Source organism: Papio anubis, chromosome 9 (genome assembly GCF_008728515.1).
Source record: "Papio anubis isolate 15944 chromosome 9, Panubis1.0, whole genome shotgun sequence".
NCBI lineage: Eukaryota > Metazoa > Chordata > Mammalia > Primates > Cercopithecidae > Papio > Papio anubis.
The window spans coordinates 102,369,801-102,658,158 of record NC_044984.1 but is presented as its reverse complement, the minus strand read 5'-3'; the positions used below and the strand labels follow the sequence as shown (position 1 = coordinate 102,658,158).

Here is a 288,358-nt window from a genome sequence, read left to right as displayed (position 1 = left end):
CACAGGGTCTTACACTGGTGTCTTGTGACTTTTACATCTGTTCTTTCTCCTCCCTGTTCAGAGGATCCACTGGTTTGGGTGTCCATTCTCCCTTGCTCTGCCTCAAATATCAGGATGGGATACCCCAGCCTTTAAAAATTTAGTCTGTCCCCTCTTGGCCTATGGATGTGCCACACCTACTCTCTGAGCCTCAAGGGCCGTGGAAATAAACTGCAGAGCCTGATAAATAAATAAAAAATTAGCTTCATGATCCTGATGTCCGGAGGCTGTGGTGGGTGTTGAATTATTCAGGCTGTTTGGGTGTGAGCTGTTAGTTTTCTGCTGTTCTCGTCTTGACGGCTGCCCTGACAGATTGATGGATGAGCCAGTAAAACACTTGGAGGCCAGAAAGAAAATTCTTAATCATAACTCACTGGTGGGAGCAAGTGTTTTCTCTACACTGGCAACTCCAGAGGCTTGGCCTAGTCCCAGCTCTCTCTTGCCTTCTGCCCTAATGAGGCTGGAGGTACCAACTGTAGAGTCATCCTTGGCAACCGGTTGAGGGCTTGTAGTAGGACTTTTAAGAATAGAGCTGTTCATTCATTTGACTTCATGTTTTTGCTTTTAGAAAATTAAGGTGTAATTTACATAAAAGGCATAACATTTTAAATGTATTGCTTGGTGAATTTTTACGTTTGGGAATGTAGTGTAACTACCACTCAGATAAAGATCCAAAATATTCATATCCCTCTAGAAGGTATCCTTAGAAGGTAGCCTTATGTCACTTTTTAGCCATTACCATTTTTACTCCTAGACAACACCTACCCTGACCTCTATCATCATAGATTAGTTTTTTTCTGCTCTGGAGTTTTATTTTATTTTATTTATTATTTTTTTGAGATGGAGTCTCACTCTTTACCGAGGCTGGAGTGCAGTGGTGGGATCTCGGCTTACTGTAACCTCCGCCTCCCGGGTTCAAGTAGTTCTTCTGCCTCAGCCTCCCAAGTAGCTGGGACTGCAGGTATGTGCCACCACGCCCAGCTAATTTTTGGTATTTTTTGGTAGAGACGGGGTTTCACCATGTTGGCCAGGCTGGTCTTGAACTCCTGACCTCAGGTGATCCACTAGCCTTGGCATCCCAAAGTGCTGGGATTACAGGCGTGAGCCACCGTGCCTGGCCTGGAGTTTTACTTTTTACTTTTTATTTATATTTTTTAGAGATAAGATCTTACTCTGTCACCCAGACTGTAATGCCCAGATTGCTCTAGTGCAATCATATCTCACTATAACTTCACATTCCTGGGCTCAAGTGATCCTCCCACCTCTGCTTCCCTAATAGCTAGCACACCACCATACCCAGCTAATTTTTAGTGTTTTTTTTTTTTGTTTTTTTGTAGAGTCGAGGTTTCACTATGTTGCCCAGGCTGGTCTTGAACTCCTGGCCTCAAGTGATCCTCCTGCCTCAGCCTTTCAAAGTGTTAGACTTACAGGCATGAACCACCACACCTGGCCTTTGAAATTTTATGTAAATGGAATCATATAGTTTGTGTTTGGCTTCTTTCACTGGCTTTTTTTTTTTTTTTTAAGATTCATCCATGTTGTTGCACGTATCAGTAATTTTTCGTTTTTATTGTTGACTAGCATTCTGTTATAGGAATAGGTGATAATTTCTTTTAAAAAATAGTTTCCACTTTTATTTTAGATTCAGGGAGTACATGTACAGGTTTATTACCTAGGTATATTGTGTGATGCAGAGGTTTGGGTACAGTCGATCCTGTCACCCAGATACTGAGCATAGTACTCAATAGTTTGTTTTTCATCCCTTGCTCCCTTTCCTCACTCCCACCACTGGTAGTCCCCAGTGTCTATTGTTGCCATCTTTACATCCGTGAGTACCCATCATTTAGCTCCTACTTGAGTGATAATGTGGTTTTCTGTTCCTTCATTAATTTGCTTAAGATAATGGCCTCCAGCTGCATCCACATTGCTGCAAAGAACATAATTTTGTTCTCTTTAATGGCTGTGTAGTATTCCATAGAGTATATGCACCACATTTTCTTTATTCAACCCACTGTGGTTGGGCACCTAGGTTGATTCCATGTCTTTCCTATTGTGATTAGTGCTGCAATAAACATAGGCATGTGTGTGTCTTTTTGGTAGAATGATTTATTTTCCTCTGGGTATATACCCAGTAATGGGATTGTTGGGTTGAATGGTAGTTCCAAGCTCTTTGAGAAATCTCCAAACTGCTTTCCACGGTGGCTGAACTAATTTACGTTCCCACCAGCAGTGTGTAAGCATTCTCTTTTCTCTGTAGCCTTGCCAGCACCTGTTGTTTTTTGATTTTTTAATAACAGCCATTCTGGCTGATGTGAGAAGGTATCTCATTGTGGTCTTGATTTGCATTTCTCTGATGATTAGTGATGTTGAGTATCTTTTTCATATGCTTGTTGGCCACTTGCATGTCTTCTTTTGAGAAATGTCTGTTCATGTCTTTTGCCCATTTAAAAAATTGGGTTCTTTGTTTTTTGCTTGTTGATTTAAGCTTCTTATAGATTCTGGATATTAGACCTCTGTTGGATGCATAGTTTGTAAATAGTTTCCCCCATTTTGTAGGTTGCCTGTTTACTGTGTTGATAATTTATTTTACTGTGCAGAAGTTTTTTAGTTTAATTAGGTCCCACTTGTCATTTTTTGTTTTCGTTGCAATTGCTTTTGAGATCTTAGTCTTAAATTATTTGCCAAGGCCAATGTCCAAAATGGTGCTTTCTTGGTTTTCTCTTAGGGTTCTTATAGTTTGAGGACTTACATTTAAATCTTTAATCCATCTTGAGTTAATTTTTGTACATGGTGAAAGATAGGGGTCCAGTTTTATTCTTCTGCATATGTCAAGCCAGCTATCCCAGCACCATTTTCCCCATTGCTTATTTTTGTTGATTTATCTAAGATCAGATGACTATAGATGTGTGACTTTGTTTCTGGGTTCGCTATTCAGTTCCATTGCTCTGTCTGTTTTTATATCAGTAGCCTGTGGTTTTGGTTACTGTATAACTTACAGTATAGTTTGAAGTTGAGTAATGTGATGCCTCCAGCTTTGTTCTTTTTGCTTAGGATTGCTTTGGCTATTTGGGTTCTTTTTTTCAGTTCCATATGAATTTTAGAATAGCTTTTTTCTAGTTCTGTAAAAAATGATATTGGTAGCTTTCTAGGAATAGTATTGAATTTTTAGGTTGCTTTGGGCAGTATGGCCATTTTAACTGTATTGATTCTTCCAATCCATAAGCATGGAATATTTTTCCATTTGTTTGTATCATCTCTGATTTCTTTCAGCAGTGTTTTGTAGTTTTCCTTGTAGAGACCTTTCACCTCTTTGGTTAGGTATACTCCTAGGTATTTGTGTGTGTGTGTTTGTGTGTGTCTATTGTAAATGGCATTGCATTCTTGATTTGGCTCTCAGCTTGAATGTTATAGTTGTATAGATATGCTACTTATTTTTGTAAATTGATTTTGCATCTGATATTTTGCTGAAGTTGTTTATCAGTTCTAGGAGTCTTTTGGTAAAGTCTTTAGGCTTTTCTATGTATATAGTCATGTCATCCACAAAGAGAAATAGTTTGACTTCTTTTTCCTATTTGGATGTGTTTTATTTCTTCTCTTGCCTGATTGCTTGGTTAAGGACTTCCCGTACTTTGTTGAACAGGAGTGGTGAGAATGGGCATCCTTGTCTTGTTCCAGTTAACTCATCTTTGTCTATGATGAGTAAAGCTGTGATGAACATTTGTGTACAAGTATATGTGATAATATGTGTTTTTATTTGTCTTGCGTAAACCCTCAGGAGGGAGATAGTTGCATCTTAGAGCCAGTGCTTATTTAGTTTTACAAGAAACAGCTAGATATTTTCCCAAAGTGATTGCAAAATGATTATATTGCCACTAAGGATGTATGAGTTTCACTTGTCCTCCATCTTTGTCAACACTTGGCATTATCAGTCTTCTTAATTTTAGCCATTCTAAAGGTATGAAGTGTTATCTTATTGTGGTTTGTTATTAATATGACTAATACTGGTAAGCATTTTTTCATGTACTTACTGGCCAACCTGGGGGTGTGAAGGAGTTAACACCCCAGGGACCATCCTCAGTCATGGGAATGGAATTTAGTAGATAAACAATGCAGCTGCCTCTTCCTCCAGTGGGTTGATTCTGGGGCGTGTTTCACAGTAATTCTTAGAAGGGCCCCTGTGGGATTTAGTCCCAGTTGTCCACAGTAGTAACCCATCCTTAACGCATCCTTTATCAGCTGTTATCCTTTCCCTATCTCACTTCCCCTCCCCGTCATTTGTGTCTCCCAGGATTACCTTCCGAATAAATTCAATGTATTCTTGTCTATTTCAGGATCTGCTTTGAGGGCAACCCAGTCTAAGATAGGAGACACTCCAGAGATTGGCAAGAGCATGAAGCTCCTACATTCCTTAGGGCTAGAAGAATATAAGGAGGGGTGGTGTTACTGCTGTCTTGGGGCTGGGGTCACCTGGCAGAAGTTGTAATTACGGTGGGCTTGTCCAGGGGAAATTGATGCCAACGAGGAATCCAACACTGTCAGACACACTGCCTGTTATGGTTTGAACATTTTTCTTCTTCCAAACTTGTGTTGAAACTTAATTGTAATCATAACAATATTAAGAGGTGGGACCTTAAGAGGTGATGAGTCCATGAGGGCTCCAACCTCATGAACTGATTAATGCTGTCATCATTGGAGTTGGTTCATTATAAACAGGCAGCTTCAGTGCCCCCCCTTCCACTCCCTTTTCCCTTCACCATGTTATGACATGGCAAATAGGTCCTCACCAGATGCCAACACCTTGGTCTTGGACTTCTCAGGTTCCAGAACTGTGAGAAGTAAATTTGTCTTTATTACACATGATCGAGTCTGTATAACAGCACAAAATTCTGTTGTATTCTGGTGTAATAGCAGAAAATAGTATTTTGTTATAACAGCACGAATAGACTAAGTGCTATTCTGTTATAACAGCACAAAATAGACTAATGCACTACCCAAATCAGAGAAGGAAAGGGAAAAATATTCTGGCTCTGCCTTTTCTCCACCCTCATATCTCCTGTCTGGGCCTCCCACTGGTGGAACCCAGAGAGAACCCAGTTGACCAAGGAGCCTGGGAAATTCAGCCCACAGGGTCAGGCCCCCTGAAATACAGAGCTGGGCCAGGGAAGGGTGAGGTGTGGATATGAAGACAAACAGGCGCAGACCCAGTGGGAAGCAAGTTGGCAGGGAGTCCTTCTCAGGTGCCTAGATGAGCCACCCTCCCTCCCCAGTGGGTACCCAAGACTTGGCTGCCAGGCTGGATCTAGGGGCAGTCTCTGTCTTTTTTTTCTCCTCCAAGGTTCTGTGTAGGATGCTCTGTTTCTTAGTCACTTGGATGGCTGACCATGATGACTGTCCCTTTGTGTTCAGACACAGGGCATTTTCTTGAGTCCCCTTCTCCTTCCCTAATTACTTTGAGCTTTTGCTTTCCCCAGGGTGGTGGGATGCTTTTGCTTTCCCCATGGTGGTGGGATCTGTCATCTGAAAGATTAAAACCCACCAGGTTGAAAATTGCAGGAGGAATGCCAAGCCAAAGGATTCCCTGCTTCCACAGCAGGAAGACAGTCCTTTGAGCCAATGCCAGGGACTCCCGGATGCCTCTGCTGGCAAGACCTGCTGTGGCAGATGGAATTTATGGACTTCAGTGTCCTGAATGGGAATAGCTAGACACAGAAGAAAGAAATCCAGACTTGAGCTCCCATGCTCATCCACTAACAGGTAATGTGGCCTTGGGCAAATCATCTAAACCTCAGCCTCAGCCTCTGCCTTGCCATCTGTAAAATGGGATCATGGTACTAGTTTTACTTTCTTCACAGGGTATTGGATAGATTTATGTACAAAGGAAGTATCTGTGGAGTCTTGTTAATAGGATGTAGGTAAACAACCTAACTGTTGCCCCTACACATTCTCTTACTCAGAAGGGGTAATATTGTGAGGAGGTATGCCAGAAAGCCCAATTTGTCTTTGGCATAGTCATGTGGTGGACAAACTCCAAAGTGGTCCCCCTGATCCCCACTTTCTGCATCACAACTTGTGTAATCCTCTTCCATTTGGTATGGGCAGGAACTGTGACTCACTTCTAACCAAGATGGTGGGATAATACTTCCATGATTATACTACATACAATTCTAAGGGCTGTCTTTCTAGTAGACTCTCTCTATTGCTTTCTCAGTTTGCATGCTTGGATGAAGGGCTGTGTTGGTGAGGTCCACATGTCAGGGAATTAAGGGCAACCTCTGATCAACAACCAGCAGGGAACTGAGGACCTCAATCTGACAGCCCTTGAGGAACTGAATTCTGCCAACAACCAGAGCCAGCTTGGAAGCAGTCCTTCCCTAGCTGAGCTTTCAGATGAGACCTCGTTGATTGCAGCCTTGGGAGAGACCCTGAAGCACGAGGACCTGCTAAAGCATGCCTGGATTCCTGGCCCATAGAAACTGTGTGAATAAAATGTATGTTTTTTAAGCTACTAATTTGTAGTTACTACTAATTTGTAATTGGTAGTAATTTGTTATGCAGCAGCAGATAATCAATACAGCACACAAAATCTTACATGATCTGGCCCATTTCCTCTCTGATCTCACTTCCTAGTACTCAACATTTTACTCACTTTGCTCCAGCCACTCTGGTCTTCTTGCTATTTCTCAGACACACCAAACATTCCAAGCCCTGGTTCTTTGCACTTGCTGTTCCCTCTACCAGGAATGTCCTTCCTTTAGAACTTTGCATGTCCCAATCCATGCATTTATAGCTATGTGATGTGTTATTTTGAGGAGGGGGAATAAAAGCTTTAATTTGATTGAGAGAGAAATAATTAGAAATGTCCTGGGGGGCAGAGGCTCTGCCTGGTCACTTCATTACTTCTATAGCTGTGGTTCCTAACTTAGAGTTTGGCTTAGGTTGGTCACTCAATGAATATTTGCTGAAAACATTCTAGAAAATGAGAAGCAGACAGGAGTTTTGTTGAAAGGCAGGATGAGTAAATTGAAGGCTCCCAGAATCTGGGTAGTGGGCATTGGGGGAGAGGAGCCAGTCAGTATCTGTACTACCCAGTAGTGCCTCCTGGGGCTCAGGAATGGAAATGCAGGTGCAAATTCTCAGCCTCTTAGTCCTAAGCAAACTTGAAAGAGGATGGCGACTTTGCTTCCAGCACCTCCATCCTTTTGTTCCTCCCCCATAGGGTCCTCAAGTTCTGTCAATTTTAACTTTTCTGGAATCTCTATTGCTTTCCTCTCCATTCTCATAGCTATTGCCTTATGCCAGGCCATCATTATGTCTCCTGGACTGCAGCAATAACCTCCTAACTGATTTGCTTCCTGTTGCCCCTCTACAATCCATTTCCACCATGAAAGCCAGAGAGATATTCTAGAACACAAATCTAACCATGTTGCTCCTGCTTTAGAACTCTCAATAGCTCCCCATTGCCCTCAGTATAGTCTCAGCTCTTCACCAGGTCCTGTGAGGTCTGGCCCAGGCTTACATCTTCAACCTCACCAACCACATCCCACTCTCTAGCAACACTGTGCTATATTAAATTCTCGAAATATGCTTATTTCTCGACTATCTTTGGGTTTTTTGTATATTCTATTTCCTCTCTCTGGAATACTCCCCCTTTGCACTATTTTCACATTCCCACCAACTTGATTACCTCCTACTCATCCTCAGAGATCATCTTGGGCATGATCTTCCCTCCACAGTGGAGGTTATACATCTTCCTACCTCTCTCTGCCCCATCATAGCATGCCCGTCATGACTCCTATATAACTGTAATATAATTACCCTCTAAGTATAGGACCTTTGATTTTGGTTTATCATTGTATCCCAAGTACCTAGCACAGGGCCAGGTACACACAGCAGGTGCCTAATAAATATTAGCTAAATGGATGAATAAATCAACACCAGCCCCCTACCACTTATTAAATCAGATCTACACTACACTAATACTTGGTGGTCAAGGCCCCCATGATCCATCTAGCTTCTCCTACCTACCTCCTTTCCCACTGTTCCCCATTATGCAGTCCACACCCTACCAATGTCTGTCTTTTCACTGCCCTGCTGGGCTGTGGCTTGGCTGCATCCCCCTCCAGAAGGCCACAGATTCTGTTGCACAGTTCTGAGTTCTGGCAACCAGTTCCCTCATACCCCATGCTCCTTCATTCCTTGCCCAGACCGACTCATGCTTCAAGCACTTTATCCCATCCTTGGTGCCTGATGTTTGGGGAGGATTTGACTCAGTGGAAAGATTGAGAGTGATATTCTGGAAAGGGGGCACAGCTTACGCAAGGGCTCAGGGGTGGGAAGAAGTAGGAACTAAATAGGGAACAGGAAGAAGACAGAACTGATTAAAGGGGTGGGTAGAGGGTAAGCTACTGAGGACCTGTTCTGTGCCAGGCACGGTACTAAGCTTACTATCCACATTCTCATTTCACTTGCTTATTCATCTTAGAACAGCCCCTGCATTACAGTAGCTAAGATCCCAGGCTCTGTATCAGGCAGCCTGGGCTCAGATCAAACCTCCTCCACATCCTGGTAGTGTGAACTCACAAGAACTTAACCTCGCCACCCTTCATTTTCTCCAGAGAGAAAACAGTGGAAATAATATCTATGTCATAGGCTTCTTATGAGACCTAGGAGTTAACATGTGGGAAATGCTTGGAGCAGGGCCTGCCACATAGTGGCACATCTATGGCTCCATAGATGTTAGCTATCATTAGGGTTACTATACCTGCACCGCCCTTTCAATATCGTAGCCACTAGCCACGGGTGGCTCTTTAAATGTAAATTCGTTAAAATTCAATACAATTAAGAATTCAGTTCATAATCACATTAGCCACATTTCAAGTACTCTACAGACGGTGTTTTGGAGAATGCAGATATGGAATGTCTCCATCATTGCTGCCTGGCAGGGCTGCTGTTGAAGGATGTGTAAGAAATGGGTAGTGATGGTCACAACTGGGGAGATCTTGGGAGGTAGAGGGGACAGGGAGACAAGGGTAGAAGAAAGATTTTCCTCTTTTGTTCATGTGGAATGTTTTTTCTTTTTTTGAGACAGAGTCTCGCTCTTTGGCCCAGACTGGAGTGCAGTGGCACACTCTTGGCACTCTTGGCTCACTGTAACCTCTGCCTCCCAGGTTCAAGTGATTCTCATGCCTCAGCCTCCTGAGTAGCTGGGAATACAGGTGTGCACCACCACACCCAGATAATTTTTGTATTTTCAGTAGAGACAGGGTTTCACCATGTTGCTCAGGCTGGTCTCCAGCTCCTGGCCTCAGGTGATCTGCCTGCCTTGAACTCCCAAACTGCCGGGATTACAGGCATGAGCTACTGTGCCCAGCCTTATTTGAAATTTTTAAAAATCCATTTATTACCTAGCAAAACACAAGAACAAAACACACCTTACAACAAACCCTTTTTAGTAGAGGAGAAACAGACTCAGGAAAAGTCCAAAACCACAGTGCTGGAAAGTAGAGGGGCTGAGGCTGGAACTTCCTGTCTGACCCTAGGACTTGAGCTCTCAAGTACTGGGCAGCAGAGATGGGGGCTCCAACAGAGGTGGGGGGATTAAATGCAGGTGATGTTTCAGAGTCCAGCCCGGAAGTCCCCAGGAGCTGACTTTCCTCATTTAGTCTTGACCAGGGGACCCCACCTTGTGAAGACCCTCAGGGAAAGATGAGCAAGATATGTGGAGCCTGAATTACGTGGACTGTGGTGAAGGACTCAGGCTCTAGTACTCTGGTGTCAGAAGGCCCTGGCTCAAGTCCAGGCTCCCCAACTAAATCATTGTATGACCTTTTTCCTTGGTCTTTTTCATCTGCGAAATGGAGATAATAACTGTTTCATGCTCGTAGATAGGGCTGTGGCCAAGATGAAGTGAGACGATGTAAAGTCCCTGGCTTCTAGCGAGCTCAGAATATGGGGAAGTTAATGTACCATTATTATTATTATTATAGTCAACTTTTTTATTTTTATTTTTACTTTTTTATTAAAATAGAGATGAGGGCTCACTATATTGCCTAGTCTGGTCTCAAACTTCATGGGTTCAAGTATTCCTCCTGCCTCGGCCTCCCAAAGCACTGGGACAAAAGACATGAGCCACTGCACCTGGCCTCTGTTCAATCTTTAAAGCTGGTTTCTGAAGAACAAAATACAGGAGAGGGAGCAATCTGTTGTCCTCCCTGAAGCATCTTCTCTTCCCATACACCTGGGAAGGGCAAATTGAGGCCCTATCCATTTGCCCTTTGCTCCCAGGAGGGAGAAGGGGCCCTGAAATTACTCTCAGTTATAGAATCGTGCCCAGTCCCCAGCATGTCCCTTGGCCTTGCAAAGCATGAGCAGAAAAACACTGGGATCCTGCATTCTGATAACAAAGGATGTGGCAAAAGACAGGAGTGGCCTCAGGGAATATTTATGGGGCTGTTGCATGGGTGTTCTCCAGATTTCCCTGACTATCCCAAGGTGAACAAGCAATTTTGTATTTGCCATTAATCTTGCAAACAAATGCATGGAGTGACCACAGCTAGGAGTTTTCATATTAATTGATTGTGGCATCAGAACTGAGTTCAGAGCCCATTAGGCAGGGCTGTAAGCAGTAGACCCACTGGGCTCATTTTGCTGTGAAGTTGCTGTGTAGTATGTGTGGCATGTGGCAGCCCACTCTGGCTCTGGTCTGTTGGTGGGTGATGCTTGGAGCTTCCCACTAGCACTGGCACTGGAGCTAGTGGCAGAACCCAGGGGAAGCTAGAAGGGACCATGGGGTTGGAGAACAGCAAGCTGGGGAGGACCCAGTGTGTTTCAAACATTTTAGTGATTCCAGGGTTATGAGAGAGTGTGCTGCCTGGATTGGGAGACAATCACGGATTGGGTTTCAAGTCTGAACACAGCCCCCCACCCCAAACTCTCTGTGTTTGAATTTTGATCATTGTCCCTCTTTGAGTCTCAGGTTTCTCATCTTTGACATGGAGATTATACCAATACTTTGTGCAGAAGAATGCTTAAGGGTTATATAAAACTATGCCATTTTCTTTAGGTCAGAGGTGCTGCTCACAGGATTTAATTATTGGGTCTTAGAAGAACTCTTTTCTTCAAATAGCTCCATCTGCTCTAGGATAGCTAAAATACTCCCATTAATGCTATATCTCTGTGTGTGTGTGTGTTGGGGGGGCGATGTGAGGGGTGGCAGGGAGAGAGAGAGAAAGAGAGTTGGAGAGGTAAGAGAGAGCTGTGATCCATCACTGACATTCCTAGATGGGTAAAGGATTGAAGAACAGGTTGTTTGGGGGAGCAGTGGAAGAAGAGAAAACAGGAGGGACTGGAAGCTTGGAGGGAGAGGGGTAGACTCTTGATGTGCGTACTGGATTTTACAGTTTATATAGGACACTCATATTCATTGGTTTATTTGTTCACTTCCCTGTTCAAGATGTTGACAAACAGGCTCTGGCAATAGCAACTAATACTTTTTTTAAACTTTCACTTTTACTGAAATCGCTGAGTGAACCCCACTTCTCCCTCCTTGTCTCAGGCCATTTGCTTGATGCCCCTTTCTTCCTATGTGCACTTTATGTCTGGAAGCCTTCTCCAACACACTACATATGCAATCACTAACTCACTCATTTGTCCAGCCAGCCAGTTAAAGAGCCAGCCAATGAACTAACTAAACATCTAACCAACCAGCTAGCCAGCCAATCAATGGACTGACCATCTAACTTAGAAAACTGACCATTCAGCCGACTAACTGAATAACCAACTAACCATCAACCAACTAACCAATCAACCAGCCAAATAATCAATGAACCGATGGACCAGCCAATCAACTATTCAACCATTCAGTGAGCAACTAATACATTATCCAACTAACCCACAAAGTAACTAACCAACAAATCAAACAAAGTGTGCTGGTGTTAGGCAAATACTCACAACCAGACTCTGACTTGGCCCAGGTGAAAGGCTGCCTCTCTTCTGCTCAGGTTTTCAGCACCGCCACCTGGGAAGGGGCCTCACCTTTGCATCTTCTCCTTGCCAGACATTTTCCCTTCTGGGCCTGTTTCTCCATCTGACTAGAGTAGTGGTTTGCAAACTGGGTTCCTTGGGGCACTAGGGTTCTGTGGAAGGGCCCTGGGGCTGCTTTGGAAGGAAAGAGGAAGCCAGGTAGATGGGACTGGGATTCTCATTTCCCCTTTCTCCCTTTCATGTGTTTTGCTTTTTGGGATTTTGAGTAAGATTTTGTTTAAAGAAAGGCTTTGATGTCTTAAGTTTAAAAACCATCACGTTGGGTCACCTTCTCAGCACAGAGGCGAACATCCACATATCTCCCTGGGATGTAGGACCACTGAGTTCTGAGGCAGAACTGTTGGATGCCTGATGCGCTAAGTTGCTCCCAGAGAGGCCCGCATGTTGGTGAGGGGCTGAGCATAAGTAGCCCTGACAGCATTTCCTTACCCATTTCCAAGCAGAGTTTGCTTCCCATGATCCAAGGTTGGTTGGAACTCCAAACAGCTCCTGGCAGGGCATGGGATGTCCTTGCACATGGCATCCATTGGAACTGACTCCATAGGAACTTCTGGCCACAGCTGGAGCTGACCATCTGCCAGTTTCTCAGAGTTGCTACATGAGAGAAAACACAGAGCTGGGGGTATGCGTAGGAAGACCGTGTGAGTCATATCAGTCTGTTGCAACCCAACCCTCAGAGGCCCTGGGTGGGGTGCATGGCCTGGGACTTCCTTGTGGGCTCTAGTCCCCAATAGTAAAAAAGCGGCCAAATATGACGCAGGGTTCCCACTACTTCTCTCTGCAGGAGACAAGGCACAGCACTGGACTCATGCCTTGCCTTTGCTGAAAGACCTTGGACAAGTTGCTTCATGTTCCTGAGTGTCTGTTTCCTATTATATTTGTATAAAATAGGGCTAGTTGGTGCTTATCACTGAACCGTGCAAGGCCAAGGGAAGGACGCATCTCTGTTTAGTGGAGTCCCCCCTTTGTAGATGGAGAAACTGGCCAAACAAAATTTTTAGAAAAGTTAGGATTGTCATTGAGGTTTCTGAGTTGGCATCTCTTTCCTTAACCCTTTATAGATTTTTATTTATTTATTTTTTAGAGACAGGGTCTCACTTTGTTGCCCAGCTGGAGTGTAGTGGTGAAATCATAGCTCACTGCAACCTCAAACTCCTGGGCTCAAGTGATCCTGCTGCCTTAGCCTCTGGAGAATCTAGGACTACACGCACCGGCAACCATGCCCAGGTAATTAATTAATTAATTAATTTTTTTTTTTTTTTTGAGACAGGGGTCTTTTTAGGTTGTCCAGGCTGCACTCGAAGTCCTGAGCTCAAGTGATCCTCCAGCCTTAGCCTCCCAAAGTGCTGGGATCCATGCCCAGCCCCTTTACAGGTTTTCAAGATCTTTTAAGACATCATTAAATGATGTCTGGGACATCTTTTCCTCTCCCTCTGGGAAATATTTTCCTTTTGGGCAAGGCAGAACCATGCCTGACTGGGAGAGCTCTGTTGGGTTTGAATCTGTGCAAATACCCAGGGATGACTCTGGGGACTCTTGCTCTCCTTACCAAGCCCCTTGCCTTCTCAGCTATTCTCACGTCTTGCTTTCTTTACCAAGCTCCCTACCTCCCCACCCAAGCACAGTGTGGGTTTAGGTGTCTCCCAGGGTACATTAAACATCTCCAGCCAGCCTGCCTGATGATCCAAGTGGCTATCATTTATTCAGAAGCATCACTGAGAGTTTTTGATTTATTGGTGATGGGTCAGCCATGTTCTTCAGGCAGCTGATGGTCATGCCATTAATTTTCAGAGATTAAGAGCATGATGGGGAAGATAAATTTAGTGACTTGGGGAGATCTGCAGAGAGCAGCTCCTGGGAGGGTCTCCACACACCTTCATGCTCAAGCCGCTGAGAAGCAATTCCCTTTCTGCTGCTTTTTGAGAAGGTGATGATGTGAGCATCCCGTGTGGAGGAGACTTGCTTTCAGAATGACAGGATGTCTGTTCCTGCACTCAGAGGGTGTTCTCATGCTAGAATCAGAATGTTGGAATGGAAGAGTCACAGGCCGTAAGATGAGTTCTCTGAAACCATGCAGTCCAGCCTCTCATTTTACCAATGAAGAAACAGGCCCGGAGTTTGAAATGACCTAATCAGGGGGAATTCAACCAGAGGCTGCATCCTAGCACTCCCTCCATTGCTCCTTTTTCCTAGAGTTGGGGATTAGTTGCACAGTGTAAGGAAAACACTTTTGGCAGGGCATGGTGGCTCACGCTTATAATCCTAGCACTTTGGGAGGCCAAGGCAGGCAGATCACGAGGTCAGGAGATCAAGAGCATCCTGGCCAGCATGCTGAAACCCAGTCTCTACTAAATACACAAAAATTAGTTGGGTGTGGTGGTGCGTGCCTGTAGTCCCAGCTACTCAAGAGGCTGAGGCATGAGAATCGCTTGAACCTGGAAGGTGGAGGTTGCAGTGAGCCGAGATCGTGCCACTCACTGCACTCCAGCCTGGCGACTGAGCGAGACTCCGTCTCAAAAAAAAAAGGGGACCTTACGTCTTTATGAGTACCCCCACTTTACAGAACAAAACCCCTGAGGTTCAGAGAGGGCACTTGACCTCCTGGCTGTAAATTTCACAAGGTGTGTTTGGTTTTGTGCTGCCTCTCTGGCACCTACCTCAGTGCTTACGGCATCACAGATGCCATAAATATTTTCTGAATGAATGAATGTTTATCAGCAGATCAGAAACTAGAATTGTGTGATGTAAAGGCTTCCTTTGGGGCTCAGTGGCCAATTTCAGGAGTGGCAGACTCACTGCTGCCCACCTCATGCCTGTTTTGTGTATTTCTCACATGGAAATGAACAGTGGATGGGGGATCAGGATTCCCACGGGTGGAAGCTCAGCATCTCAGGCAGTGGGAATTTTCTTGTAAGGGCTTTAAAAGCCCCAAGAAAAGGAAAAAGATTTAAACAGCACCCCCAATGCTTAGCTTTGGCCAGACAACCACCTCCTCCCCATTCAGGTGAACTCTGCAGTGAGAGAAGTTACTCTGAAGGCTCTAATGCTAAGAGAGGTTCGTAGGGATGCATTTGAAATAGACCCAGAAGGTTTAGTTGTAGTTCAGGAGGAAGCCATGAGCCCATGAGCTGGAGGAAGGCAGCGAGATGTATAAGAAGCAAGAGACTGTAGAGACGGGAAGAAGTGGAGGGGAGGACCAGGCTCCTCGTTTGCAGATGGTGCCTGGGTGACTTAGCACTTACTAAACACAGTGATGAGGACATTACCTGGACAAAGGCCCTGTCTTAGCAGAAACCATGGCCCAAAACAAGAACACAAAATCAATGGGAACAACAGCACCCGATTCCGACAGATTCAATTCATGGAGACTTTGCTTCAATGTAACAGACATTCCCTGAGCACCTCTATGGGCTAAGCTCCATGCAAGAAACTGTGGGAGTTAAGAGAGGCAGGACTGTGTACAGTGAAGAGATTGCATTCTAGAGCCAGACTGTCCAGGTCTGAATCCCGGTTCAACCACATACTAGCTGTGTGACCTTGGGTAAGTCACTTAACTGGGTCTGTTTCCTCATCTGCAAAGTGGATACCAGCAGTGCCTATCTTATAGGGTTGTTTTGAGAATTAAATAGGTTAATATAAATAAAGCCCTTGGCACAGTGTCAGCACATAGTATGTGCTCAGTAAGTATTGTAGCTATGAAAATGTAACTGCAGCAAATGTCCCTGGCCTTATACAAATGGGGCTGCAGGAACAGAAGTGTCCAAATGACATCGCTTTCAGTCGCTACTTGTGAGACCTCAATTTTTCCTCAACATCTCCCCCAGTGATTTCAGTGGGTCTCCAGGGGCACCTCCTTGTGTTCCGAGAGGTTGTCCATCCACGTTCTGCTTCGAGCTCCCAGAGGAAGTCCCTGGCCACAGGCCACATGCAGGAGGCCTCTCCAGAAGGACCCAGGTGCCAGGGTCTTCTCGAAGGACATTGCTTCCCTCCTGGGCCCTGGGTAACTCCACTCCTGTCTGCTTTCCATAGCCCATACTGGCATGGGGTGGAGGGACTTCCTTCCCACTCAGGCTTGCCTCGGTCAGCTGGGCCCCAGAGAAGAACTGCTTGAACCGAGTGTCCCCAGATTTTTCATGAAAGTGACTCCATGAGCTTCTGATTCCAACTGTTCTGTTTAGGGGGGTCTCTGCCATGAACTCCGTTTTCCTGGTGGTACCTTCTGAGCATCTCTCCAGGATTGTGTTCTCTCTCTCTTTAACATACACACACGCCGGGCGCGGTGGCTCACACCTGTAATCCCAGCACTTTGGGAGGTTGAGTCGGGCAGATCAGGAGGTCAGGAGATCAAGACCATCTTGGCTAACATGGTGAAACCCCATCTCTACTAAAAATACAAAAAATTAGCCAGGCATGGTGGTGGGTGCCTGTAGTCCCAGCTACTAGGAAGGCTGAGGCAGAGAATGGCGTGAACCCGGAGGCAGAGTTGTGCGTGAGCCAAGATCGTGACACTGCACTCCAGCCTGGGCGACAGAGTCAGACTCCATCTCAAAAAAAAAAAAAAATATATATATACACACACACACACACACACACACACACGCACACCACACCACACACACACCCCACACAACATCACACACACATCACACATGTACAGCACACACACCACACACACTCGCACACACACCAGATACACACCACACATGTACATACAAACACACACACCACACCCCCCACACATCACAAACACACACCACACATATACTCACACACACACACCACACACACCACACACGACACACACCACACCACACACCACACACATGCACATACACACACCCACACCACATGCACCACACACATATACCACACCACACACGTACCACACACACACACCATAGCACACGTACACGAACACAACACCCACACCCCCCACACAAAATCACACTCACACACCACATACAAACACACCACACACACGACACACACACCATACCACACACACCACAGATACACCACACACGCATACACACACACCACAGCCCCCCACACATCGTACACACCACACACATCACACACACACCACACCGCACACACCACACACACACCACACCACACACATGCACAACACACCTCACACACTGCGCATACACACCACACACACGCCACACACACACGCCACACACTCCACACACGCCACAACACGTCACACATGCACACACACCGCGCACATGCCGCACACACACATGCCACACACACTACACACACACCACACACATGCCCCCCCCCACACTCCACACACGCACACCACACGCACACATAGATGCAGACACACACTCTCCCAGCTCCTTCTCTGGAACAAGCTTGACCGTGTCAGGTCTTCTCTTCCACGGTTTCTCCAAATCAGTTTGAACCACGTTTTACTTTTGTGGCTCTTGTCAGACCAGGCCCCATGAACTGCAGGGAGCGGGCTGTTCTGCCCATGCTGGAGGCGGCTACATGGTGCCACGGCCATCCATGGCCCATCCTTGAAGGGTATGGATTTTGCTGGATGTCTGGGGTGTGGGGAAGTTAAGCAATTTACTCGTGTGGCAAGATGGGATTCTCTGTCACTTTCACCATCTCACTCTTCCTCTTCCTCACCCCTTATGAGAAAGAGGGCTCTTTTACTAGAATATCACGTTAAAGTTATGCTTTGGGAGGTGGTTTTATTCATCAAACATTTACGTAATGCTTACTAGGCAACAGGTCTAAGGCCTTTAGATGTGTGATGTCTCTTAATCCCCATGACAGCCCTATGAGCTTTGTGACTCCCATTTTACAGATGTGGATACAAAGGCCAAGATCACACAGCTAGTAAGGGATGGAGCCTGGATGAAACTCAGGCTGTCTGGTTCCACAGGAGTTGTGTTCTTAACCACCTTGCTCTGCTGCCTTTCCAGTGAGCGTGATCATCCTAAGAGGAAAACTTGCTTGTCTTCTAGACCAGCCTTACAGTTGGTCTAGGGCAAGAGGGGCTTCCCTGGGCAGTGGAAGACAGAGGCCTGCTCTGATGCTCCTCTGGCCATGCCCTTCCCCAGGAAAGTTGTTATCCAGAGCTCACTTCCTCCTCCTTCTAGTGCATGTCCTGAATACCTGGGAGTGGAGAATTCCCTGCCCAAGGGGCTTGCAGGCCTTCTTCCCTGGATCTTTTCTCCCAAGAGCAGTGCACTCAGGCCAAAGATGGCTAAAGAGTGACAGATTTTGGATCTGAGCTTTGGAGTGTGTGTGTTCATCTGTGGGTGCAAGGCCCCTCTTAGTGTGGGATGAAGCTGGGGTGGGAAATTAAGAGGAGTGGGAAATAGGTGGGTGACCAGCTTTCTCTCTGCTGTCTTCCAGCATGAAGCACTGGGAAGTCTGAGTTCCTCATTAGATTCTGGGCTTTCAAGTTGTTGGGAAATGTCCATTTGTCAAAGTAGGAGGATAGAACGTTTTCTGTTTAACGTTAGCAAACTTGATTGATAATTTTAAGCATTTAGACATATACTATGTGGACCTCCATTTGCCCTCTTGCCCCCGGACCCACAAATGTCAGGGTGGACTTGTGAAATGGATGTGGGACTGAAAACCTGTTGTCCCAGCAGCTGGGGATGCTGCAACTATCAGCCTCTGCAGAGGTCCCCTCTGATGTAGAAATCACTCTTGCTTAACTTGCTCAAAGCCATGTCCCTTCGGGGAATAGCCCACATTGATTACAGTGCAGGAGTAGTAAGATCTTATATCTTGTCCCCACTCCACTTGGCTCTGTAGGATCATCTCAGCTCCAGCATTCTCTGTGGGGTTAACAGAAGTCTCCACTGAGGCTATGTCCCAGCTGGATTTCTCCCTTTGCCAATGCAGCATCCTTCCTGTCCCCAAGCAGGTGTTGATTCCTTTGTCATGTGTCTTTGCAATGCCTTCACTGGGGGCAAGTCTACTCCACCCCATTGGCGTTGGGCCTGGGGGCTGTGAGGAACTCTATAGAGAATATGTGGGGTAACAGACTGCAGCCTCACCTGCTGGCTCCCCCGATCTAGGGAAGAAACCTTGGCCGGGCAAGGATAGGACGATGATGCCAAGTGAGTCATTCACTTTAGTGACATTACTGGGTCAAGACAGGGGGTCCGTTTTATGGGAAGCATTAAGCTTGGAGGAAGGGTTTGAAAAGTATTGGAAGATATAAGGGACCACTGATTATTCACTTTCTTCTACACATCTATGAGGTGTGGCCTTGTGACTTGCTTGGCCAATGGAATGTGGGCAGAAGTGACGATGTGCCAGTTCCTCACCTGGGCTTTGAAAGTCTTCATGGGCTGACTCTCACCCCTCTTGAATTTCTGCCATCACCTTGAAAAGTACATGCCCTGGCTAGCCGACTTGACCAGGGAGAGTGAGTGGCACCTGGAGCAGATTGGGATCCAATCAATGGCTAATAGCCAAGCTTGACCAAGCCCATCCAGGTTAGCTGATCACTCCCCAGCTCACAAATATGTGAGTGAGAATGAAGTATGGTTTTAAGCCACAGAATCTCAGGTGCTTTGCTAGACAGCATTAGGTGGCAAAATCTGGACACAAAAAGTACCTGTGCTTGTTTTGGGGAAAAATGATGTGTTTCCACTCCCTAATTCCTGAGTCAAATAGACACTGAAGGAAGAGGTTCCACAAGGGCGTTTTCATTAGCAAGCCACTGGGGGATTCCAGGGAAGTGAGCTCCAGGCTGAGAAGCATAAAACTGGGAGGAAAAGTTTGAAAGGTATTGGAAAGCATAATGGGCCACTCTGATGATTCATTTCTCCTACACATCTGGGTCAAGCCCAGGTGCTGGTCGGATGCCCTGATCTCAGCAGATGCTTCCACCAAAACCTCAGGGGCTTCCCACAGTCCCCAGGGAGGAGGTCTTGAAGTCCTAATGTGGCGTTGTATGTGTGGATGTTGATAAGAAAGATGAGTGCCCTGAATGCTCCAAATACAGGGACAGCTGCTGACCTGGGGACCATGAGGAACCCCATGGAGAATGTTCTGGCATAACAGACTGCAGCCTCATCTGCTGGCTCCTTTGATTTAGGGAAGAATCCTTAGCAATGCAAAGGTGGGAAATGACCCCCAAGTTAGTCACTCATTTTAGTTACTTTACTGGTCCAAGACAGGGGATCAGTAATTGGCTTTCTACTACTCACTAGCCATGTGATGTTGGGAGCAAGCCTGACCTCAGTGTCCTCATCTGATCAATGGGCACAACAATGCCTCATACATTTATCTTGATGATGAATGAAAAGAATTCAAGCTCAAATTCACCTCAGGGTGTCTGTCTTGGTAATTTCCTCTGGTTGGTACAGTCCATCCTGAGATTTTGATAGCTGATAATTGCACCCTTCAGATTCAGGGAGCCCACCCTGCCTGCTCACACAACTGCTTCCTGAGTGCCATCATCACACCCCCCTGTTTTTTTTTTTTTTTAAGATGGAGTCTTGCTTGTTGCCCAGCCTGGAGTGCAGTGGCATGATCATGGCTCACTGCAGCCTCCACCTCTGGGGCTCAAGCAATCCTCCCACCTCAGCCTCATGAGTAGCTGAGACTACAGGTGTGCACCACCACGCCTGGCTAATTTTTGTATTTTTAGTAAAGTTGGGGTTTCACCATGTTTGCCAGGCTTGGGGTTTCACCATGTTGGCCAGAGTTGGTCTTGAACTCCTGACCTCAAGTGATCCTTCTGCCTCAGCTTCCCAAAGTGCTGGGATTACAGGCATGAGCCACTGTACCTGGCCAACGACCCTCTGTTTTACGCACCTTTTAGTACTTACCACTATCTGAAATGATCTTGTGGACTTCCATGTTCATTGCTTCCATTGACGACCTGATGACAGCACATATAGCAAAGGGCCTGAAAAATAGTAGCTGCTCAGTTAGTCTTGTTTGAATGGATAAGCAACTGGAGAGGTGGATGCAGGGTCTGCTGCCAGTAGGCATGATGTGAATATGCATTCTCTTTCATCCTTTCATCTGAGGACTCCCAGAGAATCTGATGGGTTCGGGCTTAAATTAATTGGAAATAACTTTTCATTTTCCAGGTAATTCCTCCAGTCTCTATTTCAGAGGTTACACACTGGCGGCATGCACGCCATATGTGGTTCTCTAATATATTCTGATGGATGGCATGGTGTTTCCAACCATTTGAGACAACTTCTATAAATCAGGATATTTCATATTTAAAAGAATCTTACTTTCAGATATTTTCAGAAACAAAAAGGGAGATCCAGCAAAGCCAGGCCTGCATTTCTGCTGGCAAGGAGGGACTGGCACTGAGTAGCCACCCTCTGGGGTCAGGTGGACCAGTCCCTGACTGGACTACCATTGCTCCCATTGCTCCTTCAACGAACCCCCGTCCAGTCCACCGGTTCCCATGACCTGCCTGGTCTCTGCACGCGTTTGTGTCCCCTGATCTATTCTTTTCTGGTTCTGCTGAATGGGTCAGGGCTGACTCCACTGTTTCCTCCTGCTGTTCAGCTACTCTCGCAAGAATTCATGGCCCTGAGCTCAGCTCCAAAGCCCTTTTGCTTTCAACTCCCACCCCATCGCTTGCCCTTGGTGTACGGATTTTAAAACTCGCACAATTGATTTGCAAAGAATGGGATGATTAATTAGAAATGAAGACTCGCTGTGGGAGAGCCTCAGAGGCCGTTTTGATCTCTATGCTTCTTGAATTTCCTTGCCTTTGTTCTGGCCCCAGATGGGGAACTCGTTAGGCAGTGGGGGCTGCTGGGCACAGACGATTTGCTATTTTTGAAAACCCCCGACCCAGCACCCCCCTCCCCAGCCCTTCTCTTTCTTCTTGAGCTATGCCCCATGTCCTGAAGGTGTGTGCTGGGAGCTGTCATGGGGATACAATCCCACACCTGGCAGGCTGCGAGGGTGCATTTCCTTCTTTCCCTAAACTTAAGAAAAAAAATCATCTCCAGACAATGCTCAGCCTTGTCAGAGTGGTAGAGATGTGGTGGGGAAAAGTAGCCTGGATCTGAGAGATTTCCTTTAGAATCAGTTGCCACCCAGGTGTGGTTCTCAGTCCAGCGGTATCTCAGGTATCTGGGGAAGCTTGCTAGGAATGCAGACTCTTGAGCTCCAGCCCAGACCTACTGACACAGAATCTGCACTGAGGCTCCCCAGGCAATTGGTGTGACCAGAGCAATTTTCATCTTTATCTTGGTTCTAGTGCATACTTTGAAAGTGGGTGCAGTCTTCCACACTGTTGTTAAACCATAGTGGGATCCGATTCTCACAAATCTCCTCTTCACCCCCAGCCCAGTGCCTGGCACACAGTAAGTGCTCAGTGTGTCATTGTAGATTTGCATCCACCACAGAGGTCAGGTTCCTTATGTGGTTCTCAGCCTTGGCTGCACATCGGATTCTCTGGGGAGCTTTATACATTACTGACCCCTGGGCTCTACACCCAAGAGATTCTAACTAACTTGGTTTGGGTGTGACCTGGGCTTGGAGATTTTGAAAGCTCCCTAGGGAGTCAAAAGTGCAGCCAGGGCCAAGAACAACTGTTTTTATATATTTTTAAAATGTTGGTGCATCTGATGAAAGTTCTGAGTGGTCACAATCTTTCTTTAAAATCCCATGGGAGTGGGGGCGATGAGGAAACCCACTCAGCATCCCAATGTTTTTCCTCAGTGTTGGGATCAGATAGCTGTTTTCTTACTGAAGAACAGATACCATTATTGGATTGCATTTAAGCGTCAAGACAAATGAAATGCATATCTTGGAATCCAAGAGTCACACTCCCAGGGCGAGATGCTCACCTTGTGGGCTGCTCATGGGATGCGAGGCCACACCCACACACGGAAGCACCTGCCTTTTCACATCCGTCAACTCTCCCACTTTCCTTCATTCATTCCTATTCTTTCTTCAGATCTCAGCCTGATGCTCACTTCCTCCAGGAAGCCTCCCCTGACCACCCACCCCTGGGTGGCAGTTTCCTTTGTTAAATGTGTTCAAAGAATGGGGCTGTTTTCAGAGCCTAGTTGGCAGTTAGACACTCATGCATGGGAGGCTGGGGTGGAAGTCGGGGACCCCACCCTGGACTGGAAACTTGCTAGGGGCAGTTGTCAGGCCTGTGTGGCCCTTCATGGTATTCCAGCGTATCTAGCAGGGACCTAGTAAAAATCGCAATGAATGACTGAATGAGTGAGTGAATGAATGAATCATTGAAGTTTTTGAGGGTGTTGGGGGAAGGGTTCTTCCTTTCCACACAACTTCTATGTAGATGTGGTTTATCCAATTACCATGAGCTATTCAGCCAGCCCTGCAGTGTGCAGTGAGGCATAGCTGTATTTCTTAGGTCTATAATTTTCCAATAATTAGACTTTCAGGCACATATGTCTTGTGGTTCGAATATGATTCTGTTATACCTCTGTTGCTAAAGTAACTGCTATGTAAGCCTTCAAAAATTTGCTTTAATAGTGATGGGCTATAGCGGATTTGTGCTATTTAGGTAACTTGCAATCTACCTTCAGGACAATATAATTACATGGCTGGGTTAGTTTTAATTTCATGGGACAGCATTTCTCAAGCTTCAGCCATCCCAATGCCACCTTTTTTATTTTTGCCCTGCTTGTATACCATTTCTATGGTGTCATGAATTTAATATTGTCCTTTAAATCTACTCATTAAAAATGCCAGTGAATGTATTCATTAAAAATATCAGTAAATGTAGCTCAAAAGGGAAATTTATATGACCACAGTAAATAGAAAACCAATATCAATTTCCTCAAATAGAAAGTGACCATAAAATACCACCGCTACATAAACAATGAAAATAAAACACGGTTATTAATGTTTGGTTGATACTGTTGCCTGCCCAAGGCTTTGAGCCTGAGGCCTGCTCTTTCTTTGTTAAAAAGGGAGATTGGCTACTGTTGAAGAAGGTGTTAAAAACCCGGTAGCATCAAATTGAGACCTTCCCTGGTATAATTAGAAAGATGGAAAAAGAATTGAAAAAGCAAGTTTCTCATGTTGTGATTCATTATTTATTTAGTGTCTTGTCTATGTTATAGGCTATTGTTTTATAATACAAATTGATTTGTCTGAGCTCATAGCTTGCTCTTATAAAATCAATAGCAAGTTTTATGTTTTGGCATCAAGTTTATTGCAATTTATTTTGCTTTTCTCCAGTTATTTTTTATAGCCAGATCAAAAGGTTGGAGATCAGATGGAGACTTCCAGACCCACCCTATTTTGAAGTCCTTTGTTCTGCCTGGACTGTGAAGTTAAGAACCACCGACAAATCACAGGTGCCTTTGAAGTGTAACTGATCAGGGTCAGAACCCTGGCCTTACCACATTTGCTCCCTGATCTGGCACAAAGCACTTCACTTCTTTAAGGCTACATTTTCTATGCTGTAAAATGTGAATGGTAGTATCAGCCTCACGGGGTTGATGTAAGGCCTGTAAGAAATTGTTGCATGTGAATCCCCTCTCACATGGCAGGTGGTCCTTAATTGGTGGTCACTGTGGATCCTATGAGCTCTGAGCGAGCAGGGCAGTGTCTGTCTGATTTGCTGCACAGCACTAGGGCCTGGCAATTGGTCCGCGCTCAATACATATCATCACATTTGAGGCAGAGGTACAGAGGGTGGGGAATAATATCTGCTAATGCTGCCTTCTTAAGAATGTCTTCTCCAATTAGGTGGGTGGAAAAGAGGCATGTGTCAATTTAGAGACTGCCTTTTGGGGCAGAATGGTTCTTGAGATTCCTGGGGGACAAGGGCTGTGCTGGGCAGTCAATATGAGGGGCTCCCTCCTCTTTTTTACATGAATGGTGGAAACGAGGACAGCAGATGTAAATCCACAGAATCGTAAACCATCAGAAGGACCCAATTCCCTTGTTTAATAGAGGGGAAATCTGAGGCATGGAGAGAGGAAGTGACTTGACTACGGTCATCAGCTGGTTGGAAGCAAATCAGAGGCTTGAACCCATGTCTTTTAATGTCCAGTCCAGAGCTCTGTCCCCCATGTCATGACCAGCCCTTAAGTGCCTCTAGTTGTTGTCATATAATGATCATCTGCTTTTTTTTTCTTCAGAATATTGCAAAGGCTCTGGCTTTATTCCTCTCTGGGAATAAATCCACTTTCTCTATCAGCACCTGCAGAAAGCAGGGAATGCTGGAAGCTTCCTTGTGTGCACACATGTCCCGCATAGGGCTCAGTTGTGATGCCTGGGGCATGAGGTCAGGGTGTGTGCATCACAGTGCGGGCTGTACCAAGTGGTCTCCAGAAGAACATTGCCTGATGTTTCCCTCTGGGACCTCAACTGTTGAACCAAACAATGTTTATTCTTTAATATTATGAAACATTCATTAAGACTATGCGAAAGGAAAAAAGTATCAAGAAGAAGAAGAAAAAACCAATTGTAATCCCACTACCCAGATAGAGATAACCACTGCTAATATCTTGGCACATTGCCTTCCAGTCATTTTTCTCTACACACACACACACACACACAGACACACATACACACACACACACACGCAAGCTTTATACATGCTTTATTTTTCTTTTTTTCCTAGAGCACAAATTTTATTCATGAATTTGGAGAAAAAATTATTTTTATATTAAAATTAACATGGCCACATTTTGAAATAGAAGGAAAAATGTGCCCAAATTTTGTAAAAGAAATTATGAGGCTTCACTGAAAAATGCATTAGTATCTTGGGCTTCACCAGAGACCTGCAGAGCTATACATTCATTCATTTGGTAGGTAGGTGGGAGGAGTATTTCTCTCTCTCTCTAACTGATATGGTTTGGATGTTGGTCCCCTCCAAATCTCAAGTTGAAATGTGACTTCCAGTGTTGAGGTGAGACCTAGTGGGAGGTGTTTGGGTCATGGAAGCAGATCCCTCATGAATGGCTTGATGCTGTCCTTGGGGTAAAGAGTGAATTCTCACTGTTAGTTCTTGTGAGAGCTGGTTGTTTAAAAGTGTGGCATCTCTCCCTTCTCTCTCACTTCTTCTCTTGCTATGTGACATACTAGCTCCCCTTCCTTTCTGCCATGACTAAAAGCTTCCTGAGGCCTTACCAGAAGCTGGGCAGATGCTGCACCTTGCTTCCTGTGTAGCCTGCAGAACCATGAGCCAAATAAACCTCTTTTCTTTATACATTACCCAACCTCAGGTATTCCTTTATAGCAACACAAAATGGACTGACACAATCACCAGGCACCATGTACTTAATATGTATGATGTAAATATACAATGTAATATAGGTTTAACATATATTATATAGTTATGTTTTTAACATACATATACTTCTATATAACATATTAAATTATACTAAATGATAATACATAATAGTTTTCTTTATATACAGTTCACATGCTATACAATTCATCCATTTAAAGTGTACATTTCAATGGTTTTTAGTATGTTCACACAATTGTGCAACCACTACCACAATCAACTTTAGAACATTTCTTTGCCTCAAAAAACTTCCAAATGAAACCCTGTATGCGACTGGACACGGTAGCTCACACCTGTAATCCCAGTACTTTCAGAGACCAAGGTGGGTGAATCACTTGAGGTCAGGAGTTTGAGACCAACCTGGCCCACATGGTGAAACTCCAGCTCTACTAAAAATCCATAAAAAATTAGCTGGGCGTGTTGGTGCATGCCTGTAATCCCAGCTACTCAGGAGGCTGAGACAGGAGAATCACTTGAATCCAGGAGGTAGAGGTTGCCGTGAGCCAAGATAGCACCACTGCACTCCAGCCTGGGTGATAGAGCAAGACCCTGTCTCTAAACAAGAAGAAGAAAAAACCCTGTATGCATTGCAGCCACTCCCCATTTCTCTCCAATCTCCCTCCCACAGTCCAAGGCAACCACTAATCTACTTTCTGTCTCTATAAACTTGCCTGTTCCTGACATTTCATATAAATGGAATCATGCAACATGTGGCCTTTGTGTCTGGCTTTCTTCATTTAATGTAATATTTTCAAGGTTCATCCATGTTGTAGCAAGGATCAGTACTTCAGTCCTATTCTGTTGGAATAAATTCCATTGTGTGCATATAGCACATTTTGTTTAACCTTTCATTAGTTGATAGACATTTGAGTTGTTTCTACTTTTTGCCTATTATGAAGGATGCTGCTATAAACATTGATGTACAAGGTTTTGTATGGATATATAGTTTCATTTTCCCCAGGAATGGAATTGCTGGGTCATGAGGTAACTCTTTGGTTTTTCTAAGGAACTACCATACTGTTTTCCAAGGTGACTGCACAATTTTACATTCCCTCTAGCAGAGTACGAGGATTCTGATTTCATCACGTTCTCTCCAAACTTTATAAAGTTCCTTGGGAAGCCTGCTTCAACAAACAGGGCACTAAATGGCAATTCTGCAAACACTCGCTTGCTGACAAGTAGGCACCCTTCAGCATCAGTCACCACTCATTCTTGTTTGCACCATTAATTTACTTCTTTTTTACCTTAGTGACCAAAGATATTCTGACAAGAGTTCATTCAAGTGACCCTAAAATTCCAGATTAGTGGAGTTTGACCATCCAGGAAATCTCCTATCAGTCTGTTTGCTGCTTTCAGCTGTCATCAGTTGATTGACTCATTCGTTCATTCAGCAAACATTCTGTGAGCACCTATCATGTGCCAGCCATAGTGCCAGGCATTAGGTGCACGAATATGAATCAGACTTGTGGTTTTATGCTTATAACCACCTAAGGTTGTGGGATCCTTTTGAGAATCTGATGAAAATTTTGGACCTCCTCCCCAGAAAATCTTGTGCCCACACAGATATATGTGCATGATTTTATGTGTTTACGGCCTCCTTGAAGATGATCAATAGATTTCTTAGGGAGTCTTCTTGAAGGTCATCCAAAGATTTCCAGGTTCAGAGTCATTGTTATATTCCAATAAATGGACAAAAAAGTATGGTGTCTTATTTGTGTCATTATTATTATACAATACCTTGAAGTTTGATTTCTAATCAAAGATTTTCTTCCTCCTACTGCAGGATTTGTGGACTTTGGTATTTGAACATGGGTGCCTAGGCTGTATGCATGGGATATTTGGGGTGCTGCGGCTTCAGCAGGCTGCTCTATAGGCATGCTCCCTGCCCTCATGAAGCCTGCAATCTGGGGATGGACTCCTGTTCACACCTGACCTAGGCTCTCTCAGAAATAGTTGATGGATCTCACGAGATCATCTGAGCTCTAGCTTTCATCAACGGTGTGCCGGGGCTGGGCACAGTGGTGCATGCGTGTCATCCCAGTGCTTTGGGAGGCTGAAACAGAAGGATCGCTTGAGACCTGGAGTTTGAGACCAGCCTGGGCAACATGGCTAGACCCCGTCTCTAAAAAAAAGAATTTGATTTTTTAAAAAAATCAAAAATAAATAAATAAAATAAAATAAATAAAAACAAAGAAATAAAAAACAAAAACAGTGGGCCAGGAAGAATCAAGGATGAGATGACCACAAGAGAGGCATGCAGGCAGTGGGGGCCCCGTGGTGTCAGCATGCCTGGATCACACCAGCCTTGGGAACCTCCAGTGAAGACGGGTGTTGCAGGTTACTGAGTTCAGCCTGGTTTTTAGATGACATCAGGGCCCAATTAAGGGTTTAGGAGCAAATACACCTCGACTGGTGGAAACCAAGGGGGGACATCTGTGGGCATGGAACAAAGCCAGGGAGTGTGGCCACAAATACCTTCAACATCTGGAAGGTCTACGATGACATTTTGTGGTGTTTGCTACATCACACAACCAAAATCCCATTAAACCAAGGAGAAAGAGCAGATGCTCTCACCTGTGTCCTGAAGGAGTGCATCTGAGCAGATGTAGGAACCTTTCTGGGGTGATTTCCGGGGTGAGTGATTCACAGGTTTATTTTGCTGAATGCTAGGTAACTTCTTGGGGCTCCCATTTCCTTTCTCCTCAACATCACACAAAAGGAATGTGGAAATGTATGGACCAGGAGGCAGCCAGCTGCTGCAGAGCAGGCACTAAAGCAGCACAAAACAAAACCTTATTTATGGACTGTGGGTGTCTTGGAGTGGACTGTCTGAGGACAGGTAAGCCTGGGAAAATGGAGGCAGGTGTTGATTTTAGCATGGGCCAGCTCCTCAGATGCTTATGTTCCTGTGATTATGGGCTTCTCATTGGTCACAGGCTCCTTTGAAAAGCTCTGGACTCTTTCCCCATATACTATGGTAAACAATTTGAGGAGAGGTTTGAATCATTGCGGGACAATCATGGGTCACTGGTAGTCCCTAGAAAGCAAACCTTGCTTTGTGTAATCCACTGAAGGAGCTGAAATGTGGTGTGTATTGCAATTATTGCTTTATTGAAGAAGCTTGTAATAATCAAAATGAAGTGTTGGCAAACTTTTTCTTAAAGGAGCAGAGGGTAAATATTTGAGGTTTTTGTGAACCATACAGTCTGTTGTTGCAACTTCTCAGCCCACCGTTGCAGTGTGGAAACGGCCACAGACATTGCATAAATGAATGGGCATGGTTGTGGGTTCCAATAAAACTTCCCTTACAAGAACAGGCAGTGGGCCAAATCTGGCTCTTGGGCTATAGTTTTCCTACCCCTGATAATATTATAATAGTTTTTAGGAATGAACACTCTCCATGAGCCAGGAGCTGAGCTATGTGTTTATGGTATTATCCCCATTTCACAGACGAGGAATCAGTTTCAGAGAGGTTTCAAAACTTGCCCAAGGACACGCCGCTAGTAATTGATGGAGCAGAGATTCTGATTTCATTGCTTTTTTCCTGAGAAATGGTTACAAAAAGTATTATGAAGGATGGGAGGTTAGAGACATAATGATATTGTTATTAAATTAATATAAGTATCAACTAATAATACATAAGAACATTTCTTGAGAGTCTTCTATGTGCTGAGAACTATGCTATGTGCCTCCTACAGTGCTAGTGTCTGAATGTTGTGTGTCCCTCCAAAAATTCATGTGTTCAAATCCTTACCCCCAAGGTGAGCGTATTAGGAGGTGAGGACTTTTGGGAGGTAATTGTGTTGTCTTGATTAGGATTAGTGCCCTCACAAGAGACCCCAGAGAGGACCTCCCCAACTCTGACCTGAAGTTACAGTGAAAAGATGGCTATGAGGAAGGGCCCTCACCAGTGCCTTGACCTTGGACTTCCCAGCCTCTAGAACTGTGAGCAATAAATGTTTGTTGTTTATAAGCAACTCAGTTATGATATTTTGTTATAGCAGCCCAAATGGGTGAAGGCATACTGATTAACACAAATCATCCCCACCACAACCTGCTATTACTCTTATTACCCATCAGGGAACTGAGGCACAGAGAGGTTAAGTCACTTGCCTTAGGTCACACGGCTGGCAAGTATAAAGGCAGGATTCAAACCTACACTGTGCCCTCTACCTCCCCCAGTTGCTATTTTGAAACCCACACAGGTTACAATAATATCCCATTTATCATCTGATAGGGCTTGGGCCTTGACCAATAACAATGTAGCCCTACATGAGGATCCTGGGCTCCCAGCTAACAAGTGATACCCCTTTATTTCCTGGATCATGGGTTGGTCCTAGGAGACGATTCTGTTTAACCAGCTGATCAGGAAATATTTAATATTTACAGAACTGGTACAACTCTCCTAGCTGTGCCGCTATAAGGTGAGGGCTTTCTAAGGAGGCCAGCCTGGGTGGTGGGGTGCGTGGATGAGCAGAGCAGGAGGCCCAGGTGGTGACCAGAATTCCCTGGGCGTCAGGTTCCTAGTGCAGATGCCAGTGAGGGATCTGAGGCCTGGGACCCCTGAGCAAATAAACTCAGTCCCTGAGCCTCACCCACCCAGGCCCAGGGCCAGCGCCCCCACTCCTCCCATCTCTCTGCAGAGGCGGCAGCCTGAGTCCTGAGTCAGAGGCTCCCACAGGAAAATAAACTTTCTGTACTAAGAGGGGGAGGGGGAGGCTTACTTTTCAAAAATAGGAAAGGCAGCCCCGTTGCTATGACGAATTCCTCGTGTTGCTCCGTGTTTTTGAAAATTTTTTATTTTTTTTTATGACCCACATAAAAAGGTACATACAGCCTCGTTGTAAAAATACATGGAAAAACCTCCATCTTATGCCTGATTCAAGTGAGGATCAAGGAGATGTGAGGCAAGGAGAGCTTGTTTTAAAGACTTTGAAGGCTCTGGGATCTCTGACATTTGGGGGCCCCACCCCACATCATGGTGAACCTCAAAATGTGTGTTTCTTATAAAAATATCTGGAAAGGTTTTAAAATAGTTCATACAATCTGGGATTTTATGAAAAATAAATTATTCATCGTGTTCTCGTGACTTGTGCTCTTCTATTTCCAACGACAGGAGGACCGTGGAGGTGCAGCTGATTCACTCATGTGAATCAATTAATTGCAGACGTCGAACCAGACGTTTATTAATTTTAATGTCGCAGTTTCCTTTTGGTGTTCTAGGGCCAACTCACTTACTATTACAGGTTTCAAATATCTCTTCAGGCCCTTAACAAGCTGGTGGGCTCCAGGTTCTGGGCCCTGAGTGTGGGGCCATGGGGGCAGGGCCAGGGTCAGGAGCACCAAGCAACTCCTGGGGCCTCAGTTTACCCATATGCAAAATGGGAGTGTTTCAGGATAAAATATGTAGAAAGTTGGAGATAGAGAGGGAGAAAGAGGAAGGAGAAAGAGGATATAATGGTGAAATCGATGGGATAAAATACAAATAATTGGCAAATTATTTATATTTATAGATAAATATAAACTTACCAAGTTATTTATCTTTACAAAATATATTTATATTTATATATATTTATATTTACAAAATATAAATAATTTGGTAAATTGGTAAATATAAACTTAAGAACTTCTTAAGTTTATATTTATCCTGAGTTGCCAATTATTTATATTTTAATAAATAAATATAAATTTAAAATAGCTTATTAAATAAAATATTTAAAATATTCTAATACATAAAATATGTATTTAAAATACTTTAATAAATAAAATATTATTTTAAATACTTCAATAAATATATTTTAATAAATATAAACTCCCTATAATGGAGTTTCTTGTACTATTCTTGCCACTTTTTTGTAAGTTTGAAATTAGTAAAAATGGAAAGTCCTCCCCCACACCCCAGGTAGGGGTGGGAATAGGGGGTGTCGGATTAATTGGGAGACTTTGAGTTGCGCTCAGATGAAGCGTGGGAGGACTCCAGGGGACCCAGCACGTCGAAAGAGGTGGTTCCACGGTCCCCGTCTTTCTTAACTAAGCAGGTCCATTTCTGTATGCCTTGTATTTGGAGCTCCATGTGGATTCTTCGGGGAAAAAGGGGTCCTTTAGAAAGAAAGCCAGAGCCTGCTGGCTGCAGTGGTGCCCCAGGGCTTGGGTCTAAGGATTTTGATATGGTTTGGCTCTGTGTCCCCACCCAAATCCCATGTCGAATTGCAATTCCCAATGTTGGGGGAGAGACCTGGTGGGCGGTGATTGGATCACAGGGGAAAACTTCCCCCATGCTGTTCTCATGGTAGTGAGTGAGTCCTCACAAGATCTGATGGTTTCAAAGTGTATGGCATGTCCCCCGTCACGCTCGCTCTCTCTCCTGCACCACCATGTGAAAAAGGTGCTTATTCCCCTTCTCCTTCCGCCATGATTGTAAGTTTCCTGAGGCCTCCCAGTCATGATTCCTGTACAGCCCATGGAACTGTGAGTCAATTATACCTCTTTTCTTCATCAATTGCCCAGTCTCAGGTAGTTCTTTATGGCAGTGTGAGAATGGACTAGTACAGACCTGAAGAGTCTGAGTCTAGCCATCTCGGAGGCTGTGGGTTTGCCTAACAGAGGCAAGAAAAGAAACCAAGTGAATGATTATGGATTGGTGGGTGGGGCTGGGGATGGGAGGAGAAAGAGGGAGGACAAAGAAGGGGCTGAGGTGGTGAGTCCAACCTTCTGACTGCTCCCTTGCCTGCCAGCACTCAGTAGGTGTCAGGCACTGCTCAAAGGACTTTACAAGTACTAAGACCTTTCCTTTTCACAGTACCCTGCCCAGCAGGAATTATTACTATCTCCATGTTACAGAGGATGAAACTGAGGCTCAGAGAGGTGAAGTCACTTTCCCAAGGTTACACAGCCAGTGAGTAGACATGGCTTTACTTCCTCCCTGTTAAAAACAAGGCAAGAACAGGCACTTTGGTGAATGCTGCAAGACCAGGCTCAGAGGGAGAGGTGGGGAATAGGGGTGTGGGAGATGGTCTTCCAGAAACAACCCACAGATATATGGCAACACTCTGTACTAAGTGCTTACTCTGCGCTCTGTGTGGTACATGCCACATGCATCATTCCAGAGAATCTTCCCAACCAGTCCTCTGGTCCTCTGAGGTCAGGATTACCATCTCCATTTTGCAAAAGAGGCAAGGGAAGCCCAGAGAGGGGAAGTGACTTGCCCAAGGTCACACAGCAAGAAAGTTGCAGGGCTTAGGTTTGAACTCAGATCTTTCTGACGTCAAAAGGTTGTGTTCTTGTCCACTAGGCTGACTTCCCTAAAATGCAGTGGCTTTGGTGCTTCTTGTCCATTTCCAGTAGCTCATATTAACAGCTGGCCCTGGGGAGGGAGGCAAGAGAGTAGGGATGGCTCAAGTCATCAAACACTTCTGGTATGACTGTTAGGTCCCGTGTCAGGGCCAGGGTGATGGCAGTCCAGGGGGCAGAGACAGATGTGCACATGGTGAAGTGAAAAAGCAGTATGATTTGAGAAAGCATGAATGTGTTGGTCAAGTACAGATCTGCTTAGCAGAAGGGATGATCAATGTTCCCAGGTAGATGGGAAGAGAAGGGACAATCCTGGAAGGCTGCCTGGTGGAGAGGACATCTGAGCTAGATTTTGAAAGATGACCAGGAGGTTACTGGGTGGCTGGGCACATGGTAGTGAGAGGGTATTTCTGGCCAAAGGGGCAGTTCTAACAAGATGTGGAGTCTTTAAATTGCATGATAGGTTCAGAGTAGGAGGGGAAGAGGTAGGCCATGCAAATGGGGGGATGGCCAGGGGCGAGGCCGCCAGAAGCCCCGGGATCTGTGTGTGTGTGAAATGGGGGCTGGTGGAGTTCTCTGGGAATTGGGAGATTAGATCAGCTGCTCAGGACTTGGTGTGTGACTTTGGGCAGTCACTAACCTTCTCTGGGCCTCCATTCCCCATGTCTCTCCCCACTGTATCTCTCTTGCCCCTCAAAAATGGAAGCTTTCCCAGAACGAAGCTACGTGCAGTTGGACATCACCTGAGTGTTGGGGGGTCTCACCAGCTCTGACCTCCTCCCATCCCTATCTGGGGTCCAGGAAAAATGCTCTAGAACAACCTTGCCCAGCCCTCCCACCCCTCCCAGGCGTCCAGGGTGGTCCCACCACCCCCAGAGTGGAAAACTGCCTTTTTCAGAAGGTGCTGGGTAGGTGGGGTCCCCAGGGCTCACCAGGGAGCAGTGGGCCTTGCCCACCTCCATCAGAAAAATCCCTCTGCTGGCCTTAGAGTTGGGGCCTCCTGACTCCCCATCCCCACTGGAGACTGTTAACCCTTCAGTGCTATTAACCCTTTCCAGCTTGGACAAAAGTCCGGGGGCCTGGATGCTCATCTAATGGACAGAATAGACTAGGCTGCCAGTTTTTTCCTTCTGTTTCTCTTTCTCAGTTCCAAAACCTCAACTTCACAATTGTCCATCTTTCCACTTCAGTCTCCAAGTCCTCAAGAAACTCCCCCTCCTTCCCCCTCCTTCTCTGAGCCTGGTCTGCAGGACAGAAGTAACTCTCATAGTTCCTCAAACACACACTTCTCGGACATGAATCCTGTTTCCAATAAAATGTTTGTCTGGGGGCATAGCACATGTCTGGTGACAGCTCAATGCTCCACTTTCCTGTCTTGGTAACTCTGCAGTCCTCTCCGTGGTTAAGAATTAGAATTCAGCCTTCAGGAAGGCTTCCCTGGGTCCTTGGCCTAGCTGGCCTGAACTGGTTGCTGACTTTGGCCATTCATTTATTCATTCATTTAACATACACGTGTATTGAGCAGCTTCTTTAACACTGGTCCCAGTCCCTGTCCCCCTGGAGCTTTAGGTGTGGATTGAGAAAATATACATTGCACACATCATCATGGCATTATGGTTGAGGATGGTGCTGCAGTACAGGTCAGGGTGCCATGAGAGGTTGGGAGAAAGTGACATTTCAGCTGACCTCTGAAGGTCCTGATCCCCTTAGGTTTCTTTCCAGCTGTGCCATCCCTTTAGTTTTTCTCCATCTTGGGAGATGAGGTTGGCATGAGCCAGGTTATGGGGGATTTTGATAGACCAGAATCAAGACACTGTAATAGGGAGCCGTGGAATGTTGTTGAGCAGTGGAGTGACACAGAACAAAATGGAATGTCAGGATGGCCAGTTTTGCAGTGTCCCAAGACACAATTGAGGGCCTGCATTTGGAAATGTGGCCTTTTCCCCCCTTATAAAACCCACCTCCTGCACAAGGTATGTGGCCTTTTTAATGCTCAATAGAAGGGGGTGGAAATCCAATATTTACTACATGACAGTTGTGCTAGACTCTTTTCTAAGCAGGTTATGTGTATCAACTCTAATTTTCCCAACAACCTCCTGAGGTAGAGACTCTATTACTCCCATTTGCTGAGATTCAGAGAGGTTAGGACATTGCACAAAGTCACACAGCTAGCAAGTGGAGCAGAGACTCAAACCCAGATCTGTCTGCCCCCAAGCCCAGTGTTCTGGTCTTCTTTGAAATAGCTCTTGTATTAGATTTCTAAATGCTGCTATAATAAATCACCACAAACTTAGTGGCTTAAAATAATACAGATCTGTATCCTTACAGTTCTGGAGCTCAGAAGTCCAAAATGAGACTCATGGGCTAAAATCAAAGTTTTCGTGGGGCTGGTTCCTCTTGGAGGCTGCAGGGGAGAATCTGTTCTTTGCCTCTTCTGGCGTCTGCGGGCTGCCCACACTCCTTGGCTTGTGGCCACATCACTAAATCTCTGCTTCCTTCATCACCCCACTGCCTTCTCCCTGCTCTGATCTCCTGCCTTACTCTTATTAGGACTCGTGTTAGGATACTGGGCTTGCCTGGATGATCCAGGCTAATCTCCCCATCTCAAGATCTATAATTTAATCACATTGCAAAATCCCTTCCCTTTTACCAACTAAGGTAACATAGGTAACATATTTTCAGGTTCTGGGGATTGGGATGTGGGTATCTTGGCGGATCATTATTCTGCCTGTCACAGATTTCCAGCCTATTTTGCCCTCTGCTCCTTTAAAGGCTGCTTCCATCTTCAGGACATGTTAATTGCCTGAGAATCTTTTATTTTTATTTTTATTATTATTTTTTAAGACAGAGTCTTGCGTGGTGGCCCAGGCTGGAGTGCAATGGTGCCATCTTGTCTCCCTGCAACCTCCACCTCCTGGGTTCAAGCAATTCTTGTGCCTCAGCCTCCCAAGAAGCTGGGATTACAGGCATGTGCTGCCATGCCCTGCTAATTATTTTTTTTAGTAGAGATAGGGTTTCACCATGTTGGCCAGGCTGGTCTTGAACTCCTAGTCTCAAGCAATTGTCCTGCCTCGGCCTCCCAAAATGCTGGGATTATAAGCATGAGCCACCATGCCTAGCCTGCCTGAGAATCTTTCCTGGTAATTAAGGGGTTCTTAGAAATCATCATATCTCATTTAAAAAGGGGAGTTTCACTGGGCATGGTGGCTCACCCCTGTGTCCCAGCACTTTGGGAGGCCAAGGCCAAGGATCGCTTGAGGTCAGGAGTTCGAGACCAGCCTGGCCAACATGGCGAAGCCCCGTCTGTACTAAAAATACAAAACTTACCAGGTATGATGGTGCACACCTATAGTCCCAGTCACTTGGGAGGCTGAGGTGAGAGAATCGCTTGAACCCAGGAGGCTGAGCTTGCAGTGATCCCAGATCTTGCTACTGCAAGATCTTGCTACAGCCTGGGCAACAGAGTGAGGGAGATTCTGTCTCAAAAGAATTCTTTAAAAAAGTAAATAAATAAATAAAATGAATTCTCCAGCAGGCCAGCTTTCTGAGCATGGGGTATGGCTGTCTTGTTCACCAGCCTGTGCCTGCCACAGCGGTGGGGTCTGGTGACTATCTACTGACCACTGAATGAACCAGAGAAGGTACATGACTTGCCCAAGGCCACATGGCCTATCTTTGGCTGAAATAGAGGAGCTCTCATTCCCATGTGGCCTGTCTATGCCTTAAAGAAAGTCAAAAGTTGGCAGAGTTTGGACTTCAGAGAGGATCCTTCATGTGGCAGGAAGCATCTTTGAAGGCCTCCTTTGGTTGGGAGCCTCTCTGGTGAACCTGGTTTAACCACTGGTGATCAAGGAGGCTGGGGAAACCGTTCAGCTTTAAGTAGAGTATTAGGAATCTGTGAACACTAAAGATCTGTCGGAAGGAGCTACCCAGTGGCTTGGGAATGAGACATAAGCTCCATTACGCCAGGCACAGCCAGTACCGGGAGAGGGAGTGGTAGGGGTGGAACCAGTCCCTGCTGAACCAGTCCACCCTGCGTCAATGGGACGGACTTTAGTTGGAGGACAGCATGGGATGAGAAAGGCAACCCTCCTCCCAACCCCAGGTCCAGGGCAGGCATTGCTCACAGATCACTGTGCTCCCTCCAGCCAGGCCAGGACATGGCCTCAGATTCCCTTTAACACAGAGCTCCAGGAATCAAGAACCAGTCAACCTGAGCTGGACCCCAAAAAGAAGCTTGACCCTCCATCTTGATTCTATGTGGAGCTGCCAGGGGTGTACACAGAGATTTCTTTGAGGGTTCTGGAGGAGACTGCTTCTCTCTCAAGTCCCAGTATCCCCAGCTCAGCCCTTAGATTTCAAAATCCTATTTAAAACAAAAGCATAAAACCCCCCACAACCAACAACAACCACTTTTTGCTCCAAGAAAGAAAAGCCAAACTGTCTAGCCCTGTTCAAAAGGGTGACCAAAGGCCTGTGGCTTCAGATTGTCCCACAGCCACCAGGTGGAGAGTCATGAGCCAGGCAGCCCCACGCCTTCCTCACTGGCCCAGTGGGGCTGTGGGTTCCCACCTCCTCTGCCAACTGCCAAGGGGCCCAGCTGGTTGGGGGACCAGTGTCCTTGCTCTGCCAGTTGTGGCTCCTAGCTGATGAGACCCGAGCCTAGGGTTGGCTGGGAGGCCAGAGGCAGAGGGAGGCCTGCCATAGCCACAGCCACCTCCAGGGAGGAAGAGGCATGTCCAGGAGTCCATCCCGGGCTGGATTTACCCAGTTCCTCTTCCATAGCTCCCATGTGCTTGATCTTCCTGGAAGGCTGCCTTCTGGCCTCCTTCTCCTCTCTCCCACTCTCCCTCCTCTCCCCAACTCCTTCTCTTCCCCTCTCCTTTATCTCCCTTTCCTCCCCTTCTTCTCTTTTCCTCCTCCTCCTTCCTCTTCCCTCCTCCTCTCCTCTTCCCTCTTCTTCCTCTTTTCATCTCCCTCCTCCCTTTCTCTTCTTCTCCTTAACCCCTCCCCCTCTTCTCCTCCTCCCTCTCCCCTCTCCTTCTCTTGGCCCCTCCTCTTCCCTCCTCCTCCTTCTCCTCCTCTCTTCCTCCTTCCTCCTCCTCTTTTCATCTCCTTCCTCCCTTTCCTTCCTCCTCCTTACTCCCTCCTCCTCATCTCCTCCTCCCTCTGCCCTCTCCTCCTCCCCTTTCTTTCTCTTCCCTCCTCCTCCTCTCCTCTCCCCTTGTCCTTCTCTTTTCATATCCCTCCTCCTTTTTCCTTCTCCTTCTTACCCCCTTCTCTTTTTATCCTCCCCGCGCTCCCTTCTCTTCCACTTGGCCCTTCTTTTTCCTCCTCCTCCTCCTCCTCTCCTTTTTCCCTCCTCCTCTTTTCCTCTCCCTCCTCTCCTTCCCTCTTCCTCCTCCTCCTCTTGCATGGTCCACAGCATATGAGGAAACTGAGACTCCAGAGGTGAAAGGCCTTGCCCAAGTCACACAGCTTACAGTGACAGAGATAGGAATTCAAACCAGGTCCGTCTGCTATCAAAGCCTCTGTTCTTAGCCACTATTCTGTGCATTGGCAAGGTGACTTGTTCCAGGACCCATTTCAATGGATTCCTAATTGAAATGCCTGTATCAGTGGATCTCAAACTTAAGCAAGCATCAGAATCCCCTGGAGGGCTTCTTAAAACCCAGATGGCTTCCTGGAGTCTCTGATTGCCTAGGTCTGCAGTGACGCCCAAGGGTTTGTGTTTCTTTTTTCTTTTTTTTTTCTTTTGAGACGGAGTCTCGCTCTGTCCCCCAGGCTGGAGTGCAGTGGCCGGATCTTAGCTCACTGCAAGCTCCGCCTCCTGGGTTTATGCCATTCTCCTGCCTCAGCCTCCCGAGTAGCTGGGACTACAGGTGCCCGCCACCTCACCCGGCTAGTTTTTTGTATTTTTTAGTAGAGACGGGGTTTCACTGTGTTAGCCAGGATGGTCTCCATCTCCTGACCTCGTGATCCGCCTGTCTCGGCCTCCCAAAGTGCTGGGATTACAGGCTTGAGCCACCACGCCCGGCCAAGGGTTTGTGTTTCTAACAAACTTCCGGGTGAGGCTGCTGGGGCTGGTCTGGAAATTAGGCTTTAGGAATCTCTGGTCTCTATTAGATGGTGATATACAGGATCCCTGCCACGTTATGGAAATATCCTCTCCTTTTACCAGGAGAACTTGGGGAATGACGTGATTTGGCTCTGTGTCCTGACCCAAATCTCATCTTGAATTGGAATTCCATAATCCCCATGAGTCATGGGAGGGACCAGGTGGGAGGGAATTGAACATGGGGGTGGTTTTCTCCCCATCCTGTTCTCATGACAGTGAGTGAATTCTCATGAAATCTGATGGTTTTCTAAGGGGCTTCCCCCTTTGCTTGGCACTCATTGTCTCTCCTGCCACCCTGTGAAGAGGTACCTTCCACCATGATTGTAAGTTTCCTGAGGCCTCCCCCACCATGTAAAACTGTGAGTCAATTAAACCTTTTTTCTTTATAAATTACCCAGTCTTGGGTATTTCTTCACAGTAGTGTGAGAATGGACTAATACAATTACTAACTTCTGGTGACCTTGGGTGAGTCCCTTGCCTCCTCTGGGTTCAGCGTTCTCATCTGTACAGTAAGTGTTTCGATAAGATGTTTTGTACCCTAGATAAGCCCAAAGAAGAACAGAGGAAAGAAGAGAGGAAAGAAGAGAGTTGGGTAGACTGGGCTAGACTTCTGACTGTAGAGATCTGTATGACCTTGGGCAAGAGACTCAATCTCTCTGGGCTTCAAATTATCTGTACAATGGAAGAATGAAATTAGATGGTTTCTAAGTGTAAAGCTCACTGAATTAAAGGATTGAGGATGGTGGGGAGAGATCAGTGGGGTTCTAAGGCTGATCAGACGATGAGGACATATTCTCCACCTGCCCAAGACTTTGAGGCCCAAAACACAGGTTTCTCTCCTTCTCTCCCTCCCTACCCATCTCCCTCTCCCTTCACCTTCCCCTCCTCCCCATTACCTTCCTCCCTGCCCTCCCTTTTCTTCCTTTCTTTCTTCTCCTCCCTTCCCCTCTCTTCCCCTCCCCTGCCCTGCCCTTTTCTTTTCCTTTCTGAAAATATTATTTTAGGCAGTCGTAGGCAGTCTTGGCTTTGGAATCAGACAGACTCAGATCCAGCCATGGCTCCGTCAGCATGAGCTGGGTGCCTTGGACAAAACGACTTCTGCTCTGTGGCTCCAGCATCCTCACGTGTAGGATGGGCAAGTGATGCCTCCCTGATGTTGGTGGTGGTTCACACGGCTTACTCCACGGAAGCACTTGGCACAGGGGCCCACAGTGGGCACTTCTGTTATTTCTTCTGTCTGGGGCCAAGGGTGGGCCTTGGAGCCAGACAGCATAGTTGGAATCCCAGCTCTGTCAACTGCTGGTGGTGTGGTCTTGGGCAAGTGACTTAATCTCTCTGTGCCCCAGTTTCCTTATTGGTAAGACTGGGGTAGTAATAATTCCTGCTATCTAGGGTTGCTGTGAAGTGTAAGTACGCATCGCCTAGCAGGCTGCCTGGCTCTCAGTTGTTTTGATTATTCCACTAACGATGGTGACCACACAGTTGATGAACCAGCACTTAGTGCCTGGCTAGGGCAGGGAACAAATACAGTTATTTCCCTTCAGAGTTCCTGGTGTAAGGAGTTCTTGGTGCAAGGAGAGAGACACCTTAACAGGCAAGGACAGCACTGCATCAATGAGGTGATGGGGTGACCCTGAGGGGCAGAGCAGCCCCTGAGGGTTGGGGAAGGCTTCCCTGGGAGGTGATCGTCAATCTGAGACCTGAAGAGGCAGTAGGAGACCATCGGGCCACGAATTAGGGCAGGAATAGCATCCAGGTGGGAGGAACAGCGTTGCAAAGGCCCAGGGTGAGAGGCAGCCAGTCTGTCGGTCAGCGTGGAGCTTGAGCCCCTCACCGGGAGCAGAGGCGCTTGCATTTCCCCCAGCAGCCGGGGGTCGCATGTGCTCCGGTTTGCGCTCAGTAGGCTCAGCTTCCCAGCTGCAAGAGGCTGCCTGAGGGGCGGGTCGTCCCCAGCGGGCCCCCGCCGCCACCCACGAGCCCAGTCCCCGGCTGGTAAGGGCACCCTCCCCTCGCAGCCCCTTCTCCACGCAGCTAGCCGCCCCCGCCCCCGGTCAGCCCAGTTTCCTGCCCCTCCCTCTTGCTCTCCTCCCTCCAGCTGTTTCTCTGGCTGAGTTCTGTCCCAGTCCCATTCAGGGAAGCAGCCCGGCGGCCAGGAGGGAGCTCAGCACAGAGCGGGCTCCCTGGGAAGCCTCCGGGTGATAGGGGTGCTCCAGCCGCAGCGCTCTGGGGGTTCGGAGGGGGATCGTGAGTGAACAAATGAATGAACTGCTTTCTGGGCAAACAGCCACAGCCAGAGGAACCTGTGATTTGGAGAAAGAAGCCAGGGTGTGCAAGTCTCCCCAACAGCCTCCAGTGGCCTGCAGTCACAGGGAACCCTCAGGAAGACCTTCCGGGCAGAGACCAGAGGGAAGGTATCTTCACACACTTGCCTTGGGTGTCTTCTGAGAGGGGCCAGGGAAGGGGAATGAATACTAACAGAGAGAAAAGTTTGTTTCCTTTTATAATTTCATATTTGTCAAAAGGAAGAGTTTTGTTATTATCTTCAGATGTCAAAAGTAATGCATGCTCACTGTTTAAAGAAATAGCAAGGACACACATGTAAATACATGAATGTGCATTTCCACATCTAGTTTGGTAACCTGCTTAACCACAGATTGTAAACTTTCTTCCATATCACCTATATTCTTCCAATATACATTTTTCATGGCTGCATAGAAAGGATATCTTAAGATTATTTGACTTTTCCATAATCGACTTGCTTCTCCTTTTTTTTTTTCTATTAGAACAGTGCCGCAATGAACACTTTATTTAGTATGACATCTTTGTGTGTGTGTCTTATGAATACCTTTTAGAAACTGCTAGATTTAAGGTTTGCCTATTTTTGAGACTTTTTTAAGCTTTTGGTCACACTGTATCCTGGAAGGCTGTGACAGCTTGACCTCTGTATGATGTTATACCAGGGCACAGTATTCTCATGTCCTAAACCCACCTTGTTGCTACCCATCCCTTAAAACTTCCCTGATGTGAAGTTGAGAATACTATCCAGATGCTTCAATAGGCATTTCATTTATTTATTAGTGTTGATTCTCTTTTATAAACTTATTTTCCACATTTCTAGTGTGACTCTCCTGCTCAAGTCTGTTCCCATTTTTTTTCCTCCTCTGGGGACATGTTTATCTTTTTCTTATTGATCTCTAAGAGTTCTTTGTATATGAAGGACACAAACCCTTTGCCGGCACTCTCTGTTGAAAATATTCCACTCCCTACTCTGTTTTCAGAATAACTCATTTTAAATGGGCAAGACAGCTTTGGCAAAATTATAAATAAACAACACACTGCAATATCAGGGAACTACTACTTGGTATAAACCCAATCACTCAGACCTGTGCGGTTCAGAGATGCCAGATCACTGGTCTGAGGTCATACACCTGAACATCTAGGTTCTGAGTCTTTCTTTTTCTATTAGGGAAAGCCCTCAACTTCCCTTTTGCACCCCTACCTCTACCTCCTTCTCAAGATCAGTCTTCTCTGTGGTTCCTGCCGTCTCTCCTGCCTCTTCCAAACTGGTTTGAAGGAAAGATTCCTCTAAATGCCTTGGCTGCTGAGGTGAGTGTGACTGGGTAATTCAGGTGCAGGAGGAGGCAGCTTGGCCTTTTCTTTAACCTAAACCAGTGACCCTCAAATGATGATTGTCAGACACTTGGGAAGTCCACAGGAGAGTTATCTGTTGATGCACAGGGGCCTTCTTTGGACTCCCCCAAAACTTCAGGGAATATATAACCTTAACTTTGGGCAAGTCATGCCCTTCTCTGGCTTGACTTGTTCTGAGAAGTCCCCTACCCACACTGGGTCAGGGCTTGTCTGCTAGGCTCTCCCAGGGCCTGTCTCTCCCTTATCACGGCTCCTACCACACCGTGTTCTAATGACCAGTCATCTGGTCTGTCTCTCTGGGAGGCTCCTAGAGGCCAGATCTGGGATATTACTTTTTCTTTCTGCATCCTCAGTCCCCTGCACAAGAGCTAGCATATATTAGGGTCATTGAATAGTGTTCATTGAATAAATAAAGTAACCGGGTCTCAGTTTCACCATCTATAAAATGGGGTGGGCGAAGCTGGGCTGAAGTCCCATCTCTTAGATGTTTACCTAATAACTGCTCTCAGTTTGCAAACCACTTTCTTGAGATGATTTTATCAAATCCTCACCATGGCCATATGATGAAGGTACTATTAACATGCTCATTTTACAGATTAGGAAACTGAAGCCTGAAGAGTTCTGATGCTAGACCTCCTCACAAGAGGGAATAGAACATTGTGCAAGAAGGGGCAGCTTGGTCTTAGGCAAGGTACTCCCACTCTCTGGCCACAATAATATCATCTGTAAATAAGGATGATATTATTTGATATTGTTATCATTCCGGAGGTGGGCTGGAATCGGTCTGCCACTGGCCAACTGAGTGACATGGAATCAGTTCTTCCTTATCTTTGTGTCTGAGTTTCCTCATCTATAAAATGGGAATATGATCAGTAACTGCCTCATAAGATTATTCTAAAGAGTAAATGAGATCATACATGTAAAGCAGTAAGCAGAGGATTTGTTGTAAAATAAGGTCTCTATAAACATTAGCTATTGTTCTGATGATCATCCACTCTGCCTATCTATACCTGTGACACTCATCTGAGCCAAATGGAAATTATTACTAATTTCTTTAGTGGATTATTAATGCTGTTATTCCCACTGATGTACAAGAAAACCAAAAGCCTATTTCATTCTCTTTGATCTACACCACACAGGTGCAGTCGTTACCACCAGTTGCGAGGCTATGAAGTAGACTCAGAGCTTTTCAAAGTGCAATCTCTAGACCACCTGCATTAGAATAATTGCGAGTGTTTCTTTTTCTTTCTTTCTTTTTTTTTTTTTTCCAAGATGGAGTCTCGCTCCGCCGCCCAGGCTGGAGAACAGTGGTGCAATCTCAGCTCACTGCAAGCTCCACCTCCTGGGTTCTCACCATTCTCCTGCTTCAGCCTCCCAAGTAGCTAGGACTACAGGGGTCCACCACCATGCCCGGCTAATTTTTTGTATTTTTAGTAGAGATGGGGTTTCACCGTGTTAGCCAGGATGGTCTCCATCTCCTGACCTCATGATCTGCCCTCCTCGGCCTCCCAGAGTGCTGGGATTACAGGCATGAGCCACCACGCCCGGCCAATTGCAAGTGTCTCTTAAAGCTTCAGTTAGGAAATCAGAATCTCTGTGGATGAGACTTCAGTGTCTGCATGTTGAAGCAGCACTCCAAGTCATTCGGATGTACCCCAAAACTTGAGAACCATCAAACTTGAGTGCTTAAAAGTCTTTGCTTTTTGCCCTTTGTTCACACTGAGGTCTTGGGTTCTTTGCTGCACAATGAGGTTTCTTTTTTCCTTTCTAAGCAAATATTCATGTACGTCTGTGAATCCACGTGTTCTGTGTCAGCAGCTGAGGCCAGAAGGTTTGGCAGAGAAGAAGCGAAACTTTGTCTTATAGTACCACAGAAAGTCAGATCGTGTTAGCAATCCCCCAGCATGGGGGCTTTGAAATTATTTTCAGTTGCAGAATCCTTTCCACAAATGAAAGTCTTATGGGGAAGTGCAATTTGAAAACAGATAAAAGCGGTGTTATTCTCGTTGAAACAGAAGTGGAAGACTCCAGGCTGCCACTAAATCTCACTCTTGTTGCTGAAGGGCCTCTAAGAATCTTTGTAGCTCCATGGGGCAGGCAGGAAAATGCAACTCCTCTGCTCCAAGGAGTTAAGAGACCAAAGTTCTAGACATCTGTTGAGCTTACTGTGTGACCTTGGCAAGGCACTCTCACTCTCTAGCCACAATAATTTCATTTGTAAATAAGGAGGTTGAATGGAGTATCAGCTAGGGTAGTAGCTGAAGTAACAAATAGGCCCCCAAAGGCATAAGGGCTGAAGCAAAACAGCTTTATTATAAGGCAGGTATTTCTGAATGGAGGGTGGTCCTCTTCTTCATGGTACTTCAGTGACTCATCTGGTGGTCCCACTCTCTCCTCGGATATCCTCATTGTCTGCAGTCAGGTGCAGAAGACAAAAGAAAGTATGGAGGTGGCATATTTGCTTATCTGCTTTGGCCTGGAAGCAGCAGACATCACTTCCACTCACACATGAGAACTATCATGTGGCCAATCTAGTTGCAAAGGAGGCCAGGACATGGAGTTACAAGGATATGAGGTTCTTGGCAAAGAGCAGCTCTTTCCCAGCCACAGTCGTGTATTGTGGACAGGGAGAATGAATTTTTGTGGACAGCTACCTGTCTCTATCACAAATATGGTGACCTCTTGGGTTGCTTTCATTCTTCCATTCTAAGTCTACATTTTCATTAGTCAATCTTAGTTAACATGGTGATGTTGGACTCACAACATCACCTGTCCTCAAGGTAATTCCCATCAAATATACTAAGTAAATTTCCAGACTCCAGGCCCCTAAACATGGATTTTTCTGAAACATAGGCAATTGCCATTCTCTTTCCCTCCTGGAAAAAGGAAATAAGAATAATGATTTGATAGAGCATGTTGCGGGTTATTAAGCCAAAAGTATATATATATCCATTATCTACTTGAATCTCCCTACAAGCCTACGTGGAAAGGCCTCAGGACTATCATCCCCTTTTTATAGGTGAATACAATGAGGCTCAGAGAGGTAAAGGGACTTGCCTAAGGTCACACAGCTCATAGCAAAAGAATGGTATTTGAACTAAAAACATCTTATTCCTGTCCTAGGGCCCCACTGCACATTTGAATGTTGGTGTGCATGTGTGTGTTCGTGGTGTGGTTAGAATCGGGATTTTCCTGGGGCTGGGCATGAGGGAAGTGAAAACTCAGGAATCATGTTCAAACTCCCCAGAATGGGCCAAGGCTGCTGACTGTAAGGCAGCTGGGTGGTTGTCCTAGGTCCTGGGGTGCAGAAGTACAGTGTGACCAAGTATTACAGTCACTGGCTGTGTAAAAGAGAAGGGGCAGTGCATGAGGGTATTGTGTGGTCCATGGAAGACACTGAGGCTTCAACTGGGCTGGCCACATAGTGGGTACTTGGGAGCAATTTCCTGTGTGAATAAATTCATGTGGGAGTAACAGCTGCAGCACTGTGAGAAAATGAGATGAATCAGACCTGCTTCCTGTCTTTGAGGCCCTCAGGGGAGGAGAAACAAACTTGTAACATATACTTTTATTCATTCACTCAACAAACATTTATTAGCATCTACTACGTGTCTGGCTCTCCACAGGGCAAGAACAATGGAAAGACAGGATTCCTATCCTTGTGGAACCCGTTTGAGAGATGAGGAAAGTAAGACCCTGATTGGTTACATGACATTCCCAAGATCATTTGGCCAGATTAGGACTTGAAACACCTGGTTTCCAGCCCAGGACTTTTTCCATACCCCCTGCTGAAGAGGTGGCCCCAGGCCAGGACTGACACGCAGTGAAGAGCCCCTGTTATTGGCAGCCGCTTTGTGCTGCTGCTGGACTCAGGACATGCTGATTTCAGACAATAGCAGGAAACCAGTTATTTCTCTTTAGAACCTCTAGATTTTTGCAGCAATGGACACAGGTATGATTGAAAAAAAGTAGAAATCCTTGCACTGTCAGATGGAATCAAGATGCAGTAATTCTACATGGTGCTATCAAAGAAAGAAATGTTGATGTTTGGGTGGCGTTGGCTGGCAGCACACTGTAGTGATGATAGATCCCAGATCCAAGTGCTCCAGGGTTGAGATCCCAGCTCTGAACTTTAACCTCCTGAGCCCCTCAGCTTCCTCACTCATAAGCGGGGCATGCTATGAATGCGTGCCTGGCAGGGTTATGGTGAGATTAAATGAGTCCATATCCACCAAGCACTGAGTATAGCACGTGGCCAGTTCAATGAAGGCATTTCTATTTTTATTTTTGGGACAGTGAGCTTTGAAATTGGTCTTTGCACATCTGGGTGTCTGGTGCTTTGTGATCTTGGGTTCCCAGACTGGAAATGTCATTTGGGCCAGTCTCTTCTCTCCATGTCTGTCCCCAAAGAGAAGTCTTGGGCTCTGCTGGTAGAGAATGCCTTGGGTCTCGCTGTCTCCACCATAGACAGCCTCTGGCATTGTTGGAAGTACCAGCGGCTGACTCAGCAGGGAGGTCAGCTGCTATCCAGGCAGAATGTCGGAATCGGTTCTGCTTTCTTGGGGTATAGGACTTAGGTCTTCAGATTCCAGCCCTGGGTTCCTGCTGAGGGTAGCTCTTGTGCAAGCAGGTGGGTGGGTGGGGAGATGGGTACAAAAAACAACAGTGAGCACACTTGGTTTTTCCTCCTGGAAATCAGGGGTCAGAGAAACAGGAAGTCAATGGGGAGAGGGTGTGGTGTAGTGAGAAGAGGGCAGGGCCTGTGGTCAGGCAGATATGAGTTCTAATCCTGGGTTTAACACCTATTGATTTAATTTTTATTTTTTATTTTTTGAGACAAAATCTCTTTCTGTCACCCAGGCTGGAGTGTAGTGACATGATCACAGCTCACTGCAGCCTTGACCTCCTGGGCTTAAGTAATCCTTCCACCTCCTGAGTAGGCGGGACTATAGGCATGCCTTACCATGCCTGGCTGATTTTTGTATTTTTCGTAGAGATCGGATGTTTTAGTTGGGTTCTCTTAGAGGGTTCTCTTAGGGTTCTCTCTCTACATATATAAAGGGGAGTTTATCAAGTATTAATTTACATGATCGCAAGGTCCCACAATAGGCCATCTGCAAGGAGAGTCAGTCTGAGTCCCAAAACTGGAGAACTTGGAATCTGATGTTTAAGGGCAAGAAGCATCCACCATGGGAGAAAGACGCAGGCTGGGAGGCTAGGCCTGTCTCTTCTTTTCAGGTTTTTCTATTTGCTTTATATTCTCTGGAAGCTAATTAGACTGTGCCCACTGGATTAAGGGTGGATCTGCCTTCCCCGGCCCACTGACTCAAATGTTAATCTCTTTTGGCAACACCCACACGGACACACGCAGGATTAATACTTATTATCTTTTAATCTCACTCATGTTGCCCAAGCTGGTATCGAACTCCTGGACTCAAGTGATTCACCTGCCTTGGCCTCCCAAAGTGCTATTAACCATCACGAAGGGTCTCACCATGTTGCCCAAGCTGGTACCGAACTCCTGGACTCAAGTGATTCACCTGCCTTGGCCTCCCAAAGTGCTAGGATTGCAGGTGTGAGCCACCTCACCTGGCCACCTGTTGTTTTTGTGAGCACGTGCAAGTCACATACATGTAACCTCTTTAGGCCTCAGTTTCCTCCTGTCCAGGGTTGTTGAGAAAGCATCTGCTATGTTCTTTGGCCTGGAGTAAGTGCTCAATAAATGACTTGGGGTGGGGAATAAAGGCAGGGGACGCTCAAATGCCCATCCTTTGTTACCTGAATTGGTTTGAACAGTTATCAGAATCTATGAATTCCTGAGTGTTAGATGAAGTAAGAGTTCAGGTAGCAAGCGTATACGTTTCCTGTTACTGCTGTAACAATAACCATAAACCGAGTGGCTTAAAACAACACAAACCTGTTATCTTATTATTCTGGAGGTCAGAAGTCCCAAATGGGTTTCACTGGGCTAAAATCAAGGATTGCGTCTCTTCTGGAGCCCATAGGGGAGAATCTGTTTGCCCTCCTTTTCTAGCTTCTAGAGGCTGCAACATTCCTTGACTCATGGTCCCCTTCCCCAGCCTTCAAAGCCAGCAACTGCAGGTTGAATCCTTGTCACATCAAATCACTTTGGCCCCCCTGCCTCCCTGTCTCATTTTTAAAGACCCCGGGCTCACCTGGGTAATCCAGCATAATCCCCCCATCTCGAGATTCTTAATGACATCTGCAAAGTGTCAAAGTGTCTTTTGCCATGTAGGATAACATATATACGGTTCTGGGGTTAGGATGTGGACATCTTTAGGGATCTGTTATTCTGTCTACCAGTGACATTGGTCTGCATCTGATTGTTTCTTGAATTTGGAATTTGGATATTGGGAGTTCAGGTGGCCATCTATTAACAGTTGGTTCAGCAGAGTATTGACGAATTAGAATGGATGCAAATGTTAGCAACCAGTGAGGCTTTACCCGGGAGTATTCAGTGATTATCAGGACCAACCCAGGAACCAGGCTTTGGCATCATTTAGACTGCGTTCAAGTCCCTGCACTTATGAACCTGCTGCCTCTGTGAAATGGGGATGGCAGCATGTATAGTACATAGGGTAGTTGTTAGGATGGAAGGAGATAGCAAAAGTTAAGTGCCTGGCAGCTGGTAGGAGGCTCAACATGAATGAATGATCCCCCAGCAGTTTAACTTCCCAGCTAGAGTCTCTCCATCCCAGGTACTGGTGATTTCTAGTTATGAGAACCTTTCTGTCTCTGCCCCATGCTAGAGAGACATGCTTGTCTGGCTCATGGGCTGCAAGGAGCACGAGGGCTCCTTCTCTTCCCCCCATAAGAAAGAAGGTTCGTTTTTGAGGATGTGGATGTTAACTAGGAGGGGAGAAGGTGCCAGCTGCCCAGCCAGGCTTGTGTTTGATCTGGAAGGTTCTTGGGATATGAATTGGCTTGAGGGATGGATTATCTTTGTCTCCTAGACTGCAAGAGCCTGCAGCCCCCAGTCAGCTGTTCTACTATCAGTGGGGCTCAGTGTCTCCCATTTCTACTTCTTTCTGCTTCCAGTCCTGCTACCAACTGCTCTACTTTCTTTCCAAGTTACTGTTTATATGCCCCAAGAGGGACTACCTCATGGGTTCATTTAATCCTTCCAGGGTCCCCACTGGATCCCTGCTGGGGTTCTCTCTGATGGTGGATGAATTCCCTCTGAATCTGGAACTTGAATTTCTAGAAGGCCCCAGAAGAATAATGAATTGACACTGAATTGAATTGGCATTGACCTTGACATGACCTAGTCCAGGGATGGAAGTCCACACGCCTCACCATGTGCTGTGGCAGACATCACACATCAGTCATGACTTTTCCTCTAGTTGAGCCCAGATGTCTTTGTTGTTTATCTTTGTGGATCAAACCATCCCCAAATTTAGTGGCTTGAACTGACTTATTCATTTATAATTATGCAACTTAGTAGAGTTCTGCAGGGACAGTGCATCTCTGTTCCATATAGTGTTGGCTGCATTACTTGTGGGCTGCATTCAGCTGGGAGCTTGACCGAGGCTGGGATATATAAGATGATCTCACATCCCAGAACTTGTGTGCTCTCTCTCTCTCTCTCTCTCTCTGTAGCCCATCTCTCTAGCAGAACTGCTTGGATTTTTCCACCAGGAGGCTCAGGGCTCTGCAACAGTCATAGCAGACCCTGCTGGCATCGAGAGATCTAGGCTGGGACTAGCACAGCATCACTTCTACCACTTTCTGTTGGTCACAGCAACTCACCATGCCAGTGCAGATTCACGGGGAGGAGAAATAGAGTCCACTTCTTGATGGGAGGAGTGACATGTGAGTATTGGGGCAGGGTGGGATGTTACAGTCTATCTTTAAAGACAATCTACCATCTTCATCTTAAAACAACGAATGACAGTGGCCCTCTGGAGATAATCATTTGTCACCCTAAGTTAGTCTACACTCCCATTTTTCAGATGGGAAAACTGAAGCTCAGAAAGGATTTGTCTAAAGGAGCCTCCGTTCACCTCACAAGCATTTACTGAGCACCAACTGTGTGCTAGGGGCATGGGATACAGGGAGCTCCCCTTTGAGTGGGAGACAGGTGAGTAAACAGAGTGGAGGCCCATCTAGCCAGAAGGTTGGCTTTAATGTCGGTGCTTGGGGCAAATTTTGCTCACAGGTTGCAGTCACCCATGATGATTCAATTCATCATCCATTCAGAACGATAAGTGACTACTGGGCCATTTTTACTGAGTGCTTATTGTTAAATACCTTCCCATTTATGCCTGCTTGATACATTTAGTGTGCAAAGTACTGCAGGAGTGGAGTGGAGGTAGCTTTCACTGGAGAAGCCAGGAAATAGTGCTTCAAGAAGGAAGCATGTATTCGAGCTGGGTTCAAAGCGTGAGTTGGCCTTGAGTTGCCTATAGGAGCAGTTGGCTAGATATGAGAGAGATTTTAGGCAGCGAGAGCTGCATGAACACAGATCCAGAGACTTGATGACTGCAGGGAGTCTGGCACAGTGGGCAGGAAGCAGGGACGGCAGGAGGAGATCGGAATGCTCCTCATGGCCTTGAAGGCCCTACCCAATTTTCCAGGTGGTCCACATTGTGCTTCATTTCATGGGAACAGCATCCTGCTGCCTCCAACCCTTGCCTTCTCCAAACTCAATTGATTAAATTTGAACATTTGGGCAATGGAAGATTCCAGACAACCCAAAGCTAATTAAGTTTGAAATTCCAGTGGGCATGCTGGTTTGTGGCTTTATCTCATGGGTTGTCTGGCCCATCGACCAGCTTGGAGAACAGAATCTTTCTCTCCACTGGTGACTTCCTTGATTGAATGGTGGATGCCCCTCCCACCACTCCCAGGACTTGCTGAGGGACCTAGGCATAGAGGCTGGGAGGAAACAAGGTGTTTCCTTCAGGTTTAACGCTAAAGGAGAGTTGATTTAAGATGGCAACTTTGGGTTGCCCAAGGCAATTTGGTGACGTCTTTACTGGAGAAAGGCAGACTTGGCCACCAGCTGCGGCAGCCAGACCAATCCAGGCTGGGCACTAAAGGGTCCCCTGGCCTCCTAGCCGTGGGGAGGTACGGCTGACTGACGTCAAGAACAGGTCTTCAGGGAGTGCAGGCAATTTGCAGTCTCTTTTATGACAGACTCAACTCACAGGGGGCCTCTTCAACTGTCAGGGATTTAGGTCATGAAGAAAAAGGGTTTCCCTTGAGTCAGACGGGATGGCCACCGGGTGGATAGAGGCAGCTGCTCTGCTTTTCTCACAGACCTCTTTTGAAACCCATTTCAGCCGCGTGCTGGCTGGGAGGCCTCAGAAGGGTTGCTTAACTGCTCTGAGCCTCAGTTTCCTCAACTTTACGAAGAGGATCATAAAAGGGCTTTCCTCACTGGGGTGTTGTGGGGCTTACACGAGATCACGTGTGGCCCAGAGTTGGGGTCTCAGTGTCAGGGGGCTGGCCTGGTGGGGAAGGGACGAGGGAGACCAGCACTCTGGAACCATGAAAGGCTAAGAAATGCTCGTTGTAGGCAATGCCAAAGTCCTAGTTTCATTCCAAGCTTTTCCCTTTGGACTTCCTGCCTTGGCTAAAAGACACGGTACGGACTGGGTGGAGACCTTGACTTGCTGGCCTCACTTCTCCTGGGGGCAGCTGGCCCTGTCTGGCCTAAACAGGCCTTTCTTTTACTGTTTTTCCCTCTCCTCCCATGAAAAGTCTCAGATGTGAAGGAAATCAGGAAATTAGAAACATGACTCGGGGGAGAGGAGAGAACTGCTGTGAGCAGCCTGTGAGGCCAGCTGGTGGGGAGACACCCTCCCCTCCCCATCACAGGGTTTCTGACCTCCACGTCCTGGAAGGCTGGCCTCTGATCCACACTTTCTCAGCCCCGTCCCACCCCGTCCGGTGTTTCACATTTTCCTGGGACCCAGGAAGCCCACTGCACCTCCTCATTCTTCCTTCCAAGAGCCTTTTGTGTTGGTTCCACCGCCTGAAGGGACAGGTAGCCTTCACCCGTGGAGTTCAGGCTGGGCTGCTGCCCAGTCCTGCTTCCCTCCTCCGAGATTGTCCTCTGGGACCAGTCCTACCTCTTGGCTGATCACAACAGGCTGTTTATAAGCCAAGCACCCACCCGCTGGCTTCACAGACGCTCATCAGATGTGTGGGCGGTGGGAAAAACAGTCCTGTTTTATAGCCAGGAAACAGAGACCTAGAGAGATGATATGTGTTCACTCACTCCTTCGTTCTCTAATTCACAACATCTCTCTCTCTTTTAAGAGACAGGGTCTCACTCTGTTGCCCAGGCTGGAGTGCAGTGGTGCAATCATAGCTTACTGTAGCCTTGAACTCCCGGGCTCAAGCCATTCTCCTGATTCAGCCTCCCAAGTTAGCTAGGACTACAGGCATGTGCCACCATGCCCAGCTAATTTTTAAAATGTTTTATAGAGATAGGGTCTCACCATGTTGCCCAGGCTGGTCTCAAACTCCTGGCTTCAACGGATCCTCCTGCCTTGGCCTCCAAAAGTGAAGGAGTTACAGGCATGAGCCACCGTGCCCGGCCTCAGGTCATCTTTATTAGCCAATCCCCCTCTCCGTCTTTGAAAGGCACCCACCCTCTAGCAGCTGTAGTTCTTTGCTCTTTGATGAGTTCTATCGTGTTACAGTTCCACGTTAGGAGTTAGACCTGAGTTCAAATCCTGAGTCCCTTGATTACCAGCTGGGTGATCTTGGATCAGTTTCTCTCTGTCTCTCTCTCTCTCTCAGCCTCAGTTTTTTCACTTGTAAATTAGAGTTGATGACAGGATCTGCCATGAGTTGTGTGGTGAGGATTAAATCAGCGAATCCATGAAAAAACACATAGCAGTGGGACCAATGCTTAGTAGAGCCCTTGTAAAAGAAGCATGTTGAAGACTTCCTTGCACTTAAAATAAGGCACGGTGCATACAAGGTCATTGAGAAATACTTTCTGAAATGCGATTGAATTCTGCAATCACCTCCTCTGCTCTAGCCCCCAGTCCCTTAGCAGCCAGCTTTCTCTGTCCTTGATGAGGCTCAGAGACTGAGGCTCAAAGACATCAGCTGAGTGCCCAAGGCCACATCGCCCAGGCTGCCCCTGTTCTCCCAGCCCCCTTCTCCAGAGTCCATGAATTCTTCTCCCCTGTGATTTCCAGGCCTTTCCCCCCTTCCTCTGCTGCAGACTCCTTCTATACTGATTATAGACTTTATGATGGGACTGTCTCTTCATCTTCCATGGCTTGACTCATCAGTGTCATGGCCCATTGCCTCAGAAGCCTGTTCTCATCCAGATGGCCAGTTAGAAACTAAAGGGATAAACTCACTCACACTGAGGTGTTTGCAACTGATGATAGCTTGCCGGAGTGGAAGGTTTGCGAGCAGGATGCCTTAAGCCAGCAGAGAGTGCTCAGGATGGGGGACATTCAGATGCTGCGGACATAAGCACAGGGAAGGGGCAGCTTTTGGTTGGGGATCTTCCCAGAGACAAGCAAGCCACAGCCTTCTCTGCTGCAAGGACCTGAGGACAGAAAACTACTGAGTCAATTTCATAGGAGAAATTTGTAGTTCCAACTTCCTCGCACCTCCACTGGGGCCTCTTTGTTCCTCCCTTTTCTTGTAGACAGAATGGCCAGAATTGGGTTGCCTTAAAAAAATGACAGAGCTCCACATTAGCAGAGTTCAGAGAAATAGGGCAGGCCTGGGAGGTCACAGAGGTGAGTGTCCCAATCTTAGCACACTCGTCTACACTGCTTGCCCACCCTCCAGCATTTCTGACAGAGCCTGGGGGTAGGAGTGGTTACCCCAACATGTCCCGTGCCCTGGATGAGGAGCCTGGGGTCCTTGCCACTCTGTGGAACTGGTAAAACTGTCTTTCAACTGACTTTCCTTCCCTCCTTGTGCAGGGAGTGGAAGCAGGAACTGGGATAGGATGTGGTGTTGGTGGCTGGGTTCGTGTGGGTAGAAGTGCATTTTATCCAGGTGTGTTTAGAGAGGCAGGATGGCAAGATGGTCAAAGCTTCTGGAATTTGGTGGCTTGGCTTCAGATTCCTTGACTTCCTAGCTTGATTGCCTCAGTTTCCTCATCTGTAAAATGGGTGTAAGGATGATGTTGCCTCATAGGGTTGTCTGGGTAGGGCAGGGGGAGATGGATCTGTGGGAGGGTATGTTTTATTTCTTTACTTGTTTTTGGTATTTGCAACAGCCAGTTATTTAAATATTTGTGGTATTTGCCACAGCCAGCTATTTACCCATTGGGGGAAATTGGAATTGGGCTGATAACAGTAGGGGGTGCAAGTTGCCTTGCACCTGCCAGGAGCACCCACAATGTGGACAATCCCCAGTCATGATGTGGATTTAGTAAGAAGCTCTGTGGCTCTGATCTTCATCCTCTCAGGTGATTGAGAGCAGACAGGGGTGAAATGAAAGAAGCCACAGTCCAAGGCAGGCCCCCGGGACAAATTTCCAGAACGACCCATAAGGCTTGTCTGGGTGTCTTCCGGCTCCCTGAAGGGTGGTGGTGCCTGGGAGCCCTCTGGAAATGCTGGGGGCATCTCCAGGCTGCCTGATCCCTGTCCTCCCAGTGCACCTCCCACTGCCCCGACTCCACTGCCCTGTCTCCGCTGCCCCATCTCCCTCTCTCTCCTTCTTTTCCTCTCGCCCTCTTTCTTCTGTAGCAAGTGCTCTGAACCAGCTGTGGTCTTCCAGAGGTTGGGTGCAGCAACTTTGGGCAAAGCCAAGCACTCACCTATTCCCAGTGGGAGGGTTCGTGAGGCCCTGGGTGTTGACAGGGTTCTTGTTGGTTTCTTCCCTCTGGGAACTGGCTGTGGTCAGACTGGAGGCTGTGGGAGGAAGCGTGCTCAGGCCACCCACCACCCCTGCACCCAGCACATTGGTGGGTGCTCAGTAAACACTTGCAAGGAAATGAACAAGCGAGCCCCAACAGCAGAAGGGTACACCCTCAGCCCTTAGGGAAAACCAAACCCTCACTAAAATTATTTCAAGGCCATGTGTTTTATTTTTAAACTGCATACAATTATTTTGAGGGCACTTGCTTTAAGAAAATAGCTTGGGAACTTTGCATTCAGTGCCATAATAGGCCCATGCATTTAAAGATGAAAATGGAGCCCCTCGGAAGCCTTTGGGTCGGCTTCATGGAGAGGCGCCTTGTCTGTGCTCTGGCTTCCTGTCTGGGTGGCTTGTTTGGAGAAACTTGGAGTAGAGAACTCATGGATTGTCAGGTCTGAGGGGAGTGCTCACACATGATGGGATCCTCTTCCCCTCACCTCTCCATTGTATATTGGAGGGAATAGGGACACAGAGAGGTTAAGTGACTTGCCCAAGGTCACACAGCTGGTAAGCGGCAGAGCCAGGGCTTGAACCCAGGCAGCCTCAGTACAGCACTTAAAATGATGCCCCTTTGGTGAGCCCTGTTCCCATCTGCCCCCCTACATCTGTGTCTGGGCAGCCAGGACACGTTTCCTGGACAGCTGAGATGTGCTTCCTTCTACAACAAGTGTGATCACATCCAACTCCCAGAAAAAAGAGACCACCAAGAACCCAGTTGGCACCAGGCACCCCAAGCACCTTTCCACTGGGGACAGGTAAATGCCTGGCTTTGCCCAGAGATGTAAACTCTGGGGGTTCCCAGCTGGAGTCCTAGACCTCTGGCCTGGGTTGGGTCTCTGACAGGGAGGGGACCTGCCAGGCCTGGACTGTAGACCCCTGGTCTCTCTGGAGCTGGAAGTAGTCCTGTGTGCCTCTTATCAGAGGCCCTTGGCTGTGGGGCCAGCCTCTTCCTCCAGGTGGCTTAGCTGTTGCCAATTCTCTCCCCTTGGCCCCTATGCCACTGTCTGTGTGGCAATCTGGAGTTGGCAATGATCAAAGAACTCATTTCCAGAAGAGGAAACTGAGGCGCTAGTTTGGATATCAGAGAAAGAGGACTGGCATCCAGTCCTTTTTCTCCAGCCAAGCTTGTTTGTGAGCTCAGGCAGGGACTGCACCCCAAGTCCTACATGTTGGACCAGATGGCAACTTCCAGCTCAGTGTCATCTGAAAGATTTGCAGTCTTGTGGTTCAGAGAGGGGCAGAAACTTGTGCAGGTTCACAGAAAATCTGAAGCAGAGTCAGGACTGAAACCCAGGTTTCCTGTCTCCACTGCACCTTGTTCATTCCTCAGTTTTCCTCAGGGAAACATTCAAGGACTAGGGTTTGAATGGGGAAGACAAGCTGTCCTTTGGTCTTAGTTTCCCTGAATGTCAAACAGAAAGGTTGACAACCCCAGCCCACCAGAGCCTATCTGTGTCCACATTTTTACCAGTCTGCAGATAAGCAAAAAAAAAAAAAAAAAAAAAAAAAAAAAAAAAAGAAAATAATAATAATAGTAGTAAATAAAATAAAAAGGGAAAATAACAGCAGAGTAAGCTTTTCATAAAGTGAAATATTTTCAACAGAAAAAGATGAGTCTATGTCCCACCTATTTTCCTGGGTATGTTTCTTTTCTGAAGTGGTGGTGATGGTAAGGGATGGTTTTAGTTTTGCAATGTCCTTACTTGACAAATGTAGAAAGGTGGCAACTCTGTGACAGTCTCAAACATTTCTGGGAAATGTAACCAGTTCATGAAATCCCAAGGCGTGATGTTGACTGAGCTAAGCTGGTCTCTTGGGCTTCTTTGAGCTGAGTGGGGGATTCAGGTGGGCACTGTCTGGCTGAAGGGGGGATCTGAGAGAATGAGGTATGGAGGGAAAGGTATCTGCTGCCAGATCCAAGGCTAGGTTGCAGGGGGAGAATGTACCTGGCACACAGTAGGTGCCCAGATGTGGCAATTGGATGAAATGATTACCATGTGTCTTAGTTCATTTTGTGTTGCTATAAAAGAATACCCAAGGCTGGGTAATTTACAAAGAAAAGAGGTTTATTTCGCTCATGGTTCTGCAGGCTGCACAAATAGCATAGAACCAGCATCTGCTTCTGGTGATGGCTTCAGGGAGCATCCATTCATGGTGGAAGGGGAAGGAGAGCCAGCATCTCTCCTGAAGGAGAGCCAACATGAGGAGAGAAGGAGGGAGAGAGCAAAGGAAGGTGGCAGGCTCTTTTAAACAATCAGTTCTTGTGGGAACTAATAGAGTAAGCCCAAGGTGCTAGGGGGACCCGTTGGCATAGTATCAACTCAGGTTGTCAAGTCAGGGAAGGCTGCCTGGACAAAGTGAAACTTGAAGGACAAGCAGGAGTTGGCCACTGGGCAACCCAGGCTGAAGTAACTTCAGAGGCACAAAAGCATTGCACTGTCACGTGATACAGCTGGAGAAGAAAGCTGTGAACTGAGTTGGGATTTAAAGCTGTGATGGTGGAAACTCAGGCACTGTGTGGAGCAGAGTTAGAGTTTCAGCCGGAACATCTGGAGCCCGGTGTCTCCCTAAAATCCCCAAGGGGTGGCATGACTAGGGGACGAAACCCCCAGCTTCCCTCCCCAAGCCCTGGGAGGTATGCGCCAGGTAAGGGGTGCTTTCTCCTGAGCTCCAGCGGGAATTCCAACCCGCTCCAGGGATCCGGGACTCAGAATTAACATCCCAGCCCTCAGACTGTGAACACTTCTCCCCCACATTTAGAAAGAGCCAAAATGCCAGCCCACCTCCCAAGCCCCTCATGTAACATATGCCTGATTTCCCAAGAGCAAAGATTTCTCCTTTCTCCCTTCCCTCCTTCTTCCACCTTCCCCTCGACCTCTTCCTTTTAAACAATCGGTTCTTGTGGGAACTAATAGACAACTCACTCATTACTTGGAGGATAGCACCAAGACAGTCAGGAGGGATCCACCCCTATGACCCAGACACTGCCCTTAGGCCCTACCTCCAACACTGGAGATCAGATTTCAACATGAGATTTGGAGGGGACAGATATTCAAACTGTATCACCATGTGTGCTCAATTCCCAGTTCAGTCAGGGCAGTGAGCAGAGACAGAGCCTTGGCTGGAATGGGGCTGTGTGGGGAGGAGCTAGGGAAGGACATCAGGGTCTCTTAGATGTGGAAATACAGAGGAGAGGAATGAGTCAGAGTATGTTCTAAGAACCCCTGCAGTGGGTTCTGATCTGGATCCCGGTCTCAGATTGGGTTTCCCTGAAGCAGAGCCTGAGATAGGGATTTGAGTGCACGTTCTGTGTTAGGGTGTGCTCTCCAGCAGAGTCAGGATTAGGGGGTGGTGAGTGACACAGGCGCACGAAACTGCAGGATGGAATCCCATCTTTATTTTGATGTTTTGCTCATCGTGCGATTTTTTACATTAATTTTGATTATTTATTTATTTATTTATTATTATTATTTTTTGGAGACAGGGTCTCACTGTCATCTAGGCTGGAGTACAGTGGCATGATCATAGCTCACTGCAGCCTTGACCTCCTGGGCTCAATTGATCTGCCCGCCTTAGCCTCCTGAATAGCTGTCACTTTGATTTTGAAAAAATGTTACATTACATTATTATTTTTGGATGAGTGAGGTTTTTGGCAACCCTCCTCCCTAAGTTTGCACTCAAGGCAGGTGCCTCACTCTGCTCTCAGGAGAAGGGGAATGAGGGAAGGGGTTATTGAGGATTTGGCCTCAGCCTAAGCTAGTGAGACTAGCTTCAGTCTGATGCCCCAGGGAGCCCTGGAGCGAGCATTGTGCCCTGTGGCAGCCAGGCAGGGGCAGCTCCTGCTCTGCTGAGGGCAATTCTTAGGAGGAGAGGGCAGCCGTGAGCTGTTAGCATCTAATATTCCCTGCAGCTGTTAGATGGGGGACCCTGCTAGTGAAAAGGACCCCGACTGGGTACGAAAAACGTCCACTACAATACCCTTCTATTGTTCTTTGAGAGGTGGCAGTACAAATTTCAAAGGTCTACAGGGACTTTTGGCTGCTGGACTGTGTTTCTTCAAATATGGCTGTGCTGGAGTTTCTGGGGTCCAGTTTCTAATCCTCTTGTAGGATGAATGAATGAGCAGGAGGGTGGGTGGAGCCAGTGTGGATGTGTGTGTGACCTGATGAGCTGGTTTGTCCTAAGCTGCTGGCTCAGGTTCCTGGAGAGTGGGAGCTGGGGAGAAGAAGGCCAAAGTGGAACAGGTGTCTGTGAGTCTGCCCATGGAAGGGGACATGGAGGAGGAAGAGGCTGAGGGGAAGATGGAAGAAGCAGGGAAGGAAGGAGAAATCTTTGCTTTTGGGAAATCAGGCATATGTTATATGAAGGGCTTGGGAGGTGGGCTGGCACTTTGGCTCTTTCTAAATGTGGGGGAGAAGTATTCACAGTCTGAGAGCTGGGATGTTAATTCTGAGTCCCGGATCTCTGGAGCGGGTTGGGACTCCTGCTGGAGCTCAGGAGAAAGCACCCCTTACCTGGTGCATACCTCCCAGGGCTCGGGGAGGGAAGCTTGGGGCTTCGTCCCCTATTCATGCCACCCCTTTGGGATTTTAGAGATACCAGGGGCCATATGTTCTGGCTGAAACTCTACTTCTATTCCACACAGTGCCTGAGTTTCCTTCCACCATCACAGCTTTAAATCCCAACTCAGTTCACAACCTTCTTCTCCAGCTATATCACGTGAAAGTGCAATGCTTTTGTGCCTCTGAAGTTACTTCAGCCTGGGTTGCCCACTGGCCAACTCCTGCTTGTCCTTCAAGTTTCACTTTGTCCAGGCAGCCTTCCCTGACTTGGCAGCTGGAGTTGATACTATGCCGACAGGTCCCCCTAGCCCTGGGCTTACTCTGTCATGATTCAGTCATTGTCTGTCACCCTTACCTGGCTTTGGGTTTCTTGGGAGTGGGAGCTATATCTTTGTATTGTCTCTCCCAGCCTGACACCTGGCAGGTAATTTGTGCTCAATAAAGTTTATTGAAGGTAAGAATGAGAAATACATAATAGGTCATCAGATATTTATACCTCAGTGTGAAAGAAATTCTGAGAGGAGGTTTTTGTTTTGATTTGTTTTTAAATCATACTCCCTTACAATCATGCCACATTTATGTCTGAGACCATGTCGTATAATGGTAAGATTCATAATTATACTCAACAACAGCAACAATAATAACAATGCATAATATACTGAGAACTTACCATGGGCCAGGTATTATTGTTCTAGTTGTTTATATTCCTTCTCTTATATCCTAACACCAACTTTAGAAGGTATATACTATTTATGAGGTATGTACTTTGTGTGGTATGTATTGCCCCATTTTACAGATTGGGAAACTGAGGAAAGAATTTAAGCAGCAAAGAGGTCTTACAGGTGGTAAATGACAGAACTGGCTTTTGAACTCAGGTGGTCTGGCTTCAGAATCTATACCCTTAACCATCACACACTGAACATGGCTTTTGGGTTCAAGTCCTAGCTCCTTCATTTTCTAGCTGTGTGATCTTGGGCAAGTTGCTTGACCTCTCTGAGTTTCTGTTTACTTACCTGTGAGGTAGGGGTGGTCCTCAACGTTGTTGGGAGGCTGGGGGATGGAGAGGACCCTGAGGGTTGGCAGTGATGGTTCTCATGGCTCAGCGAGGTGGCGGTTTCAAAGATCTCTGCTCGTGGTTACAAAATGAGCCTTGGAAACCCGCATCAGCAGAGACATCATGGCCAGGGTTCTTGGCAAAGGGCATGGAGGCCAGGAAGAGGGAGACAAAGGCTCCTCTGTCAGCACCTTGGGGTCCCAGGGGAGGCAAGTTGGGAAGATGTGAGTGCTGCAAAGCAGGAGGTGAGGACTCCTGCCTGGAAGTGGGGCAGGCACCCTGTTGCCCGCCAGGATTTGCTCTGCATAAGCTATGGGTGGAAAATTCCTTTGGATCCTTTCCTGAGTGGCTGGGAAAGCTGAGACTAATTCATGGAGGGGAGGGGTGTCTCCACACCCTGGGAATGTGATCACTGTTTTATTTTAAAACAGAATAAAAGCAGCTTCAACTTGGCAGTTCTCAGGGCTGCTTGGGGCCACTGAAGCCACCTCCAGAACATGGCTCCTTGTGGGCTCAGGCTCTGGCTGCTATGGGATCAGGGATCACACTGGAAACTTGTCACTGGCGGGTGGCTGCTCTGTTTTCTGCAGAGACTCCCTCCTCCAGCCTGACTGGCATCTTCTCTGGGAACCCACAGAGTACAGATCTGCCCTCTGGGGTGACAAGGAGGCCTCAGGCAGAAATCTCCCTCACACTGTGGATACTGTCATATATCCACAGAATTCTCTCCTGATCCCTGCTCCCCACGGTGACCCTGCAAACAATTGTCATTTCCCTTTGATAAATGCGGAAACTGAGGACAGGGAGTTGGAACAGCCAGTACAGCTGAAATAAGAACCAAGGTTCTCTGACTTCCCATGAGACAGACCTTGTGCTAAAGACATGGCCCAGGTTCTATGGGGACTGAAGGTCTAAGTGGCTCTGAAGGATATTCTTGATGGATCAAAACACAGCACAATCAGTGCAAAGGGAGTGCTCAAAGCCCATTTGTTCATTATGAAAGACCAGGGCTTGAGAACTCCAGACTCTGTTAAGAATATGTGGGAAATGATATACATTTGTAGTTAATTGTAACATTGTAACACACACAATGATTTATTATAACATTGTAACAACAAGAAACTGGAAACAACTCAAGTGCCCATCCCTGGGACTAGTTAATTAAATGCTGGCAAATCTACCAATATAATACTATGCAACTATCGAAAAGGATAAGATTTTTTGTACATATGAATATACAAATAAGAAATCATCACCAAGATATATTGTTAGGTAAGGAAGGCCAGTTGCAAAATAGTGTGTTCAGTATACTACCTTTTATGCAAAATGAGAGAAATGAAATGAAAAGGGAATGTATTTCCCCAAAGAAACTCTGGAAGGAGACATAAGGAGCCAACATAGGAAGATGGGTACAGTGGAAACTGGATCAATGGTGGCAGGTAGGAGCAAGATTTTTCATTATAATCTTTCTATAGTTTTACATGGTTTGAACATCACCAGTTAGATGGAGTTGTGATGCCTGGTCAGCAATTTAAATTCAAAAAGCCTATTAAAATTGTGGATGGATGGCCATTAGGCTAAGAGTGTTATTATGTGAATAGCATATGTGTTGTAAACTCTAAGGCCCATGGTTTTCATTCCTATTTTCTCCTTGACTGTGACATAACCACATTTGGGGTTTTCAAACTAGCTGGATTTATTGTCCAGCTGACTACATCTTTCCTTGATGTCAGAATGAGGCCACCTTTGGCCCACTTTGAACCAGCTGAGAGAGTCTTGTGGGGTGTACACAGAGCCCACCTCTCCCTCCAGTGTCCACATCATCCTTGTGACTGTGATGCATTCCTGGTGGCCTCCTGAGGCCATGGGTAGTCAGTCAATACCTATGTCTCATAGTGGACCTGCCATCTCATTCCAAGAATACCCTTGAGCTCTCGGTGAAATGTTTGTAGGGAAAACAATGTGTTCTTGTGGGCTCTCCTCGACGCTAATATCCATGGATGAAGAGAACCTCTAGAGCAGACAATGACTGAAACCCATGCTCAATGAAGAGAACTGCCTGGAATAGCTTTTAGCTCATCTTGTGTCTGCCAGACCTTCCCAAACACTGCCTCTAGCCCACCACCAAACAGGCTGTGTGTTAAATCACACCTTTTCCTGTTAAAAATCAACCCGTGACATTGAGGCTGGGTGCAGTGGCTTATGCCTATAATCCCAGCCCTTTAGGAGGCCGAGGTGGGGGGATCACTTGAGTCCAGGAGTTGGAGACTAGTCTGGTCAACATGGCAAAACCCCATCTCTATAAAATACAAAAAAAATTAGTGGGGTGTGGTGGTGTACGCCTATAGTAGTCCTAGCTACTCAGGAGGCTGAAGTGGGAGGATCACTTGAGCCCAGGGAGGTTGAGGCTGCAGTAAGTTGTGATTGAGCTGCCATTGGCAATTCCAACCAGTGCATGGTCTAACCCATTGCCAGGGGGCTCTGGCTTTCCATCCCAAAGCAAAAGCCCCACCCATTTCTGCTATGGGGTTGACACCTTGCCCATAGCTCCCTGATCTTTGGGAATTTTGGAAATCCCTAGCACTGCCTTTCCTGTGCTTTTAAATGTATGCAAATGCAACAGCAAATGGCCCCCGCCCCAGGAGGACAGCGATTCCTGGGGCCCTCCCTGCCCACACTAGGTGGCTCCGTGGGGTCTTGTTAAACCTTCTCAGAAGTTGGCAGAAGACTCCTTTTAGCCTTGCCCTTTCCTCTTCCCTCTGGGTCTCTCTTCCTGGGGACTTTCTTCACTCTGCCTTCGTCTTTCTTCTGCCACTTTGCAGCTTTGCCCTGGCCGCTCTGTCTTCCTCTTTCCAGTCCTGCATCTCTCCTCTTCCTGCTGGCTTTCCTCTCCCTGCCCCTCCTCCCCATCTCTTTCTGTCTACATTGAGGAGGTGTCATCCTCTGTTCTCTCTGCTCTTTCTTGGCTGTGCTGCTCCTTCCTCCCTCCTAAGATCACCCACCCCGCCAAGCCCCTGCCCTGTTGGGGCCTGAAGTGAAGAGGGCTCTTCCCTCCAATTCCCCAGAGCTGAGGGGCAGGGCCAGCATCTCGGGCTGGTGACCAGTGCAGCCACACAGGGCTCAGAAGGCCTGCGCTTGGTTTAACACTTGGCTGTTGCCATCCTGAATTCTCAGTAATTTTTGAATAAGGGGCTGCCTTTCATTTTGCAGTGACTCCATGAAGTATGCACTGGTTCCGCTGAGGACTGTGAGCTTCCTGGGGGAACACATCCCCTCCTGGTAGAGCTGTAAGAGCTGGGCTGAGGCGCAGGGTCCAGGTGCCGGTCCTGCGTTTGCTCCTCATTCACCCAATAGTGAGTTGCAAGATTCATCCTCATTTTACCGATGAGATAAATCAAGGCTCAGAGAGGCCATGTCACTTGCCCAAGGACCCACAGCTCATGAGCCTGGATTGAAGGAAGCTGACTCTGAAATTTGGACATTCTGTGGTCCTTTCCTGGCTGAAACCATAGGGGCTTTGGTAAGGGCCTTAGTTCACCCTTTTATTGGTGAACTAAGGCTCAGTCTTTGCATCTGAAAAATAGAGGTAGTGAAAGTAGCCGCCTGTGCAGAAACAACTGGTGTTTAAATCCTGGAACGTTCCTGGCACATGGCTACCTCCTGAGACAGCAGCTGCAGCCTTTCTGAGCCTCCATTTTCTCATCTGTTAAATGGGGATCATGGTGGTACCTGCCTCACTGGACCCTTATGGAAATTTAATGACACAGGACGTGTGCTTAGCTTAGGGCCTGGCACAAGTAGGTGGGCAAGGCCAGGACACAGGAGCTTCTGGGCCAGAGGAGGGAGTGATCTATGAGTAGGGAAACTAGGATTTATTGTCCAGACTGGGGCACTTTGAGAATGAAAGGAGCTTGACAAAAAGCATAAACAGGGATTGTCGTGGGCAAGCCAGGATGGAGGGTCACTCCACCTGTGTGTCAAGTGTGTCCTTGTCAGGATTGTCTGTTTCATAAAACATGTTCACAGATAAGTGAGCGTAAGGATGCCCCAGGCCCACCCCCAGCTGGTGTGGAGAAAGACTGTGTTCGGGTTGGGTGCAGTGGCTCATGCCTGTCATCCCAGCACTTTGGGAGGCTGAGGCAGGTGAGACCTGAGACCAGCTGAGACCAACATGGAGAAACCCCATCTCTACTAAAAATACAAAATTAGCCGGATGTGGTGAAGCATGCCTGTAATCTCAGCTCTTTGGGAGGCTGAGGCAGGAGAATCAATTGAACCTGGGACATGGACGTTGCGGTGAGCCGAGATTGTGCCATTGCACTCCAGCCTGGGCAAAAAGAGCAAAACTCCGTCTCAAAACAAAAAGATTGTGTTCGAGCCTGGGCCATAGAGAATGATGTCCCTTGGGCTGGGCATGATGGATCATGCTGGTGAGCCTAGCACTTTGGGAAGCAAAGCGAGAGGATAACTTGAGGCCAGGAGTTCAAGACCAGCTTAGGCAATATAGCAAAACCTTATCTCCAAAAATTAAAATAAAGTAAAATTTAAAAAGGGGAGGGGGAGAAAAAGAAAGAGTAGTGTCCCGCTTACCACTGCTACTGCTAACAAGGCTTCAGTTCTGAGAAAACAACGTCAGGGAGAATGACTTAAAGGCCACGGTTCAGGCCCCTTCTCAGATATTCTAGAAAATTCTTTGGATTACACCAGCAATGCATGTAATCCAAAGAATTTGGATTCTTTGGTTGTGTAGACTGAAACTCACAGTCACATCTAGGAAAAGTGGCTTTTACTGAATTGCAGTTTGGGGCAGTGCTGTCCGTCAGTGAGTGTTTGGTACCTCCCTTAAAACATTCAGGAACTGGAGGCCCCGTTCCGTGATCAGATCCCCCATGTCTTCTCTCCACACGCTTCTGGAGACAGTCGTCCTGCTCCTAGCATCAGGAGGCCTTGCCATTCCCCCTGAGTGGATTTGCTTTTTCACAAGGAGCGTGTGACTCATGTAACTGGGTCCCCCTTTCAGGAAGCTGGGGGTCCAGTGTGTGGTCCAGCCATTGTCAGCATTTAGGACATTTTTTGTCCCCTGCATTTCACCCTTAGCTGTGGCTCCATTTTCTGTCTCTACCCATGTTTCCCTTCCTTCTTTTACTTTACTTTATGTTCCCTGTATAAGTGAGCCACTTTTGAACCTCCCACCATCCACAGCTGCATCACGCCAGTATATAAGTGAACAAAAATAAAAAATCAACAAACCTGCAAGCAAAAACGTATTGTGGCACCCCTCCCCAACTCAGGAGAGCAGCTCGGATGGCCTGGTGGGGGTCGGCTGGCAAGGGGTTAAGAATGATGCAGAGGAAGTGCTGGCCGAGATTAAAGGGAGGAAGTGGCTGCTGCCTGGGGAGGGAGGTGGCTGGCTCGTCCTGTGTGACTCCAGGGGCCTAAACCAACACTGACATGAATGTGGCAGGTTGCTCAAGGTCAGTTTAGCGAAAAAAAGGAAGAGCTTTCTAAAGACTTGACAAGTCTTTCTAGAAGTTCTGCTAGTGGGGGTTTCAAACTCACTGATAGCTGACTCCAGACATAGCTCTCTTTAAACATAATAGCCAAAGGGCAGGTTTGTTGGAGCCAGTCTCTTCATGTTCATAGAGTGACCGGCAGGCCCTGATTTGCTGGGACATTCCAGTTTGAGCACTTTACAGTCTGCATCCCAGGACACCCCTTGGTTTCTGGCAAACCAGGACAACTGGTCGGTCACCCTATGCACCCTACCTACATGATCTCATGAAATCTTTACATTGACCCCCCTTACAGACGAGGAATCTGTGATTTGGTAACCCAAGATTACATAGCATGGGAAGGGCCGAGCTGGGATTCATGTGTGGATTTGCTGTAACTGAGTGAGGCTTAAGCTCTCAGCCGCACTGACCCACTTCCCTTTTCCTGTAAGATGAGGGTACAAGACCCCTTGATCCTAAAGCCTCTCCAGCAATGACTTTTAGGATTCTGGAATTTCCTCTGGTCTTCAAGCAGCTTTTTGTTTTCCATGGAGGTGGGTTGGGGTAGGGTGGGGGGCAATGTTTCCAGCAAGACCCCTCCTAGGTCAAGGCTTGGGCTTTGCCTTGGGAGAAGTGACAGCCTGGTGACAGGGTCAAAAGGAAGGGCAGCCTGCCCCTCCTTCCCTGTGCCTGGGAACAGGGTGGGATCTCATACTCCACCGTCCTGATTGCTGGCAGTGGTGCCAGTCCATTTGTCAGCTGCCTGGGCTGGAGCCAGGGAATTCCAAGGGGCCAGAGCCTGCCTGAGCGCTCCAAGGCCTCTGTGCTCGGGGCTAGCAGCCTAGGCAGGAGGACTCTGGGGCAGCTCAGGGCTCTGGGATGTTTCAAAGCTCCATGTGGCTGGACAGGCCTCTGCAGCCCCCCTGCCTTGGAAGTCTGGCCAGCCTGTGGAGACTGTGCAGAGGGGGAGTGATTTGGAGTCTCTGAGTACCCCAAGGCAATGAGGTAGGGTTGCGAATATGCAAGGTGGGGACAGATGCACAGGTGGGGACAGCTGATACAAGATCGCAGGGCCCCGCGTGCAGCAGGCAAGCCACAGAACATGAAGGACAGTGACCGTCACTGAAGACGTGGACTCCGGAGTCAGGACAGCGCAGATTCAAACCTCTCCTCTGCCCCTTCCTACTGTGGGATCTTGGGCCAGTGCCCTTGCTTCTCTATGCTTTAATTTGCACATCCGAAAAATGGGAATGAAAATATCTACCTTGAAGGTTTGTTGTGAGTGAAGGCACTGAGTAGAGTATGCCATCGGTGCCTCATAAGCAGGGGGTGGATTCCATCAGCCCCAGACTCTCAGTTTTGGTTCCTCTCACCCCAGAGCTGCACCCGAGGACCCCGTGACAGTCAGCGGGTGAGGGCTGTTCCCCGTGGAGAAGCTGTGCTGGCAGGATGTAAGGGAAGTCCTAGGGAGGAAGGAGTGCTTTGTAGCGAAAGGGGCCCGTCAGCCCATCCATGATGCTTGGAAGTGCTGTGATAGGGTATAGATGCCTTGGGTTCCCACAGGTCTGAGTTCAAGTCCTGGCTCCACCAGGCACTGGGTGGTGATCCTGATGTCGTTCCTTTCAGAGCCTCAGTTTCAACATCTGTGGAATGGGGGTAATGTTCTTCCACTCCTCAGGCCAGGGGGAAGATGGGTTGTCAGGACACAAGGAGATGAGGGGAAGTCAAATTCACAGCTAGGTGCCTGGCACATAGCAGGATGGCTCTCTTTCCTCCTGTCACCCTGCTGCCTGCTCTACCTGGATTTGTGCACATGAGGCTGGGAGGAGCAAGGGGATGCTTGTGAAAAGCACACCCCAGGCAGAGGGACCTGCAAGACCAGAGGCCCAGGTACTTTGAACCATGCTCAGGGGTACTGGGCTCCTTGAGCACAGGGAGCAGGTTGGTTTGGAAGGACTTGGCCTCGGAGGTCCCCCCAGCAGTCCCTTCCTGCCCCCAGCCTGGGACTTCCCATGAGTCCTGCAGCCCTGTCCTGGGTCAGTGGCCTTGAGTTACTGACCTCACTTGGGGTCTCCAAGGGGAAGGGAGGCTGATGCCCATGCTCAGTGGCCCACTCTTCCTCCTGTTGCCTCTTGTCTCCACCAGCTCTCCCTCTCTGTGCTGCCTTTTCCCCTTAGCATCCTTTCCCTGGCACTTTATTTCTTTTTAGGAGGCAGGGTCTTGCTCTGTTACCCAAGCTGGAGTACAGTGGTGCAATCATAGCTCACTGCAGCCTCAACTTCCTGTGCTCAAGCAATCCTCCCACCTTAGCCTCCTGAGTAGCTGGGACTACAAGGTGTGTGTCACCACACCTGGCTAATTTTTTAAATTATTATTATTATTTTCCTACAGACATGGTCTCTCTCTGATGCCCAAGCTGGTGTTGAACTCCTAGCTACAAGTGACTCTCCTGCCTCAGCCTCCCAAAGTGCTGGGATAACAGGCATGAGCCACCCTGCCCGGTCTCCCTAGCACTTTTAAGCGTTAATATCTCACACGCACACATACACACATTCACGTCAACCACTAACTGGATGTGACATATTTGGAATGGTTTTGGCATCTGAGTCCCAGTCCTGCTGCATTCTGCTGTATAACTGTGTCCAAAAGCTCCTTCCTCTTTGTGTGTGGGCCTCTGCTTCTCCACCGTCATCACGACATTGACTTCAGTTCACTGGGGGAAAGTTGAAAGCAGGACCCTGATGGTGGAATTGAAGGCATAGCAGCAGCGTGTATCTGGGATCAATTTGCAGTGGGGGTTGCCTTTCCAGAACCCCAACACCAGACCCCAGAGACTGCTCCTTCATCTGCACCCTGCTTATCTCCTGGGCGGGGGGTGGGGAGGCGGTCTTCAAACTTACCTGCCTCACACACATGTCCTGGGATGTGCCTGGTAAGCTACAGGTTCTGGCTGCCCCTCAGCACTGCCTCCCTCCTATCTCTGCCTACTCCCCTGCTGAAAGGCCCTGGGTCCATGAGGCCCAGGGATGGGGACTCAGTGTTACCATGGCAACCATAGCTTATCTGTGGCATCACGGACTCCAGGGGAAGATGGCTACCAGGCCCCAAGACTGGATAGTATGGGCCCCTCTCTGTGACCTGGCTTCTCCCGTGAAGACCCATCTGAGTATCTCTGGTCCTCACTCCTACGCTCACTCAAGACCTTTCTTGGAGCATTGGTGGTTGCCATGGAAATGGCTCTGGAAACAAACCAGTCCTTGTGGGCTGAGGAAAAATCCTCAAGAAAAATAGAGATTGCTGGGCTTCCCGGCTCTCTGATGGGATATCCTGACGTCTGGAGCCTCCAAAAACTGCACTTTCTGGGTCAGCCTGGAACTGGCAGAAGGGCCCTCAGTTCACCAGGCCTCTTGCTATTCTCTTGCCTCCAGCCTCTCCTCTTCAATACAGCCCCCGCATCAGCCACCCAGGTTAGAAGCTGGAATCTTTTTAGAAAGATGGCACCCTCTGCTTAAAACCATCCATGGCTCCCTATTGCCCATAGGATGAAGTTGATGGCTTGCAGGGATCTCACAATCTGAAACTCTCTTCTTTCCTTAGCCACATCTCCTGCCTTCTCCCCTCCCCTAAGACAAACACACACACGCGCACACACACACAGCCCCTATCCACACTTTATCAAGCCTCTGTGCCTCTGCAGGTATGTATATCATTTCCCTCCGCTGCTCCATCTGGCAAAGGCTTTATACCCTCCAAGGCTCAGCTCAAATGCCACCTCCCCCAGGAAGCATCCCCTGATTTCCCCAGCCCTTTCCCTTTACTTTGTGCAGAGCCAGAGCCACACACTCAGTGACCAACAGGGCCAGGCAGGAGACTCAAATGACCCATTTATGAACATTTTTCATGTCCACAAAGAAATATGTGCTCTCCTATGAAAGCTGAAAGTGAGAATGACTTGGTTCCTCTTTCTCTCACTGGATTGCACTTATTTCTGCCACAGCAGAGGCCCTGGACAAACTCAATGGCAAATTGCAACTGGCTTATTACCCCAGGGGAAAATAGGGAGGGGTGGGGACTGTGGATAACACTGTTCTGTAATGCAAGCCCAGCATGGCCAGTTTGCTGGAAGCCTGGCATTTAGGTGACGTCTCAGAATACTGACTGTGCCATGATCTGTTCCTGCACCCACTTTCTCTACATGAAGGCAGTGGCTGGGCCATCTTACTCCCACAGCATCTGGCAAGGAGTGTGACCCTTAGATGTTGCCCACTACTGGCTTTTTTTTGGAGATGGAGGTCTCACCCTGTCACCCAGGCTGGAGTGTAGTGGTGCAATCATAGCTCACTGCAGCCCTGAGCTGCTGGGCTCAAGCGATCCTCCTGCCTTTGCATCTGCTCTTCCCACTGGCTACCATGCTCTTCCGCATCACCAGCCCATGTCTCCCTCTCTGTGTATTCAGGTCTCCATTCAGAGGTGGAACAGGGCATAAATGCTGGCAGAGGGGAATTCTATTTTAGAGAGAGCACTCCAAGAAGCCTCTCTGAAAAGATGACCCTCTTTATATTTTATTCACAGCACAAATCACTGCCTGCTATTATATTCATTTTATTTTTTCAGCATTTACATAGAGCTTCAGATGAACCAAGCATGCTTCTAAAACGTTACCAACATAAACCCATTACCAACATTTAATCCTTGTAACAACTCTGTGAGGGAGGAGCAATGATGGCTCCTATTTTCCAGATGAGGAAACTGAGGCACAGAGAGGTGTAGTGACTTGCCCATGGTCACACAGCAGAGCTGGGATTCAAACTCAGGCAGTCTGGCTCCAGATGTGTTTGCTTTCCTTATTATGTGTTTGCTTACTTGACTGTTTAGCATCTGTCACCCCTGACAACCCCCCCACCCCAACTCCAAGGTCAGGGATGTGTCTGGTTTGTTCCCTGCTGCAACCCCAGTACTCAGATCCAGGCCTGGCTCATAATAGGAATTTAATGACTATTTCTTGGAAGGATGGAGGAAGGGAAACAGGAGGATTAGAGGACTGGAAGGAAGAATCTTTGGCCTTCAGAGCTGAGCCCAATGTCAAGATTGTCTTGTCGGAAGCTTCTCAGCCTCCTGAGGGATTTGAGTCAGCCTGTCTGGAGGGGCCCCTGCCCTACCCGTCCTCACCCTCCAGTAGAACCTCTATTTTCTGACCTCTCCCAAGAAGAGGTGCCAAACCTCATTCCCAGCTCCCTGGGCCCATGCTGAGCACACTTCCTACAGTGACAGGAGCCCTGGAGGGGAACAGTCAAGACGGGGCAGGAAGTCTCCAGAACAAGGTGGCCTGCGGTTGAGGGAACAGGCTGTTGAGCGGCCAGCGAGAGGTCCGGGCGGGGCTACGCTGGACCAGATGTGCTCAGGGAATGAGCAGAGGAGAGAGCTGGGAAGGGGCTTGTGCCCTGCCAGATTCTCCTGGGACCCTAAAACAGTGGGCTTCACTGTGGGAGCGGTAGAAACACATCTCAGTTTCACCCTGTGAAAGAAATTGCCTTTCCCTATTAATGCAGTGGCTGTGGTGGTGACAAGCACTTCACCAGCCTTGTTTCATTGAATCCTCACAACTCCTTGAGACAGATGCTACACAGGAGGCTCCTGAGGCTGAGAGAGGTAAGTAACCTATATGACGTCACACAGCCAGGAAGTGCTGGAGCTAGATCTGAAACCTAGTTCCAGACGATATGTAACATGACTCCATGGAAAACCAAGGGAGGAGAAGCTGGAAGCCCAGCCTGGGGCTCCGGGTTCTACCCATGTGCTCACTTGCTCACTTCACTGACTCTGAATCTCAGTTTTGTCATCTGTGAAATGAGAATGATGGGAAAGTGCCATTGTGTGTGACCTGACGAAGGGCTGGCTGTTTCTCTAGGTGTGCCACAGGGGTTATTTTCCTTCACCATCATGGTATGTTGGGTGGTCCACATGCCCCAGAAGTGGAAAAAGAGACTTGGAGGTGTGGAGAGCGGGTCTAGGTCACCCAGCCATGGCTACCTCCTTGTTAGGTGTTAATGCCCTGTCCCGACTGAGGCCAGACAATAGCTTGGTTTCAACTGAGGGACTTGAGTAAAGTGAAACATGCTTTGCAGAGCCTCTTGCAGAGGATGTAGGGATGCCGGGGAGGTGGGAGGCCGAGCTCAGGGTGGGAATGGCAGAAGCCATGGCTTCCTCATCCAGCCCGGCGCAGAAGGGGCCTGGGAGGAGGCCGAGAGGCATCTCTGTCCTGCGGCTTGGCTCTCCTCCCGAGGCTTCTAGACATTATCCAGGCTACTCTCTGAGCTCTGTTAATTTCTGGAAACAAAGCCCTTTCCTTTGGGCAGAATCAGCCAGCTGGACTCAGCCTTGTCCTCTCTATTGTGGGACAGGGGCTCACGGAACATCACAAGCTGGTTTTTCTATGCAGACATTTGCTGAGCTCCTGCTGTGTACCAGGTGCCAAGCCCACATCACTGTGTCACGACACGCTCATGCTCACCCCAGGAAGGAAGTACTAATAGCCCATTTTACAGATGGGGCTCAGGGAGGAGAAGCAATTTGTCCACTGTCACTGAGCTAGGAAAGATCTTTGAAGCTGGTCTAGCTGACTCTCAAGAGTGGGCTCTTAGCTGCCGTGCAGCTTGGAATGAGAGATGCATCAGACAACCTTGTTGCAGGCAGCCAGGACCCCAGTCTTGCTCTTGGAGTGGCAGGACAGATGGAATGTAAATCAATCTTGAACCTCTGGCCCAGAGATCTTAGAGCTGTCAGGATCCCAGAAAATCCTGTTATCCAGACCCTCCCGCTGACCCGATTTCCTGAAAGGAAGATTTTATTATTGCCATTTCGTAGGTGACTCCAGTGCAGCTCAGAGAGGTAAAGCAACTTGCCCAGGATAACACAGCATGGAGCAGAGTCGTGCTGTGTTTTTATATTGGCCCCATGGCTGGAAATAGACACTTGGTTCATTCAGTTATGGTGTCTTTTCAAAGCTGAGAGGGAACTTTGAGATAACTCCAACCCTCCTTGTTTCGTAGATGGGGAAATTGAGGGACCAAAGAGTCAGGGATATATTTAAGGACATTTGCTAAGTAGAGCCTGTGTGTTACAAAAGAAAGAGCATGAGATTCTTCATCTGGGTTCAAATTCCACCTCTGCCCTTCACCAGTCACATAACCTTGGTAAGACTTTTTTTTTTTTTTTGTTTGAGATGAAGTCTTGCTCTGTTGCCGAGGCTGGTGCAGTGGTGGGATCTCAGCTCACTGCAAGTTCCACCTCCCAGGTTCACACCATTCTCCCACCTCAGCCTCCTGAGTAGCTAGGATTACAGGCGCCTGCCACCACGCCTGGCTAATTTTGTTTGTGTATTTTTAATAGAGACGGGGTTTCACCGTGTTAGCCAGGATGGTCTCAATCTCCTGACCTCATGAGGCAAGACTCTTAACCTCCCTGGGGCTCAGTTTCTCAGCTCTAAAATGGACATTATAAGGGTCACTGTCTCATGGGGTTGGGTGAGATGATGCTCAAAAAGGGCTTCTCAATGTCCTAGCACACATAGTAGGTGTTCACTAGAATGTAGTTACTACGGTGGTTATGATTGATGTTATTTAACGCAGACACGCTAGGGTCTAGTGCTCCTTCACAGGATGGCCCGCTGCATCTAGTATACCTGGCCAGGGCTCTTGTGTGAGTCTGGGGGGCCTGGTGCAATGTTCTTCTCATTCATCTGCCAGAGCAACAGAGAAGGAAGGAGAGAGGCATGGGACTTAAACACAAGGGCTGCCGAGCAGATGAGTCTGGGTTCTCCACCTCTGCGCCCTTCTCCCTGCCCCCTGGCAGATTGGGACCCTGTGGCTGGGGAAGTTGCTTGAGTTGCCACTTTCTAGGTATCTCAGGGTGCCAGAGAAGAGAAGCAAGGGCAGAGGGTGAGCTGTGCTGACCTGGTTGTAAGGCATGTGGGGCCTCCGCCACCTCCCAGAGTTGAGACTCCAAGCCCACACTCAGAACAGCGCACCAAGTGCGCACCGCAGGCTGGCTCCCAGCATGGGCAGAAGTCACTCACCCGAGCTGCCTTCTCGACCACATCCTGAGCAAGCCGTGAGCAGCCCCAGCACCAGCTGCCCTGTAGCTACAATGTGCTCATAGCTTGGGGATTATTTGCATGAGTGGACCCAAGGCTGACGTCAGGGGATTAACAAAATATGGTGCTGGGCCTCCCTGTCCAGTGGGATATGCGCAGGGGAGAAAATTTGTTTATAGGGCAGCTTCAGGGGCTGGGGCAGTGTTTATGGGGAGAGGCACAAGCTGGGTGGCTGGGAGGATACTTAGGGCTTGTGCATGGGACCCATTACTGGGGGCTACAGGGGCTTCCCGGCCTGGAAGGACAGATGTCCATCAAATGCTCTTGTTGGGGACCTTCTGTGGCTAGGAATGGCTGCTGGGGAGATGGTAAAAGGGCAGCTAGGTGTCCAATAAGATAATGAGGCTGAGTTTGCAACGGCGTGTTCTCATGGAACTTGGTCGGAGTTCAGTCTGGGTCTGGGGTTGAGCCTCAGCGCAGTCCTCAGGTAGGCAGGGTCTAGATTGCTCTGGCCATAGTAAGGCATTGGTCTTGATTCTAAGAACAAGGAGGTGCTAAGAGGTTTTCAGCAAGGAGTGACATGATGTGGTTTGCTTCTTGAAAAGATTTGTCTACTGGGAATAAAATTGTCTATGTACTAGGTAGATAGGTTTCTAGCCAGTTAGGAGTCCCAGGTAGCCACATAGGTAAGCAGAGGTGATGCTCAGATTTGTGAGTTGTTGGGGAGACAAAATGGGAAGAACTTGTTGATAGATGTGGGGGTAGGTAGGGAGGGGGAGGCGTGGAGAGTCTGGTTTCTGAGTCAGAGTGTTGGCAGGAGACAGACGACCCACTCAAATGAGGTGATTAATGAGAACTTAGTCAGGGGAGGACTGACAAAAGGGTAGACAGTACAAGGGATCCCTACCACACTCCGGGTCCAGTGAAGGCGAGAACTCACTGCCCCTAGACCGAGGCGCTAGAGCAGGAAGTAGTTATGGCACCCAAGGAGCGTGACTGTGGCCGCACACCCCTGACAGGGAGGGAGCTGGAGGGTTTGCACCAACCGCACGTTCCACGCCTGCAGTTGTAGATCAAACCAGAGGTCAGAGAGCAAACAGCCTATTGAGCTTTCAAGCAGGTCAGCCTGTAGGGCACAGAACAGACAGGGATCTGGAGACAGAGATCCCCGGGGAGGAAGGAAATGCTTTTAAGGCTCAAGGAGTAGTGTTCTAATGGGAGGATGCCAGGCAGTGGCGTGAATATTTTGGGGGGTCTTCCTGTGTCCGTGTGCTCATCAGCTGCTCTTCCTGGCCTCTAAGCAGGTGGGCTGTCTGGGTTCAGGGGCATAAGCTCCTTCTTTTTGCCCATTCTTATGGAGTCCTAAGCTCCGTCGTGGCCCCTTCCAAATCCTAAAGAAAATGGGATAGTCTGTTAGGCAGCCCGTGCCACTGTGCTCTGCTGCGGTGACTCAGTGCGAGCTCCCGCATGTGGGCGTGGGACCAGGCAGGAAATTCTGTCCTGACACGGAGCTAATTCTGTCCTGGGGCTGGCAGCCAGGCCTGTGGTTGGAACATCTGCAGGCACTGTGTGGTTTCCAGGTTCCCGAGTCACTCAGAGCCTGCGGATACAGGGATGTGGAGGTGTCTCTGGAGCCATCCTTGGGAGATGAGTTGCCCCTTCTCTCTGCCCTGGAGGGTAGGAGATCTGGTGAACGGGACGAGCCCAGAAACTCTGGCAGCAGGCGAAGACATCAGCACCTACAGTCGTCCAGGCCTGGGGGAGGCTGGTATGCTGCTCAGAAGAGACATGTTTGAGGGCAAGAGTGGTGACTGGCAGGCCTCATTATATTTCAGCTGCTGGCTAAGGCTGTGATCTTATGCTTTGGGGTCAAAAAGTCCTTGGTTCAAATCCTGAGCTGATGCTTAAAGGCTGTGTGAATCTGGACTAGTCACTTCACCTCTCTGATTCCCTATTTGCAAATCTATGCAACAGTCTATGTGCACCACACTGAGGCACAAGTTACGGAAGTGCCAGGCACAGTTCTGGGCTCTGGGGATATAACACAAACAAGAGAGACCAAGTCCCTCCTGTCTATGATTTAGAGAGGGTCATGCACTCTCTGGGTCTGTTTCCCCTGCTGCAAGAGATGTCCTCTGAGGGGCCTCCCAGCAACTTTTGGAGGCTGACAGAACTGGAGGAGAGGTGTCTGAGCCATCTGGCTGGACGGTCAGGGTGGGGCATGTGAGGAGAAGATGGGGACAGGAGCCAGGCCAAACATGGTCATTTGCAGAGCGAGGAATGTTTCCAGTTTCCCTGATGGGCTCTTACGCCCACAGGCCCTGATAAAGCCCCCGCATTTGGCCTGTGGCCTGCTTTCAGGAAGAGGTTAGTGGTAGGCTGCGATGAAAGAGACAGCAGATTGACAGAGCGGCTGCTGGAAGCTTGGGCTGGCTGGGAGCACAGGTGAGGAATGTTGCAGGTGAGGGGCAGCTGAGCCTGTCAGAGGGGGAGGGCTGACCGATGACCGGCATGCAGGAGATGGAGGCAACATGGGAAGAGAAAGAGGAGGAGGTGGAGACGGAGAAGACAGGGAGACTGCAGAGAGATGGAATAGATGGAGAGGGCCAGGAACAAAGAGAGGCAAACACAGAGACTGGGGGAGAGAGAGAGGCAGAAAGAACAAGTCAGATATGAGACAGAAGAGAGTAAGAACAGGACAGAGGTGGAAGTAGGGAAAGAGATAAAGGACAGACAGACCAGGGCAGAAAAGCAGCCAGTGCTTTGCGACATAAGGAACCCACTGGGCAAAGGGGTTTAATCAAGGAAGCAGAAGGCAAATATCTGCTGCCCAGATGGCCCCTGGCCCTGCTGTACACTGAGCCCCTAGGACACACACCGGCAAGGGAACAGCCAGAGGAGGTGGGGCCCTGGATCCATATGAACTCGGTTTTTGAATCCCAGTCCTGGTAATGGCAAGGAGAACTCACTGCCCCTAGGTGGAGGGGCAAGAGGGAGCAGTGGTTCTTGGCGCCTGGAGAGTGTAGCTGTGGCCAAGTCGACCCATGGAGACCCTACAGGGAAGGAGCCGGAGGGTAAACACCCAGCCTTGCTCTCCTCCAGCCCTGCAATCCCTGCTTGACACTGTCATCGATCAACCGACCAGGCAGGTGTGAGGCAAGCTACTTGCTCCCCTGCCTCGGCTTCAGACATCCCCGTTGGTAAAGTGGGACTGATGCCAAGACCTTGCAGGGTTAGGGGGAGGCTGCAGAGAGAAAAGGTGTGCTCTCACCCATGGTGTGCTGCATCCCAGCAGCCATGCCAGCACTGGGGCGCAGAAGGCTCCACATGTCCTTGGAGGATGGGTGAATAAATGAATGACTCCCGCCTCCAAAGGGCTTCTCCTGTAACCGAGATTGGAGGCATTTCGCATTCAGGCTATTAACCAGAGGCAGAGGGACCTGGGGGAGAAAATCGCAGAGGACCCGGAGCCTTGCCTTGCTCCGTCTGTAAAATGCACACCCCGAATCTTGCCAGATTGATGTTTTGGGCGCCCTTGGGAGGTTCCACTGGGGCAAAAGCTAGAGTTTTCTGGAATGTTCCAAGGAGGCGAGGCAGTGGACAGAGTGAGCTTGTCAATTCAGCAGGCTTTGGGTTTGAAGCCTGTCTCTGAGCATTCTTTCAGCATGGTTAATTGGACCTACCTTACTTACCTGAGCCCTCTATGTGACCTTGGGCACGTTAGTTACCTTCTGTATGCCTGTTTTCTCATTAGTAGCTGTGTTTAGAATAGTGGTTGAACCATACAGAGGACTGTATATGTATTTGTTTAATAAAACTTAAGCCAATAATGTCCATTCGAGGCTTTTGTTCTGCATGGCAGGAGGAGCCAGATGCGACCTTGAGGCCCTGTCCCTTTCCCAGCAAGGGTCCAGCAGCGGGGGTGTGGGCAGGACACGATCATCTGCCTGGTGACCATCCCACCCTCTGCAGGGGCTGGGCTTGGCAAGGAAGGACTGGGGCTCAGGACTCTGCACAGCCACTCCTGGCTGGGCTGACGTTACTTCCGTTGGCTGGTCCAAGTTCATTCCCGCCTAACGGGGAACATGGGTGGGGTTCTGAGGGTTGAGTGTTTGGCCCCCTGCCTGGCCACTGTGGCTTGGTCAGGGATTCAGTAACCAAGACTCTGAGTTGGGCACCACCCAAGCATGAGCCCCAGGCAGGGATTGGAGTGTTTGTTTGATTGTTTTGGGGTTTTCTGGACCTCAGGAGAGGAGGGAAGGCTGACATAATTATACCCCTCCATCCCTCCGCTTCTCCATCAGGGGCCCCCAGAAGCCTCTGCACTTGTATTTTCTTTCTTCACAGCGCTCATTTCCCAGTAGCCCTATTTCCTAGTCCCGTGACCCCTCCCACCCTCTCTCCCATGGAGCCATTCTAATGTGTTCAATGTGCATCTTGCTATTTGGCTGGATTCTTGCAAAACATGTGTTGCTGCTTTGCAGACACGTTCTCAATGTAGGGCAGCACTATTAGGGTCCCAAAAGCCAGCACCTGTGGCTCTTTGTTGGCGAACTGACCTCAGAGGCTGGGAGCGGCTGGGAGTGCGCACTCCAGGACAGGGTGGAGGCATGCAAATACTCTTGGAATGTGACCTGCACTGTTCCCAGGGTCCTCGATGGGCGTGAGCCAAGGCCACCCTCTGTAGGACTCTGTGGGATGCTGCACCCCTGCCTGGCCTCCTCCTACTTCCTCACTCCCTCACCAGTTTTTCCTGAAATGCTTCCTTAATAAATCACTTTTGCCAGAATCGTCAGTTGAGAATTTGCTTCTAGGGAAAGAAGACATATCTGAAAACAATGCACATGGACACCTCCCTGTGTACTTCCTTGCAGGGAGGTGGAGCATTGCCTGGGTATTCACTCAGGAGCCATCACAGGGGGTTGGCAGGTACCTGCAGCATGGCATGAGGTGCCTGTGCTCCCACCTAGCCAACCTGGGAAGCGTGCAGCTTTCTAGTTCTTGCCACAGTCTAGAAGGTGTAGAATGTCAGCTGGTTGTGGTTTTCATGTGCATTTCTTTGATCTTCAATTTGTCATATGCCTGGGTTTGGGGATTTCCCTCCTGTCAATTGCCTGTTCCTATCGTTTGCCCATTGTCCTGTTAGGGTCGCTGTTTTTTGGATTTGCAGGAAGGGGCCCCTTGAGTACGCTAGATAGCAATCCTTTTTGGGTTTGGAGATTGTAAATATCTTCCTACATTGGAGGCAGGAAGTGTGTGTGTGTGTGTGTGCATTTGAAGTGTGTGTGTCTGTGTGAGCACGCATGCCTGTGTATGTGTGTGTAGCCCATTATAAGGGTGGGGTCTGGGCCCCCGCGTGGGCTAAGCTTCAGGGCAGAGAGGTGGAGTTCGGATTCGCAAACACAAGATGAGCAATCTTGTGGAGCCACAAATGGTAACACTAACAACAACAACAACAGCAACAACATGGGCATTAAGCTGTATATGTTTCCAAAACCTCAGTCTCCTCATCTGTAAAATGGGGAAGAATACTGTCCCCTTTGCAAGGTTGTTTGGGAACATTCTGTGACAACATTTCTAATGGGCTTGGCTCCTGCCACATAGTAGGTGTTTAATAAATTATGATGCCAGCAATAGTAAAGCATGTGCTTATTATGTGCCTACTATGTGCCAGGCACTGAGCTGGGGGCTGGTGGAGGATGAGCACATGTTACATAGTAGGGCTTTTTTGTGTGGGTGGCCTGGGTGGCATTGTCAGGTAAGACATGGTCTGCAGCAGAGGGAGAGGCCTGGGGAACTGGACAGAGTGAGAGTCAGAACCAGGTACTGATAGAAAACTTGGGTGGACATGGATGGGCGCGGTGGCTTATGCCTGTAATCCCAGCACTTTGGGAGGCCAAAGTGGGCGGATCCATGAGTTCAGGAGATCGAGACCATCCTGGCTAACATGGTGAAACTCCATCTCTACTAAAAATACAAAAATTTAGCTGGGTGTGGTGGTTTGCACCTGTAGTCCCAGCTACTTGGGAGGCTGAGGCAGGAGAATCACTTGAACCCCAGAGGTTGCAGTGAGCCGAGGTTGCGCTACTGCATTCCAGCCTGGGTGACAGAGCAAGACTTCGTCTCAAAAAAAAAAAAAAAAAAAAAAGACTTGGGTGGACGCTGATTGTGGTCAGAGCCGCCGCTGATAACAAAAATAACAACATTGGCTTTCTGCTCTACAGTGCAACGTGCTTCACAGGGCTTATTTCACCCCCCTGAGCCTCTATGTCCCTCCCTGTCTGAAAATGCATACAATTGTGTCCTAACCCTGTAGGGTGGTCATGAGGCTTGGGTGAGATGGGATAAACTCCTTGGCTCATTGTCCAGCACAAAGGAAGTACTTTATTAATGATTAATGTTGAACTTCCTTATGCTAGGCAGTGCTGCAAATGCTTCACCAATACCACTTCTTCAATTCTCACAATAGCCATAGGAGGTGGGTCCTTGGATTATCCCCATTGCACCAATATTGAAATGAAGGCTTTAGAGAGGGCTAAGTAATGTGCCTAGGGTCGCACAGCTCACAGGTCATGGAGCAAGAGTCCAGCCCTGATGGATGGGAAGCCGTATTCTGGGCCCTTAATCCCTTTGTTGTGTTGTTCTATGTTCTATGGCATCAACAATGTCACTGTTATTATTTGTAATATCCAGACAGACCTAGTGAGATAGAAAAAAAAAAGCATTCGTTCATTCGTTCGTTCATTCATCAAACAATATCCTGGGTAATGCACTAGAGTTACATAAGATACTACTATTGGGGAAATTAGGTGATAGGTACACGGAACTTCTCTGTACTACTTTTGCAATTGCTTGTGAGTCTGTAATTATTTCAAAATAGTTATAAAAGGAGTATGAACGAAGTGACCCCTATGTGATTTCCAAGCACTGACCCCCAAGGATAGGTTATAAAAGGCCATGTTCCCTGGCACACTTGCTCCTGGAGCTCAGGGCTGCCAGGCAACAAGCCCACTCCCCTGAAGCTGCCATGCTGTGAGTAAGCTCAAGCCACATGGAGCCCTGGTCCGTAGTGTCAGAGAAACAAAACGAAACCGAACAAAGCCCAGTATCCAGAGGCACTGTCTGGTGCCTGGATTCTGCTCCAGTCTGAGGAAATGGAGCTGAATAAGACCCAGGTCTTGTCCTCAGATAACTTGTTATCTAATCAGATGCATAAGCCAGCAATAATCACATAAATGCCATGTGCCCCACCTGGGTGAGCAGGACCCTGTAGGAGCCAGAATGGGGCGTGTATTTGTTTTCCAGCACGGTCATACCAAACAGTCACAAACTGAGTGGCTTAAAACAACAGGAATTTATTCTCTCATGGTTCTGGAGGCCAGAACTCTGAAATCAAGGGCCATGCTCCCTCTGAAGGCTCCAGGGGAGGATCCTTCCTCGCCTCTTCCAGCTTCTAGTGGCTCCAGATGTTCTTTGGCTTGGGGCAGCATCCCTCCCATCTCTGCCTCCGTCTCCACATGGCCTTCTGTTCTCTGTCCATGTGAAATCTTCCCCCTGCTTTTCCTCTTATATGGTGACTGTCATTTGGGGCCCACTGTAACCCCAAATGACCTCTTCATGAGATCCTTACCTTAATCTCAGCTGCAAAGACCCTTTTCCCAAACAAAGTCGCACTGACAGCTTCTAGTGGATGCACCATTTTGCAGGGGTGGGGAGTGCAGAGTGCATCCTTCCACTTTCTACAGGAGGGAGAGGGGATGCTTCCTAGAGAAGGGGATGCTTGCTAGGGATGAGGCTGAGCTTAGAGAAGGAATTTAAAAGGGAGTGGAAACTCCTACACTGAAAAAAAAAAGTGATTTTGATTTTTAGAGACTGCCACCTAGTAAATGTGTTGGTCAAGAAAAGTTTCAGTTGTTCCAGTTCATGCCTCTCCCACAAAGCACAGCTCTCAGACCTCTGGGGCCTTGACCTTCTGGGGTCTTTCTCTGACATTCTTGGCAAGACTGATGAGCTGGAAGGAGCACCTGGTGCAGGCATATGCAGGGCATCCCAGATCTGAAAGTGTTCTCGAGATCGTCTGCTGCCCAGTCCTGACTCCAAAAACAAATTCCTGTCACCTTAGCTCATTCTAGTCCTGCACAGCAGGTGGGGTGGGTATTGTTATCATCCCCATTTTGCAGATTGCACATCTGAGGCCCAGAGAGGAGAAGCAGCTTGCTCAGGTGACACAGCAAGTCTCCTGCCGCCCACACGTGGGCCTTGTGCTGCCACCTTCTCCCTGGCATTCCCTTCTGGATCCCTCCTGGGACTGTCCCAGGGAATGGACCAGTATGACTGGCTTAGGGAGTTCTAACTCAGGAGGCTAAGGGCGGGGTGGCTTTTGCCCTGGGGCCAGATCCAGTATGAGTTCAGGGTCTCAGACAGAATCTTGGTGCTGGGCCTGGAGAATGGGCTTCCCCTGGGTTCTCTGGGCAGCTGAGGGTGGAAAGGGAGGCAGACTAACTGCTCTCAGGCCAGCCTGCCTGCCTGGGCTGTGATGAATGATGTGGTCTCTGGGAAGTAACCCCTGTGTGTGTATGTGTGTGTGTGTGTGTGTGTGCACCCCAGACCTCAGCTAGATTATCCTGAAAACTGGGAGGGTGAATTCCCTGAGGGGCTAGGAAAAGTGGAGCAAGAAGGAGGGTGTCCCTGTAGGGTGGAGCTGGAGGGCCTGGTGCATCAGGAAAGGTGTGAACAGATATCGGTAAATGTGTTCTCCTTTCCAGTAAGCAGTGTGGTGAAGAGCAAGGCTCATAGTCAGAGTGAACCCAGATGTGGGTCTGTCACTGGCTGAAGTCTGTGACACTAGCATCACTTCCTCCCTTTACAATGGGAGTGATAGCAGTACCACTCCTGGAGGTTGTTGGAGACGCATGAGCTGATGCAGTGCAAGTGCTTGATACAGTGTTTGGGCTCTTATGTGCACCCAGTCAATTATTACTTATTACAAGGAAGTAAAACCAATATAAAGTATAACTGGATGTAGACATAAGGACCAACCAAAACCAGTGCAGAAACCTGCAGCCTAGAGGTTTCTGTGCCTTTGGCCAACAAACATGACTCTGAGCTTCCTTGTGGTCACATTGAAAAGGGAAATGTGATCAGCTGTAGACCATGGATGATCAAGAGCGAGAAAGCAACCCAGTTCCTCAAGAGAAGCAACACTGTTCCTTACCCTGAATCCTCCGGAGTATTTCTCATATTTCTCACTGGGCAGAGAGCTTCACAAAGGGTACCCCAAGGGAGTCAGTGAGCAACATCATTGACTAGGAATTACACAGCACTGCAGGTGTGATTTCATGTGGTAACTGACTGCAGAGGCCTTGAGGAGGAGATGAAGGGAAATCTGTGAAGGTGGCTCAGAGAAGGCAGCTCTGTGGCAGGATCAGGAGTGTGACAAAGGTTTGGGCTATCAGGATTGAAGGTTGAGGCTTACAGAGGTCAGAGTGGTTGGGATGAGAGCTGATAATCCCTCAGGGAAACAGGAGGAGCCTGAGCCTTTTCACTTGGGATCCTTGGAAGTCAGATTCTGGAGTCAGAGCTCCCTGCTGTGTGGCCCCAGGCAAGTGTATTCACCTCTCTGAACCTCAGTTTTCTTATCTGCAAATAGGAGTTATTTTTACAGGGCTATTATGGAGTCTTGCAAAGCACATACAGTGAGAGATCAAGCATATGTTAACTATATGTATGTACATATTATGTACACTGGACCCTTGAACAAGTCAGGGGCTAGGGGAACCAACTCACTTTACAGTCAATAATCCACATATAATTTTTGACTCTCCCAAAACTTAACTACTGATAACCTCCTGTTAACCAGAAGTATTGTTACTAACATACACAACCAATTGACACATATTTTTATGTCATATGTATTACATACCATACTCATACCATCAAGTAAGCTAGAGAAAAAGAAAATGTGATTAAGAAAATCATGAGGAAGAGAGAATATATTTAGTATTTATTGAGTGGAAGTGGGTCACCACAAAGGTCTTCATCCTCATTGTTTTCACATTGAGTAGGCTGAGGAACAGGAAGAGGAGAGATTGGTTTTGCTGTCTCAGGGGTGGCAGAGGCAGAAGAAAATTCACATATAAGTGGACCCATGCAGTTCAAACCTGTTTTGTTCAAGGGTCAGCGGTATATATAGTGACACATACTTTTTTCATAAGCTTCCTGGTTGTGAAGAATTTAAGGAATTTGGGTAACTAGAATTTGACAGCTCTTTACAATTCACAATTGGCAAAGGCTTCATTGTCTTCACACGATTCTCCCAACAGCATGAGGGAGGTGTTCTTACCCCCACTTGAGACATTAGAGTTTAGAGAAGCAAAATCTTTACCTGTGTCCCTCTTTTTTTTTTTTTGAGACAGTCTCACTCTGTTGCCCAGGCTGGAGTGCAATGGTGTGATCTTGGCTCACCACAACCTCCACTCCTGTGTTCAAGCAATTCCCTTGCCTCAGCCTCCTGAATAGCTGGGATTACAGGAACATGTCACCATGCCCGGCTAATTTTTGTGTTTTTAGTAGAGACGAGGTTTCACCATGTTGCCCAGGCTGGTCTCAAACTCCTGGCCTCAAGTGATCCTCCCGCCTGAGCCACCCAAAGTGCTGGGATTACAGGCATGAGCCACTGTGCCCGGCCTCTATGTCCCTTTCTGACCTGCCCTTGATCCCACAACTGGAGAGACAAGTGGGCAGGAACTCGCTGGTCCTCTGGCTTCCTAGCCTCGTCCCAGCATCCCAGGCAAAGACCATTTTAGAAGGGAGTTAAGAGTGGAAGCCTGAGAAATAATAACAACGACAAAAACAACGATATAGTGCTTATCCCATAAGGGGACCTGTTCCAAGCACTTAATCCTCACAACCATCTTCTTATGAGATAGGAGCTATTATTATCAAGCCCATTTTACAGATAAGACAACTGAGCTGCAAAGAAGGTAACTGACTTGCCCAAGGTCACAGGGGAGTTCCTACAGATCCAGGATGTGGATGCAGGCAGTCTGACTGGGCCCCAGAGTCTGCTCTTCCGCTTGGTTTGGGAGCAGAAATGTGCTCAGGACAGGAGGGATGTGTGTTAGGACAGAGCAGAGGCTCAAAGCAAACCCGTGACTTGTGCCTCCCTTACACTTCCAGAGACAGAGGGGGGTCTTCGGGTGGAGGGGAATGCACCAACAGGGGACACGAATCCACTCAATTCCTGGAAGGATGAGGAGTCAGGGGTGGAAGGACAGACATGCCCGGAGGATGTCAGCGCCATTCTGTGCCAGCCCAGCCTGGCCCCAGGTCTAAGATGAAAAAACATGGCCTCTGACCCCAAGCTGCTCCCAGCCCAGCCAGAGAGCCCGACATGATGTCGTCTGCTTCAGGCTGTATCTCTGCAGATGCTGTGCAAAGCACTCAGTCCTGAGTCTCAGACCCTCCTCGACCTCCTCTCGGGACTCACACACCCAGCCCACTGTCAATGAGGGAGGGGAAGGTCAGAGACGGGGAGATGCCTGGCATGCCCTTCCTCCTTTCTGTGCCTTCCACCTTCTTAACTCATACTTGTCCTTAAAACTCAGCTCAGATGCCATTGGCCCCAGGAAGCTTCAGACTCCCAGGCTGGGTAACAGCCCCTCCTGTGGGCTTCTGGGGGGCATTCTAGTCTTGCCCCAGCCTCAACACTGTCTCTTTGCTTGTACCTGTGAGCTCCTTTTGGGAAGGGACCCTAGTAAGGCCATGTCCTCATCTCTGGTGCCTGCACAGTCTGGCACAGGGAATGTCAACTTCGTCATTTCTTCCAAAAGGAAGGTTGGTGATGGTCATCAATCTGAGCAGATCATGGTCTCAGGGGCAGTGTGGAGTGATGGTTAAGAGCCCAGACTTTGCAGATGTGGTTCATATCCCAGCTCTTCCAGCCCCTGCCTGCATGCTTGGGCATGGGTCCTGATCTCTCTGAGCCCTGCTGTAGCCCCTCATGGGGTTAAAGTGAGACCATCTGGACTGAGGGCTCAGCATGGTCCCTGGCATACACAAGAGCTCAACATGCGTTCCCCCCTACAGTCATGCACACCCGTCAGGTTTCCTCCAGTCATGGGAGGCCAGCTCCAGTGTCCCCATCTTCTCTCTGCACTCCAGTGCCACAGGAAACCCTTGGGGACCCCATGGTGGGCACTACTGAAATATTGTCCCAGCATAGAGTGGGATGACACCCAAGCTTTGATTGTGAGCCCTTTGAGTGCAAAGCCCTCAATGGAATTTTCCAAGTGGCTTTTATTTAATAAAAGTAAAAGATGACTTTTATGTAATAAAATATAACCTTAAGCCCGGAAGGATCAGTAATGAATTTGTGTGCAGGAAGGGTGGAGTTATTTATAATGAAGCATCGATTGGCAGTCTCGCCAAGCTGAAATATCTGGTTTGGAGCCCATTTGACAAGATGGGGAGATCTTGAGCGGCAGAAAAAAGTGCATGGGCTCTGGGGTATCAGAGCCCTGATTTTAAATCCTTCTCATCAGTTGTGCACCTCTAGGCAATAATGCAGTCACTAGTATTTATTGAGGGCTTACTATGTGCCAATACCAAGCTAAACGCTCCACATTCCTGATGCTTCTAGTTCTTATATCCACTCTGTGAAGTGAGAATTCCCATTTATTGACAAGAAAACTGAGATTCATGGAAGAGAAATCACTTGCGCAAAGCCACACAGCTCGTAAGGGTCTGGGGTTAGGTATGAACCCTGCATGCAATCACTGCCTCTAAGATCTTGCAAACTTGCAAACTCCTCAGAATATGTTTGTTCTTCTGTAGATTGGAAAAATACTCAGCAAGATTGTTATGGGGCTTGCTTGAAGTGCCACTTAAGTTGTCTGCACAGCGGAGGCTTGGTGGATATATTTGTGTCTGTCTTCACACCAGACTGCTGTGGCCTCAGAGCCTGCATCTCATTCATGGTTCCCATCGGGCCCAGAGAAAGTCCAGCGAGAATGATGCTTCTTTCTCTGAGCCTCAGTCTCCCTAATTCTTAACACAAAAGTCATAACACCTGCCTGGAAAAGTCCCCAGGAAGACTAAATAACAAGGAATAAAAGTTCTTGGCACATAGCAGGTACTCTGTGCGGATCTTCTGTTTTCTCTGTGCTCACACTGCCTGAAACAGTATTTTTTGGGTCCTGCCCTGGTAGTGGATTTGGGTCCCAACCTGGTAGTGGATTGAGCCATCCATGCTCTTCCTCTGTGTCTTCCTTTACTCATGCCTGACTCCAGCTGTCAGCTAGGGATGTGCTGGGGGAGGGGAGTGGTTAGAATGAAGGGTCCAGCACTTGACCTGGGTAGTCAGTTGACCTAGGTTCAAGGGGCTCCATCCCTTTCTCGCTGCATAACCTTGGCTGAGTAACAGCCTTTCTGAACTTCTGCTTCCTTCTCTGTAAAATGGGAATAAGAATAAACAGATCTTATTTCTGGCTGGGTCCACTCAACCCTCTGGTTCTTAGGCCCGGGTCCAATTGCTGCTTTTTTTTGTGTTTTCTTCCCTGCAGGTGTTTCTAGCTGTGTACTGGGACTGATTGGCTGATGACTCACATTGCAGAGCTGCAGACAACACAACAGTGAATGGTGAGGAAACCTTGTGGTCTGAACTCCAAAGGGGACCAGTGATCACTGACAGGTTGGGTGCACAGAGGGATCACAACGAGGCTGTCCACTCGGTTTTAGAAGCATGTTGGAATCAAGTTCACAGCACCACATACCTCTTCTTCATTGCACTTAGCATTATTGCAATGTTTCCATTCTTTGAGGGACTTTTTGGTGAAAAATTGTCTCCCCCACTAGGCTCTAGAGGAAGAGAGGGCCCTAGGCAGGCAGAAAACATGGTTGTCAAAAGGATAGATTCTGAAGCTTGGATTCGAGTCACAGGTCTGCCTTTTCCAAGCTGTAGGACTTCAGGCAAGTGACATAAGCTCTCTGTGCCTCAGTTTCCTCACTTGTAAGATGAGGCTCATAACCTACCTACCTCACTGAGTTGTTGTGAAGATTAAGAGAGTATAGGATGCAATGCCCTTAGAATAGTGCCTGGCATGTAGGAGGTACCGGAGAGGCATTTGTTCAACAAATAAAATAGCAAAGAAGGAAATGGTTAAATCACAAAACTGGACTTGCTCAGAGTCAGGGAGAACATTGTTGTTCTTGCTGGTGTTGGTCAACCTCTTAAAGCCAGCTCTAGGGTTCCTCTAATGGTCCCTGTCTTCTCTTGCAGAGAATGGAGGATGAAGATTACAATACTTCCATCAGTTATGGTGATGAATACCCTGATTATTTAGACTCCATTGTGGTTTTGGAGGAGTTATCCCCGTTGGAAGCCAGGGTGACCAGGATCTTCCTGGTGGTGGTCTACAGCATCGTCTGCTTCCTCGGCATTCTGGGCAATGGTCTGGTGATCATCATTGCCACCTTCAAGATGAAGAAGACAGTGAACACAGTCTGGTTCCTCAACCTGGCAGTGGCAGATTTCCTGTTCAATGTCTTCCTCCCAATCCATATCACCTATGCTGCCATGGACTACCACTGGGTGTTTGGGACCGCCATGTGCAAGATCAGCAACTTCCTTCTTATCCACAACATGTTCACCAGTGTCTTCCTGCTGACTGTCATCAGCTTCGACCGCTGCATCTCTGTGCTCCTCCCTGTCTGGTCCCAGAATCACCGCAGCGTTCGCCTGGCTTACATGGCTTGCATGGTCATCTGGGTCCTGGCTTTCTTCTTGAGTTCCCCATCTCTCGTCTTCCGGGACACAGCCAACCTGCATGGGAAAATATCCTGCTTCAACAACTTCAGCCTGTCCACACCTGGGTCTTCCTCGTGGCCCGCTCACTCCCAAATGGACCCTGTGGGGTATAGCCGGCACATGGTGGTGACTGTCACCCGCTTCCTCTGCGGCTTCCTGGTCCCAGTCCTTATCATCACAGCTTGCTACCTCACCATCGTCTGCAAACTGCAGCGCAACCGCCTGGCCAAGACCAAGAAGCCCTTCAAGATTATCGTGACCATCATCATTACCTTCTTCTTCTGCTGGTGCCCCTACCACACACTCAACCTCCTAGAGCTCCACCACACTGCCATGCCTGGCTCCGTCTTCAGCCTGGGTTTGCCGCTGGCCACTGCCCTCGCCATTGCCAATAGCTGCATGAACCCCATTCTGTATGTTTTCATGGGTCAGGACTTCAAGAAGTTCAAGGTGGCCCTCTTCTCCCGCCTGGTCAATGCTCTAAGTGAAGACACAGGCCACTCTTCCTACCCCAGCCATAGAAGCTTTACCAAGATGTCATCAATGAATGAGAGGACTTCGATGAATGAGAGGGAGACCAGCATGCTTTGAGCCTCACCGGGTAACCCCTCAATGGGCCCTCTCAACCCAGGGACACCCAAGGATATGTCTTCTGAAGATCAAGGCAAGAACCTCTTTAGCATCCGCCAATTCCCACTGCATTTTGCATGGGGATGAACAGTGTTTTATGCTGGGACTCGAGGGCCTGGAACCCCTTTCTCTTAGTGGACAGAACATGCTGTGTTCCACACAGCCTTGGACTAGCAATTTATGCTTCTTGGGAGACCAGCCTTGACTGACTCAAAGCAAAAAAGGAAGAACTCTCAAAAGCACTGCCATGAACTGGGATTGGCATAGGGCAGTGGGATTAAGCTGCCTACTGTGCACACCCCAGAAATGACACTCTCCAAGGTCCATTCCTGGTGTGAGCAGTGGGGAGGTCAGAGCAAACCCGGTGTGATGCAGATCACACCTGGCCCTTGTATACCTATTATCAGTAGCTGGCCAGAAAACCCTACCTTCAAGTCACTGCCCTGTGTTAAAGTGTGTGGAAATGCATAGGTGACCTGGGAGAGGAAGGTGACATATCAGCCCATGAACTCCATAGGCCATTAATTTAGCTTTCGGATCAGCTAGGAAGACAGATAACCCGTTCTGAGAGGTCATGTGGGCTCTCTGCAAGGGCAAGACAAGTGAGGGATGCAATGAGGACTTGAGATTTGGCAAAGGAGTGAGAAAGGAGAAAAGAACCTTCAAAGGATGCAGGCATGGAGCAGCTCACCCTAGAACATCGCAGGCTGATGGTGCTTTAGTCTGGAGCTATTTAGGGGGTCAGGGTGGTGCCAGCCCCTGATCTCACCTTGCCCCTCTTACCTGGGGGTGGGGTTGTGGCAGGCATCTTCACCAGCTGCTCTCACCCCATCACAGGGATTTTTTCTGCCTTTCCTAATCCACTCAGCTCTGGCTGGAGGTGCTTAGAATAAAACACTGGTGGTGGGGCTTCTTATTCTGGTTAATTTCCTCAATGCCTTTGGAGACGGGTCCAAAATGCAGTTTGGGAAGCAACTCCGGAGAGTCCCCTGGGAAGAAGAGTATTTCCGAGGACTTAGTCACTTGAAACAGAGTCTGGAGCTGGACTCCTTGAACTGTGTTTCCGAGCTGCAGACACCAAATACCTCCTGGATACGGGTGCCTGGCATGGCTTTTCTCATCTAATACTAACACGTCCCTGTGAAACAGAGTGTCATTGCCCCATTTACAAATGACATAGCTGAGGCCCAGAGGGGGAAAGTAACTTGCCCAACATCACACAGCTAATCAGTGGCAGAGTTAAGATCTGAACCTGGCTCTGTCTCGCTCCAGAAACTCTGTTCTTCGAGTTGGAATTTATCTGTGGAGATTATTCTAGTATATTGATAACCTACATTTATTTAGCACTTTTCATATTATGCACTTTATGTATGTTTTCTCATTTAATCATTACAGCAACCCTAAGTTAGGTACGGTTATAACTTCCCTTTTACGTAGGAGGAATCTGAGGCTAAGAGAGGTTAAGTAACTTGCCCAAAGGTACCCAGCTAGTCTCTGCCAGAGCTGGGATTTGAACTTCAGTTTGCCTGACTCAAATGAAGCTGCAGAGTTGGGAAGGACCTAAAAAGTTTGGAGATTTTTACCATAAATATTGATTCTTCTGCAAATGAATATGAACATCTTAATGGCCTTTAAGAAACTTTGCAAATAGTTTTCAAAAATGATGCAACATGGCAGAGAAAATGCACTTGGCTTCCAGCTCCTTCAACGGCAATTAACAGCCTCCTACCATGGCTCCCACCTCCTGTGTCTCCGGAGAGCAAGGCAATGGGGAGGGAAGGCTGGCAGGAGGCAGTCTCTTGTGGGTCCGAGGCCCTTTGGCTCCTAAGTGTCCACATTCTGTTCTCTTCCAAGTCCCTTCATTGTTAAGTTGATTCTCCAACAAGATGCAACGAACAGATGCAATGTCTACCCCGCGCTGGGCGAGTTCCCGAGGCCGCAGGCTGTTTGGAATCACACTTCATTAAGAGACAAACTGTTCCTTCTCTTATTGTGCCTTAATGCCTATGACAAGGAAGCTCTGAATTGACCCCAAGCTGGAGTCTCTGAATGCTTTCAAGAGTTTGAACATAGATGGTTTGAGAGCAAAAAGGGAGCTTTAAATATTGCTCAGTGGCCCCCATTTCCCCCCTTTCCACATTTACTGAGGCACGAGATGGGACGGGCTCTGTCCCAGGTCACAGCAGCAGTCATCAGTGACTTGGGCCTCCTGGCTCCTAGGATGCTGCTTTTCCTGGGCTTCTGGCAGTTCAGGCCAGGCTGGGGGAGCCAGGAATTCATGTTGTCATTGGAAAAGCTGATAAACAGAAGCACAATTCATACCAGCTGTTTTCCTCCTTAGAGTCTGGCCTCCCTCTTTCTGGCTGCTCTGCTGGTCTTCCTGTTCTGACTTAGGTTCCTGTCAAGTACTTAAATGCAGCCTTAACGTCCCATACAGTCTTGTCCCCACAGCCTCACGTGAGCATCTCCATGGGTCATGCATATATCATCCCTGCAGTGTGCAAAGTGTGCTCACCTGCATTGCTGCACAGGCAACCAAAACACTTAGTGCCCAGAGCCTTCTCTCTGGGCCCAGGACTCAGCTATGGGGCCTTACTTAGCCCTGCCTCCTGAGTGGGGTGGGTGGGCTGAGGGATTGTGAGGACAAGAGGTAGAGGGAAAAGAAAAGAAGACAGTGTTTGAGGTTAGGGGAGGGACAGAAGAGGGGACAGAAATGTCCCAGAGCATGATGATGAAGGAAAGGGATTTGGCATTCATGAAGTACCTCTGATAGTTCAGGCACAAACATTGAAACCTCAAATTGGCCCTGGCAGATGGGGACATCATAGCAAGGTGGGGGCGGGGGGTGCAGAAAGTGAGTTTCTGCTTCAAGAGCAGACTTCAGTAGTTCAGAGTTGCACAGTTAGTGAGGTATGGAGCTGGGCTTTGAATCAGGTCAGCTGCCTGAATGCCCAACTTCTTCAGCCCTTGGAAGGGGAGGTTGGGGGGAAGAAGAAGGAAAAGGAGGAGGAGGAAGAAAGAAAGAGAGAAGAGGAGAGGAATGGAAGTCAAAAGAGAGGGAGGAATTGGATTTCAGAACCATCTCCAGCTGACCCTTGAGCCAGCAAGGACAGGGAACAGGGAAGAGCAAGAACACGAAGGGCCTGAGGCACCAGGATGCCTTTGCCAGCCTTAGATAAATCCCAGGTCACACAGAGCCCTGCAGGTTCTCGGGGTCCCCCTCCAGAAAAGAGGCACAGAGATTCTGGCAGCGAGGTTCAGAAGGGGTGAGGAAACTGGGCACTGACAAAGGGAAGGGATTGGCTCAAATTCGAACCCAGAGTCAGCTCTGGTGGGATTGGGAGCCTGGATGGGTGGGAGAAGATAGAATCCAATCGTGAGAACCATAAGGGACCTTCAAACTCATCTTGCCCAGATATGTCCCATCTCACAGATGAGGGAACTGAGGTTTTGAGAGCTTCCCTTGAGGACTCTACAAAACGAGGTGGTGTTTGGTTTGGATGGAAGTGGTTGGTGATTCCTCAACTCCTGCCCTGCCACGATCTCTTGTTCCTCCCTAACATGTTATGCTCTTGCTGGGGCTGGGATGCCCTAGGCCCATGGTTACCAAATCCTGGGTTTGGAAAATTGCTGCTGGGTTTGGTATCTAGGACCACAGAGGAATCTACTATTTCTACTGTGAAATAATTCAGCATGGGGTCTGCTTACTTCCTCCCTTTGAGGACACAGTTTCTCTCGAATAAAGAGACTGAAGCGAGAGTGTGTGGCTCAGTTCTGGAGGTTCCTGCCTTTACCTCCCTGTTGCCTTCCCCACTTACTTCACAGAGCAGCAGCTGAGGCTCAGAGAGGTGACGCGGCCAGTGCAAAGTCACAGAGCTATGTTGTGGGCAGCAGGAGAAGCCCTGAAGTCCCCAACCTGCCATTCCCAAACCTTTGAGCTCCAAGAAATTTGCATTTCGAAAAAAATTATTTTCACTTATTTTACTTTTCTAGCAACTGAGGATGTGAAAGTGGTAGTTACTCACCCAAGATAATATAGCAAACCATAGCAGATAAGGGACACAAACCAGGCCTCCTCATGGCCAGGTCTAGACTCTTTGGCACTGCATCAAGTGGCCCAAGGACAGATGCTCCTGTGATACATTCATCCATTCATCTTTTCACCAACCCATTCACCCTAACATCCACCCACCTGTCCACCCACCCATTCACTCCATTCACCTATCCACCCATTCATCTACCCATCCACCCATTCACCCCAAGATCCACCCACCCATCCACTCACCCATTCATCCCAATATCCACTCACACATCTACCATCCATTCCCTTTAATATCCACCACCCATCCACCCACCCATTCATCCCAATATCCACTCACACATCTACCATCCATTCACTTTAATATCCGCCACACATCCACCCACCCATTCACCCACTCATTCACCCCAATATCCACTCACACATCCACCCACCCATTATCCCAAGATCAACTCACCCATCCACCCCAACGTCCACTCATCCACCCACTTACCCACTGACTCCGACATCCACTCACCCAGCTCTTCATCTCAATATCCGCCTAGCCATCCATCCACTCACCCATTCACTTACATAACCATCTATCCACCCATTCATCCATTCCATTAAAATGCATTTAACACCTCCTTTTTGCCTAATTCTGTGGTAGGCACTGAATATAGACAGATGATCAAGACATACACAGTTCCTGTCCTCCTGAACTCATTCATTGACTTATGGGACAGACAGCCAATGATCAAAATTATACACTTCCCCCAATGGAAAACAACCCCAGTAAATGTTACACACACACACACACACACACACACACACACACACACACTAGAGACAGAGAGTCTCTGTTGCCCAGGCTGGAGTGCTATGGCATGATCACAGTTCACTTTAGCCTTGACCTCAGATCTGCATGCTGGAACAATGCCCCTAGCTGCTCTGGTGAGGACAGGTTGGAGAGGGGCAGCGGGGGAAGCCTGGAGGCTGCTGAAGCCTCAGATGAGCCATGGTGGAATCTGGACTGAGTAAACAGAGGTGATGCTGGAGAGAAATGGACTATTGGAAAGATATTTAAAAGCTACCCAAGTTTTCTCAGGGGAGTGGTTAGTGGGAAACCAACCCAGGGCCCATTTCTGCTGCACAGAGGCCTCTGTGCATTGCTTTATTGTCAGAAATTAATTGTAAATATTATTCAAATGTACCTCCCAATGCACAATTACATTTCTCAGGGGAGCCCTCTGAGCACATAATAAAGCCCTATAAATAATACATATATTAACCTAAGAGGAACAGAGGCGTTTTAAGCTGCAATTGCAGGTTGTGCTGTGGGGACTTTATACAGATGAGATGCCAAGCACTTGGACTTGGGGTTGAATCTTGGAGATCACCTGAGTTCTGTCCTGGGGAATCTTCCAGAAGTCTCTCCCCCTGGGATATGCGGATACCCCCAGACAAGTCAGGCAGCTACTGCTCTAGATATCTAGACAATAGACAGGTGGGGGCAAGATGACAGTTGGTAAGGGAGGAAGAAGCACAGGTCTATACACTTCCCTTGTGCTCAAAGATGAAGAAACAGCAACAGCAGTAATAATAGCAAATATTAACTGAGCCTTGTCTAAGTTTTGGGCAAGCTCTCCAGTTTCATTATCTCATTGAATCCTTGAAACAAGGATTCCATGGTAGGGGCTATTGCTATCTCCATACACAAGTGAAGAGATTGAGGTTCAGAGAGGTGAAGTGACTTTGCCCGATGCCACACAGCTGGTAAGTGACAGAGCTGGGATTCGAATCCCAGTATGTTTATCTCGAAAGCTCCTGCTGTTTTCCCCAGAAATGTGCAAATGCAAAATGTCCTCTGTGGAGACCCCTCCCTGGAGACAGGAGGAGGACAAGCACATATTCTCTCTCCCATGGCAAATTTTGAGGATGTGGGAGTGGGGGAGTCTGAGGAATTGCTTTTACCTTGAGAGGAGGAAATTGCATTTGATTGGGCTTGTCACTTTCTCACAACCCTGAGACTCTTAGGGTTTTTGAGTTTGGAAAAGACTCTACTTCCTCAAGTTTGTCCCTTCCCATTCCTCCATTTCACAGATGGTGAAACTGAGACCTGTTTGCAAATACGATGGAGACCACCTGCCTCACTGACTGCCGGGAGATGAGAGGTGTGTGAAAAATGCTCATCTGAGTCACTCTTAAAACACCATCACCCCAGAGACCAGAGCATTCACCAAGCCACCCTGCTTCACTTCTTAGTTTATTGACAAGGGCTTTGGTGCTAATCTGCTGTAAAAGATTTCTGCCCAAGGTCTGGGCTCCCCTGAGGAGTTTCCAGCAGAATCCTGGCTGAAGGGGAGGCGGGAGATCTTGGCAAAAACTGCTGTAGGGCAGACATGCTTTGTTTGGGGGCATAAATGTTACTTTTAAAGATTGTGCTGAATATGAGTGAGGGATACTCCCCGTCTTGACCTAGATAGTGGTTACACAGGGTAAGAGGTGGGGAGTAGGGGTTCATCTGTAAAAACCCAATTATCTGTACATTGAAGATAAATGCATTTTACTGTAGTAAGTTATGCCTCAGCAAAAGTCTTTTTAAAAATAAAATAATTCATGATGTCTGCAGAAATGAGTTCCCACCTCCACTGGTACAGGTAGTGGCAGGACAGAACCAGGTCTGAGGGTTTGTCCCTGATTCAAGAGAGCGTTTTAGAGGGCAGTGGCTCCTGCAGCGTCCATCCAAAGTGGCAGAGTTTCAGGAAGGACTAAGCCCTCCTGGGGGCCTCCCCGGCCTCACCACCTGACTCAAAGGGCCTTTGATGATTATGACACGGGGTCAGGTAGGCTCAGGAATCAGACTGCAAGGGTTTGAATCCAAGCTCTACTACCTACGTCAGCTAAAGGCAGGGTTAGAGTTAGGCTCTGTGACCTTGGGCAAGCTATTCAATGCCTCTGAAGCCTCAGTTTTCTCCTCTGTATGATAAAGGGCATGAAAGGTTTGCAGCTCTCAGGGTTGCTGTGAGGATTCAATGAGACTGCCGCACTTTAGCGTTTAGCAGGTGCCAGGCTCTTTCATCTGAACATGCACTGGCCTCCTCTCTGGCCTCCCCACTTCTGTCTTTGCTCCCTCAACCCGCACTGTAGGAAGCAGCCAGAGTGAGCTTTTATCACAGAATACAGTCATCCAGAGCCCTTACTATGGCATCAAAACCCCTATGGGATCGGCTACCGCCTCCTTCTCTCAGTTCATCTCATGCTGCTTTCCAGCTAGGTGATCCTTTCCACCTCTCACAAGCAAAACAAAACAAACAGATCAACAGCAACAACACACCAAGATTGGTCCCACCTCAGGCCCTTGCACTTGCTGTTCCTGCTGCTCCTGGACCCACTTGCCTCTTCCTTTTGCATAACTGATTTGTCTGCCTCCTTCTGGTCTCAGTCCAGATGGCATCTCCTTAGACAAGCCATGCTAAGGTAGCCTCCATCCCCACTTGCTGCCTATCAGATCCCTTTTTTTGTATTAGTGTTTTCTTTATATTAGTTACTGCCATCTGAAATCATGTCATCATGTGTGTATTTAGTGGCCTTAAGTCTGGCCCCTACTCGGATACAGCAAGATGGCAATGACTTTGGCTATCTTATTGTATCCCCAGCAGTGCTTAGCCCAGAAAAGCTGCTCATAACTTCTGGTTGAATGAATGAAGACATAACCATAAGCTGACATTATTTTTGCCATCATCATCATCACTGAGTTTCATGACAATCACTTTTATAACACACCATTTCCAAAGTATTTTCACATTTTTTTCCTGTCTCAATGAAACTTGGGGAGAGTGGGATTTTTCCTCATTTCACCAACGTGGAAACTGAGGTCACAGGTTACTTAGTTCAGAAGTGGAGGAGCCACAGTTCTTTACTTGTGCTATTAAGAGTAATCACAGGCTGGTCGCGGTGGCTCACGCCTGCAATCCCAGTACTTTGGGAGGCTGAGACTGGCAGATCGTCTGAGGCCAGGAGTTCGAGAGCAACCTGGGCAACATGGAGAAACCCTGTCTCTATTAAAAATACAAAAAAAATTAGCGGAGCATGGTGGCACATGCCTGTAATCCCAGCTACTCAGGAGGCTGAGACACAAGAATTGCTTGAACTTGGGAGGCATAGGTTATAGTGAGCCAAGATTGCATTACTGTACTCCAGCCTGGGCAGCAGAGTGAGATCATGTCTCAAAAAAGAAAAAAAAAAAAAAACATATATATATATATATATATATATATAGAAAAAAAGAGTAATCACGGACAAAGGAGGTTTCCATTAAGTGCTTCCACCTCCCTTGGCCTTTTCTTTTCCCTGTTGTCTGAATTATTACAGTCCGAAAATAAGGAACCAGATGCCTCCCTCCTCTTCATATTGTTTTGTAGTTCTTTTCCGGACCAGGGTTCTGTTAAGGGTTTGGCTGGTACCACTGTGACCACAAACTTCCTGTGTTTATCCCTTCACTTAGAAATCATAGAGTAATCAACTGGGTGTTAAGGTCTGTGGTGGGCACTGGATGACGCTAAGACACCAATGCACGGCCAAATCCCTGGGGCCCCCGTGGGACCCAGACGCCTAACACAGAAAGAGGCAGATCCAGGATATCTTTGCCTGGTTCCCACTTTTGCAGATGTTTGCCACCTTCAGAGCAATATGCGGATGACTGAACAAGTCTCCAGTTTGCCTCCAGATGTTGGGACTGGTTATGGAGCCAGAGCACACGGAGGTGGAATGGAGGCTCTCAGCCTTGTCTGGTGGCAGATGATGGCCTGGTTGATGGCAGGCAGTTTACAATGCCCAGCCCACTGCCTGGGCACCAGTGCCTGACTGGGAAGGATTGACTTGTGATGGGATTTTAGGGATGGTGACAGGCAGCCAGAGGGAACTCCATCCACAGTGGTCAACCTATTTCACCCTCATCAGAAGCTTGAATGGTAAAACCACCTTGTCTTCAGAAACGAAGAAATGCTGGGTCAGCTGAAATTCGAGGCCTCACTGTCAGAGAAGCTAAGCAGAAACATCTCTGAGGTGGGGACAGGGTACAAACTTCAGACAAAGATCACGGTCGGGACAACCCTGCCAAGAAGGCTGCGCGTGAAGCCTCAGATCAGAAACCCGATGGAGTGGATGTGTCCAGGCACATTCTACTACAACTTTGAAAACAGATCCGTCCTCTCAGGTTGGAACACCACCTGGCTGTGCCACAAGGTGAAAACCAAGAAGGACCCCTCAAAGCTCCCTTTGGACACAAGGATCTTTGGAGGCCAGGTCTATCAAACTTAACACCACCCAGAGATGAGATTCCTAGATTGGTTCTGCAACTGAAGGCGGCATCGTGATCAGGACTACCTGGTCATCTGATACATCTCTCGGAGTCCCTGCCCAGAGTATGCAGAGAAAGTGGCAGAGTTCCTGGTCAAGAATGGCAAAGTCACCCTGACCATCTTTGTTGCCCACCTCTACTACTTCTGGGAACCAGATTACCAAAAGGAGCCTCACAGATGGTGTCAGAAAAAACAGTCCACATGCCAGCATGACGATCATGAACTATGATGAATTTCAACACTGTTGGGACAAATTTGTGTACAACCAAAGGATGCTATTTGATCCTTGGAAGCAACTGAATACAAATTATGCATTACTGCACAGTATGCTGGGGGAGATTCCCAGACACCTGATGGATCCTGGCACATTCACTTACAACTTTACCAATGACCCTTCAGTCTCTGGGCAGCATCAGACCTACCTGTGCTACAAGGTGGAGTGCCATGACAATGACACCTGGGTCCCTCTGGACCAGCACAAGGGCATCCTACCTAACCAGGCTTTGAATAATCTCAGTTGCTATTAAGATTTCCATGCAGAGCAGTACTTCCTGTACCTGATTTCCTTTTGGAAGCTGGACCAGGCTCAGTGCTACAGGGTCACCTGGTTCATCTCCTGGAGTACCTGCTTCAGCTGTGCCCAGCAAGTGGCTACATTTCATTGGGAGAACAGATGTGTGAGCCTGCACATCTTCGTTGCCCGCATCTATAATTACCTCCCAGGATATGAGGGGCTGTGCATGCTGCAGAGGGCTGGGACCCAAATCTCCATCATGACCTCTGGAAGTTTAGGCACTGCTGGGTCACCTTTGTGGACCACGAGGGACATCCCTTCCAGCCCTGGGATGGACTAGATGAACACAGTCAAGCCCTAAGTGGGAGGCTGCAGGCCATTCTCCAGAATCAGGAAAACCATAGGATGGACCTCAGTCTCTAAAGAAGGCAGAAAACTTGTGTTGAGCAGCAGAATGGAAATCTTCTTTCAAGAAATGCAAACAGGCCATTCATCACTATCTCCGGCTGATCAGTGGACACTAGCAAAGCAATGAGCTCCTGACAAGTAGTTTTTTTTTTTTTGAGGTGGAGTCTCGCACTATCGTCTGGGCTGGAGTGCAGTGGCATGATCTTCGCTCACTGCAACCTCTGCCTCCCAGGTTCAAGCAATTCTCCTGCCTCAGCCTCCCGAGTAGCTGGTATTACAGGCGCCCACCACCATGCCTGGCTAATTTTTCATATTTTTAGTAGAGACAGGGTTTCACTACGTTGGCCAGGCTTGTCTGGAATGCTTGACCTCATGATCCACCCGCCTCGGCCTCCCAAAGTGCTGGGATTACAGGCTTGGGCCACCGCGCCCAGCTGACAAGTAGATTTAATAAAAATCAGAGTGAATTACTTTTAATAAAAAATTTATACCGTATTTCAAGGATACAGTAGTTAAGATTATGGTCAATACACACAGAAGGTTTTCAAGTTTACTAATCCAGTGACCATTTGATTTTATATGTAGAAGAATAAAATGAAATACTAAATAAAAAAAAAACTTCTAAAATTTGGTGAAGACAGGGCTTGGCAATGCCAAAGAAACTTTTTTCCCCCTTGAAACAGGGTCTTGCTCTTGAGCCCAGGCTGGAGTGCAGTGGTGCAATCATGGCTCACTACAGCCTCGAGCTCCTGGGCTCAAGTGCTCTCCCCACCTCAAACTCCTAAGTAGCTGGGACTACACATGTGCACCACCATGGCTAGCTAACCACAGAAACTTTCATCTGTTTATTCTTTCTTTAGGCACCATTAATACCCAAGGCAGGGAGAATGGGTCCCAGAAAGACACAATTAGTAATGGCTGATTGTTGGCTTCAGTCATTGCCTGCAGATCAGGTGGTACAGGATGTCTTAAGGTGATAAGAGGTGAGGGTGCATGAAGAATAATAGGCACAGGGAAGAGAGAAGCAGAGCAAAGTACCAAATAAAATACCGGCCAAGCACAGATGAATGTCTTCAAGGAGCTCTTATATTTATCTGCACAATGTAAATACCCTTGCTATTTCAGGATGGCGGCTGGTCTGCTCAGTAACACACATATTCCAAATAAAGATTTTGCATAAAAGTTAAAAAAAAAAAAAAAGAAAGAAATGAAGAAGAGAAGAAGTGAAGTTCAGTGGGAACAAGTAAGCTTCCCAGAACCACACAGAATCTACACATTGATTTGTACTGAGCATTTACTATACGGCAGGCAATATGCTAGGCTCTGGGGATACAGCTGCAGATGCCATCCTGACCTTCATGAATCTTATAATGTATTGGCATGCAGCAGAGCTGGGATTTGAACCCATGGCTGTATAACTGTGTGGTTTATACTCTTTTACTACATATCCTTGCTGAGTTAAATAAATTAGATACGGAGGAATTAGGACAGAACAAAGAGAAAGACTTTGTGTTATAAAGTCTTGAATCTGTCAGGAGTTAGAGAAGACTCACATTTTGGCTAGGGATTGCTGAGTCGAGATTGATTCTGGGTTTTATGATGCACCTGTCAGTAATTGCTCCCCCATCCCTGAATTCTCAAAACAGAAAAGTGATCTAATCCAATAGCTTTTCCCTCCTTTGAAAAAGCAGCAAAAGATGATGCTGCTTAACCCAACTGAATGGCATGCCAAAGGTGAAATTGCAGGAACCAAGGCAGGTTAAAGGATAAAGAAACAGAGAATGGGTGGAGGCTCCCTAGCTTCTTCCATTCTCCCCATAGGGATGATTGGCTTTGCAGTTTATTAGAATCTGAAATGTCACCACTTTCTGATTCCTGAATTCCTTGGGCATACCATCCTTTCATAAACCTCATCTCGGTCTCCTGGCCACAGAATCCTCACAGATGTAGATAGATCTATGGAAACAGCTGGTTCAATCTTAACATGTCAGAGATAAAAAGCCCTATAATCAGTATTGTCAAGCCCATCCCAGGATCTCTGATGAAAAATTAGTCTCACAATACATTAGTGGTGAGACATGGCAAAAACTTGGATGTGTCCATGCCCCTGTTTCCCACTCCACGATGTGATTCTCCATTTCATTCAACTGCTCAGTCATCTTCTTACATTTTGGTTTAGACACATTAATCTCTGTAAACTTGAGAAACAGAGAAACAGAAAATTAGTATATCTTTAAAGGCTAGGAATATACATTACACAAATAAAACTCTTGATACCCTATGCTAGTTAACATTTATCTTAGGAATCACAGTTTGAAATAAACCAAGAAAAGTTTGGAAGAAATAAGATTATCTCAGTTAGAATGCATTGGACTGCAAGTAAGAGGGACCTCATTCAACATGGTAGAATCTATAGGAAAAGTGCATTCATTTGCATACTAAGAATGCCTGGAGGTTGAGAACTTAGCAGCTGAATATTGGCATGAACCCAGAGTGTTTCCTTCTGTTTGCTCTGTCTTCAGAGGATTGGCTTTGTCCCCAAAATGACATATCTCCTGGTCAAAAGATGGCATTCACAGTATCAGATATTGCAGCTGCCCATGGCATCAAGCAGAAGAGCCATTATTTCAGAATGTTGCAAGGAAACCTGCCCCCCCCCCCCCCCCCCCACCCCCCTAGCAGAACTCCCCTCACACCTCTTTGGCCAGAACTGGGTCACATGGTTACTGGCAAACCAATTGCTGATAAGGAAAGAAGATTGGCTTAGACCAATCAGGATCCCCCCAGGGGACACATGAGAAAGAAGTGGACTTTCAGACAAGATCAGGGTTTCATTTACGTGGAAGAAGGGGAATGGGTTAGGGATAGGCACTGAGTGGTGTCTCCTACAAAGGAGACAGGAGACACTTAAAAAAATAATGACCAACCTGTTCAGGCCAGGGATTCACATTTTTGTTAGGAGAAAACATAAATTATTGGATCTGAGCAAAATTATGGTATTTGGTGGGGTGGGCTCTCCTAAAAAGTAAGAACTTATTTCTTAGAAAATCAGAATGCCTTACCCCCTGAGAGTAATAATTTTTCTCTTTTCTTTATATTAGCTCATCATATTTGGCAAAAAATTTAGTATATATAAACCAGCAAAAAGAGAAACAAAGAGAGAAAGAGAAGAAAGAAAGAAAGAAAAAGAAAGAAGAGAAAGAAGGGAGGAAGGGAGGGAGAGAGAAAAGGAAGGAACGAAGGAAGGAAAAGAAAGAGAAAGAGATAAAAGGGTAAGAAAGAAAGAAAGAGAATGTGAAAGAAAGAAAGAGAGAAAGAAAGATTAAAGGAAAACTAACTATGAACCCAGGAATAAGTGCTATTATCATTTTAGTTTATAATCTAAAGTCTAGTTTATATGTCTATATCTTTTAATATCTATCTGTCTAGTAAAAAAGATACTCTGTTTTATAACATTTTTATTCATTTGAAAAAATCAATTCACTAAATGTTCCTCTATGCAGGTTTGGTTATTCAAGTGATTGCCTAATAGACATAGTAGGAGTTTTGCAATTTATCTGGCCAATCCCCTATTGAGGGACACTTAGGTTAGTTCCTTTTGATTGTTGCTGTTGTTGTAATTCCTTGATGGATTCTTGCTCCAGTACAGCTGAGTTTCTGAGGCCTCACACTTCAGCCCTGGGAAGTCAGCACATTTAACTAACCCAGGCTTTCTGCACACTAGCCCAGCCTCTGGGTCCCTCCCTCCCTCTTAGAGCAGAGGGAAGAGCTCTCTGGAACCTTTAAGAAGAGGTCAGCCAGCTTGGAAAAGAGGGGATGGTAGGCAGGCAGTGATCACATGCACAGGCTCTGGAATCAAGCCACTATAATTGGGTAAATAATTCTCCCTCTTTGAACCTCAGTTTTCCCATTTGTAAGATTGGGAGTGTAATACAAACATTTCGTGGGGTTGCATGAGGATTCTGCAAAATAATCCATTTATAGAGTCTATCATGCGGTCGGGAAAACTATATGATTAAAAAGTTGCTAACTCTATGGGAGGCCAAGGTGGGAGGATCACTTAAGCCCAGGAGTTTCAGACCAGCCTGGGCAATATAGCGAGACCTTGTCTCCACAAAAAAAGAAAAAAAAAAAAAAAAAGAAAAAGAAAAAAAAAAAAAAAAAAAATATTGCTAGCTCTTGCTGTTGTAATGTTTTATTCCTTTTTTTTTTTTTTCAAAAACTGAAGCTACAAGATTGCATTTGCTTTGTTATCTCTGGGGGGCCATATCTAATCCAGGCCATTGATTCAGGAGACTGCACAAATCTGCCTAAATTATGTATTTGGGTTGCATGTTTAATGCTTGCTTCAATTTGGTTGTGTGAAGAAAATGTATTTTATTTGTCTGTAGCTGATCTGGTCTTCTCTTCCCTCTCTGACACACACTCTACACTGGCAAAAAAAAAAAAAAGAAAGTTTTAAAAATTAAGCTATACCCCTGTTATGAGTTGAATTGTATCCCCTGTCTCCCAGTTTATATGTTAATAGCCTAACTCTCAATACATCACAGTGTGACTTTCTTTAGAGATAGGGTCTTTACAGAAGGAATCAACTTAAAATGAGGCCACGGAGGTGAGCCCTGATTCCACTATGACCGATGGTTTTATAAGAAGAGGATATTTTGGGCACAGTCACATACAGAGAGAAGATGGCATGACAAGACACAGAGAGAAGATGGCCACTTACAACCCAAGGAGAGAGGTCTGGGACAAATCTCTTATAGTCCTCAGAAGGAACCAGTCCTGCTAACAACAGCTTGATCTCAGACTTGCAGCCTGCAGAACTGTAACAATAAATTTCCATTGTTTAAGCCACCCAGTTTGTGGCACTTTGGTATAGCAGCCCTAGCAAACTGATACAAACCAGTTTTAAAATACTTGTCCTAATGATAGTTTTACAAGTTCCTGAGGCAAATCTCCTATGGATAAACATATGACTCATCTCTGAAACTCTGCCCTCCTCAATTTTCTCCTGAGGAGGCTTTGGGCATATGGAAGGTAGGCATGGTTTGATGGTCCTAGGAGAGTATGGAGGAGTGAGGAGCACCTAGGGTCCTCTGTTCTCCCCTGTGCTGCTTGCCATGCCACAGGTGGTAGAACACAATGGATGGAGGGAGCTTACTCTGGGCTTGGCCAAAAGCTTCCATTGGGCTCCCCTATGTGTAAACCCTGTCATTCAAGGCTCCCCTGCCTTGCCCTTTGTCTTAGTCCTTTTTCTGTTGCTATAACGGAATACCCAAGACTGGACAATTTATAATGAACAAAAATTTATTTAGCTCATGATTCTGGAGGCTGGGAAGTTGAAGAACATGGCATTGGCATCTGGCATGGGTCATCCCATGGTGGAAGGGCAGAAGGAAGAAGTGAACACAAAAGACAGAGAGGCACCAGGGGCTGAACTGGCTTTATAATAACACTGCCTCTATAACTTATCTGCTCCATCAATAAAGGCATGAATCCATTCATGAAAGCTCTACTCTCATGTCCCAATCATCTTTTATTAGATCCCATCCCCCAACACTGTTGGATTAAGTTTCCCACATATACACTTTTGGGGGACACACTGAAGCCATAGCACCCTCCATCCAGCTTTGATTGAGATGATGCATCCCAGGAGGGTGGGCATGGTTGCTTGAAGGTCACCCATCCCTGTCCCATGGCTGCCCTGCTGACTGTCAACCCCACATCCATGTCATGTGAAAACTGAGGGGGCCCAAGAAAGCCAGGGAAGTGGGGATGTGATCCAGAGAGCCTCTCCTGCCCTCTGTGCACCTGGAACAAAGAGAGAGGGAAAACCAAGCAAGCACAGCTGGCCAATCTGCTCTTCTGCTCCTGAATCCCCTTCCTCTTATTCTTTCACTACCCTGGGTTCTGGAAAAGGGTCAGCTTTTCTCTGCATCTCCCTTTGTAACGTTCTCCTACCATCTAATGGTAAGTTCCAAAGTTATAGATGGAAGGCAGTCAGTTCCTCACTCTGGCAGAATCTAGAAGCCAAGCTTTTCTGGCTCAGCTGTCATGTGTCAAAGGAAGAGAATAAAAGCTGGAAAATCCTCCCTCAAGGCAATAGCACGGCTTCAGTTGATAGCCTTGCTGCACAGTTCTATTTTGCATGTCAAAAACAGAATATCACATCATTCTTTCTCTTATATAACAAATCTTATTTTCCTCCCATACGCATGAACTCTGGGGGCCGGTTGGACAAGATCATGCACTTGAAACTATACGACTTCCTTCATAATTTCCAGAAGAGTCATCAGATACAATTTTTAAAAATTCTTTCTGCTATTCCCAACAGGCTTTGGATCTTAAATGCTAGAATAAAAAGCCAAATGATCATTATTAAGATAATTATCAAAAATTCTTCAATCATTATGAACAATTATTCCACCTTTCACAGAGGAGGAAATGGAGGCTCAGAGAGGTGACATCACTTGCTCAAAGTGGCCCAGCTGGTGAGATAACACGAAGGAGAGCATTGAACACAGCGTCGTCTGACTTCCAGATGTTGATCATTGCAACACAAAGAATCTCATCCGTAGACAGCCTGGTATTGCTATACTCAGGTTCCTGTTCAGTTGCACACAATTTTTCTGCTCACTTATGCGGAGTTGCTTACTAGACTTCTGAGAACCTGGGGACCGGCCAGGGACAGAATTGGAAAATATCCCTGGAAAGGGTGTGCTGGGTGCAATTCCCTAAGGTTCTTAATGCATTTGTAGTAGGATTAGTGTTGCCTGGAACCCTGGGCATCTGTCCTCCTCTCCTGTGCTCTGTGTGCCCCTTGTGTCTGAGGATTGCCAGGAATTAATAACCCATCTTAGCCTTTGGAGACTAAGAAAATAGATGCTCAAGCTGTTCCCCAAATGTCCTGTATGTGATGCTCTTTGTAGTGGGTCTCTGAATGGTACTTTCTGGCTTACATAGGGCTTCATCTGCCTGACCTCATCCCACTCTACAGGTTCACTGGAACAGGAGTGATGGGCTTCATTTTTAAAGAGGAGGACCAGGTGCTCACAGAGGTCAGGCTGCGTGCCCAAGCAACACAGCGAAGGGACAACCATGCCCAGGACACTGTGGCTACCAAGCTACTGTGCTCAACACTGAACCCAGTGACGCTGGGCAATTGGTTTCCACACTGTGTACCTCAGTTTCCTCATCTTCAAAATGAAGAGGCAGCACAGGGTCTGAAATGGGATGCCAGACCAGGAGGCAAGGACTTGTGTGCTTAAGTCCTGGGACTTAACTCTGTCCCAGGGTCTTTGTGCAATCTTGGGGAGGCCATTTCTCCTATCTGGATCTCAGCCTTCCCTTCTGAAAAATATGGAAAGGGAAAGGGAAGGAGATGAGTTTTGACACCAGTGAAGTTATTGGAAGTTAGCATATAACAAGCATTTACTATTCGCCGAGTCCTCCTCTTGAGACTCACATTACTTCATTGACTCCTCCCCAAAACTTGGGAGGTGGGCACAGTTGTGCATGTTTTACAGATGTGGAGACTCAACTTGGTGTGTTGCCAGAGCCATCCTCTTGGTCAGACAGCCTCTCGGGACTCTTTGATCTCTGACATTCCAAGATTCCAGGCAGAGGGGCCAATCCTGCCTCTCCCACTTTCTAGCTGTGTGACATTCTGGAACAGTTGCTTCACTTCTCTGAGCCTCAGTTCTTTCATCTGCAAAATGGGTCCAATAGTGCCCACCTTGTGGAGCTACTGAGATAATTAGATGACATAGTGCAGGTTGCACTGTCCGGCTTATGGCAAATGGGCTCTCTTTACCTTCTCCCACCCACATTCAGAAAATGCTTGAGAGGAGCCAGGCTCAGTGAGCGGGTCGAAGGACCTCCTTTCTCTCCAGCAAATCCTGCCTCCCCCTCCCCCACTTCTGTTCTGCTCTGCCAGACTCAAGTTCCAGCTGCAAGTAATTGGATTTAACTTAATAGTCTTATGGATGCCTTTTGGTTCAGGCAATGCAGAGGCCTCTGGGTAATTTGCACGTTTTAAACAAACCAAATAAAGAGCTGATAAGCATAAACAAGTCCATTTTAATTGGATTAAGGGAGGCTTGGTTTGGTGACCATAAACCACAGAGGGGCTGGAAATAAAGGGCTCTTGGAGATTTCAGATTTTCTGCTTCTTTGTACCATCCCCATCCACCCCCTTCCCCTGACCCTGGGGCATTCTGCCCAAGGCGTTGGCTTCCTGCTGAATAAATTGTGTGCTATTGTATTCATGTCCATGTTTTACACAGACGCACATGAGATGGTGGTGTCTTTCCTGCACTCTCCCTCCTCACCTGCTATGTACAGTTTGACAAGTGGTTCTACCCACTGGCTTTGGTCTGAGATCAAAGGCCCAAGCCCTGACCCTGTCACTTTCCTGCTTATCTTGAGCAATTTATTTAATCCTCTGAACCTCAGTTTTCTCCACGGTGGAAAGGGATGGTGCTGGTTTCTGCCCTGTAGGTTTGACATGAGCATTACATGCTGGTAAGTTGCCCGCCACTTAATAGGTTCACCAAAATGGCAGCCACTAATAACATGAGCCAGCTGGAGCAGTCACGGCCCCTGCTCCCATGGGAACCAAAATCTATCTGGGGTCCCAGCTAAGTAGAGACCGCCACCTAGACGTGTAATATGTACTGAATGAAGACTCACCTAACCCAGTCAAAGGGGCCAGGATGGCTTCCCAGAGCAGGTGGATTTAAAGAACGAATAGGAGCTGGCTAGAGCTGCACTTCCCAAACTAATATGTGTGCAAGTCCCCTAGGAATCTTGCTAAAATGCAGTTTCTGACTCCAAGGAGCTGAGGCAGGGCCTGAAATTCTGCACTTCTAACTGGCTCCCAGGTGATGCTGACTGGGCTGGTCCGAGGGCCACATCTTGAGTTAGAACTTAGCGAGTTGATGAAGCCAAGATTTGAGGCCAGCAAGCTTGCCCCCAAAGCTGGCCTTTTCAACTCTGCTCTGCCTCCTGAAGAGACCAGCAGGAAGATGGGGCACAGGTATCCTCAGGCATCTAGCAGGGCAGTTGGGTCTCGGAAGCTTGTAGCCTGGGTGGGAAATTATATCAACATTTCCTTATTTTGTCTTACACTTCCATGGCTGTTTTGCATTTGACAATGTGCTATATTTGAGCCTGTTCTTATGTAAAAATAACACTCCCCTCTCTGAATATATTTTTTCTTCTATATTCCAGTAAAATTCATGTCCCAAACTGTGCCTTCCCACATGGTCCCACATGGTCCCTCCAGGGAGTGCTGGTCCTATGTGATCACTGGCCTGGGCAGCAATTCACAGATGCTTTTGGGGATGGAACTATCTGACCTGGACTCCACCATGGCCTGACTACTATGGCATGTGTCCTGAGCTGTGGTGGGCTTTTGTTTACACAAATTCTTATCTCGGGAAGGAAGTAAAAATCCTGACATCATGCCTCCAATTGCATCAGAGCAGGGCAATAGGGTGGAGTCTGGTCTGCAGAGACAGTCGGGCCTGGGTTCCAGGGCTGGTCTTGCTTTTTCACAGCTGTGTGATCCTGAAGACATTATGCACCTCTCAGCCACAGTTTTCTCATCTGTCAAATGGGGCTTGTACTAGCACCCTGTCAAAGGCGGTTAAGAGCAATTGTTAATTTCTTGCTCTCTGGGGGCCCAATGTACTCAGCTGTAAAATGGAAAAGTTGAGTTAGTCCAGGGGTTGACAAACTATGTCCTGTGGACTGCAGCCTGTTTTTGTCGTTACAGTTTTAATGGCACACGGCCGTGCTCCTTCATTTACATATTGTCTATGGCTGCTTTTGTGTTATAGAGACAGAGGTGATTAGTCATGACAGGCTTTATGGCCACAAGCCTAAAATATTTGCTATCATACCTGTTACATAAAAATATTAGATGTTCACTGGGCTAGTCCAGTGAATTGCAAACTTTTATTAGCTCATATAGGGCACACTCTCGGTTGCCTACCTGTTGCATGTTGGATTTTTCAGATAAATAGACTCTGAGATGGAATTTGTTGTCCAGGACACTTTTTTTTTTTTTTTTTTTTTTTCAGGGCATGCCCTTGGATCAACACCTGTGAAAGGATGGGGAAGGAAGTGGAACCCGCCAGAGAGAGAAGTTGAGCTGCGATGCAGGTTCAATGACAGTTCAGCTGAATCCTCAGAGAGATAGAATGGCTCTTTGGGAGTTGTCTTAAGTTATGCTGTGTGTTCAGACCTTTTACCTTACATCAATTAGTCCTTTGATAAGGGCTGCCCCAGGAAGGGCATGACCTTGAAAGCTGAGGCAATCCCTGAAGTAACTGACAGTTGAGCCCAAGGCCTTCACTGAAAGGAGCAGTGCATTCTAGAGTGCCCCACCCAGCCCTACAGCCACTCCCAGCCTGTTCATTGCTGACAGAACTCTGATTTGCTTGGTGACCAGCCCTAAGGGTTAAATCTTGACTCCCTGATTTGTTAAAGCCTTTCATCTTTCTCCCTTTCCCCTTTACCATCTTTTGCCTTTTCAGTCTCCCTTAGAGCTAGCAGTGATCATGGAACCAATTCTGGTCAATAAATTATAAGGAGAAGTCTGCAGGGATGGAGGAGATAACCTGTAGAAATAGTGGTCCTGAGAAAGATACTTTGCTTTCTGATGAAAAATGACAGGTTTGAAAGGACAATCTGACTGACCACCTCTTTCCACTTTCTTCCTTCCTACATTTCTTCCAAATGTAGTCATTGATGCCTGGGGCTGCAGAAGCTGTATTGAGGCCATGAGGAAACATGACCTCAAAAGATCAACACATTAGGATGGCAGAATGAAAATTAAATAAATAAATAGAAAACAGATAAGGAAAAGAAAAGTAAAAAGAAGAAAATAAAAGAGGAAGGGTCTAGACTCTTCGTATTATTGTCGAATCACTGAATTAGGCCTGGAACCATTCATCTCCAGTCTTCTTGTTAAGTGAGATATTGTATAAAGTACTATGAGTCAGATATTCTATTACTTATTGTCCACAGCATTTTAAACTAATAGGGATTGTTTGGCCTTATGAAATCCTGCATGGAACATTATACGTGAAGATGAAATCAGAGCTGTTGTAGTTAAAGCAAAGCTGGAAGCTTAGACCTTCCCTCCTATACTCACCTCCCTCTGGGCACCTCTGCACATCTCTGGAGCTCTGGGGAATCCTGTTTTCAAATTGAGGATGGTGGTATATCAGTTACCTATTACTGCAATGATGCTGTGTAATAATCACAAAATTTCAGTGCATACAGCAATAAGAACTTGTTGCTCACCATCTGGGCTGGTTAACTAGAGAACTCTGCCAATCTTGGCTGGGGTCACTCATATGTCTGGTACACAGCTGATTGTTGGCTGATCTAGAATGGCATCAGTTTGGCAATTGGGTCACTAAGCTTTCCTCTCTAAGTCTCACCTTTCAGCAGAGGTGATAGACATGAAGGACAGCAGTCAAGCCTAATTAGGCAAGCACTTTTCTAGCCTCTGATTATATCATATTTGCTAACAGCCCAGTGATCAAAGCAGGCCACATGGCCAAACCCACAGATGGAGTGGGGAAGTACTGCAAAGTCACATGATGAAGAGTGTAAGGGGGGGTGAGAAACTAGGACCATTTTTACAATGTAACACATGTGGTATCTGAGGATCCTCCTGATTTTAAATGTATGACCTTGAAAGGTTCACAGAAACCTCATTTTAAGGAAGTAGCTTTTTCCATTTTAATGATTAGACCACAGTTTAGCAGGTTAGTTCTTAGGGCATATGCTACAAAACACCTGGGCTTTAAGACCTTCAGATCAGCTAGATGTTGATCAGATAGCTGATGTTGTCATTTGTGATGACAAATATGGATACCTATAGTGGGGATTCAGTGGATTACAGCTATATCCATACATTTAAGAATTACACTAGGAGAACCAAGGAGCCTGTGTTTCCCACCCAAGTGTCCCTGAATGGGGAGGGGGTGATTTGTAGCTCAGAAACATGAGGGGATTGTCAAAGACTTATGAAATCAGTCATATGAACAGTGGAACGTAAGTTAAAGTTCCACTTGTTCCATGACCCATAAATTTCATCAAGATTAAAAGAAAAGCACTGAGCATACTTATGTAACTAACTGAGGTTGGCACACCACGTTTGCGGCATATTGGTGCTTGGTTCACCCTCCTGTGCTCAAGGATTTGTTTATTTGTGTGGCCACCCACACAGCTCTGTGCCTCTCAATACACATGGTTTCCACTCTTCTTCAGTTATTTGATTTTCTAGTCATGCTCACATGCAATTTCTTTCCTGGGAGCTGCTACCACTTGAATTTGTCTAAACAAAAGCCTATCTTCACCTAGTCAGTTTTTTTTTCAGAAAACCATCAGCCTGTATGCATTTCTGTGTCTTACTTTTGTTCATGTCTTTCTTTCTCTTTCTTCACCTGAATTAGAATTTCCAGAAGGAATGGATTGAAGTTATTAGCCTCTTTAAGGAAACAATGGTGACTAGGCATAAACGATGTTTCAGGACCACGGATAGAGCCCTTGACACAGTAGACACGGTATGCCTATCACACAGCCTGTGGAGGACCAATCTGTTGCTTAATTTTCCTCTGTGTAGAGCACTATTTAATCAGGAAATGGATAAGTGGTTGAGAGCTGGAGTCTGGGGTTAGCTCACTGTCACTTCACTCCCTGTCACTACTACCTGCTTGACACAGCCTCTGTTTCCTCTTCAGTAAAGTAGGAATAATAAAAGTGTCTAACTCCTAGAGTTGTCAGGATTAAGTGGCATGGTAGGTTGAATTACTGGCTCTAATTCTTCATCCTTATTTGTTTTCATGCCATGTGACTTGGCAGTTCATTCTACTGGAGTCAGGGTATATGTCTCCATTTCTCGATTTTCGGTTTGCCATATGACTTGTTTAGCTAATAGGATATTAGCAAAGGTGTTATCAGCAGAGGCTACAAATGTGCTTAGAAATTCTCTCCTGTGCTTTTGTCATTGTCATGAGCAAAGCTTCCCCCAGGTAGTTACTGCTTCTTCAGCTTGAACCCCAGAACCAACCTACATGGAAAAATTTGAGCTCAACCGTTAGTCTGGAGCATAAGACCTGGAGTCCAGCCTGGCCCTACCATGTTGTAGCACACACTTAAACCTGCAAAATAAATGACTGCTATTTTGAATCACTGACCTGGGGTGGTTTGCAACGCAGATTTATCAAGACAATAGCTGCCCAATACAAATAAGATAAAGCATGGACAGCACTTAAAACAGTGCCTGCAAAAAGTAAATGCATCATAAATTTTGACTTTCAGGGACATCATTATCGGGAGCAGATGGAAATGTCAGTGGTGCATGACCAAGGTCTGGCTGTCCAACCCCAGCCAAGTTATTTAACCCACACTGATATTCAATTTCCTCATGTACAGAATGAAAACAGGAATACCTCTTCTGAGTGTGTTTGAAATAATCAAAGGAGGAGTGAACCTAAAACAGTTTTGGAAACTATAAGTTGGTCAACAATAAAGCCAATGTGGTCGGGTGTTCCTAGCACATCCAATGAGTTAGAAACAACACTCAGATTATGAAATCAAGTTGAGAGACACAACCAGCACCATAGAGGGCAATAGCCATTAGCTGAAATCAACAAGCTACTAGCTTTAATCCAATTTGTCAACAATACACCTTCTACTGATTTGCTGCCAATTCCCAAGTACAGCCTCTGGCCTCACCCAGAGACATCCACAGGTGTGGTATACTTTTAGCATCAGGAGAAGAACCGAGTGGTTCCCAGCAGTCTGCTGTAATGACTGAGAAAAACTGTTTCCGTGAACACTGTTCTCTTGGGGTAAGGAGTTACCACCTGCAGGTCTCCTTGAAAAGGTAACTAAGTTACTAAGAATAGAGGCACATGAGTAGTTATCCCTGTTTAAAACAGATTAGCAAGCTGTCCACCAACTGGGAGAGGGAATGAGGCAGAAGGCAGATGTGTTTTGATGGTAAGAATGAGGTAGGGTAGAGACACAGAAAACACAAAGCATGAAGCCATGCCAAGGAGAAGGGAACTGAGAGAATGGGAGAGGATGGGAGAAATGGACAGTTATGTTCTTTGGAAGGCACTAGCAATTAGGAGACCTTGATATGCCTGGGTTCACAAGAGCATGTGACATTTAAACAAAGATCTCTTAAATAGACCAGAAAAAGCACAAACTAAAACAGAAAAATTGAGAAGTTGGACTTTGTTAAAATGAACATTTTTTGCTCTTCAAAAAATGCTGTTAAGAAAAAAAGGGAAACCATCGACTTGATGTAAATATGTATATTCAGTAAAGCTTGTTATCAGAATATGTAAATAATGCTTGCAACTCATTAATAAGACAAACAACCAACTAAAAAACAGGCAGAATATCTGAACAGACACTGCACTAAAGAAAATATAGAGATAATAAGTAAACACCTGTAAAGATGTGCTGTATCATTCATTATCAGAGAGATGCAAATACAAACCACAATGAAATGTCACTCAAACCCATTAGAAAGTCTGAAAGTAGAAAGACTGACAATTCCATGGCTGGGCATGGTGGCTCATGCCAGTAATCCTAGCTACTAGGTGGGAGAATCATGTGAGGCCAGGAGTTCAAGACTAGCCTAGGCAATACAGCAAGGCCCTGTCTCTACACAAAAAGTAAAAATAAAAAGTTAGCCAAGCATGGTGGCATAAACCTTATAGTCTCAGCTACTTGGGAGGCTGAGGTGGGAGGATCACTTGAGTTCAGGAGTTCGAGGCTGCAGCGAGCTATGACTACACCACTATACTCCAGTCTGGGCAACAGAGTGAGACCCTGTCTCAGAAACAAAACAAAACAAACGAAAAACCAACAGACAATAACAAGTGTTGGTGAGAATGTGAAGCAACTGAACTTTCATACATAGCTGGTGGGAGTACAAAATGGTATAGCCTCTTTGGGAAACAGTTTGGTGGTTTCTTCTTTAAAAAAACAGAGTTAAACCTACAGTTAATTTTTGACCCAGCAATTTCACTCATAGGTATTTACTCAAGAGAATGAAAGCATATGTCCATACAAAGACCTATATGTGAAGGTTTATAGCAGCTATTCTAAACTGGAAATCACTCAAATTGCCAACAATTGGTGAATGATCAAAAAAACTGTGGTATGTCCATGTAATAGGGCACTGTGTAGCAATGAAAAGGAATGAACTGCTCACACATGCAACAACATGGATAAGTCACAATAGCAGCAAGTTAACTGAAAGAAACAAGACTCGTGTAATTCCATTCATACGAATTTCTAGAAAAAGCAAAACTATAATGATAGAAACCAGATTGGTGGTGGCCAGGGGGTCATGAGGCAGAGGAAAGGAATCAACTGTAAATGTCAGGAAAGAACTTTTTGGGAAAATGGTAATGTTGTATAGCATGATAGTGATGATGATTACGTGACTGTATACGTGACTGTCAAAACTTGTCAAATCACATACTTGAAATTGGTAAATCTTGTTGTATGTGAAATATACTTTAACAAAGCTGACCAAAGAACATGACAAAAGAAAATACTAAGCCCATGGTACAGAATGTACTCATATTGACAATACTGATTAAATGGCTTTGATAGGCCAGGCACTCCACATACACTTGTCTCATTTTCTAGGTTAGGAAACTGAAGGTCAAGAACATGAAACCACATTCCTAGGGGCCACACCACTGGGAAGTGGCAGAGTCAAGACTTGAACCCAGGAAGGTGAGCTCGGAGCCCATCTGCTTTCCACAGGACCCCATTCAGGCCCTGAGACCAACCAGCCTGCCATCCTGTGGCTTGAGAATTAGGTCAATTGCTGGGGAAAGATGTAATCCTAACACTTGAGGGGCCCCTGGCTTCTCTTTGGAATTAGCTAACAATTACCAAATCCATGTATTTAATGAGGTGGAAAGCGGCCTATGATAACAATAATTAGCACTTAACCATCTCTCTGTAACACCAGCTTGCTTTAAAGGCATGTTTATTAATTAAACCCTTTGCACAGCACTGGGAGGCAAGGGAAGGGTGGATGGTTGGCTTTCTAGGAAAGCCGACAAAGGCGAGGAATTGGGTGCGGTTTTTCCTAGTTCAGGCTCCTGCCAGTCTCAGTCTGGGGCCCTGTGACCTTGGTTCACTCAGCCCATCAACATGCAGAGAGAAGGTACACAATCTTGCTGCCCCATCTCAATCAGAGTTTTGACAACAGGGAAAGTAGGTGTGAAATATTATGTGCCCTTGGGCACGGCTCTTCGCCTCTTGGACCTTGTTTCTCTCAGTGAGTTGGTTCATGTGATTCCAAGTCCTACATAAGCCCCTAGACTTCCCATTTCCAGGACACACACACACTGAATCCTTAGGGGATCACTCAGCCCAGCACCGTGGGGTTACAGTGGGGAGGACTGAGACCTGGAGAAGGCAGGGCTTTTTTGGCATAGTATTTCTGAACAAAATCCAGTTCCATGATTAGAGAGGGGAATACACAGATTTTAGCTGAAGAAAGAGTTGCTGGAAAAGCCACACTATGGTTCAGTCCTCATGGAGCAGCCTGGATCTGGAGGCAGGGGTCTGTATGCTTTTGTGGGGTGTGTTGGATAAGTGGAGGGAGGGCACAGTGCCGAGTGAATGTGTGAGCCAAGGAATTGCCGAGGAGTGAGTGAACATGCAAATAAATGAATGATGGATGAATAAATGAATCGATGAATGAATGATATCAGAGAGGCAACTAGATGTCAGTCTCAGTATGTTTCAGTCAGAATCCCAGGAGGAGATTAGGATAATCCAAGAAAGATTTTATTACAGATGGATGTTTATGAAGGTGTCATCACTGTGGGGGACCCTCAGGAGAGTGTGGTGACCTAGGAAACTATTTCCACTTCCAGACTCAAAAGGAGGAAGGAAAGGGGCAGTTCCTGGAACCTGGAAGGGGAGAATGTGCAAAGAAGCAAAAGCAGGCCGGGCGCGGTGGTTCACGCCTATAATCCCAGCACTTTGGGAGGCCGAGGTGGGAGCATCACGAGGTCAGGAGATCGAGACCACAGTGAACCCCAGTCTCTACTAAAAATACAAAAAATTAGCTGGGCACGGTGGCGGGCTCCTGTAGTCCCAGCTACTTGGGAGGCTGAGGCAGGAGAATGGCGTGAACCTGGGAGCAGGAGCCGAGATCATGCCACTGCACTCCAGCCTGGGTGAAAGAGTGAGACTCTGTCTCAAAAAAAAAAAAAAAAAAAAAAAAAAAAAAAGAAGCAAAAGCAGGGCTGTGATCCAAGGCAGATCCAGCCTACAGCTGCCCTGCGGGGAGAAGGAAAGAATAAATTTCCTACCTCCCGCTGCTCCCACCCCCGATCTCCTGCCAGTTCTCTTCTGACACAGCCCACACAGGTCAGCCTCTTGAGAAGTGGGTAAGGAGGAGAGGCAGGGGAGTGGATTCAGAGGGGCATACAGACATCATCCAGTGCCTTCTAGAAATTTTCTAGCCGCTCCCAATTCTCTTCTTCTGGTCCCCATGCATACGCTTTTGAGGCACCTTGAAGCAAATCATAAGTCAAACCAAGGGTGAGCCCAGAACTGTGCCCCAGCTGGAGTGAGTCAGTTCTCCCCAAAGTGTCTCTACTCTTCCTCAACCAACACGACAGCTGATACTATTCAAAGATGCTACACCATGATCTCACATCCCGTGTACTGTTTTTACAGTGGAATGTTGTCTCCCCCATCAAAGATAGGGTCTGTGTCCCCTCCCTTTGAATCTGGGTGGGCTTGTGACAATGAGGAAATGATGCTCTGTGGCTTCTGAGGCTAGATCTATAAAGTCAATACACTTGCCTGTCCCCTCTCTCTCTCAGGACACATGCTTTGGGATCCCTGACCACCAATAAGAAATGCTTCCGTGAACCTGCCATGCTGGAGAGACCACATGGGGATAGGGAGAGATGCCCAGGCGTTCCAACTCCTTGACATATGAGAGATGAGCAGTCAGAAGATTCTAGCTGCCAGCCAATGCCCAGTGGAACAGGGATGAGCTGTTCTTGTGCAGACTACACATTCATAAACCAATAAAGGGCACAGGCTCTAGAGGTGCTGACAGCCTGGGCATGAATCTCTATTTATTCCTCTGTGTGACTTTTGGGCAAGTGACTTAACCTCCATGAGTTTCAATTTCCCTTTCTGCTAAATGCCATAGAATTGTGAAAGTTAATTGAGTTCATCTTTGTAAAGTGTTTAGCAAAGTGGCTAAACACTTTACTCATCATAGCTACTGATTTTGCTTCAAGCAAGTTCTTCCCATTATCAGGGTCCCAATCTCACTGTGATAAATAAAGGGCTTGAAGCCAGTGGTCTTCAAGCTCCCTACTGGCACTGGTTCTCTAGCTCTGGGACTAATTTACATACTCACCTGCTTGGGGAAAGAGAATTAGACCCCAGGCCACACACTATCTCCCAGCAGTCCAACGCCAACCAGAGTTTGCCGTGCACAATCTGTACCACCATATACTGAGGACCTGTCTTCTAGATTAAAGATCAAGAAAGCCCTGTTCAGAGTGATCTGGAGGGTTCTACCTCTGGGGCAGAACCTTTATCCTCCCTCGTCAAAGTCCTGCCTTTCTTTCTGAGAAACCAGGCACTATCCACTGCAGGGCATCCACTTGTTGCCAACTGCAGAGCTTGGGCCTCATAAACTTATTAGGGGGCAGAAGGAAGATTGAAGCTATGTATAGATCGTAGAGAGTAAAATGTCATTGGTTTTGGGCTTCTCCAGTATAATGTTCACAAGCCAGCTGATCATGGGGCCACATGTAATCTATAAATACGTTTTGTTTGACCAGCATTGTGTTTTAAATGATAAATAGGTAGGAGATTTTACTTAAAAGTCTCTTGAAAAAATTTGAAGCTCTGAAAACTGTAGCTTATGTAGAATAATTGACTAAAGCTAAGTTGTAACCATCTCCTTCATGGGACGTAAATTCTCCTACACAGCTCCACCATCTCCCTTCCTCACCTTTGTGTTGTAGGGTCACAAATTATGTTAAAAACACAACAATACTGGATTTTCTATTTACATATGTGTTTACCTTTATCCTTCATGGCCTTGTGTTACTGTCTACTGTTTTTACATTTCAGCCTGAATGTATCCCTTTAGCATTTGTTGTAGGGCAGGTCTACTAGCAAGGAGCTCTCTCAGCTTGTGTTTATCTAGGAATGTCTTTCATTTCTCTTTTATTTTTTTTAAATTTATTTATTTATTTTTTTTTTGAGACAAAGTCTCACTCTGTCGCCCAGGCTGGAGTGCAGTGACCGGATTTCAGCTCACTGCAAGCTCTGCCTCCCGGGTTTACGCCATTCTCCTGCCTCAGCCTCCCTAGTAGCTGAGACTACAGGTGCCCGCCACCTCACCCGGCTAGTTTTTTGTATTTTTTAGTAGAGACGGGGTTTCACCGGGTTAGCCAGGATGGTCTTGATCTCCTGACCTCGTGATCCGCCCATCTCGGCCTCCCAAAGTGCTGGGATTACAGGCTTGAGCCACCGCGCCCAGCCCATTTCTCCTTTATTTTTGAAGGATAGTTTTGCAGGATATAGAATTCTTTGTTGATAGTTTTATTTTTCTCTCAGGACTTTTAATATCCCACTGCCCTCTGGCTTTCATGGTTTCTGATGAGAAATTGGCTGTTAATCTTATTGAGGATCCCTTGTATGGGACAAATCACTTCTCTTTTACTGTTTTTAAGGTTATCTTTGTTTTTGTCTTTTGACCATTTAATTATAAAATGTCTCAATGTGAATGTCCTTGAGTTTATTCTACTAAGAGTTTATTGAGCTTTTGGATGTATAGATTCATGTATTTAATCAAATTTGTGAAGTTTTGGGCTGTTATTTTTTCAACTATTCTTTATATCCATTTATTTTTCTCTCCTCCTTCAGGAACTCCTATATGCATATATCGTTATGCTTGATAGTGTCCTATGTTCCTTAGGTTCTCTTCACTTTTCTTTATTCTTTTTCAATTCTGTTCCTCAGAACAGATCATTCTAATTTTTCCATTTTCTGGCTCACTGATTCTTTGTTTCTGCCTGCTCAAATCAGCTGCTGAACCCCTTTAGTGAATTTTGATTTCAGTTATTTTACCTTACAGGTCTAGAATTTCTATTTGGTTTCTTTTTATAGTTTCAATGTTGTTTCTGATATTCTCATTTTATTCATACATCATTTTCCTGATTTACTTTAGTTATTTGTTCATGGTTTCCTTTAATTGCTCAGATATATTTAGAACCATTTATTTAAGGTTATTGTCAAGTTACTCTAATGTCTGGGCTTTCTCAGAGATGACTTCTGTTAATTTATTTATTTTTCCCTTTGACTAAGTCATACTTTCCCATTCCTTTGCATGCCTTGTGAGAGCTGGTTGTGTTCAGTATTATAGAGTGGTAACTCTGGATATCACATTCTCTCTGCTCCCAGGATTTACTGTTGTTGATTGTTGGAGGCTGCAACTGTTCATTTGTTCAGTAACTTTTCCAAATTATTTTTGCAAAGTCTGTATTCCTTGTCATGTGTGGTCAGTGAAGTCTCTGTTCCACCATCTCAATGGTTAGACAGTGACCCAATAAAGATTTCCTTAAATGCTGAAATTCAGCTTCTCTTTTCTTCATTAAGCATTCCCTTGGTTGTTGTAAGTTTTGGATTAAATTCCCAAGTTCCAAAAAGTGTATTATTTCAGTCTTCACCAGCTTATGGTTGTTTTAGTGGAGAGACTGATTCTTTTAATTCCCTACTCCATGTTTTTCTGTGTCACTGAGACAGATAATCTCCAGTTCCCACCACTCCCTATTGGTTCTTTGACACAGAGTTAGCTGCCATTTAGTTCTGTGCTGGCATATTTTTCTTGTAGTAGAGAAGTACATGTCTCTGTATGTCTCTATCAAAAATGAGAATTGAACAAAGGCTATGAGAACCCCATGTTTCCTGAATATTACAGGGGTAGAATATATTTCTTCGTGAAAATGAGAAGTATTCTTTTGTGTTCAGTATGTGAAATTAGTTCATACTTAACTCACTTGTGGTACACATCTGGCTCCTCTGGGCATGTGAATTTGAGACCCTCTACTGATTGGTCTGGTAGTTTCTTTACTTGGAAGAGTAAGTAAAAGTTTTTTTCTGTTCTGTCGAGACAATGTCAGTTGAAACCTGCTCTGGATATTAACTGCTAATAAGGACTTGGGGATGACTCTGATGAGGTCTTCTAGTGGAAGGTAATTATTGCAGCATTCATTTCCAAAGAGCCTGCTGTTGATGTTTCTGCCTTTATCCCTTGCCAATCTGGTCTTCCTTTGACCTTTGGCCTCAGAGTTCCCCAGAGTCACCAAATTTAATTTTCTGGGAATTTACTCTGTGTCTGACATAAATCATGTCAAACAGGTTAGTGAAAGTGGAGTAGATTCCGTACCCAATAAAAACTGCTTTGAGGCCAGGCCTGCTCCTCAGGCATAAGGGTAGCTCCTATTTACAGAGCACCTACTGTATTTCAGGCGCTTCATAAGCACAAGCTTATTCCATTCTCCTAACAGCTCTGTGAGATGGGAACCATTACTTCTACTTCACAGAAGAGAAAATTGAGACTCAGAGAGTTTCATATTTGGTGGAAGTGAGACTTAAACCCAGCAAGAACTTCAGAAAGTTTGTGTCCATACTATGTGCTGTAATATTTCATCTGGTGCTCTAACTTGCACCTGTCAGCCCACTTCTGATTTCAGTTGTGGCTGGCATAGACAATTTTGTGAGGCTTCCCATTCACTCCCTCTTTTGTATTTCGCCTCAAGCATATGCCATGCACCCTACTTTTGGCCCTTGGCTTCTCTAGTGTCATGAACTTCAGGTGTATCTTGCTTGGGCCTATGCAAGGGGAGTTATTAGCCCCAGGGACAACCCTCAACTAGTAAAAGTGGAGAGCTGATGAATAGATACTCCCAACTCCTTCTGGCAGTTGGCCCTCAGAGGCACTCTATATACTTCTTGGGAGGTTCTAGTGGAATCTCACCCCCATGACCCAAAGTCATGACTTGATAATGTGGTGTACGTTGGTCTTTTTCTTTCTTGTCTCACTTCTCCTGCTCCCTAGGGTCATCTCTCAATTAAACAACCTATACACAAATCCTTGCCTCAAGATCTGCTTTCAAAGGACCCCAAGCAAAGACAGTCAACATACTTAGATTTCTTGAATCAAGATTTTTTCCAAGGATGAATATCGAGCTTTGAATAGGTGAAAGTGGGAAACATATTCGTACAATTATAGTGAGGCTTTGGACTAATCCACCACACTGGACATATCCACATGGGTTTTTCTGGCTACTTCAAGGTAGTCCGTATGACAGGTTTCCCTACTTGATGTTACTGAGGGAAGTTCATACCCGTTAGGGCTAGTTTATGAGCTACAGAGAGAAAATAAGCCTCATGACCACACTGTTGTGCCAGGTTTTCAGCTGACAAAGCACTTCATGGCTTAATCATGTCCTTGATCCCTCAAGTTAGCCAATGGCAAACACTTCTCTGAGTTATTACAAGCTGATTTCTTCATTTGTAAAATCTTCCATGACAATATTAACAATAATAGTGATGATAATAAAGATAATAATACTGTCGCTCTTTTTTTTTTTTTCCTGTGTATATAGCACGGTGACTAATACAACACTCTCATAAGTTAAACTCCACGATGACCTCCATTTTAGAGATGAGAGAACTAAGGCTCTCTGACATTTGACAGCTGGTCCTAGGTCACACAGCTGAGTCTAAATGTAAATCAGGTTTGTCTGACACTGGAGGTGTTCTATCCCCCGCTCCCCACCTTTATTTATTATATTACACCAGGGCTTGTCAGCATCAACACTGTTGACATTTTGTGTCAGATCACACTTTGTTGTGGTGGGTGCATTGGAGTACATTGAACAGCATCATTCCTACCCGGTAGATGACATTAGCAACTCCCCCTTCCCCTAGTTATGAAAACCAAAAATATCTCCAGACATTGCTGAATATCCCCTGGGGTGCAAAATCATTTCTGCTTGAGAACCACTATTAGAGATTAGGATTTTGCACTTAGTTTTGATTAAAGACAGAATTCCACTGCCCTAATTTGGAAACCACTGGATTCATTGATTTTTATTTCCTAATTTCAGTCCCAAGGGGTCCAAATGTTCCTTAAAACTATACATAAAACTTTGCGAGCATGTGTATATGTGCTTGCACTTATTTTTCTGGAGAATCAATTCATGGTTTTCATTAAATTTTTAAGGGGTTCTGAGAATTCCTCTTCCTCTCCCAGACCCTTTCCAGTTGGATGATATGACTTTTGAGGTTTTAAGTCCCTTTTCTCTTTTTTCTGCCTCCACTCAAATTTCCCTCCTCCATTGTTGTAAAAAAGGGTCTTGGGCTATGGTTTCTTCTCCAGTGTAGTCATTCCTGGAGAAGAAACTGCCACCCTGCCTCCATGGGCTGGGGGGTGTAGTGGTAGAAGCAAGGAGGAAAGAATTTCTAGGGAACCACTGAGCTGTGGAATAAGAGATTATTGCTTGGCAGTTGCCATGGGAACCTATAAACCAACTGTGCAGCTAAGAACCCAAAGGTGTCTGTACCATCAGCTGCCAGCCTGCTTCCCTTGTGGTGGCCTGATCTTCATCTCACCTCACCCCATGGGTCCTCAGCCCCAGAAAGGCCAGCACTTTGCTGGGTCTGTTTTCTTCCCTCATCTCTTGTGTTGCAGCAGTCTCCTTCTTGTTGGATGCTACCACCGACAACCCTCACTGCTGCCTTGCAAGACCCACCCTGTCTTCTTGACTCTGGACACATGTGCCCCCCTACGATGCAGAATAGTGGTTAAATATATGGACTCTGAAACTAGACTCCCTGGGTTCAAAGTCCATTATTTCCAAGCTGTGTGACCTTGGGAAAATAACTTCATCTTTTTGAGCTTTGATTTCCCCAGCTGAAAAATAGGGGCAATAGGAGTCTCTGCCCCCCATGGATGCTTCATTGATGTTACATACATGAAGCTCCCAGCATAGTGCTCAGCACAGAATTATTATCCAATAAATATTTGCTATTATCATCACTGTAGTTTCTTCTTTCCCTTTCTCCTTGGCCAGTCTCTGGGCAGGCAGATCTTTCTACCTACTGACTCAAAGATTTGTGAGGCCAACAGATTGGTAGATGGTGTTAAATATAATTGATGTATTCATTCTTTATCAGCGGAACACTTGCACATCATCTAGTCTGTACCAAGAGGCACAATGTGAATCCAGAAATGAAGATTTTGTTTCATCATAATGAAGCTCATATCTTTGTGAGACACACACGTGCACACACACACACACACACACAATTACTAAACTAAATGGCCAAGTCCAGAGCTGTGATAAGGGAGGTTACAGGAGGAATCAAATCTGGTCTCTGTAGTCAGGGGAAGCTGCCTGGAAAAGGAGGAGGCTCAGAGAAGTTATAAGGAGGCCAAGACATCAGCCAGATAAAGGCTTTCAAGTGGAGGAGACAGTATGAATGAAGATATGGAAAAGAAAAGAAGTAGCATAGTATGTGCCTTTGTGCTTCGGGCAGTGATGTGCTGGTACTTAACTTTTTCTGCAAAAATAAGAAGAAGAAGAAGAAGAAGAAGAAGAAGAAGAAGAAGAAGAAGAAGGAGGAGAAGAAAAAGAAGAAGAAGAAGAAGAAGGAGAAGAAGAAAAGAAGGTGGTCAGGGGAAATGGGAAGGAGAAGAAGAGGAAAAAAGAGAAGAGAAAGGAAGGAAGGAAGGAAGGAAGGAGGGAAGGCAGGAAGGAAGGAAGGAAGAAATGAAAAGAAAAACCTGATTTGTAGCATTTGCCAGTTTCCATGGTGTATATTCCCACCATGGCCAATTTTAAGCTACCCATGGAATGCCACTGAATGTGAATTTGGGAAGAGGTATGTTGGCTGTTGAGAGCTGGGGTGGTGGACTGCACCACACTATTGGCTTTGGGGGTCCAAGATGGGGTTGGGACAATAAGAAACAATTCTGTATTACTAGAGGTAATATTCAGGGCAGCTAAAGGACTGGCTCAGGCCTGGTCTGGCAAGCGACTTGTGGCTTTTATTTCAATATCCTTTAATATTCCTTGATTCACTTATTCAGAAAATCAACAGACATCTCCATAGCACTTACTATGTGCCAGGTAGTATGCTAACTATAGGAATACATAGATCAAAATGCATGAAGAGCCATGGATGCGTGGATAATATCAGCAATGCTTTGTGCTCTGCTGTCATGGCAGTGCCTACATTGGGGCCAGTAGTTATCAATAGGTCCATTGTAAACACACCTTTGCCTCACAGCAAGTCTACAGGATCATTGTAACCCACCCTCCTGGTGCACCATCTCTTATTGCAGTGGTCCCTATACCTGGGAAGCTTTGGGAAATACAAGAGGACGTCTGGTCCTCATATTTTAGAAAATCTGATTCAGGAGGTCTGGGATAACAACTAGGCATTGCAAGTTCTGGAAGCCCAGGTAATTATGGTAACAGGTTAGGCACCTAACTTATGTCTCAGAAAAGAATTTCTCTTCCTCCCTTTTGTCCCTCATTTTGAAAGGACACGGAAAAGTCTTGTCGCCATCAAGTGCTATACCCTCTCTCTCACCCCTGGCTGGCTGTTCATTTCTCCATAATTGTTTAGCAAATGACTCCAGAATACACAAAAATCATTTTGCTGCAACACATTCCATTCCATAATGACTGCTCATTTCAATTAGCTGTCAGAGGCCTGAAATAGAGCTGCCCAGCCTCGCTCGGATAAATCACCACCTTTGTTTGAAATTGGATTTAAGGCAGCCGGGGCAGAGAGGGTGTGGGGAGGGGATAAATATTTTATCATTTCTTCCTTCTCAGTGCTCTACCAGTTTGTTCTCATTCTCGTGTTCCTCCCTGTGCTCACCGGCAGATTGCTGACTGTAAATTTGAGGGGCAACAGTAAACCTGCAAACATGATAAATAAACATGTTGCTTTTGCGAGGACAGATATTATTATCATCCAGATTTACAGCTCTCTGCACCTACCCGTTTTATTGCTTTTTGGGAAAGCTGAGCTAGGTTTCCGTGTTACATTGATCAACTTTCTGCCCTCTGCCCCCTGACATCCACTGAGTCATTTAAATATCAACATGGACTGGGGATACAATTTGTCTCTCTGGAAGTGAATGTGTCTTGACAGGTGTTTTCTTTGGGGACAGTTATTTATAACCGCCAAAGCTATCATACAGTGGGGTGCCTTTATCTCCTCTCATTTCTCTAAAAGTGAACATATTTTTGTTTTCCCAGTGGGAAGAAATGCCAGATCAATGATGTAAATCTCTCTTTCTCTGCTTCTCTCTCCCTGTCCTTTTTCTCTCTCTGTCCTTTCTCTGCCTCTCTCTCTCTCTCTCTCTCTCTCTGTCTCTCTCTCTGCATATTCTGCCCTCTTCTGTCCCCTCCACCCTCTGGATGGGCCTTGGATCATCCCCAGGTTCAAATCCAAGTGCTGCCACCAACTTTTGTGTCCCCTGAGCAAATTATTTAACTTATCAAAGTTCAGTAATTTAAAACTGTACATGTTCCCTCTCCCATGTTCCTCATTGCCTATTTATAAGAGAGAATTGAATGAGATATTTCTGTCATCTCTTACCTTCCCTCCTCCCACCCCCAACTTAGGTGGCGAACTCTTGGGGACAGGGAGCCGTGCCAAATCAACGTCTTTTCTCCCTTTCTGCTTGGCTCCTCTGTTCCCTCTCTGGAGCTGCTCAGGCCAGAACCTTGGGGTCCTCTTTGTCCTGTCATCTCCCCATCCCCACATCCAGTGTGTTACCGTGTCCTGCAGATTCTTCCCCAGCTCTCTCCATACTCTGTGCCTCTCTCTGACCCCAAAACCCCACACTTCTCACATTTTTGAGTGCCCCCAAAGTGCCAGGCACTGAGCTGGTCTCTGAGCACTGTCCCCTCTCATGAGGAGCACATAGTAGTTTCTTTACTGTTTTCAGGCTTGCACCCCCACACCCCATTCTCTCTCTCTCTCTCTCTCTCTTACTGTAATAGCTAAGGGCTGGGGCAGTGGAGCGTGTGCCTGCAGATTCTGTTGCTAAGGAAACCACCTCCTTGGTTACCAGCCTGGGTAGCGTTTGTCTCACTATGTCTGGATCCTGCTGAGTCGCCCCCACTCTTCAGGAAGAGGATGAGGAGATGGGAGAGGACAACAGGGGTGGGGGGCAGGAGGCGTAGAGAGAGGCAGAGAGCTCAGAGATCAAGAGGTAGAGATGGAGAGAGTTTGCACAGGCAGAAACAAAAATCAAGGAAGAGAGAAAAGGAGAAAGGGAGGGAGAGAAAGGGGGGGAGGAAGGAAGAGGAGAAGAGAGAAGAGAAGGAGGGGCAGAAAGGCAGGAAAGAAAAGAGATTTAATGAGCAGCTGGAGGAAATCAGAGACCACAAAGAGGGGAATTGAGAACAGGAGGCTGGGCAAAGAAAAACAGAAAAGGGGGAGGGATGAGGCGAGAAAACAATGAAGGAGAGAAAGGGGAAGAAAGGGGGGCTGGGCCTCTGGGAGGAGGTTGGGTCCCTGAGGATCTACTCCCAGCATCCTTTTTGCCTCCCCCTCTGCCTACTCCCACATTTTCCACTGGGATGTGTCTGCAGCCTCCTCTGGGGTTACAGGAGAATCCAGAAGGTATCCCCAAAATCAGCAGATTCCGAGCCCTGGTCTTTCTCCTGAGTCCTGGAGTCATAGTGAGCCCCAGGCAGCAGCAGGACAAGAGTCCAGGTGTCCTGGTTTCCAGGCCAGGCATGGATCCTACACTGGGGAATGCTTGGATCCAAAGCTTTCCTTCTTCTTTGGGTGCAAGGGCCTTGTCACTCTCTGTATGTGGAAAGGACTTTTAGGTCCTTGGAGAAGACAGCAGTGGCCTCAGCTCTGCTATAGCAACCTAGGCTTTCTGGGTTTTGGGGAATGCACTGTGAACAAGTATCCACCTGTGACTGTTGCACCTTGAGTTCCTGCTGTTTCGAAAAAGTTCCAGGAAGAAGCTCAGCTCTGGAAAATCAAAACCCAGTTGGATCCATAGATGCCTGAGTTGGAGATGAACTTTGGCGAACTCTCCTCATTACCATACTAACCCCACACCCTGTCCAATCCCAGGGAGGAACTTATTGGCCATTTTCTATGCATGTAACATATGTGGAAGGATGATTCTCGACTGCACCTGTGTGGCCTTGACCCTACCTCTGCATACAATGGCTCGGCTCACTAGCTCAATACAAGCCCTGTGTTCACCGTTGTTCATGGAGGCACTGCTTTGGGAACCACCCCTAGTGTCCTACTTACTTGTGATAAGTAATAAAATCCCCCTGTTAAATCCTCCTTGGTTGTGGTCACCTGCCAAACAATTGCACCCACAGGTTGTGTGTGTAACACTATTAGTTTCTGTGTGGCTTGGACCAGCCACTGCCTGCCTCTGAGCAACAATGTCTCCCTACAAAATGGAGTTAATGATCTCTGTTTTAACAACCTCATGGGGTTGGTCAGGAGCCACTTGAGTCCTTTTCCTTCTTTGTGTCACCATCTTCTCCCTGAAAGCTTTCTGATTACTTTGAGATATCTGCTCAGTACCGGTAAAACGTACATTGCTGTAGCATAGATTTTTGTCTGTCTTATTACTTTTATAGTTCCTAGAATTGAGAGCAGTGCCTGGCACATGGTAGATGCTCAGTAAATATGTGCTGAATGAATGAATGAATGAATGATACCTTGGTTTTTTCTGGGTCTGAAATACAAAGCTTTTATTCCAGGTGGCTGATGAAGTGTGATAGGAAGGGCAGAAATTCGCCGAAGAAGAGCCTGGTAAACTGTCCAGCCCCACCTTCAGCCTAAAGGGCTTTCGCACCACCCCCTCCCATCTGACAGTGATCTGTGGTTTGAAAGCACAGTGGGCAGGTGGAAAGCAGGGAGTTGCATAAGGCACATAATCTGAGAATTCTGAGAAGGATCCGTGAGAGCTTGGGGCTACACGCTGCATGGCTTTCTGCACTTCCAGTTGGGAGGATTTGGTTGCGTGAATAATATTTAGAAAAGTGAAAGAAAACTGGAACATTGGTTCACGGCTCAGCCTGTGACCTCTTGATCTGAGATCAGGGGCAGGACCAGACCCAGGGCTTGGAGTGACCAAGATCATGACTTATGCAGGGCCAGGACTGGGGCTCCACCTGTGACCAGAATCAGAGCTCAGTGCATGACAGAGATTAGGACTCAGTCAGGAGACACTATCAGCATTAGTTCTGAGGCAGGTCAGGGCTCAGTCTGTGACCCAGGTTGGAGGGTAGTCGATGACTAGGGTCAAGGCTCAGTATAAGTAGTCTGGGACTCAGTCCAATGTGACTCAGTCAGTGTGGGGCTGGAATGAGGGTTTGTGGATCAGTATATGCACAGGATTAGGGCTCAGTCTGTGATCAGGTTCGAGGCTCTAGGATTGGGCTCAGTCTGTGACCAGGTCAGCCTTGGTTTAATACTGGGGACAGAGTGTAGCCTGGGCCCCAGATCAGAGCTCAATCAGTCATCACATAATGACTTTTGTGAGCCAAGATGAACCCTTAGAGAAAGGCTGAAAGGCCATGTTCTTCTGGATTCTGGAATAAACTCACACCGTTTCAGAGATTTTCCTCTCCCCTCCCCACCACAGTCACCCCAGCACTCTCAGTCCTCCTGAGCTCTCCCTGCCTGGGGGAGGAGAAGCCCCTCTCTCTTTCCTCTGCCTGGCCCAGCTCATCCCCTGCTTACTGTCCATGTGGCAGTATATAACACTTTGCCTCTCCCTCTGGCTGGAAAACAGCCCCTGGACATCAGCACCTCCTCACAGAAGCCCCTCTGATGCATGAGGAGGAAGAACACAGGGTCTTCCTTCAGCGGTATATGGAGGTTTAGAAACACTCATCCCCACCCACCAGGGAACAGAGTGGACTTCTCTGTACTCCTGGACTCTCCCTGACTTCCCTGCTGCATATGCCTGTGCAAAGCATTACGCTCAGGGTCTGTCTCTGTGTCTCTGTCGCTCTCTCTCTCTCTTTCTTACATACACACACTCTCTCTCTTACAAACATACACAGAAGGGATGCCTCTCATAGATAACCTCTTCCATACCTGTGCACATACTCAGGCAGGAATACTTCCACGACACTCCAGTGACCTCATCCCACCCACCACTTCTCCCCACAATTCCTCCCTGTCACAGCAGCCAAGGACAAAAGGCATATGTGGAAGGCATGCCCTCCCCAAATAGACAGGCAGCTTCTCACACATGGGTTTCATGCACACTGACCATTTTCTCCTTTACACGGGTGCAATTCCATATACAAGGACCTGCACAGACCCATTATAAATGGATGGTCATAACGGCAACTTGTGGGATACAGTTTCAAAACACAGAGAGGCAGGAGAACACAAAGGCAATTTTATACACAGAGGCATGTAATTCTTCCTGAGCAGCTATGCCAGTCACACAGGCACAAAAGTAGTTATACACCAACCCACCTGCCACCCTGAACATTTTCTGTCTCTATCTCTGTTTCTTCTCTCTCTCTCTCTATGCCTCTCTGTCTCTCACTGTCTCTATCTCTCTCTCTCTCTTACATACACACACGCGCACACACACACCCCCCAGGAAAACATCCCATTTGTGAACCTGTCTTACACAACACTCTACCACATGGTAGAATCATCAACAAAACTCGCATTTAATGATGGTGTTGACCTGAGGAATCTTCAGACAGAAGCTTGTGGTCAGAGGGGACCACCAGCAAAGAACTGACCCAGGTCTTGGACCAAGAGTCTTGCAGAGAGAGTCAACCTCCCAGTGGAAGGGAGGCCAATCCCTCCACTGCTTCATGAAAGAAGACTAGAAATTCGCCTGGGGGAAAGAAACACGGTACAAAATACATTCAGAGCCCCGTGGGTGAGCCTGGGGCAGCCCAAGTCCTACAGATGAGGGAATCAGGGAAGGGTGCCACAGGTCTAATCCCTGTGTCCTTCCTTTGCATGGCCAGGTTCCAATGGGCGGAATGTATTAATCATATTCCTCTTACAAAAATATATCTCTTTACACGCATCTTCTCCGTGGTCTCTTTGCTACTTGGGAATGAGCATTTACCTGCACCCCAGGGCTTCAGAGGGACCGCTTAGGGAGGCTGCTCCAACAGAATAGCAAAGAGGCTGCGACCTATGGCTTTTTCATCTACACAATGATGGATGGTGCAGGTTTGGACCAGGTGGGAAGCCACTAGTGTCCGGGGTTGGGGAAGAGATGACTCTGGACCAACACTTTGTAAGATTGATGCTCTGTGATTCAGGTCCTCAGAAATCCTTTGGTTTGGCATCTCAGCATCAAGAGAGCAGTGTTTGTATAGAAATGACACAATTTCATTCACCCCATTCCTTAAAGGGTCCTCAAGGGAAGCTGGCCCTGTTGGACTGTGATCAAGGGGAGACAGATGGTCTGGGAAGGTAGTGGGGAGTCCATTTTGGGTGTGGTTCCATCTGATTAAGAGCACTCTTGCTGTCTCACCTGGATAGCAAAGTACCCATTTGTAGGGGTCAGAAGGGCAGTGTAAGACCGACTGGAGCCCACCGTGGAGGGATGTGTCACTGGGGCTCTCTCTTAACTCAAATTCTGCACGTGGCATGTGGCCATCCTTGTGGGCTCATTGTTGGTGCCTGAGGTTCCTTGAAGGTGGTATCAGGATTTCAAGGTCACCTCCTGGACACAGCATGGATAGAAAGGGGCAGGGTTCATGCCCTGGAGGTGGAAAGGCAAGCAGCTTGTTTCTGAGAAGCAGTGTGGCCTGGGGGGGGGGTGTCTCATGACACCAATGGCCCCACATGGTGTCTCCAGTTAACCTACCGTGAGCACCAATGCCTCCCCACCCTACCCAGGATGTCAGAAACCTAAGGCCACGGAGAAACTTCCCAGCAATCTTTCTTTAGAACAGAAGGTGGCCTGAGTTAAACATCAGTGCCAGCGCTTCTTGGGTGGAGATGAGAAGGGGGCTGTGCAAGCTCAGCCCAGAAGGGACAAGCATCTGGGGCCACATTTTTACAATAGCCCCCTGGGCTCTTGCATCAAGAGCCTCGACAATTGCCACAGGGCATCCAGCAAGTCTCCGTGATATGGATGAGCCCTCCCTCCCACAAGCAGAACTCAGAGTGGTGGGGGCAGGGACACAGGAGACAGAAAAGAGTCCATGTAACTAGAACCCCCAAAACAAGATGCTCCACATTGCCAAGGGGGGAATATGTGAGCAGAGTGGTAGTGCCTGGACAATCTCTTCCCTTGAGCCTCCTCTGTCATGCAGGAAACTCATTGAAGGCAAAGAGCAGCCAAGGAGATTGTCCCCAGACCAAAGAGAGGACAGATGAGTGGGGGTCACCAGGGGTCTTGAGTCCTCAGGGCCTACATGGTCAGGACTCCCAGTCTACCCTCCCCCTGTGTGGACGCATCATCTTGGGTAGTAGTCATCGGGGACACCCGTGAGGTTCCGCCCTTTGAGGGCCGCGTCCACCATCTTGATGTAGGCAGAGATGGTCTTCTGCATGTCTGCAGTATACGGGTCATACTCGAGCTTCCGGAGCCCCGAGCGCTTGAAGTTACCATCCTTCTGGCTCTCCACACAGAGCAACCGGTCCTCCCTGACAGCCACGCCCAGCAGGTTGACCATCCGGCCCAGCTGGATGAAGAGGTCCTGCTTCAGGTCCTCAAAGTGAACCACCAGCACTTTCTTGCCGAACTTGAGCCAGTCCAGTGTGTGAGTGGCCCACCATGGGGCATAGTTCCTCACGAACTCTGGCCACTCTGCAGAGAGAGGAGAGAGGACACAGTCAGAGGGAGGAGGAGTTCAAAAGATCCAGTCAGATGGTGCAGGCAGTGGTTACTGTTATTCACAGCACAACACAGTAACACAATTAACAATTAAGTGTAATAACACAGGCTGGGTGAGATGGCTCACACCTATAATCCCAGCACTTTGGGAGGCCAAGGCTGGAAGATGGCTTGAGGCCAGGAGTTAAAGACCAGTCTGGGCAACATAGCAAGACCCTGTGTCTACAAAAAAAATGAAATAAAATAGCTGGGCATGGTGGTGCATGCCTGTAGTCCTTGTTACTCAGGAGGCTGAGGTGGGAGGATTGTTTGAGCCCAGGAGGTCGAGGCTGCAGTGAGCTATGATGATGCCATGGCACTTCAGCCTGGGTGACAGAGCAAGACCCTGCCTCTAAAAAACAAAAAGAATAACAACTTAGCTCAATTCACTCCTTTTAGAGCTCTAAACACACCCCGATACTTCTCACCTCAATGCTGTTTCTCTCTGGAATATTCTTGGCCACCACCTTCTCTTTGGGGATAACAATGTTACTTGTTTGGTGATTACTATATGCCAGGCAAACCCTATATATAAGTATGTGTTACTATAACATACAGCATATTATGTTATATATTATTTATGTTAATACATATTAATTGTATATTTTAGATGACATACTTGTATATTAATAAATATATTAATATAGCTCTTAATTCCACTTAATCTTCACAACAACCTTATGAGGTATCATCATTAGCTCCATTTAACAGAAGAGAAAACTGAGGCACAGAGAGGTTAAGTAATTTGCTCAAGGTCATATAGCTAATAACTGGCAGAGCCAGGATTTGAACCCAAGCAGTCTGGCTTCAAAGTCTTGGCTTTTAAGTACCAAGTTTTTCTGTGTAGTAGTGGTATCTCCTCACAGGATAATAATAGGGTTGTTGTACAAAGTAGAAAAAAACATATAAAGTTTCTAGCATGGTGTGTTGGGTTCAGCAGGTGATCAATAAATGTTGGCTATTGTTATTACTGATATTGTTCTGTTTTCAGGTCATCTTCTCAGACTCCCTGGGCTCAGGCGGGTGCTTCCTCTGGGTTCCGCAGTTCCCCTCTCCATTCCCCGCAGCCCCCCACAGCACTCATTATGCTGTGCAGAAATCCCCCACTTCTGTAGTCTGTCTCCCCACCAGACGGCAAGCTATCTGAGGGCAGGGTTTAAGTGGGACTATTTTTATCATCATCTTCACACATTTCTGTCCTACCTTTCTTTATTCTTCAGGGAAGTGTCGTGGTGAAATGAGAGGATGGATTGTCATGCAAACTGGGAGGGGGCATTTCTGACTTGAAAGACAGGTTACAGAGAACCTGGGAATTTCATGGGGAGAGGCAGTCAGCTCCTGGAGCTGCTGAAACTCCCACGAAGGAGGAGCCGAGGAAAGTGCAGAAGGGGGACCTGGAGGGTGTTGGGAACAGAGAAAAGGAATCACAGCCTCAATTCTGAGCCCCAGCTGGAGAATCAGAGGGCAGGAGCTCCAAAACCATGAACAGAGACCTGCTGCTTCTCACAAGGCGAAACACTACCCAGTGCCCGCCAGAGCAGGCAACAGGAGAATTCTGTTTATTGAACGAGGGTGGTGAGTCCCCCAGGCTGCACTGGGGAGCCCAGCTGGCTCTCAAAAATGAAGTCCTAATTCCTTGCTGGGTGATGGATACCCATTATCTTATTTAATCCTGCTGACTACCCTGAAAGGAAAAGGACTACTGTCCGCTCCTCACCAGGGAGGAAACTGAGGCTCAGAGAGGTGAAGTGACTTGCTCATGGTCACACAGACAGGAAGCACCATCCAGATCAGGCCTGCCTGGTTCCAGGAGGGATCTTTCCCAGGCACCAGCAGCCTCAGCCCCACTTCTTCCCACTGCCTGTACTCAGCAGGTGCTCAGTGAACGGTTGTTGAACTAAATTGAAACTCGCGACTGCCAAATTGCAGTGTGGCGAAGGCCTCCCTTTCTTTGCAGAACACATCAGAATCTGTGGCAAGAGTCCTTCCCCACCAAGTCCCCCGGAACATCATGGCTGCTTGGGAGATATTTATGCTGCTGACAAGCATATTTTTTATCCTTAAAATAGATTATTTACAATGTATCTGGCTAATTGGGCCCGTACTGTTATAATGAGCTAAGACCAGATGTATCTGAATGATTAGGAAAAATCTAGCATGTTGTATGCTCTATTTTCCTTGTTCAGAATTTCCCCACTCCCGCATCACCTCACAGCATTGCTGGTGATTCGGAATAGCTGCTACTCTCAGGGGAGACACCCAGGTGATAGAGACGGTGCTCGTCACCCAGCACCCAGCACCCAGCAACAACACAGATCCAAACTTCTAGGCTTGGCCACCTCTCACCATCTCAAGTGGTTGCTGAAAGAGGGCTGCAGGATGGCTCAAGAAAAAGGAAGGAGTTTCTCAGGTAGCTCCAGGTGTCCTAGTCATGGATGCAGGTGGGATGGAGATGACAGTGTGTCCTTGTTGACTGCAAGCCTCTGTGGGACACCAGCCGCCTCTGTCTGAGGGGCAGGAAGGGAATGTATGTTGCCTGAGCATCTGTTGGCGTCGGGAGCTACGTGGGGCACTCTGCATGCATGATCTCATTCCGTGCTCTGAAGTAGCCTAGAGAGTAGGAATTCTTAATACTGGCTCCATTTTAGACACAGAGAAGAGGAGTCTCAGAAGCAGGAAGTAACTTGCCCAAGTCCACACAGTGGGCATTGAAGGCAGAGTTCCAACCTACACCTATCCCAGACTGAGCCTAATGGAAAACAGTATGGAGATTACTCAAAGAACAAAAAATAGACGTACCATTCAATTCAGCAATCCCACTACTGGGTCTCTACCCAAAGAGAAAGAAATCATTACATAAAAAGACACCTGCACACATGTTTAGTGCAGCATTATTCATAACAGCAAAGGTATGGAATCGACCTCAGTGTCCATCAGTGGAGGACTGGATAAAGAAAATGTGGTACATATACATGCACGTGCATACGTATATAAAATGTTTATTTTATACATTTACATATATTAAGAAACCTGCACTTGTACATCCTAAACATATAAAAATAAATAAATTTTTAAAAAGAAAAATAGAGCACCTGGTCTGATCAGCTCCTGCCCTCTTTTCACTCCAGGACCTGGGAAGCTTGACTTCTAGGCTGCCTACTGCTCACTTCACCTTCAGACTGTTGTCTGAGACCTGGGGTCTGTTCATAGATGACTCTGCAGTCAGACTGCCAGGGTTTAGAACCCAGCTCCTCCCCACACGAGCTATGTGACTTTGGAGACGTTACTTGATCTTCAGCCTCAGTGTACCCATCTGCCAAGCGGTGATCTGGATAAGACCCACCTCCTACAGATGCTGTACAAATCGAGTGAAATAAGATTTGCAAAGATCGCCGGGCGCAGTGGCTCATGCCTGTAATCCCAGCACTTTGGGAGGCCGAGACGGGTGGATCACAAGGTCAGGAGATCGAGACCATCCTGACTAACACAGTGAAACCTCGTCTCTACTAAAAATACAAAAAAATTAGCTGGGCGTGGTGGCGGGGGCCTGTAGTCCCAGCTACTGGGGAGGCTGAGGCAGGAGAATGATGTGAACCTGGGAGGTGGAGCTTGCAGTGAGCCGAGATCGCGCCACTGCACTCCAGCCGGGGCACACTACAGCCTGGGCAACAGAGCGAGACTCCACCTCAAAAAAAAAAAAGAAAAGATTTGCAAAGATCCTGGTACAGCGCCTGGGACAAGCAAGGTGCTCAATAAATATTGGTTAGTGTTATGATTATCACGATGCTATTCATCCTCCTGTATCTCCTGACTCCCCACATGCTCCATAATTTAGTCCAAACATCCCTCCAAAAGCACAATAGATATCCAAGCTATTTCAGCAGCAGATGTTTGTCCACCTGGCCACCTCCTATGGCAATGCTTCCTCTCTTGAAACTCAATTTACTTCGTTGGAAAGAAGAAGAAGAAAAATTAAAAACCAAAGTCCTCATTTAACTCAGGATTCCTGATCATTGATTGCTGTCTGCAAATTGGGCAATAAAGCCATGGAACATTGGTAATGAGGGCTGGTTCCACCGGAACTGTCATACAGGTGTGCCTGGCAGGGCACGGGCTGGCCAGCCTCCCCTCCACCTTCTTGTTGATGGAAAGAACTGGGGCCTGATTAATAGCTTAACTGTACTTAATTCCCCATGGAATCATTAAACACAGTATCTGTTTCATTAAACAGATCCAGGACAATTCACCTTGTATGATCATATCACATAAAATTTTGCTCTGAACTCACTCTAGGGAGATTGTAAAATTAACTCTACGGAACCCAAAGCAGAGCGGGGTTGGTGGTTCTAGGAGTCTGGACTGAGCGGTAATTGCGAGGGGGGCAAGGGCATGGTGGGGTGAACACACTCAAAAGCTAGGTGACCTTGGCTCTTACAGGGTGACCTTCACATACTTTGTCACTAAGGGCATCCAAAAGCAGCAGTTCTCAAACCTTAAAGTGCACATGAAGTGTCTGGAGAAGTCTTGTTAAAATGCAGATTCTGATCCAGGAAGACTGGGATAGGGCCTGACATTTGCTTGCCTAAAAATCTCCCAGATGATGTCCATGTCATTGGTCCACAGGCCACATTTTGAGCAGCAGAGGCTTATAGCAATGGTTCTTAAACTAGGGTGCTCATTGGTATCACCTGGAGGGTTTGTTAAAACACAGATTGCGGCCGGGCATGGTGGCTCATGCCTGTAATCCCAGCATTTTGGGAGGCCGAGGTGGGTGGATCACGAGGTCAGGAGATGGAGACCATCCTGCCTAACACGGTAAAACCCTGTCTCTACTAAAAATACAAAAAATTAGCTGGGCATGGTGGTGGCTGCCTGTAGTCCCAGCTACTTGGGAGGCTGAGGCAGGAGAATGGCGTGAACCCGGGAGGCGGAGCTTGCAGTGAACCGAGATCGTACCACTGCACTCCAGCCTGGATGACAGAGCAAGACTCTGTCTCAAAACAAACACACATACACACACACACACACACACACACACACACACACACGCAGAGATATTGCTGGAGCCCCACTCCCAGAATTTCTGATTCAGCGGGTTTTAGGATGGGGCCTAAAAATGAGCATTTCCAACAAGCTCCCAAGGGAGGCTGATGCTACTGATTTAGGACCTTAAAGCAAGGGTCTCAAACTCAAGTGTCTCCAGAGGCCAGATGGTGAATGCAAAGGGGAAGAATGGGCTGAGTGGAGACTGGGGGTTCTGTTCTTTAAGGAAGGCTCTCTGCCACAGCCCTTGCATACCTGGGTCAGGCCTCGGAGGGGGCACTTGGAGAAGATCCCTTCTCCCATCTCAGACTCATGTAGGACCCTGGGCTCCCAATATGAGATGGGGGTGGTGGATCCCCCTATCCCATACTCCCTGCAGCCTCTCCATTCAGCCTGTTCCGACTCCTTCCTTAGTGTTGGTTTAGAGCTCCCAGCTGTCTTGAATAAGGAAAAAGATAAGAGATGGATGGCTCTTGGGAATTAGGAGACTTGTCTGAACCTAAGATAGGGTTGAGGTTCCTCTTCCAGAATATCTGAATGTACCAAAGGGTCAGCAACGTCGTAGGCAGTAGAGCCTGGTGGTTAATGTCTTGGTTTGAATCTCAGCTTAGTCAGTACCTACGGTCTTAGCCAAGAGACTTGTCCCTTCCTGGGATGGCTCTCTCACTTGTAAAGTGGGGTGTACTGATGGTCACTGCCTTTCTTACCCCCTGTGGTCCCTAGAGAACTTAGATGGGCTATCAAATGTCAAGTGCCCACAAGAGCTTCCCAGGTAAGCCCCTTTTCTGTTCACTTGGGACAGTAGGGTGCCTGGGAGGTGGGAGAACTAGGTCCTAGGGCTAGACCAACCTTGGTGGTCTCTGCTTCTCTCTGGCCTCAGTTTCCCCACTACTCAATAGGAATCAGTGGTTCTCAGCCCTCCATGCACATTAGAAGCAGCTGGGGAACTTTAAAAATATTCACACAATGCAGGAGTGGGGTGGGGACAACACACATTGGGGCCTGTCAGTGGTGGGGAGGGAGAGCATCAGGAAGAATAGCGAATGCATGCTGGGCCTAATATCTAGGGGATGGGTTGATCTGTGCAGCAAACCACCATGGCACACGTTTACCTATGTAACTAAACTGTACATCCTGCAAACGTAACTCAGAACCTGAAATAAAAGTTGAAAAAAATATATTGACGTCCAGGCTCCAACCAGTAATAGTCCAGGGTGCAGCCTAGGCACTGGGGTTTTCCCGCTCTCCTCCAGGGACTCTAAGGAGCAACCAGCACAGAGGCCCACTGAGCTCACTGATCTCCCAGGTCTTTTCCAGCTTTGACAAGCAGAGTCTGTGCTACTACCATTTGCACATACGGATATCTCAGCCTGGCGACCAGTGTTTGCTTTTGATTGATTGTTCTACCAACAAATGATTCAGAGGCCTCTCTACCCCTGGGAATGACTGGACAAATGTCACCACCTATCCAAGCTTCCACCCCCTCACTGAGAAGAGGAGTGAGGCAGAGGGAGGAACAGACAAACCGCCTTGAGTGAATTGGGACCCAAGGGGCAGGCCCAAGGGTTTTAACGAGCAAAGTCAGTGTTGAGGGTGTTACCGGTGGATTGCTGAGTTACATCATCCTGCCCTGCTCTGTTCCTCTCTGGGGAGGGGCTGGAGTACTGGAGCAGCCTGGTTCCTGGAGGCTGGATGAGCTGGGGACAACTCACGTTTGCAGAGCGCCTGCTGTGTGTCGGGGACTCTGGACTGGGTGATTCATAGCCACCAATGGTTCATCTAATCCATTATCACAGTGCAGTGCTGAAGAACGTGGGCTCTGGAGCAAGATTCTCTGGGTTCAAATCCCAGCTCTACCACTTTATGGAAAAACTCCTCCCAACCCCAGCTTTATTAAGGTCTAATTAATATACATAATACTGCACATAATATATACAATTTAGCAACTTTGGTTCTGTGGATACACTCATGTTACCATCACCATAATCCGTCTAATATATATTTCCATCACTTCTGGAAGTTTCCTTTAGTCTATTTTCTTTGTTCATTTTTGTGTATAGTAAAAAACACTTAACAAGAGATCTACCCTCTTACCAAAATCTTAAGTAAAGAATACCTTCTTGTTAACTAAAGGCACTATGTTGTATAGCAGAACAGTGGAACTTACATCTTGTATAACTGTAACTTCATACTCATTGAACAACAACCCCCTATATCCCCCTTACCCTGGAAAAGCTCCTTAACCTCCCTGAACCTAGGTTATCCCATCTATAAAATGGGGACAATTATGGTGGGGATTTAAGAAGTTAGCCTTTTCCAAAACCCTCAGTAGATGTGACTTTCGTTATGGTGGTGGACATCATCCTATAATGGATATGGGACTTTGAGGCTGAGAAGGGTTAAGAATACTCAAGATGGCAGAAGTTGGGTCTGACTTCAAAGCTCTGGCTACTGCCCTGGGTGGCTGCTCTGCATTGAAATGTTGATCCACACAGCCCTCTGTCACCTAGTAAGTGCCAGAACTGAGTCTCAAACCCGGGTCATCTTAGTAAGTTCCATGCTTGGGGCTCAACACGGTACCTTTGCCCTTCCAGTGGGCATGCGCAGCAAAGCCTATGTGGCCGCCGTACTTGCGGTTGAACTCAGCCATGAGGGCCTTGTAGGGGTTGCGGATGAGCAGGATGGCGGTGCGTCGAAAGCCTCGATCTCTTTCTGGCCGCTTTCGTGCGTCTTGATGCAAATGGTCCGTCCGCTGCGCCAGTGGTCCCGCTCACCTTTAAACCCTTCCCGCAGCCAGAGGTAAGGAACAGGACCGGTGAGCCGGGGAAGCAAGAAACCCACCCTACTCCCTTCTGGGCCACTTCAGGAATCCTCATGCATTTGTTCACTCAGTCGTTCGCATATTTATCGAGCACCTACTATGTGCCAGGCACTGTGCTAGTGAGCCCTTCTGGGAGGTGGTAAAACTGACTTCTCAACCCAAAGTCATTCACGTGAGTCTTCAAAAATATTCACGAGTCTTCCTGTTTTTGAGAGTTAGATTGTTCCACAAATAAGTGTAAAACCACTGCCCTGGTGAGTGTTACAAAAGGGGAGTATTAATGCTTGGGTGCTGGCTAGGCACAGTGACTCATGCCTGTAATCCCAGCACTTTGGGAGGCCAAGGTAGGAGGACAGTATGCTCCCAGGAGTTCGAAACCAGCCTGGGCAACATAGTGAGACGCCATTCTCTACAATAAAAATTAAAAAAAAAAAAAATTAGCCAGGCATGGTGGCGTGCACCTGTAGTCCAAGCCACTTGGGGGACTGAGGCGGGAGGACTGCTTGAACTAGAAGGTTGAGGCTGCAGTGAGCGATGATCGTGCCACTGCACTCCAGCCTGGATGACAGAGTGAGACCCTGTCTCTTGACAAAAAAAAAGAAAAGAAGAGAAAAAGCTTGGGTGCTGTGAGAGGGGCCAGACAGTGATGTACTGGGTGATTCCTCTTTGTGGGGAGTCAGCGTCCCTACCCCACTGATGATGGGCATGGCCGTATGACTTCCTGTGGCCCATAGAATGAGGGTGAAAGTAGGTTTTTTCAGCACAGTCTCAAGATACATCATATGTTTCTGCTTACTTTCGATGAGGCAGCTCTGCTATCACCATGAAAGGACATGCCCTGGGGGTGAGGGGTGGGGGATTGGTCCCAGATGATGACAGATACATAGAATAGACATGGTCCCAACCTGCCCCCTGGGGATGGGCAGCCCAGTTAGCTCAACCAAAATCATTGACCTAGTCAAGCGGCATACAAAAAGGTTTCCTGGGGGAAGAGATGCGTAAGTATAGAACTGAAAAATGAGGAGAAACTTACCAGCTCAAGAGAGCTGGGAAGGGAGGGCCAGGGGCTGGGAAAAGCAGGTGCAAAGGGCCTGTGGTGGTTGGGAAGAAATCTGTCACATACGAGTGACTGCAGAGGGAATGCAGGTAGCAAGAGGGGAGCATGGGGCTGGAGAGGGTTATGGGGTCTGTGATGAAGAGGCCAGCACTAGACCAGAAAGACTGGGGAACCCTTAAGAGGATTTAAGCAAAAAGGAGGGGCATGATCAGGTTTTCCTTTCAAAAGCTGAGGAGCTGAGAGAAGTTCTGTGCAGCTGGAGACTAGTCTAAGCCCTTTACATATACTAAGCAATTAAATCCTCTCAACAATTCTACAAGGAATTTTACAGATGAGGTAACTGAGGCAGAGATGTCCAATAACTCGCCCAAGTTACAGAGCTATGGAAGAGGCGGAACCAAGATATAAACCTGGGCCATCCAGGCTCCCGGCACACATGTGTCCTTCACCCTCTAAGTGCCCCTTAGCTCATGCAAGCTAAGGCATTTGGATACGATATTAAGGCCAGGTAGAAATGTTATTGTACTAGACCTTCAAGATACTGGCTGTGTTTGCAACCCAATGAGTCATTCTGAATATCATATCACCTCTCCGGGCCTCAGTTTTCCTCATCTGTAAAATGGGTCCATGCACTTTCTCCCTCACAGGGCCATTGTGAGAAATTGATGAGGCCCACAGTAACACTTCAATACATGGCAGCTAATGCAGAATAAGACTTAGGGTGAAATCATGGACTGAGAAGTCGCCTCGTATCATCAAACCTTGGAGTATCGTTTCTTCCCTCCCTGTTGTGCTCTGGCTTTTAAGATGGATGGAGGTGAAGACTGGCTTGATATCTGCTCCTGTTCCTGGAGACCAGGGTCCAGAGAGGTGCAGCCTCTCACACGTGGCCACTAAGCAGAAGAGCCAAGAATGGAATGTGATTTTTTCAATCAGGTTCCATTCTGGGACTTGCTAAGTTAAGTTGCCTGGGATAAGCCTAGCCTTGCAAATTAGCACTGGCCCGTGCCCATGAGAAAATATTCACCCACAGCCTTTGAGGTCGATGGGAAGCACAGTGTCATGGAAAAAATCTCCTCCAGAGGAGAATGAGGAATAGGATGTAGGGGCTTGAGAGAGAGAGCTTTGGACATAAACATTTATGCAAGGCAACGCTGGATATAATGTCATGTCATGTGTTCTGGTAGAGCTCTACATGACATGGACAAAGGGCTTTCCATCCATGGTTTCATTTCATCTTTACGAAAGTCTATTTCACTACGAGCACAGCAATGGAAAACACAGGCAGGGGGTATACCAGAACTCACACAGATTCTCAACGAGGAAAAATAAATTGCCAGAAACATGAAAGGATGGTCAAACTATTTTCAATCAGCTCCATGCATTGGGATACCCAAGTTACAACATTTCTATTTGTTCATGATGGGGTCAACTTAGCACAGTATTTATCAAGATTAAAAACAAAAACAAAAAACCTAGAAAAGCTATAAAGATTGGGAAAGATCTGTTTCATATTCCAGATTCTGGTTGCCTGAGGAGTTTATCTATAGGAGTATTGCAAATGTAGAGAAAATTCCATTTAGCAGAATATCTCCCAGATAGGGAAAAGTACTATGTCTGGAAAGGAACTTTTGAGAAGGCACATAGAATAGGTTTGCCTGAAGAACAACAGATAGTTGCTCAATTGTCTTCTAAAGAGGGCCTGTCTAGGTAACTGCAAGGGAACAATGGATGCAAGCTTTGAGTCAGAGCAGAATTGCTGAACTCCACCACAAGGGTGTCTCCCTCTGCACTCTCCTTGACATCCAGGATCCAGCATCTCCATGACATAAACATGATATATTTAAATTCTATCTTTTAAGAGTCACCAAAATATCAGCTTATTTTGGGCACCCATGTGACCCTCAAACTCTAAGGAGCTGCCCAACTGTCCCAGGATTTGGAGAAACAACCTTGTTTAGGGCCACAGAGAGAACAAGACATATTTTTCCCGTCTGTCTTCCAAACCTCTGTTACTATCGTTGCTTGTGCATTTTTCAGTTAGCGGAGCTAAGATACAGAGAAGGGAAGTGGCAGAGACTGCACATCTCTGCATGCCCTAGAGTTTACTGGGACTGGAAAGTCTCATCTTGGCTCTAGGCATGGACACCCCTGAAGGCTGGTGGTTCTCCAGGACAGTGGTATTTGCTTTGAGGACAAAGAAATCCTCAGAAATTGTTGTCCTGCATCAGCTGGGCTGAGAGGCTACCAACTCTGTGGGTTGATGTACCAGTCTGAGAACATCATCCTGCCCTTCCCTCTTATGTCTTCCCTCCTTCAGAAGTCAGGGCTCTGGCTCCTCACATACCACAGAGCTTGAGCCTGCATTAAGGCAATGAGGTCTCTTACATGGGGAGAGGTAGGGAGAGGGGGGGATGAAGCCTAGGGAAAGGGGAACAGTAAGAGAGAAAGACACAGTTACCTGGAGAGAGGGAGGGACTAAGACAAAGTGAGGGAGAAGGCAGGAGTTGGGGGAGATAAACAGACACGAAGAGAGAAGGACAGAGAGGCAGAGGCACATACTGGGCAGAGGTAGACATGCAGAGAAAGGACGAGAGAGAGAGAGAGAGAGAGCGAGCGCCAGATGGCAGATGGACACAGAGACAGAGAAAACCATGCTTTGCAAATGGCAGTTGCACCCAGTGAGGGAAAGGGAAGAAAGACCCAAATGGGACAGACACTTGGATTCTGGGAGGGAAAGGTCCCTACACTTCTTCACTCATTCACTCATTCATTCCCTCCCTCCCTCCCTCACCAGCTCATTGGTGAAGTGGAACCTTTGCCAGACTGAGGGAAGAGCAGGTTGCAGAAAAGTGCAGGAAAGAGAGAAAATGTTGGGCAGCCCATCAGGCCCAGGAGGGTCCCGGGAGAGCACCCGTCTGACACATGCTTCTTACAGAGGAGGAAACTGAGGTCTTGAGGGACAGGGAAACGTGCGTCCAGCCATTCAGCAAGTTGATAGCAGAAGAAAAGAAACTCTAAAGGACTTAGATAAATCAGCAAGAGTTGCTGGGGGATCAGCTCATTGTACAGATGCTACCCTTCCAGACCCACCCGCCGAGGCCCCCAAGTTACTGTCTTCTCTTCTAATCAGTGACCTCCTAAATGTCCCACCCACTTCCCCTTTGCCCCAGCACTGTCACTCCCTGGGTAACCCTGCAGCCTGATAAATACCTCCCAGTCCAAACCTGTGGCCAGAAGACTATTTCCAACACACTAGTCTCAGCACATCACGTCTCTGCTGAAAACCGCACAATATCCCACCCCATTCCCATCCCCATAGCCCTCACGACAATGGTCACAGCTCTCAGAAGGGCATTCTAGGTGCTTTGCCAAATCCTATTCTGGATGTTCCTTCTACCTTACACCCCAGCCCCACTACCTCCCTTTTCACCATCTAACAGCATGGAACTATTTTTATTCACCCATCACATTGTGCCACTCTCCTCCTTGTCTCTGTGCATGCCATGGCCTCTGCCTGGGACACCCTCTTTTCCCTCCTTCTGAGTAAGTCCTATCCATCTTCTGCACACATACCTCAAGACTGAGTTAGAAAAAATATAAAGTGCCCGTCACGGTGCTGGGCCCATTGTAGATATTAAATAAGGGCCCACGATGATTAGAATTATTAACAGCGATGTGAATATATTCATAATAATAAGGCTATGATGAAGGAATGTCTGGGGTACAAGAAAGGTAAAGGACGACCTGTTAAGTCTGCCAGAGACACAGCAATGGGGAATTTGACCTGCAGCCTCAGGAGATGGTTTCCAGGCCAAATAAGCAAGAAATAAGGGTGGGGGCGGTGGGGATTGACGTCCCAGAGATAGCACGTGCAAATCGCCAGTGCATTCTCGAACTACAAAGAGCTCATTATACCTGGGGTCTGAAAGGGGCTGCAGAACTTTGCCCCAGTGTGGCAAATGCAGCAAAGGATTTCATGAAGTTAAGCATCTTTCAGCTGCAAGGTGATGTGGGGAGAGACTGGGCAGGGTTAGCTAGATTGACTGATGCTGTTGTGGGGCAAGTGGCTCTTCATTTTGTCTGCACCCCACTGTCAACTCCAAGCTCCCAGGGAGAGTTCAATGTTAACTGCAAGGGCTCAGGCTGCAGGAAGGATTTTAAAGCTCCTAATGAAAAGGCAACTACATTCAAAGCCTCAGCTGTCTGTGACCAGCCCACAACCCCCTGCCTGTCTCAGTACGAATGAAGGAAACATCCAGTAACTAGACACAGCTTGAGGCAGGGAATTGCCACAGGGGGGTTATGTTTTCTTCTTCTTCTTTTTTTTTAAATCAAGGTAAACTTTTAGTAGGTGTCTCACTCCGTTAATGACCCATTAATATTGCCCACACTAAAGCATTAGCAAACACTGGGAGAAAAATGAATTTTTGGAATGTTTTGGGTCTGGAAGTAAGAATGCTGGGTTCTTCATCTAGGGCCAGGGGTCTTGGCTCTGGTTTTGCAGTGGAATCCCCTGGGAGCTTATAGAAAACACCCACTCCTGAGAGTCTGATGGAAATGGTCTGAGAGGCAGCCTGGGTGTCAAGACTTTAAAAGCTCCCTGGGCAATGATAATGTGTAGTCAGAGACCAACTCCCTTTGCCTTTGACTAAGTAAGTGACTGTCCTGGTTACACAGCATTTAAAAAATGTCTGTTTTACACCACAGACTCACACATATTATTTCACAAACATTATCTTGTTATATTTTTTGGAAAATCTCTGAGTTCAGTACTGACATCCCCCTATTTAGATTAGGAAATGAAAGCTCAGAGAAGTGAAGAATTTTGCACAAGTTCTCATAGCTGATAAGTATCAGAGTGAACTTTCAGACTGCAAATCAGATCTCCTGACTCTATCTTAAGATTCCATTTCTTCTTCTTCTCTGAAGTTAGGAGGTTGAGTTAGATCAGATGGCGAAGACTTGGTGTATAGGCCACCATTCCCCATTCTCCACTTTCAACAGGCATCACTAATAGATTAAGGCACTTTGTTTCAGAGAGAGAATAGAACCTTTCTTAACACATCATCCTTAAGCAAAAATTCATTGGAATCAACACTAGATGAAACCAATTTTGATCTCTGAACTAAATCATCCTGAGGGACCCCTTCTGTTTGTGACATTCTGGGATTGCATGAGTAGGGTTGCTGCCACAGCCAGGAGCGTGAGAATGTTGGCCAGCCATGGCATCCTTTCTGAACCTGCATTCCACAGCCACTGCTCCAGGACAAGCCAGAGAGATTCTGGAATATCCCAGTGCTCTTCCCAGCAGCTCCCACAAAGGCAGCACAGCACAGAGGTTAAGATCATAGGGATGGCTGACAGCCAGCCCTGGGTTCAAATCCTGATATAAGCATGCAATACCCTCAGCATGGAGCTTCATATGTAATAGGTGCCTAATAAACAATCACTCAGGCCCAAACTGGAAATTAATAAATATATGAAAAGCTGGGATTCTTAAGCAGATTCCCCTGCCTGACCCGCTGCCAACTCCAACCATCAGCCTGTCCCTCTTCACCCTTTTTGCCTTTTCTTGCCCAGTCTCTGCCTCCCTCCTGTGTCTCGCCCTGAGAAAGACATGCCCCCTGGCTCTCCCTGAGCTAGGGTTTGGGGATGACTCTTTATTGGCACCAAGCTGTGCCTGGCTAGTGGCTGGCACCCAGACAAGAGTACCCAGAGCCAACTTTTATTGACGACATTGAATGTGGCCCAACACAAATTCGTAAGCTTTCTTAAAACATTATTAGATTTTTTTGGTTATTTTTATCTTACTTTTAGCTCATCAGCTATCATTAGTGTCAGTGTATTTTATGTGTGATCCAAGACAATTTTTCTTCTTCCAGTGTGGCCCAGGGAAGACAAAAAATGGGACACCTCTGCTTTGAAACAACCTCATGAAATATGTACTCTTATCTCTAATTTGTGCATGAGGACACAGGATCAGAGAGGTACAGTAAATTGCCTAAAGTCACACAGCCAGGAAATGGTCTTCAGCTGGTTTGCAGACACAAAGACCATGGCCAAGGGCTGCTCCACATGTAGATGCAAAGCCTCCCACAAGAGGAGGCCTTGCTTCCCTGATGTCTCCCACCATGCCCAGGAGAGGGCTTCATGCCCAAGGGGCATTTCATCCATGATTTCTTGTTCCTCAGTAAGAAACTCAGGAATTTCTCACCTGTATGATAGAGTAATAAAGATGTGGGCTTTGAAACTGGGAAATACTAGAATGCAATCCCCAATCAGCTTATTGAAAAAACAAAAATAAAAACATTGTGTGACTTTGGGCAAATTATTTCTCCTCTCCAAGCCTCAGTTTTCATTTCTGGGAAAGAACATCATCCTCCTACCTCACAACGTTTCTATGCAGGGTTAAATAAGAATATGGCACCTGGCCACCTACTAGGTGCCAGGAGAACATCTTTGGCAATGTGAACCTACATGAGGCGCCTCACACACAGTTGGTGCTCCACAAATGCATATTGGGACACCTAACTTAGGAAGTGTATCCAGAACATTCCAGTGCTCAGTAAACATCTGTGAATGGAATGAAAATAGAGCACCCTGCATAGTGAATATTGTCGACTTAAATCTGGAGAGGACACCTGGTGAATAGTAGGTGCTCAATAAATATCCCCAAAGTGAACTTAGTTCTTGTACCTCTATTACATCAAAGAGTTGCTGCAGGAAATATCTGTAATGAGGTACCAGGGCACAGTAGGTGCTTGAGAAATGTTTGTGGTAACCTAAATGGAGGAAAGGTAGCAGGCATAGGATAGGTACTTGATAAATGTCAGTTATAGAATGGATGCTAGTGGAGTATCCAGGACGTGACTGAAGAAATGTCTGTGGGGCATAAAGGAAGTAGGGGGTACCAAGCATGCAGTGAGTCTCAATAAGTGTGCCTGGGAGAGTTGAGTGGCATGCAGTAGGTACTCAAGGAGGAGTATTCCCATATCCTCCAAGGGGGGACCTTCCCAAGCCCAGGGAACCTCCTGCCCTGCCCTCCCTGCCGTCTCCTCACCTTTGTTGTAGAGGGAGCCATCGAAATAGTAACTGCCAGTGTAGAAGCCCGTGGCCAGCTCAATGAGGTGGCGAGCCCATGTGTTACCGGCACCTGGAAAGCTGGCCAAAGCAATGAGTTGCTTGGACTTGCCCGGCAGGAACCTTCTGTCCATGCAACGGTTGTCTGAAAAGGGCGGAGCATGGACAGAGGTCAAAACCAGGGGCAGATAGAGCCTGTCTGAAAGGGACCAGGGTATGAGCCCCACCCCTGCCACTTCTCAGCCAGGTGATCAAGGGCACAGGACACTTGCGTGGGTCATGGGAAAGCTTCACTGGGCCTCAGTTTTCCCATCTGTAAAATGAGGGAGATGGTTCCTCCCTCGTAGGGTTGAGGTGAGTGTTAAATGGGATAATAATGGGAAGGGACAAGCACAGTGGTTAGCCCATAGTAGTGATCCAATAGAAGTCAGCTGGGAGGGTGAATCTTCTCTCCAGCCCCAGTTTACCCCCAGCAGAGCAAGTCTTTCCCATTCACCCGTACCCTTTCCTCCAGATTGAAACCGTCAATGGCATCCATTATGTATTTTCTGTTATTCTTGTATTTTGCGGACTCTGAAAAGCCAGAGAATCAGGAATATTCAAATGGTACTCACCACCTCCCAACCCATTTTACAGATGAGGAAACTGAGGGCTAGAGAAAACTAATACATATGCCTTTTGAACATAGGATGCAGTCCAGGATTCTTATCTTGGCCTCTAAGCCCACATGGTTGGCCTTTGCAAACTCACAGGCTCATTCTAATCCACTCCACCACATGCCAGTCACCTGGTCTCTCCGTCCTTCCTCTCCTGTGTCTTGCTCCGTCCTGACATAGCGCCTTCGTGCATGCTGTTCCCTCTCCATTGCCTCCTACCTGCCTTTGCTTTTTGTTCTTCAGCTCTCAGTTGAATGGGTTCCTCTGTCTATCCGTCTGTCTTTCCTTCCTTCTTCCTTTCCTCTTTCCTTCCTCCCTTCCTCTCTCCCCTCTTTTCCTGACTCCCTGGGCTATCATTAGTGCATTACTACATCCATCTCCTTCATATTGTTGATCACAATTGCAATTCAGATAATTATTCATGCAATTAGTCATGTGGTCAGAAACCCTGCCCGTATTGTATTTTGCTGATTCATCAAAAGTTTCCACAATATCTGGTATACAGCAGGTACTTAATAACTGCTTCTTGATTGGATGGATGAATGGGTAGAATGATGACCGGGTGGATAACAATAATATCTATTAATATCTATTTTGTAGGACTCTTGTAAGGATTGAATGAAACAAAGCATGTAATATGTTAATACTCTAAAGTGCTCAAAAGGCATAGGTATTATTTTTCTCTCGCCCTCAGGTTCCTCATCTGTAAAATGGGTTGGGAGGTGTTGAGTACCATTTGGCTATTTCGATTCTCTGGCTTTTCAGAGCCTGCAGAATGCCATTACCATCAGAGTTAACAGAAAATGCAAGTCCCAGCACCTCCCACTGCAACCCCAGAGGGAGCTAAGAAAGCACAAGCTTTTCTTTTGGTTCCCTCAGTTGCAAAGGCATCGGAGGGAAGGCTCAGAGCAGGGGGCGCTGGAGCAGAAAGGAAGATGAGAGAATCCCAGATCCAGGCCTGGAGGCCCCAGGTCTCAGTGCTGCCTTCTTCAGCCCAGGACAGATGAACTCCACCCTTGTTTACCATCCAAGGGAAGGCAGGCAAACCTCCCTCACCTCCCATAGCGCCTCACCTCCATCTCTCCCTGTTCTGGGGAAGTCACTCATCCCCTGCTCATGTGTGTGGACTCCATTCCCTCCTTCTTCAAGCTCCTTGCTCCTTCCAACCCCAATATTTTTTCTCTCTCAATCACATTAGCACTCAAACAGGAACAAATAGCTCCATCATTTAGAAAGAGCCCCTTCCAGCGACCACCAGCTCCCCTTCACCCCATCACTGCCATATTGTCAGCAGAGTTGTCCATATTCCTTCACGTTTCCTCCCTTCCATCTACTCCTTGGCCCTTGCACTTGGCCTCTTCCCTGTTCACTGCCCCGAACCAGTTATGGGCAAGGTCGTCAGCGACTGCCCCATGCTCAATTCAACAGACAAGCTCACCTCACGTGATTACTCAGGCACAAGGGCAGATCACTCTGCCCTCCTATAGGTAATTCCTTCCCAAGATTTTACTGGGGTCTTTCCTGTTCTGCATTAGCTGCTATTTGTTGAAGTCTTACTATGAGCCTCATTGATTTCACACAAAAGCCCTTTCAAGGAGAGGTGTGAAGTCCTAGATTTAAATTCCAGTTCTTCCATAGGAAAAAGATGATCTGTCTGAGCCTCAGCTTGCTCACCTATAAAATGGGACTATTAAGCAGTGATGACAGCCTGAGGTTGTTTAGGAGAATGAAATTCATGAATGAATGCCGTGTTAGAGTAAGACAAATGTGCTGGAAGTGCCGATAGAATAGATTGTGGTTCCTGGTATTGTTGCTGCTAGCTGGAGGTTCAGCTCTCTTCTCCTGCCTGTTTAATTTTTGTTCTGAGACTAATAGATTTAGGAGAAAATAAACCAAGGGACGTCTGTGGCAAAGCCAGGTAAGCTTCAGGGAATGGTTTTCATTGGAATATACTTCAAAAAGAAGCCCAGACACAGGAACTTTCTAGAATGTGGTTATGTTTTACATTTTTATAGGGGAGTGGATTACCCAGTTGACATTAACCAGTACACTTAAAATATGTGCATTCCGCTCTATGGAAATGTTACTTCAGAAAAGCTAATATTGAATTATAACCAATGACAACATCCTGAAGTACAATGATGCTTGCAACTTACTTTGAAATGCACCAAAAATTAGGAAGGATGGAGGGATGGAGAAATGGAGAGATGGACAATAAAGTAAATATAGCAAAAGTTAACATACATCACAAAATTCTATGGAATAAGTATATAGGTGTTCACTGCATAAGCCTTGCAACTTTTCTGGAGGTTTGACTTTTTTCTTTTTCAGAATAAAATGTTGGGTTGATAGGTCGGGTGGGGCAGACCAGGCTCCTTAATTTCCCCCCAAAACAGAATTCTCTATTCAAATACTTCCTGGGAGGCCAAGGCCAACCCCAAGGTAAAAGCTGTGGTTTTCAGTGCTATAAAGAAAGTTGATTTGGTTCCTAAGCCCTATAAATTAAGCAGCTGTTAGAGGCAATATTATATGCAATTCTGGAATCAGACCAACCTGGGTTTCCATTCAGAACTGTCATGGCCTACCTGTGTGGCACTGAACAAGGCTTTCCACTCACTAAGCCTCAGTTTCCTCACCTATGAAACAGGGTTAATAAACCTTACACAATTATATGGGATAATGACTGTGAATTTTTCACAATGTATTTTGAGAAGCTAGGGTTGAGAGTGCAGTCTTGGGACCTAGATTTCCTGGGTTTGAATCCCTACACTGCCATGTCTGAATTGTTTGACTTTGGCCAAGTTACTCAGCCTCCCTGTGCCAAGTTGCCTCATTTGTAAAATGGTGAATAACAGTGCTTATGCAACTGGACTGTTTGGATGATTAGATGATTTAAGGCAGGTAAAAGATTTGACAGAGCCTGGCACAGAGCAAGTGTTCAATAATTATTTAGTTCCCATAGGGGGCATCAGGGCTTAGCACACAGTAGGTGCTCAATAAATGGCAGCCCTGGTGGGCCAGGCTCTTGGCAGGCTGATGAGCCACATAACTGTCAAACCTCCCCAGTGTGTAGAAACTGCAAGAGTGATGTGGAAAAATGGAAGCCCTAGTAATGGCCTGGGGGTAGGGCACTGGGAATGAGCAAACTCATCAATTAAGGAATCGTTATCTGCTATTGAAAAGGCGCCAGTGTCTGTTCTGGCCACTTCAAAGCCGTTCATGATCACAGGGTAATTAATCTGTGTATGACTTTCCCCTGCAGGCTAAGGCAGCACAGCTCTGCAAAGACTAACCAACATTTCCCCGAAAGCTAACAAAGACTCATCCTTCCCCTTCAGACTGTAAAGAAGGCCAAGAGCCACATGCTCACTAGGCTCTCAGAAGGACTTTAGCTACCATAGAAACAGCCACAGCTGATCACCACTGTTACCCCATCAGTCAAACAGGGACAGGCTATTGGTGGGGCTGCCACTAGCTCGTACAGCACTTTTGTGCAAATCAGAAAAAGGTGCCCACTCCTTCCTCTGGACAGATGTTCTGCCATCCAGGGCACACAACATGTGGCTGGCTTTCAGACACCACTTTTTCTGTTGGCTGTGCCAGTGCAATGCTCAACCTGCTCAACCACATATGGCAGCTTGGTGACTGGGAAATGAGAAGGAAGAGGTCTAGTCCAGTGGTGTTTTCTTGGCTCTCCAGACTGTGGGGAGTGTCACTGGAGCATGGGCAAAGGTTTCCAGCAGGGGCTTTGGAGTCAGACACCTGGAAACAAATTGCTTTTGTAGATGTATAATTGTGGCCAGTTCCCAATCTCTCTGAATTTTAGTTCTGTCATCTGTAAAGTGGGGATGATACTGCCCTGATCATAGGTTTACTGTGGACTTCACATCACTAAATGAGATGAGGCTTGGCATAAGGACTAGTACATAGTAGATGGTCAATATATTCAGACATCGAGGTGATCCTTCAGGGGCTTCCTTTGGGCTGTGTGTCCTGGCGAGGGATGACCCCCAATCCCCACCCAAGTGCCACCCACCCTTCATGATACCTTGGTCAGGAGAAATGGGTTTTATTGGGAAAGTTTATAAACAGTATGACTTAAGGTAAGTTCCTCAACTGTTCTGAGTCTCAATCCCCTCCCCCGCCCCATAGTAAAGAGGGTATAATGACTGTTCCCAACTCATAGAGAGTTGAGGGGATTCAATGAAAACATGCATATGAAGGATGCAATACTGAGTCTGGCACAGAGGAAGACCTCAAGAAACTACAAGTATTGCTGCCTCCTCCTCTTGCTCCTTCTCATCACCATCATCATCATCATCACTTTCATCATCACCATCATCAGCACTATCAGCATCACTCTTTCTACCTATCACTACCCATTATCATCATCACTCATCACCATAACTATCACCACCCATCACTCATTATCATCACCCATCACCCACTCACTACTCACTACCATCACCATCATCATAATCATCACCATCAGTATCATCACCATCACCATCATAATCATCACCATCACCATCATCATAATCATCACCATCAGTATATTACTTTATTATTGCATTACTTTATTACTTTACACTATTACTTAATTAATATTTCATTATTATTACTACTAATTTATTAATTACCATTTACATTACTATTACGACATTATTATTACATTCATTACTTATTATTACGATTACGCATTAATTACTTTATTATTTATGATTACGACATTTATTTATTGATTACTTTATTATTTATTTACGCATTATTTCATTACTTTTTCATTAATGCATTACGATACTTTACTCCATTACTTTATTACGCATTATCATCATCATCACCACCATCATGATCATCATGTCTGGTAGCCCCAAGAGACAGAAGAGGAGATAACAGTAAGTGTGGATTCCACTAGCAAAGGAAGAAGACTGCAAGTGGAAAGGATAAGTGAGACAGGGAGAGAGAAGAAGGAAGAATTTATATATAAATTGACAAAATCTTAGAATTGGAAGGAACATTGGAGGCTAACAGTCTACAGTTTCATTTTACAGATGGAAAAACTGCAGCCCAGAAAGGGGAAATGACTTGTCTAGGATAAAGCAGTGAATCTGTCTTTCTCATTCGCTGTCACTACAGGAGCCACCAAGGGTCCTCAGTGATGAGGGATAGAGATGGGTCATCAGAATGCTCCCTACCCTGGGAATTCCTTCTGTTGCCCATCCAGGAACTCTAAGCCTGGTGGAGTTCATCATCGCTGCCCTCTGGCTTGCATGGTTTTCTCCTTGCTGCAGGCTGTGTGGGACGGACTGGCAGGGACACGTCTGGGAGGGAAGCCATTGGGAGTGTATCTGGGGTCCACTGGGGAAGGGCCTAGCTCACCTTGGACTTGTGTCTGGTACACAATGAAGTAACTAGGAGTTCCACAGCTCTCAAACTCCTCCGCGCTGCACTTCTGGGCACAGAGCTGCTCATCCTCTCTGTCATGGAGTGGGAATCGGGTGGTGGGAAATCCACAGTGGCAGGCGGTGCCTGCAAGAGCTGCCAGCGGGTACTCCTGGGGATGGAGTGGGAGAAGAAGAGGAAGAGAGTTGCTAAATCCCTGGACAGCTTCAGACTCCAAATGGAGAACAGGATTTGCATTCCAACCACTGCCTTCTCTGTCAGTCTCCCTCAACTTGAGGGTCCCCAAATTCCATCCACAAACCATGCTTTTATGATTTTGCCCTATCTGTGCACCTACTGTACTATTGTGTACTTATTAGTTTCCTTTAAGTCGATTCACTTTTCGAAACTTAAATTTCAAAGGATACTTTGTATTGCTACCACTAATAGTACTTGTGGGCAAGTAGCACTTCCATACATCTCCATACTGTAAATGCACGTAATACAGAAACAAAACAAGTGATTAAATTCTACCTAGGCACTCTGGCCAACCAAGACTGTGAGCCTGGGATTGGCTCCATTTTTCCTGCATAGAGAGTAGTTAAAGGGGAGAGGTGTTGACGCTTAAACACTGAGACAAAGCTTTCTCCCGGAAAGAGAACTGAAAAAGAAATCCCTTTCTCATGGTCATGCAATACACCACAGTAAATGCCCCCTTGGTGAGATGGTGAGATGAGACCCATGCTTTGGGAAAAGCTGTCTGAGTCTGCTCTTTTAAGGCAAAGGAGATACTGATACCCCTGTGTACCCAGAGTCTTTGTTGGGAGAGCTGCTTCTGATTGCTTTATTTGTTCTATTGAGCAGCGAAGTGGGGGCAAGATGGACCTGAGATCTGGTGGGCACGGGTTTGTCTTTTGCCCCATTTACTTATAAACTGGACCCACCACCCCTAGTTCTTTCTGGTAGCCGGCCCAGGAATAATCAATCTGGTAGCAAACCAGGGTCACACCTGTGTGGCTGGAGCCAGCCAGCTTTGCCACAGTAGCTTTAGTTTCTTTCCTAGAAGATATTAAATAGGAACTGCGGCACCTAGCTGAAGAGCAAAAGTGCTGACATACCGGAGGGTCAGCTTGGGCCATGACTGATGACATTTTCTAAATAATGAGAATCCTTGAGCCTCCTCTGACACCCTAAACCTCACACCCTCTATCACGACACAAGCAGTTCTGTATCCCTGTCCACTTGATCACCTTAGTTTCTTTCCTTTGCCCCCTAAGGAGATCAGAGAAAACAGGAAGAGGGAGGTTTGCAGGGGGACCTCTTGTTCCCACATACACACCCTCACTTCTCTCCAGTCCTGGGTACAGTCTGACACTTTGCTACGCTAGTTTGCCCCATGATTTCACTGTCATGTGCCTGTTTGTCCCCCCAACTCCAGGGGATCTGTAGGTTTCCCCAGGGCCCTCTGGAAGTGAGGGAATGCCATGTGGGTGGAGGGATTCCTGCTAAGGGGAGAGGTGGACCAAATGACAGCCAAGCCTCCTTTAATCTCACAAATGTCACCTCCCATCTTCTAGAATGCCTCTTAGGAGTACAGCAAGTCCTTAAGAAATGCTTGGTTATTTGAGGTAGGCTGGTCCCTCTTGAATAGCTGTGGGAAGCCTCTCTGGTGGGGTCACCAGGGTGGCTCAGAAGTTTAAGAGCTTGAATTTGGAGTCAGTCCCCAGTGTGAACTCCAGCTCTGCCACTCGCTTCTGCTGAGAGCTTAGGCAAATGACTTCACCTGTCTGAAACTTGGTTTTCTCATTTGTGAAATGGGACTGAAAATGTCTAACTCATAGGGTTGGCCTGAGAAGTAAACCGTATGATCCACGGTGCAGAGGGCTGCATGGAGGATATTCTCAGCAAGCAGCCACTATTGTGATGCTGCAGCCTTTTAGACTTCCAGAGAAATGCATTAGAAGCCCAATGAGAGAAATAGCCAAGCAGGATGACTCAGAGCAGATGGGGGCATCCAGGACTCAGGGTGTGGTCTGAGCACCCAGGAGGTGCCACAATGTAGATAAAGCGAATGCCTGCATCCTTGAGGATAGAGATTGTATCTTGTTACTTTGCATCCCCAGCACTAAGCAGGAGTACTGACATACAGTAGGGTCTTATTAAATATTTGAAGATTTGGTGTGATGGTGATATTAGGACCCATGCTTTGGGAAAAGCTTTCTGAATTTGTTCTTTTAAGCCAAAGGAGATACTGATACCTCTGTGTACTCAGAGTCTTTGTTGGGAGATGTGCTTCTGATTGCTTTAATTGTTCTATTGAACAGTTAAGTGGGGGCAGGATGGACCTGAGATCTGGTGGGCAAGGGTCTGTCTTTTGCCCAATTTGCTTCTAAACTTGACCCACCACCCCTAGTTCTCCCTGGTAGCTAGTCCAGGACTAATCTGGTAGCAAACCAGGGTCACGCCTGTGTGACTGGATCCACTGAGTCTGAGAACACTCAGACAGCTTTTCCCAAAGCATGGGTCCCATATCACCATCACACTAAGGGGGCATTTACTGCAGTGTATTGCATGACCGTGAGAAAGGGATTTCTTTTTTCAGTTCTCTTTCAAGTCCTGCAGAAGAAAGCTTCTTCTTGGTGTTTGAGCATTTATACCTCTCTACCCTCAACTACTCTCTAGAATGCCCAACCATCTTTTGGTGGTGGAGGAGGTATGGTTCTCCTCTGGACACTTGAGTAATTAGCTCATTTTGAGAAAACACCGGAGCTCCTTGGACATTGCTGAGTGCCAGTTATGTGCCCAGTTCTGTGCTGGGGATATTGAAGGGGGGCACAAAATGTACAAGGCATAGCCCCTACCCTCCAGGAGTTCACAGCCTGGCTAGGGAGGAAGTATAAACAGTCAGACATCTAGCACCTTAGGCCAAAAAAAGAACATCCAACCCAGGTGCTCTCCAGTGCCCAAAGCTCTGGATGACACTGCTGCCTGGCCTCTGCTCGCACCCCTCCTCCAATGGGGAACTGCCTCTGCCCTAAGGTGGGACTGTCCTCACCTTTACTTGGTAACTTTTTCATGCTTCTAAGCCAAGTTCAAATGTCACCCCCTGATATGGTTTGGCTGTGTCCCCACCCAAATCTCATCTTGAATTGTAGCTCCCATAATCCCCATGTGTCACGGGAGGGACCTGGTGGGAGGGAACTGAATCATGGGGGTGGGTTTTTCCCATGTTGTTCTCATGATAGTGAATAAGTCTCATGAGATCTGATGTCTTTAAAAAGGGCAGTTCCCCTACACATGCTCTCTTGCCTGCTGCCATGTAAGACATGCCTTTGCTTTTCCTTTGCCTTCCACCATGATTGAGAGGCCTCCTTGCCACGTGAAACTGTGAGTCTATTAAACCCCCCCTTTTTTTAAATGAATTACCCAATCTGAGTTATTTCTTCATAGCAGTATAAAAATGGACTAATAACCCTCATTCCTAACTATTCCTCAGTATTAAAACGCACTTCCTCAAAGGCAGGAAAATCTATTCTGTGTAGCTCCAGTCCGTTAGATCCACGTGAAACGGTCACATCCCTCTCCCATGTCATAGATCCCAGTCAGCGACTGCATCTATCCCGACTGAGCTGTTGCTTCTCCAGCCAAGCATGTGGTTCCTTCAGCTGTGCTGCACTGTCCCCCTCACCCAGAGTTCCGTGGGCCCCACCCTGTGCTCACCTTCTCAGTGCAGAAGTCCACGCACTTGTCCACGGACATGTTCAGCATGGCAGCTGTCACGGGTAAGGCCAGGGAAAGGTTGTCAGGCCTGCGGAAGCAGCCCCGGAACACTGCACTTCCATCTGAAGAACCAGAGAGAAGAGGACCAGTCAGATATACAAGGAGCCAGATCTGGTTGGGAAAACCACCTTCTGAAGAAAGCCCAGAGAAGGCAAGAGTCTTGCCCAAGGTCACAGAGCAAGCCAAAGCAGAGATGGAAAGAGTGGCTATGTTTTCTGTTCTTGAACATGTCTGTTCCTAGTCAATGAGCTCGATACATCAAAGAACGTTCTCCTCAACCCTGGCCCCTTTGTCAACAACCCAGGTCGCTGAGATGACATTCTTCCTGGGCCATGCTATCCCACTTTCTTTGTCAGATTCCCATGCCTCACTTCCTCACTCCCAACCATGGCAGTGCCCCATTCGGGGAAATTATCAAGTGCACAGAGGATTTGTGTGATTTCATCAGGGCTGAGTGTTTGAGGACTGAGGGAAGCAAGGGGTCTGCAGCTGTCCTGTCCTTACTCACTACTACTAGGGTTCTCCTCTCCCTTTTGTTGCCCTGGGCTTTAGGGGAAAAGTCCTGGGCCTCAGAACTTCCTACCTACCCAGTACTGGGCACCAACAAGCTGCAAGGGACTGACGTGTCAGAGGGAATCCCTTTAAGAAAATTTAACCCAGAAATAGTGCAGCTACACTATAAAAAATTTGGAGTCCATTGTCAAATCTTCAATAGAAGTCATCCCTTAAGAAAATATTCAGAAATGTTGTCTTAGGTTGGGGCTACTGAAGCAGAGCCTGAGACAAATGTTTCATTGAAGGTGTGCTCTCAGAGAAAGAAAGCGGGAGGCAGGACCAGACAGAGCTAAGTAAGGACGTGATCTCAGCTGGGTCCCATCTCCATCCTGGCCTCACGGCAGGGATCAGGAGGAGGCTCTGGATGAGAAATTGCACTACAGAGTTGGCCCCACCTTAAGGAAAGGGGGCTGGCTTGCCTTGGCCTTGTCCATCCTGGTCTCCAGTATCAGTCACTTTTTGGCTGTGGGCTGTGCCCCAGGGTGGGGCATAACTTCCTGCGAGGGGCTGCTTGCTTCTGATAGGCCCAAGGCTATTTTTCAGAGAATGGGGCAGTCGTGAGCCACTGATTGCCACCAACAGTCACCACAGGAAAGGGGACTGGGGTGGGCGCCTATAGCATCCACTACAGATGTGCGCAAAGATTTATCAGTAAGGTTGTTCACTGCAGCATTTTAAAAATTAACAAGTGAAGGGGTAGAAACAACCTAGGTGTCCAGCATGAGATAATTGGGCCAATAATGTCTGGAATGACAACACACAATGGAATTCTATTGAAGGTGGAATTCCATTGAAATAAATGGTATTAAAAGTTATTTTAGCCAGACGAAGATGTGTTTAAGATACAAAGTTAAATAAAAACTGAGAATGTAAAATCCTACATGTTATAAAATATCAATTTTATAAAAAATTAATCTCTAGAGAGACATATACCAATGTGTTAATAACTGTGATGTCCCTGGACAGTAGGTGTGAAGGATAAATTTTATATGTCAACTTAGCTAGGCCATGGTGCCCAGCTGTTTGGCGAAACATTGGTCTAGATGTTGCTATGAAGGTATTTTCTGTATGTGATTGACATCTACCATTAGTTGACCTTAAGTAGAGGAAATGATACTTGATAATGTGGGTGAGCCTCATCCAATCAGTTGAGGGTCTTAAAAGCAATCCTAAGGCTTCCTGGAGAAGAAGGAATTCCATCTCATGATGGCAGCATTCACTGCTGGCTGAGTTTCCCGTGTGCTGGCCTGTCATATGAATTTCGGACTTGCCAGCTCCCACAATCGCGTGAGCCAACTTCCTTAAAATAAATCTCTTAATATATCTATCCACATATCGTATTGGTTCTAATCCTGTTGGTTCTGTTTCCCTAGAGAACTCTGACCAATCCAGTAGGAATATAGGTAATTTTTATTTCCATCTCTTTGTAAAACTCTTTTCTAACTTTTTTCTACAATGAATATGTATTTTTATGTAATAAAGGCAAAACAAGTGAAGCCAAGGCAGGAGGATTGCCTGAGGCCAGGCACTGAAGACCAACCTGGCCAACATAGTGAGCCCTCCATCTCTATTAAAACAAAATTTAAGTGGCCGCTGTTAAATCTTTTGAAAGGCTGGTGATATACATTTACAATTGGGTTATTTCTCAAATTCTGAGTTGTATATACCCTTCGGGAAGCATAGCCATCCACATAAAACAAAGGGCATTGTTAACATGGTGTGATGAAAACCATCAGCACAAGAACAGACCCCATTTATTGAGTCCCTATTATATGTCATCTCCTCTGCTGAGCACTTCAGAAACGTCAGCTCATGTCACCTGCTTGAAAATCCTGCAAGGTTCATTGTAAACTCTCATTTTACAGATAAGAGAAACAGGGCTTTGAGAGAAGAGGTTGCAAGACAAATCTAAGGACCCATCGTTTGCAAAAACTTACTGAGGCTCAGAAGCAAAGTGTTAGCCCTTGGAAAAAAGCAAAGCAAGTTGCAAAAACCATATGTCTCTCTCTGTAGCGGTGTCTGGGTCTATCGAGAGTGTAAAAGCGTTTTTTAGCATACACATATATATTTACATTTATGTGCAGAGAAGAGGATATGGAATAACTCCCTGAGCAGAAGGGTGGGGGGAGGGTGTTTATGAATGATAATTTTATATTTTAGCCATCAAAGACACCCTAGTGATTCTTTCTACCACATGGCACCTGATAGGCTGAAGTTGCTCACTGCAGTGACAAGCCAAGAAAACTAAGAGGACATTAGGAATTTGGTTAAATGACTAACTTCCAGGGCATCCCTCAGACTCCTGCTGTCTTAGCTTTCTGGGTCTCTGACTTTATCCTGGTGAGACAAGTGGCAGTGGTAGTGGTGATAATGTCAGGATGCTGCTCATCTGCTCCGTGGTCCCTCCAGGCCTCAGTTTCCCCACATATAAATGAAGACTGGGAGTTAAACTGTGCAGTGACTCTCATGCCTACTACCCTGGGAACATTCAAAGAAGTGTGGGAACACCTTTGATGGCTCCAGTGGTTTGAGGCCACTGGCACTTGAAGGGCTGGGGCTGGAAATGTGCATGCCTGTTCTGCACAGGACAGCCCTTCACCTCCTAAATGAGCACGTGCCACATCCCAAATGCCACTAGTGCCCTGTAGAGAAACACTGGACAGTCATCCATTTTGTGGCCTGAGTTGCTGAGTGGGATGCCCTGTAAGGTCACCTAGAGCATGATGTCCATAGCATGTGCCATACACATTGTGTGTGTGTCTGAGTTTTCCTCTATTGCTCAGGTTGGAGTCCAGATCTCGGCTCACTGCAACCTGCGCCTCCCAGGTTCAAGTGATTTTCCTGCCTCATTCTCCTGAGTAGCTGGGATTACAGATGTGTGCCACCACACCCAGCTCAATTTTTGTATTTTTAGTAGAGATGGGGTTTCACCATATTGGCCAGGCTGGTCTGGAACTCCTGACCTCAAGTGATCTGCTTGTCTCAGCCTCCCAAAGTGCTGGGATTATAGGTGTGAGCTGCCACACCCACCGGGGAAGTGGGCATTTGAGCTAAAGATTTACGGCAATGAGGTGGGAAGTCCCAAGCACTGTGGATTAGCTCTCACTTAACCAGAAAACTCAACCAGATGCTAAGTCAGGTCACTGGGCAACAAGATGCTAACTTTCCCTTTCTTTCCACTCCACTTGAATCTACTGAGTTCCTGCTAATGCCAGGCTCCATGCTGGGAACTCTGGGTCCACTCAGTCTGCACAGCACCCATAGGTGATAGATGCTATGAGTACCTCCATCTCACAGATGATAAAACTGAGGAAGCTGAGGCAGGCTCGCTGGCTTCCAGTGTTACAGAGCTGGCAAACAACAGGGTGAGATCAAAGCCAGGTTTCCCTGTCTCCAAAGCCTGTGCTGCTTCCAATAATAATAATACTATTATGAATAGATGCTTATATTAATATAATATTAGCCCAGTGCAGTGACTCATACCTGTAATCCCAACACTTTAGGAGGCAAAGACAGGAGGATCCCCTGAGCCCAGGAATTTGAGATCAGCCTGAGCAACATAGCAAGACCCTATCTCTACAAATAATTTTTTTTTTTTTTTAATTAGCTATGGGTGGTGGTGCATGCCTGTAGTCCCAGCTACTCAGGAGGCTGATATGGAAGAATTGCTTGAGCCCAGGCAGTTGAGGCTGCAATGAGCCATGATCATGCCACTGCACTCCAGCCTGGTTGACAGAGTGGGACCTTGTCTTTAAGAAAATCATAATATTTTTGTGATTGTTATTGCTACCATGTACTGATTGTATGGTATGTGATGGGAAGTAGGCTGAGTTGTTCACACATGTGTCTCATTGAACTCTCCCATTCACCCTGGTCATATGGGGCTCCCCATTTTCACAGATGAGGAAACTCAAGGCTCAGAGGACTGAAACTGCTTGATGTGAGTCACCCAGCTTGTAAGAGTCAGACTTACATCTTTGATATTTATCAAGTGCCAGGCATTGTGTAAATGCTTGATATATCTTATCCGGTGGAACCTTCCTAAACCTTAGCAGGAAGATCTCATTCTCTCCATTATAAAGAAGAGAAAACAGGTGCAGAGGGGAAGTGACTTGCCCAAGGCCATACAGCTGACAAGTGGCAGTGTCTGGATTTCAACCTGGGAATGTCTGAACTCCAAGTCTCTACTCTCCTGGGCTGTCCCTTTTTAAAAAGCCACCCCTGGCTTTAGCATTTCACAACAGTGGGACATTGATTTTCTCTCTCCCACCCTTCATGTCCACTCTGCTTTTCACCACAAATCATTCAGAAAGTCAGGGCTGTCACTCTGAGGTCGCTTGACCCTGGGTCTCTAGAACCAACTTCAAATTGTTAACCTCCCTCTTCCCCACCAGAATCCTATTTGAGGGACCATCATGAAATCCTCCCAGGTCGTAAGCTAGAGCTTGGAGGGTTGCTAAAGACAGTATTTTGGGGGTTGGAGCCAACAGAGGCCCCTTTAGGGCTAGGGCAGTCCTGGGTACCCTTGTAGGGATCCCAAGCCCACCAACTCTTATCCTCTAATGTGGGTCCTTTCTTGAGTCCTGTTCCACTACCCTGGTGGGGTCTGAGGCCCCCAAAGCAGTGTGTTGGGAAGACACAGTCGTGTCTGAAGAAGTGAGTGGTGTTTGCACATGTGTGTGCATGTGTGTGTGTGTGTCTGTGCATTAATGGGGCAGGAGAGGCTGTGTGAGGGCACTTGTGGGTCTGGCTGCACTGAGATTGTTTGAGCAGTGGGATGTGACACTGAATGTGTGTCTGTTGCTGTGCACACAGTGCTCATCTGTGTATGAAAGAGTGTGAGTGATGATGTGTGTATCCCATGTGTATGTGTGACTATGCTCATGCCAGTGTGAGTGCAGATCCACCTGTCTGGGCATGTGGATGCTGACCTCTGAGAATGCAAATGTGACCCTGTAGACCATGCTCATCTGCACATCGTGGGTCTATGGGGGAACATAGGAGTCTCTGGCCCTGTGCATTTGACTGTGCGCTTCTGTAGATAACTTGTGTGGTTGTGCATCAAATCAACCTCTAGGAGGGCGAGTCTTACCATAAGGTGTTTGTGCACGTGGAGACAACAACCCCAGGGGCTCTCTCTGGGTTGCCTGGCAACCAGCTGGCTGAGAAGAGGGCTCCTATTCTCCTAGTAGAGGATGAGGCTGGGCTTCAGCCAGTCCCTCATGAGCCCGGTTCAATGCCACCAGGGGTTTGACATTTCCCAGTCATCCCAACGGCTGGCACCTAGGTTCAGATGAAAATACTTATTTCCCAGTGCAAGGGGAAATGCACCTTAAGAAGAGAGAGTAACTGGATGGGTAGATTCCTCTGATGGAGTGCAGCCCAGATAGAGTCTTTTCCCAGGATGCCAAGAGCACTGGGGACCCTTGCACCTGGTGCCCACAGCCAGGGACACTGCTGGTGTCTGTCCCAGTTGTTTGCATCACAGTGGATCTCACATACAAGTCATCTCTATATGGGAGTATGCATGTCTGACTGTGGGCATGTGAAAGCTGAAGCAAGCCCAGGGTGGTCTTTGGGGTCCTTCGCCCTCAGGAGTCACCCTTGTATCCTCTAAGAGCATGACCCCAAATAATCGAAGGCACTGGAGCATCACTCAGGGCCTGTGGGTGGCACACATGCATCTTCCTCTAGCCTTCCTTGGCCAAGCGCACTGCCCTCTCCCCTGTCCCTAAGCTGGCACCCATCTTTTGGGCTCAGTCTGCTGATGGGTCATACTAACATGCATCTCCAGATGAGCTTCAGGGGACCCACCCTGACCCAGTGCCCCAGGAGAGGCCTTCCATCCTGGCACCACACCAGAGAGCCATGGCATTTCCCTGGACTGACAGGCTCAGGGTGAGCCATCCTGGTTGAGGAGCAGAAGACTTAGTGATTAGGAAACATGAATTCTCATCCTGACTCTGTTTCTCCTCTCTGGAACTCAGCATCTTCAGCTGTAAAACGGGGAACTGTCCTTCACATGGCACCTCTGCCCTTCCTTGTCTTTGACCATGGGCAAGTTTCCTCTCATTTCAGAGCCTCAATGTTCTCATCTCTAAAATGGGTGCATAAATATTGGGTGAATCATTCAGAGATGGACATGGATAAACTTTGTGAGCTACAGGTACTAGAGAGGGGGCAGTCAAAGGTCTGTCTCCTTACCTGCTGTCCTTCGACTGAAAAGAGGGGGAGAGCCATGTGGAATCCCTAGGCTGGCATTTCTCCATGTGATTTCTTCCAGCCTGCCTAGATATTAGGAGGCCAGAATAGGAAGAGGAAGGAAGTCTTTGTAGATCCAGCTCTGCAGAGACTGGCCTCCCTTTGACATTTAAACACCTGCTAATGAGTCCCTGACTCTCCCAGCTTAGAGAGGAGGGCTAAACTGAATGCTCTGAATACCAAATAAGGTGAAATTTTTAGAGGACTTAAAGGGCCCAAGATGGATTAGAAACTACTACTGCGCACCTCTTTGGGCAAGATGTGTTCTGGGGGTGCGGTGAGGGGATAACAGTTTGGGAAGTCAGTTCCAGGAGCAGTTAATCTCCTGGGTGGAAGGCATTCCTGAAGTCTGGCCTATTTTACTTTGTGAGGAAACTGCGTGAAGTCACAGAGGGCTTCCTGATGTCCAGCAGAAGGTCTGGAGAGCTTTCCAAGTCAGGAAGGGATTGGTTTAGCTTGACACCTGGGACCTGGGGAGCTCTCTGGAGGCCATCTCCCTCTGCAGGTGGCTCTCCACTGTCTTGGTGATCTGGACACAGAATACACATGGTAGCCAAGACATTTACTCTCCCCACTTCCCTCATTTCCTCCATCTGTAATATGGGTCACCTGGCCCTCCCCTTCAGTGGGTGAGAGACTCTTTCATCTCTTATGTCTGAAAATGAAAGGGAGGTGGCAAGGGAATCCCTTGGCTTCCCTGACACTCTCCTGTGGTATAAAGAATTCTGGATTTCCATAGCAGTGAAAAGATGCTTTCTTGCTTGCAAAAGGCTCTGGTGTCCCGAGGTAAGGGCCTTGGCTCTAAGTCAGACAGACCTGGGTCAGCTGCTTATTGAGCTGTGTGCCATTGGGCAGGTGTCTTCACTTTGCTGAGCCTCAGTTTTTCTCATGTGTATATGAGGATTGTAGTATCTACCCTGCACAGTTGGGGTGAAAGTCTATGCGATGGCATTTACAACAGTGTCTGAGACGTAAGTACTCAAACCATGCCACTTCTTATTCCTTTCTCCATCACTTGCCCATAATATGTGGAGGGTGGCTAGAACCCATGCACTGTTTGCTGTCAGTGGTCCATTAATATGCCTGCTGTTGGCATTTGCCATTCCATTATAGGCTGATAGTGACCATGACTCTGCCTTAGGGCCTGTGAGGGACAGGCTGGGCCTGCCAGGGAGTTAATCTCCCAAGGAGCCACCCTCAGCCAATGATGGATGAGAGTTGGAGAAAAATAAATACAGCAGCTTTCTGTTCCTCAGGTGAAACACGTCTGAAGTTTGTTCAATACCATCCCCCAGAGCTCTCCAGTGGGGTTAAGCTTCCGTTGTCCTCACTAGAGACCTGCTTTGTCAGGGACCCTGTATTAGCTTTCTTCTCCATCTTACCTTTCTAGTCCCCTATGGGTGCATCTTGGCAACACCTTCCAGGTAGCCAAGGTTCACATCCCTGTTTTGGGAGAACCCAACTTAAAACATCTTGGATCTTTGAACACTTTCAATCACAAGGAAAATCCACAGATTTCAGGGCCATTGCTTTTCACAGCTCATAGTCTATGTGAATGGTACTCCCTGGAGTCATGAATGACAACAGCAGTAGCCCTGGATGGCATCTTCCTAATAATCAACCTTTCTAAATAATTGCCAATGATGGCAATAATAACAACAGCTGTTTACTCTATGTCATTAGTGCTAAGTATGTTGTGTACATTATATCTCAGTTAATCCTCACAACAACCTATGAGGTGAAAAATATTATTATCCTGTTTTATAGGCAGAGATTCAATTACTTTTCCAGGTCACACAGCTGGTAGGGAGCAGAGCTGGGATTTGACCCCAATCTTGTTTGACATCACATCCTAGTTTCCCATCTCTTTACTATCCTGAAGAAGGTATGCCCATTTTAACAAGTTGCGCTCCAGAGACCCCCATGCCAGCTACCTGAATTTTCCAGAAATCCTCTCAGGCCCCACAGTGGGAGTCCAAGGATTGCAAAAGCCCATGCCCCACATTCTGACAATGTCAGCTCTGCATTGCCAGGCTAGCTGGGATGGTACATGACCTCAGCAGCTTGGGCTTTTTACTAGCAAGAAGCAAGCAGAGCAACTGTTCATCAACTCCCTTTGCTGGGGGCAGACGAAGAACAGCCCAGAACCAGCTGCAAGTGTCTCTGAAGTCCTATCATCTCTTTGTTCTGGAGCTTCACAAAAATGAGGTAAAAGTCACCTGGCATCAGCTTAGAGGCAGCTGTGGAAGAGTTCTCCTTGGTTTGAAAGAAGCCACCACCCCCTGGGTAATTAGGCCAAGCTCCACTGCATTAAAGATGCGGTGAGGAGGAAAGGCAGTGAGCTGGAAGCTGTTAATGGCTACCTAGCTACCTATAATCAGAGAGAGATTGAATTACACAAAGAGCCTAACTGTCCAAAGAGAATTCAAGCCAGCTATTTTTAGACATTACCAAAGGCTCCTGTGGGCTGTTGGAAATTCAAATCGCTTGAATTGGGTGCTTCTCAGAGTGAACTGGGGAGTTTCCATTAGGAAAAAGCTACTCTGTAACAGGCACTGTGCTAGGTGCTTTCTAGTCTTTTCCTCACTTGGTGGCCACAGAAATTGTGAAAGATTGGGATTGTCTTCATTTTATAGATGAAGCACCTGACACCTAGAAAGAATGAGTGGCTTGACCAAAGTCAATACAGCCATCAAATGAGAGAATTGGGATAGAAACACTATGCCTGATTCCAAAACCTGCATTGCTCCCAATATTTTCCTCTCCAATGACCTAGATTTTGCTTAGGGGAGAAGAGCAAACCAATTATCTCCCATCATGATGCAGAATAAGAAATATTTTCTCTTATTCCCTTGGCCCTACAGAGAAGAGTTCATGGGGTCCCATATGAATTATGAAATTCGGGGCTCCCAGACCTACAGCAAAGGGAAGTAGAAGAAGCCTCCAGGCCTAGCAAAGAAGGAGTTAGACGTGGTCCATTCCAGCAAATGTGACTGTTCCCTAATCATCTGAGGGTTCCTCTCAGCAGAAGTAGTTGGAATGGAGGATCAGTGAACATAAAGCAAAGCGCTGCACAAAATTCTCCTTCTAACTCTGGGAGACAAAAAATTGCCAGAATTAACAACAGTACACAAAATCCACCATGTAAATTGTGAACCATAAATAAGGTATCTATTTTTTCAGTGATAGTGTAAGCTTCATAATGTCTGCACTAAACTAGGAAGGAAAAAACAAAAGGAAAAAAGTGCAGATCCCTGGGAGAGGCTGGTTTGCCATCATTGGGGTTTTAGGCAGTGCTAAAGGGTGGTCAGCACCATGGACAGCCACCCTTGGGACTCAGGAGTCCCGTTCTGATGAACTTTGCAACCCAAATCTTGCAAGACTCTTTCAGGCAAATGAAATTTCTTGCAACATCCCATAAAGCCATAATGTTCTCAAATCACCAGCAGGTCTCTACCCCTGGGAGGAGAGCTACACTTGCCGACACATTTAGCAAACTGCTGTGAAAAATGTAATCTGACCAAGAAAGAAGTCCATTTCTCTGTTCTTTTGTAACAAGGGCAAAGAGTCCACGTGCCCGAGAGTCAGTGTCAAGGCAGAATAGCAGGGTGCCTGCAGACATTTGCTCTGCTAACCTTTTAATGCTCTCACTATTATGGAAGCATTCCATCACCTCACCTCAGAAACACCTAGGCTGGCATCCTGTGCGAGGCAGATGCCCCACCAGAATGGTGTTTGGGAGATAATAAGCTTCCTTTAGATCTCTGCAGTCATTAAGAGTTCTGTGCCACTGCTTAGGAAAACACAATTAGGACACAGTGTTAATACCAACTAATGACTCTACAAATGAAATCTGGTTTCTGCCATAGCTGTTTGCTGGAGCACTCACTCATTTCTCTTGCCTGATGTAATACATGCCAGAGTTGTGTGCCAGTGACTTGGAAGGCATCCCTTTCTGACTTATTTGTGTACAAAGCAAATCCTAGGCATAATCCTAGGAAATCGAAGATGCCACTGAGTCAGAGCAAAGACATTGCAGATTTCACATTGCCTAGAGTCTGGAAACAAGGTGAAAGGAGGGATCAGGGGTCAGGGAAGGGAGGAGATGAGCTGGAGCCAAGGAGTTCCCCCAAAAGAGAGAAGATGGTGTTCTGAACCAAATTCCAGGGTCAGGGTGTCTGCAACACTGTGGCAAGTGGGTACCCTAACTGGGATTCATGGACCTGGGTTCCAGCTTATGCTCAGTCCCTAAGAGGCACAGTAGCCTTAGAAAACCCATGCCTGCCAGTCATTTCCTGCAACAGGCACCAGGCTTTTGTGCTCTCTTTTATTTGCCTAATTCCTCTCCCACTGCTTGGTGATTTGTCTTGAGTCTGGGTATCCTCCTCTTCTCCGCCAGGAAACAACCTTTCAAGCCTCTCATCAAATGTCCCCTCCTTTATCGAGCTGCCCTCTCCTTTATGGAGCCTCCCCCAGTGCTGTTCAATTTAGCCATTTCTATTCTCTGAGCCACAGTTTCTCCAATGTAAAATGCAGACATCAGTGAGAAAGGTGCTTCCAACATAGCATTCAACACATGACCTTTGCTGACTCTGGACTTTTGATCATGAATTAGAACCCATGGCTGTCCCCTTCACCTGGAATCCTCTTAGAATGCGATTCAGCTCAAAAATTGCTCCCTTGGCTCTTGAAGACAGAGCCCCTGCAGTCCCCTGGGTCTCTGGTTCAACCAATCCTACTTGTATTGGGTCTGCACAAAATTATCCTTCTAACTCATGGTTGAACCAATTTCATTAGTATCAGGTCTGTTGCCCCATGAGATGGAAAGCTCCTTGAGGTCAGGCATTGTGCTTTACTGACCACTGAGCTTCTCCATATCTCATCCACAGAAGAGCTCATCAAGTGTTTTGGTTCAATGAATGGTTCCTGCACTCTCTTTGTATACCATGTTGCCAACTGGATTTGAAACATTGTCAACCATCTCTCTCCTTGTCCAAGCTGCCTTCCTTCTAAGTCTCAGTCTTGGTAGCCTCGGGATTAATAAGGCTTAGATTTTCTTTTAGGGTCTCCAGCTGAAGGTGCTCAAGTTTCAAACCTTATATGGTGATGATTCAGAACAACAGTGATGAACTTTAGAGAATCCAGGACTCCACTCTCAGTAGAAATAAGTATGTTTCTTCCTCTTGGACATAATACAAAAATGCTATTCTCAGATGGTACAAAGCACCACCCAAATAATTGTGCCACACAGAAGGGGCAAGTGAGGGGTGCAGAAGCATTCCTGCCAGCAGCCCCCCAGCTGACCCATGGTCAGTGAAAATGTTATTATGTAATACAAGGTGATCATAGCAGTATGTGTGTGTGTGTGTATCTGAATGTGTGTGTGTGTGTGTGTGAGAGAGAGAGAGAGAGAGAAAGAAAGAAAGAAACGGGGGTGGAGAGAGGGAGGAAGAGAGAGGGAGGAAGGTGAGGGAGAGAAAGAGGAAGAGAGAGGTGGGGAGAAGGAGAGAGGGGAGAGAGAAAGAGAGAAAGAGATATTGAGAGTGTGTCCAGGTTATTCAGCCAACCTGAACATTAACCAAAAGGAGGTCTGGCTAGTGTCTGCCTAATGACATACACAATCCAGTTCTTGTTATCTATCTCAGCTTCATCCACTAGGATGTGTTACTGGCAGCAGCTTTCCCTCTAAATATCCCTGACTTTAAGGTCATCTCTTCAGATGGTCCAAATGTTGCTATCAAAATAACATAAATATTGACATAAAGGCGATCAGCTGTAAAGGTGATAAATCTGCCACTAAGTTAAAAACTCGTAATATTAGCAGCCAAACCAGAAAGCCACTCTATGAACATTCTCTGGCCTGGATTTCATGTGCTACTCGGTCCTCTGCCCTCTGCCCTCCTAGGCCTTCATACCTGAACTGAGATGACTATGGGGAGGTGGAAGTTGTAGTTCATTTGGAAAAAACAGCCAGTTTGCAAATTGACCGCATACTCGACCCTATTGCACAGCAAAGCTTGAACGGAGCTTCAAAAATAAGGGATTTGAGGCTGAGCATGGTGGCTTATGCCTGTAATTCCAGCACTTTGGGAGCCTGAGATGGGTGGATCGCGAAGTCAGGAGTTCGAGACCAGCCTGGCCAACATAGTGAAACCCTGTCTCTACTAAAAATAAAAAAAAATAAAAAAATAAAAAATAAAAAAAAAAAAGAAAAGAAAAAAAAATTAGCCAGGCGTGGTGGTGGGAAACTGTAATCCCAGCTACTTGGGAGGCTGAGGCAGGAGAATTGCTTGAACCTGGGATGCAGGGGCTGCAGTGAGCCAAGATCACACCACTGCACTCCAGCCTGGGTGATGGTGTGAGACTCCATCTCAAAAGCAAACAAACAAACAAACAAAATATATATGTACATATATATTTGGGATTTGAAACACTGAACACATTTTCAAGCAAACAAACAATGAGTTTCTATAAACAATGAAATTCACATGGAAGAGGCCCTTCTCTGCAAACAGACTAGCTGTTAACTTTCTGCTAAAGCCACCGGGTGGGCAGGGCTACATTCTGGACGAGATCCACAGAGGCTCAAAATGTGGTTTGTGGACCAGTATCCTGGCATCACCTGGGAGCTCTTTAGAAATGCAGCATCTTGCTGGACCTGCTGAATTGGAATCTGCATTTTAAAAAGATCTCCCAGGGGAACTCTCAGACACATGCAAATCTCGGAAGCACTGGCTAGAGGGCTAGAGAAGCAGCTGTGGATTTCTGCTTCTGTCTTTGGACTGCGTGGGAGGGGTAACCCCTAGAAAGGTCAGCACCCCCCCATCTTTTATCAAGCACATTAACTCTTCTCATAAGTCTTAAGGTCATCTGGAATTATGCTATGTGACCTTGGACTGGTTGGGGATAATAAACAACAGTAATTACCTGAAAAGGCTGTAGGGAAGGTAAATGAAATCAGGCCTGTAATTGGCTTAGGACAGTGCCTGACATACAGCAGATTATTGATAACTAGTTATTAGCTGCTATTAAACATTCCTCCCCAGTCCCCAGGAGGGGACAATGATGGGACAGTGCCCTCAGACAAGGAGCCAGCTCCTGTCCTCTTATTCACTCCCTCCTGTTGGTTTGGAAATCGGAGAGATTTTCCAACAAGACTCAAACCAGAAGCTTGAACAACCCAGGATGGATTCTCTCTTTGAAAGCATCAAGGGCTCCAGAGTGGGTTTAAATTCTCTGCTGCTTACAAGCTTTGTGACATTGAGACTCAGTTTCCTCATCTGTAAAATGGGAATAAGTAAATAATAGTACCTATGTCAATGGTCATTGTGAAGATTAGATGTGCTATTCTACATGAGGCATGGAGAAAAGGACAAAGTGTTTGCTATTGTCATTACCACCATCATCATCATTAGAGACAATCTGCTCTGAGAAAATCAGGATGGGAAGGCAAGGCTCAGGTTCCAACTCAGTTTCAGAGGGAGGAAGACTGGTGAGAATGAGGGATGCAGCTGGAACCAGAGGCAGCTCAGAGTGGGAGGGAGAGAGAAGCGCATGCAGGACCATTCAAAGGAGCTGGGGCAAAGGGCTCTGTGAGGGACTGGGAGAGGCGAGGCTGGGGCAGGACGGTGGTGGCCTTGGAGTGATGGGGAGCCAGGGAGGGTACAGGGCAGACATGTGGGACTCTTTACTCTGGTGGGCAAGGGCTGCAGCCAAGGAAGGAGTAGCAGAGAGGGGCAGGGCAGACTCACGTACACCTGCGGGCCGACTCCTGGGCCAGCTGCAGCCGGTAGACAGAGAGGCGGTTGGCGCCGCCGCACACGCTGCCTCGTTCGCCCTTGCACTCCATGTCGCACTCTGCCTCGCTCACGTTCGTCGCCTGGATCTTGTGGCCGCAGTAGCACTCGGCGCCGAACTCCAGCCCGGCATACAGGTAACCCCTGGGGGAGGCTGCTGTCAAGCAGGGTAGCTGCCACCATGGAGACCCCAAGGCAGGGAGACTCAACGTGGAGACCTGGGGGATGGGAGGGCTCTGGGGACCAGGAGATCCCAGAGGAAATGGGGAGACTGCTGATGGGAGGTTGGGGCAACTGAGAGACCCCAGAGGACAGGAGAGACCTCAGGGGACAGGAGACCCATCCATTGTGGAGACCTGGGAGATGGGGGGCATTCGGGAGACAGGGGGACCCCAAAGAAATGAGATTAGGAAGGTAGCACACAGAAAGACCCTGGAAAGAGGGCAGGGGAGACCCCGAGGTGGGCAGGGAGACTCCAGGAGATCTGTGAGACAGGCATGCTCCATGGGGCAGGAGGATCTGGGTCTGGGATAACGAGACCCCAAGAGGAGTCAGGGAGGCTACAGAGTTAGCCTTGCAGGGGGCAGTGTGGAGGCAGGAAAGCCAAGAAGGAATACAGGGAGGCCCCTAGAGGACAGAGAGACCCAAGGAGGGGACAGGAACACCCAGGGACCATCCACCTGCCTTCGTCTTCACCCTTCCACACCTACCCACATAGACACACCATGTCCATATTCACACTCACCTGTACACACCTGCACATGGTACACCTGTCAACACACACACACCCCAGATCCTGTGGTCTCCCCTACCCCACTCTCTTTCTTGCTCTTCCCTTTCTGGAAACCCGATACGTTCATCTCTTCAGAGTCCAGCTCCTTTATTCTTGGAAACATCACCCAGGAACGGTGCCTCCTTGTCCCTTGAGAGGAGCTAGGGTGAAGGGAGGAGGCACAGGGAGCTCATGAGGGAGGCAGGGACTCTCGCATCCCTCTGGGAGAGGACAAAAATGAGCTCACACATTCACCAAGGAAAAATTCCTAAAAATAAAAATCCAGGCACTGCAAGGTTTTCAAGTTTTTTTTTGAAAATTTTCATAGTGATGGAATCCTTTCCTAGAAAGGACTCTTAGTGGCTACCCCACTCTGTAAACAAATGAAAAGAGCATTGCTTGCTGTGGCTCCGGGAGTAGGAAGGACAAAGTCAAGATGGAGAAAAACTGAGGTTCAGGGAAACCCATAAAAAAGGCTTGATGGAGCACTTTTGCTCTTCTGCTATGGGAGGACACAGCAACAAGGCACCATCTTTGAAGCAGAGAGTGGGCACTTACCAGATACCAAATCTATTGGCACCTTGATATTGGACTTCCCAGCCTCCAGGACTGTAAGCAATACATTTCTGTTCATAGAAATTACCCAGTCTGAGGTATTTTGTTCTAGCATCCCAAACAGACTATAAGATGCCCACCATCCTTCCCTTGGCCAATTCTGCTGCAGTCATGGGCTCTCTGATCTTTAAACACACTGAGTTCCGTCCTGCCTCAAGTCTTTTGTCCTTGCTGTTTTTCTGCCTGGAACACTCTTACTCTGCTGTTTGCATGGTTTCTTTTTACCTTCCAGGTCTGGGCTCAGTCATCTTCCTAGAGAATCCTTCATTGACTACCACACTGAATGTTACTCCTCATGCTGGGCACTATCCCATTGCTCCGTTTTGTTTTCTTATGGTTGTCATCACTTTTGAAATGATCTTAGTGATTTTTAATGTAGTTTGTAAATTGCCTGTCTTGTTCTCTAGAATATAATATCCAGGAGGGCAGTGACCCTGTGGGTCTTGCCCACCTATCCCAGGACAATGCCTGGCATATGAGAGATGATTAATACACATTCATGGAATGAATGTAGACCACTTCCCTGATAGACACCCTGCAGTGGCTCCCCATTACCCTCCTGGTCAAATCTGGATGCTTTAGTTGGCTTTCAAGGCCCCATTTCACTGGGCTTTGGGCACCTCTGTGGCTTCCTCTCCTGACACTCCCTTTGTACCTTCTGTGCACTCCCATGCTGCCTACCTGAGCACCCTGAGTGTTTCAGTGTATTTCAGGAGTCCTGTCCTTTGAGTATGCTGTTATTTCTGCCCTACCTAGAAAACTCCTACTCATCCTTCAAAACCCAGCTTATGGTCTCACCATGATAATGCTTCCTAAACCCTCCACATGGAGCCTTCCATCCCTTCCATCTTCTTGACTTTCCTGCACCTTGCAAAGCACATCCACCCCAGCACCCATTATACTTGATGTCTCTGTACCCTGGTTTCCTCATCTGTGGAATGTGGTTCATAACATTCCTGCCTCACGGGGGTCTTGTGAAGTTAAAGAGTTAATATTTGCAAAATGCTCAGACAGTGCCTGGCACAGAACAAGTGCTTTTTAACTATTGTAAGCTGTTGTTATTCTGTGGCCCAAGCCTATTGTTCATGCCTCTATCTCCCCAACCAGATGGGAAGCCCCGCTGAGGACAGGGCTGTGGATGGCTCATCTCTTCATCTCCAGCACCTGGAATCAGGTCCAGCACCCGGAATCAGGTCCAGCACCCATGGGCAGTCAACAAATATTTGCTGAACCAAATTGAATTACATGAGTAGCTCTGACTCATCTTGGCTGTCACCTTCTCTGAGCAGTATTTCCTTTCACCCCAGGCAGCTTAGACCTTGTCTGCATGTCTAACTGTCTGCGATTATTCCATCTCAACCCTTATCTGACTATGTTATCCCTCTCTGTTTACATGTTTGTCTCCCCCTGCAGGCTCTTTAAGGCCAGGGGCTGTATGGACTTCACCTCTGTTTCCCCCGCCCCCCTGCACACAAGTTTGACAGATAAGTTAGTGACTTCATGTTATCAAGGACTTGGAATCCTTTTCAAGTTGGAGAGGGTCCTGGGCTCAGGATTTTAATAGTGGGCTCCCTAGGCAGCTGATTACAAAGAGGGCAGTGTTTCCTAATCAAGAACAGCAGGGGCCGGGTGTGGTGGCTCACACCTGTAATCCCAGCACTTTGGGAGGCCGAGGTGGGCGGATCACGAGGCCTGGTGACTGCACTACATCCTGACCAACATGGTGAAACCCCCATTCCTACTAAAAAATACTAAAAAAAAAATTAGCCAGGCATGGTGGCATGTGCCTGTAGTCCCAGCTACTCAGGAGGCTGAGACAGGAGAATCGCTTGAACCTGGGAGGCAGAGGTTGCAGTGAGCCGAGATTACGCCACTGCACTCCAGCCTGGGTAACAGAGCAAGATTCCGTCTCAAAAAATTAAAAAATGAAAAATAAAGAACCGCAGGAAGAGTCTCTCAGTGGTCACCCACTTGCCCATTTCCACACCAGGCATGCAGCTGAGGTTGGCAGAGCTTGTGACTGTCAGAGACAGCCAGCTGGAGCCTGGAGGTGAGCATATTAGAGCTTCTTCATGAGCCACTACAAGGTCAAGGGGCCCAAGAAACAAGGAGAGAAGCTCAGCTCAGCCCCATGGTACCCCCAGGGGTCCTGTCCCTGTTCACCAGGTCTCTGGGGACTTGTCCACTCTCAAAACGTCAACTCTCTCCACCCTACTCCCAGTGCATGTCTAATAAAAACCATCGTTGTCTTCTTAGATTGGAAAACACTGTCTGAACAGGTAAGTGTTTCTCCATTGGAGAAAAACAAGGAGTTTATATATTGAGAAACTATTAGATATCTTCACCTTACCCTTCGTGTGGACATCTTGCAAGCTTTATGCTCACAGCCCTCATCTGCATGCACGCGCACACCTAATGGTGCATTTCTAAGTTGTGTGCAATTCTTCACAACCTTGCATGCTCTCAACACAGTGTTGCACATTCAACAAATGCAATCAGACACCTACACACACAAGCACAATCCTGGGCCCTTGCACACATATTCACAAAGACTCCTGCATACACGGTCACTATTATTTAAAGATCATTGCATATTGGCATTAGGCTCACAAACACAGCTAGCTGACCCTGTACTCTGTTTGGTACAAAATTGTTCCTAGACACAGTGTGACACAGTGGCACAACCACAAACTCCCATAGACCAACTCTTGAACAGTCCACAGTTGTGTGGATGTGCTCATGCACATACACACAATGCACACACACCTTTGCATCAACCTTTCCTGTGGTCACGTGCTCACCCTTCAACACACCCTCCCATAGCAGGGCAAAGAATGCCACAGGCAGGAATCTTAGAAGAAAGGGCCTGAAATGGACAAGTCTTGGATGCTGGGGCCCTACCGTTCAGCACAGTTGTCCTGGCAACGGAAGATGGTCATCTTTTTGTAGTCAAAAAAGGACACTCCTCGAAGGGCCCGACTCTGGGTGTCATCCAGGTAGCAGCCGATGTACTTGGCTTTGGGGAAAGGAAAAAGTCAGAGGTGGCTGGGGACAAAGCTGCAAGGGTTACAGGGGGAAGCCTCACCAGTGTGTCTCTGGTTATGTGACCTTGTTGACCTTTTAATGTCAAGTCCTTCCTTTGGGCAGAAATGAGAGAGTGAAAGTCATTTGTCTTGGCAGAACCTGGTCTAATCAGGGCAGTGGAGACCAACAGAGAGGAGGGAAGCCTTCTGTGGGCTGCAGCCAAGCCGTTGAGGTCACCTAGTGACAGCTGGGCATCCAGGAACCTAAGCCAAGGCCACTCCCTAAGCACCAAACACAGCTTCCTATTTCTTGCATTAAGACAGCTCTAAGAGGCTTAACATTTGATAACATGTTACTGTGTCTACAAGCTGCCTTAAGACATTTAGTTTTCCTTGGAAAGTGCCCTGGACTTAGCTATCTCAAGGTCTAGGTCCTCATTTCACTTTGTTTACTTCCTAGCATAAGCCTAGTAAGTTTAAGTCAGTTAACCTTTCAGAGACCTGCTTTATTTGAATCAGGAACAAAAATAACAATCCAATGAGGTTAAAATAGAATGATTTATGTAAAAGTTTCTACCATAGTGTCTTGCATATGATAGGCATCAAACTAAGGTGAGTAGAATAAGAAACTGGCCATTCACAGTGCTGTGGAAAGTACTTTACAGTTTGTCTCTATTGTGGGTCAAAGTGAATGTTTCCATTCAAAGGAAAATTTTAAATAAAGTGAAATAGCCATCCAATTATATATCATAACTTAGTTTTCTTCAAGTAGTAAACATTTTCCCTGTACTTTATGGTAAATAGTAACCCCCATACATGAAAATAGCACTTCACAGTTTATAATGTCTTTTCCCATATGTTTTTAAAATTATTATTATTATTATTATTTGGACATTCACTTTGGTAAGTGCTTTACATACATTGTCTCCTTGCATCCTTACAGTGATCCTATGAGAATATTATTACCATTTTATACAGAAGAGAAAAGGGCCTGGAGAAGTCACTTGCTCAGAGTAACACAGCTCATACATGTGGATTCAGAATTGAAGCAAAGCAATCTGGCTTCAGAGCCTGTGTTCCGAACTGCTTGCTTTTTGAGTGGGGGGATCTTTGTAATGCCCCCATGTGAAGTGGAGAACATTGACATTGTCATGCTCTTATCTTAGATGATTTAACAGTGACCCAGAAAGGTGAAGTGGCCTCCCTATGACCCACAGCTAATTGTGCACAGAATAAAGGTTTAAATCCAGGTCTGCGAGACCCCCAAATCAGTAACTGGAGGTTAGACCGAAGATCCAGCCAGCACTTGGAATTAAATGTCCCTTATATGGAATGATTGAAGAAAATACTAAATGCCACTGAATCGCTTCCTTGGCTAGACCACTGTCTAGTTTAAACTGTGAACTTCTTTCCCCGCTTCCTTGTGGTGGAGAGCAGGATCTAGCAGAGAATCACTCCCCCGGACACAGCTCTGCTAAGTGCACTATTTTTTCAGCCCCGCTGGAGATGTGTCTTGACCTGATCACCTTGAATTTCCTTCATAAGACAGAGGTGATTTGCTCGACTAAGAAGAGTCCATCTTTAAAAGAAACATCGCCTCCCTGGAGCAGGCACACCAGACAGTGACAGCCCTGGAGAAGCCCAGGTCTTGTCTCTGTGCTTGTTCAACAGCGCGTGCCCCTCCCACCACAGATGGAGTCACAGCCCTTGACTTGGAGCACGAATGCTGTTCATACCTGAGCTGGGAGAGAGCACTCTGTGGCCATGTGGTCAAGGGCTGCACACTAACTTCAATTCAGCCATTCCCTAGAGGACTGAGTGTCTAAAGATGCACTGTAGGATAGGCGGGAGGGAAAAATAGAGGGTGCTGGAGGGAGAACGAGAAGGAAGAAAAGGAAGGAAGGAGGGATGATGGAGTAGGGAGGGAAGAGAAGGAAGGGAAGAGAGGGGGTAAAGTTTGGTTTATTTTGGTGGCCTGAGGTCTTTGTCATCAGATCAGCAGATTGTGTGTATGTGTGTGTGTGTGTGTGTGTGTGTGTGTGTGTGTGTGTGTGTGGGGTGTGTGTGTGTGTATGACAGAGAGAGACAAAGATAGAAACAGAGGAGACAAAACTCATGTATTGAACACCTACTACGTGCTATCTAATTTACTGTGGGCCATGTCTCATGTTTTAAAAATTCAATCTTCACAAACTTCTTATGAACCCATTTTAGAGATGAGGGAACTGATCATAGTGACTCTTCTATCTGTTTACCTTAGAAGCACGTCTTAGTTTGGGCATATGGTGTGTGTTCTGACTGGTAACTACTCATGTTACATCTGCTTTTCCTCTTTTCAAAATGCAATGGGAACCTATGTCATCTGCCCACGTACCTACAGCTTGTAGCATTTGACTTAAAATTAAAGCCCAGGTCTGTCCTCCAACCATCTTACACTTGAGGAAGTTTCATTTCTCTTTGGCCACCCCAACACCTGAAGGGGAGGAATGCTCATGCTGCAGAAATGCTGGGCTTGAAGTTGGATGTCATAGGACTTTGGGTGACTTCACCTTAAGGTGAGGATAGGCACATTTGGCTACCTATGGAACAGTGGTTATGTTAGATAAGATTTTTGTAAGCAAATTAATGGGAGTAAAGATGTATGTGGGTATGTCCATTGCATGTCCACCATGGAGTGAAGGGGTGGACTGTAGTGGACTGTTTGTGCCTTCAAAGCATCTGCTCTAGATAGGTTTTTCCATCAGCAGACCTTACTTTCCCTGACCACAGGAGACGTGATGACCTTGGCAGGGTCAAACATATTGCCCATCCCAGCAGCCAGTGATTGCTTCAAGGAAGGACACATGACCCATTTGTTGCATTCTGATAGAGTAAAGCTGGGAGAAAGAAATCTGCCTCTCCCAGGTGCTATAACCCCAGAGCTACCACCAGCCCAATCCCTGGCACCAAGGCCAGTCTGTTTAGGAGAACAAACAAGCCAAGGCATAGAAGAGCAGAGATGAGAGTGACAGGAAGAAGGCCACCAATTATTCATTTAAAAAATCCAGTCCAGCAGAGCCACTGCTGTAGTTTGATGACATGACACAATGCATTTTCGTCTTTAGCTTAAGCTGGTTCAAGGTGGATTTTTGTCCCTTGGCACCAGGATGCGGGGGAACAGTAACTACTACACTGATACTCAAGCTTAGCAACTTGCCCGAGTCCACCCCACAGTGAGGGTCTCAGACCAAATCCATGCCCAGGTCTATCTATTCAAAGTTGCCCCTTCCTATATGCCACACTGAGTCCACGATTGGGAGGAGATGTCTTGGGAGGAGGTGTCTCCCCAGAGAGACCTGCCCAGGAGGAGGATGGAGCTGGGAAGTGGGGTGGTTTCTTGGGAGAAGATCTGGGGTTTTTACCATAGGTCCATCTTCCCGAAAGCCTGGGCTTTTAGTTATTTATTTTTAAGCTTTATTTTAAGTGCAGGGTGCATGTGCAGGTTTGTTATATAGGTAAACTCGTGTCACGAGGTTTGTTGTACAAATTACTTTGTTACCCAGGTATTAAGCGCAGTACCCAATAGTTATATTTTCTCCTCTTCTCCCTCCTCCCGCCCTGCACCTTCAAGTAGTCTCCAGTGTCTGTTGTTCCCCTCTTTGTGTCCATGTGTTCTCATCATTTAGCTCCCACTTAAAAGTGGAAACATGCGGTATTTGGTTTTCTGTTCCTGCATTAGTTTGCTAAGAATAATGGCCTTCAGATCCATCCATGTTCCTGCAAGAAACATGATCTTATTCTTTTTTATAAGCCTGGGCTTTTAAATGGTGTTCTATCCCCTTCCTCACCCTCGCACCAGACCAGGCATCAGGCTGAGATGTCCCACACAACAGGTGCTCAAAGACTTGTTGAATGAATGAATGACCCTCTGTTTCCTTATCTGTCAACAGGAGGGAGAGGAAGATACATAGTCCTTTATTAATGCTTTTGGAAAACGCAGGCATGTTATGCATCATGGCCTGATTAATGGGCTGAGCTCCATGGATCAGGATATCAATATTGAGCCAGTGTCCCTCCTGTCCTGGGAAAGATCTGGTGACCCCTTTCCCACAGACCTTTGGTGCAGGCTGCAACCAATACAACCATGGTTCCTGTCCTCAGAGTTGTATCACCCTGCTGAGCTCATTAGCATGGTTACTGCCAGCCCGCTAAAGTCCTCTTCAGCCATTCCTCAGGGCTCCACCTTCAAATCCTGCTGTGGTAGCAGAATCTCTCAGAGACAGGAGGTCAGATATGTAAAACAGGGACAAAATCACAGGCCACTTGAAGGTGGATTAATGGCCGAGTTCACACAATCTATCAGCTCATCTCCACAGCGGTCTGAAGACTGCTGAAATGGCAAAGTCACCCCAGTTGGGCTATTTATCTCCAGTACAGAAACCAGCATCTGAAAAGAACTCTCCTGGTGGTAGTTTTTTTCCCCTTTACTTTTTTCTTTTGCTTCAGTTAATCTTTTCATGAAATTTTGCTCTCTTCGATGAAGGTGATTTGTTAAAAGGGTAGCTAAACATGAACTAATTTGTATGCCTTTGATTTATAATTTGTGAACAGATTCACAAACAGGAGGCCTCACACTGTACTGGAGTCAACCAGATCTGGGTTCAAATCTCACACATGATGCTGCAATAGCCTCAAATATTACTCAAGCTCTTGGAGGTGCAGTTCTCCACCTGAAAAGTGGGAGCAAAAATTCAACTAGGGTTGTTATGCTGAATTGTGTGCCCTGTGGCCCCCCACCCCCCAAATGACATGTTGAAGTCTTGACTCCCAGTTCCTCAGAATGTGGCCTTATTTGGAAATAGGGTCATTGCAGATGGAATTTTGTTATGAGGCTAAAGAGTAGGTTGGGTCCCAATCCAATATGATTGGTGTCCTTATAACAAGATGGCTATATGAAGACACAGAGGCGGATGAAGCCTATATGAAGACACAGACACAAAGGAGATGGTCATGTGAAAACGGAAGCAGAGACTGGAGTAATGTGGCTGCAAGCCAGGGGTTGCTGAGGATGGCCGGGAACGCTGGAAACCAGGAGAAAGGCATGGAACAGAGTCTCCCTTTGAGCCTTTGAGAGCGCATGGCCCTACCAACACCCTGACTTCAGATTTCTGGCCTCCAGAACTGAGAGAGAATAGATATCTGTTGTTCAAGCTGCCCAGTGTGTGATACTTTGTTATAGCAGCCTGAGAAAGCTAATACAAAGATATTGTTAAGAGTGGCCTAAGTAACATTAATTTGATGCATTGAGCCTATCACAGGGTCTGACACAGAAGGAAGAAACAAGAAACAATTTTTGTCCTTCTGGGAATTCTCTGAAACCCTGGAAGGTGGTCCCTCCAGAAGAACCCCCAGTGCTGCCTGGGTTTCTTTGTACCGGTGATGGAATTTCCTGCTCATATCTAGGCTTTCCCAGGGCAGAAGGGATGCACCACTCACTTTGGTCAAGGCCTAAGGATCCTACATACTAAGCTTACCCATCTCCTCTCCCAGAAAGCCAGCTATGATACCCCATGACTGAATGGGGTCCCTCCTTTTGAGTCCCCCAAAACTCTTCTAAATTTTGTTGGTATTGTCTATTATTTTTTTCAAATTAGAAATAATTTTGGATTATTGTAGAAGAATTTGTAATGAAATGAAAAGGTGCTACAATGGGGAAAAGCACAGCTTTTTCCTCTGAGGAATATTCACAACCTGTGCTTGAATCATTCCTGTATCTCCACCTCCCAGCAAAGATCTGGGCACATAGTAGGTGTTTGATAAATATGGAATGAATGAATGAATAAATGAATGAATGGAGTTAGAGATCATATATTTTAAGAAAGAGGTAGTATAAGTCCAGTGGTTAAGAATAAGGGCTTTGGACTCTGATCAAATTGGGCTGGAGTCAGCTCTGCCTCTTGGCAGCTGTATGATATTGGGCAAATAATTGAACCTCTCTGAGTCTCTGTTTCTTAATCCATGAAATGGCACTCAATATTTTTACCTGATATGGAGTTGAAAGGAGAATATGGACAAACAGTCCCTGACACAGAGCACTTTAGTAACCTGCAGCCATTGTATCTTCAGCTGGAGGAGATGGGAAGTGGGTGCTCCTGCTATCCTTCCAAAAAAATGCAGACTAAATCTTCCCATGACCACCTTCACACCCAGCCCAAGCCTCTCTGTAATCTCATGGAAATAGAAGCAGCACAGCCTTTGAAGTCAAAGTGGGTTTGGCTCCTGGCTCTGCCCCAGATTAGCTGTGTGACTTTAGGAAAGTCACGTTACCTCTATTCCCCCATTTTCTCCTGCAAAATTACAGTACAAATAATAATAACTGGCATGTATTAAGGTAGCATGCCAGCTTATTATAATAATAATAGCTGGCATGTACTTTCTGTACACTAAGAAGTGACGTGATGTAGTGGTTGAGGTTCAGGTGTGAGACTCACAACACCTGGGTTCACATACTGGTTTGCTCCCTCTCCCAGGTGGGTAATCTTGGGCAAGTTACTTAACTTCTCTGTGCCTGAGTTTCCCTCCTGTAAGATGGAGTTAATAACAGTGTCTATCTTCCTTCATTACTATGAGGATTATGTGATGTAATAGATGTAAATGCTTTGAATAGCACTGGCACTTAGAGAGCACACGCTGAATTTACCTTATGTAATCATCACAATGTCATCTGATGTTAAGTACTTTTTATCCCAAAGAGGAAATGGCGTGTCAGAAAGGTGAAGCGACCTGCCCAAGGCTGCACAGCCAGCAAGTTGCAGGACTGGGATTTGAACCCTGATTTGGCTACTCAAAGTACAGGCTCTCACAGGGTCATGTGAACCTAGACAGTCCTAGGTAAATGACTGGCGTATGGTAGGTGTCAGTCACACCAAGGAACTCAGACTCCTGCCCAGCCTCAGCCCAGCCTGGGTGCAGCTCCTCGCCTCCCACTCCTGGGCCATGATGGGCTCTGAATCCTCTACAGCTTGAGTCCTGCATCACTGCATCAAGCAGAGCCCTCGCCAGCTTTGGAGAAAACCAAATGAGTTTAGCGTCAGGTCGGAGAAACGTCTCATTTTTATTAGCGTTAATCTAATATGTTGTCTTTCCTCGCTGAACTCTGAATAAGTTAATCAAGGACAGGCTGGATTTGTGTTTTCTTAATAACACTGCCTGATTCCAAAGGCTGTCTGCTGAGAGCCCTGGCCTCGGGGCTATGTTCTTATTTTCTCTTCCTTCTCTCTGCACTTCATAAAATATATAAGATTGCTGGATAAGGCATGGTGGGGGTGCAATTGGCATGGTATAGAAGAATGCCCACAAGCTTTGGAATTAAACAGACCTTGGTTTAAACCTTGGTTCTTCCACTATTGACCTGTGTAAACTAGGGTAAGTGATTTCTTTCTGGATCTCAGTTTTGCCATCTCTGAAATGGAATAACAATCCCTAACTTACTGAGTTGTAGTAATTGAATGAGTCAATGAAACACATAACGTGGTCTAGCCTGTAATGATCATTCACTAGATATCAGCTAATATTACTACAAATAACAAGGACAGCAACTATTAAGTGACCTATTATTATAAGCCAGAGGATATTATAAGCATGTTACATATATCATTTCATTCAAATAATACATGAAAAGCAAATAGACAAGTGGTTGGTGCAAAGTAGGTACTCAAGAAATGTTAATTATTATTAGCGGTATTGATGACAGTATTTCACTGTTACAACAAATAAGAGACAACGTCATTTCTGTATCATCTACGCCACAAGGAATTCATATTCTGTCAGGGGACGTGGACAAACATACACAATTGCCATTAATATAAGTGCCATGTCAGGGAGCATAGAGGAGGAACATTTGATCAAGCCTGTAAGGGGATCAGGGAAAATTTCTTGAAGATTAGCAAAGCTGAGACTTGGAGGAAGAGTAGAGCTAACCCTGTAAAGGTACTCCAGGCAGAGGGATAGTCATTCATTCGTTTATTCATCCAGTCATTCACCCATTCAACAAATAGGTGTTCAGCAACAGCACTGAGCCAGGTGCTGTCCTGGGTGCTGATAGAATACAGACAGGCAATAGCCCTGCCCTCCTGGAGCTGACAGTCCAGTAGAACAGGCTGATCTTAAACAAAGAGGCAAACACGTAAATGAGATGCTTTCAGATGGCGTTCAGTGTTATGATGAAAATAGAGTCGGGGAATGTGGTTGTGACTGGGTAGGAAGTGGGGTTATTTGAGTTAGGATGCTCTGGGACAGTCTCTATGGGAAAGTGAGGTTTGATTGAAGACTTGAAGGAAAGGAAGAAGGAAGCTGTGCAAACATCTGGGGAGATGGCATCCAAGATAGAAGGCACTGCATATACAGAGATCTTAAGGTAGAAACAGGCTTGGTGTGTTCAATGAACTGCAGGGACAGTGGGGCAGAGCATGATGAGGGGAGTGGGGTTATAAGATGAGGTTGGAGAGTTGGACTATGGGAGGGGTCTGGAATTTGTCCTAAGCATTATGGGGAGCATATCCCAAGGTGTAAGCTGGCAAGGACTTTGGGGCTTTCAAAGTCCAGAATGGAGTCTGGAGTGGCTGGGGTGCAGCACCTCACATCTCACCTACATCTATAAGATGATCCCCAGGGAGATCCCAGGAGCACTTCCTGAGTACCTCTAAGCACCTACTCAGTGCTAGGCTTTCATGACTCTTGTTTCACTGAACTCTCAGGAGCATCCAGTAAAATCCCCATTTTACAGATTTCAAAACTGAGTCCTGAAAAGGTAAAACCATTTGCCTGGGCCACATGGCTGGTGGGGGTGGAGCTGGAATATGAATCCACATCCCCTGATCCATTCTGCCACCTCCAACATCTCCTTTGCCTCCCTGTGAACATTGGTTCTTGAAGAGGCAGAAGTCTAGGAAATCCCTAAGGGCAGAAAGATAGAGTCTTCTAGATGGTTCCAAGGCCAGGGGGAAGGGGAGACTGGGGCAGGAGAGCGTGTTGCATTAATCCTGCTCCCTTCCACAGTAGGAGAAGGGTTTTTTTATGAGTTGAATCACAGTAGAACACAAAGGCTAGTGAAGTTTTCCATCTGCCTTGATTGGTGGTTTATTCTCCCAAACCATCTGGCCCAGATTTCTGAAATGTCCATTTGTGTTAATCTCATGAATTGTAGGGGTTGTGGGTTCCTCCCTAGCATGCTGGTTGGATGGGTAGATGCCAGTGGACTCTAGGAGACAGGCTTAGAAAACTGAGTGTTCAGGCCAGATTTAAACTCCATTCCTGCTGCTGACCAGCTGCGCAGCTTTGAGCAAGTGTCTTCCCTTCTTCAATCCTTGGTTTCCACATCTGTTAACTGGGCACAGGATCATAGGGGCCTTGTTTAAGCCCATGAAGTGCAGTGAAAATCAAATAAGGTGGTGCACTCATGAAGAAAAGCCTTTTTAGATTATAAATGGCCGAGAAAATGCAATGAGGTCTATTGAGGGCAATGATGTCCCCTGAGATCCATCACCAAGGGACCCAGCAAGACGGACTGAGAGACAGTCTTGTGGAGCAGAAGCTCTGCCACTTAGCTGAGTAATCTTGTGCTCTTGGTACCTCACTTTCCTCATCTTTAAAATGGGAATAAATAAAATATATCACCTAGAGTTGTGGTGATGTTTCTATATATGTAAAGTGCTTGGAAACAGTACTGGTGCCTAGTAAGTACCCAATAAATGCTGACTGTTTTTATTTTCATGTATATTTAACAAGGACTGTGAAAGGCTGCAGGAGTCAGACTTTGACCTCTGATAGATGTGGAACTTAAATCCAAACTTGCCTGTTGACAAGCTGTGTGACCTTGGGCAAGCTGCTTCATCCCTCTGAGCTTCAATTTTCTCCTCTGTGCAATGGGGGTGATAATGGAAGGCACTATTTATTTATAGCTACAACTATATGACAGCTGGTTCCTATAAAACACTGAAAACTGACAGCTGTTATTATATTGTTAGTATGTCCTCCCTTCTCTCCAACCCCTCAGTGTCCAGATGTTCCTCGCTCTTACCTCGCTCTTCCTCCTTCTCCCGGACAACTCTCCCCTTGAGGGCTCGGCTCCAGGCTCCACCGTAGTCGCCAAGCTTGGCTCTCTCATTCCCATCCTTGCCCTTGAACCAGGGTCCGTACCTGCGAGCGATGCTCGAGGCTTCACCGGTGTCCCGGAAACCTCTGCCCAGATGCATGTCGCCTAAGAAGGGCAGCTCAGCACCCTCAGCCGGGCCTCCTGCGGCCACGGGGTTCGCCTGGTTCCCCGAGACAGCGGGCTGGCCCACGAAGCCAGAGTGAAGGAAGACAAGGCTCCCGGCAGTCAGGTAGAGTGCCAGGAAAGTAAAGAAGCGCACAGGTTTCCGGCGGAAGTACCGCTGGAATTTGAACCAGAGCTTGGCCATAGCGGGATCATTCCGGACTGGCTCTCTGGGGCTTGGCTGGGGTGCTTGGGAGGGGATGGAAGGGGCTTGGTTTCCCAAGCTTTTCTTAGGGATGGAACACCTGGGGGTCCTCAGTCTCACTTTTCCCGAAAAAGTGATCACCAAGGCCAGAAGGGGAGGGCAAGTTCAATGCTTGGCTGAGGTCATGAGAAAGGATGGAGCTTACCAGCCCTCCCAAACTCAAGGTGAGCTTCTTTGCGCCAAGAAAGGGGTTTTGAGGCTCAGAACACACATGAGTTGGTCCCATTTTCCTACATATTGTTCTTCACTTCAGAGTCTTCCCAAAGAACTGTGAGAATAGCAATCAGAGAAGGTTTCTGAGGGTTACCAGCAGCTGCAGTTCACTTCTCACCCTTTCTCTGCTCCTCAGGCCAATGGATCTGGGTTATTTCGCCAGGGGCCTTGTTTCTGGCCTCTTCCCCAGCTGAAGACCAAGCTTGGTCTTTCTACCTCATGGGAACAGAAGCTGGTGGGCTTCCATCCAGTCAGGATTCAGGGATGCCACCTGCAAAACAGCGGAGACACAGGCATGAGAAGCCCCTTCACCAAAGCACAGAACCCACAGGGTTCTTGAGCATCCTAGAGGGAAATGCAGAGGCCTGGAGAGGGAGGAAACCACCAATGGCATGAAAAGGCTTAAGAGCAGTGTCGGATAAAGAGCATCCCTGAGTCTTCCAGAACACTGCCTTTTTCTTGACACCAAACTGGGAATTTGGGGGCCTGGCTCCTAGTGGGCCCTGATTTGGGGACAAACTTCATCTTGGACAAGCACAGGTTCTCATGGGCCAGTGGTTTGCTTTGCTCCATACTTACTATGTATTTGTCAAATATACACTGATCCAAGGATTACCTTAAGTCCGAAAAGTACTTTCAAGGTCCTTGCTGGACTACCTGCTGAACCTGGGCAATTCTGAACCAAACCAGGTTCATTCATTTTTTTTTTCCCCAACAAATAGTGAGACCTACTTTGTGTGAGGCACTGTCCTAGGTGCTGGAAATTAAGCTGTGAGCAGGAGAGGCAAAATCCCCTCTTTCACAGAGCTCACATTCTAGTAGGAAAAATAAAATCCATAGCCCCTCTCCTCTATCCAAGGAAGAAAAGGAAAAAGAAGGAAAATAGGGTTATTTAGCAGCATATTTGTCCATTCAGTGTTTATTGAGTGTCTACCATGTGCTCAGCTTTGTGCCCAGCCATCTACACTTGTTGTCTCCTTTATTCCTCCCAACATTCCTATGGGAGGTAACTATTTCCCTACCTTACAGATGAGGAAAAGGAGTTCACACAGCCGGTGAGTGATGGAGCTGGGATCTGAACCCAGGACAGTCCAAATTGCAAATCACAGCTCTTAACCAGTGCCTCTTTGACTCTGCCTCTTTCCCACATAGTCTGGACATCACTTGAGAATTCAGAGACAGCTCCCCAAACAGTAGCCGATCCTCACAGCCTCCCAGTTACCAACATGGCTCACCCTTTGTCAGGGTCTCCCAGATGTGGGTCTGAGAAACAACTGATTCAGAATCACCTGAGAGCCTGGTGAATATTGATTCCTGACCTTTCCAACCCACAGCTGTAACCAGGTGCTCTCAGATAATGGTTATGAGCATGGAGGATTGAGAACCACAGCTTTATGAGTAAATGTTCAGGATCATCAGTCAAGAGGAAAAATAGAATGTAAATGAGAAAACAGGAAACTCCATTTAGAAAATGCTTTTTCATATTACCACCAGCAGGGGGCCCCATGACCATCTTAGCCAACGCCTGAGATTCCATAGTCAGTCAATGGAAGATACAAATTGTAACATACTCTCCTAATCCAGATAGTAGTGTCAGCATTTAACTGTGGTTTAAGGTAGTCCGCCAACCCATTTGTTCAAGAACTAAGTACTGAGCACATACTATGCACCAATCACCCTCGTAGGCACTTGGAATAAATAAGTGAACAAAACAGACAAAAATTCATGCCTTTGTAAAGTCAAACTATCCATCCGTCTGTCATCCAGCAGTCCACCTACCCATCCAGTCATTAAGCCAACCACCTATCCATGCATCCATCCACCATTCATCTGTCTATCATTCAGCATCCACCCACCCATCCATTCATTAATCCATCTATCCATCCATCCATCTACCCATCCATCTGTCTGTCATCCAGCAGTCTACCTACCCACCCATTCATTAAGCCATCCATCTATCCATCTGTCTGTCATCCAGCAGTCCACCTACTCACCCATTCATTAAGCCATGCATCCATCCATCCACCCACCCATGCATCCATCCATTCATCCATCCATCCATCCATCCATCCATCCATCCATCCATCCGTCTTCCAGCAGTTCACCTATCCATCTATTCATTGAGCCATCCATCCACCTACCATTAATCTATTCATTAATCTGTCCAACTATACATTCATTCATCTATTTATCTGAACTAAAGCAGCCCATCCATCCATCCAACTCTCCACCCATCCAGTCATCCACTCATTCTTTCATTTATTTAAAAACATATGCTGATTGCCTAGTATGTGTGTGCTTGAGATGCAGGAATAAATAATTCACAGTCCCTGCTTTCAGAGAATTCAGAGTCAACTGAGGGAGAAAGCAATGTAAACAATTACTGTGCTAGACAGACAATGATAAATCCCATAGTAGATGTGTGTATAATATACAGCAGTCAATATTATAGTTAATGTTTATTGAACACTTAATACATGCCAGACATTCTTCTACACATATAAATACTCTCATTTAAACAGTTCTATGAGGGAGACGTGTATCTATTTTTACACAAGAGGGGAATGAGTATCAGAGAGATTAGGTAACTTGTTCAGGGTCACAGAGCTAGTAAGTGGCAGCAGGGTGGTAAACCCAATGCCACCTGATTTCAAAGCCTATATTCCTAACCATATGTCTATTCTGATCTTGTAACTCTTTGAAGATCTCACGACAACTATAGATATATACCCAGAAAAAAAAGCCCTTGCACATAAGCTCCCAGAATTTGGCTTGAAATATTAGGGTGGGGGGGCCGGGCGCGGTGGCTCATGCCTGTAATCCTAGCACTTTGGGAGGCCGAGATGGGCGGATCACGAGGTCAGGAGACCGAGACTATCCTGGCTAACACGGTGAAACCCCGTCTCTACTAAAAATACAAAAAAAATTAGCCAGGCGTAGTGGTGGGCGGCTGTAGTCCCAGCTACTCGGGAGGCTGAGGCAGGAGAATGGTGTGAACCCAAGAGGCGGAGCTTTCAGTGAGCCAAGATAGCGCCACTGGACTCCAGCCTGGGCGATTGGGCTAGACGCCATCTCAGAAAAAACAAACAAACAACTGTACATATATATATATAAATATATTTTAGATATTATATTTATATATTTTATCTGCAACTGCCTGGGGGGACCATAGAGGGCTTCCCCAGACAGGAGTCTTTAAGCCAGCAGGTCTTGCAAAAGGAGTCAAAATTCTCTGGGTGAAGGAGCAACAGAAGGTTAGCCCAGGGAAGAGGAACAGCCCACATAAGGGTACATCACTGAGGGGGAAGAAACAAAGGAGCCTGGGGGACTGTAGGCTGGGAATATAGCCAAGCGGTGGGCAGGAGCCAGACCATGGGAAGCCTTGGATGCCAAGCTCAGGAGTCGGGACTATGTCTTAACAACGCACATGAGAATCCACTGACGTTTCATGGTCGTGCCAACACATGTGCCAGATGTTTCTGCCGCTGGGCTGGGATGAGAAAAAGCCAGCAGTCCTCGTGGGATGGGCAAGGGGACACCAGCCCTTCCAGAGGCACTCAGGCAAGAACAGAGGTGGATTCCACAGGCAAACAGACCTGGGTTCAAATCCTGCCTCTTCCATTCCCCCAGGTGAGTGACTGGGGCAAGACATCTCTTCTCAGCAAGACTCAGTTTCCTCACGTGTAAAGTGGCCTAAAGGATCTTGACTTCTCCCCTAAAAAGTATATTGCTGGAAGGACTGGATTAAACATTGTAGGAGGAATACCTGATGCACAGGAGATGCTCAAGATAAGTGCCACCCTCGCCCCCTCAGGGGCACGTGTGAGACACTTGAAAGCCATTTGCCACCTCAGCACATTTGCTGTCGTGGAGACAGCAAAGTTTTCAGCTGTAGTGTTCCCTGTGGCTTTCTGCCTCTCTGAGGATATTTCTGGGTCTAGTCCTTTTTCATTGTTCCCTCTTCATTCTTTCATATTCCAACACATCTCTTCTCTAAGTGGGTGCCAAATGGGCTTTAAGAGGATAATGAGCTCATTAGGGGCTGGCAGGGAACAGAAAGAGACTGAGGCATGGGTGATGTGGAAAGTGAAGGAGATCTGCTGGAGGCATGTGGAGGGGGGCTGTGCCCACGCCCCACTTTCAGAGCTCCCTTTCCTCCTGGGGAGGGAAGGTGCTGAACTGAGCCACCCCACAGCATCTTGCCGGTGCTAGCAGGAGGCGGGGGCTCACCCGGAGGAAGAGCCCCCTGGAATCTGAGCCCCATGGAGGTGATAAGGCTATTTGGTACATAGGAGGGTCCCAAGAAACACTGGTAGAGAAAAATAAGTAAAAAGAGTCAGGTTTATCCTCCCAGGGCTCAAACGTACAACCATGGCTTCACACACTGGCCAAAATACTCAGGTGACAGCCTTGGAGAACTGTAAATCCAGGGCTCTGTGGAGGCAGCGTCTTGTGTTACTCAGCACTGGGTGGTTCTGGGGTTCAGGGGTTCCGAGATTCAGCTAAGCCATAGCCCCATGTCCTCAAAGGTATCCCAGACTCCCCTGCCTCCCACATCCATCTGTCATTCTCTCCCTCCTGCTGCTCTCTCCGTCTCTATCTCTCCAAGTCTCTAGTCTATCTGTCACTGTGTCTCTTTCTGCTATCTCTCTCCAGACAGAAATTCTGCCTCAAAGGGAACGGGGAAATGAAACTAACTAATTTGTTGAATACCTACTATATGCTGGACACTGTGTTTGAAGGTTTTATATTACGTTCTCCCATACTCCTCCCTCTGGGATAGCTGCAAGGCAGGTGTGATGTTTCTTCCCAATCCACAGATGATGTGTCTACAACCCTGGGTGAGATGAGATGGGGGCTGTTGGCCTTCAGCAAGTCACTTCTCTCTGTCTCCATTTGTTCATAGCACGTTGAGGATCATAATTGTATTAACATCCCCTCCTGTCACTCACTTACAGGTGTGAGGTCCAGACAGGGCCCTTCATCTGTCTGAGCTGCCATCTTCTCTCTATAAAGTTAAGTAAACCATAGAACGTCCCTCCCAGAGGTGTGGGGAGGATTCAATGAGACAATCCCCAGGGCTGGCTATCACGACTTCATGCCCTTTTATTTTACATGACACATCTGTGAGCCTCAGTTTCCCCATCTGTTAAATGTGGTGGACAACCTCTACTCTGCTTCCCTCCCAGGGCTGGCGTGAGTTTCCACAGGGAGGAGGCTGAGAGGCCCCCTTTTTGGGAGTGGCAGTGTTCGGTTACTGCAGTTCATGTTTCCAGCAGGAGCCTCAAAGTGTCTAAACACAGCCTATTTTTAGCACCAGAATGAGGCTGTGGTGTTGAGCTGCCAACTTGTAGATGGGCGGGAGAGAGCTGCCCTGCAGGGGAAAGAAAAACAGAGGCATAGCCTGCCCTGTGGTTCCTTACCTCCCCTGGGAGTAAAAGGGTGCCTCCCCCTTCCAGGTTCTAGAGGCTAGAGTCGGTCAGAATGGAAGCCTGTGAGGCTGGGTAGGGGGCTGACTCCCTCTCTACACCCCCAGCACCTGATTTGGGGGGCAGAGGTAGTTTGGAGGGACTGGGCAGGCCCAGCGGCCAACCGACCCCAGACCACCCAAGCTTCACCAAGAAATAGTTACTGATACACCAGGTTCACGAAGGTTTGATTTCTTAAGAGTTCTGGGTAGGAGACTCATCTGGGAAGTTTCCAAGAAAGTGGGGAGCCCAGGTAAAATTTCAGTCTTGTTCTCATAATAAAAATATCAGAAGTCACTGGTGTTTGTTGAGCACTTACTATGTGCCAGTCATCTTATTCCCATTATGCCTTTTAATCCCCACTATCATTCTTTGAGGTGGTCATTAACTTCTTTGAGCATCAGTTTCTCCATCAATAGAGTGATGATGTAATATAATTTATCTCCTACGGTTAGTGTAAGAACTAAATAAGTCAATATATACAAATGTATCATATCATATCTATATATATTAGGTGAAAATGCTACATCTTATAATAATTTCTGGAGAATACATGTGGTTTTGCCTGTTCAGTGCCCCTTCGTTCTGATACAAGGACTCCATTTTCTTTCATGGAATTTCTCCCTCATTAATTCTCAGCTCATGTGGCTTGGATAGAATGGATTCCTCTTGCCAGTTGCTGCAGACATTCCCATACCTCTCTCCTGATGCATGTATATAAGAATTAATGTAGGATGCATATATACCTAGGAGTGAAAGCACTAGTTTGTTTGTTTGTTTTGTATGAGCATCTTATGATTATCCTAAAAGATGCCAGTTTTTTTTCCAAGGTTGCTGTAGTCACAACTTCTCCGGTACAGTTTGAGCATTCCTGTTGCTCCAAATCCACACCAACACTTAATGTTGTCAGCCCTTTTCTTTTTGGTTGGTTTGGTAGATCTGTAACAGATGCTGTACGTGCCCCACCCACCCACCACATTCAGTTAAATTCTGAATGCTTATCTGGTTGTCTGAGAGGTTTCTCCAGCACCTTGCATGATTTTGTGCTTGTGTGGTTGGCAGGGAAGACATGTGAGAATATTAACATTTGGAAGCAGCTGCAACAAATGACTGATGGGAGTTGGTGTATAAATGCCCCAGCTTCCTTGCTCCTCAGCTGGAATAACTCTGAAGTGTATATTTCTCCAGTGGGACTTAACCTCAACCGCCCTCTGGAATAGATGACTCAATAACACACCCTTTATTGATTTCTTCCCTTCCCTGTCTAACTCCCCCACTCAGGGGAGGACAGGAGTAAGTGTGCTCTTCATTTCCTAAATGAACTACTTATCAGTGGTATTTATTTCTTGGAATAGTTGATTCCTTAGAATAGGAATCAATATGGTTTATTCATAGTATATCAATGGTATCATATCAATAGTTTTTCAACCTTTTCCTTATCATTAGACATGTAAAATATTTCCAGTCTTCCCTCTCTTATAAATAAGTAATGCTATGATAAACATCCTGTATGTAAATCTTTATACAGATCCCTGGAAGGCAATATAGGACCTTTCAACAATGATGAGACATCGGCATATTATACCCACTTTACAGATGAGGAAGCTAAGATTCACAGAGATTAGGTAACTTTCCCAGGCACACAAAAAGTGGAGCATGAATTCAAGTGCAAAACTGAGCCTCAGTGTCATGATGCCATGGCGGACACTATGCAGACCAGAAAGGCAGCTATTCCCTCTCTTAACCACTGATCCCTCAGTTGAATCCAAGCCTTGATGAAAGGAACCTTTCTGAGCCTGAAGATATGGATGGCCATGCCTTAAACACTTCTCCAGGTAGATAACCCCCAATTCCTTTAATCAAAGTTCTTTCTCACCCTTCTTGCTGGAGGACCAGTCATTTGGCAAGTGAAAGACTTAATGAAACAGCCTGAGAAGAAATGCCATTATAAATGCCAAATCCTTTCACTCATTGTCTTAGAAATCCAGAATTTTACTAACCCAACTAACCCTAGGGAAGGCTTTTGCACCCCGGACAGTGGTGGACCCCCTCTGGGACACACCGTTCCATTCGTGGGTGTGCTGTAGTCTAGTGATTCCATCGTGCTTGTGATGGACACATTGTGGTTCTGCATATCTTTGATGCAACAATTCTGCAGAATCTTTGATACAACATTCCCACTTTTTTGATCAGGAAGCATGTGCACACCAGGAAAGCGTCACCAGTTCCTAGGCACACCCGTATGTTGCCCTCTGCACTCGCTCACCCCACCTCCAGAAAGAATCCCCTGGGTCCCCATACTTCCCTCTGTCCCCAGGAAGGAAACTCACTCAGCATTACCGTGTGCTCACAGCCTGCCAACTATGTCCATTTTCATTTATCTTCCCCAAAACTCAAGAAAATAAATGAGAAGGCAAAGTGCCATTAGCTTAATGGCCTTTAACACCCAGCCATCTGCCATGATGTAATTAAATAAAAAAATCAGAGGGAGCATATGGTGTCCATTATAAATAAATATTAAAATTTTGTTTTTCTGGGTAATGACTCTAGTGCCTCTTGCTCCATGGGCAATCTTTACAGCCATCTTTGCCTGTTGCAGGGAGTCAGGCTGGGCCACTGTGGACAGGAATGGCCACGGAGAGGAAACGTGGAAAGGGTTCAGGGCCAGAGTCACACACTCCTGCATCCTCAGGGTCATGGTGGCTGTGTGATCTTCAGCAAGGGGCCTCTCTGCTACTTAGTTTTCTCACCTGCAAAATAGGGCCAATCCACCTGCCTCACTGGAAAGGCAGGAGGGTTAAATGGGCTACTGTTTTTAAAACACATAGCATCGTAATAACAATATGGGCTAGTATTTATTGAGCACCAACTATGTGACAGACACTGTCTAGAGAGTAACTTGTAATCCTTACAACAGCCCTATAAGAAAGGTTCCACTTGTTTGCTCCGTTTTACAGATGAGGAAATCAGAGCAGTTAAGTCATCTGTGCCACGTCACACAGCTAGGAAGTGGTGGAACAGGCTTCCAGCCCAGGGAGTCTGGCTCTGGGGCCTGCACTCTTAACCGTATGCTAAACCTGTCATGACAGTTTCTTGGTAGATAATTATTCTCTGCCACAACTTTGGCCAACTAAACAAAACATTTACCTCTTCTCATGACAACACCCTTTGCCCAGACTTCAGAAAAAGATAAAGATTCAATGAGTTGGTGCAATGATTGATGACTACCTAAGGTAGGTGTGGAGGATACATTTTGGGGAGTCTGTCTAGTGTGTGATACCCACCTCTTGCTTACAGAGGCAGACCCCAGGCGCTGTGTTTGCAGCATATTACCCTTCCCACTGGCATTGCTGGTGGATAATAGGTAGGCTCAGATCTAAAACGGGTCAATCCATTCTTGGCCTCAGAAATATGGAGTTGGGATTTGAGACATTCACATCTTTGCTGATCACTTAGACTATGGACCTGTAGCCTCAGGAGCTGTCACCTGATGCCCAAAGAAAGAGCAAAAGTTAAGTCTGCAAAGAGAAGAAGGAGAAGAAAGTAGCTGAGCAGAGAAGAGACACTGAACCGAGACAAAGAATAGACAAAGGACCTGAGAAAGCCTTGGGTCCTTGATCTTGTAGGACCAAGCCTTCCAGGGTTATAGACAGCACTGAATGAGAAAACTTTTCATTTGTCTTTTCTTACTATGGTGCTAGGTACATACACCAAAAGGGCTCAATAAGCTACAGTTAGTCTTCAAAGGGCAACTCATAAAACAAAACTTACTCTTACCATACGATCCAGCAATCGTGCTCATGGGAATCTACCCAAAGGAATATGTACATCCAGACAGTGGAGTATTATTCAGGGCTAACTGACATGGAGGAAACTTAAATGCATATTACCAAGTGAAAGAAGCCAATCTGAAAAAGCTACACACTGTACGATTCCAAAGATATGATATTCTGGAAAAGGCAAAACTATGGAGACAATAAAAAGATCAGTGGTTGCTGAGGGCTAGAGGGAGGGTGAGTAGGTAGAGTATAGGATTTTTAGGACAGTGAAACTGCTCTGTATGATACTATAGTGGTGGACACATGTCATTATACATTTGTCCAAACCCACAGAAAGTATAACACCAAGAGTGAGCACTAATGGACACTGGGGACTTGGGTGATAATGATGTGTCAGTGTAGGTTCATTCACTGTAACAAATGGTCTACTCTGGTGTGGGATGTTGATGGAGGGGCAGGCTGTTGGAGGAAGGTCTGGGGTTATATGGGAACTTTCTGTACTTGCCGCTCAATTTTGCTATGAACCTAAAATGGCTTTTTAAAAGTCTATTTAAAAAGGGGGGACAATCATATATTTGAAAATGCAGGCCGGGTGCGGTGGCTCAAGCCTGTAATCCCAGCACTTTAGGAGGCCGAGACGGGCGGATCATGAGGTCAGGAGATTGAGACCATCCTGGCTAACACGGTGAAACCCTGTCTCTACTAAAAAATACAAAAAAACTAGCCGGGCGAGGTGGCGGCCGCCTGTAGTCCCAGCTACTCGGGAGGCTGAGGCAGGAGAATGGCCTGAACCCGGGAGGCGGAGCTTGCAGTGAGCTGAGATCCGGCCACTGCACTCCAGCCTGGGCGACAGAGCAAGACTCCGTCTCAAAAAAAAAAATGCAGAGACCCACTGAGGTATATGTCAATGAAATATCCAAACTGTGGGCTCCGGAGAAGAGGCCATGTTGTAGGAAGGGTCAGGGGTTGGAGAGGGATGAAGGGGTGAACTGACAGTCTCCCTTGTCCAGTGGTTTGGTGAAGGGGCCCCAAGGCGCAGGTCACCCAGTCCACTGGCCAACCCATGAGGCAGCTGGCAGTCCTTCTCCAAGCGCAGATCACTTTCTTCCCCAAGAGGGACTTCTGAAGGGACTTCTAAATCCCTATCATTAAGCCATCTGGAGTGATCCTTCTCCTCCAGAAGCTGCTGTGTCTTGGGTCAATTAGTGCACATTTGCATCGAGTTCCTTAATAGGCTGCTAATTGTCTGGGGGAGATAATGGATGACTCTGCTGGTTCTGGGCAGAGTGTTTACCCAAGGGGCAGACCTACAGGGAATGGCAGAGAACAGGGAGGAAGGCAGGAGGGAGGAGATACGGTGGACTGGGATAGGATGAAAGGGAATGGCGGGGAGTAAGCTATCATTGACTCACATGCAGTAAGGAGAAATGTTATTTTGTGAACCTTTGCTTCGGTTGTGTGTGCACCTCACAATGTCAAATGCATTTCTCACTGTGGGGTCACTGAAATAATTGGAAAGTCCTGGCAATGGAGAATAGGAGGAAGCTGTGTGTGGTAGAGTGGTTCCCAAAGGCCCCTCTCAGAAGGGATTTGAGCTGAGATCTGCAAAATGACAAGGAGACAGTCATGGGAGGATCCGGGGCAAGAATGTCCCAGGCAGCGGGAGACACCATGCAGAGACTGGGAGGTGGAAAAGGGTCAGTGGGGGTCCATCCCACCAGGATTTATGGTTTCTGCTCAGGACTGTTCTTGAACTGAGTGTGACCAGAGCCCGTCTCCTTAATAATACAGTGAGGACATTCCTGTCTCAGTGGGATGTGGTCACTTCTCAGAGGCTGAGCTGAAAAATGCTTGTTGATTGCTGGAGCTTAGAAAAGGCCAAGGTCCAGGTGCTTGGCAGGGCTTGTGGGAAGAACTAGAATTTCTTTCTGGCTGGGGCTCAGGGGAATGTGGCCCTCAAAGCCTAAAATATTTACCTTCTAGCCTTTTACAGAAAGTATTTGCTGACCCTTAATTTTCATCAGCAATGGAAGCTGATACAGAGTTTTTGGGGGAAGGGGCTTAGGACCACTGAAGCAGTTCAGTTCACCCTGTCCTCTTCAGAGCTCAAAGGCCACTCTCCGGTCACTCAGCTTCTTCCTTACAGCAAGTGACAGAGCTACAAGAAGCCTGGAGATCCAATACCTAGTGAAACAGCCTTCCTTTACATAAGGGGAAACTGAGGCTTGGAGAAACTTGAACGAAATAACCTCTGTCCATATAAAATGTCTCGCATAGTCCTGGACCCAAGTAAGTGCTCAATACTTTTTAGCTGTTATCAAGATTATGATTATGATAGCATAGAATCCTAGAGTTCAAAAGGCCCTTAGACACCAACTAGTTCAGGTCTGATGTTTTACATATGAGGAACCCGGGGGTTCACAGAGGCTGGAGGAGTGGCCCAGAGTCACAGCCAGGCCAGGGCTGAGCTGGTTCCTGCCCTGCAAGTTTCTTCCCAGAGCACACGCTGCTCCCTGGCAGCCCTCATCGCTCCCAGCCGCAAACACAAGCAAATTGCCATTTGCTGGTTCCACACTGACCACGGTGGATTGAACTCTAATTTAGGAATGGTGACAGCACCCATTAGCAACCCCTCTCCAGAGAGGAACTTTCCACCAAGAGTGAAAAACAACTGGCGTCCCCACCCCCAAATCACCCAAGTCCAATCTTTCTGTCCAAGCCAGTGTGTGTGTGTGTGCCTGCGGGGGTGGTGGTGAGGTGGTCTCTGTGATCCCCAGCCCACCTCTACAGGTTCAAATTCTCTTCCCCCCAGGAGAACCTTGTGCCCTTGGAGGGGTTGCCAGCACCTACCGCCGGCTCTGAGCAGGACTGAGAGGTGGGCTCACAGCCTTCAAAGCAGGAGGGAGGACTCTTCATGACCTCCAGGTCAGCTTCCTCACTGACATGTGGGGTAACTGAGGTCTAAAGTGGAGTTGGAGGGTGACTCTATCCAGACCCAGTTTTCCTGCATCCCAGCCTTCAGCCTTGGCACCCTCCTGGGATGGAAGAAAAATGGATAAACACCTTTTGTTGCACACCTACTATGCGCCAGGCCCTTCCATGTACCCTGTGCCATTGCCTCTCCCCAGGGTCTCTTTTTGGTAGGTTGGGTTTAATCTCACTTTACAGATGAGACAAGCAAGGCCTGGAGAGGTCAGTCACCTTCCCGAAGGGCAGAGCTGGTGAGTGGCAGAACAAGACTCAACCCAGGCCTGTCTGACTCCAGACCCTTCATCCTAACCTGTACGTGGCATTGTCTTCTGTGGAAGTGCCACCCTCTAACCTCTGACCTCAGGGCCTCCTGTCTGTGGGGCAAGTGGGATGATTCAGAGGCCTTCTGTACAAGAGAGCCTCTCTCCTCTGAATGCTCAGAGCCTGCACAGAAGGCACGGGGGTTCCCAAGCCTTCAGTGGCCCAGGGAGTTCTGTTGGCATCCAACAGAGAGATGTCCCCTCACATGCAAGCAACGAGTGCCAGAAACTGACTGACCCTTCCATTCATGAAGACATCACCTGGACACCATCGTACCACAGAGAAGATGGCAGGAGTCCACACACGTGTGCAGAGACTCACGCATGCTGGAAGTATGCACAGCCCCATGCCTGTCATCCCCCTCACCCCCAGCACACACACAGAGTTAACCAGCCCTATTGGTCCATATTCGTTTATAACACATGGTGGGAATCCTTATTTCCACTTCATGAGTGAGAAACAGCAGACACCATGGGACCTGCGTGAGAAACATGGTTAGTCTTGGAGCTAAAACTAGAAACTGGATCGTCTCATTCTGACCAAAGGTGGTTTCTTCATCCCCTGGGATTGTCAAAAGAATAAAGCAGCACATGTCTTGAAAAGTCACGACCAGAGTTCCTCATCATCAGTGACACTGACACTTTGGACTGGGTAATTTGTCGGAGGGAGCTGTTCTGTGCATTGTAGGGTGGTTGGCAATATCCCTGGCCTGCACCTAACAGAAGAGAGAACCGGAACACTGCCCGTGGACCCATCTGAGTCCAGGCTTACAAAGTTTTGGTACCAGATTCTAGAGCTCCTTTCTAAGATTTTTATCCTAGCTCTCCATCATAAGATTCTATTGTGAGGTTCCACGCTAGGGTCCCCAACTTCTAGCACTCTATGCTGGGATATTAGGGTCCGTTCTGTGCAAGGAAAAGAAAAACTATACCAAAAGGAGGAAAAAGTTATGCTGGAAGCTGAGTCAGGCAAGAAACTACCTCTCCTTTTGTTCCTTAAGCAGATAGCTACAGATAAAAGGTAAAATATCTCCACAGGTAGCTACTTGATGTTTACCTTATCTTATGTAAAGCGCTGATTTACTGAGTTGGAGACAAATAATGTAATTTATTCCTCTGCCTGCTTCTTTTCTCTTGCAACCTGGGGCTTTAGTAATGTGACCATACCCTCTTTCCCCTCCAGCTTGCTTTTCTCCTTTAAATACTGAAGCCCTCAAAGTCATCTCTAGGGAAACGCACAGACCTCTCTTCTGGGTATATCCTTAACCCTGGCAAAATGAACTTTTAAACTGATTGAGACCTGTCTCAGATAGTTTTTGCTTTACAGTTTCAATGTTGGTGGGCTCTCCAATTCTGAAATTTTGTTCTGAGCTCCTAAGATATCATCTCCTCCCATGTCAAGGTTGAAATTCTCTCCAGGAGACAGTCATGCCTCGCTGCCTTCCAGTGACCAGGATGAAAGACGCGCCCATGAATTATATATTTCAAGTCATCTCTAAATTGCCTGGCAATTACAGAACAGCAAGGTCAGGTGCCGGGAGCAGAACCTCCCCTTCGGCGGAGAAAGACAGATGGATGGAAACACATCGATTTACAGAAAGATGCTACCTCTTGGAGGTAGGTTTAGGAGTGATTTATTTTTTCATTTTGCAGATCTGTATTTTTGTTTTCCATAATTAACTGTGATTTAAAGAAAGAGACAGAGCGTGAGTTTTGATATCAGTTAGACTTGGGTTGGAATCTTGGCTCGTCACTTAACAGCAGTGAGAAGCTGAGGAAACCACCTAATCTCTCTAAGCCTTAGTTGCTTGCCCATAAAATGGGATGAGAATATGACAGGCAAAGCATCTGGGTATTGACAGAGTTAGCTGCAGTAACCGTTTAAAATGCTTACCATGGGGCCAGGTGATTTCCAGGCCTCAGCACAACCACAGTTATTGTTATTTGCACTTTTGTATCAACAGGGGCAGCTATGGCTTGGTGAAAGGTGAGTTCTGGAATGCGTAAGAGTCCTCCTCCAGCTCTGTTACTTTGTAACTCAAGACCTTGGCAAGGCTTAAGCCCAGGAATTTGAGGTTGCAGTGAGCTATGATCATGCCATCGCACTCTAGCCTGGGGAACAGAGTGAGACCCTGTCTCTAAAAACAAATAAACAAAAAACCCTGAACAATCGCATGTCACCTCTCTGAGCCTCCATTTTCCCGACTTGTAAATGGGTGCCATCATGCCACCTCTCAGGGTCCCTGACAGGCATCTAGTCATCTAGTCCCCGTCGGTATCCCTTACTCTTCTTATCCCAGGCCAGGGGGCTGACAGGCACAGAGTAAGGTGGAACAGGCACAGAAGTTAGAACTGGGGCAGTCTTGTATCTCTTAATTTATTTGGGATTCTTTTAAAAGAGAGTCCTCACCAGCCCCAACATTAATAGGTCTTTGCTGTCATGATGTCTTTAAATTTAGATGAACACCCCACACACAAACACGCATCCGCCCACACACCCCCAGGAATAAATCCGCCCGGGTGGGAGGGAGGAAGGTCTGTCTGGTTGCATCCCAGGGAGGAAGAGCGAGGCACGAGGGTTGGAATAGGATGCTGACGGCTGCAGCATGTCAGGTTCCTGAGGGGACAGGGAAGCTCCTTTCAGTCCTCATAAGTAGCACAGGACACCCTCTGCCCCCGGCGGCGCACAGGGAGTCTAGACAGGCTAGTCCCATGAAGAGGTCAACCAGATGACCACTAAGGTTCATGGGCTTGAGTCCGGACTCCCCTGCAGGACAGGCTGGGTGTCCTGAGTGACATTTGCAGCCTCTCTGAGCTGGGTTTCCCCATCTGTAGAGGAAGCGGTTGCAGGGCCATTTTCATAGGCTCACAACCTGCACTGTGTGGTCCCACAGGACCCACACTCAGAAGGCCTGCTGTGCTCAATTTAAAGCTCTGCTGTCGCTGTCTTGAAATTCTTAATAATTTTTGAAAAAGGAGCCCCACATTTTCATTTTGCCCTGCACCCTGCAAATTATGTAGTGGGTGCTGGGTGATTGTGAAAGTTGGAGGAGGCTCATGCTGTGGTCTCAAACATCCCTTTTTCCTGTCCCCACCTTTTAACCTCATTCTAATGATGTGTAGCCTGGAGCAATTGGACTGAGCTTTCTCTTCCTCTGGCTCCTGCTTAGTAAAACACAAAAATAAAAACTACCTTAAAATTTCTTCTGGTTCCTACTTACTGCTCCCTCCCTCAACATTCAAACTACAGCTCATCCATTCATTCAACAAACATTCATTGAGTGACAGCCACTTGGCAAGCCAAGGTTTGTCCCACGGGCGTGGCCTGAGCCAAGGGATCTATCCACAGTGAGAGTATCCTGCACAGACCACACAAATGCATCACCTCTGAGGAAAATTTCTCCCTCCTTGGCTGAAAAGACCTCTATGCTAATCAGTGGGAGCGAAATATTCTCCACTGTGGGGGCAGCATGTTTTTATATCTTCAGTTAAGAAACATGTATTGAGTACCTATTGTATGTCAGGTGCTGTGAATACATCCATGATGACATGGCCCCTGCCATCAGGAAAATGACAATCTTATATTTTAGCTCATAAAATCTTGGGGTCTGTCTTAATTTCAAGCACAATCAATCCCAATTTTACTTGTTGGGCTTCCAGAACCTTGAAATATACAATTTCTTTTCTTTTTTTTAATTTTTTTTTTTTTTGAGATGGAGTTTTTCTCTGTCACCCAGGCTGGAGTGCAATGGTGTGACCTCGGCTCGCTGCCACCTCTGCTTCCCAGGTTCAAGAGATTCTCCTGCCTCAACCTCCTGAGTAGCTGGGATTACAGGCATCCGCCACCATGCCCCGCTAATTTTTTGTATTTGAAATGCATCATTTCTAATGTTCACCATGACTCTATAAGGTGAGTGCTATTCTCCCCATTATTCAAATGAGAAACTGAGGCTCAGATAGGTCCAGTGACTTGCGCAAGGTGACACAGGTCATAAGTGGCAGAGCTGGAATTTCAGCCTAGGGCTGTGTGGCTCCAGAGGGATTTTAGTGACACCACTGCTTCTGGTACCGAAGTTTACCTCCCCAAAGGAAACATGTACTCCTTGGAGCCAGGTCTTCCCCTCTCCTCTATGGCTAGCTCATTGCCAAGTCCTGGATGATCGTCTGGATCAAACCATTCCTAAAGGAATCTCAAGTACAATTGCCAATCCCACCACACAGAAGGGAGGCCTCACACAGTAAGTTGGTCTTTAAAGTCTCCTGAATCAGAGAGAAGAAGACCCTCCAGGCCAGAGAAAGCTACTGGCCATTAGCCACGTGGTTGCTGCAGTTTTATGTCCCATATGGAATCTGGTTTGGCCTTTTAGTTTGATCCAATCAGGCAACTCATTGCAACAGTGTGATGCTCAGGGGCTGCATAGAGCAGGAGTTCTCAAACTGGAGTGAGCTTGGAAATCCTTTAGGGGGCTTGTTAAAATACAGGCTCTGCACCCCCTGCCCTTCATCCCCCACCAAAAGTTCCTGACACAGCAGGACTCCGGTGCGGCCTGAAAATGTGCGTTTCTAACAGGCTTCCAGGTAAAGTTGATGCTGCTGGTCCAGGGACTAGAGTTTAAAAACCTTCTGTCCAGACAATTAGAACAGCCCATGTGAAAGTGATTAGAGGAGGCTGGAAAAAAAAAACAAAAAACAAAAAACAACAACTCAGAGTTTGATCCTCGATGAGGGGACAGGTGGACCTTCACTTAAAGGCCAGCCTACTACTAGTGCCCATGAGACACCAGGTGTGTCCCAGAATCTTTCCGGGCCTCAGATGGCACATGTTAAGTGGACAGTATCTCCTTCAGAGGTTGTGAGAATTCAATGAGAATGAATGTCTTATCATAACTACCACAAACTCCTACTCAGAGGGTGCTTTCTACATAGGTGGTTGTGAGTTGAATTTTGTCTTCCCAGATTCATACGTGGACATCCTAACTGCCAGTACCCCAGAGTGTGACCTTCTTTGGAGACAGTCTCTTCACAGGGGTAATCCAGTTAAAATTAGGTCACTGGGGTGTGCTTTAATCTAACATGACAGGTAGCCTATGAGTATTGTTGCTATTACTGTGAATAGAAGAATAATACCACTGTTTAAAGTTTCTAAGAAGTTGTAGGATCCATAGTATAGGCCTTGGCTTACATGTAAAAATAAGCAGACAAAGAATATTGAGGCCCCGTCAGCATGTAAATGTCAAATGATTCGACCATAGTTTACATCTTGACAGATGTGTGTGACTAAGGAGAAGGTGGTAAAGTATCTGATGTATAGTGCATAGCAAGGAACAGTCCTGTCATGATTTGAAGGGTCAGGCAAATGCCTAGAAGCGAGCCAACGTTTCACCATGCAGAGAGATTCGATGGGGCTGGTAGGTCGATGAATGAGTGACTGATACTTTTTATTAGGGGTTGTGCTTTTCAGATCTGGTCACCATGGATGCTAGTCACCACCATGCCCTTTCATAAGTGTCCTTACAAAAGGAGGAAATCGGGACAGATACATCCAGAGAGAAGACGCTATGAAGACACAGAGAAGACAGCCATCTATGCCAAGGAGAGGGGTGGGAAGCAAATCCTTTCCACAAAGACGTCAGAGGAACCAACCCTGCTGACACCTTAAATTTGGACTTCCAGCTTCCAGAACTGTGAGATAATAAATTTTGGTTGTTAAAGCTACTCAGCATGTGGTGTTTTGTTACAGCAACCCTGGCAAACTGATACACCAGTGCTCTGCACAGGACCTCAACACTTCCTTTTTCTTTTTTTTTTTTTTTTAATGAGAGAGAATTTATATGTGGCATGGTAAAAGCAAGTGCACAGGAAGTGACCCACCCAGATCAAGACTCTGAACATTCCCCTGGCTCCTAGAGGCTCTCTGCTGTCCCCTCTCAGCAAATCACCCTCCCCAGGGGCCATCACTTTTCTAACTTCTATCACCATAGGTTAGCTTTGTACATTCTTGAGGCTCTTATTATTATTTTAGAAACGGGGTCTCACTATTTGCCCAGGCTAGTCTTGAACTCCTGAGCTCAAGTGTGATCCTCCCATCCTAGCCTCCCAAAATGCTGGGATTACAGGTGTGAGCTACCACGCCCAGCCATTGAGCCTCATAAATGGCTGAACAATGTTGAATAAAGGAAGCTGGCCCCTTACATTTAAACTCATTTGTGCCATGACAGGCACTATAATTATCTTCATTTTACAGGTGTAGAATCAGAGGCCCAGAGAGCTTCAGTAACTTGCCCAAGGTCACACAGCTAGGGTGTAGTAGGCAGAGCCAGGATTTGACTGGGTAAATCTGGCTGCACTCACTATAGTTACTGCTTTTAAATACACAGCAAGTGCCCAGTAACTATAATCATGGCAACTTCTAACAAGCAGTAGCTCTCACTCTGGGCCAGGCACCATGCCAGCTCTCTCCACATTACTTCATCTAACTCTCACACCAGTCCTATTTAGTATTTTTAAAATATATCTATATAAAATAATACACATAATATATATTACATATATACACATACTAAATTTTCTATACCTCATAATATTACCAGTGAGAAATACTAATACAAGCCCCATTTAACAGAAGAGTAAACTGAGGCTCAGAGCACTGAATAAGGGATGCAAGGTGATAGACTCAGCAAGTGGCAGAGCTGGGATGGCTTGCAGAACTCGTGCCTATGACTGACATCAGCTGCCTCCTGCCAGCTGCTGCTAAGAGCAGCACCAGGACCACAGATCTCAACAACCCGTGCTTTAATTAAAATCACAATGAGATGCCACCACACACCTGATTTTTTCCAGTCCCCTCTAATCACTTTCACGTGGGCTGTTCTAATTGTCTAGACAGGAGGTTTTTAAACTCCAGTACACACACATTGTACTGGAATGTCTCAGATAAAAAAACAAAAACCAAAAACTAATGCCAAGTGCTGGAGAGGATGTGGAGCAACTGGAACTCTCCCACCCATCCATGGTGGGAATGCAAAAAGATATACTGCCACTTTGGAAAACAGCTTGACCATTCCTTAAAAAGTTAAATGTCCATTCCTAGGTATTTCCCCAAGAGAAATGAAAACCCACGCTCGGCCAAAAACCTGTATGCAAATATTTATAGCAACTTTATTCGTAATTGCCAAAAATGAAAGCAACCAAATGGTGAATGAACAAACTGTGATGCCTCCATACAACGGTGTACTACTCAGCCATGAAAAGGAATCAGCTACTGATGACACAGCAGCACTGATAAACTTCAAAGACATTATGCATTATGCCGAGTGAAAGAAGCCAGACTCAAAGCCTATTATGATTCAATTTATATGGCACTCTAGTAATGGCAGAAAAAAAAGACAACACAAAACAGATCAGTGGTTGCCAGGGGCGAGAGATGAGAGAGGGATTGACCACAGAGGGGCAAAGAGCAATTGTTGAGGGTGATGGAACGTTTGTCCATCTTGATTGCAGTAGAGGTTACATGGTTGTACACATTTGTGAAAACTTGCTAAACTGTACACTAAAATGGGTGCATTTTACTGTAGGTAAACGATAATACAAAACGTTAAAGAAAATTTAACAATAGGCCGGGGGCAGTGGCTCATGTCTGTAATCCCAGCACTTTGGGAGGCTGAGGTGGGCAGATCACAAGGTCAGGAGATCGAGACCATACTAGCTAACATGGTGAAACTCCGTCTCTACAAAAAACACAAAAAATTAGCCAAGCATGGTGGCGGGCGCCTGTAGTCCCAGCTACTCGGGAGGCTGAGGCAGGAGAATGGCATGAACCTGGGAGGTGGAGCTTGCAGTGAGCTGAGATCATGCCACTGCACTCTAGCCTGGGCGACACAGCAAGACTCCATCTCAAAAAAAAAAAAAAAAAAAAAGAAAGAAAGAAAGAAAAGAAAAAGAAAAAGTAACAATAACCCACTGTGCTTTTTTCCTCCTATGCTGGCTGCTTCCCTGAAGGAAGGGATGCTTCCAAGAGGATTAACACCTGCTCACTTATCCTAGGCGCCTGAAAGGTTCACCTGGAGGCAGGGGACGGCTCAGTGGGGGCAGGGATGGCTCCCAGGAACACCTGGGTTCCCACACAACCCTCATGCCATTGCCTGCTTTGCTCCCAGAGCAGTAACACTGGGGTTATTTTTGCTCTGAGAAGTACCAGCCACAGGGTTTTTTCTCTGCAGGCAACCACCACCCCCTGCTGTGTTTACATAAAAACACATTTGCACAGGGTTTTGTTTTTACATTTGCCTCAGCGGCCTGGATCCTATTAAACCGAGGGGAGGCCTGATTATCTGGCTGGAAGCAGCTGACGGGAGAAAGCAGGTTGGAAGAGGGTGGTGCGGGCACATGCTTCCTCTCTTTTAGGCTGTGGAATCCTGGGGTCTCTGTGCAGAGGTCACGGAAGTGCTCATGGGGCTCACGTGTGCATGTCCCAGCATTTCTCAGCCTCTGCACTACTGACATTTTGGGCCAGATGCTTCTTTGATGAGGGGAACCGTCCTGTGCTGTGCATTGCAGGATGTTTAGCATTCCTGCCCCCTGCGTGCTGGTAACACCCACCAGTCGTGACAAGCAAACCTGTCTCTAGACATTGCCAAATGTCTCTTTGGGCAGGGGAGGAATTGTCCCCTGTGAAGAATCACCTGCTTATAAAAAGAAAGCTGATGCCTGCTCAGCTCAGGGTCCCCCTCCCTTCCAAGACCACCATCAGCACTCTGAAGAGAGGGGCCAGTCTGTCTCTCTCACCTCTGTGTCCCTGGCTCCTACCACAGTGACCGACACATTTCATTTTAGAAGCTCAAGGAGGCGGGGCATGGTGGTTCACACCTATAATCCGAGCCTTTTGGGAGGCCGAGTCAAGAGGATTGCTTGAAGCCCAGAGTTCTAGGCCAAACCTGGGCAACAAAGCAAGACCCCATCTCTGCAAAAAAACCCCACATGTTTTAAAGTTAGTCAGGTGCAGTGGCATGCACCTGTAGTCCTAGCTACTCATAAGACTGAGGCAGAAGGATCCTTTGAGGTGGAAGGCTGCAGTGAGCTATGCTTGTGCCACTGCACTCGAGCCTGGGCAACAGAGCAAGACCTTATCTCTAAAAAATGAAAAAAAAAATTAAAAATTAGGAGTTCAAAGACATTTTGTGGGATGAGCAAACACTGGCAATAGGAATGACCCAATGTTCATTAGTTTCCTTGGTTTTGAGGACACTGTCCAGCAATCACATCAGACTCTGGCCACCATGTGGGGACTCATGTACTAAGTGCCAGGCTGTTCCCATATTCCCTCACCAAATCCCCACAGGAGCCCCCGAATCAAAATCCATGATTGTCTCTATTTTACAGGTGAGGAAACTGAGGCACTCTGCTGGCAGGTGGTAGAGCTGGGATTTAAGCCTGGAAATGTCTGACACCAGAGCCCAGTCTCTTAATTATAACACTCTATGTAAGGCAGCTTCAGCCTTGAATATTTTTTAAGGGCAAGATGCCTACACACGTTGGGAGGGAATGTGGGTGGAAAGTGGAGAAGCTGCCCAGATTACTACGGGAAGGACTGTGGACTTTGATGCAAGAAAGACTAACATCCAAATCCTGCTCAGCCACTTGTCAGCTCTGGGAACTTGGGCAAATAACTGGGCCTCGGTTTTGTCATCTGTCAAGTGGGGACAGTGATCATAATTCAGCACAGGGATTTGTAAAGATCAAGTGAGATAACGCTGTCAAGTGCATAATGCGGCCTGGCAAACACCCCACATTCAAGGAGCAAGATGGTTGCTCCTTGGTTGGTGGTTGGATGAATGCACAGCAGGCTTTGGGGAGAATGGCCCAAACTAAGGTGGAGATAGAGGTGAGTTTATGCCAGATCACCTGGTAGGGCAAGGGTGTTCAAACTCCCGATAGTCCCTGACACAAACACACACACACACACACACACACACAGACTGAGCCAGGAATCAGCTCTTCCTCAATGGCTTCCTGACTTCTGATTGGATCAAATAAAGGCCCATTGTGTGTGCAGACCAGTGACAGGACTCCTGGCTGGACAGGAAGCACACTCAGGCCCCTTCACCATAGGAGTAAGAAGGATGCTGACCCCCTGGAAACAGCAGAGCCTCATTCAGCATCCCCTGACCCCAGCATTCACCTGGCAATCAGTTCACAGGTGACTTGGATCTGGCCTCCACCAAGGCTGGTCTTGTGGGAACCCCTGAGAAGCACCACTTCTCCCAGGCCTGACCAAGGGATAGGATGAAGGCAAGGGGGGGGGGGGCTCCTGGCCATCAGCCATAGAAGCTTCTGATTCTCTGAGTTAATTCAAGAGTCTTCACGTCTCCTGCTGAGCAACTGAAGAGCCCTCTGGAACCTCTTTTCAACTGAAAACAGTAATTTGCAAGAACTCGCCATGCCTGGAGCAGAAGGCCTTTCTCACAGCCCAGAGCCAGTGGGGCCACTCTGAGGCTCCGCAGCTGCTCAGGCTGGTGGCTGGTGGGAGGGTGTGGGCTGAGGATGGGAGGGGGACATCTCAACAGCGCCCTGGGATGAGCTGGGGCTTTGACAGTGAAGCAGCAGCAAGGGTGCCATGTCTTGTGTCTTAGCCCTCTAGGCTGGGGGCTTAAACAACACACATTTATTTTTCATAGTTCTGGAGTCTGGGAAGTCCAAGATCAAGGCGCCAGCAGATCCAGTGTCTGTGGAGGACCCGATTCCTGGTCTTCTCACGGTGTCTTTCCATGGCAGCGAGAGAGAGAGAAAGCGAGAGAGAGAGAGAGAAAGAGAGAGAGAGAGACAGAGAGAGAGAGAGACAGAGAGACAGAGAGAAGCTAGCTATCTCCTGTCTCTTCTTGCAAGATCTCTAATTTCATTCATGACCTAAACACTTCCCATTGAAGATTATGACATTAGCTTGTGAATCTGGGGGGACACAAACTTTCACACCGTAGCACCTGGTGTGTTAGCTTCCTAACGCTGCTGTAACAAATTACTGCAAACTGGGTGGCTTAAAGCCTCAAACGTTTATTCTCTCACAGCTCTGTGGGACAGAAGTCCAAAATCAAGATGGTGGCACGGTTGGTCCTCTCGGGAGGCTCTGAGGAAAAATCTGTTCTGTGCCCTCTTCCAGCTTCTAGCAGTTGCTGGCGATCTTTGGCATTTGCTGGCTTGTAGAGGTGTAACCCCAATCTTTTTCTCTGTCTTCACGTGGCATTCTCTCTGTGTGTCTGCATGTCTCTGTTTTCTTTAATAAGGACACTAGTCACTGAATTTAGGGCCCATTTGAATCCAGTATGTCCTCAACTTAACTAGTTACAGCTGCAAAGACTCTATTTCCAAATAAGATCCAATTCTGAGGTTCCAGATGGACATGGAATTTTGGGGGACACTCTTTAGCCCAGTATATCTGGCATTGAATGCCACCTGCTGCTGTGTGACCACAGACAAGTGGCTTAACTTCTCTGATCCTGTTTCTTCATCTTTAAATAGGACTAAAAATAGGACTTTTGTGATAATTGGGTGTGATGACAAAGTATAGCAAGTGATCATGAGCACAGACCCTGGCAGGACCTAGTCTGCCACCTACTTGCTGCGTGACCTTGAACAAGTTACCTAACCTCTCTGGTCATCCATTCCCCTGTCTGTAAAGTGTGAATATTGAAAGAGATCATGGTCTTCCTTCCTCTCCCATAGTCCCAGCTTCTTAGAGGTCTCTGACAGCCCTCTAGGGTCCAAGGGAGCCCTTAGGATTTCCAAAAACCCTAGAAATGATATATTAACTCTCAACAATGGTACAGCTCTGTGCTTTTGGCTGGATTTGAACTGACTGAATGCAAAGCCTATTCTTTCTCAAGACAAGTAGAATTCCTCGTCAATAATATTTGTCAGTGTTTCTGATAGTATTTCTTTTTTGTTTAAGAATAAAAAGAATTCTTATTTAAAATCATACAGTTTGACAAAATTCTTCCCAAATATTTACCTTTATTTTACAAGCAGCTACACTGAAGCCCAGAGAAGGGAAGTAACTTGCCTAAGTTCACACAGCTGGTTAGAGGTGAAATGGGGATTTGAATTCAGCCTGTTTGACTCCAGGATGGAAACTCTTAATCCAGCTGTTTAATCACCTCAGTAGACCAGAAACTATAGAGCAGAGAAGTACAATATGAGCCATATATATAACCTAAAATCTTCTAGAAGTTATGCGGAAAAAATGAAGAAGGAACAGGTGAAATTAATTTTGATAATATATTTAATCTATTAGATCTAAAATGTCATTTCAACTAAGTGTGAAGCATTATTGAGATATTTCACTTCTTCTTTTCATATAAAGATTTAAAAATCTGATGTGTATTTCCATGTCCAGCACACCTTACTGCAGTCTCGCCATATTTCAATAGCCATATGTGGCCAGTGGCCACCATAATAAATGGTGTAGTTCTAGCGATATGGATGTCTGTGCATTTGCAGAGCTGGAAGACTAGGTTCTTTTGGCTCCAAATGAAGACGCACCACCGACCTTCCCGGGCGGGAGGTAAGAGATTTGAGTGACTTATGTCTCTGTCACCCAGACTAGCCCAGGTACCCAGTGATTCATTTCATGGGCACAAAAGCCCCAGCCTCTCCCACCTTAGCACAACCTTACCCTGGCTGAGGGCTTTGTTTGCTCTGAAGCCAGCCTGGTCTCATGTGGACCTTTGAGCCCAGCCTTAGCCCAGGGACCTCTGTGGATCAGAACTAACCCTGCAGAGATGCCTAAAACAGCTTCTGCAAAAGCCCACAGGACCGAAATCCCATGACTTGCTTTGAGTCCCAGCTCAGCCATTCCTAGCTGGGAGAACTTGCTACCATTCTGTAAAATCAGGGTCAGAAGAATACTTCCTCTTTCACAGAGTTGACAGGAGGATCAAGTGGGGCTCCATAAGAATCACTTTTATCTCTTGAACACTGGCATCATGTCAGACATTGACTAAGCGTGTTACCCAGATCTGCTGTTTTTATTTCCATTGTATAGATAGGGTCACTGAGTCTCTGAGAGCTGAAATAACTTGCCCAGCAGCACACAACTAGCAAGTGATGGATTCAATGATCATAGACCCTTTCTCAGAGGGTGATTGTGGGACTTAGATAAATTAGTAAATTAAATTAAAGCACTTAGAAGAGTACCGGGCAATAGATTTTTGTTCTCATTATCATCATCGTCATCATTATTGTCAATATCATCATCCGTGACATCATCATCAGCATTAATATTTACATCATCACCATCATCATCATTGTTGTCTTGTCACTGTCTTTGTCATCACCATCATCAACGTCATCATGATCACTTATATTCCTGTTTCTCTCTGTGTGTGTAGGGAGTACACAGCATAGTGCTGGACCTGCATTAAGTGACTTTCCTAACTTAGCTAAGCAGTAAATTTTGCTAAAACTAACCCATAACAGAAAAAAAAAAATAAAGGTAAGGCTGAAAGGTGGTTCTTGTTTGGAAGACACACATACAAGCTCACACACATACATCCAGGACATTTTCTTTGGCTAGAGAACACTGCCAGCATACAGCTTTGAGAATGCCTTTGGGGAGAGAAAAGCAAGCTACCTGCCACAGGTTCTGCGGGGCTTATTCTCCCCTTTCCAGTACAAGAAGGCTTTGGGAGCACAGCCTCTGCCTTCAGCCACCCTGTGGGGAAGCTGCCAAGTAAAATAACCTACCTTGGGTCTTTAATGTGCTGCTCAAATAGCGAGGACCTTGTTTGGGGTGTTAGATCAACACTGCCAACCCAATTTACAGAGTCACTGCCAGTCAAGCTCTGGGCAAAACCAACAGTGTGCTCTTTGGCTACCTTTCCTCTCACCCAGGGAGGTAGCCTCTCTCTGACTTCTTCATTCCTCCATCCATGACCCTGGAAAATTGTCCTGTGCCCTGTTCCCCTACATGCTACCAGTCTAATGAGATCGTTAAAGCCGGTGACTGTGGGTTTTTATGCAGATGTTTGCATGTCAGAATCTTCCTAAACTCCAAGCTCTGGGTGGGCGGGAAGCAGAGAGAGCCAAGAATGGGATTTCAAGAAGGGGAGTGACTTTGGCACCACTCAAATCAGTCACAGATGAAGCCTCCTACTAGCTCACACTGACCTTTCAAACTTGATGTTTCTGTCGAGGCCCATGGACAGCCAAATTTTGCAAATCTGTGCTCTCAGCAGAGCTAGGGGAACACCCTAGAACAGTGGTCCCCAACCTTTCTGGCACCAGGGACTGGTTTCACTGAAGACTACTTTTCCACAGACCGGGGGGTGGCGGGGTGGGGATGGTTTCTGGATGATTCACGTGCATTACGTGTATTGTGCACCTTATTTCTATTATTATTACATTGTTACATATAATGAAATAATCATACAATTCACCACAATGCAGAATCAGTGGGAGCCCCAAACTTGTTTTCCTGCAACGATACGGTCCCATCTGGAGGTGATGGAAGACAGTGACAGATCATCAGGCATTAGATTCTCATAAGGCATGTGCAACCTAGATGTCTTGCATTTACAGTTCACAGTGGGGTTTGTGCTCCTATGAGAATCTAATGCCACCACTGATCTGACAGGAGGCAGAGTTCAGGCAGTAATGTGAGCAATGAGGAGCGGCTGTAAATACAGATGATATTTTGTTCACTGGCCCACTGCCCATGAGATCACCCCATGAGATAGGTACTAGTCACAGTATCCCCATTTGACAGACAAGGAAACTGAGACACAATGAGATTGATAAACTTGTCCAAAGTCATTCAGTAAATAAGTGGGATAACTAGGATTTGAACTCAGAAGTCTAAGGCTGTATAGGCACACGGAGGGGCATCCCACACAGTCTTGGGATGGGAAGTCAGTCTTGGGATAAGAGATGTGTAGGGGTACCTAATGGAGGAGATGGGGCAGGATAAAAGGGCATTTGAGGGAGACATGGAGATGGTGATCCAGGGAAGATATGTGACTTGCTCAAGGTTTCTGGCTGAAAAGTGGCAGAGCATGATCAGGATCCAGGACTTCTGTCTCCAATCCCATGTTTCTGCTACTTCTTCATACCCTTGACCTCGTGAGCCCTGCTGTCTAACCAGCTAAGCTAAACCAGGGCTCAGCAGGAGCCCAAAATAGCTACGGCTTCCAGGCAAAATTAGTGCCGAGTCAATGTTGCCCCCATTCATCACTCTGACTTCAACCTTGTTATTTTCAGGCAACAGGGCACTGAGAATGAGTTGAGACAGAAAGAGAGAGAGAGAGAGAGACAGAGAGAGAGAGAGAGAGAGAGCAAGCCTCCTTCAATCCCGCTGCATTGCTGAGTTTCTAATGGAAAATTTGTTATTTATTTGAAAAAAATGATGGGACATCAGTTGATTGCAGCCCCAGGATCATTTTACCCCTCACCCTCTTCTAGCATTGATGCTCTCCAGAATCTACATTTCATCCAACAGTGGGGTTTGCATGGGGTTGATCCTAGACTCACCTCCAAAAATAGGTCCTGCCTAGCCTAAGCCAATCAACATGGCCCATATCCCTCTCCCACCACAGTGATTGGTTCAGAAACAAGCAGGTATTCTAATCAGAAACAATAAGCCTTTGGCTGGGAGAGAAAGATTCTAGATTCTTGTGGATTTGGGCATCTGGGAGAAGTGAGCTTGGCCTCCTGGCACTATCTTGCTACCATCAAGGCAGCTGAAGCATAGGGGAAGGTAGAGATGTAGAGAAACTAAGATCTCATGAGCTTTGTTTGAGCCTGGATCAAGCCATACCTGAAGCAATCCCTTGCGAATTTTGATGTCTGTGAGCCAAAATAAATTATTCTCTTTTTAGAAAGTCCACTTGAGTTGTGTTTTGGTCATTTTAAGCACAAAAAAATGTCTTCCTCAAGTTATAGCTGTTGCAGAATGACCACCTGGTTTTGGGCAGTGGAGAACACACAAGCGAACATCTGGAATAGAATGAAAATTAAGGGGTTGGAGTGGGGCGGGGGAGGATCTTTCTGAAACAAAGATTTAGAATGATCATGAGTCCAACAGGCAGAGTCAGCTCTGCAGAACATTTAAATGCAGCCTATGGCTTCCTCAAGAAAGAACAATTACAGTAATGACTTTTGTCTATTAAATACTTGGTTATTGTATTTTGCGCTTCATCTCATCTTACCATTCATATCACCATGTAAGGTTCAAATATTCCCATTTACAAGAGGAGCAAACTGAAACCCAGAGAGGAGAAGTGATATCCCCTAAAGCACACAGCAAAGAGTCCGGCCGCAGTGGCTCATGCCTATAATCCCAGCACTTTGGGAGGCCGAGGTGGGTGGATCATTTGAGGTCAGGAGTTTGAGACAAGCCTGGCCAACATGGCGAAACCCAGCCTCTACTAAAAATACAAAAATTAGCTGGGCGTGGTGGTGGGCACCTGTAGTCCCAGCTACTGTGGAGGCTGAGGCAGGAGAATCACTTGGACCCAGGAGGCGGAGCTTGCAGTGAGCCAAGATCACGCAACTGCACTCCAGCCTGGGCAACAGAGCGAGACTCTGTCTTTAAAAAAAAAAAAAAAAGGAAAAGAAGAAGAAAAAGAAAAGAAAAAAGAAAAAAACCCAAAAAACAAAAAACCGCAGCAAATAGACAGTGAAACTGGGCTGGGACATAGGTAGGTCTGACAGGGAATCTCCTGCCCCAACACATCACCACCTCCGTAAGAACAGATGCATGGGAGAGATCCTGCTTACTCTCTGGTGGATCAGATTTAGTATCTGTGCCTGTGAGCCAATGACAAAGTGTGTGAATTTCACCAGGACCACGTTCTCCATTTAACCTTGGCAGAATACCAAGTGCAATAAACATTCCCCCAAAATGGCAAAGAACTTTGCTGAAGCCAACAGAGGATTTTGCTTAGGAGCAGACACCCTAAGAATCTCAATGTAGAAATGTCTGGGATGTCCATTCCCACTGCTGGCATCAATCTTTAGACATAAGATTCATTAGATGACCCCATCACGAAAATACCAAGAGCAGAGTCATTTACTGAGTTCTACATTCACACTCACAGGCCTCTGAGGCAGGTGCTATGATCATCCCACTGCACAAATGAAGGAGTTAAGGCTCAGAGAGTTGAAGTCACTGATCCAATATTACCGAGCTAGCAGAGCATTCGGACAAAGATCTGACTCCCAACCAGGAGGCTTTTCAATACATCAGTGTTTCTCAAAGTGTAGACGCCATCTCAGCATAAGGGAAGTTCCAGTGTTAAATACCATTTTATCATAAAGTGAGAAAAGTATTCACTTTTAATTTTCTTTCAATATCTCTGATGACATCAATAAAAAATCTCAGTTTGGTGCTAATAGAGCTTCAACACCTCTCAAATGCTTGCTAATCTGCCTTTATAACAGAGAGAGGCTGCAGGTGTAAAATCCCAGGCAGGCAGGTAATGGTGCCTGGCTAGAATTGATCTACCTTGTCTTGGTTTGGAGTGTTTGTAGTGATTAACCTCTATTTAGGGAAAGTCATATTGATTTCATATTTGCAGGTAAGTTAATTCCTAAATAAACAATTTTTAGTAAAAAAGGAAATCAATTCCAAGAAAAATGGCAAATGTGGGAAAAATTGCAAGGGTGGTGTGCTGATGATTTAAGTTTGGGAGATGTCTCCACCTCACACTCATCTAAACTCCAAACTTCTGCCTCATCAACTCAGCAAATGGGAGGGTCCCACATAGAAAAATCATGTAACCTTGGCACCAGCCCAAACTAGGCTTGCTCTGTTGAAGACAAAATGCTGAGTAGGGCGGGTGCAGTGGCTCACGCCTATAATCCCAGCTCTTTGGGAAGCCAAGATGAGAGGGTCACTTGAGCCAGAAGTTCAAGACCAGCCTGGGAAACATAGCAAGATCCTGTCTGTACCAAAAAAATAAAAAGTAGACTCCTCTTTGGGGTAACAGAGCCTGGGTATGCACAATAGAAAAATCTTTGACCTTTAACAGCACCTGGAACCATGATTCCTCCCCTCGGAACCGAGAAGACTGGGACATGGCCAGGACCTGAACTCTGGAACTCTTTCAGAAGTGAGGGGTCTACTGGCCCAGAAGATCCAGGGTTAAAATCTGCCTCAACATACTTTACTGTAAATGGTCAAATTCAAAGCCCTTTAATCAGACCCTGCCAACCCACCACTCCTAAATCTTTTCCCTTGCCCTCTGATCCCTTAAAATTTGCTCCAGATCCCAAATTGGGGAGCCTGACTTCTGTCTCCTTGCCAGCCAGGTTTACAATAAAGTATTTCTTTTCTCAAAAACCAGTGCCATAGTTGTTGGCTTTTATGTGCATTGGGCGACAAGTCCATTTGCTGGTTAGCAAATGAGCCCACATGAAAAGAAGACTGGGTACCCTCTTTGTCCCCACCTTCTCCTACATCACATCTCTTAAACCCACCAGGTCAGATGAGGCGTTCCTGGACTGGGATGTGAGGAGTTATTGGGCATCCTTGTCTCCTAAGCATTGTGACCCACACAATGTGGAGATGCGGGCAGATCTGTTGGAGAGAAAGCTGTTGCGGGCAAGGATGGCATTCCTCAAGTTAGATTCAGGCTGGAGGACTGGTGTTGTCCACTGAAGCGAAACATTCACCTACCTAGGACCCTGCAATTCCACTCCTGGGTATACACCTACAAGAAATGAGTGCTTAAATCTCCCACAAGATTTGTACTAGAATGTCACTAGCACCTCTGTTCATTAGGATCCCAAACTGGAGAAAATCAGCCATGTGTCCTTCAAAAGGAGAAAGGATTAAAATTGAATGAACAAGAAAGAAACTGCTGATATATGCAACAACGTGAATAAATCTCACGGATATAACATCGAGCAAAGGAAGCCAGGCACAAAAGAAAAGACAGAGCAAGATCCCATTCATATGAAGTTCAAGGACAGGCAAATTAATCTCTGGTGACAGGGGTATCAATTAGGAAGCAATGCAAAGAAACTTTCTGGAGTGATAAGAATGGTCTGCATCTTGACCTTGGCAATGGTTCCATGGCTCTGTACGTTTGTAAAAATTTATTGATTTTGTACTTGACAGTATGTAAGGTATACCATCGTAGGAAGTTTACAAACGTCCCCATCTCTGCAAAAAAAAAAAAAAAAAAAAAAAAGATTTGAGATTAAACAACAGTATAAATAAGTGAAGGGCTACAGGTCTAGTGGTAATGCCAACCACTCTGTCATGGGTCCTGGGCTGTAGAGAAGACAGTGACTCACTGGGATGTCAAAGGCAAGCAATCATTGATGCCACTATGTGTCACTGATTCATTCACCTTTTCAGGCATTCACTTATTCTTTTAGTATCTTTCCTTTTTTTTTTTTTTTTTGTCCATGCTTAGTATATTAGTTTCCTACGACTGCAGTAACATATGACCACAAACTTACTAGCTTAAAAAAAAAGTAAGTTCATTCTATTCAGTTCTGAAAATCAGAAGTGTAAAATCAAGAAGTCTGCAGGGCTGGCTCCTGCTGGAGGCTTCAGGGAGAATCTGCTTCCTTGCTTTTTCAGCTTCTAGAAGCTGCTCGCGTGCCTTGGCTCCTGGCCCCTCCCTTTCCTGCCTGCATTCCATCACTCCAACCTCTTCTTCTATCATCACATCTCCTGCTACTGACTCAGGCCCTCCCTGCCTCCCTTTTATGAAGATCCTTGCGATGACAGTGGGCCCATTTGGAGAATCCAGGATAATATCCCATCTCAAGATCCTTAACTCACTCACATCTGCCAAGTACCTCTTACTATGCTTAATGTACCATATTTGCACGTTCCAGGCATTTGAACGAGGACAGCTTTGGTAGGGCAGAGGAGGATTATTCAACCCACCACACTTAGAAAGAAGGGATGGTATAGACTTTTTCTTTTTTTTTGAGACGAAGTCTCGCTCTGTTGCCCAGGCTGGAGTGCAGCGCCGTGATCTCGGCTCACTGCAAGCTCCGCTTCCCGGGTTCGTGCCATTCTCCTGCCTCCACCTCCAGAGTAGCTGGGACCACAGGGGCCTGCTACCACAATGGCTAATTTTTTGTACTTTTAGTAGAGATGGGGTTTCACCGTGTTAGCCAGGAGGATGGTCTAGACTTTTTACGAGTTCAGACTTGGGAATCAGATCAGACCCATCTGGATTCAAATACTGCTTATTAGTGGTATCGCTTAGCTGATGAACTACCACTTATTAGCTTCATGTCCATAGGAACACGATTCAGCCTCTCTTGAAGCCCCAGTTTTCCTGCCTATACAATGAGGTATCACTCTACTTCCTCTGGGTTTTTTGCGGAAGTAAGTGAAGTGATGTTTAAGGCAGTTAGAGAGACCGGCACAAGGTACAGGCTCAGCACACAGCCTGTGCATGCAGTGATATCTTAAGAATGAATGATATTGATGGAAACAGCCATTTACCAAGTCCAGGGTACTTTGCTACCCAGGTCTGTCAGACTCCAGAATCCATCAGAAACTGTTCTGGAAGGGCCTCCAGGTCTGAGCAGAGGTTGTTTGGAGAGAGAAAAGAGAAGGCCTTACTCCCAGCCCCTCCAGAAAATGGAGGAAATGCATTCTCCAGGATGCTGAGAAGAGGGTCTGAGCCCCGTTCCTCTCCCCAACAGGGAATAAACATCCAAGATTTTCTGGTGGCTGCCTGTCATTTATCAGAGATGGAATTTCCTTGGCACTTTGGGAAAAACAGATGCCAAGATGCAGAAAGAAAGAGATTTTTTTCTTTCCCCCAAAAGTAGAACTTGGCTCATACATGTGTGGGGCACGTTGATACAAATGGAATGAGAAAGCTCTGGGAGCCCTGGGGACTGAGGGTGTTGCTTGCATCTGAGTGTGAAACGGGTTGGGGGGCTGGGGATCCCCCAGCCCATTTTCCAAGGCATATGTGTTTGATTATTCCACCCGTGAGTCTGAAGGGGGCTTGGTGACCCCTCCCTCTGAACAGGCAGGATTCCAAGAGCTTCTGGAGACATGTGAGCCTGCAAGGAAGATTCTGAAGAAGCCCAGAGGAGAAAATGAGAAGAATGTGGCCAATGTCTTCAGGCTTGGAAGAGAATCTGAGGTCACCGGTCCCTCTGCTGTCCTTCCTTTCCACCCTCACCAGTATTCTGTGGCCAAGGGCAGGCCTTAGCTGGACCGTCTACCATCTTACCCCATCTCTGCCACTTGGCTTCTGTGCAACGTTGGGCAAGTGACGTCTTCCCTCCGTGAGCCTCATTGTCCCCATCTGTAAAGTGGGGAGGATGGTGATGCATGGGCCATGGCGAGGGCTTGAGATGACAGTGCACAGTGAAGCCATGGTAAAACCTGCATGCGAGGGGTCTCATTCATTATTCTGATCAGGTGGAGCTTTTGTTTTATAGATAAGGGCACTGAGGGCCCAGAGTGGGAAAGCAACTCACCCACATCACACAGCCCAGCTGTGTGCTGGGTTCTGACCCATTCTGGACCCACCACAAGCTTCCCAGGCATCACAGGACTGAACATGCTGGTCATAGGAATGACAAAACAAGAACTATGCAGTGAGCACTCGCTTTCTGCTGGGCTTTGTGCTCAGCCAGGCTGCCAACAGAGTACCACAAACCAAGTGGCTTAAACAACAGAAATTTATTCTCTCCTGGTTCTGGAGGCTGGCAGTCAGAGGTCAAGGTGTTGGCCGAATTAGTTCCCTCTGGGGGCTGTGAGAGAATCTGTTCCAGGCCTCTCTTGAAGCTCCTGGTGATTTGCCAGCAATCTTTGGCATTCCTTGGCTCATCGAAATACCACCCTGATCTCTGCCTTCCTGTTCTCATGTCCTTTCTCCTGTGTTCAAGTCTGTGTGCAAATTTTCCCTTTTTCTAAGAACACCAGTCACATTGGATTAGGGGCCCACTCTACTCCACTGTGACTTCATCCTAATTTAACTAATGCCATCCGCAATGACCCTACATCCAAATCAAGTCACATTCTGAAGTCCTGGGGGTTAGAACTTGGACATATGAATTTGGAGGGAGGAATACAATTCAACCCTTTATGGACCCTATATGCTTTATGATATTTTCTTACAACAGCTCTGCAAGGTAGATTGGAATCAATATTTCTATTTTACAGATGAAGAAAGTGAGGTTCAGAGAGCTGAAAAACTCCCCTAAAGCCACATATACAATGTGTGTGGTGGCAACACCAAGATTTAAACATCAGGTTGCACCTTTCCAAATTTCATTCTCTCTACCACACACCTGCCAGCCTCCAAACACATGCTTTCATCCGTCATCCCAATAACACAGTTAGGTGACTTCTGTTATTACTACCACTTTACAGGTGAGGAAACTGAAGCTCAGGGAGGTGATGGGACAAGGCCAACGGTTGCAAAGCTCGTCAATGGCAGAGCTGGGATTTGAATGCAGGCACCTGCCTCCTGAGTTTGTGCTCTTGACAATTTCACCCCTCTCCAATTGAGAAATCCTGGGTGTGCTGCACAACACAGTATAGCATAATATAATACAGTATATTGTGTTGTATTATCTATCATATCATATATCATATGTGACATGGTTTGGATCTATGTCCCCACCCAAATCTCATGGTCAATTGTAATCCCCAGTGTTGGAGGTGGGACCTGATGAGAGGTGATTGGATCACGGGGGCGATTTCTCTCTTGGTGCTGTTCTCCTGATAGTGAGTGAGTTCTCATGAGCTCTGGTTGTTGTTTGAGTGTGTGGCACCTCCCCCGCCGGCCTCTCTTGCTCCTGCTTTGGCCATGTAAGATGATCCTGCTTCTCCTTTGCATTCTGCTATGATTGTAAGTTTCCTGAGGCCTCCCCAGAAGCCAAGCAAATGCCAGCATCATGATTCCTCTACAGCCTGCCTAACTATCAGCCAATTAAACCTCTTTTCTTTATAAATTACCCAGTCTCAAGTATTTCTTTACAGCAATACAAGAACAGACCAATACAACATACTATCTTGTCATATCCTATCCTGCAGCTACAAAGTAACTAGGGTGGGATTTAAAGTAAGCTCTGTCCACCTCAGACTGCAGGCTCTGAAGTGACTCCTTAGAATCAGCCCATCCCACCAACCAAATTCCTGCAGAACTCACAGCAACGGTTCATTTTCACGTTGAGTCTTGAAAGCAACTCACCTTCAGAAGCCACCCTTGGCAGCCTCTAAAGGCCAAGCAGTCACACTCCTCATCCTGACAAGCTCCTAAATTAACTATGAAGCTGTAATGATGTAACATGGCTCTCATGTTATCATACCATGTCTAATATCTCCATGGAGGCCCCTGGCAGAGCCCTGGTTGGGCAAATTCCCTTTGTCTCAGCACATGGGGAAACCTCAGGAGCCCTCACAGCCAGAAATACCCTCAACAGTACTGAACAGTACTGTTGGCTGCCAGGGGCAGATTGTATAGGAGAAAAGCCAACGCTGAGAAAAACAAATGATGGCAAGGACCGTCCTCCCACGCCTGCATTCCCCAGCAAGAGATGCTGCAGGGGCTGCTCCCCAGCAAGAGATGCTGCAGGGGCTTTCTGGGGCAAGGAGAGAGATTCCTCCCCTGGGCAGAGCCAACTCATAGTCGAAGAGCAAGAATAAGAATTCCTCATGCTCAGGTGAATCCAAGAAGTTGCAGTGGGGATTTCAGAACATCACTAGCTCATTTGTTTCAGCAAGACGGCCATTCATCAATCTATGAGAGTTCATTGAGCATCTATTGATGTGCCAGGCTCTGTTTGCTGGGGATGCAGAGATGAACAAGACAGAGTCTCACCCTCCATGGAAGTCAAGACTGAGAGGCCAGAGGCATAACACTGTAGTACTGTGGAGCCCTAACTTAGCCACTTTCCTCTCTGCCTTGGTTCTCTCATCTGTGGAATGGGCATACTGTGAGTAGTTTCTCTTACAGAGCTGTTGTGAGAACTAAATGTGTCACTATAACAAAAGAGGCTTAGGACAGAGTCTGGTGTACTGAAAGCATGACAGGCACACTGGCTATCAGCACCAGCATCATCACCAGGGCTGTGATGGGGAAGCAGCAAGGACTAAGGAGAGCCAGCTGGAGAAGGAGGTGTCAAGAGTGACACCTGAGAAGATGATGCCATATTAAGAGAAGGAAACCAGATGGAGAACGGCCAGGGCAATCTCCAGAGGTGGGACAGGGCTGTGTCCCTTTCAGAGACACAGAAGAGGCTACAATGGCTGGAGCACAGTGAGCTTTGATTTTATTCTAGGGGCCACACAAGGTCTTTAACCATCAGATGTGTGTTTCCAGGAAGAACTCTGGCTGTAGTGTGCAAGATGTTACAGAATCCAGGCAAAAGACAGATGGCTTGGATCAGAATAGCCAGAGGTGAAGGTACAAGCATTAAAGACACAAAGAGGGTAATGTTGGTTCCACGAGGACAGGGAGGGATCTGTTTTGTTCACCATTGTACTGCCAGTGCCTGGCACAAATGGGGTGCTCAGGTAATACTTGTGGCTTGAGTAGGCATGGAGGGTGAGGGAGAGGGAGGACTTGAGTATGATGACTTGGGCAGTCGGCAGGATGTCAGGGAGGGATGAAGGGCTGGGACAGGAGACCCGGGAGTCCCCTGGGATATAACATCCCTGTTTATTCTGCTGTGAGAGAAGCATCATCGCCTCCTTTATCTTCCAGAGATGAAAATGGAGACTCAGAGAGACAAAGCAACTTACCTGAGATCACACAGCACAGAAGGGGCACATATTGGGCCTTGCATCTAGGGCTGTTTTGGCCACTCCTTACCTGGCCCAGTGGCCCTGTGTATAAGGAACCCCCCAGGGACTTGTCATAGGGGAAAGGATGGGAACACGCTCAGCCTAACACCAGGTTGTATTTCACTGCTGAGAGCCTCAGGCTCTTCTCCAGAGTGAAACCTTGCAGCCAAGTTAAAGGGTGGCCTTCATTGCTGGCTGTGTCTCAGCGGTGTGCTCTGAACTCGAACCTCTCCTACTCTCTCCCTTTGTGGCTGCTATCACCCACGCCTCTCCAGGGGCAATTTAATCTCTGGGTGTCCAGTTCTCTGACATGCTCCAGAAACGAGGTCAGTAGGGTGAACTGCAGCATTAGCATAAATTATTGACCCAGAGGTATATGGCCACTGAAGGACTTTATGTGTAGCCCACACTCAGACATTCCGTAAGTACAGGCTGTGCAGAGAACGCAGAAGGAATCTGCCGAGTGTAGGATGTTGGCTGACATGGTATCAGCCTCAGACAGCCTGTAGTGCCTGGGTGTTTGCGTGGCCTCAAAGGAGCCTCCCACAAGTTACGAGATATTTTCCAAAGGAATTCATTTGTATTTGATTTCCCTAAATTTTTCTCTCTTTCTCATTTCAAGCAGGTGGACAATTTTGTTGTGACCCTCAGTCCCAAGAGTATATTTGCAGGGCAGGAGACAGTGTTTGCAGGAAGCCAGTCTAGAGTCACAAACACAAATGTCTACCAGGGCCAAGGAAGGGAGAGGAGGCCGCTCGCAACAAGATGAGGAAGAACAAATGGAGGAGCTCACCCGACTCTGGGTTGGGGACTTGGGGGAGACAGCAGCTGGCACTCAGCTCCAGCCCATGGTTGCTTGGAATATCCTAAGTTTTTAAGAGAATTTGGACATCTGGGTTTTCATAGAAAATATTCAACTTTTTAAATCTTGGAAGCTAAAGTAATTAATTAAAAAAGATACAAAAAAGGGAAAACTGTGGGGAGGGTAAAAAGATCAGTCAGGGCCGGCAGCTCCGGGGGTAGGAGAGAAATAGGTGGGGCCCAGAGGATTTGGGGGCCATGAAACTCTTCGATATGACACTGTAATGGTGGACACATGTCATTACACACTTGTCAAAACCCAAAGACTGTGCAACATGGAGTGAACTCCAATGTAGGCCGTGAACTTTAGGTAATAATAATATATCAATATTGGTTCATCAGTGGTGCCAAATGACCCTCACTAAGACCAGATGGTCGTATAATAGTGGAGTGAGGGACAGAGTGGAAAGAGTATATGGAGGAACTCTCTGTGCTTTGCTACTCAATTTTTCTATAAACTGAACATTGCCCTCCAAAATAAAGTCTATTATGACAAACAAAAAGCAAACAAACAAACAACCAAGAAGCCACAGAGAAACGTCTGGGGCCCTCATTCAATTTTACAACTGCCTGTTTGCAAATTCTGTTGAAAGCTCATTGATGAGCTTATGGGGTGGAGTCCTGGGGAGGAGAGTGGAAGTGAGAAGGTGATTTATCTGGGACAGGGAACAGGTCAGAGGTTCCAGACAAGTCCTGGCAGTGCCTGAGGGAAGCATCTAGACACGTAGTGCCAGAAATACCAATGTGGCAGAGCTTCGCCTGTTGCTCCAAGCTTGGCTCAGAATAGCAGAGTTTCTAGACTTGGAGGAAACATGCTGGATGGCTAGTTGGGGTTTGGTGGTGACCAGGGAGATATTCAGCCATCCTGGGAGCGGAGGAGCCTCAGTAATGACTGAAATTAGAGTTTTTCTACAACTCAGTAGAGACTCCAAGTCGAATTTGACTTAATTTAAAAAGATTCAAGAAAGTTGACATTTCTGGTACACCTGCATTTGTGGGCTTAAATAGATTTCTTGATACCCACAACCCACACCTGTCCACCTTAGTGGAATTCAACAATCTGTCAAATCAGATTTTTTAATGTGTTGGCTCCTTAAATATATAGACGAGGTAGGATTTCAACCCATTCTTAGAAAGGCTCTGCTCAGCAACCCAAGGTCATCCCTCTACTACTGGGTCCCGCTTATAGGGAAATGAACACTTATGAAGACCCTACTATGCACCAGCCAGTACATGGGTATTATTCTAAACAGTTATAACTGCTACTATTGATTGGGTGCTTACTATGTGCTGAGCTAGCCTGACTTGTTAACCTGTGAGTTAACCCATTGTACAGAGGAGGAAACAGCTCAGAGGTACTAAATGGTGGGTTGAGGTTGCCTGGTGCTAAGTGGTGGGGCCAGGACACGGACCTGGGCCTGCCTGGTTTCAGAGCATGTGTTCCTCCCGCTCCTGTTTGTGAAGAACCAAATCTACTGCTTTCATCTTCTCACCATCTGACAATCTATTCACACAACGCAAAGCCAAATAAAAATTATATTTTTTGCTCACGTGAGATTTTTAGAGTTTTGGCAAGCATTTAGGAAGCATCTGACAAACACTTTCAAAATATTACATTTGAACAATATTTGAACTGCAGCAGATGGCTTGTTGGTATGTGTGTGGGGGGCACAGCCTGGGCAGTGTCGATGTATATTTCAAAGAGCTCAACATGCCACTTCCTATGTGGGGTCTCCAACAGTTCCCTACATCTTTTGAATAGCCTGGGAGAGGTTGGGAGTCTTTTCAGATCATCTTCATCTTCCCAGACGATATGGGAGGCAGAATGATAACAATAGTATTTGACATTCTTAATATTTATGGAGCTATGTGCCAGGCACTGGGCTGTGCTCTTCGCATAGATTATCTCATTTAAATCTCACCACAGACCTACAGAGGAGGTACTATTCTTATCCCCATCATCTCGATAAGAACACTGAGGCTCAGAGAAGTGATATAAACTGCCCAAGGTCACAAAACTCACAAGTGGTAGGGCTGGGATTTGAACCTAGGTCTCTCTGACTCACAGAGATCACATACTCACCACCGAGATTCCTGGGGTCTTCCAGTGGTAAGCAGGGCCTTTCAGTCAGTGTTGACCTCTTGGGACTATCATAAGAATCATACTGCCATTTCTTCTGTCAGTCAATCAGTCATTCAACAACCAGAAAATGTATCGGGTCCTTATTCTAGGCTTGATAAGACACACACGGCTGAATAAAATTTTGTCTCCCCACTGAGAGCCATGATTGGTGTATGCATATGGTACTAGCTGTGCATCAGGAAGAACAGTAATTCTGGTCCTGGGGTACAGGGTCCACCATCACGCCCTTAACAGTACTCCCATACACCAACTCTCCTCCATCCATATCAAAACTTACTGTGTCCCATTCTTCCACTTCCAACATACTAATATGCTAATAGCAAAACCTTATCATATCTAAGCTGGAGTGAATCTTACGAATTGTCCCCATTATATAGATGAGGAAACTGAGGGTCCCACAAAAGAATGTGACTTGGCTGAGGTCACAGAGCAGATCCAGAACCAAAACCCAGGTCTCCTCACTCCTCTTTCAGAACTCTTTCCACAACATTACCCTGCAGCTGCAGGCTGGGATCTGGGGCATTCTCACCATGTCTCACGTGGTACTTCTAGGTGGTACACAGATAAACTTTTCTTAAAATGTCAATAGTTATGTAATTATTTTAATGGGAATAGTTACAAAAATCATAAGTGCCCATCACACCTTGATTGCGTATGTATTATTGCTTAGAATGAAGCAATAATAAATAATGAGTTCATCTGGATTCATGAAAAACATGCAGCTCTGGGAAAGTTATTGAAGATAGACTAATAAATGCTGGAGTTTGTGGACATTATCAGTCTGAAAAAGAAATGTTAATGGAGGTGATTCTGGACTCTTGTGCATGACAGTGGGGAGATGCCGTTCCTCTGAGAAGCTTCCTGGAACCCTCTTGTGGCAAGTAGAATGCTACCCCAAAGATATCCACGTCCTAATCCCCATATCCTGTGAACATGTCACCTGTCATGCAAGCAAAAGGGACTTTGCAGATGTGATTAAGCTAGGAATCTTGAGAAGGGGAGATTATCCTGGATTATCTCATGGATACAACATCATCCCAAGGGTCCTTATGAGGGTAGCAGGAGGGTCAGAGTCAGAGGAGACATGACAACAGAAACACAGCCCAGAGGGGTACAATTGCTGGCTTTGAGGACGAAAGGGGTCATGAGCCAAGGGATGTGGGTAACATCTAGAAGCTGGGAAAGGCAAGGAACCAATTTTCCTCTGGAGCCTCCAGAAGGAACTCAGTACTGCCAGTATCTGGATGTCAGCCTGGTGAACCCATGTTGTACTCCTGACCTTCAGAACTGTAGTAGAATAAATGCTTGCTGTTTTAAGCCATCGGGTTTGTGGTAATTTGTTACAGCAGCTATTGGAAACTAATACACCCTTCGCAACTCCAGGACACCATCTACCCACTCTGAGGACGCTCAGGGGGCCCTGAACTTCCCTCCTGGTGCCTCTGCTTTCTCTAATCCAGTAACAACAGGAATACCTTCAGCTTAATGCTTTACAACCATGTGTTGAGCATCACACTTCATCTAGACTAAGTAAAACCTTCCAGTAGCATTAAGGCAAGCAGAACCACCACCACCTCCATTTCTCAGATCTGTCTGCTGTCTTCCATTTGCCCCTCCAGACACGCTCTCCCCCTTCATTTGCCCTGCTGTCTACCTGGAGGTGGCCTGGGGGAACCACATCAATGAACTTTCTGCTTCCCTGACTTCCACTAGAGTTTGGCAAACGGGATGCCCTGGCAGGATACTGGAAGCTGGGTCAAGGATGCTCAGGGCATACATTTCTTTCCCCATCACCTCTCCCTCGGTGGAGCCACCAGGGTTGGCTGAGCCCCTCTACCAAAGAACATGGCACTGCAGGTGACCCTCTCCATAGAGCTAATTTTTCTAGGCTTCTGCACTTCGTCTTTTCAGGCTTGGGGGTGATAACAGCTCCCCACTACTGCTAACTCTGGGAAGCTGCACCATCCCTTGTGATTTTCCCACATCCTGCCCCTATGGTAATAAGCCCTCACTCTTACCAGCATCCCCACTAATACTGCAGAATATGCAGACGCAGCACAGACAAGTGCCATCACTTCCAAGGTCAGGAACCAATAAGGGGTAGAGACAGTGGTGGAGGCTGAGTCCGTCTAAAACCCTCCGCCAGAGGTTGCCAGGATGGCTCATGGAGTGTGGGCTACAGAGAGCCACAGAGCACAGGTTTTATTTAATTATTTTCTTGACTTGAATTCATCACTAACACTGAGCCAGTGGCAGCTTTTAAATACAAACCCAGTCTCTAGGGCTCTTGAAAGATAAAATGAGCCGCACTGTTCTAAGTGCTTTCTGTGTTAACTTCTTTAATCCTCACAACTCTACAAGATAAGTAGTCATGCTAGATCAGTTTTTTGTTGTTTGTTTGTTTGTTTGAGACAGCGTCTCACTCTGTCACCCAGGCTGGAGTACAGTGATGTGATCTCGGCTCACTGCAACCTCTACCTCCAGGTTTAAGCGATTCTCATGCCTCAGCCTCTCAAGTAGCTGGGGTTACAGGTGTGCACCACCACACCTGGCTAATTTTTGTATTTCTAGTAGAGATGGGGTTTCACCATGTTGGCCAGACTGGCCTTGAACTCCCGACCTCGGGTGATCTGCCCACCTTGGCCTCTCTCCCAAAGTGCTGGGATTACAGGCATGAGCCACCATGCCCGGGCAAACTCAGTTTTAAATGGGGAAGCAAAGGCACAAAGGTTAAACCACTTGCCTGAGTTTAGGGATCTGAACCTAGCACATTGATTGGTTCTGGTAGGCTGAGCCTCCAGATGTGGCATGGGCTCCCCGCTCCACCATGGTCTGCAACAGGCCCTTCTTATACCACCCACCTGGCCCCCAAAGGCCCATCGGGCTTCTGGGATGGCCCTGGTTAATTCCTGGGACTCAGCTTTATCCCAGAGCAGGCTCTGCCACCAAGAGGGGAAGTTCTTCATCATCCCTAATGTGGCTCACCCTGAAAATGCACTATTCAGGGCTGAATTACACAGCATCAGTACCTGCCCAACCCTGTATTTCTCTGGCCACATCATGGATTTCTGATTGTGTCCAGCGCCTGGCTGGAGCCTGTGGGAGCCCAGCGCATATGTCCTGTGCCCAGGAGCACACAGAGCCCTTGTTCTCCTGGCCTCCCACCCTGCCCTGCTCAGGTTGAACCCTTGCCTTGGCCTGAATGGGGCTCTCACTTTATCCTTCCTTGGTCATAGCCCACCAATGGGGAAACCAAGCCAAGCAGAGGCACTTTCTAAAAATTTCTGAAATTGGAGCTGGCTGGGCCTCCTTCTTCAAGTGCAGCACACTCAGAATGGGCAGTTTTGCTGGGTTTTGCTTCTCTTCTTTTTCTCTTGGCCCTTCCTCAGGTTTCCTCCGAGCATTCCCCCAGGGGAGCAGAGTGCAGCTAAATGCCCTCATTGTGAGAGCAACTGCAGCGTCCCCGATGCCTGGAGCTGGATCCAGGAGAGCAGTGACGCCCGTGGAAGGAGATCGATGGCCCTCCTGTCACAGAGCCATTCTCCCATCTGGGCCAGTGTGTGCAGGAGGAGGGCTGGGAGGGAGTTAAGAGAATGTTGGAAAGAATTGGCTTGACCTCAGGGGAGGCAAACACAATTCTAGAAAAAGATGAGAAGTGTTATCTGTCCAAAGAGAACAATTAATTCGTCATTAGCCCATGGAGTAGGTTTTCATCTCTAAAAACCCTCAGACCTGAGAGAGAGGGAACTAGATCAGGTCTCAGAGGGTGGCCTCAAGGGAGTCCCCAGTGAGTGTGTGGTTAATCAATATTCATGGCATTCCGGGAGATTCCCAGGAGGGCTGCATGGATCAGGAGGCACGGCAGAGTCAGGCCTAGATTCTAATCTTGACCTTCATTCTAAATGGCTGTGTACCTTGGGCAAGTCCCTTTCCCTCTGAACATCAATTTCCCCAAATATATAATAAGAGTTGAGTCCACCTCTGATCTTGATTCAGTAAATTCTGTACTCCATCTCTTCCCTCTTCCTGGCTAACAGAACCCCCATCCCTGGGAAGGAGGTCGTTTGCCAATTCCCAGGGAATGTGTTATGATTGCCCCAAACCAGTGGTTCTTAACTGGGGGCAATTTTTCCCCCTCTCCACCTGCATCAAGTGGATATTTGTCAATGGCTGGAGACATTTTTATTGTCGTGATTGCAGAGGAGGTGCTATGGGCATCTAGTGGCAGAGGCCAGGGATGCTGCTCAACACACTGCAATGCACAGGGCACTCCCCAATGCCCGCAAAAAGAAATTATCTCACCACAAATGTCAACAGGGTTGAGGATGAGAAAGCCTACAGTAGATGGTAGGTCAGCAGTTTGACCAGTAGATGAATCTGTGGGACCTCATGGGAGTGAACTCTCTGGGAGAGGGCACAGGGAAGGAGTGAGGGACAGTGAGGGAAGCTCGAGTGCTGACCACACTGGACTCAGCCAAGCAGAAGCTGAGCACCGGGGCACCAAGGGGCCAGGGTGTGGGCTCATGCTCAGGCGGCAGGAGGCCAGATCCAAGAAGAAACTCAGGTCAGAGGAAGGGTTGTGAGGTAGGGACCGAAGCCAGGCTGCACTAGGAGGCTGGCTCCTGGAGGCTCCAACAAGGGGTCTTTTTTCCAGAGCTTCTCGCAGAGGTCTGCCCAAGTGCCTGCTGGGTCCAGCAACGTTCAGCCACATCAGCAACCCCACTGGGCTTGGCACCTGGACTTGTGTGCGGGAGCAGTCACTTCTGGGCAGGGTGGGCAGAGAGAGTGTCAAAGGAAAGGTCAAAGTGGATCCATTCCCAAGCATACACTGAGCACCTACTGCATATTGGGGTCCTGCCTGCCTCTCTCCTGTGTCACTGCATCCTCTTTACTTCTGCTTCTGTGCTCCGGCCAGGCACGCTATGTTCCTACCATACTCCAACTCCACCCTCTGTAGGGCACTTTCCGTAAATCCATCCCTCACCCTTGAATATCCCCACCACACACACCCCTTTGCTTGGTCGAGTCCTGCTCATCCTTCCCATCCCAGACTCCACATCTCTTCCTGGGAGAGACTCTTTCAATCCCCCGAAATAAACCAAGTCTCCCTCCTCCATGTTCCCGTAACACTCTAGACTCTCCCTTTGGAAAGCTCACAACACTTCCTTTAAAGAACTTTGTTTACAGTTACAGAGGGTGAATTCTATACTCCCTCCTCTGCCCAGAGGGAAAGACAGAAGAATGGTTAAGCGTATAGCCTTTGGCATCAGTCAAAGGCAGGTTCAAACCCTGGCTCTGCCACCAACTGCATGACGTTGAGCAAACCCCCTCACCTCTCAGAGCCTCGGTTTCCCATCTATAAAATGAGGGTAATAATAACACCACGCTCATAGGGCTGTTGTTAGGATTAAATGAGATCCTCCTTGCAACATGCCCAGCACATAATAATCCATCATCATGATTATAATTATTATTATTACCATCATTAGCATGGTGGTTAAGAGCATGAACTCTTGGGCCAAGCATCCAAAGTCAAATTGCCTGACCTCACTGGACCTCCATTTCCTTGTCTGTGAAATGGGAACAATAATAGTTCTTACCTCTTAGGGTTGTTGAGAACATCACATGAGCCAGTGTATGTGATGTCCTGAGAACAGTGCCTGGGGCATGGTAGGTGGAACATAAGGGTTTGTTACAATCATGCTGTAAGAGCCAGGGGGTAGGAACTGGATCCATCTTGTTCACTGCCGTATCTATAGTAGGTGCTCAATAAATACTTGTTCACCACATTTCCACATAAGTAGCACACAGCCTAATTGTGTGTGTGTGGCGGGGTGGGGCGCACATCATGGCCACACCATCACCATCTGGTTGGGGCTATATGTAGTAGTATATAAGATACTCTGGCCTCCAGAGAGCATCCCCCCGCCACTTTGAGGCTCAGCCTCAGCTTCCGCTTCTGTCAAGTGGGCCCTCAACAGGACTTTCATCACAGGAATGGGGGCCTGGGTGGTGGAGGCCAATGTTGGTGCATACTGAAAGCTTCTGACAGGCCTACGGGGGAGATTTCCAAAAAGAGAGAGTGGTAAAATATAGGGAGTTTTTGTTTGGTTGGTTGTTGGTTTAAACTGCAAAGCCAGTGTTGTGATTGGCTTCCATTCCAGCATTTAATTAAGTTGACATCGAGTCTCTGTTGTCTTTGGGTGAAAAGAAATAAAAGACCCTCCATTTGCTCAGAGGTTTCCCAATGTATAGCTTGACTGAAAATCTGTTGCAATCCCTCAGTTCCATTCTCTGCCCAGTCCCTGCCCATCCCACTGGGCCGGGGAGATCAAGGTTAAGGACCAAGAGGTTTCACATGGCCAGGGGTCTTTGTGAATTTTACAGGGTTTCCTGCAAATCACTCTAAAGTGAAGCCTTCCAAAATTAGCATGCCACTGAGAATCCTTTGATCATGTCTCCTCTGCTGACTAAATAGAAAGGAAAGGGACACTGGGGTGATGCCTATTACCTGAAGGTGGGTTGTGCCTCCTTGAGCCCCCACCTTGAAGTCAGCCTCAGACTCTGAGTCAGACATGCCCAGCTCCACACCTGCTGTGTGACTGTGGGCAACTCACTCCCCCTCTCTGATCCTCAGAGGCCTCATTTGTAAAAATGGGATGATAACAGTAATCACAGGATATTGTCAGGGGCTTCACTGAAGTGATCCATCCACAATGTTTAGCTTGGTTTCTGGTACTTAGTAAGAACTCAATAAACAGCAGTCATTGTTATTGTATAACATCATCCAACACTTGCAAAGACTCTAGGCTTGGCTTCCTAAGACCTAGGTTCCAGCCTGGTTCTACCACTCATTTCTGAGTGGTTTTTACTCACATCATGTTACCCCTAACCTCTCTGATCTTCCTCCATTATATGATGAGAGGAATTCAAGCCCTGGAGAAGATAATGAAGTGGATGAGAATGATCACCATCATAAGTATAATGGTAGTTCCATTTGTTAATTGATTCTATCACTGAACTGTTTCCAAAACCCTTACCTCCCACACTACCCCCACTGCCATTGCCCCAGCCCAGGCCCCACCATCTCACACCACACTCACTTATTCATTCAACAAACATGTAGTGAGCACCACAAAAGCCAGGCCCCTTTCTAGGTACTGGGGCTACACTGGCGAATACACAGGCGAACATCCCAGACTTTGTGTGTAGCGGTTTTCAACTGGGAGTGGTTTTGCCACCCCTTCCCCACCTGAGGGGGCATTCAGCAAATGTCTGGAGATGACTTTTGGTTGTCACAGAAATCATGCTACCGGCATCTACTTAGTAGGGGCCAGGGATGCTGCTCAACATCCTACAATGCACAGGTTGTCCCCCACGCCACACAAAGAATGACCGAGCTCAAAATGTTAGTAATGCCAACGTGGCAAAACTCTGTTCTAGAGGGAAGACACAGGCAGTAAACAAAATAAATAAGTCATTCACAGGGTAGATTCGAAGGTGATAAGAGCTATGGAGAAAAGACAGACCTGTGGTGGGAGAGGCCAGGAATAGGGACGGAGGGGTGAAAATGTTGGTGACTGGATTTACCAAAGATCTTATGTGGGGTAGGAGAGAAGAAGCATGGTCATTTTCTTTTCTTTTCTTTTCTTTCTTTTTCTTTTTCTTTTCTTTTTTTGAGACAGGGTCTCACTTTGTCTCCCAGGCTGGGATGCAGTGGTGTGATCATAGCTTACTATAGTCCTTGACCCATCTCAGCTCAGAATGTTCAGCACCACACCCAGCTAATTTCTGTATTTTTTTTGTAGAGGCAGAGTTTTGCCACATTGCCCAGGCTGGTCTCAAACTCTTGAACTCAAGCAATTAGTCTGCCTTGGCCTCCCAAAGTGCTGGAATTACAGGCATGAGCCACCATACCCGCTGTCCCTGACATTTCTGACCTGAGCGTCTAGAAGAATAAGTGAGTAAGGCAGCCCAATCCAAGCATCCCTTGATATCCACTCGTAACCCTCCCTTCCCCTGCCAATCCTTCCCCTGTTCCCTACATAGCAGCCCAGGAGAATCTTTCAATAGAAATTTTACACCTCGATTCTCTTCTCTAACCTCTAAGCCCCAGGGCTTCCAATGGCTGTTGGCACCCACCCTGACCCAAAGGCCTACCATGACATGAGCCCTGCAGGCTCCCCAATCTTCTTTCCCTTCCCACTCTCTACCCCTACCTGACCCTGCTTCTCTTGAGTGGCTCAGGTCAGATGCCACCTCCTCCAGGAAGCTTCCTCAAGCAAAGAGCTCACTGAGCATGCTGGTCTGTGATGTCCTGTCTCCTCCACTGAGCTCTGTGCTGGTGGGCATCAGAGCTTCTTGCTCACCATTCCAGGGTGACCCACTGCCCAGGTTTGCCTGGGATCCAGTTTCCCAGGCCGGTTAGACATTCAGTACTAAAAGCGGGAAAATCCTAGGCAAACCACAACCAGTTGGTCACTCTCATTATATACTTGATGTTTAGAAGAGTCTAGGCCCAGCTAAGCTTAATTAATATCTGTTTAATAAATTGCAAGAGATGTATAAGTGTTTCGTATAGATGGATGAAGTTCATTGTCAATGAGTTAATAATCTAAAAGGACCAGCCGGACTTTTGGGAACCCCTGGAAGACCCTAACCCTGATCCATCCTGACTTGAGCTTGAAGGACCTATAAAAATCACAGCATCTCTGGTCTCCAGCCAGGGCCCAGGCCAACCCGTCAGTCTGTGCAGAAAGGGAGGTCAAGGCCATTGGAGAACACTTGGAGCATTTGAGTCCAAAGACCTAGTTCTCCTGAACCTGGACGCCAGCCCACCGTAGGCCTGGGCCTCAGCTGCCCCACCTTGGAGCCCCGTGTTCTGATTCAAATCCCTGCCCAGCCCTGTCATCTGAGCTCCATCTGGGACAATTTATCTCCCTGGACTGCAAAAGTAGGTATCTGAAAATGCTTCTCCCCAGGTTTTAGTTTTCTTTTTCTTTCATATTTTCTTTTAAAAATACTTTCTGGTGAAATCAATCCTCCATCCTTATCATGTTCTGAGAAAAGGGGCTAATTGTATCCTCTAGGCAGGTGGCCTCTGTGCCAGGACAAAAGCTGCTCTGGTTCCTTTCACACATGTAAATCTGGACCCCTGGGGGAATGACGGGACAGAGTGGGGCACGCCCACACTCAACTAGAGAGTCACTTGGCTTAAAACAGGATTTCAGAGGATGTTCTCTGTGCATAAAGCCCAACCGCGGATGGTCCTGGTGGATGGGGACCCCCAAAGATAATTATCTTGGGGGATGGAAGGGACTTTTTTCATGACCATAATACAGAAGACAACGTAAAACAAAGATGTACAATTTGCATCATGTACAATGATGTGCAGTTTGCACAATGAATGCACACCCCACGTAACTCCATCCAGGGCAAGAAACAACCCTGCCAACACCTTGAGACCCCTTCGAATAACATGCCCCACTCCTTCCCCAATCGAGGCAACTACCTTCATTTCAGGTCGATGGTGGTAATTTCTTCCTTGTTTTTATGTTTCCACCAAAGCATGCCTCCCTAAACACTACAACGTAGCTTAGCTTGTCTTTTGGGCATTTTATAACAATAATTCTGCAGTACATGCCCTTTTGTAGCTGGTTTTTTCACTCACCATTATTTTTGCACAGTGCCTCCTTTCATGGCTTATAGCTGTAGGTTGTTCATTGTCACTGCTGTGTACTATTCCTTGGTATATCTAAACCTCATTTTACTTATCTATTCCACCATAATGGACATTTCAGCAGTTCTTGTTTTTCACAGTTATGAGTATTACAGAACAATAAAAGAATGTGTATACCGATTTCTGTTGAGTGTGTATCTTGACATAAAACAGCAGAGTCATAGGGCATGTATTGTGCTGCCTTAATAAATATTGCTGAACAGTTTTGCAAAGCAGTTGTACCAATTCACAGTCCCACCAGCAGTGTATGAGGGTCCTAAGGCCTCTTTGAACTCCATTTATTAACTCCACAGCTTTATTGTATATATGTGGCAGGCTTGGAGTGTTAGCCTGGGAAGCCTACTGAACAAGACCCAGCTGGTTCCCTGACCCCCAAAAGCAGGTAGAGGGGATGCAGGTTGGTTAGATCAACACACAGCACTGTAATCACAAAACCTTAAGGAATGCTGTGGAGCTTGGAGAGCACACCAAGGGGAGCCCCAGAGGAACTTCCAGAAGTGATGCTTCACCCAAGACCTGAAGGAGGAGTTGCAATTAATCAGCTGAAGAGGGGTGGAGGTTGAGTGGCAAAGCATGCTGGGCAAGGGCACAGTATGTGCAAAGGTCCTGAGGTGGGAAGCAGCAAGGTATGTTTAAGGAGCTGGGGGAAACAAAGGCCCAGAGAGGTCAAGAAAGTCTCCTGAGATGACATAGTAAGTGAGTAGCAGAGCTGGGTCTGGATTCCACTGCTCGGGGATCCTTTGTGCCCATGGGTGCAGCCAGTGTGAATGTAAACCGGTTCCCTTGAAATGCAAGGCCCTGTCACAAGAGGCAGGGCCTGGATTCAGGGATGCCAGAGTTCAAATCTCTGCTCTGCCATGTCCGAGTTGTGTGAGCTTAGGCAGGTCCCTTTGCCTCTCAGAGTTTCCTCATCTGTAAAAAAGAGGACAGTAAGGGGAAAGCCACCAAGCTCAGGGCTGCTGGGGGGAGTAAAGGAGGCTGTGCTGGGAAAGGGCCTAGTATGGAGTGAGTGCTCACTCATGATAAGGGGTATCACTATCTCACCCCCTTTCCCCAGGCTGCCGGGGCTGCAGTTTTACAGGAGGAGCTAAGCTTTGTTGTGTACCTACCATGTTCCTGATGCCTCCTAGAAGGCAGGAGCTCCAAGGGTCTGCACGCTACAGATGAAAACACTGAGACTCAGAGAGGGGAAGTGAGTTGCTCTCCATCACACAGCTACAAACTGGGAGAGAGCTAGGATAGAATCTTCCCTCACACATAAGGACGGCAGCTGAATTACCTTCTCAGCCTCTGCAGAGAAAGTTTTATCCCAGGAAATCAATAGTGTGAAGCAGGAAATCAGAGAGAGCATTAATAATCTCAGGCAGCAAAATGAACTGCTTCGAAGCAGCCATTCTCGCTGAATTCCATCCACAAAGCCTGTTACAAATGGCACAGCGCAGAGGAAGACAGGTGCTCCCATGGCCATGAAAAAGGATGCTGAATGCATAACGCGTATGACCCAGGTTTGTAGAACAATGAGCCGGTGTGTCTTTTGAGGTCATCCACAACACGAGCTCTCAACGTACAGACAGTACAGGCTCCGGGTCCCACATGCTGAGGAGACTTGGCTTTACAAGAAGTGGTCCAAGCGAGCTCACAGACACGCTCATCTAGCCTGCCCTGTCTTTAAAATTGCCCAAATTGGTGGAATTTACTTGGAAAAAAAAATCAAGATATGTGACCATCCTGGGCAGGCATTCTTGTGTGACAACAATAGGCTGAGGCTGGGAGAGGCTGCGCCCTCCGGATGGGGCCCTTGGTCTCTGGCTCACCATAGTCCTCCTCCTGTCTCATGCCTATGGGACCCACCTGTCCTGGAGGGATCTGGATTTGTGACTGTCCCCCTGCATCCCTGGCGCCATCCCAGCTTTCCGCTGCTAAACTGATGCAGGGGGTGGGGGTTTGTTAGGGAAGGGCCACTTTTGTCAACCAAATGGGAGGGAAGTGACTGATCCAAGGCTACACAGGGGTTAGTGGGATGCTCAGGTTGAGTCTTCAGGATGTGGAGTGCCTCCCATTGCCCTGGATACTTGTCGGGCCCCTGCCTGGCTTGTATTATCACCATGCTGATAATAATCACAATTGTAACATCAGTCGTATTAGGCGGGATTTACCAGGCACATTGCATGCTAGGGGCAATGCTAAGTACCTTGCATGCCTGATCTCATATCATCCTCACAGCAAGGCTCTGAGATGGGGACTAGATGGCTTGTTGACCAGTCATTTTAGTCTGACCAGCTATCTCTTCCCTTTCCTTGGTTAACTAAGTTCTGATTTTCCACTGGGGGCTCACCTCCTCCCCAGCTATCTTTGTGGCTCAGGAAGCCATATATAGTAATTCATCTCTCTCCCCCAAAGAGGTGTCAAGGTTGATCACATGACCCTGACCTGATCAAACAGCAGAGATCATTTCCCTGGTCGCTGTGACAGGTGCCAGGAGACTGTAGGTCTCGATTTCAGAATTGCTGGAACTGGGCTTTCAGATGCCACAATATAAGTAGGGAGAGACTGATGGGTGTTCAGAAGAAGACAGCTAGTCTAAAATGAAGCCCACGCAGAGAAAATGGGAGCCAAAAGATTGGTGAAGCATGATGGAGAGCCTAGATGTGGTGATTCACACCTATAATCCCGTCACTTTGAAAGGCCAAGGTGGGAGGATCGCTTGAGGCGAGGAGTGTGAGACCAACCTGTGTAACAAAGCAAGACTCCATCTCTACAAAAAATTTTTTAAAAATTAGCCAGGCACAGTGGCACCCACCCACATCTCAGCTACTAAGGATGCTGAGGCAGGAGTATCTCTTGAGCCCAGGAGGTTGAGGCTGCAGGGAGCTATGACAGCACCTCTGCACTCCAGCCTGGGTGACAGAGCAAGACCTTGTCTCTAAAGAGAAATAAATACATATATAGAGAGAGAGAGTGAAGGAAGGAGAAAAGAAGGAAAAGAGAGAGGTGACCAGAAAGAAAGAGAGGGAGACCTGTAAGATGCCAAGCTCCTGGATCCAGCCAAGCCTGAAGCTAGTTACTAGTTATATAAGCCAATACATTTCATTTTATGCCTGAGAATAAAAGAGTGTAAGGATGTTTAAGTTGAGTTTTCTGTCACCTACAACCAATAGGATCCTGATGAATGCAAACACTATCATTATCTCTATTTTACATGAGATTTTATTTATATGAGGAATCGGAGGCCAAGGAGATTGATGTCAATTATTCAAGGCCACACAGCTGTGAATTGGAGCACTTGTATTTGAGCAAGATCTGCTTTACACCTGAAGCTGCTAGGTTAGAAATCTTGGTCTCTTATAGGGCTGTCCCTCTGCCTCCAGGAGCTGAGGGTTGGAGATTTTAGAAATAGCATGTGTTCAGAGCTGCTGGTACCTGTGGTGTTTTGAGGAGGCCAGGGAGGGAGGAGAGGAGGCTGCATAAAAATGAAATATGTAATTATTATTTAAATCACTTCAGATGCCATAAGAAGAAAAATCAAAGCTTTCTGTGGCATTTCCCCAGTGCCATTTTTAATTCTACCTTATCAAAACACAGCTGGGATTAGTTTTTCAAAAAGGAAAAAGCTCCTTCGATAAAAAAAAATGTTCTAATAAAAGTTAAAATAGCCCACAGGCCCATCAAGTGACAAAGCAAGGAAGACAGGGGCATTTTAGCAACTGAAAGCAGATTAAGAAACTAATTTGTTGACTCTTTTCTCCAAAGCGCACCTCTCCCTTGGAAGGCTGTGTGTTTGGCATAATGAAGCTGGAATCACCCTGTTCTCTCTGTTCTTTGCAGGGATTTCAATAGGCTCCCACCTGAGTTGAGGGGGGATCGCTGGGAGGCCTTTCTTCTTGTTCTGGCCAGGGTTTGACAGAATCATTCAATTCCCCTTTACTTAAACTCTTCACAAGGTTTCCCACTGCTGGGAGGGGCTCACAAGGCCCTGAAGACACTCCGGTTTCATCATATATCAGCTCCCCCCACCCCAAAAGCAGGAACCTGTGAATATGCGACCTTTACCTAGTACAAGAAACTTTGCAGATGTGACTAAGTTAAGGATTTTGAGGTGGAGAGATTATCCTGGATTACTCAGATAGGCCCAGTGGCATCACAAGGGTCCTGATGGGAGAGTCACAGCCAGAGACAAAGACATGATGATGGAAGCAGACATCAGAGTGGCTTGGGGCTATGAACCAAGGAATATGGGCAGCCCTCCAATGTTGGAAAAGGTAAGAAAGTGGATTCTCCCCCTAGAACCTCCAGAAGGAACCTAGCCCTGCTGACCCGTTTTAGACTTCTAACCTCTAGAACTGGAAGATAGTAAATTTGTATTGTTTAGAGCTGGGCATGGTGGTGTCCATCTGTGGTCCCAGCTACTCAGGGGGCCAAGGCAGGAGCGTCGCTTGAGTCCAGGAGTTCGAAACCAGCCTGGGCAATATAGTGAGACTCTATCTCTTCAAAAAATTTTAAAAATTCACAAAAACAAACAAATAAAAAAGAACAAAAAGTTTTAAAAAATTAACTGGGTGTGGTGGCCTCGCCTATAAGTCTCAGCTACTTGGGAGACTAAGGTAAGAGGATCAGCTGAGCCCAGGAATTCTAGGCTGCAGTGAGCTGTGATCATGACACTTGCATTCCAGCCTGGGTGATAGAGACTCCATCTCTAAAAAATAAATAAACAAGTAAATAAAGAAAGAAAGAAAAGAAAAGAATTTAAAGATTGTATTGTTCAAGCCACTACTTTTGTGGACATTGTTTCCCATAGCCATAGGGTACTCATCTGCTCACGCCAAAAAGCAGCATGGGAGTGAAGGGGCCACAGGACCTGTCATGGATCAGGATGTGAAAGGCCCATGTTCTAGTCCCAGCTCTGCCACGATGCCCAGGAGGTGGGGAAGGCTGGCCGGCTGCTCCCTGGAACCCCTTCCAGAGCTGGCAGCCTTGCTCTGCTGAAGTTCACACTCATGGGGGCAGTGATCACAGCAGCCCAAGGCTTCATGACTGTAACAGGGGCTGGCAGGAGGTCAGGGGGCCAGCAAAGGCCCCTGGCTGGGGGGTCATGAGGGGTGAGGGCAGAAGATCTGGGCGGTCCAGGGGAGAAGATACTGACACCTCAATCCCCAGCACTTGAGGAACAAGCTATGTGGGCCCCCAGCTACTACCATTGGTTCTTTTTGAATGACACACAGGTTTACCTCTCATGATCAGCCTGTGCTCAAAATCAAGCGGACAGACAGAGCAGCAGGTTGCCATAAAAGGTACGCCAGGATGGATTATGGGGAGAGGCCCTGATGCCCAGAGAATCCCCACGCCTCTTCACTCTGCTCATAGACAGTTAGCAGGTGCCTCGCCACTCTATGATCGAACTCACCTCTGACAAGACCTGAAATAAAAGCCACCCAATCACAATCATTACGTTACTAACTGGCACTTATGTAACCTGTACCATATGCTAGGCACCATTTTAGGTCATTGAATCTTCACTCAGCCCTTCCAGTTTTGTATCTCAGTTTTACAAATGAGGAAACAGACGCAAAGAGAGGTTAACTCACAGTCCAAGGCCACTCAGCTGAGAAGCAGCAGAGCCAGGACTGAAACCCAGGCAGGCTGACCCTGGTCATGACTCAGAATGACTCCATCATCCTACCCCGTGTGCCTTCTGAGTTCTTGCCCTGGGCTGAGAACTCCCCATGCACAAGGTCACATCATCTTCACAGCATCCTAGACACATCAGCTCAGCTCACCCTCCCTCTTTTGCAGGTGAGGAAACCGAGGCACAGAAAGGTGACGCCAGTGGCCCAAGGTTGTGTGGTCAGTGGATGGTCTCTTTGACCCGAGCCTGATGCCTCTTCCCAGCTTTTCACTGCTGAGCTAGGTTCCTGCCCACTCACCACTGACTTCAGCCAGGCTGAGAGAGTTTCTGTTATTTAAAACCTACCGTGTCCCATTCTGACATTTCAGAGCCTCATATGGGCTTGTTCTCTCCCTACTAATAATGATGAATATTGTTCTGAGCATTTACTATGTGCTAGGATTGTGCTGGGATTCTTTGTGAATTCACTTAAAAAACACTCATAGCAACCCGTGGAGAAGGCATTATTGTTATCCCCATTTTACAGATAAGAAAACTGAGGCACAGGGGTTAAGACACTTGTCAAAAGTTAGAGAGTGAGCGAGTGGCTGCTCTGGGCTGTGAAGCCAAGCAGTTTCAGTCTAGAGCCCATGCTGGTAACTCCAACACTCCACAGCTTCAAATTCGCTCACTTTGGAGCACGTGCCACTCTGGACCCTAATCTCTTCCCCATCTGAAGCTAAGCTGAGAAAATTCTTCCTACGTGCAGGTGCTGGGTCTGTTCCAAGTTCCCAGTTCACAAGGGCTGGTGAGGGAGTCTTCCATAAAAATGGAAACAAGAAGAAGAACACCTCCTAGAATCACTACAAGTCATTCAGCCATAAATTCTCTCTTGTTTGAAAGTATGTTTCCCCCAATTAATTCCACCCCGTACAACTATCAAATTTTATTTGGAGACAGACCTCCAATGCCTAAGGAATGATCCGGGAACTCACACCTTTCGTATTTTCTTTCCTAAGGTGGTAAGCTGAAGCTGCTCTTCTCAGTCTGGGACCCAAGAATTCTGGGGTTCAGAGAGCAATAGGATCCACCCATCTGATGGTGCTAAGTACAGGACACTCATTCATTCATTCTTTCAACAAACATTGAGCACCTACTATGCGCCAGTCCCACCTTGGTGCACAGGCACAGCTGTGAACATGAAGCACGCTGCCCTCCCAGGACAATTATCCATGTGTCTCCTCTGTCCTCTCAGGGGGCATCACTACCCAAGCCCATCAAGTTGGGCTCATCTCCCAGGGCCCAGCGCAGGACCTGGAAGCTCTGAAATGAAATAGGTGCCTAATAAAAGAGTGTTAAACAAATGAATGGATGCACAAACATGTTTATGAATCAAGCAAATCACTAAATAACGTTCATGGGAGAGGAAGCTGAAGTTCAAAGAGAAAACTTACTGGAGATGCCCCAGATGGTGTGAAGAGGCAGAAACTGACTGATTCATCACAAGCCCTGAACAGATGCCCACAGACACAGACACTTTAGTGCTAGGAAGAATCCTAGTTATGCCCATTGGAGAAATGACTTATCTTCTGGCTAAGATGACCATTGTTGAGTACTTACTCTACACTGAGCATGATCTCATTGAATCCCTGTAACAACCCTATGAGGTAGGTATTATTATTGCCATTTTACAGATGAGGACATGGAGGCACCGTGAGCCCGTGCAACCTGTTCAAGATCACACAGCCTATAAGCTAGCAAGCTGGGATCGGAAGTGAACCTGTTCAACCCCAAAGCCCAAGTTCTTAGCCCTCACTCCTAAGGCACAACAGAGTTAAATGGGGCATTTTTTGCCCAGCTACTGGACATGTATGAAGATGCCATCATATTTTTTCGAGGCCGGGGCATCTATGGCAGGCTGGCTCACCCATCTCCATCCAATATCCTGTCCCAGTGATGGGTCTTCCACATGCTGGTCATCGAATGACAGAACCTCACTTCTCAGAGTCCTCTCCAGCCTGATTTCTGCATATGCCCACCTCCCACAGGAGATATAGAAGGTGAAAGCAAACGTCATGAGACAGGCTGTGGTGCTGTTCCTTCTGCCATGCACAGGCAAGAAGGTGCTTTGGGTTTCTGCAGCAGTTGTAGCTCATGTACAGCTGTCCTCGGGGTATAGCAGATGACACTGAGGCTGAGAGGGACCCGTTGGCTGCTGTTAAGTGGCTAAGATCTGAACTAGATTTGCCTGATTTCAAAGAATGTTCATTTCTTGAGCATCTATCACATACCAGACACTGTCTAGGTACAGTTAGATGTCACTAATCCAACATTGTGAAAAATGAAGAGTTCTTTGTAAGTGAATTTTTCAGACACGAGAGGCTACCTACGCAGAAACATTTATTAGTTTAGCCATGGGATCAAATACTTTATTCAATGAATTATTCCTTACCCTTGCTCCTGCCTACTAAATAGGATTTAACTATTTCTTGGGGCCAGCAAAGAGGCTGGCCATTTCAGTGTCCTATAACATTCAGCTGGACAGAAGTTATGAGATGAGGTTGTTGGACCACTACACTAAATTCCCCCAAGCTGTCATTCTTTTATTTCTATGCTTTTTATTTTTGCAATCTCTTCATCTTTACCCTTGTTTCCAGGCTGTCAGCTGTTGCTTCTGCCTGCTGTCACTGTGTCCTCTCTACCATTCTACACTCTCATCATTTGCTGCTTCTACGTGCTAGAGGCCTGGGAAATCAGGTCACTGAGCTCATCACAATGGTGTGCAGAGAAAGAGTAAACAGGCCCTGAGTGAGGGAATGCTAGCTGTTTTCTGACATGGGCACTGTAGAAATTAAATCAGACTACTTTCTTAATGTGTTTTATAGAGAGTTGAGTTTCCAGGGTAAATGGCATGCAGTTGTAATGGTGATACACCTAAGAGCTATGTGAAAATTAAAACTAATGTAATTGTTCCAGAGATTCTAGCTTTTCTACCTGTCCCACCAGGGAGGCTTTCAAAATGCAAAGAGCCCAGGACACTGGAGTGTAAACAGATATTCTAGGGGCAGAAATCAGGGCCGTCTTAGCCAAGTGGGGAAGAAACGTGGGTAATCCACTGTCTCTGGAGGCTTAGGGGCTTTCCATGAACCTGCGAATCCAGAGCCCAGTATGCTCAGCCCCCAGTCCTGGTGAGTAGTCTGACTTTCACTGTCCTAGCAGGAGACCCTCCAGCCATTCAGTCACCCACACCTGCCCAGCCTCAGCCTCACTGATAAACCCACATCCTCAGGCCTGTGGGGATGGACCCTGGCCTGGCGCATGCCTTTCCAGGTTAACAAAGGAGAGGGAGAGAAAAGGGAAAGCTTCCTCCGAGGAGTTCCTGAAACCGTGCATCACCCCCACCTGGGAAAGACACAGCGGGGAGGCATGGGGAGGAGTAGCTGAGAACACGGGCTTTGAGATCAGAGAGACCTGGGCTCTACCATGCACTGGCTCTGTGACTTTAGATAAGTGAATGAATCTCTCTGAGCCTCAGTGGCCACATGGGTCAAGTGGAGACTGGAACCCCTTAACTCACAGGACTGTCACAAGGATTCAGTGAGAGAATGGAAGTGAAGCTCTGATTACAATGCCAGGCACTGTAAACACCCTGCATACAGAAGCCGTGGTGATCAGGAATGTCCGTAGGTCAGGGTCCCGCAGGGCCACCTTGGAGCACAGGCCAACATATATTAAGGCTTTAGTGCTACTCCAATTAGAAAAGAAAATGGAACCATAAAAAGCTGCACTGGAGAAGTCCTTTGTGATGATATGTAACTTCTCTCCCATTCTATAGATGGGAAAACTGAGGCCCAAAGAGGGGAAGGGACTTGCTAAAGGCCACTAAGTCAGTTGGTGAAGAGCTGGGATTCAGACCTCTTGACTTCCCACTCAGAAACTCTTTTCCCAGGACCATCGTCACCTGCCTCCTACTGTCTATGTGGCCTTGGGTTGTCTCTCTCCCTTTCAGGGTCTCCATCTCTCCATCTAAGAATTCTCCAGCTCACAGTCTCTGGAGTTGCTGCACCTCTTCTGACCCTCCAGATGCCTCACCTGTGGATGAATGCAAACCCCATATGTCACCTGACTCACAATAATTCAGCCAAATTCATCGAATTCTTGCCTTGGTCATCCTAGTTCAAAGCCCAGGACCCTAGCTGGGATTTTAGCTCATGGGTCAGCAAGTTTTTACTGTAAAGGGCGGGATAGTAAGTATTTGAGGTTTTGCAGGCCATGTGATCTCTGTCACAAATACTCAACATTGCTGTTGTAGCTTGACAGCAGCCATAGACAACAGGTCAGTGAATGGGCTTAGCTGTGTTGCAATAAAACTTTATTTACAAAAACAGGCAGTGGGCCAGATTTGGCTTGTGGGCCATAGTTTGTTGACCTCTATTCTAGACCATTCCGAGCTGAGTCCGATATTTCCTCTGGGATTAGAGTAACCAGCTTGTCCTGGTTTGTGTGGGACTCTTTCAGTTTTAGCACTGAAAGTCCTGTATCCTAAAGAAACGTCTCAGTTTCAGACAGTCAGGCAGTCAGGATGATTGGTCACCCTGTCTGGGATCTGGAGGCCCCTGCTTTCTCTCATCTCTGCATTGCTCTGGCAGTGACATTCAACTGTCTCTGCCATAAGGAGGAGGAGGAGAAAGAATAGGAGGAAGAAGAGTTATTGTTTATTGTGGCTTCCAGCAGGCAAGGCACTGTGTGAAGGACTTTGCCAACATTACTTTGTTTGATCCTTATAACAATCCAGTGAGGTGGGGCTGAAGTTGCTTCTGGTAAAGGGTAAAGTCTGGACTGGAACCCAGCTTCATCTGCCTCCAGAACCCAAGTTCTCCTACTGCTTCCTTAGACTGTAAGCTCACTGAAGACAGAGCTGGGATCTCTCATTTCTGCATCTTCAGTGCCCAGCACAGAGTATGATGCTGAGAAGATTCTGAGCAAACACTGAATATCAGCAAATACTAATGCTGAATGAATACCTGAATGGATGCATGGATGGATGCATGGATGGATGGATGGATGGATGGATGGATGGATGGATGGATGGATGCATGGATGGATGGATGGACGGATGGACAGACAGTTGGACGGATGGATGAAGAAGTCTCACCACATTCAAATAGACACTTCCCACTTCTGTGACATGATTTATTTCTGCCAACCGAACCTCCAGGTGAGTTAAGGGGGGAAATGTCAAATGTATACTATGACATCAGTTACATAAAACATGCCTGCTGACACTGGGAGGCAATATGACATCATGGTTAAAAACACAGTCTCTGACGTCAGGTGATCTGTGTGCAAATCCCAGAAAGCCTGGCTTATGAGCTGTGTCACCTGGGCAAGTCATTCATCTCTCTGACAGAAGACTAGATGATACACAAGGCTCCTGGCACAGTGTGTGCACCTGGTAAACACTTTGTACATGTTACTTATTATTATTAGTGTTGATGTTAGGATGGACAGAAAGCAAGGCAGGAATGGGGCACCAACAGTGAGAAGTACAGGTGCTCATTATGCACCTCTGAATCAGTACCAGGGTCAAACAGGAGAAAGAAATATAGACGACTTACTGGTAACTGCATCAGTTAGCTATGACCATGACAATGGTGTGTAACAAACAACCAGAAAACCCTAGTGAGATATCTATGAGAGGCATTTATTTTACTGATCTGCTTGTGACCAGCTGGAACTTGGCTGAACTCATCCCCTCACCAAGGTCGGGGCTTAACATGTGCCCATTCTAGGGCCAGGCTGAGAGGGCAGCTCTTCACCTAGCCATGGCAGAAACACACAAAGTCCCCTAAGGCCTAAGCTTGGAATGGGTACACTATCTCTTCTACTTCACTCTAATGGCCAAAGCTGGTCACATGGCTGAACCCCAAAGGGAGGGAGCAGGGGCATAAGCTTTGCCTCCTCCTTGAATGAGAAGAGCAGTGACGTCTTATGGCTAAGGGCATGGATACAGGGAGGAGGGATGAAATGGGAACAGTGATGCTTCCACCCCAATAACCAGGCACTGGCAGACCTTGAAAAGGGGCCCCACAGTGGCCCAGCCCTGCCCTCCTCACCAGCTTCTCACCTCAAGGTTCTGCCTCATGAGCTCTTGAGCAAAATCTGGAAGGCCCCTAAGCAGCAATACTTGTGGTCCATGGGGAACCAGAGACCCATCCATACCCCACCACAGTCCCTATCTTCCCAACATCTGGACCTGCTCCAGGGAGCCATTAATCTCGGGCAATTTCTTTCCTCACTTGATTTGTTTATTTAAGGAAAACAAGTTGCTCCTAATTAGAAACACTGCTGTCGAGATGTTCAGCACATCCTAGGCTGCCTATTTTCAGACCTTCTGCCTAAAATTATACCTGTGCTTTTAACATCTGCGAGTTTGTTCAGCAGCCGTCCTAAGTGGAGGCTTCTGGCGAGATAGATTTGGGCTGTTACAGAAGGTGAGGGAGGCGGGGGCAGGGGGATACACCAGGCTTTGGAGCACTGCAAGGCAAAGGCACTTGGAAAAATGAGCACGCAACATCCAACACTGTGCTCAGAGCTGGCACCAATTGCTGAATCAACACTCGGAAGGTGCACGGCACAAGCAGAGTTCAGTCCTGTGGAGCAGGGAGAAGAGTGATCTTAAAGGTTCAGAGACAGTTTTTGCTTGGAAGCTCTCAGGTATGTTCACACCCCTCTACCCACACACTTGTTTATACCCCTAGAGACACTCAGACACACCCTCAGAGATGTGCATGCTTAGAAGTACACACATACACACAGACATGCACGAAAGTTACACTGCTGCACAAACAGGCAAACACGCTCAGAAAAATACACATGCACGCCCATAGACATGCAAAAAGATACAGTACAACACCACTCAGAAATTCGCTCATACATGAGACATGCACAAAAGTTACACTGGAACACACAGAAATACACCTTCAGAGACACTCGCATGCACACAGACACACTCAAGTGTACACTGCAACTGACACACCCAGATACTGACACTCACAAACACACACATACACACAGAGATACGCTCAAGTGTGCAATGCTACACAGAGGCACATATACTCAGAAACACCTGTATATATGTCGAGAGATCCACAAAAAGTTCACACTGTAACACACACAGGCACACACCTATAGAAACACACATGTATACGCAGACACAATCAAATGCACACTCTAACATTCACAGATACACATGTTCAGAAACTCACATATACACAGAGACATTCATAGCGATTACACCACAACAAACAGACACACACATACAGAGACAATCAGGTGTGCAATGCTACACATACATATGCACATAGAGACACACACAAAGGTACATCAAAAAACATGCAGATACATAATGCCTGTAAGTGCACAGCACCAGCTCACACTCACATGGCTGTATGCACATGTGTACAATCACATATATGCAGGCACTGAGAAACGCCCACACAGACATGCAAATAACACACACAGCTATGAAAACATGCACCAGGCAGACAGTACAGCTTCATAAACACGGGTATTTCTGCACAGACCCCCTAGAGCACACATGCGCATCTGTGCAGGCATGCACCTGCTTAGCCCAGACACACATGACTCACATATATACAACTGCTTAACATTCACAAGCGTATATACATACCCACCCTTGCACCGATTTAAACGTGCACCCATTCTCTTGCAGGCATGCACACACACACTCATAAATCCATACACATGCACACTCAAGCTCATAAATCCATCAGACACCAAGTACACACTCACATTGACACTATTCACACTTATGATTCTCATGTAAGTTATGCTCACACAAGCACATGAGCACACTCCTGCATGAGAATGCACACATATGCACACATTCACACAGGTGTCCACACACACACCTCACTCTACCATGAAAGCAAATTTGTCGTTTTTCTCAGAGTCTTAAAAGTCAAGTCTACAGACTAAGCAAGCACACGGTGGAATTGCTCCTGTCCCCCATGAATTCAATCCATGTCACTGGGATGGGGTCTGCCTTCCCCACTGATGGTGTCAGCATACACCTGGGGCAACCCACAAGCCTCAGAACCACGCAGAAAATAATCTCACTGACCAGTCCACTGCATTCCCTGACAATTTCAGCATCCTCCCATGCGAGCATACGCATGCACACACACACACACACACACGTACACACACACTGCTGTAAGACACTTCTTTCCCCAGCGTGACTTGTCCTGCCAAGAACAGTAGCCTTGTCTGCCCAGCATGGGGTAGTTCTCAAGCATCAGCTGACTGAGTGCCCTACAAGTAGACATCCTGAACTTCTCTGCCCTGGTCCCTAGAGAGCTGCAAAGTTGAAGCCATGGAGACTGCCTACCTCCACCTCCTGATGTCCTGGCGATGCAGCAGCTGGATGCACCCAGAGCTCCCAGACCACCGTGGGCTCCCCACTAGGAGTGGCTGGTCCAGCAGAGATTTTATGAGAAAGCAGAGAGAGGGCGGGGACTGCAGTGTCAGGTGACTGGAGAGAACAAGGGCCCTGCCATGCAGTCAAGGATCACCTGGTGTTCGGTGGGACAGGGCCAGCCTCCCTGGGGAAAACAGCATCCAGATAGATGCCCACACACAAGACCTGAAAGCAGGTAGCCTTGGCACCGTGGAACTTCACTCTTTGCTAAACTCTACACTCAGCACCCTCCAGGCACCATCTCAGTTAGCCCTCTCAACAGCTCTCTAAAGTAGGAACTGTGAGCTCCCCATCCTACCGTGGAGGAGCCAAAGTGTGGAGAGGGAAGTGACTGGTCAAACTCAAATCTGATCTGAGACCTAGGTTTCTTAAATTCTAAATTAAGATCCCCTCCTGGGATTATGAAAATCTCATCAGTGACAATCACTCAGGGCCATAGAGTGTCTGAACTGAACTGGGACCTCTGATGATACATGAAATCTCTTCATTTTTGAGAAGCCGCAACTGAAGCCCAGAGAGGTCTAGTGATTTGCCCAAAGTCACACAGCAAATGAGAGCCAGCTTGAAGCTCAACCTCCTGACCCAGACCCAGGGCTTTTTCCAGGACATCAACGTCAGATTCTGACGCCCTGGAGGAATTCTTGGGTTTTGGCAGCCTAGGGGTGCAGCTCCTAACTTGGCCTGAGATCAGAATCCCACGTCACACCCCAAGAACTGTTTTTTTTTAAACACAGTAATGCTACTCCTCAGAGGCAGATGCCAAGCCCAAGTAGGTAGCACCATGCCATCTATGGGGCTATGACCACAGGGGCAGCTCCAAAATGATCCTCAGAGACCAGGTGACCTCCTTGGAGCATGCTTTTTACTAATAGAAAAAAACCATCTAACCAAACTCACGAGCTGTGTGCGGGGCTCAGCAGAGCCTCTAGGGGCCTGGAGTGTGAGGATGAGAATGCCAGGAGCCCCTCTCCATGTGGCCCTTCCAGCCCCTTTTCTGCAAAAAGTTTGCACCTCCCCAGGCTCCAATAGGAATGGTCTCATCGAGCAGCCCAGGAAACTTCCCCTATTTTTTTGCTCACCTAAGGAGTAGCCCCTTTGAAGCTGTAAGAATTAGGAAGTGACCTCCACCCTTCCTAGTGGTTCTGCCAAGGAGGTGAGTTGGCTCTTTCGAAGATACCTGGGGCTGCTGGAAGGGCTTGCAAGAAGGCGATTTGGCTGAGTTGGTCCCCTAGTCTCTAGTTCCCTCTCTCTCTTTAGACACACACACACACACACACACACACACACACACAGACACACACGCACACCCCAGAATGGACATAAGCAAATCTGCAAGGCACCCTACACAAAGCCCATTGCCTGGGCAGCTCTGGCTGTTGGCATCAGATGACAGGCAGCCTCATTCACCAGAGTATCACCCCCAAGAATCATCTTCTACAGCCAACTTGGAAATATGACTAGCTCCCTCTCCCTTGGAACTCTGCACTGGCCAGAAAGAGGGTGATTCATAAATCAAATTTACGGGGCCCACTGCCTCCCCGCTGGCCCACCTCCGCGGGAGAAGCCCTTGAATGCATGCGTGTAGGGGGCACAGGAATGCCCAGAGGAAAGATGCCTGGATGAGCCGGAATGTCCCACCCTCTGCCAGAAGAGAGAAAGTTTGTCATCTACGCAGAGCTGGGCTGTCACCACTCTGGGTTCTTCACTCGCCGGGCTCTGGACAACGAGCCCCCGACCTGCGGGGAAGCGTCTGGAAAGCGAAGCCCAGATCTGGGGACAGAACACATTTCGCACCAGCTCCGCGCCCCGCTCCCTCCTGGAACCCTCTTCCCAGGGCCAGGCACCTGAGTCCTTACCTGAAGGGTCTCCGTCACTTGCAAACTCTGCCAGCGGAGCTCAGCAGGCACCCGGGGTCCCTCTCTGCGACTCCCGCGTCCCGCTTGGCGCGCCCGCTCTGTGGGCGCCTTCCCAGCCGCTGCAGTGCCTTCAAGGAAAGCGGAGCCTGGATTTCCTTTCTCGCTACCAAGGCTCCTCCTGCCGGGCCCTGGGGCTATTTCTCCAGGTCTGGCTCAGGGGGCATCCTCTGCGCCTCCAGTGGGAAAGTGGGAGAGTGTGCGCCTTGAATTGCAGCAGCGGCGACAGCGGTGGCCAGGGACGAGGAGGCGGTGGCGACGCCAGCCGGCAAGCCAGGGAGGCGGGCGGAAGCGAGAGGAAGTGAAAGGCGGGCTCCTACGAGCCTGGCGCTCGGGCGGGCGGCACTGCGGGTGCCCCGAACCGCGGCGAGGCCCCGCGCGGGCACCCGCCCAGGGGATGGAGATGCCTGGGCCCAGTGCGCGCAGGACACTGGCTGCGGCTCGGCGCGAGGCTCCAGCCGTCTGGCTCTCGCTGGCTGCCTCGCCCCTGCCTCCTCGGCTGCCTCGCTCGCTCCCCCGGACTTCACGTCTCCAGCCCTAGCTCCCCGCGCCGCTGCCGCCGCCGCCAGCAGCGCGCCTCAGCCCGGCGCGCTCCTCGCACGGAGCCACAGCACTGCCTACCGCTTAACTCCTTGAATGCCACCTGGCCCTCCTGCAGCCTCCCGGGGAGCCGGGCATACCCGGTGCCAAGCCGGCTAAGCATATCCAGCAGGGGCCTCAGCCTTCCAGCCTCAGTGTCCTCTTCTGTAAAATGGGTTCGAGACCCAAGCCCAAGCCATAGGGTCGCTGGAAGAATTCACTGAGCGGATTTCGCAAAGTGCCAAGCTGCCTGACATGGGGAGTGTGCACCTCAAGTGGCAGAGTGCTTGCTGCTGCTGCAACTGCTACTGTTGTCGACCAAGTAGCTTAGCACGGTGCCTTGCAAATAGTAAACATCCAATAAAGCGCAGTTTTGGTTTTTGGTATTTAGTTTGCAGTTTTATCAGGTGATAAGTTTTAGCAGTGTGACCTCTGGGTGATCAGGATCACTTGCCCTCTCTGAGTCTGTTGCTTTCCAAGCTCTGTGACCTTGGGCAAGTCACAGCACCTCTCTGAACCTCTGTGTCCACATCTGTAAAATGGGAACAGTAATGCCCGCAGTCAAAGAGTTCCCAGAGAAGCTCTGGCAGAGGAGCCCTTCTCATGACGGGGCAGGACACCTAATGGGAGCTGGACATCTTTTCTTTCTTGATCTGGTTGGTGGCTCCACAGGTGTTTGTGACATGTCGTTGAACTGTACATTTACATATCAAGTGCTTTCTGTGAATGGGTTAAATCTTAACCATTTTCTTTTTTGAGTGACGATCCTTGAGCAAAACAGATCTGGGTTCAAACATGGGCTCTATTACTTTCTGGTTGTGTCACTGTGATCAAGTTATTTCATCTTGAGGAGCCTCAGTTTCTTCATCTATAAAGTGGCAACAATGATAGTACCTACTTGATAGGTGATATAAGGATTAAAGGGTTTCAAGCAAAATGGCAGATGTGAAGCTTGAGGCCTGAACTCAACCAGTATCTGCTGGTACTGATCACATATTCTACAGTATTGTATGTGTCCCATAGTAAAGGGGTGTCTGGGAAATAACAAAGAGAACTGAATTTGAATCTCTGCAACAGTTGCCAGGTAAAATACAGGATGCCCAGTTAAATTTTTAGTATAAGTCTGAAGTTTTACATGGGATATACTTTCACTATTTTTTTACATTGTTTACTTGGAATCCAAATATAATTGGATGTCCTTCATTTTATTTTGCTGCATCTTGCAATCCTAACCCCATAATTATCAGCTGTGTGTCCTGGGATAAATGACTTAACCTCTCTGGCCTTGGTTGCCCAATCTGTAAAATGGGACTAAAGATTTCTTCTAATGTTGACAAGAGAATGAAATTGATTAAAGTGAGTGGGTGTTCCTAGCCGCACATATTAAGCCCTCCACATTTGTTCCGCTTCCTGTCAATCACATCCCTCCTCTTCTGTTCTTCCTCTTTTTCCCTACCTGTCTTGAGGTTGCCAGGCCTCTGCACAAGCATTGTTTAGCCCTCTTGCTGGCCTTCAAAACTAGCAGATTACGATTAGCTATAAAAAAAAAAGCAGTAAAGTTTTAGAATTTTCCTCTAAAACATACACGCAATCAATTTTGCTAAGAAGGGATGAAGTCTGTTTTTTCTAGACCTAACCATTGAGCACACTCTAATTTTTGCTAAGGGCTTGTGCTCCACCCCTGTGTATCCCTGACATGATTTGTGTTTCAGGTTTCTGAGAGGAGCCTCATCGTCTCTCGTTGCCTTTTATTTCAGCTCAGAATTTTATTGTTTCTGGCTGAAGTCTGTTACAGGACTCACGGAGGAGGGAGAAGAAACAAAGCGATCTTTGAAATAAATTATAAAGAGCAAAACAGGGTGATGTAAGAGAGTTTCCGAGCATTAAGATCGGCCGACGCCTCCGAACTACGTTCATAAAACGAGTCACTACCCCGTACATCACTGTCATTTGAACCACAGTGTCTAAAAATAGGATTTGCTCTAATTTCCTCAGTAGCTGGAGCAAGTGGAGAGAATGTGTGAGTAGTGAGTGGGCTGTGTCAGGCGGTAAGTAACTTCCCTTAGATGGTATTGCTCTATTGTGGAAAGAAGGGGACTCGCCTTCAGAAATGTCAGGCATATCCTGACAGAGCTCAAAGGGTTGAGATGAAGGACTCCGGAGTCAGCCAGACCTGGAATGGAACCCCAGCTCTGCCACCTCCTAGCTGGGTGGCCTTGGGTAAGTTAATTAACCTCTCTGGGCCTTATCTTTTACAAAATTGAAAGAATAGTATTTCTAACTTTATAAGCATTTTGTGCAGATTAACTGATAGGCTCATACAGACAGTTTACCACAGTGTTGACCATGCATGTATTATGCACACGAGCCATGACCTGTTATTATAATGATTCCAGATGGACAGTATATATCCAAGGCAAAGTGTGGATGTCATTTATTTAGGGCACTGGAGAGAATTCTAGTCTTGGAATTCAAGCATGTGTAAGTGTCACATATTTTTTTTTTCAGGTAAAAAACAACTGACTCACATTACTATTAATATGTGAAAGGGAGAATGAGGTTGGGAAGAGGGAATTGCAAGGGGTCACTGTGACTTTGTCCTAGGGGCAGATATACACTGAAGGAGGTCTTTGAATTCAAGGAACTTGGGTGCAGTGTCCAAGATAGGTTGGTCATAACCTCCACAGTCCTGTGTTTCTCCATCGTCCGTGGAATCTCTCCGCTCCCTGGCCACTCCATTTAGAGCCCTGCTGTGAGCTCTCAGCATCCTCCTAGCCCATCTGATGGAGGTTGATGCTTGGTCTCCCAAGCAAACTCCTGGAGATCAAGAGCTGTGTCTTGTAACCACTTCTCTGTTCCTAGCACCTGACATAGGGCTTGGCACATAGTAGGTGCTCAGGAAAAAGTTGATGAATGAAGAAAACTGTCCAGTATTATCATAAATATATAGAAATTAGAAGAAAACCTGGTATCTTAGTCTGTTTGGGCTGCTGTCACAAAACATGGTAAACTGGATGGCTTACAAACAATAGAAGTTTATTTCTCATAGTTCTGGAGGCTGGGAAGTCCAAGGTCATGGCACTAGCAGATTTGGTGTTTGCTGAGGGCCTGCTTTTTGCTGGTTTATAGATGATACCTTCTCACTGTGCCCTCACATGGTAGAAATGGCTACCTAGCTCTTTGGAGACTCCTTTATATGGGCACTCATCTCAATCATGATGGCTCCACCCTCCTACTCTGATCACCCCCCCAAAGTCCCCAGCTCCTAACATCATCACCTTGGAGGCTTGGTTCAACATATGCATTTTGGAAGGACACACATATTCAGACCAGAGCCCCTGGTATGATCAGGAGAGGTCATCCATCAAAAGTTCAGTATACAAATGTAGAAGAATATATATTGCAGCACTTTTTAATGGTGGAAAAATGGAAGGAATCTAAATGCCCATCAACAAAAGAATGGATGGATCAATTCCAGTATATTCTTAAAGGAGAGTACCATGCAGCAGTGAAAATTAATGAGCTGAAACTCTATGTATCATCACAGATAAATCTAAAATACTATAGTGTTGAGTGGGGGGAAAAAGCAAGTTGCCATAGGACGCATATAGAATTTTACTATTTAATAACATGCAAAAACCCAAAAAGCAATTCAATATGTTTTTATGCATACATATATGTAGTAAAATCATAAAAACATGATGGAATGATGAGCACCAAATTCAGGAGAGAGGTTAACACAGCTGGGAAGAAAGTGGTTTGGGAGGGTTTGCAAAGAGCTTTAAGTGTGTTTTTCATGTTCTGTTTCATAGAAGTTTGTTCTATTATTCTTTACACTTTTTTGTATGCCTGAAATATTTGATTAAAGAAAAAAGGATGGTGCCACAGCTAAAAGTCAAGACCAGAGTGGAACTGGCCTCATTTCCACCCCATTCTAAAATTTGTTGGCTGTGTGCCTTGAGCAAGGGATTTAACCTCTCTGAGCTTCAGTTTCCTAAACATGATTCTTCCAATGTGATTTCCTTGAAGAATTAAATAAGATAAGCTACAGAAATTGTTTAAAGCAATATGAACACTCAACAGATAACTATTGTCATAATTATGACTCGTCAACAACAAGTCAGTCTCAAATTATTTGAGGGCTGGAAGCATCTCAGAAGATCATCCATTGCTAACCTTTCTTTACAGGTGAAATCCTTGAGACTAACAAGATTAAGTTGCCCGAGGTTGTATGAAATTCTCCATGTGCATGGAGGGTCCTCCTGGGTGAGGTACTGTATGGGATTTCCACTTTAATGCACTTCCTACAAAATCTCTAGAAACCTTTACTTCATTCCAGGGGACAAATGACAGTCAGATAGCAGACTGTGAAAGCTAGGACACAGATCCCAGAGGCAGGGGACAAGTGCAGCTTCAGAAGTCCTAACATGGTTTCACCCTTCTCCCAATCCAAAATGTATTTATATCATCTTGAAAGAGATTAAGAATGATAGTCCTATAAGGCCATACTTTTCTAATTAAAATTTTAAATAACAAAAAATTTGACTCAGCTTGGGCAACAAAGTGAGACCCTGTCTCTATAAAAAAAAAATATATACAAAAATTAGCTGAGCATAGTGGTTCATGCCTGTGGTTCCAGGTACTCAGAAGGCTCAGGTAAAATCAGTTGAGCCTAGGAGGTTGAGGCTGCATCAAGCCAAGGTCATGCCACTGCACTCCAGCTTAGGCAACACAGCCAGATCGTATCTCTAAAAAGATTTTTAAAATTTGGTACTTAACACAAATGGGCATATATTTTCACAAAAATACACATCCTAGAATGTGTATGTATAATATTTATAATAACCCCAAACTGGAGCCAAATATCTGTCAGTGGAAGAATGGGTAAAGCCGAATTCATTCATGCCCAATCTGTTCAGTCCTCTGCAAAGCAGGCACCAAGGTGGAATTAGAAGTGCAGAAGGTGTACTGGAGGAAATTTCCATTGGAATATAATATTCCGTGGAATACTAGACAGCAGTAAAAATGAATGAAGTATGGCTACCATACAATCACATGGATGAATGTCACAAACTGAATGTTAAACAAAGGAAGCCAGACCTGGGGGAGCACACATGGTCTGCTGCCATTTATGTAAGTTCAGAAATTGCAAAACTAACCAAGCTGCTAGAAGAATGGTTACACTTGGATGGGAAGTTGTTACTGGAAGGGGGCTAGTGGGCCAGGGAGGATTTCTGGGGGCTGAAATATTGATCTGGGTGCTGGTTACATGAATGTGTTATTTGTAAAAATGCATCAAGCTGAACCCTTATTTGTACACTTATGTACATATGTTAGACTTCAGTTAAAAGTGTTTTTTAAATGTAAAAATTTGTTAATTTCAGTATTTTAACCTTTATCAGTTACCAATGCCTAAGCACCATCCTGGATGGAGCCACATAATAAGGGGGGGCGGTAAATGTAAGACTCTAAATTAGCGTCCCCTCCTAAACCTTGACCTTGAACATACTAGCCAGAGCCAGCTTTCATTTCAGGCTCTCTGAAAAGAGGATTGTCTACATAGAACCAGGCCAGGTGGAGACGAGGACCATTACTTAGGACATGTGATCCAGAGAGACAGGCAAACCACCAAAATTACCTGATTTGGCAGATTCCCGGGCTCAAATAACCCAGATAATGGTCAAACTGCCATGGTGACACCACACATTGCAGCCAAAATATCTGCGAGGTGGACCCTTTCGCTGGGACCGTATCTGTGGGCAGAGAGAACAGATGCCTCCCTCAGGTCTGGTTTCTGCAAGAAGAGCCGTGGGAGCTCTTTGAGAGACCGCAGAGGCCACGGAAAGGTAAGGCAGCCTGGGACGCCCGAGGGGCTCCTGGTAGGCCCCCACCTCCTGCCATCCTGCTCTGTGGTTCCTCCCACACCCTTGCCAGAATACACATGGCTCTGAGCCATTGAGCATGGATTATTTTATTTAATCCTCATTTAATCCAACAGCCTAGGAGGGAGGCAATAGCATTACTTTTTTATTATTATTTTTGCAACAGAGGAAACTGAGGCTCCAATGAGTCACCCAAATGTGAACACCAGAAAGGAGTGAAATCATTTATTAAACTATTTATTTTTGAACTGATTCTCTCCTCAGCCACACCCTCTCCCACCCTTCCTTCCCCCAGGAGCACTGCTCCCCATGACTTGCCCCAGCTACTGAGGCATCAGGCCTCAGTATGAACCTCACTTCTGCAGGACACTCAATCCACTCTGTCCTCTGCAAAGCAGGTACCAAGGTGCAATTAGAAGCACAAAAGATTTACTGGAGGAAACTTTCATTGGAGGTGGAGGCTAGAGAGAGAGGGAAGTTAGAGAGAGAGGGAGGTTGGAGAGACAGCAGACAGTGCCTTCAGACTGTGTGATGCAGGCCTGACCCCTGGGAACGGAGAGGAGGAAGGAAGGAAGGCTGCACAGAAAGAGCCTTGGACTGTAGCACAGTCCTGAGAAAGTCTCGGCCAGCCCAGCAAGAATCTGGAGAAGACTGCTCTTTGGTGGGTTTGGATTCTCAGGTTAGGCATGGATGTCCCTGCCTGCTTGTCTTCAGTGGACCATAGGTTCACTCCAAATGTTCTACAGAAGGCAAACATGAGCATTAGTTTATTCAGTGAATTGGTTATGGAGTGGGGAGCAGATTGTCTCTTAAGAGCATCCACGGTAATTATTTATTGCGTGGCTGTCTTCCCTCCGGACTATAAACTCCACAAGGGCAGGAATCATCCTGTTCAGAGAGCAACCTGGCAGAGTGGATACTCCATGAATATCCGTGGACTTACAGACTCTTCTGACCAGTTCCTCTGTGTCTGTTGATTGCCACACACTTCCTGAAGATGTTCCATGCAGTGTATTTTAATGATATAGGTGAGGGATTAGATGTTGGATCTGGGTTCAAGTCTTAGACTCAGCTCTTTCTAACTGTGTGACCTTAGGCAGGCCATCTCACCTCTTTGAGCTTCAGTTTACTTATCTGTATAATGGGGACAATAATCTCTACCTGTAGAGTTGTTTTGAAGGTCAAATGCTACAATAATGTTTTTGTCATTATTATTAAAATGAATAGACTTATCATATATAGATGGTTACTTTCAGTATTTCCATGATTCCATAAACTGTAGGGCCACAGTCTCCAAGACATGAATATTATCTTGAAGTATATTTTTACTTCCATGGACAAATCATATTCAGCACACATTGGCACATCTCTTGTTGAAAGGAACAGTACTGAGCAGAGATTATCTTTTATCATCATTTGTTATCTGTTCAGTTAGCTGTACCACAAGCCTGCCCTTAAATGCAGGATCCATATCTAATTTGTCTGTGTATCGCTAGCACTTAGCAATGGCCTTACACATTGTAAGGACTCAATACATGCAAGTTTCTGACCCCCAGCTGGAGCCAAAGCCACATGCCACATGCATTTGTTGATTTAATCCTTGCAACAGACCCCCATGGCAAGTGTTGTTCCCATCCTGCAAATTGAGAACCTGAGGTCCAAGAGATGAAGTGACTTTCCCAAACTCACAGAACTTGCAGGTTTCAGGCCTAGGTTATTCTGGCTCCACCCTGGGGATTTTCCACTGGGACACGTGGCTGTCAAGGCTGGCAAATGGGTCAGTCCCAGATGCAGTCTAAAATGTAGCACGATGCCCTCATTCTCTCAGGGGACTCCAGCCTGGCCTCCAGAGAAATGATCTTGGAAAGCAGCCTCTTCTGGCACGTTCCAGTTTAGACACACAAGCCTCCTGGGAACTCTGAGAGTAATGGGCTCATGGGCTGGATGATTTTTACCTTGCGGTTTGCAGGAATCAGCCTGACCTGGTTACAGAACTGCTCCAAGAAGCTTCAGTCTTTTGAATGTCATTTTCCCCCCAGGACTTCACAGTTCAAACCTTTTCCATGTGAATACACTTACGAGCCACAGCCCGTTCATAACAACAGCAACATTAACTGAGCTCCTAGTCTGCGTAAGTCCAGGGTCCACTGATCCGGAGCCCTCACATCCATTTTGGCCTTGCAATCTTACTACTGCCATGAAAGGCAGGTATTCCCCAGATGGGAAGACGGAGGCTCAGGGAAAAGTTAGATCACCTGCCCAGTGTCACAGTGCTGGGAATTGGTGCAACTGAGATCTGGACCTCACCCAGCCAGGGTCTGAGCAAGAGACAGGGAGTCAACACTGAGGCAGCCAGAATGGAGCTTGCTGTTCCACCGCCCACCTCTGAAGCAGGAGCTCTTTAAAGACATATGGGGACATCGTTGTCCTTGGCACCCTGCCGCCTCTCACCATCTTGTCCATCCCCCAAACCCAGCCACAACAATCTTTTAGGACAGACACAGTTCTGGCTACACCCAGCTCCTGCTTAAGACCTCCAAGCGGCTTCCTAGCACACACAGCTAAAAGCCCAAACTCCTCCACTCAGTGCTAAGGCCTTTTGACATCTGGCCTCAGATCCACTTCCTGCTGCATTTCCACAACTCCCCTCCACTCTCCAGGGCAGATTCTCCATGCCTCCCCCGCCATGCCCTACTCCTTTACTGCCTTACCTTTGAGTGGTTTTCTCTCCTTGGACTGCCCTTTCCTCCCTTCCATTGTTCCATCCAACAAACTCCTGCTCAGCCTTGTGTTTCACATGTTGCCTTCCTTTGGGATGTCTTAGTTTCTAGAACCCCAGGGCCTCACTAATATAGCAGGACCAGGGAGAATAGACGGAAACTGGTGTGGCCAGTTGACTCTTACTATCCTCATTATACATAACTTTTGACATGATCAAAGAAGGCAGTTTTGTATCCATGGTCTGGCACAAAGAAATACATCACAACAACCTTGTATCCACGGTCTATTGCTAAGAAATACATCACAACGACCATTTTCGTGAGCTTGAAACCCTTCCTCTCCTGTCATGCATTTGTTATTTCATTTTCCCAGCAAAGCATACCTCATCTTTGTAGGAACTGCTGCTCCCAACTGCAACCTCTGTGTCTGGAGGAAGTCATCCCTGAACGTAGATGTAGATGGGATGCCCTTGAGCCTGGCTGGGCCAGTCTTAGAACTCCATTGCCCTAGCCACAGTGATTGGTCCAGCAATTGGCACATGATGACTCAAGCCCAGCCAATCAGAAACCTTCCCTGATAATTGTTCTAGTTGGTCTTGGTGGGTGTTTTGAGAGCCCCCAGCTCAATTGGGGTTCTAGTAGCAGAGTGGCTAGTGGCCCTGCCCTCTTGGGAAATGAAGGGGAGCTGGACATGGGTGTCTACACAGTGCCTTTCATGAGATACTTATTTTACCTGGCAGATGACCTAATGCCTAGGAAAACTCACATGGGAAACTTGTTTATATTGGCAGACACCCTGTGGCTCTCATCTGTAGCCAGTTTATCCTTGTCTGACCATTTCATTGGCACTGGGATCCTGACCTTCTGTTTTACCTGGTGTCCCTGGGGCAAACCCAGCCTGGGGCAGCCCCTAGTTCTTCAGATGCAAGACGCAAATTCAATACACCATCACAAGAGGAAATAAGTTCAAAATTTTCTACTAGAAGATCCAAGGCAAGGAGGGCATAATGAGTTGGGAGGACAGTCCTCTGTCTCCAGGTCATGCAAGGCAGAAATGAAGAGTCAGGCAGAGAGAGAGAGAGAGAGAGAGAGAGAGAGAGAGAGAGAAGGACATGGTGTGCAGTACATATAAGGGAACAGGGTGTGGGTCACTTTCAGTTTGCAAGGAAATGCCTGAATGGCTCCTTTAAAAGATTCAACAGGAAAGTGGGGAGTCCAGTTGCTAGGCAGGACAGAGGCCTCGAGTTCTTATCTTCAGCCACTGACTCTAGCCATTTGGGAGTGGTGTAGAACTGGAAGCTGTCAGGAGTCACTGAGCGCTGCTTCTGGTTTGAGAAAGTTAAGCTTGTGTTCCAAGCAGATGCTGAGGCAACATAAACTTGTCAGAATTCACTACAATGGAAAACAGCTCTATTTGATGTGGTCACGAGGCTCTGAGTTGGGAGGGGCAGAGATACCTGTGATGTTGGTTTGAGCCCAGTGTGGACAACTGTCCTGAAAGAATGAATGCAGACAAAACGCGAGAGAAATAATATGTCGATGAATGCATTCCTGGATCTAACCTTCCCACCCCAAGACCAGCTACACCCCGATCTTTCTGCAATTTGGGTCAAAAGAGCTAATTGGTAGGCCTTTGGTAGGTTCAAATTTAAGATGGGTTTTGGTGACTTACAGTCATAGGGTTCTGACATGTGAATGGTTTGAAACTCCTTCTCCAGTTTTACTATGCCATAATGTCATCAATAAATATTTACTAAGAAACGGATGTGGACCAGGCACTCAGCTAAGTGATGGGACACAACAGTGGGCTAAAGATATGGTGCCTGCCACGCAGAGCTGACAGGCTGGAACTACATAGTGCAATGCCATAGCCACTAGCCACTAGCCACAGTGGCTATTTACATTTAAAATAATTAAGTTAAATTACAAATTCAGAGTAAGAAAACAAACAACCTGATTCAAAAACAGGCAATGGATCTGAATAGACATTGCTTAAAAGAAGAAACACAAATGGTCATCAGGTATGTGAAAATGTGTTCAACATCACTAATCATCAGGGAAATGCAAATCAAAATCCCAATGAGCTGCCACCTCATACCTGTTAGGATGATTATGATAAAAAAGATGAGAGATCACACGGGTTGGCAAGGGTGTGGAGAAAGGGAACCCTTCTCCAGTGTTGGTGGGAATGTAAATTGGTACAGCCGTCGTGGAAAACAGTATGGAGATTCCTAAAAACATTAAAAATAGAACTCCTGTATGATCCAGCAATCCCACTTCTGGATATATATCTAAAGAAAATGAAGTCAGTATATTTTAGAGACATCTGCACTCTCATGTTCATTGCAGCACTATTCACAAGAGCCAAGATATGAAATTAACCTAAATGTCCACTGATGGTTGAATGGGTGAAGAAAATGTGATACACACACACACACTGAAACATTATTCAGCTTGTAAAAAGATGGGAATCCTGTTGTTTGTAACAACACGGATGAACCTAGAGGACATTATGCTAAGTGAAACAACCCAGGCACAGAAAGACAAATGCAGCACAATCTCACTTACAGGTAGAATCTAAAAAAGGTCAAACTCATAGAAGCAGAGAGTAGAAAGGTGGTTGCCAGAGGCTGAAGAGTGGGAGGGGAAATGAGGAGATATTGGTAAAAGGTAGAAAGTTTCAGTTATGCAGGATAAATAACTTCTGGAGATCTAGTATGTAAAATATATAACATGATGACTATTGTTAATAATACTCTATAGTACACTTGAAATTTGCCAAAAGAGTAGATCTTAAATGTTCTTATTGTAACTTCACAAGACTAATCTGGTTCAACTTTTCTGTAAGAAAGTTGTGAATTTTCAGCTGCCATGGACTCCCAGGTTGAAGGTTACATAACCTAAGCATGCCCAGATGAACCAAGCATGTAACCAGGGGTGGAACCTAAGTGCTTGTTTGGAGGAGTGGATACTGAATTAAGAAATGGACACCATATGGCAGGGTCCGGGCTCCAATCAGATTGAGCCCTGGCATCACCCCATCGTATGGTCCAGTCAGAGCATGCCTCCTGGTATCACCCCATGGCAAGATCCAATCAGATCACACCTCATTACCCTCTGACTATAAAGCCTGCCCCAACTCCCAGCTTGTGGAGACAAGTTTTGAGTGTTTCCTCCTGTCTCCTTGCCGGTCAACTCACAGTAAACCTTTATCACTGCAAAAACCCAGTGTTTCAGTGTGTGACTTGGCATTACCCATCAGCAAACGGACCCCGTTTGGTTCCTTAACATCACCACAAAAAATTAAAAATAATTAAAGATGTGAAGTGATGGGTATGTTAATTAGCTTGATTGCGGTTATCACTTCACAATGTATACATATATGTGTATCAAGACATCATATTGTACACCTTAAATATATGCAATTTTTATTTGCCAATTATACCTCAATAAAGCGGGGGAAAGAAGAACACATTAGTCAAAAAAAAAATCTGAGTGTCTTTTCTTTGTCCTCTTCTGATTCTTAACCTGCTTTTTTAAGGAGGAAATTTAGTTTATTGCTGAAAGCTACTTGATAGTTGACGTTGAAGACCTTATAGAATCCTAGAATGTATATGTGTACATACATGTGTGTACATATGTATATGAAAATACAAATATGCATACACACAAGCACATACACATTTCAAACACACACACATATTTCAAAGGTTTGGTAAGCCTTCTGATGCCAATTTCTAAGCATGAGATTCCAGAAACAGAATGTCATCATAACACAGATGTTACATACTCTGGAAACTTCCTGCAAGAAGTTTGTCCTTTTAAGTATTTAAAAATAAAGCATTTCACGCCTGTAATCCCAGCACTTTGGGAGGCCGAGGCGGGCGGATCACGAGGTCAGGAGATCAAGACCATTCTGGCTAACATGGTGAAACCCCGACTCTATACAAATCCAAAAAATTAGCCGGGCGCGGTGGTGTGGCGGGCGCCTATAGTCCCAGCTACTCAGGAGGCTGAGGCAGGAGAATGGCATGAACTCGGGAGGCGGAGCTTGCAGTGAACCGAGATCGTGCCACTGCACTCCAGCCTGGGCAACAGAGCGAGACTCTGTCTCAAAAAAAAAAATAAATAAAAACAAAAATAAATAAATAAATAAAGCATTTCTCCAAATAAATTCAGTTATTTACTCTCACCACATTTCAAGCACTCAGTAGGACCATGTGGCTAGTGGCTACCACACTGTATAGAACAAGTATAGAATGCTGCCTTCAGAGCAAATCACTCTATCAGACAGCCTGGTCTAGGGCTTCACTAGCCAAAGTGTTAGATTCTAAGACTAGCAGCACCGGCTTCACCTGGGAGCTTGTTGGAAATCCAGAATCTCAAGCTCCAACCCAGACCTACAGAGCCAGAATCTGCATTTCAACAAGATTCCCAGTGATTCATGTGTACATTAAAGTTTGAGAGACCCCGTCCTGACAGCCACTCCTAGTTTAGCCCCTCTGTCTCCCTGTCACAACCCACCTTCCTGTGTCCAGGAGAGATGGTTCCAATCTCAAGAGAGACATACAGATGTGTACGGCCATCAGCTTACTGACTTTTCCCCCAACCACAAAATAAACTCCAAAGGTGTTTGTCCATGAGCAAAGGCTTCAAGGAACAACCCCAATGTTCACCTCAATAAATCCCCTCCCAAGGCATTTGCCAAATCAGGATACAGGATTGGCATTAATAAGACCACCAGACTAGGTTGAGGTTTGGTGGCAATCCCACCCCAGGAACAATTTCTCAATGATTCATTTCTTTTTTTCAAGATAAAATCACTACAGACTGCTGAAGGGAGTGAGGAGTTTGTGATGTGTTATATTTTCATTTTTGCAGAAAGAGGAAGAAGGCTTTCACTGTGTAGCAGAAGCGTCCTCCGTGCTTTCATGCTGTAAAGGATTTGCCCACTCCTGGGTGGGTTTCCAGGTTGCCAGCTAACTCAGCCTGATTGAGAAGCCCAGTGTACTCTGAAAAACCTTTACACACACACACACACACACACACACACTCACACACACAGCCTTGAACTAATTGGTGGCACCCAACCATAACCAAGAAAAAAAAGCAACAAACTACCCACATTTAAATTGCAGATTGTGACCTTTACGCTTGAAATCGTTTCAAACATCCTGTTTATAGCTTTGGGGTTCTGGCACTCAATAATCCTACAAATTATTTTCCTCCGTTTTTTTAATGGTTATTATTAGGCATTACATTTCCCGCTTCTGGGCCTCACCCCCAGTTGGTTTCTCCAGAGAGACTAGGTAATTTGAAAATGCCTGCAGAGTGACTTTTCTGCTTCAATGTTGCCAGTTTATTCTACTTAGCTGAACCAGATGCAGAAGCTGGTGAACAATTCTTGGCCCTGCCCACTCATGACAGAGGGAGGGAAGTGTAAAAGAGGGAGGGGGCGTGAAGATGGGAGAGAAAAAGGCTTTTTCTCCAAGCTGTAAAACTTGTCTGACCCAAAGGTCTTTAATGCGTGGGTCTAGGTTAGCATTTCCTGAAGTGTTGGTAAATTACAGAAAAATACGTTGGTAGGTGTTACAAGGTGACTCTAGGTTAAACAGAATTGAAAGGATTCCTTAATGCAGTACTTCTCAGGACCTTTAAATGCTAACATGTATGGAGAACTCTCTTTGGTGTGAAGCCGGGAGGCAGGTCTACTGTGTCATTTCCAAAGTTTATTGAATTAAGATGCGCCTATTTCTCTGAGTGATCTCATAAAACATGGCTCACAGCCCACTTGGGAGGCACTGCTTGTTCTGGATACAATGGTAGGATTGCAGACAGATGGGCTCCCTCCCTCCTTTCCTTCCTTCCTTCCTTCCTTCCTTCCTTCCTTCCTTCCTTCCTTCCTTTCTCTCTCTTTCTCTCTCTCTGTCTTTCTCTCTCTCTCCTTCCTCCCTTCCTCTCTTTCTCTCTTTCTCTCTTTCTCTCTCTTTCTCACTCTGTCTTTCTCTCTCTCTCCTTCCTCCCTTCCTCCCTTTCTCTCTGTCTTTCTCTCTCTCTTTCTTTCTCCCTTTCTTTCTTTCTCTTTCTTTCCCTCTCTTTCTTTCTTTCTCTCTCTCTTTCTCTTTTCTTTCTTTCTTTCTCCTTCCTTCCTTCCTTCCTTCCTTCCTTCCTTCCTTCCTTCCTTCCTTCCTTTCTTTCTTTCTTCTTTCTTCCTTTCTTTCTTTAGAGTCTTACTATGTTGCCCAGGTTGGAATGCAGTGGCTATTCACAGGTGCAATCATAGCTCACTGCAGCCTTGAACTTCTGGGCTCAAGTGATCCTCCTGCCTCAGCCTCCCAAGTCTCAAGTCTGGGACTGCAGGTGTACATTACCACACTCAACGTGCAGCAAGGTTTCTATGACCCAGCCTTAGGTGCTCCAGGATGTCACTTCTGCCACATTCTATAGGTTAAGCAACTTACTAGGGTCTGCCCAGATTCTCAGGAGGTGAAATAGCCTCTGCTTCTCAATAGAATGTACATCATTTTCAATCCACCATGCTGCCCTGGGCTTCCCAAGCAGTATGTTAAAGATTCAAAGTCAGAAAGACAGGAACATGAGCCCTGCTTCCTGGCACTCTAAGCATTTCCATTTTAAACACCAACTCACACTCCTCTCCAACTATACCCACAGATGTAGGAGTTGGAGTTGGATATGGTCACAACCTTCCAACATTTCTCTCCACTTTTTTCTGGAAACAAACGCCCCTTTCCTGAGGGGACCCACAGGTACTTAGAACTAGCCTGTTGAGAGTAACAGCACACACTTGATTTCTCTCTGAGACCTCATGCCTGAAGCACAATAAATGTTTGATGATTGAGTGAGTGGATCAAGGACTAATTCCAGCAGAAATAAACAGTCATGTGTATTGTGGGCCAGACACTGTGCTATGTAGTTTTTATTCACTTACTCATTTAATGCTCATTACAACTTTATGATGTGGCTACTAAGTTTATTGCCGTTTTACAGATGAGGAACCTGAGTCATCTGCCACATGGGTAACAAATAGTAAGTCAGAGATTCCAGGCCAGATCCATCTAACTTTGCATCTGATGTTCTGAAATGCTCTACAACTGGACAGAGGGAAAGAAGAGCAGTCAGTACCCACTGTGGTCCCTATTTTCTAAGTACTTCTGTATGCAAGATTCATGGGTTACTATTTATTGTTTTCTCTATGCCAGGCTTTGTTCTAAGAACTGTGTTTACTCACTCAACCCTCACAGCAACCTCGTCATGTAGAGATTATGATAATTGAGGAAACTGAGGCACAGCAATGTGAATTGACCTACTCAGTGCCACATGGCTTGTTGTTAGAGGCAGAGCCAGGATTTGAACCCAGGACTCTGGTCCCAGGAGTCATGCTGTCCTCCATTTGGCCACTCTAAGGAACATCCTTTGTTTACCTCCCAGATGGCAACAAAAGTTAGAACCAAAAGGCCAAGTCTCAATTGCATTCAGTTCTGTTAGAGCCTTCCAAACTCAGAGCTTCAGCAAGGCTGGGACAGTGTCCTGCCTTCTGCCTGGGTTTTGAAGCCATGTACCTTTTCAGCTTCTCTCACCCTCCCTGGGCCAGTCCTGGTATGAATCAAAGCATTCGAGCAGAAGGAAAACTACAGCCGGGCCAGGAGCCCAGCCTCAGGGGTCCTGCTTGCCAGACCTGGCAGTCTGAGCAACCCCCGTTACTTCTGACCACCCCTCTGACAGCAGGATGGAGAAGTTCTTGTTAAGGGGCTCTGAAGGCCCACCCTGCATTCCCCACATTCCCTACTGCCTCAGGCTGGAAAGAATTTCCAACCAAACTTGGCAAGCCAGGAAAGACTGTGGCCTGGCTGCTCCTGCTGGAAATTGCGATGCTGGCCTGGCCCTGCTGCCTCCCCTTGCTCACTCCTAAGAATAACCAGGCGGCCTCCACACCCACCACTGGGGCTACAGCCTTTGCTGAGATCTCCCTTTGCTCGGTTTAAACCCTCCATGGCAGAAGAGAAATTAGACTGTGAGCCCCAAGAGCAGGAGCTCAAATCTGATTTGTGTGTTGCAGAGAACACCGTCTTGCTATGTTGGGGGAACCACCTATGTCTAGGGTATTTCTGGAGCCCGGAGCTGCTTTCCATTAGGACTGCATTCATGTTGCAGGGAGCCGGCCCTTACACCCATTGGGGAAGACGCTGTCAGTGCCTGGCTTATATACCCACTCAGTGCAGCAGCTTCATAGTGCAAGCCTGGTCTCTTTCCTGATGATTTCCCTGAGCCAGGCCATCCAGAAGTGCTAGGGAGTGGATCCCCCAGGAAGATCCTTAAAACAAGGACAATGGGAATTGGTGAATAAGCACCCCAGGCCCTTGTCCCTGGGGTGGGAAAACTCCAAGCATGTGAGCATGTCTTAGGCTGCCTCCCACAGTCACACCACTCACCTGCTCATCAACACACCTGTGTTGGCTTTCTTCTCTTCCCTGTTTCACTTCCCTTCCTCCCTACTGACGTTTCTAAGGATTTGCTCCCTGTCTCAGTGTCTGCTTCTTCTAGAGATGCTCAAACTGAAACACTCTCTGAGGCTGCTGATTGGGAAGAGTGGGGAAGCCTCTCACCTTGAGGGGCCAGGCTCTTCTTTGTCAGGGCTCATGAAGGTGACAGGTGGAGTGGGCAAGCAGACCCGTGACCAGCCCCTAAATCTTCAGCCTGTGGCCTTGGGATCCCTGGTATGGGTTTCTTTCCGCTGCGGCTACTTTCCTTCCTGCTTATGTTTGGCTCCAGAGACTTTGGAAATCATTTGCAGTCCAGGAGCTTGGGCCGAGCAGAAGTCCACGTGCTGAAATCTATGCTGGGTGTGACTGTGTGTCAGACACTGTGCAGGGCTCTGGGCACCTGGTGGTGAGGGAGCAGGGAGCATTTAGCAGAGGGAGTCAACCCAGCAGGGGTTCAAGAGGTCTTCCTGATGGAGAATTTTTTTTTGAGACAGTCTCGTTCTGTCCCCCAAGCTGGAGTGCAGTGGCATGATCTTGGCTCACTGCAACCTCTGCCTCTCAGGTTCAAGTGATTCTCCTGCCTCATCCTCGCGAGTAGCTGGGACTACAGGTGTGTGCCACCACATCCAGCTAATTTTTGTATTTTTAGTAGAGATGGGGTTTCACCATCTTGGCCAGGCTGGTCTCGAACTCCTGACTTCAAGTGATCTGCCCACCTCGGCCTCCCAAAGTGCTGGGATTACAGGTGTGAGCCATTGCACCTGGCCCTGGAGAAGGTGGAGAAGATTCTGATGTCTACACCCCCACACTAGAAATCCTGATTTGATAAATCTATTACAGGTATGGCCTGGACATTGGCGGGTTTGAAATCTCCCTAGGTGATTCCAATGTGCTGTCAGAGTAGAGACCTACTGCTTTAAGTTCCTCTTGAAGCTTGGTTCTGCCTGCTCAGCTGGTGGGCTGAGGGGAGAAGGTGAGAGTTTTAATGGTAATGTCTAAGGCAGCAGTGTAACACACTGGCTTCTGTTGTCTTACCCACCATGGCTCATGGGGGTCAAGGAAGGCATGGCCCATAAGGGACCTGTGGTAGAGGAGTCAGGCCTCCTAGGGCCCTCGAGTGTATACCCCAGAGATCCCACCAGTTCACACTAGCCATGCTCATGAGTAACTGTGAGAACTCATATTCCCTGAAAATGGAGTCTATGACCTAGTGAGGAAGGCCACGTTGCCCCAGAGGACAGCCCAGCTCTGAACACACACACACACACACACACACACACACACACACACGCACGCACACATTCTCAGCATGGGATCATACACACATTAGGTGGTCAATCCACTTATCAGCACTTACTGTGTCTCTGGGACTGTACTGAGCAATTTGTATACATTCTATTTTCATCTCTTCTGACCACTGTAATAGGGTGCTGATTCCACTGTCCCCATTTTAAGGCTGAGGCCAGGAAGGCTGGGAGATGTTGAATAACGTGTCCAAGGTCACAGAACAGCAGAACTAAGATTTGAACCCAGATCTGATTCTGGAGTCCAGGAGTTGCAGAACCACTATGGAAACTCCCTCCCTATGAAATAGGCAGAAAGAACCTATAGTTGAATGTTTGAATGACCGAATGAACTATGAGTGAGTGAATGAATGAGTGAAGGAGGCAGTGAATGAATGGTTGGCTGCCAGGTTTCATGTCCAGTAGCCCACTTTTCTTTCCCATGTGATTTTGGTGACTTATGCACCATCCTCGAGCTCAAGACAATCTCATTGGTAATGAACTTCCAGGTCTCATTCCCTGTGGAGTCCCCAGTCTTTGTCCTTCTCCACCGACAAAGCTGTCCTGAGACAGGGTGAGTATGCTGGCCACTATTCATATTAAGGTTAGAAACAGGCTCATGCCTGTATTCCCAGCACTTTGGGAGGCTGAGGTGGGTGGGTCACGAGGTCAGGAGTTCGAGATCAGCCTGACTAACATGGTGAAACTCCGTTTCTACTAAAAATACAAAAATTAGCTGGGCGTGGTGGCGCACGCCTATAATCCCAGCTACTCAGGAGGCTGAGGCAGGAGAATCACTTTAACTCAGGAGGCAGAGGTTGCAGTGAGCCCAGATTACACCACTGCACTCCAGCCTGGGCGACAGAGTGAGAGTCCATCTCAAAAAAAGAAAAGAAAGGAAAAGACTAGAAATAACACTTCCTATAGCACAAGCTCTGGAGAGTGGTGGCGCCTGGAGTTGTACAACATGGTGGCCATGGTGTAAACATTTAAAGGGATATAAAATGATCTTATCTCACCTTCCAGACCCACATCCTCCCCAAAGGAGGTGTCCTTCTCAGCCAAAGCCCACCTACCTCCTGCTCACCCTGTTTGGTTTTCAGCCATGACTTTCACTCTGACCTCTAAAGTGAGTATATTAAAGGTCAATATTCCCAAAAGTGGAACAGAATTTCTGGGTTTCCCTGCATGTGGCCATACAGCCTTTGGAATCAGAAAGACAAGGGTTCTAATCCCAGCTTCACCACTTTAGCAGCTGTGTGACTTTGTGCAGGGGACGTTACCTCTCTGTACTTCAGTGTCCCCATTTGCAACATGGGGATAATAATAGCACCTCACAGAGATGTGAGGATTTGAGGAATACATTATATCAACACTTCTCAAATGGGGCTGATTTTGTTCCCAGGGAACATTGGACAATGTTTGGAGGCATTTTTGGTTGTCACAACTGGGGCAATGGTACCGACACTGGTGGATAGAAGTCAGAGATGCTATTCAACATCCTACAATGCACAGGACATCCATCCTTCTGCCCCAGCAACAAAAAATTATCTGGTACAAAATGTCAATAGTGTCCATATAATCCAGCAATTCCACTTATGGACAAGTACCCAAAGGAATTAAAAGCAGGGCCTGGAAGAGATATTTGCATACACATGTTCACAGCAGCATGAGTCACATTAGCCAGAAGGTGAAGCCACGGAAGTCTCCATTGACAGATGAATGGACAAACAAAATGTGGTGTATTCATCGTACAGAATATTATTCAGCCTTAAAAAGAAAGGAAATTCTGACACATGCTACAACATGGATGAACCTTGAGGACGTCATGCCAAGTGAAATAAGTCAGTCTTGAGACTGACTTTGTCTTTTTGAAAAGACAAAGACTGTATGATTCCACTTATATGGGGTACCTAGAATAGTCAAATTTATAGAAACAGAAAGCAGAATGATGGTTGCCAGGGGCTGGGGGGAAAAGGGAGTGAGGAGTTACTGTTTAATGGGTAAAGAGTCTCACCTCTTTCATCCCAGATGAAAGGAGTTCTAAAGACAGATGGTGATGATGGTTGCACATTACAAATGTACTTAATGCCATTGAGCTGTACACTTAAAAATGGCCAAAATGGTAAATTTTATCTGCTGTATCTTTACCACAATTTTAAAAATTGGAAAAAAATATTAATAGTGCTGCTTTTGAGAAACCCTGACCTAAGTAAATCATATAGCACTGAAGTGGATATAGAGTAGCTACCCTCAAAATGTTAGTTCCTTTCTATTTTCTTTCATTTTATTTTAGTTTATTTTCATTTAGATAGAGTCTTGTTCCGTCCCCAGGCGGTAGTGCAGTGGCTCAATTTCAGCTCACTGCAACTTCCGCCTCCCAGGTTCAAGTGATTCTCCTGCCTCAGCCTCCCAAGTAGCTGGGATTACAGGCCTGCGCCCGCACACCCAGCTAATTTTTATATTTTTAGTAGAGATGGGGGTTTTGCCATGTTGACCAGGCTGGTCTCAAATTCCTGGACTCAAGCAATGTGCCCACCTCTGCCTCCCAAAGGGCTGGGATTACACGTGTGAGCCATCACACCTGACCTATTTTCTTTTTTTATAGTCACCCGGAATTTAACCTGATACAGTTATCCTGGGTGATGTGTTGTAAGAAAAATATATTAATTTAAAAATGTGGGCTGGGTGTGGTGGCTCATGCCTGTAATCCAAGCACTTTGGGTGGCCGAGGCAGATGGATCATGAGATCACAAGATCAAGATCACCCTGGCCAACACAGTGAAACCCTGTCTCTACTAAAAATACAACAACAACAACAAAAAATTAACCCGGCATGGTGGCACATGCCTGTAATCCCAGCTACTCAAGAGGCTGAGGCAGGAGAATGGCATGAACCCAGGAGGCGGAGGTTGCAGTGAGCTGAGATCGCGCCACTGCACTCCAACCTGGGTGACGTAGTGAGACTCTGCCTCAAAAAAAAAATGTAGGGTGATGGTGATGAGAAACAGGTTCTAGGCCTATGCTCTCCAATAGAAATATGATAGGAGTCACAATATTTATTTATCATTTTTATTTTTGCATTTTTATTGTAAGAGCTTTATTGAGCTATCACTAACATATAAAATTATATATATATACACACACACACATATATATATTTAAAGTGCACACCTTGATGTTTTTCTTATTTAATTTTGTAAAGTTTAGATTCGGGGGTACAAGTGCAGGTTTGTGACATGGGTAGATTGTGTAATGTCGAGGTTTGTGTTTCTAAGGATCCTGTCACCCAGTGGTGAATATAGAACCCAGTAGGTTGTTTCTCAGCCCTTACCCCACACCCTCCCTCTCCTGTCTTGGAATCCCCAGTTTTTATCGTTTCCATCCTTGTGTTCCTTTGTACCCAATATTTAGTTCCCACTTATAAGTGAGAACACATGCATGTAATTTTAAACTTTCCAGTGACCGCATTAAGAAAGGAAAATAAAACAGGTGAAATAATATTACAATATTTTAAATATTTTATTTAACCCAACATATCGAAGATATGATCATTTCAACAAGACATCAATGTAAAATATGAATGAGCTATTATATACCTTTATTTTTTTGTACTGGGTCTGCAAAATCCCGTGTTTATGTGACCCTCACAGATCATCTCAGCTTGGACTTGCCACATGTTGTCCTCTGTAGCCACAAGTGGCTCATGGCTGCTGTATGGAACAACACGGTGTTAGACGAAAACCTTTCCACTCGCAGGTCAGATTGGGAAGGGAAAAAAAAGACAAGGAGAAACAGAAAAGAAAGGAAAGTAGGAAGGGAATCTTTCAGAGCATACCAGCAGGACACAGAACTAACATCTCCAAAAAAGGGCTGGAACCTTGTTGTCTGCCTCTCTAACGGTAGCTGCTGGAGAGTGTTCGCACCCTGTCTCTCCAGGTCAACCTGGTTCCACCAGAGGTCAAAGACAAGCCCAGCCCAGGGCCTCACAAGTGGTGGACACTGACTGCCCAGCCTGGGGAGCTTATTCCCCACTTGCTGCCCACAGCCGGAACACACGGTCACTGGGGAGGACCACCATCGCCACCCCCACGAAATCAAAGATACTGTTTGCATAAGCCTCATCCAAGGCTGGCTCTTGCAATGTTTTCAGTTTTTATTTTATTTTTTAGAGACAAGGTCTTGGTCTGTTGCCCAGTCTGGAGTGCAGTGGTGCCATCCCAGCTCGCTACAGCCTCAAACACCTGGGCCCAAAGGATCTTCCTGCCTCAGCTTCTCAAGTAGCTGGCAGTACAGGTATGCAACTACCACACCCAGGTAATTAAAATTTTTTTTTTTGTAGAGGTGGGGTCTCACTATGTTGTCTGGGTTGTTCTCAAACTCTTGGTCTCAAGCAATCCTTCCGCCTTGGCCTCCCAAAGTGCTGGGATTACAGATGTGAGCCACTGTGCCCAGCCCTCCTGCAATATTTTAAATCACCTTTGGCTTAGGGAGGTTGAGTGTCTGCTGGTTTCATCAAGCAATTCCCTGGATGAGACAGAGCCCATTTCCATGGCTAATATGATGGAGCGTTTGGAGAGTGCTGAATCCATTAGGGACCAAAGTGGTTTCCCATTGTCATTAGCTTAAATCTGGATGACTATACAGCTCAGGGCTCAGGGTAGAGGCTCCAGGATCAGTGGGTGGATTCCCAGGACAACTGCTAAGTCAGGGCAGCCCCGTTAAGACTGTCTGCAAAGTGCTTAAGGGCAGAGCAGTGGGACTGGGCTTCCTGAATCCACATCCCAGCTCTGCCACTTGCCATCTGACAACAGGAAAGCAATCTAATTCCTCTGAGCCCTTCATTTTTCAATTTTAAAAATTTTTAGTTAACATATAATAATTGTATATATTTATGGAGTACAAGGCTTACATTGTGAGATGATTAAATCAAACTGATTAACATATTCAGAATCTCACATACTTATTTATTTATTTTTTTTCTGATGGCAATATTTAAAATCTACTCTTTTAGGGCCAGGCATGGTGGCTCGCACCTGTAATTGCAACACTTTGGGAAGCTGAGGGAGGAAGATCACTTGAAGCCAGGAGTTTGAGACCAGCCTGGGCAACACAGCAAGATCTCGTCACTGTAAAAAGTTTAAAAAGTTAGCTGGGCTTGGTGGTATGTGCCTGTAGTCCCAGCTATTTGGGAGGCTAAGATGAAGGATCACTTGGGCCAAGAATTCAAGGTTGTGGTAAGCTAGGATTATGCAACTGCACTCCAGCCTGGGTGGCAGAAAAAGACCCTGTCTAAAAAATAAATAAATAGAATCTACTGCTTTAGTAATTTTGAAGTAGACATTATTATTAACTATAGCCACCATGCTGTACAATAAACCTCTAAAGCCTATTCCTTCAGTAAAACGGAAACTTTGCACCCTTTGAACAACATCTCCCCATCCCAACCCACCCTACCCCAGACTCTGGTAACCACCATCCCACTCTCTACTTCTATGAATTCTACTTTTTTAGCTTCTACGTAGAAGTGAGATCATGCAGTACTTATGTTTCTATGCCTGTGAGCCCCTTTATTCATTCATAAGGTGGATGTAAGAATTGTTGTTCCATTTGCCTTGGAAAATCTTTCCCCATACTTACATTTCCCTAGTCTGCTCAGATGCCACTTCCTCCATGCATTCTTTCAGCACTGCCTTGTTAGAAACTGTGACTCCACCCCAGCACTTGTCATTCCCGTTCCCTGCTCTGTTTTATTTTTCATAACATTTACTACTAAACACACTACATTATGGTTTTATATGTTTTATATGTTGTCTCTCTCTCCCCGGTAAGAATATGAGCTCCAAGAGGGCAGAGGTTTTGCCCGTTTTGTTTACTGCAGTATTCCCAGAATGAAGCAGGTGTTCACAAAACATTTGTTGAAATAATGTCTTAATTAAATGAGCACCTAACAGTACCTGGCACAGAGTAGGGCATTACTATTACTCAGACATTGTTCACTAATCAGGTCAATGCCACTTGGTTCCTACTTTACTAATTCATCTAAAAATATTTCTTGTGCATATATTATATGCCAAGGAGTATGCTGGGCTCTGGTGATGCAAGAATGGACAAAAGGACTTAGAGATCAGCAGAGGACTTCCTAGTACCTGAGAGGTTATTGTGGGAATTGAGTGAATGAATGTATGCAAAATACTCTGCACAATCAGGCACAGAGTGGTTGTACCAGTCAGCTTTTGTGATGATAAAGCTATGTGACAAACACCCCCAAAATCTCAGTGGTCCTCAGCCAATAGTTATTTCTTGCTTATGTCTGAAGGTTGGCTGTGGATCAGATTTGGGTCTGCTCCATGTGCCCTGTCATTTAGCGATCAAGGCTATAGGATTTTGTTCTAATTTTTTTGGTAGATCACTGTGTTGCCCAGGCTGGTCTCAAACTCCTGGCCTCAAGCAATCCTCTCACTTTGTCCTCAAATGTACTGAGACTACAGGAGTGAACCACTGCACCTGGCCCTCCTGCAATATGTAGACATGCTATTGTCTTAGGAGAAAGCAAGAATTGGCAGAAATTTGTCATGCCTAATGGAGGCTACTGCCTGGAAATGCCATGTCATCACTTTTGCCCACATTCCAGTGGCCAAATAAAGCTACAGGGCTAAGCCCAACATCAGCAGGGTGAGGAAATACACTCTGCCCACTGACCAGGAAGGAGAGAGTGAATATTTGATAGGTAATAGTACAAAATACCATATGTTTAATAAACTTCTTTATAAGGGAGAAAAAATAAGTTTCTCCCACAAAACCCAATACAGGGGATGGTTGACAGTTACACATTATCCCAAGGAGAGTCACCTAGATGGTGATAGAGTTGGAGGCTAGAAACCCATTGGTATTTGTATGAAGAGGAGAGAGCACAAGTTTGCAGTCAAGGCAGACTCAGGATTCAAGCCTTGGCACTATGAATTGACAACTGAGCCTCTCAGCCTGTCCTTTCACCTCCCCAGGTGGCATCTATAAAATGAGCCTCCCACATGGGACTGCCTAGAGAAGCAGAAGGTCTAACGTGGGGGCAGGTCGTTTGTGAGCCATGAACACTCCACAGTTGTTGGGTATTATTCGGAGCCATTAATGCGTGTGATGCCCAGTGGCTCAGCTCAGTGGGCATTTTCTGAGCTTCGGACCACTCCTGGTGGAAATTTGCATAAGGTTCCATTGAATGTGACATCTCAATATTTCTCTTATAGTTCCTTCTCCAGCATCTCCCGTCCCTGATTCACAGTCCTAGTCCTAGCAAGTAAGTCATCCAAAACAAATATTTATTATGCTTCTTGATGGGCCTGGTACTCTTCTAGGGGCTGGGAACACAGCAGTAAGGGAGGCAGAAATAACACTTGCTGTTATGAACTTCAAGTTCTATGAGGGAAGAGGGATTTGGGGCAAGTAATTCTGAGTGTAGGGAGAGTTGGGGTGGCACAGGAAACTATGAATGAGAATGAGAGAAAGAGCCAAGTTGCAGGGGAAGTCTTACCAAGAAAGCCACCCTTATAACACATGGTGGCCAGTGTTGTGATGGAGACAAGTGTGGGAAGCTGAGAGAACCCAGTGGGGCCACCTGATCCAGGCTGGAAAGTCTGAGGTGGCTTCCTAGGGGAGATACATCACACCATAGTGGTTGATTCTCCCAGATCCACTCCATCAAAAGTGATTGGATGTGTCAAAGCCAATGATGGTATGCAATTCTCCTTCCTGCCAGTGATTGGCTCAGGGAAGGACATGAGACCAATCCTGGCCAAGGACACATGAAGGACAGTCTGTTAGGAGGCTTCTGGGAAAGTTTCCTTGGTTCCAAAAGCAAGGCATAAGAAAAAAATTCTGGTTTCTCTGGATGTTCTGGGTCTGGTTATGATGTCAAGTCTGCTATATCCACATTGAAACCTGCCTGGCATAACACTTCCAGAGTACATACGTGAAAGGGACAGGGATGCTTGAGGACACCATTGAACTGCTGCCTTGACCAAACCAGGACTCTCATCCCCTCTTGACTTCTGAAGTTCCATTCATGTGAAACATTAAACGTTCTTACTGGTTCTGCCAATTTGAAGAAAGGATCTATATTAGTTGCTTCTAAGAGCTAATATAGGGGAAACCGGAGCTGGGTTTTGAAGGATGAGTAAGAGTTTTCCAGGTGAAGAAGGAGAGAAGGTCAACTAAGGTAGAGGGAGAGAATCACAAGGAGCCAGGTCATGGACGTCTGCTATATACCAGGCTGAGGATTCTGGCCTTAACTGAGAATGGCTTCTGTACAGATCAGGTGAGGTCTCTTAGGAGGCAGTGCAGACCTGAGTTCCAGTCCTGCCTTCCCCCACGTGAAAGCAACTGCAATTAGACAATGCACATAAAACTTCTGGCGTTTCCATTTCCCCCTCTATAAAATGAAGATGATAACACCACTTTGCAGGGCTTGAAGAGAATTAAATAAGCTAATGGGCATAAAATCCTTAGCAAAGTCTCTGGAATGGGGTAAATGTAGCCCTTATTGTTACTAGAGTTTTATTATTTTTATACCATTATCATCACACATACACTGTATTGGTTCGCCATTGCTACCTAACAAACCATCCCCAAACTCATTGCTTTAATTGTTTTGCTCATTGTCTGTGGGTGTGCTGGTGATTTTTCTGGCCTCAGCTTAACTCACTGAAGTGTCTGAGTACAGCTGGAGGTCAGGCAGGTGGCTTCATTGTCTTGGTGGGGCCTTTCAGTATTTGAGGGTCAACTGGCCATAGGCTGATATAGAATGACCTTGTCTGAAATGACAGACAAGGAGTTCCCCTCCACAAGTTCTCATCTGCTAGCAGATATCCTGGGGTTGTCCCCATGGTGGCTGGGCAAGATTTCAAAAGAGAAAGTAGAAGTGTTCTAGTCTCTTGACCCCTGAGAACCCCTAGGAACTCTCTGAGTCACTTCCACTGTACTCTGTAGGCCAATACAAGTGATAAGGCCAGCCTAGATTCAAGGATTTTTCGGGAACCAGACTCCACTTTTCAATGAGAGGAGCTGCAAAAGCACATTGGAAAAAGAGTAAATACAGAGAAGGGCAGCAAATTGCCACCATTTCTGCATCTACCACACATAACTCTGATGTCAGGAGACCCAGAATGCCCCACTCAGAATTTGTCTGATCAGAGTCCCCAGCCAGCAAACATCCAAAAAAGGCTGTGGCCCACTCCAAAGCCCTCCCCGAGTCGCTTCCTTGGCTGTATTTGTACATTATGATTGGTTCCCCTACTTATCAGTCCCAGCAGGAAGAACCTTCCTTGTCACCAGCCCCTGGAGAATGATTAAAATCCCGCACTATCGTCCAGACCTTGATAGGAGATTCCTAAAGGCAGAAACCTGACTTGCTCTAATTTTCAATAATTAACTCATCAAGGCACATGGAATGGCTGCTGCTGTGCACGGGGGCTCCCTGGCTTTTCCCAGACTGACCAGTAAGTCCCTGCTCGCCACATCGCATGGGGGAAGGGAAGCTGCTGTTTATGGAAGACCTATTATGAGCCCAAATGGGCGGGCGTTTTCTAGGTGTGAACTCATTGCTTCTCTCAACAGCTGAGCCAGGTGGATATGATGATTCCCATGTTATGATGAACTGGCTGAGGCCCAGAGAGGTGAAGTCACTTGCTGGGAAGTTCCTGAACCTAGCTAGTGGTTATTTGGTTACTTACGGGGCCATACCAGGACAGGTTCCAAAGAAACTGAAGGTGCAAGTCAATACAGGCTCCTTTCTGGGGGGGGGGGGGGCGGAGAAAGGGCCTCCTGAGGTGATGTGATTCAATCACAAGTGTCTCCCCTAGCGGCTAGCACAGGGCTTGGAGCCCCTCCACTAATCACTCCCTTCATTGGGTGTTTCTTTTTCCATCACTGTCACCAAAAATTAGCACCAGGCAAGGAGACCCCATTAAAATACAAATAGTGTGGAGCTCCAATTCGTTAAAACAGTTTCCTGAGCTTCCCCTCAGACCTTTCAAAACAGACTCTTTAGGAATGAGGCCCTGGAATCTGTATTTTAATGTTCTCCTCTGTAGGTAATTCTGATGTAAAAGCCACTGACAATATCCTGCATGGAAAGACACCCACACAGTGTTGTTGTTGTTGTTGTTATTAAGTGAATAAAGCAAGTTGTCTAAAGCTTGACCCCATATTTGACAAAGAGATCTCAAATAGGTGAGGAAAAAGTCTGTATGAAAAAGAACATACTGACAGTGGAAAGTTCCTACTCAGAGAGGGGTGATGGAGCTAGGTCATGATTATCTGTATTGCTTGAACATTGTGCAAAAAGCACGTATTCCCTTGTAATCAGAAAAAGCAGTAAGACTCTTTTAATGCAAATATCCTTGAAAGAGAGAGAGGATATTGGCAGTTGGGAGGCGACATTGAAGAAAATCTTTGACTGTGGCAGCTAGCTGAGAGCAAAGCCTTTTGGGAAAAGGCTTTGGTGTAGGCACCTCGGGGAGATATGGGGGGAAGTATGAAAATTCCAGCAGCAAGAGCACCAAAGTCCAGGTCCAACTGTTTCTATATCCTGTAATCTTAACCCCCATGCTGAACCATTGTGGTAGATTGCAGTGGTGGCCCCAATTCTTCCTCTGTCCCTGTGCCTATGTCCTTGCCTGTGTGACTGTAATGCTCCTCCTCTCACAAGTTGACTCCACCAAGTGACTTGCTTTGGTCAATGAGATTTTAGCAAGCAAGACCCAAGATGAGGCTTAAAAAGTGGTTGTGTCTATACCTCTCCCATAAGACCACACCCAGGCTGCCTGTTGGAGGATGAGATACATGTGGAGGAGAGTCCAGTCATCATCATTGACGATGTTTCTTTATCCACCACTGTCACCCAAAATTAGCACCAGCCAAGAAGTCCCTGTCTAAAATAGAAATAGCATGGATCTACAATTAGTTAAAACACATTTCCTGAGCTTCCCCTCAGAACTTTTAAAATGGACTCTTTAGGAATGAGGCCTTGGAATCTATATTTTAATATTCTTCTCCATAGGTAATTCTGATGCATAAGCCACTGACAACATCTTGCATGGAAGGACAGGTTGACAGCTGGCTGACCCCAGACATGTGAGTGCACCCAGCCAAGGTCAGCAGAGCTGCTTTGCTGACCACCCAGTAGTCACTAATGATCAATGACCAATAAGTGTTTATTGTTTAATGTCACTAGATTGTTTGTTATGCAGCATTTGGTAGCCATAAATAATTGATACAAGTTTGGACCTGTTCACGCTGACTGCACAGAAGAGGAGCCCTTAACACTGACCTATGTTTGGTGGAGTCTGATTCTGGCAAGAGATGTTCTGGGCAGGACTTGCTGGTGGAGCTGACTCATGGGTGTCACCCTTCAGTTACTGTTCTGATTTATTTGGTATCTCCATTGCTCATGAACTCTCAAGCATGAGTATACTTTTTCCTATCACAGAGTAAATAATGGAGCCCTGTCAATTCCACAGTTCGTCAGTCATATGCACATTAGACTCACCTCTGCTGACAAGCTCTTCTGCTCACTCTCCCAAATGAGCAGACACGAGACAGTAACATTCTTTTTTCACTTCTCCTAGGTGTTTACATTGTAGATCACAAGTACTTCCTTGCCTGGCACTATCATTTTAACGAACTCCATCAGCAATACACATTCAGATAACTCCAGAACCATGTACCCACACTCAAAGTCTGTAAATAATAGAAATGCTGTATTGAAATTACCAGGATTTTTGCTACGTGCTTATATACATTAGGCTATTTAATCCTCACGTGAGCGTGCAGTAATACCATTATAGCAACATTTCAGAAGGAACAAAAGATGGATCTTTAAAAATCTGTAATGCAGGTGAAAGATAAAATCCATACTATATTAGGATAATGTCAATATGATGTCAAAGAGTTCTCATAAACTGACCAGAAAAATGACAAATGGCCCCACAGAAACTGGCAAAGAATAGGAATTTATGGAAGAAGTCCAAATGGCCAAGAATCAGAGGAAAAGATACTTCAATTCTCTGGAAATTAGGCAAATGCAAATTAAAGTAACAATGAAATATTATTCTATACCCATTGAACTGGCAAAAATTAAAAAGAGTTATAACACCTCCTGCTGGTGGAGATGAGGGCAAAGGACATTCTCCTGAATGGCTGGTAGATGTGGAGACTGTGATCCAGGAAGTCATCGGCTTGCCCAAGTTAACACATAATAAACAGCAGAGTCATCATTCAAATCTGTATACAATGAGCACCAAAGCTTATGCTATTAACTACTAAATAACTGGAAGGAATGTAGAGATCTATCTAGAGGGTTTTCAAGTGGTTTTTAATATATACATATACATACATACATATACAGTATGTATATATAAATATATAATTTAATATATAATATATTAAATTATATAATAAATAGAATTTATATATTTAAATAAAATAAATATATAAATAAAATAAAATAATAAATAAAATAGATATATAATAAATAAAATATATAAATATTATATATGTATAAAATCAGCAGAATCTCTCTCCAAATAACATCTCACAGAAAGTCCTAGTCTCATGAAAGAAACAGCAAAGAGCTGCTATGGTTGAAGATGAGGTTGGGTGTGGAGGGGATGGTTTCAGTCTCTCCTCCTTGTCCCTATCCTCATTATACAGCCAAAGAATCTCTAGATCTCCATGGAACAGAGTTTGAAAATGGCTATCAAGCCCAATCCCTCAATTTCAGAGTATCAGGGGCATAAGTGAATGGCCCAGAGAAGGCAGGAATTGCTTGAGGTCATACAACCCATCATAGCAGAGCAGGGACTAAGATTAGCACTCCTGCTATATGACTCTCAGGGTTCTGGATAGTCGTAACTGTCATGATCGTGCCCACAGGCATCCTTCATTCAGCACCTTCTAGGTGTCCAGCAATGTCGTGCTTCATGTCCACTCCTCACAGTGACCCAGCATGAGGTGACCAAAGCCTAGAAGAGTGACAGGACATGCCCAACCCTGTACACCTAGGAAGTAACCAAGACAGGATTTGGACCAGGTCTACCTGAATCCAAACCAGCAGTGTCCTCCACTGTACAGAATTACCCCAGGTAAAGCAGCTGTGGGTTATGAAGAATGTAGGCAGATGGGGCAGGAACTTTAGCCCAGAGCCCCCATGCATGATCCCTCAATCCCACCTGCCACGTTGTGTTCCATCAAGATCTTCACCGTCTTTCTTTATGCATCAGCTCCCGACCAGTCAGTACCCAGCACTGCCCAAAAACTAGATAGCACTTAGCAGCTGTTATTTCCTGGCTGTTCATTCTTAGAGGCTAGCTGTAAGTCACCTATGGGGAGGGAGGTGGACTGAAGGCAGACAGTCCTGGGCTCACAGCCTAATCAGACATTTCCCAGCTGTGTGATTGTAAACAAATTAATCGACTGCTCTGTCCATCTGCTCCTTCAAAGATAAAGCAGGGTTCTACAGTAATTGCGCTGTACCCATTAGGATGCTTTGGGATGCAGGTAAAAACCCCAACA

The 288,358-nt window shown here is 46.7% G+C and overlaps 2 protein-coding genes and 1 long non-coding RNA gene across 6 annotated transcripts; 1 reads left to right on the top strand and 2 right to left on the bottom strand.

Annotated features, from left to right (window-relative positions):
- Positions 1 to 41,842: 41,842 nt before the first annotated feature.
- Positions 41,843 to 94,654, top strand: CMKLR1 (chemerin chemokine-like receptor 1). 4 transcript variants are annotated; one of them, XM_017946174.3, is made up of 4 exons: positions 41,843 to 42,151; positions 51,012 to 51,224; positions 89,024 to 89,099; positions 89,740 to 94,654. In XM_017946174.3, exons 3-4 carry the CDS (start codon positions 89,097 to 89,099, stop codon positions 90,856 to 90,858), a joined length of 1,122 nt encoding a protein of 373 aa, XP_017801663.2. In that variant the 5' UTR covers positions 41,843 to 42,151; positions 51,012 to 51,224; positions 89,024 to 89,096; the 3' UTR covers positions 90,859 to 94,654. The 4 variants fall into 4 exon arrangements, with proteins under 4 accessions (XP_017801663.2, XP_003907153.2, XP_009179888.2 ...); XM_003907104.5 differs by lacking the exon at positions 51,012 to 51,224 and having other exon boundaries at positions 41,855 to 42,151; XM_009181624.4 differs by lacking the exons at positions 41,843 to 42,151; positions 51,012 to 51,224 and adding an exon at positions 42,169 to 43,346.
- On the bottom strand, positions 66,589 to 70,357 carry LOC103876044. The gene is made up of 3 exons (XR_002515836.2): positions 70,270 to 70,357; positions 69,940 to 70,107; positions 66,589 to 69,012 (listed from the first exon to the last, which is right to left on the bottom strand). It is a non-coding gene; the product is annotated as an uncharacterized LOC103876044 (long non-coding RNA).
- Positions 94,655 to 131,719: 37,065 nt separating the features above from the next.
- Positions 131,720 to 255,764, bottom strand: WSCD2 (WSC domain containing 2). The gene is given in 10 exon segments (XM_021922865.2): positions 131,720 to 134,135; positions 141,825 to 141,930; positions 141,933 to 142,027; positions 150,186 to 150,350; positions 156,241 to 156,415; positions 159,964 to 160,085; positions 174,595 to 174,779; positions 178,924 to 179,038; positions 189,103 to 190,028; positions 253,825 to 255,764. Coding segments are annotated over 9 exon segments (1,698 nt in total). The 5' UTR covers positions 189,485 to 190,028; positions 253,825 to 255,764; the 3' UTR covers positions 131,720 to 133,782.
- Positions 255,765 to 288,358: the final 32,594 nt, after the last annotated feature.